Source organism: Falco biarmicus, chromosome Z (assembly GCF_023638135.1).
Source record: "Falco biarmicus isolate bFalBia1 chromosome Z, bFalBia1.pri, whole genome shotgun sequence".
Lineage (NCBI taxonomy): Eukaryota > Metazoa > Chordata > Aves > Falconiformes > Falconidae > Falco > Falco biarmicus.
In genome coordinates this window covers 79,245,598-79,533,955 of record NC_079311.1, presented here as the reverse complement: position 1 = coordinate 79,533,955, position 288,358 = coordinate 79,245,598, and the positions used below count along the sequence as shown (strand labels likewise).

The 288,358-nt window shown below is 48.1% G+C and overlaps 2 protein-coding genes and 1 long non-coding RNA gene across 8 annotated transcripts; 1 reads left to right on the top strand and 2 right to left on the bottom strand.

The window, feature by feature from the left end:
* Positions 1-77,484: 77,484 nt before the first annotated feature.
* On the top strand, positions 77,485-105,930 carry SMAD7 (SMAD family member 7). Of its 3 annotated transcripts, XM_056325435.1 has the most exons (6): positions 77,485-77,855; positions 78,017-78,213; positions 79,278-79,407; positions 79,976-80,029; positions 85,081-85,155; positions 104,084-105,930. In XM_056325435.1, exons 4-6 carry the CDS (start codon positions 80,008-80,010, stop codon positions 104,620-104,622), a joined length of 636 nt encoding a protein of 211 aa, XP_056181410.1. In that variant the 5' UTR covers positions 77,485-77,855; positions 78,017-78,213; positions 79,278-79,407; positions 79,976-80,007; the 3' UTR covers positions 104,623-105,930. The 3 variants fall into 3 exon arrangements, with proteins under 3 accessions (XP_056181410.1, XP_056181409.1, XP_056181408.1); XM_056325434.1 differs by lacking the exon at positions 77,485-77,855 and having other exon boundaries at positions 78,073-78,213; positions 78,658-79,407; positions 85,084-85,155; XM_056325433.1 differs by lacking the exon at positions 77,485-77,855 and having other exon boundaries at positions 78,073-78,213; positions 78,658-79,407.
* Positions 105,931-129,100: 23,170 nt separating this feature from the next.
* LOC130142813 (uncharacterized) lies at positions 129,101-133,175 on the bottom strand. Its single transcript, XR_008819530.1, has 2 exons — positions 130,813-133,175; positions 129,101-130,216 (listed from the first exon to the last, which is right to left on the bottom strand). It is a non-coding gene; the product is annotated as an uncharacterized LOC130142813 (long non-coding RNA).
* A 36-nt stretch (positions 133,176-133,211) lies between these two features.
* Positions 133,212-274,754, bottom strand: CTIF (cap binding complex dependent translation initiation factor). 4 transcript variants are annotated; one of them, XM_056325211.1, is made up of 13 exons: positions 274,635-274,754; positions 247,842-248,054; positions 242,690-242,773; positions 231,965-232,087; positions 228,308-228,381; positions 227,330-227,434; positions 223,230-223,305; positions 197,120-197,196; positions 172,088-172,529; positions 169,904-170,233; positions 150,098-150,253; positions 135,350-135,403; positions 133,212-133,723 (listed from the first exon to the last, which is right to left on the bottom strand). In XM_056325211.1, exons 2-13 carry the CDS (start codon positions 248,019-248,021, stop codon positions 133,508-133,510), a joined length of 1,917 nt encoding a protein of 638 aa, XP_056181186.1. In that variant the 5' UTR covers positions 248,022-248,054; positions 274,635-274,754; the 3' UTR covers positions 133,212-133,507. The 4 variants fall into 4 exon arrangements, with proteins under 4 accessions (XP_056181186.1, XP_056181187.1, XP_056181188.1 ...); XM_056325212.1 differs by having other exon boundaries at positions 169,904-170,203; XM_056325213.1 differs by lacking the exon at positions 231,965-232,087.
* Between the last annotated feature and the right edge of the window lie 13,604 nt (positions 274,755-288,358).

Here is a 288,358-nt window from a genome sequence, read left to right as displayed (position 1 = left end):
TGAGTGATGCAAAGGATTCAATTGATGCAATTTCCTACTAGGAATTTAATTCTCCAAAGCCATTTCCCTGCTAGATTTTCAGATCAGTTGAGTTGGCTTGGCTCCGGCAGAGGAACTCCTATTTCAAGACCCTGCAGGACTTGCAGAGGACCTGAGAACTAACCTTTCATGGGTTTACTTAAAACGCCCATAGAAAAATCTTGATCCTGCTGATGACTACAGCCTGACTAAACACTTTGATTATTTTTTTCTTTTTCCTGTTTTTTTCCTACCCACTTTCTTTGCTAGGAGTGGGGAGGTACAAAGAGCAGAGTACCTTGAAAAGTTTATCTGTCTTTGAATGTGCTCCTAGTTTCAAGGTGAATCTGAAAAACTTCAGTACTTCAAGATTGCTGATAAACCTTTTGTGTTTCTCCTGCTGTTTAATCACCTGAAGCTGTTTATTCTCTTCTTTAATCAGTAGTGGTTGGCTTTGCCTCATTTTTTCTCCAGGACAGAGGGTATGACTATCAGCTACTGAACATAGCTGTGATTTATGTTTTTCTAAGGAAGCTACTTAGCTGAAGTGCTCATCCTGTGGTACTTTAAGACAAGAGGTTTGTTTTCTCATTTTCTTCTCCTTTCAGTGTGCCATCAATACAGCCCGTTACTCTCCCAGTGGTGAACACAGCTGGAAATGTAAAATAGCCAATGTCAAACATGCATCTTTCCCTTTTCACCCCTTTCCAAAGGAGAGGAAAAAAAAAGGAAGACAAAACAAGAATCGGAGCTTTTTCATTTGGTGCCAAGTTATTTTTTTTATCTTTCGCAGAGTTAACGTTGATTGTTGTGGGCAGAGGAGGCAGCAGTGAATCGCACTGTTATTTTTAGCTGGAGGAGAAGGGGAGGAGGTGTAGTATTAGTTAGGCAATGGCACTGCCTGAGAATGGGCTGTGGGGCCTCACAGCACTTCAGCATCCGCTGAGAGATTCCGAGTGAGGAAAACACCTTGCCCTTGATAACTCCGCTGCTTGGTGGATGCTCTAGTAAATAGAAATATTTATTTCTTTCAGCCCTATTGAAAGCAATATACAGGTGAAATAATAGACACTGTGGTTATTCCATCCTAAGCTTAAAAAAAAATCTCCAAGACCTGAAATGTTGCTTTGAAATTATTCTAGCTTTCTTGTAGCTTTTTTAATCTCTGGAAATATTTTGTAAATATTTTGTAAATGTATAGTTTAGAAAATGAAAGGACTAAAAATGAGTCTGTCAGGGAAAATTGACTTCTTAAATGGAAAAGCTTTATGAAAACTGATTTTGGAAATCGCTACAGACAAGTTTTTGTTTCGAGATCTTGAGTATGTTAATGGTGCATTAATACAAAGCCTGGAAATCCTTGCGCTGAGGGTGACCGAGCCGTGTCGCTGTGTGCCCATCACACCGCACGGCTGGGTAGCTTGCACAACTGGAATTAGGCTCTGTGCAGGGCAAGGCGCTGTAGGTACACCATTTTAGCTGGACACTGATAAGATATTCTGATGAGGGGTTGTCTAATCCAGGATTAGATGTGCCTTTTAATCTCTGTTAATATGGAAGCCAGATTGGAGAGAGAGCTTTTTAAAACGGGTTACGTTCCTTGCATGGAGAGGGCCTTTCAGCGCACAGCATGACTTGGATATTTCCAAGTAATTCACAGTGACTCATTAAGTTTCTTGTTTTTCTTCTTCTTCTTAAGCAGTCTTTGCGGTCATTTTCTGTTTTCTTAGACCAAGTGTCCAAATAATTAATGAGAAAAATAATTCTGAGAATATAAAAAAATTGACACCATTGCTCAGCCTAGTTCCTTTGCCCAGAGATCTGCTTTTTTCTATACGTTACAGTAATATGCTCAGCATTGGGTTTTAAAGCATGTGCTAAAACTTGAAATTCATTTAATATTATCCACCCAGTTTGCTTTTTCTGGTTTATTTTCTTTTTAAGTGCACAAAGAGTTGAAATCTGTTAATTTTCATAATTACTTTAAATTATTTTATTTCTGTTACTTATGTATGGAAGATAATTAAAGCTCTTGCAAAGGAAACGGCTACTCTTCCTTAATATTACGTTAAGCTTTTATATTCTTATATCTGGGCAGATTACTAGGTGAAGTGCTAGAGCTTCTGCTACAGAGGAGGTGGGAGCTTGGGCAGTAGGGATGGAATGCTGGATGCTTTTTTGGTTTTATTACTGATTTAATGGTAATAAGCAAATACCTCCTTTAGCATCTTCTCTGTATATCTTGGCTTTTTTCCTGTCTTTTCTTCCCCCACCCCCTTTTTTCGTATTTCATTGGGGTACTGCGCTGTTAGGGTTAAAAGGAGAATTACTCCAATTCTATATTGTCTGAAGTAGTAAGACAAGTAACTCTTAAAGATAAGTATTACTATTAAAGTAGATATTTTTAATTTCAGTCAACTGCATACCAAAAATAGCCATTCAAAGTTCTGTGAAATGCTGACATAGCCTGAAAATACTGGAAGCCTATCTCACTTTTGTTCTTTGTGAAATGTAACTCAACCAAGATTAGTACCTTTACCACAAAAACTAAGTGTCTTTTAAAAACATGTTAAGATTAGAGGCTTTGACTTTGAAAAATAAGAAATGCCAGAATTCAGGTAGTATCTGTGAGCCTCATTCAATTTTTTATGTGTATGCATTATGGTAGTATTTTATCCTTTTGATTAAAAGCCGAATATTAAATTTTGCTTTTATTGTGGTTTAGCAGAACTTGAGCTAACAAGGCAGCACTAGTGTGCTGGATTCTCTGCATGAGCCTGCCCTGGGCGAGGAGAGGTTTCACTAGTGATTACTGACAACAGAGGGGTGCTGAAATGCAGGAGGATGGGTTTTTAATTTTGAAGTTTGTGGGCAACTTTCTCTTTCCTCTGTGAGCTGTGTATCTCCTCTACCAGCAATTTGTCCCAGACTGTATGCCAAAACCATGCCAGCCTCACTCCAAGGTCCTCACACTCTTTGCACAAGCTGTTTCTTGCCATTTTCTTCTGTAATTTCTGGTTCTTCCCTCCAGCTCCTTTGCTTATGAAATCAGCACATCTTCCAACTCCTGTTTTTTTCAAAGATCAGAGATCACAGCGCTACATCGGGTCCTTATCTGTAAGAATGTCAAACCTACCTGCAGCATCTGCCAGAGGCAGTGAAATTCTCCCTTCTTTTCAAGTACGGAGATAATTGTAAGGACAATACAAAAGGTTAAACCTGAATTTTCTCTCCATTGATTTCCATACTTCTGTTGTTTAAAACAAAACAGAGCCAAGAAAAAAATCCAAAAAATCAACAACACCAAAACCCCACAACCACCCTATAAAGCAACTTCCAGCAACTGTTGTCTGTCTCACTCACTTGATGCTTCAGTTTCTAGAGAAGATTGCTCCTCAATCCAGCAAATCTACCTGCTCAAAACAAGGGATAGGGTTTCTGGGCTCACAAGAGAGGAACAACAAATCTGAATCTCACAGTAATCAAACCATCAGCTGTCTTTGTTTTATTAACAGCAGCTGAGCTGGGAGGCATAATTAGGGTAATGGTTTCTGGCTCCAGCTGTGTCTCACTCCAGAACAAAGAGAGCTTAGCAGAGATTTTGTAGTATAATACACTTTTCTCCCCTTCTGCTTGGGAGAATTAACAAAGATTACTCGATGTGCTGGAGGCTGTGATTCAGATACAAGTGGACATTAATGCTTTTCAGCAGAGAGTGTGTCTGAAGCCTATGAGATGTTGGGGAACCTACCAGCAGCGTGTGCGGTGAGCGAGAGCTGTGCATGGCTCCAGCCAAGCGGTGGCCAGGTGCTCACATGTAGACAGGCTCTACCAAGTGGCTCTGACCATCTTGTGGTACTTTCAGAGTCCTCTTAAGTAGGTGTTGAAGTTTTGCCCTGTACCCTTTCTGTGTTCTTTTCAGGTTTGGATACCCTTCGTGACTGATGAGTTCCTCTGGGGTAAGGGATGGGATTTGCAAAGTGTGCTCTTTTTGGATGAAAGGAGCTATAGAAATGGAGGTTTCCTGGTGTCCCACATGGAGAGCTGTTGGTGGGATGTTTGCTTCTAGTGTGACCTACTGAGCTTGGAGAGGGATAAAAGTTAAAGCCTGACCTAACTGTGTTCTAGCTAACAAGGATCAGCTGGGTCACAGAAAAGGGGGTGAGGAGGGAGATATGGTGAAAATCAGCTTGGCCTTGCCAGGGAGATGTGGAGAGGCTGATAGCATTGAGAGGGAATGTACAGGTCCTTGGCCCTGGAATCTGCGATGGGGAAAGGACACAGTGCACTTTTGGTTGTTTATCTGGGGAGAAGAGCTCTGTGGGCTCCCCCCCCCTCAACCCCCCCATCAGTTGCCTTGGCTTTGAATGCTACAAAACCCCCAGGAAGTCATGTAGACTCTTGTTTTTGTGTTGATATAGTAATAGTTGTCTTAAAGCTCAATGTTCAGGAGTCATTGAGACTGTAAGGATTTTACTTTGATGCTTGAAAATTAAAGTAAATTTCTAGTGCAAACTATATAAAGTAGACTGGAAGGTCTCAAAAGTCCTGACGTGCAGAAGTACCAACAGATAGAAATATAAGCATATGTCAGTGCACAGTACTTGGAAACGAAAATTTATCAGTTTGGCTGTGTGTGTTAAATGTAAAATCGTCTACCTGTTAAAAGTGACTGCAGGAGGATACTGATAATTGTGCTAATTTGACATTAACAAAATCTCCCTGACTGCGACACAAGCAATAGCATGATTATTCTTTAAGAAGTACAGATACATTGATCCAAGGAAAGAAGATGACAGTTTTGTGTGTAAATTGATACAAAGATCTCTTCTATTTATTGATGTGCTCTGATTTTTTCATTCCAGGTGATCACCTTTTTCAGCTCCCGATTAGAGCAAGCTGGAGCTGAGCTGTCAGTGGAGCGAGTTCTGGAAATCATCAAGCAAGGAGCTGTTGCTTTGCCCAAAGACAGGCTAAGAGTAAGTGCTCAAGACCTTGTCAATTAAAGTGTACTGTTCCAATTAATTACATACATACCCTTTATATCTGTAACGTCAAAACATATTTCTCCTATCAATAGTGACTGGTAAGGGATTACTTTGTGGATTGCGATAGGTAATGTTTTAATTTAAATATCTGACTTGTGCTAAATGTTTGGGTGAGTTTTCTGGAGTAGTTATTAAATTGAAGCATGTGGAGGAATTAAAATTTGCTGAGGCTGAGGTTGTCTTCATCCTGTCTCGAAGGTGCTGTCTCACCTCCCCATCCATTGTTTAGTTAAGCTGTAACCAAACCTTGATAATTTTTTTTTTGTTGTTCACTACTTCTTTCTCTAGTGTTCTGCGCCTCCATCTGGGTCTATATAAAATGCTGCAAAGATAGATTTCTCAGGCTTTAGTTAAGAATTAACCAAACTAGTAAAAATCAGTTCAGGACCTGTAAGTCCGGTCAACATGATGACGAGCTTTCTGTATAATCCTGAGCAGACCCCTCCGTTCCCTTCTGAGAATCTCTCAAGTCTCATGAGGGATTTGCCAACTTGACAGGTTTTGTAAGGCTAAAATCCATTAATGACTGCATGATGTTTAAATACTGCAATAATGAAATCTGTGTAACAAGGTAAGTAAATGGGAGTTATGTGTGGTTTTCAAACATGCGACAAATTTTGCTTCTCCATTATGCTGAGTGTGTTTTAAATCCTGTCTGCTTCCTGCAGAACCATTTTTGCTCCTACTCCCATAGTAAGACAGCAAGAGTGTCTTTTCAAGACCCTTTTCTTCTGTGGCAGTTTTAGGAAAATACCATCTGATAAGGCACACAGAGTACACACGGTCATTGGTGACGGCTGGTTAATTTATTTATATCCTGGTAATTTTAAAACACCCAGTGGGAATTTTCTAGCTGGCTGCATATACTAGTATCTTTCCTGCAGTTCCCTGTGTCCCTGAGATGGCACGTATTTAGTTAGACCGAATTACTTCGGGAGAGATTGGTCTAGCATCCGAGTCCTGAGCTGTGGTCCAGGAATAGCCTAAGTAACACCAGAGTAGTTGTTGGATCCAAATCCAGCCCTTCAGGTTGTGTCCTTGCTACTCTGTGATGCTGTGAATACAGAGAAAGGCTGGACCTTTTGCTTTTTCTATGACAATTTATTCTTACATGCAGATAATTAAAAGCTTGTACATTAAGAGGCTACAGCAATTCCTTCTTGACACGGAGCCATCACTAAATAAATTTGCTGCTTGCAAAAAAAATGAAGGTTTTATCAGTTACATAGTGTGCCAGATTGTCTTATGTGTTGGGCCACAGTTTAAAGAAGTGTTGTTTCTGGAGTGAAATCTCATCAAGTTGAAATTTTCTGCATTGATGATATACAACATTCAAAATGACGTGTTTATATTGCCAATTAACTCAACAGATCAAAATTTTTTGATGAGTGCCAAGCTCCATAAGTCCTCACCAAGCAGATGAGTACTTTGGATGTTGATGATGGTTCTAGTGCGACTTGGAGTTGCTTACCTTTCCTCTGAAGCTTGAGTTTGGGGGCAGTGTTACCAAGGGAACATAGTCTGGCACGTAATTCCTCTACGCTGCCTGCTCATACCTACTGGGCTTTTTCAAAATCCTTTTGCTGAGCAGCAGTTTCACCAGAGCAGGTTACTCCTGTGTGGAGAAAAGTTGGTGCCACTGACCTTGGTATCTGTAATGTCATGCATTAATTTGTAAATGCAAATAACGTCCTTTCTCTGCAGACAGTAATGATGAGCAGCACGCAGCTCCCTCCTGTAGAAATGACCTTGAGTCTTGTGCCCTCTGTCCTTGTACCTCTCTCCTAGAAGTCTCGTGTAATTCCCGGAGTCTTCCCACTTCAGCCTCTGAGGTTTTCAGGGGAAGCTATTCTAAACCTTGACAAAATTGTATTAAGATCAGACTAAAGATATAGTTACACAATAACTCTGGCAACTCTGAGGAATTTCAGCAGCTAAATAAAGGAGAAAGCTTTAATCCACGTCTTTAATGACACTCTCTGGGCATGTCTGGATGGGTGGGAGCAGCCCTACCCGCCGTCGCTTTGCCTGCACAATAGGCTCCGTGTGGCTGCTCCATCGCTAAGCTCACAGCTGCAAGCTGGAAGCTGTCTGGTGCCTAGACCGACTCAAATTTGCCTGCTGAAGGGACATTTTGCTAACACATGCTGGCTCGGGCACAGCCAATTCAGAGAAGTGGCTTGTGTCTGGCCAGCTTGGGCAATGTCTGAAGGAGTTATGGGTCTTTTGCATCTGGGTCGACGTGACCTACATGTAATTACAACATGCAGAGCTGTGGAGTTTAATCCTGAGAATTTATAGATCGGCTTTGCAGTTAATTGCTAATTATTTTTTGAGCCATCCTTGCTTTTTGCTGTAACATACTGAAGTGCTCTAAAGTACAAGAGACTCTGCAGAGATACTAGTCCTACCTCCTAGAAATCGCTGTCTTCAGCTGAAGTGCTCTGAGGGAGGCAAGTGAAACACAAAGAGGATATGATTTGGAAAAATGAGGATTGAAGCAGCGCTTTTACTCACTTGCTTCCCCGTAGCTCAAACAATGTTGGTGTGGTTTTTTTCTTATGTATAAATACCTAATGTATGCACAGATAAATATAGTGAATGTTTCAAGTTGCTTATCTTGGCCTTTGTCGAGGAAGTGAGCATTCAAGAGGCGTTAGGTGTATCCAGATCTTGAGTCTGGTGCTTAGACCATAGTTCAAACATGAATAAACATCAACTGAAAATAACAGCACTTAAAGCCACCATCCCAATCTGCATAATGGAGCTTATCAGTTTTGTAGCACACCCTGGGCTCCTTCTCACTGTGGGAAGCAACATGGGGTGCACAGTGAGCATGTGTCTTAGCAGTAGGTCATGTGTGTGTGTGTATACATATATAAAAATACATATTTGTGTGTGTGTGTCTGTGTCTGTGTTAGGAAAGTTACCCTCCGTTTTCTTAGCAAATAATTATTGGGAAATGGGATATCTAACTCGTATTTTCTTTTTAGTCCCAGAGCAATCTGACTGGAGACAATATAATTAACATTATTTTAAGCGTATGCTTTTTAGCCGTGTACTGTGGAAGGCAGGGAAAGTCCAAGCTGAGTAATTGGCCTTTTAGAAGACTTCTGCATAGACAGAGAGATAAAGGGCAGGTGCTGAAATCAAGAGCTGGTTATTTCTCCTTCGGTCTGTGGGAGAAGATAAATGAAGTTCATACGCCCGGGATGGAGGCAGAAGCCACGGCATGGAGATAGAGCTGTCTCCTTCAGAGACAAGCAGCCCACAATCCAGGCTCCCTGTTTTATTGCAGGAGCTTATTAAAGGCAATTTAGAGATCATAGTGATAGGTGAAAATTGGCTTCATTCTTTTTTTTTATTTTTTTAAAGTTCTCAGGCTGCCTTTCTTCCTTTTGGTGAACTATCTGTACTTTCAGGTTTAGGAGTGTGAGAGAAGTAGGACTGTGTCTGGAGTCTGAGAGTTATCTCAGGATTTCAAGGAGTTAGCCAGCAGATAACTGCTCTTTTACAGTAAGTGGGAAAACTTGTTTTGAATGCCAGCTAGTGATTGGGAGCTGATATTTAGGTTCACGGAGTGATCACACTTGGGAGGCCACATTTAATGCTTTATAAAAGAAAGGGTCCCATTAGATAAGCCACTTAAGGCAGAGGTTTCATTTTCATGAACATACTCGGAGCTGCTTTTATTTTTCACCTGTTCCTTTCCTCCCTGTGTCAATGAGTATTTAGTTGTGTGTTCATGTGCTCTGCAGATGTGCCATTATGCCATCAACTTGCACCTTTTTGGTATGGTGCAAAATTTAATATTTATTAAAGTGCATTCGAGTTTGACGGGCATTAAAATTTCACAGAATATGTAAAAGGAGCAGAGGTAAAAGCCTTCAGTCTCTTGACAGAACAAGTTTCGCTTTAGGTGTTAAAAGCACTTTTCATAGGTTTCCCCTTCTACTAATGATGTACTTTCAACTCCTTCAACTTCCATTTCTTGAAAGCCCTAATCACCGAGGCACCAGAGCACTGGGGAAAAGAGTAAATTGTCCTCAGAGTGATGGTAGATACCACCTGGCAGCCGGACCAGGACAGCTTTGTGTCCCTGGTCCATCACCCCGCTCCTGGGGAAGCAGTGCCAACACCAAAAGTTCAGCTACCAAAAATGTTACAAAAACGACATGGTTGTTGAGTGAGGTGACAGTGAATTCAACAGAGGACGTCAAGTGTAGGTACTTTCAACTCTGGGAAGAAGGTGTAGCCATAAAAGAAAGTGCACGTGAAGTCTGCAAAGCTGAGGGAATTGAAACAGTCTCTTGGTTTGGCTACTGAGCTCTCTCTGGAAAGGTTACCCTCTTTCTGCAGATGTTCCTCCTAGGGAGGAGACATTGTTCAACAGTGTGGTGGGGCAGGACACAGGCAGCGCTCACACAGCACCCAAGATTGTGAAGGAAACTGATGGCATTTTAGATGTGTGCACCCTACCTAACGTGATGTTGATCCCAAGAGACCATCCATTGCCTCGTCTTCCATTACAACTGCTCCTGATGATGGTGGGTTTTCCCAGAGTACTGATGTCCTTAGTCCCAAGTGGTTGTTATTTGGCTATGGCAAGATGCTGGCTTCAGAATCCAGACCAGTGGTGTTTAATGATCTAAATTAAACCTTGGGGCAGATCTGTAACTCTTAAGCTATGTACAGCTTTCTTGCATTTGTTCTGCTGCTGTAGCAGTACCTCACTGCTGTGGTTTTAGGTAGAAGACTGCACAAATTAACTCTGTGTGGCGCTGTAAAGATGTACAGGCAGAGGAATTATAGAGACCAGCAACTCCTTTACAGGGCTTTAGGGCATAGCACTAAGCAAGAGACAGAAAATGCCCTTAAAAAATAAATTACTCAAATTCTTCCTGATAGTTATGTTTTTCTGGCTGAAGGGTCAAAGATCTTCCTATAGTGGAAGCTGACTGTGTCTAATACATCCTTAGGTCTGACGCTAGGCAGGCATCTATAATGCAGACTTCCTTTTGCTGCCTCTCAACTGCTGTTAACCCTTAACCTGAAGAAGATCGGATTAGTAAGAGAAGTGTAAGAAACTTTTAAACAAAGTGCTTTTTGGGCCGTTCCAAAAGGCCAAACATATGCTAAGAATAGTAGTATTTATGGATTGTGTATTTCCTTCTGACAATTTATACCCTCAATTAAGATGTCAAACTTGCCTGCTTCCGTGAGCTGACCTGTAAGTGATGAACAATAATTCACTTTTCTTTTGAAGGCATTTGCTTCAGAGGTCAGATTCTCATAGACCTCGGGTAGAGAAGAATATACTCCCTATCCCTTGAGAAATATGATTTTTGGTAATCAAAATTCCAGGAAAAATGATCTTGTAAGTTTTGATGGGCTTTGTGGTCAGAAAATAACTTATCATCATGAAGCTGTGAGCAGGCAGTCAAAGACATGTCTGCACTCAGCTGACTCTGGCTAATCTTAAAATGGAATTATAAACCTGCCTGTCTGTCTGAACCAGGGCAAACCCTTCTGCAGGTGCTCTTCTATTAATATAAGGCCAGTTCCTTAAATTCTGAGACTGAGTTGAAACTAAATTGAATGACACTATTTTATAATAAGTATGTCCAAGCAGGAGCTTATATCATTTAAGTCTATTTAATTAAACGGTGCAAACTTGTGTGTGGGCAAGATCTAAAGTATGTGAAAAATATTACAGAAAAACTGTGACTGTTACAGTGCTTAAAGTTAGAACTTGCTGACATACTGCATCATATGGGAACTCTTGACTGTGCATTTCAAAAACTTACAGAAAGAAAAATAATGCAGCAGTCAGGCTCTTAACTCAGTTGCCGCAGAAGGGAACCAGAACTTTGGGGCTGTAGCAGAAATAGATCAGAAATAATTGCTGTGGTCACTTTTAAACATTAATATGATAATCCACAGAAATGCATCCTTAGTAGGAGGTAGACTTGAGTAGCTAGTTAGACTATGTAGCATGATGACAAAAAAACTTCTGCTTGTATGCCTGGTTACTTTGTTTTTTAAGGCTGAGGAAGGCAAGGGCCGAAGTAAATCAGCTTTGGCATCTGCGGATTCAAAGTCTTTGGAATTTGGTGACTCCTTTTGTTCCGTGGATAGAAGTGCATTTCAGCAGTCTTTGGAGAGTCTTGTTTGTAGCTACCTATAATGCAAATATAGTTGTTGAGTTGGATTGAATGCTAACGACACTTCATTTTCAGAAGCATCGTTCAGTTAAGATAGAAGAAATCGCTTAACTTAGAAGCTTTAGGGGAAGTGGAGTAAGTTTTACTGCAGTCCTTTGAAATGTAGTTTGCCTTGAAACTTGCAAGCCATGGAGCTTCATATTGCGGGACTCAAGACATTTGAAATGTTGGCATAGTCTGGTAGTGTTGGTGAGTCACTCACAAAGCGTATTTATTTACTTTTCAAAGTTTGCTTTAATATTTTTAAGTAAAATACCAACTAGAACTCTTCATACAGTTACCATTCCAGTAAGTGTTTGCATGGATTTTGACTGTCATACATGTCAAGATTTGGGTTTCTTTGGTGTGCTGTAAGACGAGTCCTTTTGCACATAAGGTCTTGGTTACAAATGAGTATAGTATCTGCTTGAATATTGCCAGGTCTAACAGCGGTGGCGTGTACCATGGCATCCACAACTTCGCTTTGGTACTCCCCAGGAGAGTTAGCGAACACTGTAAGTGATACCATATTTATTTGTTACTCTTGAGACTGTTTGAAAAGGGGATGTGCTCTCCACCTTTCCCAGTTGTCTTCTGAATGTGAAAATTCACAGTATCACATTCTTTAAATTATGGTTTTAGAATTCTGGGGAGGGGGAAGGGACCAAAAAAGACCCCCCCACACCCCTCAAGTGGCTCCAGGAAACTTAATTTTTCTAACGTGAATGCTCCTGAGAACCCAAACAAGTTAGGTTTGCTTTTACATAGCAGCTGTCAGTCAATTTTGGAGTGAAAAACAGCTTTTTCACTTTGGTTTACTTCATTGGTTATAAATTCTTCCATGGGGGTGGAGAAAAATAAACTAACTTTTGGCATTGTTGACTAGAACAAGAAAAAAAACTCAACTATTTTATTTTGTTTGTCTGCCTGGCACACAGTTAAAAACATATTAATGCTTTTCTGACACCTCCCTATTGAAGAGTAATATAAAAATCATTGCAGCATCAGCATAGGAAAATATGCATTACCAAACTCTTGAATCTGTGATCTTTAGACTGTTTCTTATGTAATGTCAGTTTCTTACTATAAAGGAGCCAAAATCCCTTTGAGCAGAAAATAATAATCATGCTTTCAACTTAGAGGGAGCACTGTGTAAAGCTTTTCTTCACAGATCAAGAATAAATGGGAGAACTTCAACCTTGTTTTCTTCATAGTTACTGAAACATTGCTATATCCTAACACTTCCAGAGATCCATTGGAAAAATCCTGCTTTCACTGGGGAGTTTTGTGGTTGGCTATAACAGTCCTAAGGTTTTCAAGCCATAGCTTCATGCTTATGAGATGCTACCAGGCGTGATGTAAGCAGGACACCGGGCAGGCGCCTAGGACTTTGCATCTACCGTGGTGGTGAGGATGTGGCTCATAGTGGCTGCTGTTAATTAGGAGGAAAGATGGACTGTGCGTCACTTTCCTCTGTCCTCTCCCTTATTTCCCTGGCTGCTCTTTTCATAGAATTGTGGAATCATTTAGGTTGGAAAAGACCTTTAAAATCACCAAGTCCAACCGTTTAACCCGCACTGCCAAGGCCACCACTAACCCCTGGCCCCGAGCGCCACAGCTACAGGTGTTATAAATCCCCCCAGGGCGGGTGCCGCCAGCCCCCCGGGCAGCCTGTGCCAGCCTTGGCCACCCTTTCCGTGACGGGATTTTCCCTCATTCCCAACCTAACCCTCCCCCGGCACAAGGTGAGGCCGTTCCCTCTCGGCCTGTCGCCTGTTCCCTGGGAGAAGAGCCCGACCCCCCTGGCTCCAGCCCCTCTCAGGGGGTTGCAGGGAGCCAGAAGGTCTCCCCTCAGCCCCCCCTCTCCAGGCTGACCCCCCAGCTCCCCCAGCCGCTCCCCACAGCACTTGTGCCCCAGCCCCTTCCCCAGCCCCCTGCCCGGCTCTGGGCACGCTCCAGCCCCTCAGGGTCTGTCTGGGAGTGAGGGGCCCAGAGCCCACCGCGCCATTCCAGGGGCGGCCTCCCCAGTGCCGAGGGCAGGGGGACGGGCACTGCCCTGCTCCCGCTGGCCACACCACTGCTGGCACCAGCCAGGATGCTGCTGGCCTCCTTGGCCACCTGGGCACACGGGGGGCTCATGCCCCGCCGGCTGCCGACCAGCCCCCCCAGGCCCTTTCCCCCCAGGCAGTTCCCAGCCCCCTGCCCCAGCCCGCAGCGCTGCGGGGGGCTGGTGTGACCCACGGGCAGGGCCCGGCACTGAGCCTGGTTGAACCTCACACAACTGGGCTTTTTTAGGAGTCACATTGATTGCTCAGAAAACTGAGAAGGTGTTTCTTGGCTTTGTTCCTCCTGTGTGCTTTAAAGGACAGCATAGGACTGGGTTTTTGCATTGCATCACTGTAGATGTAAGGAGACCAGCCCCAGCGCCTGTGTCTGCAGTAGTTCCGAGGGCTACCAAGCAAGGCTGTCCTTGCCTTTCCAGGGCAGTCATGCCCACGATGGTCAGCAGTCGGGTAAGGATCTTACGGCATGAGATCTTTGTGTTTCTTCCTGTGCAGTGGGCAAGCAGAGCAGCAGAGATGAGTCTGTGAGCTTCAGCCAACTCGGTTGAAGTGGAGAGAAGCAGCTGAAGGAGCACAGAGTCAGAGGCAGAGCACTATTTAACTGCTGAACGATCAGCTTGAAGGAACTGGGAGTGAGTCGTGGCTACCCACACGAAATCCATTCAGCTTTTGCAAGCTCTTGTGTTGAAATTATTTTCCTCCTCTAGTGTTTCTTGCTCACTGTGCAATGATAGGCGTGGAGTCATTGCAGTATTTGGTAAACGCATAGCAGTAGCCCAAAAAGTATCAAGGATACTTTCAAAGGCAGCAGTATCGTGAGTATCACAATGCTTTGAAAGAGTAGCTGATTCTTTTCGTATCCCATTTGGGTATTCTCACTGTTTTTCTCATTTGAGGCCTAAAGTGTGCATTAAATAACATGAGTAAAGTCATGGAAGGAGCAGTGGGGATGGGGCTCATGATGTTTGTTTGCTCAAAATGTAGACCTTGGTGTGTCTGGAGTCGTGTTCTGCAATTCCTCCAAGGCCATGTACCTTGTTTGCAATCCTGCAGAGATAGTTAACATAGAGAACTGTCTTTTTTTTAAAATATATTATTAGCTTGTATTTGTCACAGTCTTTGAGCAGAAGGTGTCAAAGGTCCCAGCAAATCGGTGAGTAGTGATGTTGTGGTAAAGGGCAGACTGAGTTAAGCGAGCAGCATTTTCCTTGGGAGCAAGAAAAGAATTTGTCCCAGGCTTTCCAAAGAACTAGAAAGTGCAGTAAAACTGATTTCAGACACTTTGGTTTAGAACAAACGTAGTATTTCTTTAGCTTCCCTAACTTCTGTTTTAGAAATTTTGTTTTTCAGTGAAATGATGTTCTGCTTCCCAGTAAACTCTAGAACCAACAGTACTTTCTCCCCGTCACAGAGACATCTGGCTGTGCTGGGGTAGCTAATCAATTGCAGACATTGTTGCTATTATAAGCCTGCAAGCCACTTGAAAAGTTACCCAGGATTTTGGTAATGAAGGGCCTGAAGTTATTATTTAAGCTATTTTTTTTTCCTTTTATCTTCCCTTCAGGGGTCATCAGACTGCAATATTTTTTTTTACAAGCTCAAACTTTAGACTTTTAAAAGTTCACATCTCTGTGTGTCAAGCTACTTGAATTTCCTGTAAAAATGTTGGAGTTGTGAATCAATTTGTAGTAATACAAAAGCAAACAGGTTAAGTCTATATGAAGAGGTGGCATTTAGATAGATCAGAAAGTCACAGCTGAGCTGGTGTTGAGGCACTTGTGTCATTTTGCAATTAGATCTGATATTTACTGTTAACGTTCAGTAGGACTATCGGTTACATTTATGAGGATAACTTTTCAAAAAATCAATTTATAGTTTAAAACTGAGAATAGTTGAGAACAGAGTGATGTTCAGCTTTCCACGTTAGGCAGCCTATAGCTCCTATTGAAAACGCATCCTTCACAGTCTCACTGATGCCAAAATCTGTCCAATAACAAATGATTTATCCTTCTGTATTTGGCTTTTTCCTGTTGGAAGGGCGGAGGGGAGATTCTAAACTCCAGAATACCAAGTCACTCCTAGCACTTGGCTTTAAAACACATAAACAACACAGACCATTACAAGTTACATCCCAACGCCTGTTTTATACAACCATGTGTTTTCAGCCCAGTTGCTTAAAGTCTAACGCGAGACGTGTGCTGGAGCTGGTTTATTTTTTCAGGGGATCCCGTGCCTTGATGAAGCACTATCACGTTGCGCCGCAGCTCCAGCTCGAAATGGAGTCTGGCAGCGCCGGCGTTTGGATGGTGCCGTTTGGCTGGGCGGTGATAAGCAAAGAGACAGTCTGGCTCCTTCCAGGAGCCTCTCGGTCATGTCTGAGCTCTCGACAGTTCCCAAAGCCTCTGGCTGACTTTCCCCTGTGGACCGTTCATTTATCAGGAAATGAAATTGGTTACAGGATTTCGCACGTTGCCAAATCTCTCTGACGAAATCAGGTTCGTTCCTGCTTTCAGAAGTAGGAAGAACGCATTAACTCTTTGTGCTTGGTACTTGGTTTTATTGCTTTTGCTGAAAAAAAGCCAGGTTCCTTCTAACTTTTAAAGGCTTCTGGCAATTGCTGACACACTTTCACACTATATGAATGTACTACCGATGCAGCCAACTTGATAGTTTCACCTCTTACATTTGTTCCTTTGCATCACTGTTGCCATTGTCTTTATAAATATTATTTTAGGACAGTAGAATTATTTAATGTGAGGTTAAGATTTGTTAAAAGATAAACGGTGCTTTGTTGTTTACAGGGAGGTTTTTTAAAGCAGGTTATATAATTTCTAGAAGCTTAACCAGCATTGAGTAGAAATACAGCTTTAAGTATGCAGCTAGGATGACAACAAAACAGCCCAAGTGCAAAAAGGATGCAGTGGTTTCTGAACATATTGCATCTAGTTAGAAACCCGGTTGTCTTACGGCAGCGCAGCCACTGCATGTTTTTAGATGCTATGTGAATGTCCTGATCTTTCAGTATATGTCAAGTTTTCAGCAAACTTCAAAAACCAAATGGACTTTTCCAAATCCACATGCATATTCTTTTGAGACTCGCCAAACTTCAGGCTGCTCTGAAGTTTGTAGGGTAGCGCTGTTTGGCAGTCACTTCGACGTGAGCAAAGTCACAGTGGGGTGGATGGCAGTGAGAAAGAAAAGCCATTTTAGTTTTATCAATTTATTGATATTGGTAGGTACTCTTAGTGGTTTTACATTTATGCAGTGGTCAACATCTGTATCTTAAGACCCCATAATTTTTGTCCCTAAGCAGCTGAGCTAACTGCTGCCATTCTCCTGTTGTGTTTGTGTGTTTAAGAGGGGACAGAGCAATGATTGTTAGCAAGTTATCCACTGATGGGTGCAGATGGCTGTTCCTATGTCACTTGAATCATTCCAGTTTGTGCAATGTCGTGTTGCAGTGGGAGCATTTCTGTTGTAACACAGCAGTATGTTTTAATGCAATCAATAGTTTTAACCTCCTGTGTATGAAATTAATAAGCCCAGAGGTAAAGCACAGTGCACATATGGTAATTATTACGTCTGGAAGTGGTTGCTGCATTAATTGATAGCAGTAGCAAGTAATACAGCCTTACTTAATTTCATTGCTTTTTATATGAAGATCCTGTAAACAGGATTTTTGCGCTCGATTATATCAGAGCTCTTTCTCCTTTTTATTATGAATGGATCACTGTGAAAATATTTAGAGCGTTCTTAGCTCATTTGACTTTGTTAGAATTTTGGATCCTTTGTCTGTAAACCAAAAGTTGCTGAAAGTGGCTTGTCCACAACCTGTGAAAGCGCCATGTAAGTCTCATCTAACCACTCGCTGAGACTGCCTTGGTGTCACAGGGTCAGCACATGGCCGATGCCAGCAAGGGTCCCCGTTCGCAGCCTGCAAGGCTAAGCCATTGCAGAAGATAAGTAGGTGACTTGGCTTTATGGCTGGCGTAATTGAGAGTCATAAAAGTCAGATGCTTTCAAAGCTGTGTCTATAGCTGAAGTTAACTTAAAAACATTAGAAATCTAGCAGTCCTTGCTTTTAAAAACCCTGTGGTTTAGTAGCACAAGTATGATTTTCCTTTAAAAACCCAGATACTTTAAGATAGCGTACCATGTATGCTACTGAGTCTCAGAATATTGGTCCTTTCCATTCTGGACCAGGGAAGCCAGAATACTGCTGAGGGCTGTGTGCGCTTGGAGATCCCTCATGTCTATCGACGAGAAACTATTAATGGTCAAGGCCAATGTGGTACTGACGCTCAAATCCACACATGCTTTTTGTGTTGAAAAATCAATGAAACTGTTGTGGTCCCAGAAGGACCATTGCTATGATCAGGGGAAGCTCCAAACAGTTTAATCCGGTTTCTTTCTTCAAGGCTTGCATAAGATCATCATTGTCTTTAATACTTTACTTACAAGATAAATGACTAGCTGAAAATAGGCTAACTTGGAGTTAATAGGTAACAGCTGAATTGTATAAATGCAAGTGTGATGTAGGAAACCTTACATGTAGGGTTTTCAGAAGCACTGGTGAGGCTTTTGTTTGCCCCAGGGTTCTGGGTTTTTAAATCCAACATTTAATGTATTTTCATGATCTCCTTTACATCCTACTTGTAATTCAATCACAGTTCTCTAGGAAAGATGCATCCTGTTAGATGTGGGTCTTTGCTTATCTTACTGGAATCCAGAGAAGCAGAGTTCATCCAGAGATGAAGGAACACACAGCAAGAGCTGGGTATTGCACAACACGACAAGGTAGCTTGGGAGGGTGGTGCCTTGGGTGAGTGACTTGAGTAACAGTGATTCCGCAGTTCAGGAATGAGGTGCATTGGCCAAGATGAAGGGTGGGCTAGCACAGGACACTCCTATTCCCAAGCTGTTGTCTACATGGAGACTAATATTTATACGGAGGCTTAATGTCTGTCCCCTCCACCCCTGAAAACACTTCCAGTTACCTTCTGGAAGCTTCATTCTGGATTCAGTCACTTCATTCCAGTGTAATTGCTTTCTTCACAAAGCTGAACAATTATACTGGAATGAAATTACCTTATTCTGGAGTCACCATAGCTACTTCAGAAGAGCTATTCAATAATGTTGTTCTGCAGGTCAGCCTTCCACAGGAGCCTGGAAGTGTTGTGGTTATCTAAAACCAGTTTTGAGAAAAAACTGACATGTTCAGGTGACAAGGTCCTATCTACCCAGCCAGGAGAAATGCACTAGGTAATAACAACAATTTAATTGTAGAAATGCAAATGGAATAATATATTAATACAATAATACATATCGTTAGTGATTCTGAGACTAATTTTTCAAACCAAGAAAAATGTAAAAGGGAAAACAAACCCTTCTTAGGAGCAGGGTGATCGGCAGGGTAAGAGTTTTGCTGTTCCCCCGTATTTCTCTCCTGTGGCTGTCTTCGCTTTGCAGTCACTTGGGTTTAGACCCTTCACTGCTACACAGAACTGTAACTGCAGTTATAGCCCTGTACCCAGCTGAGCTGATTAATGTCTCAGCCTTTGCCTGTGGCAGCTTGTGGATTGTAATTAACTGCTTCCCCTTAAGACAACAGATGAGAGTTCATGCAGTTACATGCAGAGCCTTTAGAAGATGGAATAGTGTCCTATAACAACAGTTATTACTGGGGTTTTTTTCCTTTCTGACCCAGAATTAGGCCATCAGGAAACTATCGATGTTGTAAAGTTAAGTATTCCTTTGAACCTGAAGAGAAGCAGAGCTGGGGTCTGAGCAGAACAGGAGAAGGTGGGAGGCTGGTTATCAGAATTTTCAAATGCATCACATGGCCAGGTAATAAAAAAGTTGTTTATCCATGTTTGTGATTAAAGTTCATAACAAGAAAAAAAAGGGGTGAAAGAGCTGTTGGACATGCAGCCTGGGAAAGAGCAGCACTGATAGGAGCATAGAACTGGCCATTCAGCACTTGCAAAGGGTTTAGTTAGCATCCTTTCACCCCTGGTGATAAAAACTAGGGAGTAGGAGGGAAGGTATAATGAATGATAACGAAGAAGCAGCAGCGGTACTCTTGTGGAGGCTGGTTACCTCTTCCCTAACAGTTGACATTTGCCTTTTCTCCTGAAGCAGAGCATCAGATACAAAATTGCTGTTGTGTGAAAATACACAGGTATCTAAATATGACTCTTTAAGAAATAAATATGTAATTCTTCAGGCATCCTGTAGGGAGCAGAAAAATATTTCTGTACGGGATGCAAGGGATGTCCATTGCAATCATCTCCTCCTGGTTGTGCCCTACTGGTGACCCAGTCAGCATGCAAAGGACCCTTCAGCATCTCCATGTCTGGCGAAAGATGCCCCAACCAGTGCTTACCCGGGAGGAGGCTGTTCTGCAGCGGTGAGCAGGAACCATCGCTGTTAGGAATATTGTTTTGGAGGAGAAAAAAAGTGGTAAGTGGTGGCATTTTCCTACTGTCACCCAGGATGAGGAATGTTTTCCTTCCTGCTGCTCTCCAGATGGCAGAGCATCCTTGTGCAAGGCATTGCTGGTGGTGATAAATGGGGGGGCTGATGGTAGGTGCTCTGCAGACTTTGTGGAGGGGAAGGGTCAAGAGTTGACATACAAACTCCAGTCACTAAAAAGGAGCGTGGGTTGCCAAAAGAGATCAATCACATATTTCTTTATGCACAGCTGAAGTCTGGTCTTGGCCTTTCATTGCACTGTGAAATATCCAACAAGACTGGAAGTGAGTGTAGCAGCAGAATCAGATTTTCCCATGTGAGCTCTTGAGACGCTGCATTGTCTGTCAGTGCATCTACTTTGATTTAGCTGTGCAATTTAAAAGTAAAGAAATATTTGCTAAATTTGATTTTTTTCAGTGGCACATAGAAAGGGTCATTCCCTTTATAGGAAGGAAGGGCACGTGGAGAGACACTGAGCAGAAAGATACGAACTTTACACAGATTCTAACACAAACCGATCTATCTATGTGTATCTGGTTGTTTGTCACTAGCTGCATTAAATTGGTTAATTTAATTGGTTTAAGGAAGCTTCTCCAAGAAGGACATAGAAAATACAAGGCAGAAAGTAAGTGCTGGAGAAATGAGTGGATGGGAAAGCAGCGTGAGACTTTCCAAGTCGCTCCCCATAGTAACAGATCTCTGACACTGGTAAACAACATTTTGCGTGTGTATGCTTCTCAAAGCTACTTCCATTCTGCTAACCGCTCGCCTGCCACATATTTTGAACTCTGTTAACCTTCAAGGATGATCCCATTTTTTTTGAAAGAGAGCACAGAGGAGCTTCCCTGCCCCGAACTGCAGAGCTTTGCTGGCTTCGCAGCAGCTTGGCAGGATTCCAGCGCTCATGAGCAGCCCATAACTCCCTGTCCAGTGCATCTTACGGGAGGGCTCAGAGCCAGAGCCCATCCCCTATTAACTTAGGAGCTATACATTTGCTTAAGCTGAATAACATTTCCCAAGTTTCCCTCCTCCTTCTCCATACCCTAGAAAGCCACCCTACACTTTTATTACATTTTTTGCTGTGACTAAATCTGCTTCACATGTGTTGTGCAGCCTTCCCTTACTTGCATATGTTGTGAGTCCTCTAATGAAAAGTCCAGTGCCAAATGCGCTGCATGTGCATGACGTGTTGTTTCCAAATATCTTGCAACTTTGGTCAAAGCAAAGTAAAATTACACTGAAGTGCTCTGATTTATTTTTTCTTTTCTTTTCCTCCTCAGTTGAGAGCTATTTCCAACCCATGTGTTTATTTTCGACTGCAAACGTTCAGTATAGGCAGGGTAGCTGAGAAGGAAAATGAGTTGCATTTAAATTTAATTTATTACTTTGATTAAAAAAAAAAAAAAGTTTTTGTTGCTCATTCCATTAAAAAAAAAATAACCTCTTTTTTTTTTAAAAAAAAAAAAAAAGTAATGTGGCCAAGGTCAACAATTTTATCCCAGAAGGTGCCAGATTAGGCGAATTATGAACAACTGAATACAAGATAGAGGGAGAAAAAAATAATGTAACCAACTTCAATTATACCGGTCCAATTGCTCTCCCACTTTTAAGGTTTAGCTGTCTTTTCTGAATTAGTCTTTTAAATTAAGTTTCCATAACATGTGGCAGGTTGAGAAAAACAGTCCTCAGAAGATTTCTGCCCTGGTTGACAGATGAACTAGATAATGGAGTATAATCTTTTCCATTTTCATGATTTGACACATTTTCACTTCTGTGTGTATGTTTAAATCAAGGAATCAAAATAAATTTGAGTACAGAATATAAATCCCAGACAAAATTACAGCTTTCATTGCAGCGTTGGGTTAAATGTAAACAGCATGAATGTTACAGATATCTTTTAATTAAATGCATAAGTCAGAGAAATGTCTTGAGTGTTTACAGCAACTACACCAAGAAGTGAGAATGAGGAAGAAATGTACTTTGTCAGCTGATGGCTGCCTCAACTGCATTCCCATACCGAGTTTAATTTTGTCACAACCTTTGGTACAAGTTGCAGTGCTGCTCTCCAGTTGATTTACAGGCTGTTTGTTCCTGCTTAGGATGATTAGCGATGTAGACGGCTTTTTCCTGGCCAAGCAGGGGATTTCTCACGTATATCGGCATCTCTGCTGAGGACTCTGCTGGTAGGATTTAGGGGGCAGCTGTTTTAGGTCACCATGCCATTCCTGTAGCTCTATTTGTTTTGTAGTATCAGATGATGGCATTGAATCTTGAATCCATATGGATTGAGGGTGGGTTTACGGTTCCTAAGGTTATAATGCTCAACCCACAATCTGTTGAGCTTGCAAACAAGGACTGATTTTTCTTGGCCATGTTCTCGTGTTGACTCCTTACCCTAACAAACCCTACTACACTCTTTTCTGCTCAGCTCCTCTCCTTGCACTTAGTGATCGTACTGTCACTCCAGGTAGGTGCTAAGTGTTTCCAGCCAGCGTGGGCTCTTAGAGCGCAGAGGATGAGGAAAGATGGGGGGTTCTGCAGGACATACGTTGCATTTAGTCCTTGCATACCCGCTAGATGATTTACGCTAGTTTTTTGTCACAAAAGATGTTTAAACTATGGGGAGGGTAATCAGCCTGTGGCTCGTGAGTGGAGTTTGGCTTGAGGACAGACAGTAAAGCAGTAGGGTGAGAATTTCCAGCTTGATACTGCTGCAGCAGCCTCCAGAAGCTCCAGGAGGAAGATTTCCCTTCCTTTGCTGCAGCGTGTTAGGTATCAAAAATCTCAGCAAGAATTGTTTTTAGAGCTAGCAAAGAAAAGGCTTCTATCAGCTCACTGAAGGAAGGTCTGCTAGGTGGTGTGACCAACTGGTAGCTCCAAAATAGAGCAGGGAGGGTTGTATCTATGGGGTGGGAGAGGAGCACAGCCCTTTCACTTAGGTCTTGTCCTTAACGTGAAACCCATGAGGTTCAAGCGGTGCCTGCAGCTCTGAGCTCAGAGTCAGGCAGCAAAATTCTTTGTGTTTATCTGCCCCATCAGGTTTTGCCAAACTCTGTCATCCTCTGCTAAGACCAGCAAAGACTGATTGTTGTCACCAGGGTAAAACAATCTTGGCCTGAATGCACAGGGAGGAAGGGGGCAGATATGGTTGATAACAACGGGACATAACAGCATTTATGAATAAATTACTTTTAAAATTCCTGACCCTGAGGTGGGGAGTTCTAGAGAACTGCTTGATTCACAGCCTGAAGACAGTCTTTAGCAGAGTAGGAGGTTGTAATACAGTTAAGGTCAGCGAAGGCAAACAGATCTGGAAATACTGCATCTAAAGCATATTAAACCAGAAAACACGGGTAGTTTTCATGCATTATTGAAAGAGCAGCTCACTTGAGGCCCTTTTTCAGATTGAGGTGATTGTTTGCGCTAGAAAAAAAGCAGTTTCGCTATAGGAGAGTGTTACTTTTTAAACTGGTGGACTTTTTGGATGCAGTCAGCTTCTGACTGCCTGTACTTAGCCAGTCAGGGAGATGCAGTTGGCTAGCTTCAAAGCTTATAGATTCCTTCACTGGGAAGGATTCCTTGTCCTCATTAATACTATTAATACTATTAATACACTATGTATATTAATATTATACATTGTACTCATTAATAACTATCCCCTTCTCCCTCCGACACACCACTTGCCTCCATCATTGATAAAGGCTTGTTTCCAGTAGCTAGTTTGAACATGCTATCCCAGCCTTCATGTTCTTTGTGAATGGACTGGAATACAGACTGGAATGAACAACCTAAAAATCCATTTATGAAAAGGCACCATGGTTATATGTTGAGGTCAACTTAAACCCCTCTGGCTTGGGTCTGTCTTCAGAGAACTCTCAGTGTTAGGGCAAATAAATGAAAAAACCCAAACTGTGAAATCCACATCACAAAATAAAGAGCATAAACGTCCGCATTTGGCATCGATTCCTTGGCTTGCGGTCCCAGCAGAGATAAGGCAGCAGTCTGGCACCGTGTGCTACGGCTGGAGAGGTTTTACTGTCATTTCATGTTTCGCTCCTCAAGACAAATAAATTGGATTTCCTGCATGGAGCGGGGCAGTGCTGCTCATCTCACGGCACGATTTGTCTGTTTGCTGAGGCTTGAAATACTTAAGAAGGGAGTATGTCCATCGGGGTGTACATTTTCCAGTTTGGGGAAATTAGGGAGCCAAAGGTCTGCAGACTCAATAGGGGTGTTAGTCAGCGTGTCCTGAACCTCGGGCAGATAAGGGTCCACTTCCTAGGCTGCCCTGATCTGAGAGTTGACAGTTGGTGACAGCGAGTCTGTCTCTGTTCTTAAGTCATTGTTATCATTTTTTCTAATATTTACAGGCCTGGCTCTCTCAGATTAAAAAGTACAAAACCAAAAGGAGGTCTTCCTCCATGGGCAGTCGGGGGGGGGGGGGGGGAGGATGTTTGGGCTTGGCATGCTGCCCCGCCGCTGTGCTGGGTGGGAGGGACCGGAGGAGGATGTCGGCGTGGGCTTCGTCTTTGTGGCTTCTGTTATGTAAAAGTCAAACCTTGTAAAACCAGCCGCGAGGAGACATGTTGTAAATGTTCGCCTCCGCGAGGCAAATGGAAGGTGTTAAACCCAGCGGGGAGATGGGTCTTGTTTCCCTGGGTGATGTACAAAGCCAAAGTCTAGGCGGTGTTTTGGACCCCTGTACGGTGATAATGGAGAGGAGCTCAGTCCCAGTTGTCCAAAGGAATGTTCTTTTTGGCTTGGTGGGATGTTTTGGATGCTGCTGCAGCATTGCACCAATTTCCAGTGAAAGCATGTCTGGGACCTCGTCACTGGAAAAATATGCAAACTGAATCACTCTGCTCTTCTGCCACCTTTTGTGTTGGGGAAATATGTTCTACGCAACTAAAAGAGAAAACAACTGTGACATGTAGTAACTCTGAATTTGGGGTGGAAGAAACAGGCAGGTGAAAACGGCATTTGGACCTCTTGGTCCTCCACCTCTGTACTTCAACTGGACAATCCCAAGTATCAGGGCAGCAGAGAGGGCTCGTATAGGAAGTTTCCAAAAGGAAAAATCCTTTAACTATGAAATTAATGTGGTTTATGCTGTCAGCATAATTCAGTGCCTTCCCATCTCAGATCCTGAAGAGCAGGGAGAGATCAGCACTAGAGACTTCGTAGGTGGTGACCAGCTCCACCAGCAAGCGTATGGTAGGACTGAGCCTGTGAAGATGGACGGGGAGACCTCTAGCTCCTTTCCCAGGCTGGAGGAGGAAAAATCTAACCTTGGGCTTGATAGTTCCTATGAAAAAGTAAGCAAAAGGTAATATTTACTAATTACTGGGCCAGAATTTGTACATTGTCCAGACAGAGTTCCTGAGGCAGCAAGGCAGAGTGCTTGCTCCAGTGCCCTACCAAAATACAAAAACATGGGTTGTGTTCCTGAAGTGTAATGATTTCCTTCGTTGCCATGCTTCGAGCAAACACCCTGTGCTTGTTCTGCGTTGCTGATTGCATGGCACACACCATGGGGAGAGCTCTGTTTGCACAACTTCTGGGTTTTTGGTGGCAGTAGGAGAAGCTGGGCAGCAGTGAGAAGTTTATCTGGGGTTTGGTTTAGGATGATGGGATGGTGCGTTAGCCTAGGTGGAGCAGTCGCCAGTGATGTTATCTGCAGCACGAAGCATTTGTACAATAAACAATATTCCTTGTGTTTTAGACTGGTCTGCTATCAAAATCAAAACAGCTGCTGTGACTTAAACAATAGCACTTGCTGCTAGAAATTTAAAATACATAGTTGGCTCAGAGATTTGTGTAGAGTGGATTCTCCATGTCCATGGGTATATCACTACAGTTATTAGTATACATTACTTATTCAGCAGGATTGTATTCTGCAAGCCTTCCATTGTTCATACACTTCATAGGCCCTTTTAAAACTTTTCAGGTGAGTTTTTCTTTATTGTTAAATTTTAATAAGTTATATTATTTAGACTAAAAGCTAAAAGTATGCAACTCACTTCTCAGAAAATAGCGATAGTTGTCTCTGATGTGACAACTGGGATATTGGTTGGCATTTATAGTATTGTTTTTGTTCTAAAAAAAGGTTGATCAGGGAACACAGACCTGTAATTTTTATCCAGAAGTTGGAGCGGACTGTAGCCCAGATACACAAGGTAATTTGTCTCTGCCATCTTCACCTAGCAGGCTTCTCTTGTACAATATCTCCAAGAGAAGACTGCCTTTTTCACCCCTACTTTACCCTCCTTTTGAGTTCCTCCACCTTGTTGCAAATAATCAAATCGTATGGGAGAAATTCTTTCGATCTTTGGCAAGTCCTGAACCATAAAGATCCCTTTCTGTTTTATATAAGGGTTTCCCCACTGACCAGGTGATGTTGGGGCTCTGTAGGCACCATGGGCTTTCTCTGGAGGGACCAAACATCTCTGCTTCTCACTGATCTGCTGGTTGTCTGCATAACTGATCTTCCCCTGCCTTCACTGGCTTGCTAAACTTTATATATATTTTTCCTGTCTTTGGTAGAGTGATCCCAACAGTGCACATATGGATTTAGAACAACTTAAACTTTTGCCCAGTTTGAGACCTTCAAAGAGTTGATTTTCCCTTCATTTACACAATGTGTAAAAGTAAGCGAGAGGCTCTCAACTGAGTTATTAAACCAGTTTCTTTGTTTAAAGTTTACATTTTGCATACTTGAAAAGTGGCAGATTTTCAACTGTCCCATTCATAAAATTCTGCAAGCAAGAAGATCAGCATCAGAGCTGCTTTGTTTCAGGGGAGAATGGTGTCTCGGATTTGGGAAGTCTTTATAAGGTTGCAGGGTTTAATTCTGAGACTCAAGAAATTCCTTGATGTGCAAGCCCTTCTTTGAGGGTACTACTAAAGCATCATTGACTTAATTGTGAGAGGTAGCAGAGTGAAGTGTGCAAAATCTACTCCTAATCTTATAAGCTTTGCTTAGCAGCTATACAAATCTTCTATATAAAGTTGGCAGTGACTGAGTGATTTCTAAATGCATTCTGGTTTTGACAAAAATGTTTGCTGCAAACATACTGTTTTTCACTGCTGTGTAAAGCTTTGAACGTTATTCTAGAGCTGAAATGCAGGAAGCCAGGGCTTAAACTCATTTGCATATTCCTTTGCACTGGTAAAAATAGGGTGTGCTGTTATGAAATGCGCATTTTCTGCAAATCCTGTGGTAGGAAGACTTACATATCCTTTTCATATTGATAAAAGTTTTCTGAGTTGATAGGTTTGTCCCCGTTTGTGAGGTGGTGCTCTTTAATGCTACTGAGAAATGGGTCCAGGGATTATTCTGGTTTTCAGATTTTAGTTCTCTAAATTCAAAAGCACACAAAGGATTTTACTTACTTATCTGAGTAGTCGGTGTGTGTACATAACAGGATCACAAATGCTCAAGCGAGGTCAGGCATTCAGTCTAGACATTTTTGTGATTTGGGCCAGTAGTTTTCTTTATTCCACATGCTTAAATCTTTTCTTGGTTAGTTTTATTTTGATATTAAAAACATTCCTCATTTTTACCTGTCGTCATTTTTAGGGGGTTCATTTTTTGTTCAGATCCCATGCTCTTTTTTTCTAAAAGGCCTCTGCATTTTCAAGGAATTCTTCTTGTTTCAGTTTCAGGCTAAGCCCTGAAGTCGTTGAAAGTTCTATGGTTTTGTTCACGGTACCTCATCTACACATCATGCCTTCATCCTCAAGCTTATAGTATAATTAAATACATCCGTCTTTAGTCCTTTTTTTCACTATTATTTGGCAAAGCCAGCATATATTGTATTCTCTGCAGCATTGTAAACATCCCTGTAATGTTCCTGTTGCCATTCCCTGTCTCTGGTCTGGCAGCAAGTCATGATTCTGGCTGGCTCCTAGCTGTTGGAAATGTTCTGGAAAGATGTGTATCCATCTAGACAATATGGTATACAGAACAGTCCTGACATGGGAAGCAAATTGGATTTATAACTGTAAATCCTTGAATTGTGACTATAATATGTATAATACATACAATGTTAGGTAGAGAGTAATCATGCTTAACAGTGCATAATACGTGGTCCTGCTTTAGGCTTTCATCTTAATCATCTTAATCTTTTCTTCCTCTTCCAGAATTTCTCCAGGTAGGCACAGCATCCCCGAAGCTGAGCAGTGATCCCCTTGTTTTCTTAAACTGAGCGCTGAAGGGATTTTTTCTGGATCAGCTCTTCAGGTGGCACGTTCTCAGCCAGGTTTGCTGAGGAAGCTGCTGACCAATGGTCTGATTTATTTACTGACCTGTCCTAGAAGTAGATCAGAGTCAGTTGTTTCTGAGGTGGACCCAGGACAGCCTGAAGTGGGTACCTGGCCTCATCCTAAGCTCAAATTTATACTTTTATGCAGTGCTTTTGGAATTTATACGATTAACGACTCTGTATGAAGACAAAAATAATTTCTGTGGCATGCTTTAGACCTATTGATATTAATCAGCAATATTTCCCAGCTGTAAGGAAAAGAAACAAGCGTGTGTGTATGTGCATCCCTGACTCTCTAGAAAGGCTTTAAAGCTGTCAGTGTTTGCCAACCTGCCCTAGAAAGAAATGCAATTTTTCTCTTTTTAGCAATGGGATACTCCGCAAAGCTTTGTACCCTGGCAGGGTTACTACCAATATTTCACTTCTTTAAATCATTTTGTCTTTACCAATAAACCTCTAGGCACAGCTGTTTAGCCGATTTTTCCAAAATTGACCTGGTTTCTCAGTACTCTTTAAAAAAAAAAAAAAAAAAAAGAAAAAGAAAAATTATAAGAACTCTCACCAGAAGCTCATCTGCTTCTCTGGTGGCTGCTCACATCTTACGGTGCAAACACACAGTTTGCTCCCTGAGCATTTATTCTCCTGCAACTGTGGTTGTACAAACCTTTAGTCTGAGCGATCTGAAAACAGAAATTGTGTATCAATGATCCTAACGTGCTGAAACAGTTGTCTCTCTATAGATAAACCTCCCAGCCCTTCTGACTTACTGAATTTTCCTCCCTGGGAAAAACGTTTTCTACTACAGCTCATGTGATTGCTTGAAGTGGGGCTATTTAGCCTCTGTGTAGATTGTTTTGAAGATCATCTTACCATCTTGAGTTTTGTATTTCTTTTTCACAACCTCCTGACATGCTCCGAGCTGCTGTTTTCTTCTCTGTCTTTAAATTTGCACCTATTCCTTACGCAGATCTTTGAACAAGATGTGCAGCTTGTGCTTAGTCTAGCAGATTTCCTGTTTGTTTCCTTCATCTCCTCACCATCATCATCTGCTGGGCTGTCTGTGCTTCAACCCTGAGGAGAAAAAGATAATATCGGGCAGCTGTGGTGTAGCCTGCACAGATATTTCATCAAAGCCTCATAGGCTTTCTGTCTCAAGTCAGAGAGAAGCGCCGTAGATGCAGACAGAACCAGAGAAAGATGAAATGGCATTATCTCCCCAGAAGTATTAAATAATTACAAAAATTCAGTCTATCAGTACCTTAGAACAAGCACTGAGAAATTTTCTTCCATAAATTGTGCTCTGTCAAAGCACTTTAGGTTCCTATATTTGTATAAAAATCAAATATATCAACATTTACATGAGTACTTGTATATCTCTATCGTCAACAGTGCACGAGGCATGACTTTTGAGTTGTTTTCAAGATCACTGGTCATTAATTTGCCTCAGATTGGGATTCTGGAGACCGGATTTCAAAGTGGCATTGTGGATTTTATAGACAAGTATGAATGTTCTTCCTCTGCCCAAACTCCTTATAGATTGGTACGTTTGATGCAAGGCAGGTTGTAGGACTAAACCTTGCTGGGGTAAACGTTCATTATGGCCCCTGCAATAAAGACGTGGCACGGTGCTGAATCTGAGCCCTTACAGGACTTTTTTTCTTTGCCAATTGACGTATTTGGCTAATAGGGTCCAATCCTGCAGGTGCTCCCCAGGCAATACCGCTGTATTTAGCTGAAGCAATACGAAACACAGAATTTGCCAGCATATCATTAGGTTCCCAAACAAGACTCAGGATAAGCTTTTCAAATGCACACCAATCCCATAAGACTTTGAAGCTTCAGATTGATGGCAAGTTAATGTGAATTTGACTCTCAGATGTGTTCAGACTCCTTTGGAAATGGTATTTTTCTCCTAAACCAGTCACATGCTTTTGAAAATACTGACTCACATTGGGCTGCTGTTTCAGAAACCAGTGTTTCTAACCAAGGACTTGAAAAGAGGGTTTTCCAGTTGTATATTAATCCAAGTCTTTTCCACAGCAACTGCCCCGTTTCTTCGATGAGGGCTGCTTTTCATCCAGTAAAGCATCTAGACCAGTGTAGGAGCAAAGAGCAGCTGTGGGTGCCCCGTCCCCGGCAGTGCCCACGGCCAGGCTGGGGCTGGGACCCACCTGGGCTGGGGGGAGGTGGCCCTGCCCGGGGCAGGGAGTGGGACTGGGTGGGCTTTAAGGACCCTCCCGACCCAAACCGTGCTGTGAGTCTGTGACATAACTTCACTCCATCACTCTTCAAGCAGCTCCATCTGCCCTTGCTTGTCTTCTCTGAGTGGAGATCATCCACTGACATGACACTGCAGCCCAACAGCAGCTCTGATGGTTCATTTGGGAAGGGAAGGGGATTTTTTTTATTTGATGTATGGCTCGAGTCTTGGAGCTCAGATGCCACTGAGTTGGCTGGAGCTGTGCCAGGTGCTGTTGGCTGGCCATGATGCTATCTTCCTAATCGTTAACTGAAAGAAAAAAAAAAAACCCCGATGTTGTTGAACTTTTGCGGTAGGGGAGTTATTGCAGTTTAGTTCTGCATCTGTTCATCGGACTTCCTGTGGGTTTTCATCGAATCATATGATTGACAGTGCAGACAGCCTGCAAAGTTCTTGGTCTGTCTAGTTTATACCCTCGTCCCAACCACTAAATCTGACTTCTGCTTTGTCTGGTAGAAGAAAACAAGATAGGGTGCTGTGGTAGGTTGATTCACCGGAGCTGATAAGTGGTATCTGTATTTTAATTGTGCAGTTCAATCCTGGTGTTACCTCCGGCTCTCAAGTTTTCAAGTACTGTCTCAGGCTGGTTTGTGTTAAACTAGCTGGGGCTGTCTCTCCTCTGGTAATGGCTGGAGAGAGGTGCAAATAATGGCTCCGCTGGACCCGTTTGTGTCAGGGCAATGAGTTCAAAAATTGAAATAGTGAAGTGAACCGGTAACGAAGTATTTGTACATCTGTCGACGCCATCCAGCTGAAGGAATAGGGCTGAGAAGGAAAAAAAGGGATGTTTTATCCCACGTCAAGACTTCTCCTCCGTTATTAAGACTACCATTTAAGATGCCTTAGAGCGGTCCCTCTTTCCAGAAAGTGCTAAAAATCAGGTTCATTTGAATGTCACTGACTGGGGAGAAAATGTCTTTCCAGGATTAAGGTGGCCGCAACAGCAGCAAAGCAGAAAGAAAATGGGTTTCTACATTGCTGCTTTGACGTGCCACTTTGGGAATGTCATTAATTGTGCTAAAACCCTCACCAGTGCTGGCTAGGGTGTTTGCTGGGAGTGTCCTGAGACTCCTGTGACCTGGTTGTTTTGACAGCTCTCCTGAATCATTCATTTGGTATCATCTCCTTTCTGTCTACAGCACATGGCGAAGGCTCCTGATCGCTTATTTGGAAGCAGTACGTGCAGGAGATAGAAGGGCACAGAGCCGAATTTAAACATTCCTTGAATTATTGCCCATCAAAAATCATAAATCTTTATGGCGTTGGTCAAGCTTTTTATGCGGTATTCAACCCTTGCTGTTATAAATGGTTTTAAAGTCGGTCTGATAAGTCACAAGCTTTTTTGAAGTGACATAAATCCAAGGATTTTGAATGTTAACAAATTCTGTTTTGAGTGGACACCTTCGTGGTGAAACAGTGTGGGTGGGTTTTTATCTGAACAGTGGATGTCTGCTGTGCTGATAAATCTTGCAAGATAGATGCTGGTGCAGTTCTCTCCATACTGGGCTTCTAGGATTTCTCATTTTTAATGAATGAGAAAACATGGCCTCCACACAGCCATGGATCATTGCAGTCATCTAAAGAAGCTGGGTTTGAATTACTGACCTGGAAGTCAAACTCTCCATGTCTTGTTAGCAATGCATTGAGCTAGCCTGGGCTCACTGTTCAGGTGGACCATCAAAAATCCATCACTTCTGCCATTACTTACCTTCTTTTTTATAAAGATATATTTGAAATTGTATGTATGTAATGGCAAGGTATATTACATCTCTCCTTAAAAATCTCATTATCCTTGTCTACATTTCCAAGATAAAGCTGCAGAGTGTTAAGGCATATGTTGAGTGTGAGAAAGTCCAGGCTGACTGCAGTGAGTTATAGTCTTTAATCTGAAATTGATTATTAAATTGCTACGGTATGATCACAATAGATGGCAACATTGATCAGTCTGAAGAAAGGCTTAATAATAAAATCAATGCATGACTGTTATTGCCTGAAAATATGAATGCTATCTGATTTATTTTATGCTGTCCTTCCAGCTGAGAGATAATAGGATAGTAAGAGCAGAGCATCTCAGATGTAGCTATTGGAATTTCTAACACAATTTTACCAACTGTTTTAAAGCTAAAGTTGTTTGTTAAGCTGCATTAGAGTCCAGAATGGTCCCTGACTACTGCCAGGAGTGCTTGCAAAACCAGTAGCTATAATTCATGACCCTGAAGGTGAAAAAAGTTATCTTGTGTTTAATTCAACTCAAATTAGCATCTTTAATCGCTTTTTCCCCCTTCCCTCCCAGAAGGACTACTGCAGGCTGCAGCACTGGCGTGCAGCCACCTTTGGGGTGAAGAATGACAGCTGTGTGAGGGTTTTTCTCTGCTAGGAAATGTTGCAGTGGTTTAATCATAAGGTTTAACCATTCACCCTGCTGATGCAATGCTGAACTGAACATGTTCCTGTCTACACGGACCACAAGCCAGGAAGCATTTAGGAGGGAAGTGGGGAACACTGCACAGAGGACAAGCAGAGCACAGTATCAGTTTTAAAAAACAAAATAATTAAAATATACATGAGGGTACCAAAAGAATTGTGGTGTTGCGAGAGGAGGGATGGGGTGGCAGAGGGGGAAGGCAGGTGCAGCTTGAGGACTTGGAGCCGAGATGGGAACAGATGGAGGATGTTAATGAAAAGGAGGATCTCAGAAGGCTGATGGGGGGAAAAAAGGAAACTTGGGCAAGTACAGAATAGAAAGATACCCTAAAGGGATACCATAAAGGTGCAGTGGAAGGGATCTGGCAGTGGGAGTAGACTAGGAGACGGGAAGTGAGAGATGGAGGTGAGTATGGGTGCAGGATACTCACACAAAGAGTGAGGAAGCAAAATGATGTGGAAGATTAAACAGGATGGTCAAAAGAGACTTGGGGAAGAGAGGTTATAGAGAGGTTGTAAAAAATGGTTTAGGTGCCCAGAAGGGCTACAGGAGAGCTTCTCTACCACAAACTGCATGTCTGACGCAGGAAATTAAACCTGCTGATGTACCTTTGAGGTTCTGGGCTTTGAACTCAACAGGAGTTAGATGCAGAAGTGCCTTTAACAACCTTATCTTTTAGCTGCCTTAGTTCCTAAGAGAGAGGTAGTAGTGGTGGAAACAATACTGCCCTCCTTCCCTCCCTGCTTGCTGTAAGGATGAACTCGCCATATGGCCTAAGTCATCAAGTACAATAATTAGCAGCCACACCGATGGCCCAGATGGTTCCGCCCAGGCTAAATACTGGCATCCAGCTAAGCAGAGCTGTGGCGAAGGGCCTGACCCCAAACTAAGCCAAACTATGGCAGCTCCAGAACGTTGGTGCATGCTGGAAGGTGACACCAACCACCCTCATCAATGGAGGAGATGGCACGTTGTCACCCAAGGCTGCGGTTGAGTGAAGCTGAAAAAGCTGTCCGTGGAGACATGTAGGAGAGGGCACATTGTCACCTGTGCTTGAATGAAGCTGTCCATGGGGACGTCTTCCTTGTAAGGCACAGTGCAGGTGGCATCTTTGTGGCTTGGTGTAATTGTATGCTCAGCGTTTGCACTGAACCACTCCAGTAACGGCAGCAGCTCAAGGAAGGAGTAGCATAGTTTCCATGTTTTCTGACTCCCAAGAATGCAAATCACCTGTGTGTGTAAAGGTTAAATAAATAACCCTGAAAGCCAAGTGGCCCAGAAGTGCCCCTTCAGAGGAGGCTGTTCCAGCCAGAAGAGTCTTGTACCCTAACACAAGGAAACAGGACACTGTGAGCACAGGAAAGATGATAGGGGATCCCTCCATTATTAATGGGCAGAGAGGCTTCTTAGCCATCGCTGTGCTTGTTCTGATCGTGTCACACCATAGAGTATATTCTTAGTCTTAGCCACAGCCTTATAAATAATAAAAGGGGTCATGTTTTATCTTACCCCAGTGATCATTGTAATGTGGCTTTTATCTGAGACTCTGCCAAGCTCTTGACACAGGCAACATTTAGAAGCAGATAAAATGATTGAAGAGCACAGTACAAAAGTAGGCTCAGCTCTTCCCCCAAAACACAGGCTTACCCAGAGGGAGGCAGGGGGTTTGCGATGTATGTGCTGCTTTGGGAGGGAAGGAAGGAGAAAATTGGAAACTTGAGGATGCACATGTCCATCCAGGTAGGTTGGGCAGGGCTAGCACGTCTGATGTGTGTTGATTCTGGAGTGCTTTGCTTAAAGCTGGGACTGAAAACCAGGGCTTTTGTGGAAACTGTATTGTCTGGCCCGTAAGTTCCAGGAGGGGGAGGTACCTGCGTGGGTGGACGATAAGGTCTGTGTGCACGGGTCTTGCGGTTATAGCCCTTGAGGCTGAAGTGGGGTAGGTGCGTGACGTGTTGCAGTTGTGGAGCTTGCAGGGGTTTGCACTCACAGTTGCCACGCCACGCTGATGCCGTTAGTGTGCTCCTCAACAGGAAAGCCAAGGCACAGAGGTAATGACCTGCCCAAAAGTACAAAAGAACCTGTAGCAAAACTGGAAGCGGTCTCCTGCACCCCAGGAGCCCACCCACGGAGCCTAGGCACACTTCCTGCCGTGCTTCCTGGAGGAAGAGCATTTCTCTCCTGGAAACTTGTAGTTACATAAAGTCTTGGAGAATTAGAGGGGAAAAGTCAGTTTGCCGTAACACTGGGTTCCTGAAACAGATCACACTTGTCTACTCTTACAGCCTTTCCAAAGGGTTGTCCTGCAGAGGAGCTGAGTAGGGTTAATAGCAAAATACATTTTAGGGAAAGCTGCAATAAACAGGTCTGTACGTGCACAAGCAAGGTGGCTTTTGTGGGGCTGCTAAAACCGGCAGTTTTCCTCCAGACCTTTCTGTTTTGTAAGGGATTCAGACGTTTAGTCTTTGTTAACAGGCAAATTGAGTGTGACCAACAATAAGAGGGTTGAATTCAATGTGCTAGCGTAGCGTTCGGTTCAAAGAAGAAATTAAGAATGATCTCTTCATCTCATGATATATCCGTAATTTTTTTCCTTTGGGTCTAATGGTTTGGTTCCTTCCGTGATTTTTTTCACCAGACCTCTTTCTTCAGTGTTTACATGGGTTGTTTGTTTGCAAAGACATGCAACCCTTCCCTCAGTGGACTTTGGTTTTTTGTTGCAGAAGTTTCCAGAGTTGAAGTTCAAGTACGTTGAGGAGGAGCAGCCTGAGGAGTTCTTCATCCCCTACGTTTGGTCCTTGGTCTACAACTCTGCCGTGGCCCTGTACTGGAACCCCCGTGACGTCCAGCTCTTCACTATGGACTCCGGCTGAAGGAGGTGCCCCAGCCAAGCTAGCTCAGCTCCGTCTTCTTACGGAAGATGAAACTCTGCACCGCGTGTTAATACGTGACCCCTTCCAGCGTGCACCCTCTGACCCCACAGCTTACAGAGAATGACGCTTGCCGCTAGTGTACAGTCCAACAGCAGCTTTTTGGGAGCAGGTTGCCACCGAGACGCTGGCAACAGACTGTGGTGTGAGGAGCTGACGGCTTGTAGGCAACCTGGTATTTATAGTCCTATAACCTAGAGCTTGTTTGATGAAAATGAGGCCTTACACATGGGGTATGATGTTACTACCAACCACAAACCTAATTGTTCTTTTAACTTAAGGGGATAAATGAGGAAAGAGATGGTGGACTTTGATCTGGGAACAGTATTTGTGTTTTTGTTTCTTTCAAGCGAGGCAGCTTCGTTGGGTTCAGCTCGCTCTGGTCTGTTGGATTCTGCGGTGGGTAGCTCGTTACCTAATGCCGTGCTTTCACTCACAGCCGTGCGTTTTGGTGACACTGTCAAGGCTACAGTCATCAAATCAGTGTCTACACCGTCATCCAAGGGTACTAAGCAAGCAGCATATTAATCAATTTAGCTCCCAGGCAGATTCAAAACACTTGATTTAGATGTCAAAATGTTTGTGGGAGGAATGTCAATAGCAACCCTTTTGTTGTTGTTTGACTGGCAAATACTCTATAGAGGGCTAGAAACACCAGCTTTCAGAGTCAGGTCCCTTACAGACTTGTTTTACTGTGCTTCTTTGAAAAAGTTGTTCCTGGAAATTGAACGTGTGGTGGGAAAAAAAAAAAAAATTCTCCAAAGAAAATAGTTGTAAGATTGTAAAATAGACCAATGTCCTGTAAAACTGTGTGTAATGGTGACGGTGTGTTGTGGGGATCCTTGGCAAAATTCTGCATTGAAAATCCTGTTTGCTATTAAAGGTTTTATGGCAGAAGTGTAGATTTATCTGAATGTAGAACACTTTTTTTTGTTGTTGTTTTAAAGTGTCCTTTCCTGATATACCTGTTTCTGCAGTTGGAAGAACAAAAGAAATGGCTTGACCCAATTTGGAAAGAACATCTCATTTTTCAAAATGAGGATCATTTCTTCTCTGGGGAGGCTGCTGACGCTGCCCGTTGCACACATGTGCAAACGCTCTCCTAATCCCATGTGCTGCCAGGTGGAGGACTGTCATCAATGCATTGCATGCCAAAACATAAATATCAAGGAATTTGTTCCTAAACTTACGTGGCACCCCCCTGTATGCGCTGCCTGCTCCAGCATGTTCTGTTTATTGACCTGAAGAATTCGGTGCATTTGCTTTCAGACAGTCCTTCGAGTGGCTTTAAATAGAATGTTTTGCACACACACACCCCAGGGTTTTTTTTCCCTGAAGGATGCGCTAGGATTGTATTTTCCTTTTATCTGCTTGTTTAAAGGTGGAAGTCCATTTGAGTCCTACACAAATGGAAATGCTGGCTTTAAAAAAAAAAAGCGTTCCAGATTTATTTAAATGTAGCTACAAAGCAACATACACAGCCCAGGAGCATTTAGGACTTTAAAATGGCAGAAGCTTTTGAGAAAAGGCAGTAGTAAAACTGGAGATGCAGTTTTTCTTAGGGAAATATGAGAAATGAATGAACCATGAGTAAGCTGCATGGGCCATTATACTGTGTTTTGGATATTTTTGTTTTATTTTGCCTTTGAGCAAACATCAAAGGGGAACGACTCTTCTTGGTTATCGCAGTGATTTGTCATTTTGCCTTTATTAAAAGATGAAGAGTGTTTGTGAGTCAGCAGGGCTGCCCAGCCTGTGGAAAAGTCAGTCTGAAGATGCACTTTCAAACCACGGACGCTGAAGCTCCTGGGATGGCTCAGTTTTCATCTGTTGTAAACTGCTGGCGAGCACTTGAACCTGCCCTGCGGTGAGCACCCTCCAGCCCACTGCCTGCGGCACGAGTGGAGCACTTCACCCAAGAGGGCTCAGCCAGAGCAGATGCTTATCAGCTGGGTGTCAAACAGGGGAGAACCTGATTTTGCTTTGAAAGGGCTTTTTATAAAGAGAAGGGTACATAAAGCAGCAATCTGATAGAATAGGTCAAGCCAGCTGCCGAATCAATGCAGGAGGCGCACAGTAAATGATTTCTCGCTGTCCTCTTGTGATGCCATTGAATTGAAGTACAGAAGGAACAGGTTTGTTCCGATCTCATAACCTCCTTGTGCATTTAATTATTATGCAATGCGCCCAGGGCCCAGCTGGTTTGAAACAGCTGGAGCTACAATCCAAAGCCGAAGCAGCAGAGCCAGACCAAGATTTATGTTGAAATCCATGCTAGCCCCATTGGTGCTTCCAGGAGCTGGGAGTGTTACGTGGGTCTGGCAGTGTCCTGGTGTCTGCAGTCTGGCACAGTCACAAATACTCTGTTTTCCTTCAGATCTGCAAAGTATCACCTTGGGGATCCTTTTCTGTGTGAAAGATTTATTATGCGTAATAAAAAAAAGAATTAAACCAGTAAACGCAGGGTGTAGTTGTATTTGTTTTAGGTCATGGCTGCCACGTGGTGACATTCGGCCAGTGGGTCTTGGTGTGGTCGTCAGACCTAACGTGCATGAGGTTTAATAACATTGTCCATGACATGCAATAAAAAGAACATTATTTTATTAGGAAGTAGGCAGTTGCTTGAATCTGTGCTTGGTGAAAGCAGGGACATGTCCTGCTGCAACGTCATGCTGAATCCCACCTGATGGACGGCTCTTGCCGACTCAGTGGGTGCAGAAGGTGCAGCCCGAAGGAGGCGCTGGGACCGTGCAGTGGCAGCAGGGAGCAGAGGAGGGGTGGGATCGTCCCCATCAGACCAGACCAGCTGTGATGCGTCGCTGCACCCTCAGTTGCTCTTTCCTGCTGTTCTGGCAACATCACTGAAGCAGATGGTGTCTCTGTTTTTTGGGGAGTGGGGTGAGTATTGCACCAGGATCTGAGCTTTACCGTGCTCCTGTTCTTGCGCTGAGTGCTGATCACTAGTCGTACAACCTGCTTAGGTGGCTCGAGTAGCTTTAGAAGGGGAAATCCATTGCTTCAGGGTTGGGGAGAAGGGAGGTCTGCTGTCCTCACTCCTCCCTTCCAGAAGATCAAGCGTTTGGGAGAACAGGCAGGAAACCAAGCTGCTGTGGAGGTTGGTGGTGAAGTGGAGGCTGTGCGCATGAATCCTGATGCACGTGCCCCCGATGAGGGAGAAATTATCCTTCCTCAGATCATTGAAACAAACTCTGATCTCACTATGAAAACAAGTGCTGGGGTGGAAGTTACGAAGGAGGCGGGCATTGTTCCCTTTGGCAAAAGCAGTCCAGAAATCTTCGAGATTATGTGGCATTTCTTGACCCTACTAGCCTAAAACCAGAGTATTAGGCAAGTTACATGAAAAAAAACCCCAAACCCCAAACAAACTGTTTTCTACATGCCTGCTAGATTGTTGATCTACCAGTTAAACAGGAAAGGAAGAAACAAACAACCCCCTTCATGTCTTTGGAACCTCTAAAGCTTTTTGTACAACCTTTTCTACTGGGTGGCTTGGTTTTATTCTTGCGTACATTGTCTAATTCAGCCAACTAAAGGTCAAATGCCATCTTCTCTTAAGTCAACCCCAGGCTCTCTCCTGATTGATTGGGCTCGGTCTGTGAAAACCCTGGCTTCTGTGCTTGAAGACCTGGAGTTTTCTATACGATGGCACTTCTATAACCATCTGACCACCATAAATCCTTTCCCATCTTCACCCAGGAGCAGGGCTTTGGCCACCTTCCCTAGCTAGTTTTAAAATTTCTACCGCTGGTACCCATAATACTGTAAAATTCAGGATCCCATCAGCCTTAGTGTTTGTTTTGTTGTTAAGTTGTTGCTGTTGGGGGCGGGGGGAGCGGTATTCTTATAACAATTATCTATTATTATAACAGATTCTACTAACTTTTAATAAGCCGTATTTAAGGTAACGGTTGTGCATCTGAGAGCAACATGCAGCAGCCTCGACGGAGAGAGCAGGTTCAGAGGAGGGAAACGTGTACTCGGTATGTTCCTGTTCATAGTTGTGGTCCTTTCCCCAGCACCCCAAGCCCAGGTCAGGGTGCAAAGATCTGGATCAGGGCACTCATCTTGCCACAACTGTTCCTTTTTGGGGAGCTCTTGCTTGTCCTGAAAGTTGTGTGAAGGTTTTTACCTTTTTTTACCTTTTACCTTTTTACCTTTTTTACCTTTCTCCAGCCGGCATTATTGGGTTAAATTCTGTGTCAAGCCCATACCCGCACCCAAAAGGCTCTGAGACGGCACTTTTCTCTTTAAACAACAAATAATCCATAAAATTGTCTTCAGCAGCATGGCACAGACCCAGTTATTTTTAATATTTCTGGCAGTCAAATGTCATTTAAAGGAGAGGAAAATTTCTGTCCGTTCCCTGGCCAAGCTGCAGTTAGCTGGTTAGACAGGAGCAACGTTCTCAGCTCCACCAGAGATGGCCTCTAGATCTACAGGATCCATCCAGACTGCTCCATCTTGACCACCAAGGGCTGGCTGGGGGCAGCCTGCTGGGTTTACTGCCAAAGAGTTCTTTGCAGCAAGTTTGCTCAGGGTGTTTTGAGCACCTGGACAATGAAGCATCCTGGACATCTTCTAGCAGAAGCCGTGGTAGCCATGAGCTCTCACTATGGTGCAGATGTCATTTAAGACTAAATTCTGCCAGGAAGGATGTCCCAGGTGTCACCAGGTTGGTTGTCTGGGTTGTGCTGGCTGGGGCTGGCAGTTACTGGCCCTTGGCTAGCACTAGGCTGACTTATAACTCCAGAATTATTCGTTCGTGGTGCCTTGGCACAGTTTGTTCATGACATTCAGGTTCAGGAGCAGTGCTCTGGGGGCACTGGGTTCAGGGAAAGGACCAGGAAAGCCGGGAGGGAGTTTGCCTGTTTTTTCCCTTTCAGGGAAGGAGCCTGTTGGCAGGACATCATCCCCAGGCTGCTGCGGCATCACCGAGACACGGCCAAGTGCTCCGGGGCGGTCCTCCCTGTGCATGAGACACCGATGCACGTCACCAGGGTCATTCATTACACTGATAACAGTTCCGTTATCAAAGATAATGATGATTCAAAGACAAAAGGGCAACTCTTATAACCTCAGTTGACCGGGACAGCAGAACTGTAACTTCCTGCCATGACTTTGGGTACAGACCAGTGAGAAGCAGGGCAGGGAGGAGCTGTGGGCTGTGGAGGCAACGATTTAAGGTAATCATGGAAGTAGCTGCATGATTGCATGAGCTGGGGTCTCAAAAGTAGCAACACGTGAGCTACATCCCTCCTTTACATGTCCCCGACTACACATTTTGGCATCCCTTCCACCAGCAAGACACGGGACCACTCTGGAGTAACAGTGTTGTAAATACTTTGCTCTTTGAGAGCGGTTAATCCTGAACTGCAAGGCTCCAGGTGAGCTTCCAGCACAAAAATCTTGTAAGCATTTAATCGTGGATGCTAGGTGATTGCTGCGTGGATGCTTTTCACGTGTTAGGGTACACTGCATTCTTGCAAATAAATTACTTCAAGTAGCCATGTTTAATACTGAAGGCGCTGCACCAGCCACAGATTGTGCCAGCACTCACATGTACTCAGAAAATGAAAATGTCACTATCAGTGAATCCCTCCAAATCACAAATCAAATACGCCGCTGAGCTGCCAAACTGGGACAATTTGAATGAGAGATTTAAAGAAGAGAGAGATATTTTTTAATGCTGCTGAAGCGCGCAGCATAATCCTTCATCATCACTTTAAAAACTGTCTTAAAATTAATCCAAAATGAATATGTCTTGGCAGACGTGATGAAATGTTCAGATGTACATAATGTTTTTGCCAGCTGTCTTGGCAAACTAAATGGCAGACTTCAGTCTACCTTGCAGTCACTTTGTGCTGCTGAAAACACTAAATCCAATGGCACTGGGAGAAAATTGGAGGACTTTGAGTATCCGGAGAGGAGCTACAGAGTGGTAACAAGCTAGGTGACGTCCCCGATGATGCTATCCCGGCTCCTCCTCCTATTTATGAAACAATGACACAAATGCTTTTTGAAGAGCAAACCCGCTTATTAAAAACTGGCAATTTAAACAAGGAACAGCTGTCCTCACCCTGCTGCTTCTGTTTTCATCCCTGAAGCCATTGTCAGGGTCCATTCCCTCCCCCAGCACTCCCGCTGCAACCCAGTCTGCAGTGCCCCACCCCCCCACCCGAATCCTGCCCAGTGCAGGTGCTGGGGGTGCAGGGGACCTGGGGTGCTCAGCCCCATCAGAGCTGGCTGTCCCTATTTAAGGACTGCATCAACCGGGTGATAACAATAGGAATAAACCATCCACGGACAAAACTGGATCTGGAAATTCAAAGCTTTTTTTCCAAACCAGGTGCTTGGGGACAACTGGTGGCCTCTTCGGGTGGGGTCTGGGTCAGCACAGCCAGTGGGGAAAGAGGGGCTGCACTGGGATGGTGGCCTCGGATGCCAGCATGGCAAAGATACCTCACTGGAGAAACTGGGAATGAACGGTGGGCAAAGAACTGGCCAATGGGAATTGCCCAAAAATGTAGGCTTTTTCCTCATACAGCCTTGCACGTTGTTTTGATGCTCAGGCTGTTCCTAGACGGGGGGAAACCCACCTCCATGCCTTGATACGGGATATTCAGCATCCGGTACATTTACTTGGCTGAGCGTCAGATTAAATATTCTGCTTAGTGCCTTGTGTCTTGTACATGTCTCTGCAGTGCTGAGTAGTGGAGCAGAGTGAAGCAACAGAGCCATTTCCACCCTGAAACGAAGCTCCTTGTGATGGCTCCAGAAAAGAATACTTCCATTTCCCCCCAAGAAAAAGCCCCTTTGGCATCTGCAATCTTGCAAGTTTATCCCAGTTGAAATATGAAGTGAAAATTACAATTCTTTTCTTTCTCCTAAATCAAATCTTGCAGGCGCCAATTGCCCTTTAAAAGGTCAGCCTTTTAGCCCACAAAATATGTAATCAATACATTATTGACGTAAACAATAGCTATAAACTTCAAGCTGCCTATATCTCCTCACTTGGCTGATTCTCCCTCCTGACAGAACACGTTTGGGCCAGGAAAGCGGCAGCTCCTGCTGAAGGTGGCATGGAGAGAGCTCATAAAACCCTGTGTCTGCAGCCAGCCCCAGGGAACACAAGCACCACCTGTGCCATGTAAGGCAAGATGCTGCTTTTCTTCCTTTCATTGTCTTCTTTGGTCTCCTGGAGGAACACGTTTGCAGTTTCAGAGGCCACATCTTCCAGAACCATTACTGTAGAACCAAAGAAACTGAGTTTAACAAATGTTCTTCCAGCTGTTTAATGAGTTGGGCCAGTTTTGGACTGGAAACCATGTCTGGTCGGGAGATGGATTTGCAGCACATCCATCCCTAACATAGTCCCAGAAGTTGTTTGCCGGCAGCATTTCTTTCGCTCCTCACAGCGTTGTGTTTCTCTGTTCAATTAGGTGTGCTAAACCGCACCAGAGCCACATCAGCAGGAAGACCAAGGGTTCTGTGGCCAGGTCACCGTGGTCACCAGGAACAAGGGTGACCTGGAGAGGATGGAGATGATGCTCTCCTGAAAAGTGACCCTTTACCAGGGAAGAAGGGGGCAGAGTTTGACCCACAGCAGGGACAAAGGTAGGAAGCTGGAGCATAGGGACGGATGGGTTGATGCCACATTTGAGGGCCTCAGCTTCCCCGCTGCTGTGTACTGGAGACAGATGGCAAAGGCCCTTTTTGTCTATTTGGGGAAGAAACAGCCATTTTCAAGCAAATCCTTCTGCTTGCTGTCACCGACTGTGCAGCCAAATGGCAGTCCAATGAGTACACAGAGGAGCAGTGCTAGAGAACAAACTAGAAACCGTGGGCCTGACCCCAAGAGCTAATAATTAGGAAGAAAACACACTGATTGGGAAGGGGCCGAGCCTAGACAGGCAGCTTGGATGTAGATTTAGATGTAGATGCATATGCATATATGTATTTATAGTATGTACATATGTATGTGTCAAAATGGCACATCATTATTATTTATTCTTCTATTGTGACCTATAAAATGCCTCCCTCTCATGGTACCACCCTGTCTGTTGAAGGACCGTGAGCGGAGGCACACCGCTGGGTGGGTTTGGGGGGTGCCCTATAGCACACGACACGTACAAAGAGGTGATGGGTGAGTAGTGACTACAGGTAGTGTCTCAGCTGCATTTAGGGCAGGAATTTTAGGGATGCCAGGCTTTTCCCAGGCTGGTTTCAGCCATCCCAACCAAGCTGGCCACGACGCTGGGGCTTGGGGAGGGTGGCAGGAGGGTGCTGGGGAGCAGGAGTGGCGGGTGGCGAGGCAGCACGCCCCATGTAATGAGGCTGCTGATGACGGATTTACCTCATCTACTACCTTGTGTGGCGCGTATGTTTATGTTGTGGCTACGAGCATTAAACCAGGGCAGATTAGTTGTGTTTGTGCAGCTGCCAAGCTCACTGTTGTGACATTTCCATCTGCCTCGCTGTTGTATAAACCTCTGCTCCTGCTGAAATTAAGAGCAAGGAAGAAATCCTCTCCTTCCCCACTCCTCGTGCCGGGGCTGGCAGGGCAGCTTGTCCCCCCCAGCCCTTGCCATCGAGTGCCCAGAGCCTTCTCTCCAACCTAGACCTGAAATCCAGTCTCTTGCCCCATGGCCTTGGGCTGCTCTGCAGCCAATGGAGAGCAGAAACCCCATTTGCAGTGATGTATTTTGGCATCACAGCTGGCTCTGATGAGTTTTGAGGGCTGATAGTCATCTTCAGGTCAAAACAATGTAGGACCTGCTCTTGGGAAGCCCTTATTTTCTCCTTTCTGGTGTGCACCAGCAGCAATCAGCAAAGGCAGCTGTGTCATGGCAGACCCTTTCCCTACCTCATCCCCCCAAAAAAGGTAGAGTAGGATGGAAAGCATCTCTGAAACATCCCAAATCACAGCCTGCAGGGACCTGCTGGCAAGGGCAGGCGGACCTAGGGCTTTTTGCTCAGGTCTCCATGGGCTGGGGCTCATGACATTGGGGATAGTGGCCTGCTACACCTTCCCAGGCAGTGCCCCCAACCCCGCCATGGACCAGAGGACCAGAAGTTGTCTAGTGAATCCTCTTCCTTTAAGAGACTTGGAAGAGGATTTGGTACCCAGCACTCCCAGTGGAAGGCCAGGTGGAGAGGGGTTAGGCTTAGAACAGGTGGATAGGGGGTAGCATTTGTATTGACACCTTTGCGGCACCGCCCTTTCAAGTTTTAAGAGTGTCTTCGTTTAGTTGCTTTCTCCTACCTCGACAGTAACCTTTGGGATGGCAAGATGGTGGGGTGAGTGTGGGAGATGGTGAAAGACAGGGAGGTGAAGAAACTCGTACTGAACATATTGTTGGCTCTTAGCCTGAGACGTTGGGCCCGCTCAAGGTCTTGCCAAGATCATTTTCGCTGGGAGGATACGCTGACGATAACAGCCAGGTATTTCTTGATGCAATTCTGTGTATTAATCACAGAAGTACGTAAAGTCCCGTTTCCCTGAACACCACAGGACCAAGTAGGCTGCAACAGCCTTGAGCCCAAGCCCGAGCCTGCCTGGAGCCACTCCTGCCCACCCCGCGCACCTCCCTGCGCTCTCGTTGCATTTCCCCAGCTCCCTTTCTGGTACCTCCCTGGCACTTCGCTTTCTCTTCGCTTTCTCATCCCTCCGACACCAATTAAAATATGCACACACACCCTTTTGTGCAAGCGACTGCGACCCAGCCAGAGCCGTGGGAGAAAGAGCAGTCTGTCCTCCATCCTTCACAGAGATTCCCAGGGAAATCGCTCATCTTCCAGCCCTGCTTTGCTGTGGTGGCTTGTGGCCTGCGTGAAATTTTTTCCTGTTTTGGCCTTCACCAAACAAAGGTGAGAAACTCTTCTTTCCTTTAGCCCCAAGACAACGCAGCAAATTGGCCAACGTGATGCTCAACATCAGCGAAACGTGCCCTCAAGGAGAGGACTGATGACTGCACAACTACAGCCTCTTGGAGGAGGGGAGATGCTCAGCAAGGTGCCTGTCTGCTCCTGAGGCGCGGAAGGGGTCACGAGTCCCCTACCACCACCGCCATCCCCCAGAGAGCTGCCCCACGGGGTGTCCAGCACACACTGCGTGGGTTACCGTGGTCCTGGGCACGGAGATGTCAGAGGGGTTACTTCTGGGGTCAGCCAGCACTTGTGATAGAAAAATCCCATCTTGGGGTGGAGAGGAAAATCCAAGGAGATGTCTGCAAAGACCAGTCCTCCCAGAGACTGGCCAACACTGGGAGGAACAGGAGTCGGTATAAGCTGTGCCAGGACATTTCTCTGGATGGATGCTCAGACAGATACAGGGACCAACAACCGCAGCAATGCAGCGTAGGAGAAAAGGGAATTTATTTTTCAGGGGAAAAGGTAATAAATTTGGGAGTCTTCATCCACCAAGATAAATTTACGCATCGGTTATCCTGCAGACAGAGGAAACCAGGGAGCTGCTCGGGGCATTAAGTAACCCAGATTCCTACCATGTGTGAGGTGTTTTTCCTGGGAAAAAAACATCTTTTGCAGCATTCATCAGAGTGGCCCACGCATGAAACAACGCAAGAAGGGAATGGTCTTTTTTGGCCGCTGTGCTCAGGACAGAGTGTCTCAGGACTTCTGATGAATAGTGAATGAAAGACAAATGTTGTGGGACTGATGCTGATGCCGCTGTGCGTTACCCCATTGGGCTCAAGGTGTGAGCTGAGGGTCATGACCAGCAGACTCCAGCATGAAGCAGCACAATGGAGAGATATTTTATTTTTTTCTGTGTGACGGACGACTGTAGCTTCTTTGCGGGGCAGCACACCATCAAACACTCGACACATTCATATGTACATTGTGCACACAACAGCAAAACATCTGGACGTACTGTACAATAAACAAGAGTGGGCAAGTCACACCCCTCCAGATAATCCGTTGTTCAAAGTGAAAGCTCACCACAGAAATTCGGAAAAGCAGGGGGAGCAGGGCAGGACTCTTATTATGCTTGGAAAGTATTTAAATATGTCAATATTAAGGGAGCATAATTACCACTCAAGCAATTCCAGCAAACAAGTCGGTAACAGTGCCTACTTTACGGGAAGTGCATTTCCTCTTGGCAATCTTCTGGCTGGGAATTATCGAATAAGCAGCTCTCCCGCTCCCCTCCATCTGCTTCTCGCCGGCACTGGGGGGAGCAGCATCTCCCAGCCGAGCAGGGCCGTGAAGCGATGTGTGCTGGGGTGCACATAACTGCACATGGGCATCTGTGCTGGTCAACGTAACCCACTTGGAAGTGATGCCCTAACCCCTGAGTAAGGTCTGCTGTGGGTCTGAGGACACTGAGCAGCCCCATGGTGCTGAGGAGCCCCATCCTATGCTCTCCTTGGGGCCAGTGCTGACCAGTGTTTCTGTGGTTCAGCATCACTGGGAGCAGCTCAGTGCTACCCTGTTTTCCAGAGCATCTGTCCAGAGCATCCCTTGTGGCCACACTGTGGAAGGAGTCAGAGGAAGGAGAGGACTGCGGTTAAGGGACCTGACTCCATACCCAGATCTCCTGAGTCAGCTCCCAGCATCGCCACCGACGTCCTGTGTCGCACTGGGTGAATTGCTTCACCCTCAGGGATGCCGGCTCCTGACTTATAAAGCCCTTCTGTGGTCACTTGTGTGGCAATACAGAGTCGTGCTCTGGCTTGGGGAAGTTACTGATGGTCTTTGACTCCTTCTGTTTTGAAAACACTGAACCCAAAAGTGAGGTTCCTTGAACCATTAGTCATCAAAGGAATCGGCCACTTCCCAAGGCTGCTGACAACCTTCCCAGGGCTGCTGGCAGGGCACAACCTCCCGCTCCCTGTTGGGGATGCTTGGGGCGCATCTAGGCTCACACATGGTCCCAGGAGACGCTGAAACCGGACACCTCCCATGAACAAAACCCATCCCATGGGAAAGGTACCCTATAGAAAGGTCACCCTGTAGCCATCCCCTCCAGGCTTACCCACGGGTGCTGCTAACCCCTCAGCTACCTAATGCAATTTATGCAAGAACCCCCTAAGGACACCAAAAAACAATTTTCAACCAAAGTGGTAGCAATTAGCCTCATCACTCCTTAGCCAGGGTCTGTATATAGTGCTCACTATTGAACCTGAGCATTTTCCAACATCCCTGTGTGTTGTGGAAGTGCTTTCATCCACACTTTGCAGATGGTGAACCAAGACTTCAGGGGCTTGTCCCTGACCACCCAGGAAGCTCGCTCGTCTCCACCAGGATGCTGGACCACTCTCCGCTCTGCTGGGACCCAATGCTGGGCAACAGCAGTGGTTGCAGTCTGTCCCGAGGTCCCAAAGTCCCCATGGGGCAACGTGATGCTCAGGTGAGGTGGAGGTATTTGGGTTTGGTCATTGGGCTCTTCACATTCCTTATTTTGCTGCTGCTTTCACTATCTTTGGATTGTGTCGACTCCGTATTGCCCAGGTTATTCTTACAAACCTAATGTGAAGTGTGTGAGGGCTCATTATTGTTCATAACACATGGACCATAGTATGAGCCCTTTCAAATCTGTTAAAAGCACTTCAGTATTTTTAATTGATTTTTTTTTCCAATATCCAACCAATTTGAGTCCTAATCCCATCTAATGGCTGCAGAGGAGCTGTAACAAAAGATTAGCTCCTGTTTAATGTCTGCTTAGTGCCTGAAAGTCATCTTGAAAATATAAAATGCCACAGAAATGCTGAATAATCTTATTTTTGTTGTCAACGCTCCCCTTGAGCAATGCCCTTAAGCCTGACAAATGCTCATTGCAAGTGAAGCGAACGTTCTCTCATTATATTTGAACAATCTAATCTCATGCCCTGAGGTACAGAAAACCCACCGTGATGGTGCCTGGTGAGCTAGGGACATTATTTTTGCTGGGCAGCCCCAGTTTTCAGTCACCCCAGAATTTCTCATTGCAAACCTCAGATTTCTGCCCATTGCTTGATAGCTGCCTGCCGTAGCTGCTGCCGCGTGCGGTCCAGCCTTCAGTGCCCCAGCAGAAAGGTAAAGGCTGGGGTCCCCCATCTGCTCCTTGTGGGGAAACCTGCACTGAGCTGCTCCATTTTGCTGTGTTTCACCCTTCATGAAGGATGTTGGCAAGCATTAAGCTAAATCCTTGCTGGAAAGCCACACTGGGACAGCAAATATTTTTAAAGCATGATTTTTCCATTGTATTTTGCCCATTTGGGGGGGGATAGCCCCATTCCCTGCACCCAGGAGACACCCTACTCCATATTGATTTTTTTGCTGCGTCCCTCAGCACGTATCAACTGATCCCATAGCTGTGTCCATGATTTTCTCCCCAAACAGCCCCAGCTCACAGTATTTGGGGGAGCCAGGGGCTGCCCGTGGCTGCACACTCAGCTCCGCATTGATCGGCACAGTAATTCCTCCAGCGGCATGGGGCATGCTGTGCATTAATCTGCTCCCGTTAGCTGTAATTTGATAACATTAATGCTTGGAGCCCGGCCTGCGGGAGCATATGGATGGCTTCCCACTTGCGCTGGGCTCCTGCTCTTTCTCACAGCACACTGTGACGCAGGGCCGGGCGCCGTAATGCGTGTGGGTTTGAGGGGGGAGTCTCTTAATGTGGGTGATGCACTCAGGAAGTCAGTTGTGGAAAAAAAAAAAAATCAACAAAACAGGCAACAGGGGAAGGTCCTGTCCATCGCCTGTCAGTGCAGCTGCCGTGCTGCTGGGGGGTTAGAGTGATGATGGACCCTTGCAGCCAGCAGAGCATCATGTCCCAGTTAATTACAGCAGGTCCCGGAGTTGACATGAGCAGTAGCTCAGCACAGGGAGGACATGGACCTGCTGGAGCGGGGCCAGAGGAGGCCACGGGGATGGTCAGAGGCCGGGGCACCCCTGCTGGGAGGACAGGCTGGGAGAGCTGGGGTTGTCCAGCCCGGAGAGGAGAAGGCTCCGGGGAGACCTTACTGCAGCCTTCCAGCGCTTAGAGGGGGCTCAGGAGAAAGATGGGGACAGAGATTTTAGCAGGGCCTGTCGCAACAGGACAAGGGGGATGGTTTTAAACTCAAAGAGGGGAGATTCAGACTAGATGGAGGGAAGAAATGTTTTACGCTGGGGGTGGTGAGACACTGGCACAGGCGGCCCAGAGAGGTGCCCGATGGCCCATCCCTGGGAACATCCAAGGCCAGGCTGGACGGGCTCTGAGCAACCTGATCCAGCTGAAGGTGTCCCTGCCCATGGCAGGGGGCTGGGCTGGAGGGACTTTGAAGGTCCCTTCCCACACAAACCGTTCTGTGATTCTATGAATAACAACAATGCAGATGAACTCAGTGGTGGCAAACACTGAGTGTCTCCATCAGGGTAGAAGGTCTCAGGCACAGAGGAGCTGCTCTGTGAAATGAGGACAAACATACTGGTGCTGATGGTGATGCCAAGGCAGGGAGCTTGCTCTCAGGCAGGATGGCAGGAGGGATGCTGAAGTTTTAAAGCACGGACCAAGCTGTTATGATTTGATCCCCTTTGCCCATCACAATGTCTTAATATCGCCTGGCCACTGCAAAGGAGGTGGAGGAGGCAGGAAAGCACAGACCTATCTGCACCAGTGCTACCTCTGGCAGCACGTGCCAGCCTGTCTCAGGGCTCTCTGCATCCACAGTAGGTGCAGGGATGCAGAGAAGGATGTAGTGACATGCATACTAAGGGGAAGACGTAACAAAGTGCATGTTAACAAGAGGAGAGGAGGCCCCCATATAACATGTCTTCCCATTCCCCGCCCCGCCCCCCCCCCCCCCCCCCAGGTTATTCAGAAACTTGGAGAAAAGAAGCTGACCATGTTTTCAGGAGCAGCTCACCCATCCCTCAGCAAGCTGAGCGCGTGGGGAGGGATGCCACGGGTTTCACAGTGGGAATCCCGGCTCCTGCAAAGCACGAGACTGCCTGGCTCCCACCGCCTGGTGATGCTGCATGGCTTTTCCCTCACTGGCAGAGGTCATGGTCCTGGATCCAGATGTGGAAGGATGCGCTGGTGTTGTCCTGACTATAATTAAGGTATGGCCAACCACTCCAATCTGGGGGGTTAATTTTTAGACAGCTAAAATTAGGAGAGATTAATCTCAGTCAAAATGTGCAACTTTTGGCCCTATGGGATTATATTATAGGTTATACTGCATCCCACCATGCTGTCCTGAGACGAGAGGCTTGTCCATGATGGTTGCTCCACCTTCATCACTCCGGGTGGCCACAGGGGACATGGACACAGGAAATTTGGGTTACTCACTGCTTTGGCTGGATGACAGCATCCTGCAGCCATGAGCTGCTTTCTTGCCCTTTCTTTGGTGGGACATGTGGCTCAGTAAGGATGGACTTTCTCAAGTTGGGACAATGGTAGTTGGTGGCTGAAATCAAGTACATTTTTTCAAATTTAAGGTCTGTTAGGAACAACCAAGCCAAAACCTGATGTAGATGGAAATACAGGAGCTGGAAGCTTGAATCCTTCCAGATCAGTGATAAACTTGCTGTTGTCTTCAGTAGGGCTAGAGCACAAAGGAAAACCCAGCTGTGTTACAGGGAGTAATCGTTCTCCTAAAGCAGTGGGTCATGCAAAGGACTGATTTCTGGCTGTAATCCCAACAGTATTACTCTCGGAGAGAGGACAAAGACACCGATATTGAGGAAACTTGATATTTTGTGTCTATTTTAGTTGTCTGACAAAAAGTTATCAAGGAACAAATGGGAAAAGTAGTTCTTTTCTCTACTACGTAAATGTTATCCCAGAAAATAATTTCTCTTCCTTGTAATAAATCTTGGGGAGGAACTTCTCTGATGGGCATTTCATCCTGGCTGTCAGATGAGATATATGTATGGGAAGATGTGCAAACAAAATAAGGGATTTAAAAATAATCTAGATTCCATTTCTCTATCAGATGTAATTTAAAGGGAGCCTAAGCATCCACATTTCTTTGCCTGCAGACAAAACAAGGTGTAACATATATCTCTTCGGATGCACTTGAGGTGATTAAGAGAAAGGCTTTCATAAAGCATATTTCCTTGAATAAACACCATCTCTCCTTCCCGAGTTCAGCACTGAGTACCCCACCACGGTGATCTCAGCATCTCACAAAGTGAATTTCAGGTGGCAAAAGTAAACCGGGGATGCAAAACACACCAAGGAAAGAGGATGGATTCCTTAGGCAACGCAAGGTGTTCAGGGAGACCCACAGCCAGCCTGGTTTTCAAGCAAATATTAAATATCCAGCTCCAAACAGCCTCAGACACCCTTGGCCTGGAAAGCCCTGCCAAGGCAGAGCATCTTGCTTGTGTCATGCTTGCATATGGATGCAAGCTTGGATTTTAACCAAAGCGCCCTAATGGAGATTAAACAACTCCGCAAGCAGCTGCTCTATGGTGATATTAAGTGGAGACTGGATAAAGTTATCAATTTAGATTGAACTGGGGAAGTTCTGCTAATGCACTTGAACAACAAAGGTGCACAGATGGCAACTGAAATGCTTAGGGAACTTCTTAAGAAAAATCCAGCTGAGCCTTATAAACAAATGTCCTTTGTAAAACCAGCATCTAAGGAGCAAGCGAGGGAGACTCCGTCTGAACTACTTTAATTATTTTTTTTTCTTTGCCATCAGGGACCTGCCTGAAGTGTGAGATGTTTAAATTATCAGTACCATTACAACAGCCACATGGCTGCAGGGAGTAAGAAGGGAAGGATTGGTATGTGGCCCATCAGTACTTGTTAAGGAAACAGCAATTCTGTTTTTTCTGAAAAAATAGGCTAAAGAAACCAGCTTTATACAATTCTTTCCTGCTCATTTCCATGGGGCAAGGTTGTTTGTGAGTGCAGCACCTTGCATCCATTCACAGAGGTCTTTGAAGCTGCTCAAACACAAAACATCAGGCTGAAGACCTGACAGAGGTTGCCTTGCTTGACACACACGCAACTAATGACAGACGAAGGCGACACAGCTTAGCTGATGGCTTTGAACTCGTGCATATGCCTTCCAATTATTTAAATGGCCTGGTTAGATAAACATCAGCACCCAGGGATTGCTGTTAATATGCACAAGAACAAATGTTCCACATTTTTAGCCCATAACTTATTCAAACCAGTTGGTCGGGGAACAGAGTTGTTGCACTCGTGTTGCCTTCAAACCTGAAGCCTCCTGGGGAAGGGACTTGTCTGGCCCCATTCACCTGTCCATGTACTCTACATACAAACAAGGATAATTGCTGGGGTTGAGTGATCCTGTGTTTGAAAGGTCTGCAAGTGTGCTTCAGCATCAGAGGAGCTGTTCCTCTGCAAGGGGTCATTAGCAGATGACAGGGTGTTTATATTTTGCTGCGGAATCAAGCAGGCTGCATCATCAGTATCCTTCCATCACTGCATCCCTCGCAGGATGGACCTGCTCACCTCCAGTCGGAACAAGCGTTTTGATGCCAGGTCACCAGCAGTACCAGGAGGATAATGCTTGCTGTGGCTCATGTCACCTTGGCCAAGCTCTTCCTTTGACTCTACAAAGACCTAAGGGAAACCAGACTTTTCATGGGGTGCTGCAGGTCTTGCTGCCCACAGCAGGGTTTGAGGCCAAAGGGGTATCCAAGACATCAGTGAGTAAGTGTTAATTAAATATAACTCAGCTTCTGGTCTGTGGCTCATCAGGACATCCAGAGGTGGTCTACAACATGGCTGCCTCTCTCAGTGTGTACCATCAGGTGGAATTAGCAGTTCATCTCATTAAAAGTTCATGCCAGGAGATGGTGCCCTGAGGCAGGGAAGCAGTGCACACATCCCAGTGCTATATCCAAGGAGCCTAGGCACAGCCTGCTTTCATCAGCCATCCCATACCAAGCCCCATGGTAAACCACCATCTCTGGTCACTTGGTGGCTGTGTCAGGCTTCTTACAGCTCCTGCTCGCAAGCCTGACCCAAACCCTGGCGCCTTTGGCCATCAGCAAGGCTGTTCCTCAACACCCAGCATTACTGCCATGTCCTTCATTGTGATCAACCTTCCCATGGACTATTGAAACCACCACTGAAGAGAGGTTTGCGCAGGAACTCTCCTGGAGCAGAGATGGGTGCGGCTGAGTACCGGCAGCATCCCACCTCGTGCAAGGTCACCACCAGCAAGGGTGAGCTCTGAGCTCTCCAAGGCGCTGGCAAGAAATGTTCTTCTACAGCCTGGGCCAAGCAGAGGACAACAATGACTATTCATTGCCACCAAATAAACCAAGGCAGAGCAGATGGAAAAAGAAAGTGCCAGCTATCACAGGCAAGAGCTTTAGGTGACAAAATAGGAAAACAAATGAAAACAATCAGCAGACAGTGCTTCTGGATCACTAGATTTCCAAATACTGCCTCACCCTGTTAGCTAATTTTACCCTTGGTCTGCATGGGAAGGTGAGTTGATCCTACATGCCTGAAATACAGCACCTCAATACAGCCATGGCCTGATTTACAGATATATTTGATGTGATTTGCAAGCCTGTAATTTCTTTTAGGTCTAAGCTCTGGTATAACCTGGGCTTTCTGGGGCATGAGACCTTCATGATGGAGGGAGAAGGTGAAAGGTGGGTTCTGCCGGGAGCCAACAGGAAGAGTTTGCTGTTCCAGTTATGGGTTACCAAAGTTAAATCATTCTTTATGTACTCGTATTACCTTTGCAAACCCCACTGGTTGAGTTAAGAACACATCGACAGGCTCTTTAAAATATTGATTTTGCTATACATTGAAATGATACAAGCCAACAGCAGAGATGTGTATTGACATTTCTGAAAGCCAAGTGACATACATTGTACTTGGATGGGGGTCAGTGGTTTGAATTTTCATGGGTTAAAGGGTCTGTGTCTTCATTGCTTAACCACAACCAGCCACAGGTGGTCAACAGGAATGTTCTTGTCTTCTTTGGAAGCACAATAAAATCACACACATGCTGAAAGAGGGTGCTAGATGGAGGAGTTATGCCATAATAATAAAAAATGCTATACAGGCTGTGCCAGTCAACTTCCCCTTATAAACAAGCCCCTTATTCCCTGGCATTCAATTTAAAAAGTATTTCCCATTTCTTTTTTGAACATGGACACAAAATTCTGTGATGTTAGGGAAAATTAGGGGATTTTAATTGTGCAAAGCAATTTTGTTTACTTCACAAACAGCCATGGGTATCAGCCTGGGGATGCCTTACATCAACGACTGCCCTATTATTCTGAAACCTTCTTGATAAAAGGACTCCAACAGCCCCCCAGTTTCTCAGCAGCCATGGAAGTAATGCACTGACTCTTCCTGTAAACTGTTGCTGTTTAGATGCACATCATAGAATAGGTGGAGACTTCTTTCTCCCCACCCCACCCCCAAAAAACCCCAAATAATTAGATATTGATGTTCAGCTTTTTCATACTTACAAACACATGCTAATGTATCAAATGCAACATAATGGCCGTGTGCTGCAAACCTTGGCCCAGATGAGGACTTCCCGAAGTCCACAGAGCTGCTCACTCGAGTAAAGACCACTTGCATCAACAAGAGCTTAGGCTCTGTGAGCAGCAGTGATTAACTTGAAACACAAATGGTCGAGATCAAAACTTTTCAGAAATCCATTAAAGAAAAGGCTGGTGCCAAATCAATAAAAACACTGTTTGCAAGACCAATTAGCTGATGTATGAAACAGAAAAGAGTGAATTGTATATTCACCTTTCCTGGACTCATTTCTGGAGCAGCCTAACTGTATTCCATAACTGCCTAGGTACCTTATTCACATACGCATATATTTCCATATAATCATACACTGGTGGAGGGGTTGCACTTGTTCTTTAAAATACTCTTTATATTGGGAAAAGGAGGACTTTTGTGTAGCATTGATGCACCTCGGTTGTTGCAGCAGCCCTCTGTGTTTCATAGCAAATATTTTTGGAGCAAGTCAGAGTGATGCCAGCCTCCCTCATCATGTGCATCACAACTTGTGCAGAGCTACACCCAGCACCTCTGGTGCAGCGTTGTGCATCAGGTCCCCATTGACAAAGAGCATGGGCAGCAAGAGTTCCCAGCTGCTTGAACTCTGGGGAGCAAAATGGCCTCGATCTGCAAAAGGTTTTGTAAACCCATCCTTGAACAGTGAGAGATGGGAATTCCCAGCCTCACACAGGGCTGGCATCCTACCTACATCCAAAGGCAGACTGGGGGAGATCGGGCTGGTGTTTGTGGGTACCCAAAACGTTACCCCAAGGAACTGGGTTCCAGGTTTTTAACACAGGTTTGTTTCTCCAGTTGTATATAGTCACGTATGAATTCTTCCTGCTTTGCATGCTGAGCTGACGCAGAGGCTAATTCATAGGGTTATTTAATGCAAATTAGTGCTGACAACAGTAACCCATCGCCTTTTGGGTTATCCAGCGTGAATCAGCTAGCAGGGTCCCTACTCTTGCTCTTAAGTCACAGCTGTTACACTTGGAAAAGGCTGTGCATCTGATCTTGTTTGTCAGCCATTCTTAGAAAACAACAGGTTGTATATAATACTTTGGTGTCTAATTATGAGGTCCATTTTCATACTCCGACTGCTGTTCTTGTGCACTGATGCTTATATTGTAATATATATTGGAAAATACCTTTACAAGTCATCATCTGGTAAAGCAGACAGATGTACTGGTCAGGTCACTCTGAATAGCAGAGAAGTCCTTACCCTCAGGGCACCAGTCCCCATTTTCTCCTTATCTGTGGTTCAGCAGAGCAGTGACCGCACTCCTGTTGGGGTGTCCTGAGATGCTGAGAAGCCATCCAGCTTTTCTCTCAGGAAGGGGGCTCTGAGCTCATGGGTGTATCTCGTGCCAAGGTCCGTATGTCGCCAGTGACGATGGCTGTTGTTTTGTTGGGATTTTCTTGTTGAAGTGTATTGAATGCAATTCCCAGATGCGCTTTGCAGACAGCCTGCCATCATCAAAAGACATTCAAGACTCTTTCACATCTAGGATGGGTTTCAAGGAAAATGAGTGAACTCTAGAGATGCAGCAATGGAAATAATAATCCAGTTCTGGATTTGGCAAATGGACAAGGCGTGATGTCCAGAAACAGGGAGGAGGCATGACGGGCTGATGCCACCCAGAAGGGAGCCAAGACTGCCATTTCTGTGAGAGAATGGGGTTTGTTTACTATGGCTGCTTTCCAAAGTTGTCCTGATGCATCAGAGGTGAAAGGATTTCAAGGAAACATTCGAGATGCTCATTTGGTCACATCCAAACCTTTTTTTTTTAAACACATCTCAGCTAAATGACTCACTCTTTCACATGGGAAGGCTGCACAGTGCATCAGCAGTGGAAAGTGCCGGAGGCAAAGCTACGCCACATGGACAGCACTGAGTCCATTGGGCGTCTGGAGCGGTCAAAGGCCAACGAGATTTTCCAATATCCTCTAACTGGTGCTAGAAGGAAAATATGAAAAGCCTTGGGGGTGCAATATGAGATGATTAGAAGAAAAATAAAATGCAGCACTAATTAGCTGTGCTATTAAAGGTCCATCCATGTCGCTGGAGGAAAGAGCAACATCTTCTAGAATGGATGCTTGCTAATAAATCAGGAGGGCTTTGTTCATCTGCCAGCTCCCCCACAGGCTGGCTGGGTGGTCTTGCTGCAAGTTAAATTTCTTTAACCTCAGTTTCTCTATCTGCAAGATGGGGAGGAAAACTGTATTCCCCTCTCCCCTTTAATGAATGTTGAACTCTAGAAAAAAAATTTAAAAAAGTAGAAAGTGCTACAGAAATCTGAGGTGTTTCTGTTGTTTGTTACATAGCAAAAGCCAAAGTTTCTGAGTGAGGAGTCCTTTTACCCTTTGTTATCGCAGAGGGTTTTTTAAGATAGAGGGGATCCAAGAGAGGAGATATGTCAGCTGCTGCCTAAGGAAGGAAGTGGACAAAATCTGCCAAATCCTGAACAGGACCCCTAGCAAACTGGAGGAGTTGGGCAGAAGTCTTCCATCAGCAGACTGATCATCTGCTGCCTAGAAAGGTAGGTGGCAGGAATTGCCTCAAAACATCTGATGCCACCTTGGATCTGGCAGGGTTTCCCACAGAAATGCCATGATCTGCTTCCCACGATGAAAAGGATGACACATGGCAATCAAAAGTCCACCATGACTCCAGCTCTGCTGCCGAGGTGTGCTATGAGACACTGGGGCTGGGAAGGTGGATGGAGGACACAAGCTTTGCAGGAGGAAGGAGAGGTGTGAGCTGCAGCAGGTCCTCTTGCTAAGCCCTACCCCACCTTGAGAGAGAGCGGAGAGAGGAAGAGCTGGTGGAAGCGGTGTAAGAAGAGAAGAGCTGGGCATAGAGACAGATGGGGTTAAACCCAAACCCAATGGGTCACACCCAGCTCCTGGCAGGAACTAGGGATGGCCAGACATCAGGATGCTTATTAAACCAGCTCAGGTTTCCCTGCACTAGCTAAGCCAGTGCTCACTCTTTCTCTTTATTAGTTTATGTTTTTTCCTGATCCTGTCTGTTTTTTAGTTAATTGCTTTTTACCTTGGATTATCTAGAACAAGGTTTTTACGTAACAGCCCTTGCCGAGATAGAAAGCGTGATAGATGGAGCCTGGGTCCTGCAATTTGGTATTTAGGCAGCCCTGTCAAGAGTGTGGTCAAGAACATCATAAGAAAAATGCTACGTCTGAACATCCATAGTGTCTGCCAAGTCAAAGAGCTGCAACTCAGACATGAAGGCAGCCATTCAGAGGGAACTGAATTTGTTTTTCACGGTAGCCAGTCTAGATGTAATTTTATCACCTTGCACCTTTATATTCTCATGCTGTCTTATTATTGTCCTTTGGGGAACATTCTGAGATTGCATTTCGTTATTCTTTACCATCAGTTCCCAATTTGCTAATACATAATGCAAACTGCAAGGTGTTAGCAAACAGTAGGAACAGTAAAAATACTTCGCTGCTGTTGTGAAAGCATAGGTATAACGTATCTATTTACTGAATTACAGAAAAGTGCTTTCTTCCTGCAGATGAGTGTTGGCAAAATTGGTCACTTAATTCTGAAAGACTGAGAGAAAGGTAACAGCAATTACTTCAATGTCATGGCAACACATGCCAGCACTGCGAGGATCTCAACATGTCTTCAATGCAGTCCTCCCTCCCAGAAAAACATGGTTTTGGCATCAGTTTAGCACCCAGGTTTCCTGGGAGCAGCCCTCCTGGGGAAGCATTACCCACGCTACCAAGTCTGCTGAATTTGAGGGAGCATCGCCAGCCAGCCCCATCCCGAGCATCCTTCAGGCGGCTGCCTCTGCCCTATGCAACCCAGAATTTCTATCAGCAGGCGTTTGATAGCACCTCCCTGCCTGCTATTAGAATCCTCCCCCAAGCAGCCATGGAGCTTTTCAATAGAGCAAGAGCAGGGGACCAGTGTCTTGTGCTGTCTTTGCAGCCATCTCACACTATCAAGTGCTTTAAGGGGCCTTGCTGGGTGGTGCGATGATGGCTGGTGTGGGTGTGGGGGCTCAGGCTTTTGGCTTCTCCCTGTGAGAGTAGATGTAAATGATCTTGCTATCTAAACTAATCGTATGGGAATAAAATCCTTACAAGCTGTAAATTACACTGAATCTCTAGGATCTACAACTCACCCTCCCAAAAATCAGCTCTCTTGCCTTCAGCCAGGGCTCAGTCGACCATATGGGTGGAGTATGGGTGGTTTCCCAATGATATCATGGAAGGATGTGGGTTTGCCTGTGAATTCCTGTGTCTTCTCCTGAGCTAATTTCACTCTTTGTTTACTCTTATCAGGACCTCTGCAGCCAAGAATTAATTAGCAGCACTGCCTTAGTACATCGGGGTCCTACCAGTTCAAGGCATTGTACGCACACAAAGCCAAGAAGATCTGCACAGCTTAAAACAACTTTTTCAAGGAAATCATTACTAAGCACTATTACTAGTAAAAAAAATAGCAGCTAATTATACCAGCAAAAATAAACACTGAAGTGGGGAACGTCTCTTTGGTTTCACTGCATAAAACAAGCAGTGCTCCTGGGAAGGAAGAAGATGTTTTAGTGAGGACTTTGGCTTTTTTTTTTTATTGCTGAAGAGCTTTTCTACTGCCTTCCACCATGCCTGGTACGGGGATAAGCCAGGCCAGATAGCCTCAGTTATTGCATTGTCTGGGGCTGTGGGTATTTGCTTTTGTGTTTTGGGCGGGGGTTGGGGTTAAGAAGGATAAAAAGCATCCTAAACAGAGTGATACTGTATCGCACAGCATTAATGCAGTTACTTGAAGTGAGACATGCAGAGGTTATTTGCTGCCTCTATTTGCTAAAATAAATAAATCGTGTGTAGATTAAGTGCTGTGCAATGAAGGCGGCATTGTACGCAATATTCCCCAGCAGACGCTTACATTTTCTAGATAAGGTACGTGGCAGCGAAGTCTGATGAACTGCAGACTTTCACATGAAACTTCTACTAACTACTATTACTACTAAAAATACCACCTAGATATACTTGCTAAAATAAACATTTATATGTACAGATAATCCTCCAACTTCAATGTATAAACCAAGCAGTGGTGGATAACTGTTAGAAGAAGCTGTGCCAGTAAGTACGTTGCTACAATTTGCCTGTTACAGGCTCTCTTCTGGCATCACGTTCAAACTATTGACAGGAGTTGGGACACATCAGCAAGTGTAAGCAAACCCAGACTGCGTGTCCAAAAACAACAGAAAAAACAACAACTGGAGAGATGTAATTTCTTTTTTATTGGTTTTAATTATAAAAAAAATCATTAGTAAATATTTTCGCATCATAATTTTCATGCTGATGAGAGCATTGGACCAAAGTAATAGGAGTCTCATTTCCTCTTAGTAAACTAAATGAAAAATGTGGCTTGGAAAGAAGTTTGTGAAGTCAGCTAATCTGTTGCACAGCTCCAGGAGAGGATTACCCACAGCCAATGGGGCTTCAGGAGCCCTTTTCTTCACAGACAGTGTGCTAGGAAGCTCTGCATAAGCCAGCCCTGGGATAAAAGCCCCCACCTCCATGTATCTCCTCTTGAGACAAAATCCATATTCCATGCCTGGCAAGTAGACATCCTTAGCCATTAAAAGGTTTCTGACCTACAGGAGGCATTTATTTGTTTTTCTGTTGTGTGGGAAGATGGGATGTTAAGTAGTCACTTGCCAGACAAAATCAACTCCAGAATCCAAAACCTTCTACAACAGGAGACCAAAAGCCAGATAAGAAACTTACCCAAGTGTTCTTGTGTAATGTTTCTGCTCAGTGGAGACTATGGCTATGGTTTCATCTGAGTATTTTGGACATGCATGTGAAATAATTATGTTACTAAAGTTACTCTTCATAGCACTGATCTTGTTATTTTAATTGTTTTTTTTCCCCCAGGGATGGACTGAATTTAGCCATTAATGTAATTCTAGGTTCAAGCAAGATGATTCAAAACCCCTTGGAAACATCACTGAAGTGCCCCAATAAACACTTTATTGTTGATGCCCAAAGATACAACCATCTCAGGCAAGGTGGAGCCAGGTATGTTGCTAGGTACATTCTTTTGGACCAATCCTATTGACAGCAACCTGTTATTTTAGGCAAAACAGATCAAGTGCAGCTCTCATTTCTCTTAAACTACTTCTGACCCTGTGCTTCTGCTTATTTCTGCATGCCTGGGATGGGAATACTGCATGTAAGGTGGCACCATGGCCTTGAGATAAAACAGTACAGCTCCTGAAGCACGAGAGAAATAGCTGTCAGTGCTTACACAAGGAAGAGTTCATCAGGTAAACCTGAATGCAGAAAATAGCGACATACATGCCAAAATCATGTACTGGGGTTCAGTACATACAAATCCCGGAATAAAGATAAGGCAGCCTAACCATCTGGATACGTATGTCATACAACAATCTATGCAATTTGGGTTTTGCTCTTAAATCCTCCCGTCCTAAAAAAAAGAAAAAAAAAATCAAGTTAACTCTAAACAGATTTTATTCTACCACAAACATCTAAAGTGGAAAATCCTCCAGCAACCTGTTCCTTTCCTATTCCAAATCTTAAACCAAACAAAAAAAAACCCACACCAAAAACTGGAACGATTAAATTCTGCCACAGAAAGGTCCCTTTCAGTGCCAGGTATTTGTTTCCCTGTACTAGGTGTTCCTAGTAAATGTGTGAAAGAAAATATCTCAATTTTTACTTTTCACTATGTGACTTCTAAGAAGCATTTTTTCAGTGCCAAGATCAGTCACATTATTGCTGGCAGTAAGTAGCACTCCCACAAGCTGTTAAATTCTTTACCTGCAGATGAGTGGCTCTTGAATAGGTGAAAAAAAAATATTTCCTGCCTTTTGAAGATATGAAAGAGACCCAAAAGGATTATGAAATAGCTGTAACTGATAACCTTCAGACAGCAGCATTACCAAAAGGTGAGGATAAATGACGAAATTCATCAAACATCTAACTGTTAAAAGTCAGTGAGTTTAAACCGGAGATGAATTGCCTTCAGCAAAACCAGGATCTACAAGGTGTTGTGTTTATCAGCACAGTGAAAGAATAGCAGATATTATGATTGACAGCAGTATATATATAAAAATAGATATATATGTGTGTGTGTGTGTGTATATATATATATATATATAACAATCTCGAAATGGCATACAACACTTCAGAGGAATGAAACCACAGGTCTGGGGTAAAATTAACAAAGGTGCCAGCATGATACAGAAGCCTATTTCCCAACATAAAAGAAAAAAATTCCTACAGTCTAGACTGGGAGTCTGGAGCCAAGAAACTCCTGTGGTTACTTTGTCCAGCAGAGGAGAAAAGCTCACCCACAGCGCGCCAGTAAGAGACTTCAGAAAGGGCCTGTTGGTTGTGCATATCCTACAATCACATATGAGTGGGTGGTTATCTGAAAAGATTTTTTGATGGATTACTCTTTTATTGAAGTCCCTAAGTCCAAGTCCTATGCACACAGTGAGCACTGGGACTGGAACTGTGCTGTAGACATGTCTCTCCCCGCCTTCTTCCTAGGATCAACCATCTTCATTGCTCGCTTCATTTATGGCTGGCCCATGGTTACCCATCTGCCGGTAAGGTCAGCATCAGGAAAATGAGGTCCATGCCACCATGCGCTCCTCATGGTGTAACACAGACCAAACCCAGCTTTCCAGGCAGAGACAGCTCTATCTTTAAAGGCATTGTCCCCCAACAAAAGTTGGAAATACTTTCAAGCTCTCCCTGATATCAGTAGTAATTGAGGACATTCTACCTCCCATCGGAACAAGCTTGGTTTCCAGGCATACTAAAAGTAATTTAGGTTATTTTGGCACCTACCTCATTTGAAATAATCCCATTGGGCTCTTGCTTTGCCTGCGTGTACTAGGTTTGTCCAGCATTCACAGAGCATAAGGCTACAGCACAAGAACTAAGAAGCTCAGTCCTGTGCTTCTGCGTTGTCTTCCTCTCACTGATGATATTTTGAAAATTCACAAGAACCTCATAATTGGTGTCATTTATTATCTGTCAGTGTTAGCACCCTCACAATCCTGGAGGATTTCTTCATTCTCAAGAGGAAGAAGTTTCTGCTCCATAAATGGCTTAGCATGTGAGTGGCTGGGCAAGTCAACAGAGGGCTACAACCAGCACCTTGGAAATGAAAAGAAAGTGGCCTCTTGATAAGGCTTGAGGTTTTACTGGCAGGGCTAACATGCATCAGCAAAAATATCCTCCCAGTAGTGTAAACTTTGATTATCAACACAGACAGGTCTTCCTGCTCTTCCAGCTCCTGCCATCTGGGAGATGAGTTTAAGCTACACGACAGAAAGGGTTCTGAAGGCAGCATGAAATGTATTTCTTGAGCAAGGGGTATCTAGCTGCAATGGTACAATGCTGCTGCTAACTCCTCTAAGCATATGCAAGCCCAGTTCCTGCCCTACCCATCCTCACCTTGAGGGCTAAATCTGCTGAAAAAGTATTAGTTCAGAACTCTGCACCTGGAGCCACACCTGACAGGTATTTGCACTAATGACCAAGCCAGAAAAAGGGCAGACCAGGCACTCTGCAAATACTCTATCAGCAGAGCTACTGAGGGCAATGAAAGTCATGATGACAACCAGTATATTTTCGTATGTCCTTTGATCCCAGTCTAGATGCTCTTCTCTCTGTGCCATCCATGTCACTCCATGACCAAGCTCTGGATGAGGGAAGCCGAGCAAAAGATGGCCTGTGCTTGGGTTCACAGAGGATGAACCACATATTAGCATGTAAGAGCAAGCCAGCAAATTGAGATTAACATTCTGGCAGCTAATATTTTGTCCATTGTAGCTGACAGGGGATTTGGACACAAATGTCTCACCTGCAGTAACAAACTCATGTTTTGAAGCTTAACAGCTTCCCTTGAATTCCTCTCATTATTCTATACCATAGACTGCTGTCGCTTGATAGACATCCTCTCTTGAGCCAACCCTACCAGAACGACTGGATTTAATACTATATCACAAAATGTCAGGAGAACATAGCAATATGTGTCCTTTCAACATGTCATTTCCCATGAGGCCTAGAAAAGATCATCATACTTTATTTTATGATCAGCGAGTCATTTATCTATATCTGCTTTGAAGGCACAGTAGACTATTTGCCAATCACTAATAGAAACTAAATAAACACAGCCAAACAGTGTCATCTATCTGTGTGGTGAGTAATTGTGAGGGATTCCTCTTTAAATAGATGCTTAAGCAAATATAGAAATATCATTTTACAAACACTGGCTCAAGAAGACATGTTGGGGAATTACAAAGAAGGGACACCTCACTCACTTGTGTACATATATAAGTGCAAATGGGACCCTATGCTGTTATCAAGTACCTAGCAAAGGAATGTATTTTAGCTTTTCTAGTCACACGTGTGCTTTCTTCAATGCACCATACTCAAGATGGAAAAGTACTTTTCTATTCCCAAAGCTTCATTCATAAAAATGACCTTTTCATTGAATGTTTTCATTCCAGTATGCAACACTGTTTAGTTCCCAAGGAGGCTACTGGGGAACTATTTAATAAAATATAGCACAAGTTCATGCAATATGATGGAGGGTTATAATGGAGGTGTATGATCCTTCCGTACCATATGTATATGTATTTGTATTTGTATTTGTATTTGTATTTGTATTTGTATATGTATATGTATATGTATATGTATATGTATATGTATATGTATATGTATATGTGTGTGTGTATGTGTATGTGTATGTGTATGTGTATGTGTATGTGTATGTGTATGTGTATGTATATGTATATGTATATGTATATGTATATGTATATGTATATGTATATGTATATGTATATGTGTATGTATATTAATGACCCTGTAGTATTGAGCCCAAAGCACTGGGTGCTTCGGCCAATGCAGGTTATTTTGCTCTGCCCGCTTCAGTCCTCCCCCTGTGTCACCTGGATGCAGTATTCAGCTTCATCTCTGCTCCTGCAACATCAGGCTGGGCTGTGGGTTGAGAGGTGGATACCAGTGCCATACAGAGCTGTTTGCTGCCTGTAATGCAATAATTTAAATATTAAGGGTGGATCCGTTTGGGAAGTTCAGGTCTCAGTGAGGCAAATTCAATTAACTGTGGAAAGAGAGAAGCAGAAATTGGGACGAGGAAGCAATGGAGAAGCACAAAGGGCTTCAAATGCCTCCATGATTGTCTGTGGATCAGACAAGCGGCTGATGACTCCCATTGACGCCTGCCAGCATAACACCACGATGGCTCACCCAGCCAGCTCAGTTTGACTGAAAGATTTATCTCCTGGACAAATAATGAAGATGGTGGTATAGAGGGGTCAGGCAGACATGCAAGAGGCAGTGGGGAACAGAGAACCACTGCCAAGCAGGAAACCAGGGCACCCAAACCTGGAGAAAGAAGAGAACAGGTCCCTGCCATGAGCAAGTGAACGGATGCACTTACAGCACCTGGGGTTGAGCACTGACTGTTATTTCTACCATAGTTGTTCTTCCCCTCCACAGCTAAATCCCTTCAACCTCCACAACACCCACGGACATCCTTATTCCTACTGATAAAACTCTTGAACCAGAAAGGAAGCAAAATGCAGACCTTTTGCAATATCGCATCCATTGCGTGAAAATAAGTTGGCAGGGAGGCCAGGAGTCCCAGGAATCCTGACTTGCAGCCATGCAGAGGGAGACAGCAATAGGACACAGGCTTTTGCAAGAGGACATCCCTACTACTCCAGCACTCAGTGGCTCTGAGCTCAGCAGGATTACATGGCGAAATGCCATATCATTGTTTGCTTTCTAACAAAAGGGGCCATGCCATCGTTATTTTTTTTTTTTTAGGGAAACTACTGCTTTCTGACTGCCTGCAGCCACTCAGCAGCAGCTGTCACCAGGCTCATGGGCTAGGTACAGCCTTGTGACTGGGATGATGTGATTCGAGGGAGGTGATTCTGCTCCTCTGCTCTACTCTGGTGACACCCCACCTGCAGTGCTGTGTCCAGCCTCAGCACAGGAAGGACATGGACCTATTGGAGTGAGTTCAGAGGAGACCACCAAAACGATCAGAGGGCTGGGGCACTGCTCCTCTGAGGACAGGCTGAGAGAGTTGGAGTTGTCCAGCCTGGAGAAGAGAAGGCTCCAGGGAGACCTTACTGCAGCCTTTCAACACTTAAAGGGGGCTTAGGAGAAAGATGGGGACAGAGTTTTTAGCAGGGCCTGTAGCAATAGGACAAGGGGGATGGTTTTAAAAGAGGGGAGACTCAAACCAGATAGAAGAAAAAAATGTTTTACGCTGAGGGTGGTGAGGCACTGGCACAGCTGCCCAGAATGGTGCCCAATGCCCCATCCCTGGGAACATCCAAGGCCAGGCTGGAGGGGCTCTGAGCAACCTGATCCAGCTGAAGGTGTCCCTGCCCATGGCAGGGGGCTGGGCTGGAGGGACTTTGAAGGTCCCTTCCAACCCAAACCATTCGATGAACACAGCTGCTCCCAGCTGGGCAGTGGCACCATCTGCCCCTGCGCTGCTGCAGACCTCCTGGGATGCAAGTGTTTGTTGGGGTGCAAGGCAGTGGTCCTGGAATCAAACCCAGCTGAGTCGCAGTGCATCACTCGCCTGTGCCTTACTATGGTAAGATGTCCGTGGACATCTGGGAGCAAGCAGGGTCCCACCAAGGGTGCCTCACCCACACTGTGATGGGTGTTGAGGAGAAGGGAGAGGAATTGTCCTCCGGGGGTATTTGTCTCCTTTGAGACCCTGAAGAAAACCTAGACTACATTAGACCAGAAATCTAACTTTCTTCTGGCCGAATTTAGGTAAGGTGAACTTTATAAATGGCTTGGCCAGGTAACTACCAATAGTGACATTAATTATTTCAATCAATGTCAAACGGTCTGTGAGTTAATTGAGTTTTTCCTATCCAGTCTAGAGAATAGAGATGAAGTGTCCTGGAAGATGCTGGAACAGAAATACACACTGCCCTCAGGGGTGCATATAATGGCATGGGATTTCTGTACGTTACAACATTCCTTTAAAACCATGTCATCTAATGACAGACTTTCTTCTCTTTGTTTGGGGGGAGGGAGAGAGATATCAGCTTTACTACATGATTTTCTCCCTCTTTGCTATTTCTCATTTTAGTTTTCAGACAGATGCATGCCATAGTGTTCACTATGTACATGTTCACTGTAAATTAAAAAAAAAAATAACTTCTGCTTCATAGTACCTGCCTTTTGGGAGTCGTGGAGGAGTATTTGTGAATCTCTGGGCTGCAAGTAGTTCATCAGCCTTGGAGTAGTAACTCTGTGAGGAACCTGTTAGTAAAGTTACAGCCTGGTAAACTGAGGCAGGGAGTTGGCCTTATTAATAGAGGGTCTCGTGGAACAGGGATTAAGGGGGCAATTCTGTAGAATGTATGGAAAATCTCTGTGAATGTACGGAAAATCTCTATGAAACTCACGTTATTTAATACAGAATGACATACTTTCAAAATGAAACAATTTTTTCTTTCCATTTACCTGCTTGCCCATGCCAGGCCACTCAGTGATCCCCATTAAACTGTGACAATTCCACTCCAGCAGTGCTTCACCATCCACCAGTCCCACCAGTAATAAGCAGGGCCGCACCAGTGAGCCATGCTGCACACAAGCTGTGCTGTGGCCTAGGCCATGGGGCCTGCCTTGGGACCTATCCCCGGGCCTTGGGGCCTACACCCAGGCCTTGGGGCCTACCCCCGGGCCTTGGGGCCTGCCTTAGGGCCTACCCCCAGGCCTTGGGACCTACCCCTGGGCCTTGGGGCCTGCCTTAGGGCCTACCCCCAGGCCTTGGGACCTACCCTCAGGCCTTGGGGCCTGCCTTAGGGCCTACTCCCAGGCCTTGGGACCTACCCTCAGGCCTTGGGGCCTACCCCCGGGCCTTGGGGCCTGCCTTAGGTCCTACCCTCAGGCCTTGGGACCTACCCTCAGGCCTTAGGGCCTGCCTTGGGACCTACCCCTGGGCCTTGGGGCCTGCCTTAGGGCCTACACCCGGGCCTTGGGGCCTTACCCGGGCCCCAGAGCCTCCCCAGCAGGGCTGGGGCAGGAGCAGTCGCTGCTGCCTGAGTCATGGCTGCCATGAGATGTGGCAACATGGAGCAGTGGCGACAGGCGGGGCCGGCTGAGGGTGAAGGGTGGCAGGAGGCGGTGGTGGGGAATCCCTGTGGCAGTGGCTCTCCCTGGCCCAGACAGGACCCTGTGGGCAGGCCGCCCCTTCAGCATGGGGCTGAGCAGGGCGAACACCACAGCTTGCAATTTTACTATACGTTAAATAAATAATAACTCTTCTTTGTATTCTTTATCTCATGAAGGATTTCATGCTAGCACAACTGAAAGATGCCGTGAAGTTGTGGCGCAGCTTACATCCTTTATCCCAGGGCTGCATCCCAACGGGCGCCATGCGAGAGCCTCATCAGCAAAATCCTGTACGCAGAGAGGTAGCGCTTGAAATAGTTCAGATATATTGAAAGCACATCCTCACTTCTGAGACTCTGAGTAGTCTTGTGTTCATGGTAAGTCAAAGCAATTAAGAGGGCTTTCTGGTTTTACTTAATCTAATTTACCACATTTTTCTGTAATGAATATGTTGCAAAATAGTTTAACTAGTCCAAACTAAACGAACCTTCAAATCAGTGCCAATTTAACTTACCTGCTGTTCTGCAGGCTGATGCGCTCACCAGCGTAAGGCGGAGGAAGATGATGTACTTAGATTCACCAGAGGTATCAGGACAGCATGTCACGATGACTCTAGCTTGAACCAAGAAGCTGAGATCTTGCTGTCCCTTCTTTCTGTCTCAGTTTGAATTTTGCATCGAATTTAGGGATTCAGTTATTGGAGCGGAACATGAAAAACTGGACTTGGCAAGTGTAAATGGCCAGCTGTGTATTTGCTTGCCATATATATGGGTCAAATCTGTAATCAGGCTGATGTAACCGGTCCTATCAATTAAGCACATGTTGGAATTTATGCTGCAATCTAACAAAACTACCTCCCTAAGTAGGACCTTGCAAGGGGCCAAGTGCTCGTGGGGAAGCCCAGAGAGCTCTGAATTCCTGTTGCCACCCTTTGGAGGTGAGGTTACTCCTTACAGGAATCAGTACAGTCTTGAGAAACCTGAGCTGCAGACTTCCTAACACATCACCATAAACAAAGAGAGTAAGAGGAGGAGGAGGAGGAGTAGTAATAATAATAATAATAATAATAATAATAATAATAATACTTAGCACGTAAGGACAACAGCTGTTGGGGCTGTGAATGGGATGGTTCTTGCAAACCTCAGTTTATGGTGCCAGCATATCACTCAGTCTGGCAGGAGGTCTGCAGCTTGGATTTCTTAAGGCCTTTAGGAGGTGGTAATTGTCTCACTTTTGCTTTAAACACAGTGTTAACTATGTTTTTAAACAATGGCTATAAACTCTTCCTTTAATTCTTTGTGAAGTGCTCTTCCCCGTCTCTGGTTTGAGGGGGTAAGTGTTGGAAGGCATTGGGGGTCACAGTTAAATACCATCACTAGGACTGTCAAACAAACAAAAATTTTAATTGTGCTTGTTGTAGTTGATACACTTCGAGATTAAGGTTGTGACTTGAAGGCACAGTTAGTTTAGGATCCATTACAGTGCACTTTCCCTCTTTTCTTCAAGTCAGATTTCTTCTCTGTTCCATGGGTGGTGTTGGGCAGTTCAACTTTGTGTCACTAAATTGTGACAGCAACCCCCTCCAAAATCATAAAATGGGGGGGAAAAAAGTGCCTATAATAGCTTTTGGATATTTCAGATCCAAAGTTACTTTTATGTCTTTGAAAAAAACAAATATTAATACATTTGGGGAATGGTGGGCCATGTTCTGCAGGCCCTAGAAGACCCACCCAGCAGCCCACAGGTATCTCAGCCAGTATGGCTGCTTTTACCTTCTCCCAGAATATGTAATTTTTCCTCTTAAATGAGGAGAACAAGTCTGGGCCTCCTTTGGATTAATCACTGCTATCAGATGGCATGCCTTCTTCCCTCCAGATGAAATGAATGTGCAGGTTTGGGTAAAGTGCTTTTGAAAAACCAATCTTTAAATTACACATTACTATTAATACTTTTTTTTTTTCCCTTCAGTTTATGCAATTTGGATTGTAAAATCAGGGTACTCGGTTCCTGTCTGTTCCTATATTTCTTGTTTACCTGAAAGTCCCCTGTTTCAGGTTTAAAAGGAATTTCTCAGCCCGGAGGTAGTGACAATCAGACAGGGTCCCAATTTCATTTCAGTGCTGCTCTCCAGTTCTCAAGTGATTTCCATCACTTGGATATTTTAGAGAAAAATTCAATTCCAAGCAGGTTGTTTTCCCTGGAACTGAGCCATGTGGAAGGCTCTCATGAAAGCATTTCTGTTGGGTTTAATATTTGTAAAAAGCTATTAAAAAATCCCAACCCTGCATTTAGACAAATGAGGACTTTTCAATTATCTGTTTTAAAACACTGGCTCTACTAATTCATAAATTATCAGGTATGAAGGGCTATTCCTACTGTCTAGACTACCCACCTGAGTAACTCAGGGTAGAAAGACTCCCTGCATCCATACAGGTTTAAACCAGCTGCAGCTCATCTTCTGAATACCACCGAAACCTCACTTCAAAATTACTATTGACAGAGCATCCACCACAACCAGTGGTTAATTACTCTACCCGGATCGTTACCATTGAAAAATGGTGCTTCATTTCTCACTTGTATTCTTCTAACAGAACAACTAGTTTTTGGCTCATCCTGTATCTTTGAGAGATTAAAGAAACCATTATCAAAATGTTGGTTTTTTCCTCATGCAGGTATTTTGTGAGTAAGTGATTATAGACTTATAGATAAAAGACATTACTTGTCTGCAATTGTCCTGATTTTGGAGCATCTTTTAATTATTTGCATGCATCTTCTCCATTCCCTCTTACGCATCTCGTAGGGGTGTATCATACAGAACCCAAAATGTTGTCGTATAGAGATATAATCCTCCCATAGACACAGAATATAGACAAGCACCCAAGAATTTGTTATTCTAAATGAAAAGTTGTGTTGGATTTGAGGACAAGAAATCTAAAACGTGTTATTTAAAGCAGACTGTTGCACAATGTAACTGCAATACTCCACACTTAAAATGTCAGTGCTTTATGAACTGCTTGTATCACAGATGTCTGACCATTGACTTGTTTTTTTATGTCCAACCGTAGGTCAGTATGAGGAATGCTGATGCCAAACAACCCATCGCAAGCAGGAGAATTTTGTTTCCACACAGACTGATCCCAGTCACTGACTGGATGAAATTCCCACTAGCATCAGTGGGAATTTTCCCTGGAAAAGTCTGTGAGAAGACTAGTATCTCATCACCCATGAGGCTAATGTCTGAGGGACAGAAATCAGTTCCACAATGCATCTGGCCAGGCCACTGCAATAAATACAGAAAGACACATAAATGATGGTAAGGTTATGACCTATCTCATTAAAAAGGAAGGAAGTCCAAAATTAACCCCCTACCTGGCTAGCAATAGGAAACACAGAAGCCGGTGATTTTCCTCTTGCTGCTACACTCCCATCCCCTTTACAACTATTTCCTTATGCCAAAAAGGTGTTTGGGTAGTTTTGTTTGATTTTAATGAAGGAATTGTGGGTTCCTCACGCTGGTAAACTGATCTGCACAGCACCGGCACCTCAGTCCCCTTTTTTGGGTGAGCAGCTGGCACTGAAGAAGGGCACATCCCTGCACTGGGGCTCCCGTCTGGGCAGCCGACCTTTCAGGATCAGGTAAATACCCCTAAAGCACTATACCTTGTGCCAGAAGTACAGGATTAGCTTGATGACATTAGGGCTGAAATGCTGCTTTTAAGTGATGGACACCCCTCCCTTCCCCAGCCGCCCTGGGCATAGGTGTTGCAGTGTCATATATTCAGTGTCCCGGAGGCAGTGGATGTGCATGTGGGAGGTACCCAGAGGTCTACAGGCAAATCAGGACCACTGGTTGAAACCAGAAAGTAGCTGTCTCCGCTCTGGACTCCAGAGGTTTCAGGAGAAGGTATCACAGAGTAACAGACACCCTTATTTCCCACGTCATACCCAGCTTTTTACACATACCCTGTCATCTGGTCCAGAGCTTGCCATAGTTATCTATACCTATAGTTACCTATAGGTAACTACAAATAAAACAATACAGTTCATGCATATGGCAAAAGTACCTGGAAGAAAGAGGGGTTTGATTTATACCACTGCAACTAAAATGCTGAAAAGGGGATACCAGCAGTGTTGTCTGCATGTGCTTACCTTTCAAATGTTCCAGCAAAGCCCCTTTGCTTTCTGTTTCCTTATAGAAAAAACAAAAATCCCTTTTCGAGAGCTTACACAGCAAAACGATTCTGAAAGCATGTATTTACTATTTCAGACATCTGAAACACAGAAGTACAGGTATGATACAAACAAAGGAAGAGTTGCACATAAGGTGGTGCATTAAGGTTGTATATTTTATATTAATATATATTGGCATTTATATTAATATCTATAGGCATTGTGATCTCTGGGTCAGACCACTGGAGGAAGAGGCCGGTCTCTCCCTCAGCATATGTCCCAGCAAAAGGGATTTGCAAGCTTTCCTTTATCTGTAAAGTCAAATATTCCAACGTGCCTCCGATCCACCCCTTTACATCTCCCCTTTCACAGACCCACGTCTCCTCTGTCTGGCCGGTGGCTCCCAAAGGGCAACATGTTCTCCCGTGCTGCAATCCCCAGCTCCTGGGTCATCCCCTCCCCAACCGCCTGACCTAAATCCCTTTCCTCTCACCTCCCAGTCATAAATCCCACCAGCAGCGTTTGGCAGGAGCTGGGCTGAACCTCCACCCCACTAGTGACATGGCACTGCCGTCACGGCATATTTGGGGAACGGCAGTGTGACGTGGGTGAAGATGTAGGTGTGACACAGATTAACAGGTGCTGTACGGTTGTGACGGCTGTCAGAGATGCCACGAAGCCTCCTGCCCACCTTGGCTCGCATCGTGGCTGTGGGACACCAGCTCCTCCTTTGCAGCAGCACTTGCCCTCTGACACTGGCCCATGTTCGTTCTTCCCCGCAGCCCACTGAGTCCAGCGTGATCCCTGTGCCATGTATATTGCTCTTTGATGGACATCGTTCTATCAGCATTTTATGTTCAATACTGCAAATTCCCCTACTAGAATTAGAGAGAAGTTCTATAGTTTTAATACGTATTTCTATATATATATTATTTCCTTTATGTTGGCACAAGAGAGTCCAGCTAAGGAGACTGCCTTGCCTTTAACCCCTCCCTAGCTACAGTACTGAAGCCACACAGCATTTGTGTGGTCGAACCATAAAGCTACCAATGTCTCAGCTAGCAAAGTACGTAGTTAAAAGTCAGGCATGTATGAGCGCTTTGATGCATCAAAGTATTCCCAGGGCTGAATGAGTCCCCTAGAGCCATCGCTGCTGCCAAGCCAGGAGTGTTTTTCCCTGTGCCCAACAAGGGCAGGCGAGGGTTCAGCTCACCATGCTTTTTTTTTTTTTTTTTTTTCATTTATCCTACCCACTTGCAGTGCATCTCTTTCCAACAGATGCAACCTTGGAGCAGCTGATAGCACCCAAGAGCACCAGCACTGAAATGATGATTTTTAGCTTGCATTGCTGCGTGAGAAGAGCAAGAGTGTGAAGTCCATGTCTCCCTGTGACCCTGCTGCTCAGCACACAGCGAGTTGCCTGGAGAAGAGTTTTCTTTGCAGACCTGAGGTCTCGTAGCCTGAATTTGCTGTGTGGATGTGAGCTGCTGGAATGGAAGGAGACCTTGGCTACAGCCAAAATGGCATCATAACCCAGACTTTGAACATTGCTTGAGCTCTCTGCTCTGAAAAATAATGCGTAAAAATAGAAGCCGGGCCACAAGCTTAGCTATTCCTAATGTGCACTAAAGGATGGGAGAGTGCCAGGAGCCTGCCTGCGCTGCCTCTGCCCAGCCTTCAGCCTGGCTTGTTCACTCCTACCTCCCCTGAATGGCTTTTCACTGCTGATAAAAAGAGAGACATACCCCCAAAAGAGCAAAGTGTGTTTGTTATTGACCCTCGCCTCGAAAGTGTATGAAGAGGGATCAGCTCTGTTTGTTTGTACCCGGTAATGATGTCAGGAAAAGGTTTTTTCCCAAGTCTGGTTTTATCCCCTTTGTTGGAAGTGCCTTTGGTGAGTCTCACACCCTGGTGCTGTTAGCAAAACAATTAGGTTAACAGTGCCTTGGCTCCAACTGTCTGTCAAAGGCTGAATTGCAATGCAAATTAACTCGGCTTTAGCTCTTCAAAGACAGCTGGGTTCAGGAAAGGTCCTCAGAAACCTCCATGAGAATTGAGGTCTAGGGGTTGGGAGTGTGGGCTCGGTGAGATTTTACATGCAGGACCTGATGTGTTTCGCATGGGGGATGCAATACATTATATGTTATACAAATATGTTATGGAAACCCTTTCAGCACTTAAAGGGGGCTTAGAAGAAAAACAGGGACAGTTTTTAGCAGGTCCTGTAGTGCTAGGACGAGGGAGAATGGTTTTAAAATAGAAGAGGGGAGATTCAGACTAGATGGAGGGAAGAAATGTTTTACGCTGAGGGTGGTGAGGCACTGGCACAGGCGGCCCAGAGAGGTGCCCGATGGCCCATCCCTGGGAACATCCAAGGCCAGGCTGGACGGGCTCTGAGCAACCTGATCCAGCTGAAGGTGTCCCTGCCCATGGCAGGGGGCTGGGCTGGAGGGACTTTGAAGGTCCCTTCCCACACAAACCGTTCTGTGATTCAAACCGATTTCATTCTTTCTCATGGGTTAGCAGTGATCCTGGTACTTTTGGGACAGGTTTCTGGTCCCTGCCCACACGCAGGCTGTGGGTATCACACCCCCCCCCCTTTCAGAACATCCCCCCAACCCAGGTACCAATGCCCATTTTTATCAGCTTCATTATGCTTATTTCTCTGTTTTCCATATGGGCACATACATATGGTCTGTTTAAACAAGTTTGCAGGGTTAATTAGAAAGCAGTTCTTTACTGGTTATTTAATATTTAGCACTTTGGGAGTAATTTTCACCTGTGGAGCTACCAAGACAGGCAGGCGCTGGTGGCCCAGCTGTACCGATGGGCAACCAGAGGTGCCAAAGAACCAGGTCCCTACTCACGGGGAAAGGGATGTGCCTGAGGTCACCTAGAGATCCTACGGCAGGATGAAAGCAAATGGATTATGAACTCCTGGACGCCACTCCTAGCCTCCACCCCTTCCCAGCATACATCACATTATACTTTTTGTCACTCTGTTCACAAGAGTAAAGCAAGTGCAGTCATTAAGACATTGGTGAGGCAAGAGGAACCGCAATGGGTAAAAAAACCTAAAGACATTGATGTAATTTACAACAGCCTGGAAAGTTTTAAAATTTAAAATGCATACATTAAAGGGCATGTCAGTGTGGCTTTCACCAGTGGGCAGGGGAATGAGAAAGAAACTTTTTTTTTTAAATTTTTCCTACCAATTTACCATATGCGTCACAGTGGAAAAGGGATTGAGATTCTCTAAGAAAATAAGGAAATCGGCCTCAGTGTCCGTGAGGTCACTCCAGAGGCTGATGAACAAGATGTTAAACTAAAAATGTTATCACATTTCCATTTTTTCAGGATGCAGGAGTGACCATTTCAAAAGCAATGGGATTTTCTTGCAAGTATGGCAGAGCCAGACGCTGATTCTGCTCTGCCTTGGCACCCTCCTCTGTCACCCCAAGACCAGATGGCTTGTGCCCCGGGCACCTGCAGCTCATATGAGCACCGAAACGGCCTCAGTGGTGACATCAGCAACCGCAGAATCTGATGGGCTGTTTATCTGGAGGTGAAACAACGAGTCCACCTCCTTCCCCAGACTCCAGTTTCATAACAAACCTTCCTAAATTATTCTCTTAGATGCCAGCAAATAATGTCCTTCCCCTCCTTCCCCCCCCCCCCCCCCCCCCCCTGCTATTTATCACAAAGCAGATTTTGAGCAAATCTGGGGGCTGGGTATAGCCTCCTTAACGTCTAATAAAGCTGCCCCAAAATCTAGCCCCTTTCTAATTTAGCTCTGGATTCTGCAAGTGCCACCAATGATTCCAGGCCTGTTTGGCCAGGGTCTCCCTGACCTGCTTATGGGAATATTTGCAAGACCTGGCACTAAAATGATCCCGGCACTCCTGCCTGCACCAGAGGAGAGCCCACCTCGGAAAGACCCTGCCCGCAGTTTTGTTCCCCCTGTGCTTTATGGCTGGTGTCACGTTGGGTTGGGTGCAATTGTGTTAGAATGGGATTCGCTTATAGCGGCCGTGATTTAGGAATCTCGGCTTACACTTCCAGTCCAGTAACTGACTTAGCCAAGTGACCTTAGTCAACCGAGCCTCCCGTGCTTGGGATATGAGAAAGGAGGTACTCATCTGTGGGATGGGGAGCCGTGGGTACCCCTGCGCTGGCAAGGCAGGCACTGGGAAGCCCAGCCGGAGCTCCCAGCTTCCCGGCAGACTGCAGCCGGCTGTACGAGCCACGCAGCCTCTTGGTGGCTCAGTTTCCCCAGCCTCGGCAGGTTCTGGCAGGCTTCGGCCAGGGATCTGTGGAGCGCGCCGGGTGCCAGGAATGATTCCGGCGGGTAGTGCCCGTAACAGGAATAGCCCCACCGCGGCGTGCTCCTCCTTTTGTGAGAATCGAGTCTACTTGCCCTCTGTGAAAGACTTTCCCTCCCTTTGGCGACAGGTGCTGTAAAAGTGGAAAGTATTACGGGCGTTATTCCTTTCCGTGCCATGCCCTCGTCCGATGCCCAGAATTATATAGGTGTATTTTTTTAATTCGTATTATTTATACCTTACTTTAGGGCTGGAGCGGGTTGAATACCTCGGTATGTGCAGCAGGCTACGGCCCCCTTGGCGCTGCCGCCCTTTGGGGTCCATGCGCGGGGGAGCCCCCGCGGGGTGCCCGGGGCAGTGCTGGGGCCGCTCCGCACCCGCGCAGCGCTGCGGGGGCAGCACCGCGGGGGGCGGAGGGACGGGGACCCACAACCTTTCAGCAACCCGAGCCACCGCTTGCGCAAGGCGGTTCGAGATAAATATAATATATATATTTTTTTTTTTTTTTATTTTTTTTTTCCCCGGAGCGACACGGTGTCTAGACGCCCACGTGACGGGGCCGGGGCCGGGCCGGGCCGGGCCGGGGTTGCGCCGCTGCGCACTGCGAGCTGCGCCGGGGGGAGCGGGGGGCGGGCGCGGCCGAGCGCGCAGGCACCGCGCTGCTGCCGGCACCGCTCCCGCCGCGCCCCGCTCCGCCGCCGGGGCTCCCCCGCAGCAAAGGAAAGGACGGAGGCGCTGCTGCCGGGGAGGGAGCCTCGCTGCGCCGGGAGGAGGGAAAGAGCAAAAGAAAAAAAAAAACCCAAAAAAACCCCAAAAAACCAAACCAAAAAACAAACCAACCCAAGAAAGGAGGAGGAGGAGAAGGAGGAGGAGAAGGGGAAGGAAGGGAGGAAGGAGGAGAGAGGAGGAAAAAAAAAAAAACCAAAACAAAAAACCGCCGAGGCAGACGCGCCGGCAGCACGGAGAGGGTCGCCGGCGGGCTGCCCCCGCACCCATGTAAGCACCGCCGGGAGCCGGTGACAGCGTCGCGGAGGGGCGCGGAGCGGGGGGCGGCCAGCCCGGCTCGCCCCCGCCGCCAGCACCGCGCTGTGGGGAAGGAGGGGACACAGCCCCACTTCTTTTTTTTTTTTTTCATTCTTTATTTCTTTTCGCAACAGCCGGATCAAGACTCCTGTGTGTGTGGATTAAAACCTTTGCGAAGAAGGAGGAAAAAAGAAAACCAGCTGAAACCAAACCACCCCAGACCTCGCGTCGGGACGACCTGGGCTTTAAAAAGGGATACAACACTCTGGATGCGCTGGTTCTTGTCTTTTGTGACAGATGCTTAAACCGATTTCGACGTCCAAATCTTAGGGTTGGTGTTTTGGGCTTTAATTTTTTTTTTTTTTTTTTTTTTTTTTAGTAAGACCTCGCTTTGGCTTGCTGTTTTATTTGTGTCTTTTGATTCTGCCCTGCCTCGCATCACCCCCGGCTCTCCCCAACCCCCCTTCCCCCCCCCGCCCCCCCCTCCCCCCCCTCCCCACCGCTGGCGGGTTGATGGGAGCTGCGGCCCCCGGGAGGCCGAGGATCCCCCGCGGCTCCAGCCGCGCTCCGCAGCCGCGCAGGGCGGCGCGGCGCCGGCACGCTCAGCCCGCCTCCCCCCGCGCGATGCGCCGCACGCTGTAGCCGGGATTTTTATTTTTCTTTTCTTTTTTGGGCTAAGCCAAAGCGACCGGCGGCTCCCCCCCCCTCCCTCTCCCTTTTTTTTTTCCCCAACCCCTTTAATTTTTTTTTATTATTTTTATTTTTGTATTCGCAGCGGGCAGAGGCGCGGCCCGGCGCAGCCCCCCGCGGGAGGCGGCGGGACCCGCGGCCCCAGCGCGGAGACTGGCGCATGCCACAGCCCGCCTCGGCCCCGCCGCCGCCGCCGCCGCCTTCCCCCCGCCGCCCGCCGCCTGCCGCTGCCCGCCGCCGCCGCGTCTCGGCTCCCGGCCCCTTCATGCGCGGCGGACGACATGCCCGTTTTGTAGCCGGGGGCCCCTCCTCTCGTCCCGCATGTTCAGGACCAAACGCTCGGTGCTCGTTCGGCGGCTCTGGCGGAGCCGTGCGCCCGGCGGCGAGGAGGAGGAGGAGGAGGCGGCGGCGGGCGAGCCCGGCGCGGCGGCGGCGGCCGAGACCCGGGCGCATGTGTGCGGCGGGGGGCGCGGGTGCTGCCCGGGCAAGGCGGGCCGCGGCGGCCGGGCGGCCGCGGGCGCGGAGGCGGAACTGAAGGCGCTGACCCACGCCGTGCTGAAGCGGCTGAAGGAGCGGCAGCTGGAGGGCTTGCTGCACGCCGTGGAGTCCCGCGGCGGGGCGCGGACCCCCTGCCTGCTCCTCCCCGCCAAGGCCGACTCCCGGCTGGGGCAGCACTGGTACCCGTTACCGATGCTGCTCTGCAAGGTGTTCCGCTGGCCCGACCTGCGCCACTGCTCCGAAGTGAAGCGGTTATGTTGCTGTGAATCCTACGGCAAGGCTCACCCCGAGCTCGTCTGCTGCAACCCGCACCACCTCAGCCGGCTCTGCGAGCTAGGTAGGCGGCGGGGGGCGCGGGGGAAGGATGGATGCGGGGTATGGGTGGATGCGGGGGATCGATGGGTGCGGGGGACGCAGCTCCGTTCGGCTCGCTGCCCGCTGAACTTTTAAATTTTTTTCCCTCCGGGGGGGCGGGGGAGGGAAAGAACAAAAAACCCCCCACCTCCCAAACTTTGCATTGCCGTGCTCTGCTCTGTAGATACATACTCAATTTTTTTTTCACGGGGGGCGCCCCCCCGGCCAGCGGTGCCGGGATGCGGGGCCGCCGGCGCGGCGGTACCGGCTGCGCGGCCCCGGCCCGCCGGGAGGCCCCGCGCAGACAGCCCGAGCGCAGATAGCAGCGAGACTGGCGCCAGACGGCCCCTTTTGTTTATCTGACAGCTAAATATCAAGGCAATCACCGCCTCGCTGCCCTGCCTCCAACCCCCAGAGCTAAGACAAACAGTTTTGCTAAAAGAATGCCACTGTTATCATAAGTTCTTATCTTTTTTCTTTTCTTTTCTTTTCTTTTTTTTTTCCTTTCTCATGGCTCTGCCTTCATTTTCTCTGTACTTTTCTAATTCCAGAGTCTCCCCCTCCACCCTACTCCAGATATCCAATGGATTTTCTCAAACCAACTGGTAAGTGGAGGTGTTTTGTTTTTCCCCCTAGGCAGACTACAGATTAAAAAAAAGGAAAAGCAGCCCCTTTCTCAGGGAAAAGGACCCCTGCCTTTGTCACGCCGCCATGCATTTGGCTTTGGGGCTGCTGGCTGGCTCCAGTGCCTCCTGCCACCCCTGGAAGAAGGAACGTGGCATTTTTTCTAAGGCACCCTCTGCATAAAGTGGGATTTTAAAAACTCGTGTCAGGAAACTCTGGGAGGTATTGCAATGCAGCACAGGCCTGCACTGCTGGAGTCGCCCTGGAAAGCCAGGGAACACCATGGGCTCCAGCTGTAAATGGCACTGCTCCTGCACCCCTGGGTGAATTCGGAGGGATTTAGGTTGGGAATCCGGCACAGCATCTCCCTGGTGGCTGGGAATCCTTTGACAAATGTGTTGGTAGAAATCTTTCAGTCTTTTAAAGGAGCCTCACCTCACCTCATCAAGTTGAAAAGATTTAGGAAAGGGGGTTGAAATGTGATTTATTTTTTTTTTCCCAGCACCGCTCTGCATGCCTATTGCTTGTGATTGAGTGTCAGGGTGCAAGGGGAGAAGCCCATCTGAGGCTGGCACCGGTGCTTTTGCGGTTGTCTGCATAAACTCTTGGTTGGCACTGAGCTTGCCGGGTGCGAGAGAAATGGGGCTGGAAGGCAGAGGAGAGGTGGGGACAGTTGGGAACGGGGGTTGCTCAGGGAGGAGCAGCTCCTGGCTCCCCAAGGAGCGGTGGATCTGGAGTGTTGGCTGGAGCGTGGTGGTCTCGGCAGTTGTGTCCCTGGGTCGCAGCAGGCAGGAGGGGCACGCGGCGGTGCAGGGAGGTGAAGGCAGTTGTCTTTCTGAAGACCAATGTCAGGTCATTTTATTATTATTATTGTTGTTGTTATTTTTTGGTGTGTGTGCGTGCAAAAGAGCAGTTTCTGTAAAATTGCTGCTCTTCAGTTTCTGGGGACTAAAAGCAACCCCCAGCCTGAAGTTGCTCTGGATATGCGAGGTACTGTCGTGGGTCCCATCTTGCCCGCTGCTCCCTCGGAGGCTGGACTCTGAGTGTTTTTCCCTTCTGCCAGCTCTAGATGATAACTTTTTGTGTCTTGCAGAAATAAGCAAACAGTCCGGTTGCAAAACGTTAAATATTTCATTTCTGCATGAAAAAACAAGACATAGTGGCTCATGAATCAAAGAGGGATATCAGGGGAGTAGCAGAACATCCCCTGAGCACGTGCTGGGATGACAGGGATGCAGAGGGGTTGGTCCGTGATAGGCTCTGAAGGTCTGCTGAAGGTCGTGAAGTTCTGTGGGTTTGGCTGGGAATGGCATTGTTCGGTCTGCATCCCTGCAGCACTCCCTCCAAAGTTTCTGTTCTTACCGCCTTTCTCTGCGCACCGGTTGGCGTGGGATGCCAAGGGTTTTGGAGCTGTGGGAGAGAAGGGTTAAAGCTTGCCTTTGGGTTCCTGTGGAGATGTTAGGATAAATCTATTAGCAGGGTTTAAACATCCAATCTGCCTCTGCCAGGATCTCATTTTCAGTTAGCAGAGTGATATATTTATTCATTAGCAAGTGTTGACATAAGGTAGCAAAATGTGTGTAAACAGAAAAGCCACAGAACATGAATGTGCCATTTCGAAAGGAAAAGTTATTCCTATCGGCCAATAGGAAGTGATTAACGCTGCCCATCGGAAACGCAGAAACAACTGGGTTACTCACCAAAAAGTCCTCCTTTTTTTTCCTTTTTAAAAGAAAAAATCCATTTGGCAGCTGAACTCTGACTAACGGTGCCGCGACAGGCACAAGCGGAGCCTGGCAGTCTGTTGTTGCAGGTGGGTTTTGCAAGCTCAGGGTTTCTCAGCCTTTACTCTGCGGAGATGGACCGAGGGTTTCCCGTCCCAGCATCTGTGCCATCTCCTGTGGCAGTTTCCCAGCCATGTGAGGAGGATGGCTTGCTGCGGGCTGGTCAGGTGGGAGAGGGACAGTAGATGATGATAGGAAGGTGCATAGCCTTCTACCTGGCTGATGGGCATGAGCTGTTGTCTCTGTCGGGACCTTGGGTGGGAATGGTCCCTTCTGTTTAAACTTGGGCAGCTGCATCTGCTGATGGAGCTGGGAATGTGCATCCAGCAGGAAAGTTTTGCTTTTCCATCAGGCGGGATAGTGGTAATAAAAATACTTCAAGCATTTAGTGTTACGTCTTGTAAGTGCTTCGTATGGACAGATAGAAGTATCTGGACTGGTGTGAGCTCTGGCGGTGGTCGCCAGTGGCCATGATCATCATCAAATGGTTTGGGTTGGAAGGGACCTTCAAAGTCCCTCCAGCCCAGCCCCCTGCCATGGGCAGGGACACCTTCAGCTGGATCAGGTTGCTCAGAGCCCGTCCAGCCTGGCCTTGGGTGTTCCCAGGGATGGGCCATCGGGCACCTCTCTGGGCCGCCTGTGCCAGTGCCTCACCACCCCCAGCGTAAAACATTTCTTCCCTCCATCTAGTCTGAATCTCCCCTCTGAGTTTAAAACCCTTGTGATGGGGATTGTGTGGGGTTTTTTGGAGGTGATGGAGGCTGTGGCAGGCCATGCTGCTGGCTGGAGCCAAGCTGGGATGAACAGGGAGGTGGGGGTCTGCTGCAGGCAGCCGTGTGCCCCGTCAGATGGTGCGTTGGTGGGATGGATCTGATACTTGTGCACTCGCTGTGGAGTGGAAAGATGTGCCCTTGTCAGCCAGGTTACCCACAGGAAGGCTGTAGGTCCGGGCTGGCTGGCTCATTCATCAAGGAGAGGACTTTCCTTCTTCCTTACAGGGGATGTTTGCAGGGTGACAGTGGCTCATGCAGGGCCAGGCTGCCCCTGCAATCCTGGAGGTGTGTGAGTGCTCAGCATCCCCACTGTCCCTGGAGCAGCTGCCACTCACGGCCGTCTTGGAAGCGAGATGGATGGTAATGCCCCCAAATAATTCAAGCAGGTATCTTGACCTGTTGTTAATTGGGACAAGGGGCTGCAAGTGGCTGCATCCATCGTGCTCCTGGGTGGCTGGTCATCATGGTGCAGGAGTAGGAGAGTGCAGGAAGCCCACTGAAATGTTGCTACAGAGCCAGATGCCCTCCTGTAGGGAATTTTAGGGGAGCTGGAGGTTGGGCAGCTTCCAGGAACTATTCGGCACTTTGTGAGGTTGGGCTGGTGGCCACCAGGAATAATTGTATTATTATTATTGTATGATTTTGTGTTGTGGAAAGGTAGTTCTGGGAGGAGATTCACATGCAGTAGGCTTGGGTAAAGCTCTGATCCTGTGACCTCAGTGATGCTGAAGGTAAAATGAGCCTAAATACCCCCTGCTAGCGAGAGCCTTTAGCAGATACTGGTGTGACAAGAAGTGTGCAGGAATGAAACCAGCCACATGTAATGTGGAGAGCCCAGGAGGGTCCTGCCTTTGGGCTTAGCCCACACCGGACCCTCATGCTTGGTCTAGAGTTGAGGTGCATCAGCTCTGTGCCCTCTTACAGAGACTTCTTAGGGTAATTAATTGATGAAGGGAGCTGGCTCTTGGGTGATGGGGCATGGGAAGGGAGCTAATAGCTGTAAAGAAGTCGTGAAAGCTCATCACCCCATTGCTGGGGTTATGGATTTTAAATTGGAGTAGGATTCTCTCCTGCCATCCTGTCTGATGGGCTAACAGAGGACCTGGTCATGTATGACTCCTAGAGCAAGACAGCAGGGAAAAGGCAAGTTACATCCTTTATCCGGCAGGGACTCATTGGGGAGCTGTAACTGGGGGCAGATGGTGGCCAGCACAGGGTGGGGTGGTCTGCCTTGCCTTCAGAAAGCATCTGTAGCCCCAGCAGTTGAAGCCCTCTCAGGGGAAGGGCAGGGGGAACCTTCTGTCTAGACTAGAAGGGGTTAAAAGAAGAAAAAACCCATACTTCTTTAAAGCATAGAAAACACCACAAGGCATTTAGAGAGTGTATCATATACAGTATTTCACAAGTAAGTCCATTTCCTGCCTCCCCTATTGTTTTCGGTTTGATTAAGTATATCCTGTTAAACTGTATAGTCCTGTTAGGGCTTCTACTTTACTCCAGTAAAATGAGGTTGTGCAGACAGGAGTTTCTTTTTCATTGGGATTTCAGGGATGAAATGACTTTTTATCAGTAGGGAGAAAACCATCTGGGTTCTTCTGGTGGTGGTCCTTGCTTTGAGATCCAGCTGTGAGCAAAATGATGTCGTTAGGGAGTCCAAATCTGATGAAACTCAAAGCTGCTGAGAACCTGGTGAGGACCAGAAGGTTGCGTGAACTTCACAGATCTTCTCAGGCTTGTCCTTGAGCTTGTCTCCCCCATGGTAGTGACCAAAAAGCTGGAGTTTGCCTGTAGGACCAAGAGGATCAGTGTTGGCTTCTGGCTGTTGTCACCTGGAGGAGCAGGCTTGGGATGGAAAGGTCCAAGCCTTGAGCTCCAGCACCTCCATGCATCAGGAGAAACCTCTTAACAGGGCAGCCGGTCTTAACCCTGCCCTTGCCCTTTGGTGGGGCTTGGAGGAATAGATCCAGTTGTCCACTTGTCCCAGGACAGCGGGGTGTAAGATCCCCCAGCAGCTGGCGGTGACAGAAATTGAGCAGGGGAACACAAACAGACCGTTCGCTGCACAGGGGCGGCGATGGGACCTTTCCCTTTCGGTTCCCATTTCGGTGCATTACAGGCGTTGACTAAATTGGGTGCGTAAAGCCACGATTTAAGCATTTTTGGGAGCTCGCTGACATCAGACCGACGACAACGTTGATCTCATTACCCGGTGACTTGGCTGGAGAGGTGGCAGCCAGTCTGTAATTTTTGCTGGTCTGTAATCAGCGTTGGCTGGTGATGAAGCGCAGCATGCAGCCTTGATCGAGACGACGAGTTAGGGTGGATGCTTCTTGATGAACTACCGTCTCTGCGCGGACAATTAGTAATCGCTTCCTGCTAAACCCTTTGGAATGTGTGTTCTGCTCGCGGCGATGCTGGGAGCCTGCAAAGAACTGCCTGTATACTGATTTTTTTTTTTCTTTCCCTCTGCTCCAGCAGATTGTCCAGACTCTGTGCCTTCCTCCACTGAAACAGGGGGAACTAATTGTCTAGCCCCTGGGGGGCTTTCAGGTAAGACATCCCTTCTTGCCCTTGATTTTGGCCGCGGGTCACGTTGACTGAGGGTCCTGACAGAAGGCGAAGCGATGCTGGGGAGTTCTGGGGAGGTGCATTGGTGAGAAAGGTGTGCTCAGAGTGGGAATTGGGTTTCATTTCAGTGGCAGCCACGTACTTCTGGGCAGAGGATGTGTTGAAATCCCTGGTGAGGTTCTCCATCCCCAAAAGCCCCCATTTCCCTTGAATTCCAGCTTTATGCTCCATTAATTTTCGGACCGAGCCAGGAAGAGGTGTGTTGGGGAAGGCTGAGCACTATTGGCCACCCCTTTGGATGTATGGATTATTGGAGCAGGTGCGGTCATGCCTTGCGGAAGGATTTGGCATCAAGTTCTCCTTGGCTTGGTGTTGGTGTTGGTGGTGGCATCTCTTGTCTCTGGGACGAGAGCCACGCTCAGACTTTGCTTCTGAAGGGGTGAGCAGTGTTCTGCATCCAGTGTGTGAGGCTTGTGGTGCCCTGGGGAAGAAAGGTGACCTCATTTTTTGCAGAGGATGTTGGAGAGGGAGATGGGTTCGATGATCCCTGTGGGTGCCTTCCAACTTGAGACGTTCTGTGGTTTCCCTTGTTTTCCTGTTTGCCATCTCCTTCCGCCTCCAGGTGCCTGCATGGGGGTTTGGAGGGTGGTTTCCCCACTCCTCTTGGGTTTTTCATAGAATCATGGAATGGTTTGGGTTGGAAAAGACCTTTAAAGGTCATCTAGTCCAACTCCCATCATCTTTTCCAAGGTGTGATGTCTCCAGCACCGCATCTCCTGCCACGGACCGGCCAGCTCTGTGGCTGGGCTCTGTCTCTCCCTGGATTAAAGTGTCTGAAACCATGTACCTGCATGTACTGGCTGATGTTTCAAAGTGCGTCCCTTTGTGGGGATGTCTCCCTGATTTATGTCTTATTCATCGCCCTGAAATTGGGATATTCAGAAATAGGTTGGCGGCGGCAGCACGCGCCCGTGCATCTGCCCCTGCCTCTCTCCAGGAATTGCGTTTGGTGTGGATGTCTTTAAATGAGCCTTGTTTGTTTTTCTTTGGGTGTAATATATACCCTGTCTGTTATTTGAGAGGGGAGCATATTGTTTGTTCAAAGGCCCTGATGAGAATTAATCAAACGGAGGGGGAGAGGGAACAGAGAAACTTGTTGCTGCATTATTTATTTTTTTTTTTAATGCAGATGACTTTTGGGTTTTTCTCTTATTTCTTTGCTATTGGAGCCTATAGCTTTAGGGGAAAAAAAACAGAGGCTGTAAAAGGAAAAAAGACAAGAACCAAAACAACACAATAAGGATGTTGTTAGGTCTTTTTTTTTTTTTTCTTTTCTTTTTTTTTTTTTTCCTTTTTCCCCTGAAATGCACCCGTTGGAGACGGGAGGAGAGAGTTCAGTTCCACAGGATACCACATGAAATAAGCAGAGGAAGTACTCGCTTTTAAAAGGGGGCTTTCTGTAAGGTTCAGCCTATTGATAACATCTCGTCTGGCTGCTCCGCTCCCGAAGGGAAGGCGGGAGGTGGGGGCTTGGGCTGCAGGAAATAACACGGCTCGTTCCTGGTACCTTCTGGAGGGCTGCGGGAAGGGAACCCCCAGCTCCTTGATAGAGCCCCCTCCCCAAAAGAAAGCACGTCTTCCCCTGCAAAAGCATTTGTTAGACTTATTTTATGATATTTTAATTATTTTGTTGGATTGGATTTTTGTTTTTTTGGTCTTCTTTTATCGAAGGTTCTCCCCCCACCTCCCCAAAGCCTGGAAACAGAACCTTTTACGATCATTAACCGCTCTTTTTTCCTCCCCAAATGTAATTGTAGCCATTTAGTTTAATGAGGAGCTGATAGGAGAGTTGACTCATGAAGGGATACGGTTAGCTACCCAAGCCCTGAAACAAAGCCGAATGCCTCCACATGAAAGAGCATTTGTTTTGAATTTGCTCTGATTTACTGGCATCTCCCTTCCGCATGCAGAAGTGCAGTGCTGAAAATTCCCAACTGGAGAGACCCAGTCGAGAAAGGAAAATAAACGCACTTTGCAGCAATCCTCCAAAGCTTACTTTCCCCTTCTTTTTTCTGTACACCCCCCCCCCCCCCATCCCCCCCTATTTTATTTAGCAGAAGTGTGTATTTGAAGAGGGTTTTAAGAAGTTATTGGCAGGGTACATGGCAGCGCTTTGGCTTGGGCTTCTCTAACTTTGGGCAGATGGGGATTGGTGATGCCAGGTGGAGAATCCAGCATCCCTCATCCCCTCCGGACCAGGGCTGTACACGCTAGATTTGTGGCTCCTTGATGAGAGGAAGACTTTTAAGAAAAGCAAAACCAACCAGCCCAATTTGAGTAGATGTGGAAACTGGAGCAGGAGGCTGAAGAAGAAGAAGATGTCATGGGTGGTGGTGGGTTCCTCTAGCACCAACCACCAGTGATGGGCAGTGGGTGCTGGTGTAGCAGCGGTCACTAGACCTGCCCTAATGTCTCGGAGCTGGAGGAACGGGATGCAGTGAGGCTGATGGCTCTCAGCACCCAGAATTTGGGAACGGGGCCAGCCTGGGGTTCACGGCCACTCTGGCAGGGAAACCGCGTGGCGGGGTTGGGGATGGTGGCAAGAGGGGTGTTAAAAAGGGGGTTAAAGCGAGTGTCCATGAGGAACCTTTGATGAGGAGGAATCTTGGGGCCGGCCACCACCAGGGTCACAGTCTCCCCTAGGAGGCTGAAGGCAGGTTACAGGGATGGGTACCAGAGGTGCTGGAGGATGTGAGAGTGGGAGTGTCGGGGGGTTATGGGGAGCGTGTCCCCCGTGTGATAACCGATCTGAGCTGCTCTTCCCCTCCCTCCGCTCTCTGTTCTCCTGCCTGCCCCAGAGATGCAGTATTGGGTAGTTCTTCATGCCGTGCTGGTGTCCTCTTCTCATCCCACCTGTGCTGTCTATTCCCCAGCTGTCCCATTCTCCGGTTGATGTACCCCTTGCTCTCCCCCCAAGGCGCTGCCTCTCACTGCCATAAGACTTTTTTTTTTTTTTTTGCATCTTTATTTTTATAATTGGTGGTCACCCTGTGGGTAGGTCAGGGCTCCTCGCTTGTGCCGTCTCCTGCCGACATGGTTGTGCTCAGGTAGTGCCAGGCCAGATCCTTTCTATCCTCAGCGTGGCTAAAGAAGAGAGCAAAAATACCCCATTGGAGATAAAAATAATTTTCGTAAGTAGGAGACAGAGGGTGTTTTTTTCCTGTATTTTGAGCTGTCTCGTTCTCAGCAGATGTGTTTGGTTATGACTCTTCTTTCAAACAAGCAAAGCCATTCTTGGAGAGCCTGGAGGTGGCCAGCACATGGTCTGGTGGTGTCTGATCGGTGGGAGTTGAATTTCTGGTACAACCCATGGAGAAGCTTTGCTCTGATGGTAGAAGTGAGCTGATGGTGCTTGATGGTGTTGGTTGGTGCTGGCTCTCCATGGGATGCTCTCCACCCAGGCTTGGACCCTCTTGACCCCTGTGTGGTGTGGAACTGGTGGCTCTTGGCTGATGGTACCCGTGGTGGGTGCGGTGGTGATTCTCCTGCGAGATGGATGAACGGTGCTGGATCTGCTAGCAAGGCGAAGCTCTCCAAGAAGCGAAGCCCAGAGCTGGCAATCCCAGAGGGAGAGCAAGATGAGCTGGCTTGTGTCTTTGCCATCTCTGCTGCTTTTTACTTTATAGAGGTTATTCGTAAAATACCAAATGTGAGAGTTCTCCCAGCTCTCGGCCCAGTCCTGTTGACTTGCCCTGACATTGGAATGGCCCCAGGGTCTCCTGGAGCAGGTGGATGTTGAGTGATGATGCTTGGTGGGTGCTGGACCACGGCTCTGCAAGGCTCCAGGCTGGGAGACCCACAGCGGTCTTCCACAGCCAGCACAGCCTTGGTTTCTCCCTCCCAACTCCTTTGCACCAAAAAGATGGGAAAAGACCTCCGGAGGCTGGAGAACCATCAGCATCGGTCCCTGCTCTGGCTCTCCCGGTGGTGGGACCTTGCCTGGTTTCAGGGACCGCTTGGGTGAATGACATTTCATTCCGCAGTCGCAGGCAGGCTGGGAATGTTTCACTATGCCTCTGATCCCTGCTGGTATCTGCTCGCCGGGGAAGAAGCACCTTGTCCAGATCTGGAGCTGTTCACCCCCTAAAGCGGCTCCCCATCGCCCCTGCCTCGCCCCCGCCATGTAAACAGGATCCCGCGTGGTTACTCTGGCAGACTCCTGCCTGTGTTTTCCCATTCCCCCCTCCTTCCACCTCCCTCTAGTACAGAGTTTATAACCTCCTGTGAAATGCCTTTATTTACAAATTGGCATCCTATTATAATCTGAAATTGAGACATCTTCCTGTGGAACTAGGATTGTATATTTGTCCCAGGGATAAACAATTGCTTGGGAATTTTTTTTTTTTTTTAATAAGTCACTTATTCTTGGTTTATTTTTGAGCATGCGTCCTTTTAATATTTTTTTTATTTGCTTTGAGCATTGCAGGGCATTGCACCCTTTCCTTCCCAGCCTCATTGGAGACGCGACACACACTACCACCCCCGCCCCTGCCCTGTGCTTACCTAAAAAACACGGTCCTGTCCTGGAAAGGACAAGGTTATCAGGGGTTAACGCCAAGATGACAGCACTGGAGCCTCTGGAGCAAAGCAGGCTGCCTGCCAGACTAGGAGCCTCCCGGCTCGCCTCGCAGCACATCATCTGACCGTGGCCGGCGGGGAGGAGGGAGCCGGCACTTGGCACCGACCCCAGGGCTCTTGGCTTGGCCACCCGCTCCGGCTCCTTCAGCCTCGTGTTGGTTTTTTTGGTTTGGGTTTTTTTTTTACATATTTTTAAGGGGGATCTTGCCCTGTGGGGACCCCCAACTCCTCGCCGGGGATACGGCCGGTATAGACCCTGTGCTGCTGTGGGGATGCTGGGGGCATCCTCCTTCCAGCTCCTGGCTCTTAACCGATTAAAATCCTCCCCCAAGCAAATAAGACCCATTTAATAATGACTTCTTAAGGCTTCTAGAGCTTTTGATCCTTTCCTTGATACTCTTCTAGGATGTTTGGGGTTTTTTTGAAAAAAGAAGATGGCAGAGGTGGTCCCCCAAGTAAATACTGGGTGTTTCAATCCATCCCTGTACAGCTCCATTTCCATTTTTCCGGATGCTGATTTTCCCAGCCCAGCGGTGCCTTGAAAGAACAGCTGACAATAAGATGCAGAAGAAGACCCCACCACCAGCGAGTCCTTCATGGCGAGGACCACTGGGATTTTATCCTGCAACCTCATGCTTTTTAGGGAGGAACGAGGACAAAAAGGTGAATTTTGGAAGTGAGGTGTCGCCTCAAACCACCTTCTGCTTGCCAGAGATGTCCCAATGAGCGCCAGCAACCTGATCGTTGGGGACATTTAAAACTGGATGAGACAAAAACACTCGTAGAGGAGCAGCCCCAGGCTGGCAGGGATGCGGGCTGCATCGTTTCCATCCCCGCTGTCTGCCAGTGGGTATCACTTACGCTGGAGGAACCAGTAACATTAACCACATGCATTTCCCTGCCGCTGGCATGGGGGGATGCCTATTTCTAACCGCAGCGGCCAAGCCCGTAAACCTTGATGCTGGGTGAAAACAGGGTACACCCCGTTTTAGGGTCCAGAGGGAAAACTGGAGTGTACGGACACCCTCCCCCCAGCCCTCCCTGGGGGCTTTAGGAGGGTGATGGGCTGGGTGGTGGGTGGGTGCCAGCCTCACTACCGTCCCCAGCCAGCTTGAATGACCCACGCCGCAGCCTGGCCGCCTGCCTACTGTCACAAAGGAGCTTCCTTTCCCGTTTATTTTCAGCACTGAGATACTATTAACCGCTGAGGCATGGTCTCTGTTCTAACCACCCTCGCTTTTTGCCTAAATCACTTCGTTTTCACCCTGAGCGAGCGTGCCGAGGCTGCTGGCTTGGCTTCCGTGCCACCGGGGTACCGGCTGCGTCACGGCTGCTGTTGAGGAACGGGAAGGCATGGAGAAGCAGTGGCCTGATCCAGCGCAGGGCTGAGGTCAGGCAGGAAAGGGAGCTCGGTGCCTTGCAGGATTTCCGCCTGCTGGCTTTGGATTAGCCCCTTGGTTTGGTTGTTGGGTTTAGGGTTTTTTTAAATTTTTAACTACTTCTTTTAATAACAGCAGCATCTTCAGTGTTGCTGGCTGCTTCTTTCTCCGCAGTTTATTTTATCTCGTTTTATTTAATTTTATTTACTTATTTAATCTTCTTTTTATTTTCATCTTTTCTCTTTTTCTTTTCCTTCTCTTTTTTCTTTTTCTTTTTTTTTCCTTTTTTTCTTTTTTTTTCTTTCTTTTTTCTTTTTCTTTTCCTATGCAAGAAAAGAGCGTTTCTGGGCAAGCATTGCAGGGATTTTCCATCCCCATCCAGGGAAGGGTGGGGGCTTGCATCCCTTCTGCACAAACCTGCCGTGGGAGCCACCCTTGGGGGGGTCTTCGCCGATGGGCTGAAGGTGTTGGGTCCAAAAAGCTTTTTCCAGGGAGTTTTTGCGCTGTTCAGGATGTGACGTGGTGTTTGCTCACAGACAGCCCTTCTGCCCCCTTTCTTTTTTATTTTCTTTTTTATTTTTCCCTTGGTTTTTTTCCCCCCTCTCCCCTCTTTTGGGTAGCCATTTAAATGCATGATGATAACTTTCACCCTGTTAATTAACAGGAAACATTGGGACAAGACAGGAAATTACATCAGTCTTTTATGAGGAAAGAGCCAAAAAAAAAAAAAGTACAAGAAAACATAGTTATTAGCGAAAGGAAAGAAAGTGCTGGGGGAGGAGGAGAAAGAAAAGGAGAAAAAAGGAGGAAAAAAACCTACCCCACCATCCCATGGGCCCTGCTTTTCCAAGCGAGGCTGCTCCAGCACTTGATTTTATTTTTATTATGTTGAAAAATATTTGACTAGCAGGGTCACCTTCGCTTGAGTGCGACGCTTGAACTTCCCGAGGAATCTTTTTTTTTTTTTTTCATGCCTTTTCTCAGCTTCCTTCCCCAAGCTGTGAGGCCTAGGAAGCTCTTGGCCGGGAGACTAATTTTGGTTTGGCTGCTCAGCCCTTCAAATTGGTCCCCACCCAGTGTCATTATCTTGGTTTTAACTTGCAAGGGGAAAAAAAAAAAAACCCAACACCCTGTAAGAGCTGGCTCAGCCCTTCTCTACCCTTTTAACCTCGCCATGTCAGGAACCTCCTGGCTTCAGCTCCCTTGTTGGGGCACCCTGGCAGCATCAAAGCACCGCGGGGGAGTTCCAGGAGGTCCTGGTGATGCTCTCAGGGATGCTCCTCGATGTGCGATGGTGGGTACCCGGCTCTGTGGGTCTTCCTTGTCCTCCCTCAGGGGTGAAGTAAGATGCCCGGTGGGGTGGTTGCATGAGGTCCTGGTGATGCTGTTGGCGATGCTCTTCCATGTGTGATGGTGGGTACGTAGCTTTGTGGTTCTTGCTCATCCTCCCTTGGGGATGAGGAAAGATGCCTGGTGGGGTGCTTGCAGGCAATCCTGGTGATGCTTCTCCGTGTGTGATGGTGGGTGCCTGGCTCTGTGGACCTTCCTTATCCTCCCTTGGGGATGAAGTAAGATGCCTGGTTGGGTGGTTGCAGGAGGTCCTGCTGATGCTTTTGTGATGCTCCTCCATGTGTGCTGATGGGTACCTGACTCTGCAGTCCTTCCTCATCCTTTGGGGGTAAAGTAAGGTGCCCAGTGGAGTGGTTGTAGGAGGTCCTGATGATGCTTCTCCATGTCTGATGGGTGGATACCTGGCTCTGTAGCCCTTCCTCATCCTCCCTTGGGATGAAATAAAATGTTCAGTGTGGGGTGGATGCAGGACGTCCTGGTGATGCTTCTGATGATTCTAGCTACTCCAGGTGTTGAGGGTGGGTACTCGACTCTGCAGTCCTTCCTCACCCTCTCACAGGGATGAAGTAAGACACCTGGTGGGGTGCTGTTTTTTGGCGAGCTGTCTTTGGGGTGAAGTCTTGGCTCCTGTGGGCTTTCCCAGCTTTTCCCTGAATACCTGTGCAGGTGGAAAGGCCACTATATTAACAACTCAGAGCTGCTTGAGCTCTTAAGCCTTGTTGCAAGTATGTGCCTATAATTGTATGAAATAAGCGAGGCTGTGGGCAACATAATAAACAGAAACATAAAGCAAGTAAATCGATTTAACCTATATATATAGGTTGGATATATATTTTGAATGTATGGTGTCTAATTATATATAATATGTAGGATATACTCAATATTTAAAGAATCATTAATATGTGTAGGTTGAATATATTAAATATATTCATATATATGATTATATAATATATATATATAGGTTGACTACTTTCGTTTGTAGAGCTGTCAAAACTGCATCAATAAAAGCTTGCTTTGCATTGCAGAAACTCGGGTGTTGGGAAGGCGGTGGGAGTGCAGCCATCCTTTGTTTTTACATCCAGTGATGCTGGCTCTGGATCCAGTGATTTTTGGTGATAGAAACCAATGGGATGAATTTATAGGTGCTAAAAATTGCTGGGCATTGCCACTGAGGGGAAGCTCCATCCACGGTGGGTGATGCAAAATAATACTGGAGGGGTTAAGTGTCTGTGTGCACATTGCTGTACTAATGTGTACTAGGTGAGGTTTTGAGTAGAAAAGCAGGGAAAATAGCAAAATAGTTGAGAAATTAAATGGTGGGATGGGGTGCTGCACGGTGGCTGGGCTCTGGCAGCATCTTTCTGGGCAGAGTGGATGGAGTAAATAACTTCATAAAATCATCCTTCAAGCAGGAATCAAATAACAGGAGTTTTATTTGGAAAAGGAGTTGGGAGCCTGAAGTTACATCACTGTGTTTGAACTGATGAATTCATTTTCTTTGGAAGCCGGGCTGAGACTTTTTAGCTCATTATAAGGAACAAACCCATAAATCTTCATACGCAGAGGCCTGTAGTTTTCCTGTTCTTTGTCACAGCCGAGCATGGAAAATGTATCGCGGGTGTCAAGAGCACGAAGCCTTGACACACCTGAGATGTTGCACCAAGGTTATTTTCTGGAGCGTCCGGTGTGGTGTTGGGTTTGCCGAGCAGCAGTGCTGAGCTCCAGATCCCTTGGGCTTTGCCCCCATGGGAGGATGCTGCTGCTTTCAGGAGGATGCTGCAGGGTCTTGGTGATGCCCAAATCCCCTGGGCTTTGCCCCCGCTGTCGCATCTCAGTGGTGCCAGCCTGGCTGTGGTGCAGTCCCCACCTGGGACAGGGCTCTGCCACCCACAGCAGGGCGGGATGAGCACAAGGAGCTTTTTGTTGTGTAGGATTTTTCCGAATTTTTTTATTTAATTTTATTTTTTTTTATTCTGGGTGCTGCCGACCTGCCCCGTTTTATAGCCTGGGGCAAACCTCTGCCGGCCTCTGTCTGCGGAAGGGGGGTGCCAACTCCGCCAGAGCGCCAGGAGGGTTAATTACTTAATGAATGTAATATTCACTATAATTGCTAAGCGTTATTAATCCAGAGCAAAGTGAGAGGCAAGAGGAGGGGTGTGTCCACGGCCAGGCTTGTGAACTCCATCCAAATGCTGTCTGTCTGTCTGTCCATCCCTTGTTAGTCCATCCCTTGCTTGCCCCCCTACCTGGACAGGGGCTGGTGGCTGTCGGGATGTCCCTGGGCGCCGACCCTGCCTGCGCCCAGCGTTCGCCGCCTGCTCTTAGGAATAGGCGTGATTAGATTATGAAGGCAGACAGAAGTAATGATTAACTTTTTCAGTCTGCATGCTGTCTCCAGTCTGGCGCTGGGTGTTTTTTTTTCCCCCTAAGTAGGCCCTGGCCCCGCGTCGACAGGGTATTAGGTTGTAAAGAAAGCCAGGAGGAATGAAGGCAAGGGAGGGAGGGGAAAGGGGAGGGGGGGAGCCTTTTCCATCGGATCCGGGACTGGAATTTATTGGCAGGAATGCAGTAAATGCTCTAAATGCCAGCCCAGCTAAACAGTTTTCATAATTGTTACGGAGCAGGGCACGACGAGTGTGAAAAGGACTTTTGTTCCAACCCTGTTTTTTCCATGGGTTTACATCCCTGCGAGGGATGCCGCCCTGGGAAAGGGAGCTGGGGGAGGTGTTCTATTTTTTTTTTTTTTTGGTGGCGGGAAAGACACATTTACGTCTGTTTTCAGTCTTTAAAGGAGAATTCTGGCTTGGTGTGCTGTGGCGAGAGGCTTTTTTTCAGTATTGAAATGAGAGCGGTAGCAATGCCTTGTGTGTGCGTGGAATGCACTTAGGGGGGGGGAAAAAATCCTCACATACATCTGTGTATTAGGTATCCATTTGGAAATCCTAGACTGCTCTGCTTCAGTTTTTATTGAGGTCTTTACAAGGTTTTTAACGTGTAACTCACATAGCTACATGTTGTCAGGGGAGAGCTGCGGCTTTCCTGGGGGCCGTATCCCTGCCCTCCCCTGGGCATCGCTGGGTACCAGGTGACCTCCCTGCCTTGCCGCAGCGGAGGTTTATTTTCGATTGCAAATGCATTTTAAGGTCTTCATCCTCTAAAACTGAGCTCAGTGGCTGCACAGAGGGGGACTGTGACCCCAGGGCTGGCATGGCCTGGTGGCCTCTGGTGGCTTTGGCATCCACGTCGGTGATTGATCCCTGCACTGGAAAGGTGACGGGCAGGGTGCTGTCACAGGAACCTCCAGCGCAACCCAAGCCAGGAGAGATATTTTGGCAAGCTCATCCTCAGGTCTGATTTGCATTTTTCTAAGTCAGAAGCCTTTTGTGTGCTGGTTTCTCCTTCTCAGGTGGTTTCTGGTTGAGATCTGGGTTGGGTATGGGTGGAGAAAAGGTGTGTCTTGGTAGCTGCTGAGGACGAAGCACAGAGGTGTTGGCTCGTCTCTGGGAGCTGGGGCTGGTACCAACCCTGAGTCACTTGGTGGTCGTGTGGCAGCATCTCCTGAACGCCGGCTTGGGCTTCCTGTGTTTTCCAGAGGAACTTCTTGGCTGATAGTCATTAAAATGTGATTATTCTGGCGTGCTGTCAGGGCAGGGGAGGAGTTCAGAGGGTGCACAGGTCTGTGGAGCATCGTGCAATACCTCCCGAGCCAGCCAGTCCTCCCCACTGGTACAGAATAGCAATGGGGACATATGCAGCAAAAATAGGATTTCTGGGGGTTTTCCACATGGATCTGCGTGCTTCATGCCTATCCAAGTGCCCCGGGGGTCTTAAAAACCCCACTGATGCTGGCAGCACCCCTCTGGAAGGGTCTCCCCTCTTGGAAGCATCCCTTCGTCCTGCCCCACTGCTGGCTTGGAGCTCGGGGAAGGGATTCCCGTCCTACTGCTTTTTTGAAACAGAGGAAAAGTTTTCCCACACCTTTGAGGGGTGCAGAAGGAGAGGCAGATAAAGAAGGTTCTTTAAATTAAAACTTCAAAAATAATTAGACTGACTGTATACTAAACAACAGCAAAGAGGCCCATTTACTGTAAATATTATGAATGGATTTGGCTGGCTTCTTCATCCCCACCCTTCCTCTAAGGCTTTTCTCTGAGCTGAGTCGAAATTCGGCCTTCAGACAGCACGGTACTCTATAATTTGCATGGCTGATGAGGCCCGAAGCCTGGTACGGAGGAAACTGGAGTCAGCTGGCTCCTCTCTAACCGCTGGAGACAGGCAGACAGGCATTTTTGGTGTGTGCCTGCGTAATTCCCCGCCCGCCCCGCTCCCTGGAGCTGAGCCTTGCTTGGCTCTTAAAGAGTGCGTGCACAAAAAAAAGGTTCTTCTCTTCTCACATCATTTTTAGCCATGGTAATTGATTAATCACAGTAATTAGACAGTAGCGGTGACTAATAGGATGTTTATGAATCAAATTTCTGGTTTAGTGGACTCGGTGAACTCAGCAGTTTCACTTGGGTTCTTTCTTCACCATCCTTCAAGGTGGGGGACATCAGGGAGCTGGGCTTCCTTCACATGTTCATGTTGATCACCCTATATTTTTCCAGCTTGGACATCCCTCCTGGGCCAGCCTCGGCATTTGCCGTACTGTTGCAACATAGGTCTGCAACAGCAGGCTTGCCAGGGACCCTTTCTGGGATGGTTTTCTTCCTTTTGTGTCCCGTCCCTGAATTAACCCTCAAAGGTCAGGGCTGGGTTCTAGCTTGGGAGAAGGTTGACTCAAGGCACCACCAAGCTGGGGTGGGAACTTTAGAGGATGTCCTCAGGGATCAGTCATCCCTACCCACTGTCTAACATGACCTCGGTTTTGTCCTGGTTTCACAAGAGGGTTTCCCAGCCATGGTGAAGGTGGTAGAAGTTCTTGGTTGGGTCACCAGGGGACCGAGCAGAGCATACCCAAGCGTGTAAGTCACCGCTAACATGAGTGAACCAAAGCCCTAGCTACAAATACCGGGAAATCCCAGACTGCTTCCCCCAATGGCTTCTGCCAAATTTTTTTCCTCTGTCCCCATCAGACTCGCAATCTGTTGGCAACATCTCGGTGCCTGGATGCCAGCCCTGAGCAAACTTCAGCAAACTGAAGAAACTCAGGTATTTCCGTGCAAGGTTGACTGACTTTGCTAGGAGCAAGGAGCCACTTAGGTGATTGGGTGGACAACTTGTTAATAAATTAAAGAAATAATCTTAAGGCTCTTTAGCCTGCATGACTACTGTATATGTTGAGTAATAAGAGCTGCCTAATAAGACATAGACACAAATTTATGGTCTAGCCTGTCAATCCGTGGATTAAGGGCTCCATAAGTACCTACTGACTCGATGGGCTGTAATGGCTCCTAAAGAGACGTTATGGTCTATTGTGTCAATAATCCACAGATTAAGGGCTCCCTAAGTATGTGTTGATGCCACCGACTGTCCCAGCTCTTTGGGGGCTTTTGCGTTGGTGCAGTCGAGGGACCCCACGGGCCACCGTGGGTGGTGACATCCCTGCAGTAGGTAAGGGTTTATTTTCTCTGCAAACAACAGGAGCTTAACACATGACCATCCTCTAAATTAGCCTTTCAGAAATAATCCCGGCCATCAAAAGCAGGGGGCGGGGGGTGGGGTGGGGTGGTGGTGAGGAAGCTGAAGCTGTCTAGCCCTTGTGTGCAGGGAGATATAAAAGGTTGGGGGCAAACATTGCTGTGGGTGGTGTCTCCAGGCTGCCCACAAACGCCGTTAAAGGCACAAAGACCCTTTTCTGCAGCAGGATATATCCTTTAATTTGGTTTTTTTTCTTTGCTTTTGCAAAGCATACCTGGAAATCTGGCTTTGAAGGATTTTTCTTGGGGTTTTTTTTTTTGGTTTTTTTTTTTCTTCTAATTTGTTCCTCTGCCCAAATAGCCTGCAGATTGCCCGAGAGACTAGAAAGGAAGTAAAATTTCCCTTTTTGCTGCCTGTTTTTCTTTACTTTGACGAGCTGTGCGGTTGCACGTCATGCTCGGTGTTACCCTCACCTTGATGTAATGCGTGTTCGCTTCTGGTGTAAGAGGTCAGGGGTGTATTTTTCTTGAGATCCTACAAAAACAGCACTTGCCAGTAACAACGAGGGGCAAAACTGCAACTGGAGTGCCCCGAGCTGCCCTGAGCACCCTCAAGAAAAGCATCAAAACCCCATAAAAAGCTTCAGGGTTTGTGTCTCCATCTCAACAAGCAGGAGAAGATGGAGGACATGGCTCTGTCTCGGGCTTGCAAATGCCACTTAAGGTCAGCCAAGAGAGATTACCCGGCGCGAGACACGCTGAGCTTGGTCTCAGCCTTGGCCCCAGCCAGACGACACGTTGTGCTGACACCAGTCCAGCCAATTTGTTTTTTTTAAGCGCAGATGCCCTCCATGTGTGCTGGCGGATTAAGGAGGAAGGACCGCAGGTTCATCCTGCTCATCGGCGGTGCCCACGTCACCCTTTTTCCAGCAGAAGGCTGCCTCCCGGGAAGCCAGGCAGGGATCTCACCGTCCCTCCCGGTTTCTTTGCTGCCCCAGGAGCTCACATCTGGGACCTGGACCTTCTAGGAAAGGTCCATAAGACCAGTCTCGTGAGGCTGTGATTTCACAGTGGACATGTACATGACATTATCTGTTGGGTTATCAGTCGTACGTGCGTGTCATACCCACAAGTGATGCGGGTGGGGGTACCGCAAAACATGAGCAGCCTGCCCATGGCAGGGGGCTGGACTAGGTGCCCTGTAAAGGTCCTTTCCACCCAAACTGATGATTCTATGGAGACGAGGAGGCTTTTGTTAGCAGTTCAGTGTAGGTGATGCCATGGCAAGTATTGTGTCAGGGTTGATGGCCAGTGGGAAATTCAGCACCAGTGATCACAGAGGAATGAGGGAGAGGAGGGACAAGACCAGTTTAGGAAGAGCGTGAGAAGATGCTTTGGCTCAAAGCTGCTCTTAAAAAAATAATACTTATAAATACATATATTAAAAAAGTATAAACACATAGTTTGAAACACTTACACGGCTGGCTAATCGAATTTGCGTCTCATCATAATATCACTGAGGAAAGGTCCAATTACAGGCATTTAAAAACCTAATCAGGAGCGCAGTTGTATTGCCGTTTTCAGCGATGAGTTATTACCGCAGATACCAGTGACAATTTAGATAGCTCTTGACTTGATCAGATGGGAGTACTCCCGGCGGGTGAGAGCTCAGCGTGTGCGAAACTTGCTGTTTTCTTTAGACGTGGGTTGATTACAGGAAAACCTTTAGCTATGTCAAAACAAAACAAAACAAAGCAAAACAAAAGATCCCCAGCCCACCTCCCCTCTACGCTGGTGAACTTGGCGCTGGGACAAGGCTGAGATCTGAAAGCCAGCCAGAAGCTGCGTTGGATTGTTTTATTTTATTTTATTTTTTTAAAAATCAATTTTGCTGAAATGTTTCGGTTCTTCCTGAATGAAAAAAGAACTTTTTCTTCCCAAACTCCTAATAAAACTGCCAGAGCTCGGAAGGAAAAAGTACAGACGACATGGTTTCAGCATCTTAGAAGCCTTCCCGTGTTGAGGAGAAAAGCCACACCAGGAATTTTCTGGCACTTCCAAGCAATGCGAGATGCGAATCCTCCTGCTACAGCTTGGGAGAGCAAAGCGTGGGGCCATTCCTGATGAATTTGAGCATTTCCATGGTGTGAATCTCCCATACCCACCTTCATCTGGACCTCTGTGCTTTCAGCAGTTTTTAATTTGGGGGGGGTTATTACTCGGGTGTCCTGTCACCCAGGACTTCTGTATGGATGTAGCATTTTCTGTGGCATCCCTCCCCAGAGCAGGGTGATGCCCCGAGACCACATGTGTGCATCCGAAGCTGGAAAAATCTCAGCTGTGGCCTTTTTATTGAGCACTTTTGGGCAGGACTTGCTGTTTGCGAGGGTCAAGGCAGGTGGTAGGAAACCTCACAGCCTCTCACGCCGGTTGGTGTGTTGGGAAGTATCAGGGGTGATGCTTTTGCAGGGGACACTCCTTCCTCGCTCAGGGATGTGCTGGTAAAAGTCAGGGCAGCCGCTCAGGAAAATTCAGGAGGCTGTAAATAAAAAGCAAAAAAATCAGTTTTCCAGCGGGAATGTGATACTGAATAACGTGGTTGTGCTGGGGCATCACTGGTGGTGAACCATCACCAGATTTCTAAAAAAGGGCTTGTAGGGTGTCAAGTTATTGCCTTGATTTCTCCCCTCCGTGCAGAAATGTGCTTTGGATGAGTGTTCTCCACAGACCCCACTCTGAGCGATCATTACCACTAATTCTATAAATTTTTGAGGGTAGACTTCCTTTATTTTCAGTTATTTTTATGTATATATTCTTTTGTTGTTGTTGTTGTTGTTGTTGTTTAACAAAAAGCTTGCACAATGCTCTGGGGGGAGTCTGACGAAGCCCCTAGGCAGGCCGTAATAATAATAAACCAGTGACAGCAGCAAGTGGTGGAGGGATGCTTAATAACAAAATAATAGCGCGGATGTTTAGAGCATTAAACATTATCATTGTTTGCTGGAATATGGGAATGGTCCCAGTTTGCTCTGGGAGTTTTCCAGGCATTCAGAAAGGGATGCGTTTGCTCCAAGGAGCTCGTAAAAGTGATGCTTTTAACTCAAAACAAGAATTCCCAAGCATTTCTCAGCCATTTCTGGTCTGTTGCACATGAGGACATGCTGAGGGCAATATGGCTGCAGATTTCCCGGGATCTGGGGTTTTGTGTGAGTTTGCAGCAGGCGGCGGTGGGAGCTGGGTGGTGGGTCCCTGCCATGACCCCAGGCTCAACAGGATGAACCCAGTGGGGTGTTTTGGGGCAAAATCCATCGACTTGCTTTATTTACTCAGATCCGTGGTCATTGCCACCAAAAAAAGTCTTTTGGGGAAAAAAATGTCCATCACTATAGGAAGCATCTCTGCATCATTTTTTCCTCCTCTCCTGCAACCTCCTCTCCTGCCTCCACCACCCTGGTGATGCCACAGGCTTTTCCCACCCCTTTTCCTGGCGGATGCCAGCATCAGGGAGGTGGATGGGAGCGGGGAGGCTCCGCTGGGGTCCCAACAACTGTGAAAAGCGGCGCTGGTGGTGGCTGGCAGGGAGGCCTGATCCTGTTTATCCAAGCTCAACCCTAATATTCTCATGGCTTTTTGACTAGACATCCAGTCAACAGCCAAAGCCCGCAAACGGAAGAAGCTCTGGCATATTTATACTGTGTGCTGGCATTGGCTCTTTTTTTTTTTAAAAAAAAAATTATCCTGGATTACCTAAGACTTGTCCTTGAGGTCTGGTCACCCCATGTCACTGAAAAACCTAGTGGGATTCATTCATGAACTTCCAGCCCTCCATAAAGGTCTGTTCATTCATAGCCAAGGCAGTTTTCTTTTTTTCTTTTTTTTTTTTTTTTTTTAAACTTTTTTTTTTTTTTTAATGCGCTGGCAATTACATAACTCTTTGTAAGCAGCAATGAGTTACTTGTTAAGTGGTCTTCACTAATGCAAGCACAAATACCAGGTGAAGAAGGCTTTTTCTTTTGCCCCCACCTCTTCCTGAAAGGGATGCTTTTATGTTCAAATAAGTAAAAACTGGTCGGAATTTCAGCAGGTTTCAATGGCTGTTGCTCCAAAATTCCCTCAACTGCTGTAAAACAAAACCCAAGCAGCTCTGAGCATCACTGGCAGGCAGGCAGTGGGGAGGATGTGATGGGGGGGGGGGGGGGCGACGGGTGCTCAGGATGGGGATGGATCCAGGAACATCATCCCCTTGGATCCAGGAACATCCCCCTCTCCTGGATGCAGGAGCATCTCCTCAGATTCTCCTATCGCTCGGGCAGGTGGGGAAATGCCATCTTGGGGGTGTTTGTTGCCTTGCTGGGTGCACCCTTGGGTGGGGGGCACCCCATACCACCCACCCCGTCCCCTCTCCGTCCCTTGCTGTGGTGCCAGGTTCTAGCAGGATATAAAGTTAGCCATAACAAAAGTCTTGGGAGGCACCAAAAAGGGGAGGTGGAAGGACAGACAGGGGCACACCTCGATGGATGCTGTCCCGGGGACCACCCCACCACCACCAGACACCACCCCAGCCCCCCCAGTTTCACCTGGCATCAGAGGTCCCTATTGCGGGGTGTACACAGTCAGGCCCATTTTTAGTAACTGCTGCCTCCAGCAACTGGAGAAATATTTTCCTTGCTGGCATAGAAATGAGGAAATTAAAAGTGTGTGGCTGGGCTGTATTTTTTTTTTTTTAAAGCACAGTGCAGGGCTTGAAGCACAGCTCAAGAGGCAGGAACAAAATGCCTGCGCTGGGGAACGGGCTTATTAATAGCAAAAATATATAGAAAATGGGGCAGCTAGCGTGCTGCTGCCATTGCTCGTGTTGGCGTGGGGTTTGGGGGGCTGCTGAGTGATGCAGGGATCTTTAGGGTCCTGGGTTACCCACCATCCCTGGTCCCATAGGTGCTTCCATGGTGCGGGGGATTATTTCAGTAGCTAACTTGCATTCCCAGCTTGACTTTTTTTTTTTTTTCTGTTTTAATACAATTAGAGAGATGACTAGTTCCCAGGTTTTAACATGCCTACTGAGGCTGGAAGGAATTACCCGCTGAGCAGTGCTGGGTGGCTAGGGATCCTCCATCAGGCAAAGGGGATTTTTTCACATTTCTCAGCACACACCCCCCACCCCCCACCCCCCGCCCCGGCTTTTTCCTCCAACGTCACATCCTCACGGCCTGCACGGGGTAGCTATAGACAGGGGAGTTGAAACAAGGGCTGCAGGAACACATTTCTGCGGGTTTTTTTGAGGTTTTTTAGGACATTTTTGTTAACAAGCATGAGTTTTCTGGTCCCCACCCTGCCACCATCAGGGCTTCATCCAACGTGTGCATCCTTTCCGTCACCCAGGCTCAGGCTGTGAGCAGGGAAAAACCCCGTGAACTACAGCAGGCGAGTCCTTGTCCCCTCTGGTCCCCTGTGGTGCCCTTCCATGTGCTTTTCTTAGCAGCACCTCATTGTTTTTCATCATTGTGCACAGTAGATATTTATGGAAATGGATCCATCGTCTGGTGGGTGAAAGTAAGGGGGTTTAGGGTGTTTGGTCTTGGGATACAGCTGGAGCATCTCATCTCTTCTGTTGGCACTGGTGGTGGTCCTAGTGATGGTTTGGGTGAGGGATGGGTGCACTGCAGGTGCTGCTGGTGGTTCTCAAGCCACTTCTGAAGGTGGACCTGGTGATTTAGGACCTGTAACTCCAGCCAGAACTAGGCAGTGGAGCAGCATGGGAATCCCCCGGACCTGTGGCAACTGAAATGGTCTTAACAGTGGCCTTAAGACATGGCTTTTGGAAGCAGTGGATGCCCTAGGGGTGCCGCTGTGTGCCTGGAGAGCATCATGAAGACATGGGCTTGCAAGGACCTGCCAGCATTATGTCGCTTTTAGGTCATATTACCCATCCTGGTGCTCAATTTCTCCTTTTGTTCTCCCATTCTGTAGATTCCCAAGTTCTTCAGGAGCCGGGGGATCGGTCACACTGGTGCGTGGTGGCATACTGGGAAGAGAAGACACGTGTGGGTCGGCTGTACTCTGTCCAAGAGCCCTCCCTGGATATCTTCTATGATCTACCTCAGGGGAATGGTTTCTGCCTCGGACAGCTCAACTCGGACAACAAAAGCCAACTGGTGCAGAAGGTCCGCAGCAAGATCGGCTATGGCATCCAGCTCACAAAGGAGGTGGACGGCGTGTGGGTGTACAACCGCAGCAGTTACCCCATTTTCATCAAGTCGGCCACACTGGACAACCCCGACTCCAGGACGTTGCTGGTTCACAAAGTGTTCCCAGGTTTTTCCATCAAGGCTTTTGATTACGAGAAGGCGTACAGCTTGCAGAGACCCAACGACCATGAGTTCATGCAGCAGCCATGGACCGGATTTACTGTTCAGATCAGCTTTGTGAAAGGCTGGGGCCAGTGCTACACTAGACAGTTTATCAGCAGTTGCCCGTGCTGGTTGGAGGTTATTTTTAATAACCGATGACTCGAGACAGAGTGGACTCATGACATTTATACTACTTTGCTGCTATTACTTCCTTCTGAGTGCTTGCTTTTCATGCAAACTTTTTTGTTTTGTTTTGTTTTGTTCGGTTTTTTCTCCCTCCCCCCTGTTTTGAGAAATAGCTTATGGAAAGATTTTTTTTGCCTTGGGTATTTTGATAAATCTCTTTTTTTTTTAAAGTGTGAATGACCAATAACTCAGAAGGGCGAGAGAAGGGTGCAGGGGGATGGATCACTTAGGATAATTATTTCATGCCTCTGAAAGGATCATCCTGTGTGATCGATGGATTCGGAAACCACTTGCTCTATGTTACAGCTCCTTCTAAGATCCCTGTATTTTTTCATGCACCACCTTCCCCTTGCCGCCAGCCATCCCTGGTGACGGTGACACTGAGACCCCCTTCCCCAGCGGTGCTAACCTCATGTTGCCACCGAAGGACAGTGCAAAACCTTCCCAACCAGGTCTTTACCCACCCTTACAATTTTTATTTTATTTTTCTTGTTGCTGGATTCACATCTTGTCACTGTGTTCATCCTTCCACTGCTTTTTTTTTTTTTTTTTTTTAATGGTCATGGATTGATGCAAGGGGAGAAAACAACAGCAGAGAAACCTCGTGCATGGCCCGTGCTTTATAATTTGAGCTGAGATGTGAAGTGACAGAAGCCTAAGCCTAAAACAAAAAACAAACAAAACCAACAAAACAAATGGGAAAACAAAAGAAAAAGTGTTCATGATAGTTGGTCTGTTGTAACCTGCTTGGCTCAGGTTATGCTGGTACCATCCTATCTGGAAATGCAGTTGTGCTTTCATTTCTTGAATTCATACACGAGTATGATACTTTTACACTGTTCTTAGCTCAATGAGCATGTTTAGACCTTAACATAAGCTATTTTTCTAAATACAAAGGTTTAAATGAACAAGAGAGCATTCTCATTGGAACTTTAGCATTGTAGTGCTTTGGAAATAAAACACACACAAAAGGACTCCTTAAAAAAACCCTGAGATTTATTAAAGAAAAAAATGTATTTTATGTTATATATAAATATATTATTACTTGTAAATATAAAGACGTTTTATAAGCATCATTATTTATGTATTGTGCAATGTGTATAAACGAGAAAAAAATAAGAAAGATGCACTTTGCTTTAATATAAATGCAAATAACAAATGCCAAATTAAAAAAAATAAAGAACACGAGATTGGTGTTTTTTTCTATGGGTGTTATCATCCAGATGAATGTTTTTTCTAAAGGAGTTTATGTTCCATTAAAAAATAAAAATGTACACTTGATCCTGGGCTGTGCTGAGTGGCTTTTTTAGTGAGGAGGATGAGGCAGGCAGGAGACTGATGCTCGAAGCGGGTACTGCATGGGGGTGGGCAGTGGGGGCACCCACCCCAGCCCCGTGTGGGACCTCTCCGGTGTGGGTAGCACCCGGACAGGGTCACTCTGAGCTTTGGGCTCCGTTGGGCTGATTCGGTGCACGTGGCTCTGGGCTCCCTGGCTCGGATGCACCCAACCAGCCCAAGTCTGGAGAGGCTGGCAGGGTCCAGGCAGGTTGCGCAGGGGTGGGTGCAAGACCTCCTGAGGTTATTTTGGTTACTGTTCCTGTTTCTCATCATTTCGACGTGAAAGAACCCCCATGCTAGGGACCCAGCTCCCCTTTGGTGCTGTGCCTGAAATACCAGGGGAGCCCAAACTTCTCAGTGGGGGGATATGGGTAGCCCATGCCACGAGGAGAGGAGAACAATTTGAGGAGAAAAAGGGGAAAGCCAGTCTTTGGTGGGTTTTCCTCAACTCTTTGCTGCCCCTCTCATCTCCCATGCCTCTGCAAATAAAGTTTATTTTTCTCGTGGCCCTGCTGACCCTGCCTTCAGGCGTTTGTTGCTCCACTGTGTCACATCCTGCTGGCACATGTCCTCTGCCATGGAGGAGGTCCCTACAGCTGGATCCTGCCTTTTGTAAAGACGGACTTTGAGTGGAAACCACCAGAGTCCTGGAGACTGAAGGATTTGGAGAAGTAGAAGGTCCAGACGGGCTTATGAATTCCCTCCCTGCCAAAGCGCTTGGACCCCTGGAATATGACTTCCAGCTTCTGCTGTCCACGTGGCTGATGGCCGTAGCAGTAGGTGAGGCTTTGTGAGCATCTAGACCAGGTTTGCTCAGCACTGTGCCTTTCTGCTCAACGATGTGGCCAACTGAGGGGTTTACTTGGTTTGCTCTGAATGGACTGTGCCTTCAGATGGGTTCCTGTCACTGAGCCTGTCAACCAGCTTCAAAATGGCTTTGGATCATGTGCAAGTTTCAATTTCCAGGCTCTCATCTCTCGTCTTTCAGGTGGGAGTCAGCACTGAAGGCTGAGGGCATGATGGATGCACCCACCTTGCTTTGTTTGATGTTGTGCTGAGGCACCTGGAAGGGCGGGTGTTGGGACAATGCCATCTATGCTGCAGTGCAGCTCATTGCCTTTCTATCGTGTGCCAATGGTACCTGAAATACCCAATAATCACATTGCACCTTTGTGGTCCAGCAGCCAAGCTGGCATTGATGGCTTGCATCAGAAGCTCCTTGACACCCAGCCAGGCAACACACCATCGAAGGCTCTACAGATGAAGGATGAAGGAGACAACTTCTGTGCAAAACCAACTGTTGACTCCTGAGCTTTTGCAGCGTTTATCTGCAGGAGCAGGGCTCTGCAGGCAGCAGGGACCTGGGGTTAGAGTAGTCCCCCCAAGTCTAGGGGCCACCAGGTCAATAGCCGCCTTAGGGTTATGGTCAGCTGGCTGAGAAGTTGGCTTTTACTCTGGAGTAACCAAAAGAGGGGATATTTGGCTCGTTTGTACTTCTACCTCCAAGCTGTTGTGCTGGTATCTTTACCCAGAAGAGGTGAGATGACACTTTTGTCCCTGTTGTATGACACCAAAGCAGCAGTGAGCCACACAGGCACACCAGAGAACTCTGTGATTAAGAGGTGTTTCACAGATGTTTTCACCTTCTTCCATGAGGTAAGAACCATAACCCTGGTGGTTAAAGACCTGAAGCCAGATTGTAGCATAGATGATGTCCCTTGAACTGAGATCTGGATTCTTGTCCCTGCTTATCAGTCCATGAGATGTGACCATATCATTTCACCTTGCTGTTTCTGAGGATTTCCACTTGTGAGATGCAGAGGGTACAAACCATTGTTCCTCCTGAAACCAGAAGTTAGAAATACTGTACCTGTAAATCAACAATCTGCACAGCCAATTTTCCAAAGTAACGTAAGGGCCACCAAAATGGTCAGAGGCTGGGGCACCCCTGCTGGGAGGACAGGCTGGGAGAGCTGGGGTTGTCCAGCCCGGAGAGGAGAAGGCTCCGGGGAGACCTTACTGCAGCCTTCCAGCGCTTAGAGGGGGCTCAGGAGAAAGATGGGGACAGAGATTTTAGCAGGGCCTGTCGCGACAGGACAAGGGGGATGGTTTTAAACTCAAAGAGGGGAGATTCAGACTAGACGGAGGGAAGAAATGTTTTATGCCGAGGGTGGTGAGACACTGGCACAGGCGGCCCAGAGAGGTGCCCGATGGCCCATCCCTGGGAACATCCAAGGCCAGGCTGGACGGGCTCTGAGCAACCTGATCCAGCTGAAGGTGTCCCTGCCCATGGCAGGGGGCTGGGCTGGACCGCCCAAACCATTTGATGGTCCTATAATAGTGCAGGAAAGCCCAGAGGCTGGCTGTGGAGGTGTCCCCATGGTGGGCACAGTGCTGGTGGGCTGTTGTATCACTTGCTAGATGCAACGAGAGTCTGCCGAGCCTAGGAGATCCTCCACACACCCCACTTTACACCTTGTCCTACATGACTAGCCCTAGCCCTGGCCGGAGACATGTTGAGCTAGCTGGACCTTCAGCTGGACGTGGCTCTCCAGGTCAGGTGTTACACTGATGGTCTGGAGAGTGAGCTGAAACACCTCGCGGAGCACCTTATGGGATCTTCACTTGATTTCTGCTGTCAAAGTTAAAAGACTAGGTGATGCTGTTCGCAGTAAGTAAGCTGAGAAATAATCAGCAAAACTATGGCTTTTCAGTACTACAGCAGCTTTAGCTAAAATATTCCAGTCTTCACCTCCTGCTGAGCTAATTTTAGCCCTCATTCAATACGGAGGAAAAAGAGAAAAGAAAACGAAAAGGAAAAAGAACATGACAGAAGGATGCTGAGCACCAGCTCATATGTGTCCCTGTTAGCCCAGAGCCTGTTCAGCTCCAGGGCTGGTGGAAGCAGGGTGGGAGGCAATCTGAAGGTTAAAATAGAGGCTGGAGGTTAAAGAGAGGAAGACTTTCCCCTTGGCTGGGGTTTGCCGATGCTGTAAAACCATCTTTAAGGCTCAGAAAAACTGCAGCTGCCTAAAGCAATGTGGTGACCTGGTCTAAATCTACTGGTGGCGTGGGGTTGTCTGCCTGGAGACTTCGCCTGGTGGGACCGCTCTCACTTTGCGTGGGTCCCCCTGCAGCTGGTGCGACGCCAGGCTGATACGCCTTGCCTGAATCCCGAGGGAATCTGTCAGAAACGCTGTCATGTGGCTGCTCTTGATCTGGTCAAATTTGGATGATCCAGTAATGGATTAATCCAGTGAAAGATTAAGGAACAGAACCACAGCCCTGACCTGCCCTTGGATGGAGGACCTGTGGGTAAAGGCTCCTTCCCAAATGGAAACACTGATGTCCAGTCTCCATGTCACTCCTGGCCAACAACAACCACATTCTCCTTGCTCCTTGCCCACACCGCCTGAACCTCTTTAGGTATGAGCATCCCCAGCTCCATGGACATCCACAGACACCTTCCAGCAGAGCAGTGGTGAGCCCTGGGACCTGATGTGTCATTGTGCTCTGTACAGCTTAGCTGTGGTTTCCACTCTTCCCTCCTTGGAAATCACCTTACCGAAATCTCATTCACTTAAGAGGCTCAGACATCAGCTGGTTGAGACTGTCTGAAGTACTGATTTTCCAGCGGACAGCAGGACATGTCTCCCTCTTGCTTATAAAAGGATTGCTCTGGAAATTTGGGATGTCTGAAATCAGTCTGCTCTAGTTAACTGTTGCTTTGGACCTGGCCCCAGCATAATCAGTGCTAAATCTGATGATGATATACTGCAACAGTAAATTACAGTGTGGCTGGACCTTTTTTTTCCCAATGTTGCCGAGCAGTAATTGAAGATTGCAATAAAGAAGGGTCAAACGATGTAATTTTGGCTGCTAAATCATACGTGAAAAATGCTCCAAGTGTCAACTGCTGATAAAAGGTAATGCCTGTAATGGCTGATGTACTGCAAGGGAAGGAGGTAAAGCTCCACCAGCTTGAGATCATGGTCTTCTGCATGGGAAAACCATTTGCAAATAGATTTCCACTGGGATCATGGTGCAGAACCATGATATCCCAGTCTCACTTCGGGATCTGAGTCATTCCCTGTCCTCCCCTGTGGGCTTTTGCCTGGCAGGTTGTTTACAAGCCCAATGAGGCGAATGGACCCTTCTGTCCATGTAGCCCTCAGGACAATGTCCTGGTTATGGGTTGGAGACTCCAGGCAATTCAAAGAATGAGGACTTTTAAGGACAAAAAAAAAGTATTTGCTTTATGCTGGTTGTACTTTGTTCTCACTGTTTACTGGTGTAAAGCTGCCCCAGTGGAGCTTAACTCAGCCTGCAAATGGTAGCTCATTTGAATCTGTGTGTGTATTTATGCATGTCCTCGTCTGGAAGGGCTTCTGGAGGCACAGTGGTGAAGAACTAGCTTAAGATGAATTAATAAACACCACCCGTATGTGGAAACAGCAGTTGCTTTTTGTTGTCTACATGTGTTTAAAAATACATCCTGGTTTACTGGGCACACGGTTGGAAACAAGAGTCAAGGTGGGGATGACCTCTGGTGGGTTAAGGGAGATGAACGTTGGCTGGGAGAACTGTTCACAGCAAGAAGCAATGGATGGAGCTTCTCCTTGGCCATGTATTTGTGCAGTAGTATGGACCCACATGGTGTCCTGAGCCTTTTTGGGCCATTATAAAGACCTTGCCTCAAGCAGCCCATGGACAAGCAGCAATGAGAGGGGTTGTGCTGGGGCTGAGCACAAGGTCAGGACTGGGTTTGAACTCCCAGCCCATGGTTGGAGAGGTTTGTCACCTGTGACCCCACTGTGTCACCAGGCTTTGACATCCCTGCCCAGCCTTTGCGCATTTGCATAGTGGGGCCAGAGAGATGTCTCTGGGCTCTCTGGTAAGTCATTGTACAAACTTTTGGGTGGCTTAAAGATGAAATGAAACAAAACCTGAAACTCTCAAGAGGCTCAGGTAGCTCTTGTGGTTAACAGGGAAGTCACTGCTGTGTCAAGTTTACCAGTCAAGGTCCCTGTCACCAGCTTCAGTGGAAAAGACGGGGACGTTTCTTCTTTGTCATGCTGACTGGACCACCATCATAAACTACCAAGTTACTTCTGGTGATGAATCTGACTATCCTCTTTTTTTTTTTTTTTTTTTTTAACACTGACTCCTTAAAGCCAAGAGGCTCCAATGCTCAGGTGTCTGCCTGGCTGTCAGCTGTGCACCAAATAACTCATGAATCTTGTGACAATGTTGGTCAAGTCTGAAAGTGTGATGGCAACCTGAGGGTGAATCCAGGTCCTGCTTTTAGAAATGAAAAAGGTCAGGTGGAGGGAGAAGACCTGGATTAGCAGCTGTCCCAGAGCAGAGGCAGGTCAAGCTGTGCCACGACCTGTCTTCCTTGAAGGAGCCTGTGGTGAGAACAAGGGTGTGCTTTGCTGTCTGGGCTGGGGCAGTGGTCCTTTGGTGGCCAGGCTTTTGAGATGCTCGCTGGATCAAGTGAGCAAGGAAAAGCAGGTCTGAGCAGGAGCAGGACTCTACCTCAGTGGTTAAAACAACCTGTGCAAAGGGATGTTGATGTCCCCGTCCCAGTGCCGGTGTGTGCCTGGTGGATGTTTATTGCAGAGGTGGGGAAGCCCATGTGCCCTCCCCTGTAAATGCACACCCTTCTGAGCTGAAACAAGAGGGGGGCCCCTTACACCCTGCACCCACCCACAGCTCAGTCTGTAGGTGCCATCGGGAGGTGGGGAGCTCCTTCAGCCAAGGGGTGCTGAGCCCCTTTGAGCCAGCTGTTGTGGGCAGAAGCCCAAAGCTCTTGGCTCCATCACTTGCAGCCTTGCACCCACACAGGGTTAGGACTAAAGGAAGGGAGGTTCAGGCCCTCTGGGTGGTAGAGCAGCTTTGAGAGTAAAATCTGGCTGGTTTCGTCAGCTTTCTGTGGCGCTGAAGTGTTCGCAGTCTTTCTTCATATCAGACAGGAACAAAGCTGTGGAAGGCAGATGACGATATGGGTGCTGTCAGTTACCAGGGTTACAACACGTATGGGAAAAAGGAAAAAAACCCCACCCAAACCCCTCATATATTGCAAGGAACTAACTATTAATTTTGCTGTAGTGGCAATACTTAAGATTGGCATTACCATGGATGTATTTATATCTTCTGTCCTGTAGAAAATGTGTAAGTTATTCTGCGGTGTGCACATACCCAAAGCTGGAGCTGGGCCACCAGGCATCTCTGGGAGCTGTTGTGTGAGACCTGAGGAGGTCCCCTCTCATTCCCTACAGCTGTCCAGATGAGAATGCCAATCTGAATATGCTTAAAATTAGGAAAAATCACATTCAAACCCCAAAGGTATCTATTTTACACAAGGCACCCTGAAAAGAAAGAAGTAGGACAGCTGGGGGTCCCATCATTCAACCGGTGAAGGGACATAACGGTGCCAGTATCACACCTATTGAGGCATGTTAGTCTAGAGCCAACCTTCAGTGGAAAATGGGACAGAAAACAAGTCTTGCTTTCCATCAGCAAGGCAAGCCAAGGCTGAGAGCCTGCAAGGGCAGGAAAACAAAATAAAGCTGTTGTAAAAGGGCTCCAGTGAAAGAAAGCAGGAACCAGGTGTCAAGGCATTTGGTAGAGCCCGATGGAGGTGCAAGGCGGCCAGCCAACCTTCTTGATCTTGACGGGAGCTGGGAGGGTGGTGGGATCCCACAGAGCAGCAGGTGGGTGGGCAGGGTGCTCAGCCGAGGTGGCCATGGGAAACCAACCCCCTGGAGATGCCCCAGAACCCCAAACCGCCCCACTGGAAGTGACGTTTACTCCTTGCCCAGGAAGCCCCGTGGTTTGACTTTTCCAGCCCAACAAGCTATGGGGAAGCTGGGATGAATTTCATGGTTGGAGAATTTTCTGGTTTGAATAGTTGATCAAGAGCCAGCAGTGGGACAGAAAGGCTCGCTGCCCACGGGGTCCCCAGCTGAACAGCTTCCAGTGGGGAGAAGTGGAGCGGGGCTGGTGGCAGGGCATCGCCTCGGCAGGATGGGCTAGTGAAGCTTAGTGCCTCCACAGCCCAGCAGAGGGGATTGCTTTCATCTTCCTGCCTGCAACATCTGGACCCTGGACTCGTAAAAATTTCACTGCTACTTTAACCCTTCAGGCCCTTTTTTTTAGGGTGTTTTGGTTTTTTTTTTGTTTTAGGGGGAATGTGAGGCTGCAGTTGGTGGATCACTAAGCCCATGGAGCAGCATTGCTAGCTGGAGGTGCTGCTGGCTCCATCTGTTGCCCATGGAGAGAGGGATGGAGGGGCCTCAACCAACAACTGGGATCATCCCTTGGAGACCCTGAAAGAAGCTGTTGAGCTGGACCACTAGCAGACATTGGCGTTTTAGTGGGTATTGTAGAAAAACAACATTTCTTGGGACTTTTGAGGTCTTCTGCAGGGATGCATCATCACTCTTGGCAGCCCCGCTCCAGGGTCAGATTGATTTTCAGCACAGTCAACCCTGATGCTCCTAATCCAAAGCCTTTCAGCTCTTGGAGGTCATGCTGAGTTCAGGAGGCAAATTTCTCACCTGGGGCGTATTTTTGTCGCAGGAAAACCGATCTCCAGATACAGACCTGCTTGTAGCTTGGGAAACTCCAGGAAGATGGAGACAGGGAGATTTTGGTGTTCAGATGTCAGAAGCTTCAGATACATTTACCTCCTTTCAGTGGAGATGGACAGCCCAGTAAAACAGCCTCAGCCCAAGCAATAAGGGGCACAGGCTCGTGATAACGGCAGTATTCCAGGGATGTCTGAAATGGGTCTGAAAGTGGAAATGGTTGACATGAAGAGCAGGAAACAGTAGATCTTGGTCATATGTTTCTGCGCCAAAGTCTCAGCTGCTTTTTTGAAGCTCTGTGCAGGGTTATCACCCATGGGCTCTGCTTGGTGGTTCCTGGGTGTCCACCTGAGAGCTCCAGGCATTGCATGGGCGTGGAAAAGCTGAAAACACACACAGCTCTCCAGTCCTCCAGCTGCTGGAGGAATTTGAAAAGTGCAAGCTGAAGACTCAGAGGCTGGATGGTTGAGGAAAAAAAAAAAAAAAAAAAGATTATTTGGAGCTATCCTAACTTTTAAGTCAGCCTGGTTTTAAATGGTTGGGTTGGCAGGGCTTGGCTCGGCTCTGGGAATCTTGATGGGAGCAGCTGTGGGACAGCCCCAGGACTGACATGCCCAGGGGTATGCAAAAGCTCCTCCATCAGGCCCTGAAGCCTCCTCAGTCGATGTGAGAGATTTGCCTGGTCCAAGTGAGCTGGGCTGGGCTGAGCGATGCGGGAGGAGGCAGAAATGGGAGCCCTTACACTGAGACAAGAAGTCACGATGGGTATGGCTATATCCTTCCATATCCATCATCTCCTGAAGCAACAAATTTCTGCCCCTCCGTGGTTTTGTTTTAAGCAGTTTTATCTCAGGGCTGGACTTTGAGCTTGGCTTTTGGTATCTGGCCCATGGGCGCAAGCTCTCCCTCACATCTCATGGCTACGCAGCGGTCCATGCTAGCATTGCTCTGCTGGTTCCTCCCACTGCTGCAGCCTTTCGGATGCTCCCCTAAGCTCGTCACATCGCAGAAGCACTCTGAATGGCCTTGAGGTGCTTCTGCCTCAGTTTCCTCTTCATCCCCGTTATCAACCCCTGCCCCTTCGACGGCATCTGGGGTGCCTTCCCTCCACCAGCAGAAGGTGTGTATTTTAGAGGCTGGTGATGGCTTCTCCCCAGTTCATTTATACACCTGTTGCCCAACCGAGCGCTAGAGATGAAAGTTGCATGGCTTCCCAAAGAAGAACGTGCCATGGGAAGGGGAGTTGCAACAGGCACATTAGTGTGGCCGCCGCTGCCGCCGGTGTTTGTAAAACCTCCACGCCAGGAGACATCAAAGAGGGTATGGCACCCTGGGCTCCCAGGCAGCGGGGAGCTGAAATGCCCTTCCAGTTCAGGCATGCCTCAGAGTTTGCTAAAAAAACCCACTTCTTATTAATCTGCAATTGAAACTGCAATTATGCCATCGCTCTGAACAACTCCATCGACAAGTTTGGGCACGGGGAGAGCCCGAACCACCGAGGCTGGTGGTGCACAGCCCAGCCTGGCCACCTCTCCCACACTCACCCTCGGGGTTACTTGGGCTGGTGGACCCCACTGTGATCCACGGTGTCCTCCCCCAGTGGGGCCAAAACGCGTGCCAGGGTCCTGGGGGGCAAAGCTGCCTGTGGGAGGAGTGATGGACCCACGTGGTATGTGGCTGCTGTCACCTGTGTTGTAGTCTCATGGTTGTCCCCACCCTCGTGCAACAGATCTGGGTGCCCATCTATCACCACCTGGCCTTCGGTGAGGTTGGCTTCCTCCGTTTCATGCCCGAATTGGCATCCCTTTGCAAATGTGGGGATCAGCTGCTTCTGCAGGGTGCTTAATCTAGACAGCAGACCCCCAACACACTCAGCACCTCAGCTAGGGGGTTCTGGAGTCCTCAGAGGTCCTTAGTTTCTGATCCTCCTGGTCTTCCACCTTCCTAAATGCCTCTGTGGGTGGCTGGTGCTGTCCCTACACCACACACAGCCTCAGGATGCAGCATGGACAGGACATCTCACACCGTGGGGATGCTCAGCCCTTTCTCCAGCCAGGCCTGTTTGACCCAGCAATCCCCCAAAAACACATCTCTGAGCCTTCCTCTCCCCAGGAGCATCCACCTCGTCAGGTGCCCCTCATCCCCTGGGAGCCAGCCCCGCTCACCCAGCCCCACGCTTACCTCTGCTCTGAAAACGCTCGTTTCAGTTTTTATTGTTCTCAGATGTTTTTTGGACCTTATTAAATAACATTGCAAATGCTGATGTTAATTAAAATTCCTCCTAACTGCTCCCTGCTCACCCTCATCTTGCAACCCCTCCTGAAAGCCCCATTCATTTTGGGACCTTCCCAAGCCAAGGCTCTCCGGATCCAGCTTTATTCAGAGTGTTTCTCCATGCCACACACCTCCTCTGTAAAAAGCTCTGTGATGCAAAGCACTGTCTGCTTTTTCTTTATCACCATCTTCCTATCACTTTGTCCATCCTTGGACCTTCAGCTTGAGGAACACCAAAAGGATTTATCGTGCTTAGGCTGGTCTTTATCTGTGCCAGGAATGCAAGAGCCACCACCATCAACAGATAAGTAACATCTTGTGGAAACAAGTCTTGGTCTCCTGCCTTCATGGTTGGTACTGGGTATATCTTTCTGAAAGATGACATTGGGAGCCCAGCTCCCATCTGTTCATCACTGAACCTTCAAGACCCGGAATAACGTCACCTAAATCCCTGGGGTCTGACGTTAGTAATATTCTGCTCCAGGGGTTTTTGGCCCCTTGTGTGTGCAGGGGGTATATGTATCCTTGGGAAATTTGTTAGCCTGGCTGGAGGAAAAGGCGTCTTCCCGGCAGGAAGGCTGCTTTGCAGACAAGGGTGAAAACTGCTGAAGTGAGACATTTCCTTAAATTTCAAAATGCAACCCCACCAAGGAAGAAAAATCAATGGAATAATATAAAATGGGGCTGGAAGAGAGCACTGAAAACCAGCTCGTCTGCCACTGAACCCGAGGGCAATCCAGCTATCCTGAAACCACCTGAGATCACTGATTTTCCAACCTGTTCTTCAAAATCTGAAATGCAACTCCACTATTTTTTCCAAGCAATTTTCCCAGGCCTTCATTATTCCCTCGGCTGGCAAACTGCCCTCTGTCACCGAGGCTGCGCCTTCCTTCCTGCAGATTATGTCTTCTTAGCCCTTCCTCTGTGATTATGAAGAGTTGATTTTCTTTCTCTCAGTAGCTGTATTTTACAATTTTTTCTATTTTACTATGTACCCTCACTGCTTTTTAATCTCTAGACTAAACCACCCCAGGTCCTTCAAGCTTCCTTTTTGGGATGGCTTTTAATTTTCTAAGCACTTTATGCACTCCCCTCCAGCCTCCCTCTATTACTAGTTCCCCACCTTTATTACTAAATTGTTATCTCCTGTTCATTAGACATTACTTATTCAGGTAAATGGCATTTATTATAATATCTTTATTCTTTGCATTATTAAAGAATATAATAGCTGTTGTCCAGCCATCTGCCAGCTCTTTAGGGCCTCGCCGAGGTGAGGGATGGGTGTGTTAAGGGCAGTTATCCTCAGCACCAAACTGCAATAGGACCATGGGGAGTTGTGGGGGGGGGGGGGGTGAAGGAGAACCAGCTCAGTGGTTCGCAGCATCCCAACCATTGCTCAGATGTGCTTGAGGGACCCCCCTTCCCAAAGAGATGTAACACACGCACCAGAAATTTGTGGTTGCTCTGAGGTTTACATGGTTTTGGGGAACGCCTGGACTGATCCAGACCCAATTTGCAGGATCCCATGGAAAATCAGGGTTTAAGTCCCCAGATTTTTGCCAGGCAGGGAGAAGCACAGCATCACGGCCTGGTGTTAAGTGAAAGAAAGGGTAAAAATGCAACTTTTAATCCATTTTCAAATGATGATTTCCTCCAAAAAGACACATTGATAAGAGAAAGTATTTTATGTTTATTGCAATTAGCTCAGAGTACACAGTTGACCCCTCTGAAGGTAAGGACCTTGGAACTGCAGAACCAGCATCACCAGTGAGATAAGCAGCAGTCATCAGCACACAGTGGGTTTCTGTTTCAGATGGAGGACATCAGACCCCCCGCTAGAATAAAAACATCTAGTCCTACCAAAACACACGCATCTAGAATTAATTTTTTTCAGTTATTTTTTCCAGTTGGTGGCCTGGCCTGGGATCTGTACAACACAGCAGCAAACTGGTGTGCGTGCCCTGCACGGCTGCTCAGGATGTTCTGAATCCAACACAGTGCATTTTTTAATTATTTTTTCTGCTTGAAAAGTATGATTTTGATTTGAAAAGGTTTTGATGAAGGTGCCTGCATGCATTGCAGAGGCTTTGGTCAAAGAGCTCCATGTATGCTCCCGCAGATTTTAATTCGGGCCATTTGAGACTAAAATACATGGTGCAATACATCTAACTGTGCCTTCACCAGCAGTTAATGGTGTCAGCTCCATCGGAGTGGTGATCCCCAATCCAGCTTTCTGAGGCTCTTGCTGGAAGAGGTGGGAGGAGGTGAGGTGTCCCTGGAGTGGAAGAGGTGGGAGGAGGTGAGGTGTCCCTGGAGTGGGTCACGATTCTGGAGGCGAGATGCCTCCACTAACGCCAGGCAGGGCAGGGAGCTGCCCCAGAGCCCTGCTCACTGGAGCAAACATGATGCATGTGGGAAGGGATGGCTCCCGGGGGAGACTGGACAGCTGAGATGGTCAGTCGTGTCCTGTGAGCCCATTACTCGAGAGGGAGAAGATTCTCTGGCATTAGGAAAATGGAGGGGGAATGTGGAAAGCAGCAGGCCAAGGAGGAGGATGGAGTTCCTGTGGGAGCCTGGTGGCTTTGTCGCTCCTTGCTTCACCTTCCTCCTCTTTTTTTCCCTCTTTCTCTCTCCCTCAGGCCAGGACAAGATCTTTTCTTTTCTAACTTCCAGGTTCCTTTGGAAAGTGACTCTTAGACCAGGTTGGTGTAGGCGAGCAAAGACCCCAGCAGCCACTGCTGATTAATTATTACTTCCATCCCTCTGCTTCTTAACCTTGGGAAACTCTTCTGTATTGGGCAATTACTCCCCCCCCGCCCCGCCCCGCCCCCCCCCCCCCCCCCCCCCCCCCCCCCCCCCCCAAAATGGGCAATAGTCAAAATACAACTCACTCCAGGCTTAAAAAAAAATATTCCCTACCAAAACTGCAGGTCAGAGATAAAAGACCTTTTTGGAAAGGGGTCCATGGATGGAGGGAGGGCCCTGGGGATGTCCCAGGTTAATCTGCACCAGGGCAGCGATATTTGGGAGCAAGGTTTCGTGGTGGCATTAGTGGCCTGGCAAAGGGACTCGGCGGAGGCTGGCTGTTACAACACCGAGCACTCCAGCCCTCAGCATGATTTCCATTGGCATCTGCATCGGGAGACCTTTGCTCAGCTTCCTATTAACCATTTAGTTTTAATTAAAGACATTCACCAGTCAGCTGTCACTGGCCAGCTGGGAGACTAAATGGGTGGTCCCTGACCATTGTGTCCACCTATTTTTATATTTTATTTTTTTTTTCACTATTCTGGCCATTTTTGGTATTGCAGAGGAGGGGAGGAGGTGGGTGCCAAGGGGGTGCTTAGGGAAAGAGGTGTGAGGCTGTGATGGAGCTTTTGGGGAGGAAAGGGAGGAAGACCCCTCACGCTGCAGCATGTGCAGGGATGAAGGATGCAGCGATGCAGAAGCCCCCTTAGCCCAGCCCGAACCTGAACCCTCTCCCTGTATATTGCTGTGAGTGGCCAATCTGGGGTGTGCACACCCAAGACGGAGGGTGAATATATCACCCCGATGTACACCAAGTGCTTTGTCCTGGTGCCACCCAGCTGTCCCGAAGGGCTGGGGACCTCAGGCTGCCCACACTGTGCCCACCCAGTGGCCACAGGGCTGCGAGTACCGCTCCGGTGGCGGTGGCGTCCCGGTGTCCCTCTTGCGCTGACATCCGTCCCTGGTGAGGTGGGAGGGGGGACAGCAGCAGCGTGACCAGGCTGCCGGCTAGCTTTTATCTCCCTCCTCTGCCTTATCTGCTTCCCGTAGAAACTGGATTGTGAACGGGTGCCCTGGGAGCTCGGCGGGGAGCTCGGAATGGAGTGGCTGATGGGGGCGGCTGATAACGGCGTCTCCTGGAGACGGAGCACTTGGGCAAGGACTCCTAGAAACAGCTCGTAGGGATGGCGAAGCTGAGATGGGTGAGATTAAAAAAAACCCTTTGCAGCACTGGATTCCTCATCTGCCTGCAAAACAGACTGCGCTGAGATCCTGTCTGACACCTCGGAGGCGAGCTGAAGCAGCGAGAGATCCTGAGGACCTGGGATGACCCTGTGAGTCTGGGGAGGATGGATGATGCTGGTGGCCAAAGCTGCAGCTCCCATGAACCAGGAGCAAATGGGGCAGCTCCTGCCACCTGAAGCAGCACAGGAAAGCAGGTCATGGCCAGAGATCGTGACTTGTCCTAAAAAACACCCCAAGGCAGCAAGGTCAGGTAACTGCCCATGGGGTGTTTCAAGCACAGGTACAGGATGCAAACATGGGAGGGATTTGCACCCACAACCCACCCCAGTGTGCCCTGCATAGGTGATCCCACGTATTAGGATGAAAATCGCCCCTCGGTGAGACCTTGGGCTGATGTGGGGTTGGGTTTGCATGCACAGGGGTGACAGTAAGGGACAGAGGCCACTGGTTGTCCTCTGGAGACCCCAGCTGAGTGTCCTGGGTGGAAAGCACGGTGGTGCCCTACCGTCTGGGCTCCCTTCCAGGTTCATCATGGGACTCCCAGCAAATCCCCTGGGGCAATCCGATCTCTGGGACTCTGGGCACCTATCCATCCCTCCGGCACGTCGGCACGGCATGTCGGGTTTTCCATGGTTTAAGGTGCCAAAGTTCATTGACAGTCCTGGTGGCTCGGGCACACCCACAGCCAGTGCCACCCTTCATGGGACAATGCAGGTCACCTGGTGAGGAGGAAAGAAAACAAGCTGCGGTAGGGATAAAGCCACTTTGCAACCGTATATAAAACTTTGGGGGGAAAAAGAAAAAAAAAAAAACAATCACCCTCGTGACATCTCCTACATAAACAGCAGAGGTTATATTGCGGCTATTTGATGGGTTTTATTTCATGGAGCAGTCAGACTTGATGATGAAACTCTGTCTGAAGCTTCATGGAGACAAATGACACATGTTTCCCAGTAGTCCTTGAATGGCTATCAAATGTGTCATAGTTAGGAGCCAGCCTGGAGGGACTTTTTCTCCAGTAGCTCCTGTTCCAGGAAATGAGTCTGCCCTGTGCATTCCCTGGATTTGCCAGTGAGCTAGGAGGCATCTTTGTTAAAATTAGAAGGTCCGGTTTGGCAAATTTTCTACTAATTCTTGAGTAATTTAGGAGGTGAAATAACCACGTGGCAAAAGTCTCCCATCTGTTCTGGGAAGAGATGATCAGCTCATTGGGAAATGCAGCTCGCCAGGAGTGGTGCAGTGCCATGTGTCCCTCTGCAGCTCTGCCGGGGGTCTGGTGTGAATCCTTCGTGGCCCTGTCCTTGTGCTGCTGCTTGCGCCAGCTCCCACAGCCCAGAGGGGACCGTCACCCCCGTCCAGTGAGCTGCACAACCCCGTACATGCTCTCTGCACCACCCACGCACCTTTGCATGGATGCCAGCAGCTTGCACAACCCACCGGGATGAGGTCAGGGACGTGGAGCGTGGCTCTGGCTCCCAGTTCCCTTGGTGCGCATCCAGGCAAGCAAATTCATCTCCACTATGGAGTGGCCACATAAAACCTGAGGATTAGGAGTTGTGTCAGGTCTGTGTGAGCCTCTTGGGAGTGCTGGTATGTCACTTGGAGGCCCAGCTCATTGTCATGGGACAAAACTGTGCTAAAAAGCCCTCAAAGCATCCCCAGTGTGGGGTACTGGGCTCCTTTTGCAGCGTGGTACCCACCAAAAGCACTCCGGTTCTCCCCTTTGCCTTCCCACCCTGGTCTGGGACAGCCCCAGGGCTGAGCTAGGGACAGCACAGGGAAGGCTTGGTCATCCCTGCACTACCCCAGCCCCAAATATCTGACATGAAATAAATTACTGTGGCAGTAGTTGAGCCATCGCATCACCATCTTGAACAGGGAATACTGCGAGAACAGCCTTTCCAAAGGGATGAGGCAGTTAAAATCCAGCAAAATCACAGAAAGAGCAAGTTAAAAAAAAATATCCAGTGCCCACCCCTCTTGCCTCCCTTCCCGTGAACTCTCTTGAACTTGAAAAAACCCAAACCAAACCAGGGCTGAGTTCAGCCTCAGTTCAAGTCGTAGATAAAGTTCAACCTACTTCTAATTTTATCCCAACAGTTCCCACCAGAAAACAGGCTCTGGTGTGGCACCGTGGGGGTAAGCCAGCCCTGACCTTGACCCCTCCGCCAGCCCCTCTGGGTGTCCCCAACCCCCTGCCCATCAGCTGCCACATCCAGGTTGGGACAGTGAGCAGGAGGCCCCGTGCTTAAGCCACCCCATGGGAGCACCTCCTGGACATGACCACGGAGCATCACCACCCCATGGGGCTGGTTTTCCCCCACCATCTCCAGCCAGGGCCAACCTGGGCTGGGCCAGGTCTCCACGTGACAGTGGCTGATGGACTTGCCTTTGCTCAGGGCTGCTCCAGGTTTGATTTTTCATGGCTCCCCTTAAGAGTGGTGCTTTGATCCAGCAATTAGGTGAAGCAGAGAGGAGGGGAATTAGGGGAGGAGGGAGGAATTGGGAAGCAATGGGTTACACCTGGAAATGAGCAGGGGGACATGAGGCTCCCTGCAACCTCCTTGCAGTATTTCCATGGGTGCCATGGGTGCACAGGGGTGATGGCAATTGCTGGTGGGATTTTGGAATGCAAACCCAGAAAACCCCAGGCAATGCATTTGCAGCTGCAGAAAATGTTAAAAAGGGAGAAAATCCTTGCACGAGGTGCTGGGGATCTACATGGGAGCTGCAGGGATGGTCACCTGCACCCAAAAAGGGGAGTGCAGGTGGGGACCGGGACAAGGACAACTCATCATCCCTGAGGAGGTGACATGATTGGCTGTGGAAAGGTAGCTGAGGTGGCCACAAGTGACTGCATGGAGCTGGAGAGGGGAAGGAGCCCTGTCTGCAAACACAGAGGGAGCAAAGGGAAATTTAAATTACAGGACAGAGAGCAAATGGGGGGAAAAATGGGTAAGCGGGGCTGCAAACCAGAACCCAAGGAACAGAGCCAGGTGATTTGGGCTTAGCCTCTCCTGCGAGAGCAGTGAGACCCTATAGCGCTACTTTTAAGTGCTCATAGAAGCAACAGAAATGCAGTTTTATATAAAGAATATATAAATATATAAGGGAGGACGTGTCCATGCATTGATTGTGAAAACCACTTGCAGTCTGCACACGCAGCACAATCCTTCTCCCAAATGCTTCATTGCCTGACACCACCCCCCACCGCCCCAACACCTCGCCAATAAGACTGCATTTATCTTTAGGAAATCAGCACAAAACCTGGTTTTTGAACAAATACACCATATTTTTGTGCTTTAAGAGAAGAGCAGAGCAGACCTGCAAACTGAGATTTGATTTCTCACCCGAGTTGTAAAATGCAGCCCTAGGGATAGAAGTTACCTTAGCTGTAAAACAATCCACGTACCGAATTTCACAACCTTTGTCATCCCTCTCTCCCCAGAGCAATATTTTACAGCATTTGCCCTCAAACCAGTTTTTCATCAGATGACACGTGTAATTACTACCAGACAGGTTTTTGGTAACCCACCTCCTGATGCAGTTTTTCCTCCCACCCTCATGCTGTGTAGCTGCTGATTTACTGAATTTGGCCTCTTCCAGACTTGCTTTGAAAGGTGAATTGGAGCTCTTTTGGAGCTCAAAATCTAAAAAACCATCAAAAGATATAAAAAAATATCAAAACTCATAATTTTAAAATTGGTCGCTGAGCCTGAAGGATGTTCTTCTCACCGCAGCATGCTGGTGGCATTTACTACTGGGAGACGCAATGTTGTTTCTCTGTCCATGGGGCTGATGGATGAGGAGAAATACCTGGAGGTTTCTGCAGGATCAAGGGCTGGGCTGGGAGTTCTTGGGAGGGCCCAGCTCCAGCTGTGGTCCTTGATTTCCAGAATGGTTTGGAGAGGAGATCATGGACTAGAATCATGGATTCATTTAGGTTGGAAAAGACCTTTGAGATCATCAAGTCCATCATGACATCATGTGCCTAAGCACCACATCTATGCCTTTTTTAAACACTTCCAGGGATGGTGACTCCACCACCTCCCTGGGCAGACAGTGGGTGAAGAGGATGGTCCTGCAAGGCTGCTGGAAGGGATGAACTTCCAGAGTGGCTGGGAAAGGTGGAAAAGGACCTGGGGGTGATGGTTGACAGCTGCCTGAATGTGAGCCCCCCGTGTGCCCAGGTGGCCAAGGAGGCCAGCAGCATCCTGGCTGGTGCCAGCAGTGGTGTGGCCAGCGGGAGCAGGGCAGGGCCCGTCCCCCTGCCCTCGGCACTGGGGAGGCCGCCCCTGGAATGGCGCGGTGGGCTCTGGGCCCCTCGCTCCCAGACAGACCCTGAGGGGCTGGAGCGTGCCCAGAGCCGGGCAGGGGGCTGGGGAAGGGGCTGGGGCACAAGTGCTGTGGGGAGCGGCTGGGGGAGCTGGGGGGTCAGCCTGGAGAGGGGGGGCTGAGGGGAGACCTTCTGGCTCCCTGCAACCCCCTGAGAGGGGCTGGAGCCAGGGGGGTCGGGCTCTTCTCCCAGGGAACAGGCGACAGGCCGAGAGGGAACGGCCTCACCTTGTGCCGGGGGAGGGTTAGGTTGGGAATGAGGGAAAATCCCGTCACGGAAAGGGTGGCCAAGGCTGGCACAGGCTGCCCGGGGGGCTGGCGGCACCCGCCCTGGGGGGATTTATAACACCTGTAGCTGTGGCGCTCGGGGCCAGGGCTTAGCGGTGGCCTTGGCAGTGATGGGTTAGCGGTTGGACTTGGTGATCTGGAAGGTCTTTTCCAACCTAAATGATTTTAGGATTCTGTGATTCCAGGAGACCAGAGCCATCCCATTGCTATGGGCCCTTCTGCAGTAATTGAACCACACATTCCCCCATGGCACCAGCAGTGGGACCAGTTTGGGACACACTCACCTGCGGTGAGGGAGATCTACAGCTCCGGGGCACGGCTGGGCAGCACACAGGAGGATCAATCCCCACCCATGAGAGGTCCAACCTACAGGAGAGCCGCTAGGATTCAGATCTTATCAAGGCAGGGAGCAGTAAATGCTGATCAGGATTTATTCTGCATTTTATCCCATGGACAAAGAAGTGCCAATGACAGATAATTTGGCTGCAGGTGACACAAGGGACCTGGGGAACACCCAGCTTAGCTGATGTCTGACCATGGCACATCAGGCTCGTGCTGCTCACGACCCACCTGTACACGGCACCCTGGCTCCGGCTCCTGCACCAGGGGTTGCACATCTGATGCCAGAGCAGCGGGCTGGGTGCCAAGAAAGCCCAGGCTCCCACAGAGCTCAGTATTATTATTTTTAAAGGTAAGAGGCAGCAGCTTGTTCCCCATCTCCACGCACAGGACAACAGCCAGAAGGGACACCCTGGTGCATGCACGAAGCAAAAAGATTTGTCTCTTGGACCAGGAAGCCTGGGGACACCACTGGTACCTCTGAGCATCCCCCAAGTAAAATCCGGGCTCAGTGCTGTCTGCAGCACTATGGAAATGGTCTCCATCACCACCTGTTTGGACTTTGCACTGGTCCTAGACACCAGAGGATCTCACAGACCACTTTCTCCACCTCTCAGGCACATGCAGACACTCACTGCAGCCCAGTTCCTCAGCCACCTGTGTTCCCCATGTCTCTACCAGTTGCAAAGGCACTGGATCTCCTCCAGAACCTAACTGCTTCTCACAGCTCCATCATCAATGACCACTGTGCGGTCACCAGCAGCGCCAGTGAGGTCTGTGCGGTTCCCTCCCCATCCTGGCTGCAAGGCCACATGCTCATGTCATGCGTTTGGATGCCTAAGAACAACATGCGGGGGGACGGACATGCCGCTGCATTTCCCTGCAGCAGGGCAGGGAGAAAGGCACAGAGGCAGAAGCAAGCCCAGGACCATGGAATGCATGGTGGAGGTCATTGCTGCCATCAGACCTTCGCCACCTCCCGGCATCACTTTCTCAAAGTGGAAACTTTTGATGGGAAAGCTCTATGGGAAGTTATTGAAAAGGTCTGTGCTAATAAAGTCCAAACACTTTGTTTAAATGTTATTGCTACAGCAACATAACATACATTGAAACAAAATGCTTTGTTGGGTGAAAAACTCAGACAATTTAGGACAGAATGGAATTTGGAAATCTTGGCATTTCTCTTGAGAGGGACTTTGCATTTTTTCCCCATTAACTCTGTGGCATGGCTACGACTGGTGGGAAATAGTTAGCCGATGGGATGAGGCACTGGTTCAGCATCCAATCCACCAAGGCTTTGCCCTTTGCAGCACTGCTAACTCCCCCTGAAGGCTGCAGCCCTGAGTGGAGCAATGCCTTTGCACTGGGTGGAGGAAGCCCAACCTCCGCCAGAAGGCTCCGTTTCGGTGGCCTGTGCTGCGACCACCCATCCTTGGGCCCCTGTGCTCATCTGCAACAGTGAGGATAACCACAGCAACTCTCCACGAGTTACAGGCCGTGTCTGCATCCCTGGAAATGTTTAAATCATTAAATTACAGCCCAAGGATGGGGTATTTTTTGCAGAAATCCAGCTCTAGGAATGAATTCAGAGAGGTCCTCAGGAATGGCATAGATATAAAGTACTCACACTTATGTAGCCACTCAAGTCTCCAGCTTTATAATTAATGATCACAATATAGGATCCAAAAGAAGAGGCCATGTAGTCCTGCAATGCACATGAATTGTTTTAATATGGTTGTTGTTCTTGTTGCACCCTGAACAATGATCATTTAAGCTACAGTTCAGCTTGCAAACATGGCAGCAATGCTGTTACGTGAAGTGTGAATGCGATTTGTCACTTAGGATTTACCTTTGTTATCCATTTTGCCACCAGCAGGAGCATTTAAAAACTCCTTTTATTATTCAGTAGTAGAAGCGGAGCTGCTGGAAGAGGAGAACATCCCGGCTATTTGCAGGTTTGCCATGTTTTAGGAAAGCCAAGCAAACTTACTCTGATTCAGGGGGTTTCTTTATTTGCCACTCTCTGGGTTTTGGCAGCCACGAGGAATTCACAGAAATATTCCTGCATCTTGAACGCTTCAGCTCCACAGCAAGTCCCATCCATCTGCTCCAAAATCTTGAGTTTACTGCAGGTTATTTTCTCTTTTCATATATCTTGGTGGGCCCAGGGGCCCAGGGACTGTCCCTGCTCTTGGCTTGGCTGCTCCCAGCCCAGCTCCGGTGCTGACAAGCTCTTTCCACAACTGGTCCGGATGCTCACAACCTTGATTTGGTGGGACAAGCCACACTCCAGCTCCAGCACACCCTGGAGTTGTAGAGTCTGGCTGTAGGTTGGTGTGGTTGATGGGGACATTTAGGTATGGATCCTACAAAAAGGTGGCTTTGGAGGAGAGATTTGGATGGTTTTATCTTGTCATTTACCAGCAGTGATCTGTCTCACTTGCTGCAAAACCCACCCAGCTGATGCAGCAACAGAAGTAATTGGAAGGAACACAACAAAACCAGTTCCTACTGGGTCAGCTTTCCAGTGGCCCGTGGCACGAACCAGCTTTTTTGTTTTACGCTGGGCGATTATCAAAATAACCCAAAGCAGTGTCTGGTGATTGCCCAAAGGACTAAACAGACTAAATTATATATAATTTCTAATTTCTAGCCCTATGTAAACGTCTAGGAATGACCCCACTGTCCAGCATATGACGTTTTGTGGAGGCAACGGGCAATCTGCCCTCCATCACCAGAGGTTTTATGAGTAGGTTGGACAAGCTCCCCTGGGAAGGGTGCTGGTGCGCTTGGTCCTGCTTTGGGGCAGAAGGATGGATCAGGTGATGACCCACATCATGAGGAACGCTGCCCGGTAGGTCATGTCATCTACTTTCTGTGTTAGCACAAAAAAGATCAGGTGTGGGGCCACCGTTGTTCTCTGGGCAGGGGACCCAGCCTGGGTGTGCCGCAGCAGGGAGATGCAGCAGAAATGGGGGGGCAAAGAAACCACGAGGGGGTTATGAAAAAGGAAAGCATCATGGATCAGCTCGGTTACATTAAGTGTGTGGGTCACTCTCCACCACCTGACCTTGGCTATGTCTGATTTACCAGCATGGATGTTGGTTATGGTGGTTGAGACCTTGACTGCAGGCAGAAGTGCAGCAAAAATGAGCTTTTTGGCAAATTGAGTTAAACTCATATAAAATGCTTGGCATGGAATTTAAGGTTAATATCTGACTTCTACGAGAGGCATGAGGAGATGATCCTGAAAGCCAGCAGCGCAGGTCAGGAAGCGTTTAATAAATCCCAGGCTCTTCCCCTAAGCAGCTATGGAGCTGTGCATGGAGCTGTCATGGAGCGTGGAGTGCTGGGTGATGCGCACTGGGTGCAAGTGGCCCGTGCCTCGTTTCAACACCTCATCCCTGTATTCATGGCCTTCCAGCACCCAGCCGAGCCCCCAGCCAGCAGCAGGATCCCTCTGCTACGGTGCAGACCCACCTCCTTCCCCCTCCTTTTTGTATTTATTTTGCAGCGTGGCTGTGCTGCCGTGAGCTCTGAGCACACATGCAGGGCCACGGACAGCATCTCACCAGAATATTTCTTCAAAAGCAGGAACCATTTCACCTCCAATTTTCTGGCCAGAGCCTGATGACACACGGACACACACTGCTCACCTCCAGTGACCCATGGGGCTTTCTTTCAATTAGATAAAAATTAATTGGCTTGGGCTAGAGAAGGGTTTTCCAGAGGATGCTTTTAAGAAAAACTACTTTTTGAAAACTTTTGCTTTAAAAAAACAGGTTGAATGTGGTAAAAGGCAGAAGTGGTCCATGACCCCTCATTGCGTGCTGTGGTGTTGGGTGAAATGGATGTGATAAATGGGGGTCCTCCAACAGACCCCGAGGTAGGACACAAATAGATGGGCAATTCCCTTGGGACAGATGAAGGGGAGCAGGTGGCGGGGGAGGCACAGCCAGGAGAGGGGCCAAATCCATCACCCATGGACCTCTGAGCCCTCTGCACCGCTCCCACGGGCTTCATCCTCACCGCTGTGAGAAGTGATGGGGAGGGGGCCTGTCCCCAAGCAGAGCTTCAGCACCATGCAGGATCCGACCTGGCGCCAGGGCCATGGGCTGAGCCATCCCCACAGAGGGAAGGATCAGTCCCTCTGCTACGCTGCCAAGCAGACACTGCTAGGGATATTTCCACCACCCCCACCCCCATCTTCCTTTTCTTCCATTCTGAACAAAAGAAAGGTCTCCCCCAGACCAGCACTGTCTTAACCCGTACCCACAAAAAGATGGGAAATGTCAAGCTTTAAACATTTATTACTCAGATGATGCATTTTATAGCATACACTGGGTCTGGATGTTCTATAAACAAAGACTGAATTGCCACAAAGAGTTATGAGCTCCCTTGTTTTAACAGTCTCTGAAATGCTGAAAACATTGAGTTTGTGTTTTCTCTAGTATGAATATCTAGTCTTTATTCTTCCCCAAACCTTTTTCCTTTTTTTTTATTTTTTTTTTTAATTTTTTTAAAGCGCTTAGTTTAACAAATATGATTAAATTAAAAATGTTGTTTTTTCAAATGCAAATAAATACATTAAAAAAAATACAATGAATTGCTAGCGTTAACTCCGTGTTCTGCAGGATACCGCAGCTCCCTTGGCTATCAACAGTGGACTTTGCAACCCTTAGTGTCATTTCTCCTGAAAAGATACTGAAGATATCACCGGGACTTGCTAATAGCTAACACCAAGAAGAGCAAGATTAGTGTAAAGCCATAAAATAGCCAGCGGGGAAGTGAGAAAAAAAATAGTATTTAAGATTTTGAGAGACTTCCAAGTGAGGGATGTTACAAAAATAAGCATGAAAATAAATCATAAGTTACTCTGACAAGTTTTCCTTCAAAGCCATCAATCACGCCAAGAATAGATACTAATTAATCTTCTTCAGGGGAACAGGGGAACCAGGCAAATCGCTTACTTTTCCTTTTTTCCCCCCATTTTCATTTCACCTCCCTATACATAAGACTTCTCCAAAGGGGAGTGAAATCCCTCACAGGGAAACCAAGCAAGTCATTTTGTGGGTAGCAAAAATCTTCAGCTGGGAAATAATTTCACCAGGAACGACGTGAATTAGATGCTGGGGAGTCTGGCAGAGAGCCAGCAAACCTGCTCTGCATCCGAGGGGGACCGGCATGGCGGTGCTGCAGAGCATCGCTCCTCTGCAGATGCTTCAGACACTCACCTTCATACCAGCCCAAGGTTTGGCCCCATACATATTTGGCTCGAGGAGGTTCTTTGCCCCTTTGCTGATACAGCCGCATGGGGACGTCATATTAAAGCCCCACGTGGATACTTCTATTGAGCAGCGAAGATTGAATCTGGCTAATCTGGGGAGATGTAGCCAGTGGCTTCACAACTGCAAAAAATACACGTTTTAGAATTACACTTTTTTGGCGTTTCTTAACAAAGCCAAAAAAAACCAAACCACCCCCCAAAGAAAGGAAGAAGAAAATACTCAATGACATCTGTAGGTGCTCTCACCAGGAATCCCCAAAACTTCCCAGCACTGCCCCCCATCCTGCCCCATCCAATGACCTTGTTTTCCCAACATGGTACCACAGTTTAATGATGCCATATGCCTGCTGGCTTCCAACCGATGGACTTCAGAAAGATACCATTGGCAGCATGGAATTTTGATCGACAGCACCATGTTTGGTCGACACTTTGATTCTCAAACATCAACAGAGTGACTGATGTACCAAAGCAGTTCATGGCTGGATTAGCATACGTTGATAGTGGAGACAAATGGCAAGACATTAAAAAAAGACTGATTTCACATAGAACTTCTTCGGTGGGATGAATCCCAGTGTTGGAGGGAAAAGTCATGGGCCAAGCCTGGTTGGTGGGGTTTGCAGGATTGCATCCCAATGGGAAAACTGAATAAACCCCTCACGGCTGGCAGGGGTTGGGAAATGCTTGAACAGAAATACTGCCACATGGCTTACACTTTACCTGTGAATGCCTCCTGACGCACTGATAGGTGAAAATTCAGGATTTTAGAAGCCAAATCTCCAATTCTCTGGGGTTTTCTTTCTTTTTTTTTTCTTTTCTTCTTTCACTACATCCCGAGAGCAAATTCTGGGGGAAGGGAGAAGCTGCAGGGGCCAGAGTGGTGGTCTGGATCGCTGCCGGCAGGATCCCTCGCACCCTGACCCACCAGGCTGTGCCCCCATTATAGGACTTTTCTGTTCTTAAAAAAAAATAATAATCAAGACAAATCTGGTTTTCAGATCAGATATCTGGTCTTCTCCCAGAAGGCTGAAGCTGTGCCTGGGCACACGGCAATAGGTGTTAAATCCCCTTCTCCTCCACTCCCTGAGAAATCAGGGAGCACGAAAAGTCAAGATCAATGGGCACAACCCTGAGCCTTATAATACTGATGGGCTTTGCCGCCTCCATCAAGTTCAGCTGCTCATTAATACTATCAAACCCCATTGCTACTAACGAAGCTGAGGCAACGCCAGGCGCTGTCACCATGCAAAGCTCCCGGGCTCGAATCCATGAAGCAGAAATTAATTTTTCCAACCAAGTCCAGTGCATTCAGCAACCATTTTACTGCTTTCTGGGTAGACAGGAGGACTGAAGCTCCCGTTTCCAGCTTGCTCCTCTTGTTCCATGTGCAGGTTAGGAACCACATCAGCAGACAACTAGATGAAAATTTAGATTTAAAATTGAACTGCAGCATCAGGACTCTCTGTCTCCTGCAATGCATTTTCTGCTGAAAATTTCTGCCCTTTAAATTTTGCAGCGAAAGCTTCCACCCCATCACAGACAGACCGACACATTCATAAGGCACCCAAGAACATACTGCACATCCAAAGAGGTCAGGGTGAAAACTTTCTCCTGTACAAGCCACCAGGAATTCAACATCTTCCTTGGAAAAACGGGTTTGAGCTGCTGGGTTCAGACCCAGCCTGCCTGATCCGGGGGCCATGCACGCCAGCGTCGTGGCATAAATTCTCTTCTTCTCACCAGGAAAGGAAAGTAAGTTGAATAATGGGAAGAATACAGGACGGGCTGCCGGCACTGTGCCTTCCTCGGCTCTCTTCTACTGCACAGATGTGACAGGGCAGCTCGCACAGCTGAAATAAGCACCTGAAGCGATTTAGTAAGCCAAAGCATCGCTAGACAAGCAAATAAAGAGACCACTAAGCCTTGTTCATGGTTCAGGGAGCGATGCAGTGGCGTGGTGCATCCCTCCGTACCAGCCTCCTCACCCTCCAGGCATCTCCTTGCCCAGGCGGTGTCTTGCCATCACCCCCCTGCAGCCACCCCCTCCCTCAGGATGCTCCAGCATGGAGCTGCCTGGGGATCCCCGAGCAAAGTCTCCCCCTCCGAACACATCATCTATCCCTTGGTGACACAGTGCCTCTTACACTGACCATGGGACAGAGCCACTCCCGTACACCGCACACCTAGAAACACTGGATAGCAAATTCAGCTAGATAGAAGCCAGGCTCAAAACATCTATTTTTGGCTTTTCCTATTTTTTCCTCTACTTTTTTCCTCCTTTTTGTCATAAATTGATTTTCTTCACATTATTAGTCTCCAAAGAACAAAAAACCTTCACGTCTCCCTTGCCCTGTACATTATTAAGCCTGACTATAACAGGCCTGGATTTAAATGTATAATTACAACCATGACAGTAATGACAATAAAGCACTCCTTCAATGGAAAAAAAAAAAGTATTAAAAAAAAAAAAAAAAGAAAAAAAAGGGTTATAGTGGCTAAGAGATAATGGCGACTCGAACAGAGCCGCAGAATCCCCTGTTTCTTAGAGCTCCCAGCTCAGAGGAGCTCTCAATCCATCGAGAAGGTACTGGCAAGACGACGGTGGCTACGTTACTTCTGCAGTGGCTTTTGGACTCCTTTAAAACACTCCTTCTGCTTCAGCATCTTCACGTAAACCATGAGTCAGCTCGGGGGAAGGCATCACTTTGCCGGTCTCCGAGCTAATCACAATTGTCCGTTCAACAATACAATAAAGTAAGAAGGAAATACAAACGCTCGAGAAAAAGAAAACCCAGTGCAAATAAGAAAGTCGTCCCACTCTCCAACCCGCTGTCGAAGGGGTGGCGAGCTGGGGCAGGGGATACACACAGAAAGTTGAAGACAAGGAGGCGGGGAGGGGGGGACCTAACGCAAGCCCCGCTCGACAAAAGCCATCAATTATGAGTGTCTGGTGTAGTGTGTGTCTGGCTTTGTCCTCCCGAGACATCTGCTGCCTGCTGTCTCCTGCCAGTTGGCTGGGGCAAGGCCGGAGGACAGCGTGAAAACAATACTAGCCCCCACTTGGATTCGGCTTATTTTTTTTTCTCTCCTCCCCACCCCCCAACCCCCCCACCCCCCCAAATTCTCTGTCTTCTTTCGAAAGCCAAACAATAACCCGGCGGGATGCGTTGCTGCTGCTTGAGCAATGAGTTCAGAAAAAGAAACCCCAAAAACAAAACCACGGCGGGGAAGAGGGGTGGCACTGAGCGACGCAGCTGAAAAAGAAACATGCTTCTCCCTCCCTGCCCCACGAATGTATTCTCGAGCATGCTGGGGTTTGGTCTGCTGGGGGATTGAAATCGGAAAAGCTCTTGCCGGATCCTGTCAAGGTGCATGTCTTCTTCTCGTCCCTTCCCACCCCACCTTGCCCTGCCCCTCAAGCCGTCAGTTTTTGGATGGTCTTGTTGTAGTACTGCGTGATGGTGGGCGTCAGGGGGTTCCAGTTGTTGGCGTGCAGCTCGATAACCTCCAGCAGCAGGGAGCGCGTCAGCATGGACTCGGAGGGACACAGCATCTTGTCACGCGCTATCGCCAACAGCTCCGTCATCATCTCGGGCAGCTGCTCCTCCAGCAGCCGGCCGGTGCTCTGCAGCTGTCGGGAGAAGAAGGGGTCAACCATGGCATATTGATCCTTATGGGTCCCTTCAGACTTGAGATATTCTATGGTTGTATCATTCTACAATATGAAAACACCCTGCCGGCATTTCCAGACATCCTCCATCCCTCCAATTCTGCCCTGCTCAGTGCGGCGGGGCAAGCAGGCAAGGTTAAAGGCGTCGTGGCTTTTGAAAACCAAAACCACCTGGCAGCCTGCTCCAACAGCCAAACATAAAGGGTGAGATTTTCAAAAGCAGGAGGAGCTGCTGGAGGAGCGAATGGTTCAGCTCCCACTGACTTCAAAGGCAGCAACACTGGATTGCTTTTGGAAAAAAAAAAAAATAAAAATCATGCTATTGTCAAAACAAAGCGCAGGCTGTGATGTGGTATTCCTGCCTGCGACCTGGCCGTTCATTTACTCGCTGATTCATAGCTGTCAGTGACTCCCAGTCATTAATTGGAATAAGCAGAGCCCTCCTGTATGCATAACAAATCCTGCCCTGCCGAGATCGGCATTTATACCTGTCGTGCCGCTTCTCTGAGGACAGACAAGATTTTTTTTTTTAAAGCAATTACTCCTTGGAGAGCCTCTATGGAGCAGCATAAGCTCCCCAAAGTCCTAAACTTAAAAATTCCACCTCTCCTCCTTGGTTGCCTGACGCTTTGCTGAATTTCAGCCATTCAGGCTGCAATTTCAACCATTCAGATGGCAAGGACAGCATCCATCCCCACAGGCCAATCACTCCCCAAAAGTGAAACTCTTGGAACTCTGCTATATTGGTACCAGCATTGCTCCGCAAAGCTGCTGCTGAGCATGGCAAACCTCTTCACATGAGCCACAGGGCAGCTTTTGCTCCAATACAGGTGTTTGTGCTTAAAAAATAAAGGCAGGGTGAGATTTGAAGGCACCAGGATGATGTAATTCTGTGATACACGACCCTGCTACCAAAATTTTTGCATCCATTTACATGGATCAAAAGTCCAGTGACAGAATCTCAAAGGCTGTCCCTTATCTCCCAGTGATGTCTTTCATGGACCTGCTGGAGCAGGGCCAGAGGAGGCCACGGGGATGGTCAGAGGCCGGGGCACCCCTGCTGGGAGGACAGGCTGGGAGAGCTGGGGTTGTCCAGCCTGGAGAGGAGAAGGCTCCGGGGAGACCTTACTGCAGCCTTCCAGCACTTAGAGGGGGCTCAGGAGAAAGATGGGGACAGAGTTTTTAGCAGGGCCTGTCGCGACAGGACAAGGGGGATGGTTTTAAACTCAAAGAGGGGAGATTCAGACTAGATGGAGGGAAGAAATGTTTTATGCCAAGGGTGGTGAGACACTGGCAGAGGCGGCCCAGAGAGGTGCCCGATGGCCCATCCCTGGGAACATCCAAGGCCAGGCTGGACGGGCTCTGAGCAACCTGATCCAGCTGAAGGTGTCCCTGCCCATGGCAGGGGGCTGGGCTGGAGGGACTTTGAAGGTCCCTTCCCACACAAACCGTTCTGTGATTCTATCATGCAAAGAAGCAACATGGCTCTTTGGGTCTGGAAACATCTAACAGCTGCTTGACACACGCGTAGCCAAAGAAGGGGCAAAGCCATGAGGAGCAGGGTGGGTGGCGCGGGTGCTTCCCTACCTCCATGGAGCAGCAGAGCACAGCGTCTTCCTTCACATCCTGAGATTGCAACAACTGCGAAAAAGAGAAGAGACAGGCGGTGAGAAATGCATGACCTCCTCCTCCTCCCTTATGACCTTCCTTCCATCTCTTCGTCCAGCTTGGCTTTTGCCACTTCCAGGTGGAAAGGACAGAAAATTAGAAAAAGGGGAGAAAAGATATTATCACCATAAAAAATGAAGATGAACAGTGACAAAATGCAGGGTAAAGGGGATCAGCGGTGTACCCACTGCTGAGAGTGAGCAAGCGGGGCGGAATAGAGAGAATTCAGGTTAACAACTTCCAAAATAAATTTTATTTAGCTTATATTGCTTTTTTTATTCCCCAGCAGAGCAATGCAAAAACATACTCATTTCACATACACAGGGACTAAATACAACCATCAGACGACAACATGCCAGCAGCACAGCCCTGGGAGCGGCAGTTTGGAAGGGACGGCAGCCACCCACCACCAAACCTTTCCGTCCCTCTGGGGACACTTCTAACAGCCACAAAACCACCTGAAGGGAATGTGTTACATCCAATCCAGCCTGATTAATACCGCTCCTTCTAGACTGATTATACAGTAGCAGGAGCGCAATGGGTTGCAGCAAAACTATGGTGTCTCATGTGCACCAACGCCAACCCTGCTCTGCTCTCTGTATTACAAACACAAGCTTGTAAGCACGAGCAATTTTCAAGAGAGATCCCGAATGTCGCTCTGCATGGCATGGGATGGCAAAGGAAGATGCTCACCCCTCTTGGTTCAGACTCGGGGTGCGCAGTGAGGGTCAGCCTGGCTCTACCTGGCCGTGGCAAAGCATAGGAGCTCAGCACACTCACCTCACAAACCTTGAAGCCACAAGGAAGGACCCTTGAAACCAGATCAAAATTACACATTTTTCTTTGTTCTCATCTTTATGACTTTGTAAAGCACGTAAAGATGCTGCTTCAGGTATTTTGCTAAAACCATAAGAGAAAGCACAGTTGTTCTAGTAATTTTTAAGTAGACAAAATAATGAGATTCTCAATCAGCCAGCAAAGTGAGCTGGAGAGTTACGAATAACACTACCGTGAGGTGGCTGATAAAATGACAAATGTTGGCAACACTTGAAGCTACGGCCACTTCCACTCAATCACCTTGGGCTGAACAAGCCCTGCTGGCCCTGAGCTAATCCCTGCGTGCAGCGGGGAGCTGAGTGCATGCACTGAACACTGAGAAAAAGGGAGAAAAATTGGGAAAACTGGCTTTATTAGTATCTGAAATTCATCAGGGAGAGGCAGACATTGGAAAAATGGTCAGGCTAATTAAAACTGCCCATATAAAAACTGCTTAGCATAACTAAATGTACTCCAAAGTCACATCCTTTCATTAAAATCACAATTCTGATTCTCAGCCTTATCATCTCTCCTTCCCACTCCCATTATTTTATGTTTCCTTTTCGTTACAAATAAATGCCTATTTGTTTACCAGCTGGAATACAGCTAGGGAAAAGAAGAGGTAATTCAAGGAATTATCATTGCTTTCAAAATTTTGTCCTCATCCTCTTCTGTTTTCAGCAGAGAGCAGTTTGTTTGCTTTGAAGGTGATGTTTCCATCATCTCGATGAGCAGGAGGTCCATTGGTTTTTATCTCGCATTAGCCAAAGGGTCAGCCAGGGCTGAACCACAACAGCCGTCTCCCCCCAACCCCAGTTAATCTTTCTGCTGAATTGTTTGGAAAATGTTAGTTAAGCCCAAGATGCACACTCTGAGATAAGTTCTCACAAACAGCTCACAGATTCTTCACAAAACCCCCATGAGATTATTTAAAACCCAACAACAACAAGGAAAAAAAAATATCAGTTAGGGACAAATATGAACAGGCACTAGTCCAGCAATCCACTCCTGGGGTATTTAGCTCGTGAGCACAGCATAAATCAGGGCTGCAAATTAAATATACCTTGCCTATTTTGCCGTTCTTTAATAAAGAACATAATGTGAAAATTAAAGCAACAGAAGTGGAGTTAGGATTGATGAGGAAGGCCTGTGGTGGTGGCCTGACCCCAGCCCTTCCTCTGTCACAGTCTCCTTGATGATCCTGCTCTCTGCCAGGGATATGTGGTCAGGGAAAGGCTGCAACTTCACTTGGGCTTTCCTTGCTGCATCTTCCCACCTGCAGAGCTGGGACGCACTTCCCTACCTCTAAAGGTGGTTGTGAGGACGAATATGCCACTGTCAAGTGCTCAGGTATTTGGCTAATGAGGTACAGTCTTACCTACCTATGATGACACAGACTATATCCTACCCCCAGCCTTGGGCAGGTACCTTCTACCTTCAAGTTGTCCTCCTGGACCTCATCTGACATGACTTGGCTGAACAAGGAGCATGCATGTGCTCCACCTCATCCGTCCAAGCACCACATGCTCCACTGCTCCATCAAGACACCATGTGCTCCACCTAACCCATCCGGGATGCGCCAGCACCTCACCCATCCAGGCACCATGTGCCAGCACCTTGCCCATCCAGGCACCACGTGCTCCACTGCTCCATCAAGGCATCAAGGGATACTGGTCCCAAGGGCCACAGTTCGGCATCTGCCTGGGATGTGTGGGTTGGGGAGGCCCACAGCCTGCCCACCAAACCCAGGCAAGGCCCTGTGCAGCACAGAAGCGCCCAGATCTGCTGGTGCTCTGAGAACCACAGTCCAAGTCCATGCCCACAGATGGCTGTCAGCCACCTGCAACAGTGCAACAGTCTGAAGCCAGGAGGATCGGAAAGTTGTCACTGTTTCTCTGCATATTCATGATCATAACTATGTTTCGAGCACACAGGGCTCTGGATCTTCCCCAGGATGTAGGCACCAGCTATCTGCTTCTGACCCCTGCATGCTGGGACAGGAGGAGATCCAGGAGCCCAGGTGGCTCTCCCTCACCTGGCATGGGCACTGAACTGCTGCTGAAGGCAGACAGCAAGGGCTGCACTGCAAGGACTGTGCTGCCTGGGGTCCCACCATCAGTGTCCTCAGCCACTGATGACATCTCACATGTGTTTCTCAAAGGGTGCTTCGTCACCACCCAAGGCTGCCCCATGTGAGCACGAGGCACCCCAAAGCAGTGGGGTGGTTGCTTCAGCAGGAGCACAGCATTTCCCAAAGCTCCTTGACTCCCACATCAGCCCTGACGGCACTGCAAGAAAAAATGGTGCAAACACTTCAAGATGTCCAGGGAAATCACAACCCTCCTGAAGCACTGGCACTTGCGTGACCATAAACCTGAACCCATCCAATTGCACTCATTGTTTGCCATCTAATCCGTATTTACTTAAAATTTTTTAACGTAAACATGCTATACCCATTAAATTAGCACTCCCACATTGTAATTCTTGTTTATTTAGCTATTTATAACCGCTCCTCCCTGCTGCGTGCATCTGCCCAAATCCCACCACGGGCACCATCCCACCTCTCTCCACCAGGTTCCCACACAGTTCAAACCAGCCGATGAATGCGGACGAGGGAGCTGAAAAAGGAGCGTGAGGCAGACAACGGGGCAGGTGAGCTGAGACTCACACGCTTCTTGGTTTAACCTGTAATTATCCCCCGGAGGCTGGGGCTGTCTGCGAGAAAAACTTCCCTTTGCTCTCCAGCCGGTTTCCCCCGTATCGGGCGAAGCCGAGCAATGAAAGCAGCAGTTCCTGCTGGAAAGCAGACAAAGAGTCTGCTTGATTTCCTAAGAGAGGAGGCTGCATGCCAGAATTTGCCCAGCCAGTCATATAATACCCAGCCTCAGTTGCGAAAGGCTTCTCACTTTTGTTTCTGATGCTGGACTAGCAGTTTTGCAGACTGGTGGAAGATGTCAGGCTTCTCCCCTTCCAAATTTCTGTGTCCTGCTGAGAGATGGGAGCACTGGGCAAGGTCCTCTGCGACGCAGCATGCCCAGGTGGGCTCTGGGCACTAAATATTTTCATAAGCAACCCAAAATAAATTGTCAGGTCTGCTCCTGGAAATGCTGCATGTGGTGGAGCTGCAGCACCTTGCAGGGTGGCTCTTGAGTGCAACTAGTTTCCGTGGCATGCTACTGGGACCAGTCTCCCCTGGCCTCCGTGGCCTCCAAACCTGCTCTTTATAGAGGTAAGCAACGTAAGCCCCATGGGGTGGGCATGCAATGGCTGTTGAGGGGGGCAAAGAATCCCCAAAACTTCAGCTGTGGTTCATCATGGAACCTGGTCCTCCTCAACAGCAATGGATGCATGCTCATGCAGTGCAGACACCAGGAGCAAACCAGAGAGCTAAGCTGATGAGATTCACATACCCACGAATATTTGGGTTTATTATCTGCTTTCTGAGATCACCTGGGCTGCTGAGAAGCTGAAGTGCTCACTTGGTATTCTCAGGGGTGCCCACGCCACAAGCAGGACCGGAGAACCTGCCCCACCATCCTTTATCACCAAACCATGCACGTTTAATTGTGTTCTTCAGCAATTCTCCCTGGGAGATGGAGTGGGAACAGCCCAACGCATACATTACCCCTTCCAGCTGCAACGATATTTCTCCTGCAAGGCACAGTACTAATTATTGTGTATGATATCGCTTGCAAAATGGCATATAAGCAACGCTTGCCACAAACTAGCTCTTAGCATGCAGTGTCTTCTGATGCTTTGGTGATGACTCCAGCATGAAAGCGCAGAAAGCTCGAAAATATCCACCCAGAGCCACGGAGAGGCTGGGATGTCTTAGAGCCCCAGCGAAAGCTGGACTGACCGCAGCCCACGCGCCGCTTGCCCTGGCTCCCCGATGGGCATTGCAGGTTCATCCATCCAGGTGGCAACATGCATGGACATCCAGACAGCCTTGGGCGTGAAGCTCCAGCCTTGCAACCGCTCTGCGGTCCCTGCCCACAGGTATGCTTTTCATCTAACGCGTAGGTCATGAGGAGGTGCCTGCTGGTATTCCCTCTGGGGAGTGTGGACCACGACCGCAGAGGAGCCAATGCGTTGCAAATGCATCATCCAGGTGTAGCAGCCAGCTCGCTGGTATAAAATGAGGCAACGGGTGAAAACGGAGACACATTTTAATTAGGAAGAAGGAAAAAACCAGCTACTTGTGCCACTCGGAGCTGAAGCAGAATGAACACACTGTACTGGAAAGTGTGACAGAGAGATGGTTTGTTTTTACCCAGAGGAGCCCATGGGAAGGGCTGTGGTGGACTTTGTCCTCAGCAAGATGGATCTGTTCCAGTGGCTGGGATTGCCATGGAGACCCCTTATAAGGGGGCTTAGGAGAAAGATGGGGACAGAGATTTTAGCAGGGCCTGTCGCGACAGGACAAGGGGGATGGTTTTAGACTCAAAGAGGGGAGATTCAGACTAGATGGAGGGAAGAAATGTTTTACGCCGAGGGTGGTGAGGCACTGGCACAGGCGGCCCAGAGAGGTGCCCGATGGCCCATCCCTGGGAACATCCAAGGCCAGGCTGGACGGGCTCTGAGCAACCTGATCCAGCTGAAGGTGTCCCTGCCCATGGCAGGGGGCTGGGCTGGAGGGACTTTGAAGGTCCCTTCCCACACAAACCGTTCTGTGATTCCATGGTTCTATGATCATCCCCTACAACCAGGAGTCCCGTTAAGGTGCAGGACGTGCTGTCCTGCTGACAGGGCTCTGCAGGCACTCTTGGTGATCTAAGGGACCACAGTTGGGGAACTCCTGCTCCAAAAACCTCCTGGCCGCCCCATGGTCTGCTAGATGTGTCCTCCTGGGAGGACGAGCCAGTTCTGCTGCACTTCACAGGCTCTCTGCAGAAAGACATCAATAGCAATTTTCTGCTTTTCCACTGGCCCCTTATTGACCCACTGTCGCAAGGCTTTCAGGAAGATGCTTGAGATAAGATGCATGGGACAGCTCAGCTGCTCTGCATGGGGAAGAGTCACGCACTTCTCTGAGCTACAAGCAATTGCTACAGCTCCAGTCTCCTTATTGTCACAAGGCACGGGGTGGTGAAAACAGCCAAGAGTGGGGAAAATGCAAAGTACAAATGAGGGTGTGGGGTATGAGTAATTACAAAACACTCCACCAGCAAGGCCAGTTTCAGGATTTCTACAATCTGCTCCCATGAGAGCTCCTCGACCCGGGACATCAGAAGGTCAGCTGAGCCGATCCTGCACCCACCAACAGCTGCACCAGTGCCATCCTCTCTAAAGGGTTACCAAGTCTGTCTCTGGGCATAGCCTGGAGCTAGGGAAGTCAGGTAAGACCTTTTCCTAGAGAAGAAACAAGTGAGCACTTGGAAACAGAAGGCCTTTAGAAGTCCACGGGCATAAGTGGCATCTTCTCTGCTCACCCATTTGATGCTGAGGTTGGCCAAACACAAAGTTTTGGAGAACTTTTCCCTTATGGAACAACATTATTTGTTGGGCTCTGAAAACTCAGCTGCAGCCACTAGCAGTAGTAATTCTCTCCACACGACCTGCTCACACCTCTCTGGGGATGTGGTCAAGTCTTCAAGCCCACTGAAGATGCACAAGGTGCCACCAGCCCATGCATCTCGTGGAAGGGTCCCTCTTCCCAGTTCCCTGACCAGGTCGGCTTGGTCTCAGCCCAGGTGGGAACATGCGAACAGCAGCTTGCGCTGCTCCTTTAGGAAGAGGCCACCACCATGGGTCACTGTTGGTCCCACAAGCAGCTGCCCAGAGGAGGTGGCACAGGGTGGAAGGAGCTCTGGGCTGGAGCTGCTTGCACTGGCATGGCTGCGTTGAGAGCTGTCTCCATAGGAGGCACTTTCCCTAATGTATTTTGGACAACCTGGAGGAGTTTCTTTGGGGGCACTTCTCCATTTACACTGATGTGCTCTCTCAGCTGAGGATGAGACTTCTGTTCTCCTATTACCCACTCCCTGGGAGGATGGTAAGAAGAGATTAATTTGTTTATTGCATCAAGTAACCAAAATGTTGGTTATCCTCCTTGTCAGGTTCCTGAGGAACTCAGAGACACTTAAGAGCAAACTGAATTAAGGCCAGAGGAACAAAACCCTGTACCCAGTCGTGGGAAACTCCTCCTACTCCTTTCCACTGTAGACAAGGCAAACCATGAAACATGACTCTCTCTCCCTGGATCTGGAACAGCAGAAGGGATTCCTGCGAAGATGGAAACCATTAAGAGGTAATTACTGGAGACAATGACAAAGAAAATCTGGTCACTCATCAACCCAGACACTGCGATCCAACAGTAGCCTGGTGGCTACACATCTCCTGGCTGGAGGTCGACCTTCAGGACCCAAAGGTGGGTGAGAGAGACAGCCAGAGCCACCCAGTCTGCGTGCACAGGGAGACCGAGCCACCCAGACGGCCAGCTTCATCCTGCCCGGCCAAAGACATAATAACCCTGGGAGAAGAGGATGTGATCTCATCCCAAGGGTCCCGGGGAAACACAAAACATGGAAAGAAACAGTGGCGAGACCATTGCGCTTGATTGCGACGGGCTCCACCCTGGCTCGCTGGACGCTCTCGGCTTTCCTGGATCTGGGGAGGGAGAGAGCACATGGTGGCAGACCAAATAGTTGTGTTTACATCCCATTGAAAGGGTTTTTGGGAACTAACAATGCCTGGTCTGGAGGGTGAAGGAGAATAACAAAGCCACGTGAGAAGGAGGGACCATCCTTCGAGATGGTATCTAGCTTCATTCAGTTATATCTGCCCTAATTGCTTCCTCTGCCTTCTCCACGGGCCCCAGAGAAACAAGGGTGGTATTTCCCCTCCCCTATTTAAAATATGCCATTACGGTTTAAATGCTGGGACTAAACAAGTCCTGTAGCTTTCCAAGAATATACATTCCTGCACATAAAATACTCAACGGAGCAGGTGGGCTCAAAGGCATTGCGCAGCCCTCCCTGTTTGGGTCCATCCTGATCTGCCTCCAAATAAAAGAGATTAAAGAGAATTTTGTTCCCACCCATACAAGGTGCATTTGCAGGAGGGTTTTGCAGCGCAGCTATGGTGGGTCTGTGTGCATGAATGCTTTTTGCACAGCTGTTTATTTATCTATTGCGTGGCAGGCGCAGATGCATGAGGACATCCATCCCTGCGGGGAGCACGGTCCTACAGACACGTGCCTGTCCCTCCTCTTTGCAGACCCCTGCTCCCACACATTACCTCCTGCCATGGCTCTGAAGGTCCACATTACCCCACACATCAGTGTACCCCGCTTGCTCCAAATCCCAGACCTTTCTCTCAGTACTTCCAGGTCTTCAATCCTCCTCTTCTGGATTCCCAGTTATTTGCTCTCCCCATTTCTCCTTCCTTCCCATGTCCCTGATCCCCTAGTCTCCTCTTTCCCCCTCCTTCCCTGGCACCCCTTCCCTCCCATGCCTGCATCCCTTGTCCCTCCTCCATCCTTCTCTGCAACAAACCACACCCCAGTTTGTCCCAGTCCTGCCAGACTGGAGACCAAACCACCGATTTCTGCAGAACCAGATGGGGGGGGACCAGAAGGGGACTTCTCTGAGGACAGAAGTCCCCTTCCTCACAAAGTATATATTTTCTCCAGTCAGATCTGGCCTCAAGGAGCTACCCAGGTGGAGGGGTGGCACGGGGTCAGGATCCGGCCCCCTTCCTGCCTTTGCTCATTCGACAAAGGAAGAATTCTGTCTCATTCTCTGCCTAGGATAATAATCTTAAAAATCCTAGCATCTCATTATACTGTCAAAGACCCTATTTTGACTCAAAAGGCTTTTTAAAAAGTGAGAGTGATTTAAAAAAAACCAAAACACAACACCAACAAACCCAACATGTTAAAAGATACAATTTTCTTTTCCAAACAGCACCACCCTCCTCGCTCATCTGACTGAAGCCAGGAAGGTTTTGGTCTCTCTTCCTCTGAAGGAGACAGTGAAAAGGCGGTGCCCTCTTGAAGTTCAGACGTTAATTACTGCGTTAGAATATTTTGCTAAATTACACAGCATGGCCCCAGGAGATAACAGGCACTAAGAGAAGGGAGGGGAGTGGATACCCATCTACATGCTGCACCGCAGACTCAGACATGGGGGGAAAGCAATTAGATGGGGAGTATTTAACCTCCCTGCACCACCCCCCGAGGAGGCTTTCAGTTAGCAGCATGTACCAAGGCAGGGAAGCGATGGAGGCGTGCCAAGATTTTAAACGATGCTGAAAAGGGACCATCTCCGCCAACCAGACTGGAAGTAGGAGACAACTCCTGCAGAGCAGCAACTGTCCTGCCTGCTGCCAGCCTGATGGGTCTGCTCCCCACTGCTTTGGTGGGGCACATTCTCCAGGGGTCTGCTCCTGGGCGCTGCTCTCAGTCCCCAGGGTTGGTAATTCGACCATAAAAGCATCTGTCTTGGGTCAGGGCAATGCCCACATCTCACTTATGGGTGGCAGTGCTCAAGGCCATACCCCCAGTGTACCCCCCACCCTCAGCAACAGCTGGAGGGATCTCCATCAATTGGTCTTGCAGCCACAGCCTCCTGCACAAAGGAGTTCTGCAATTTAATTAGTCTCTCTCTGATGAGCTGGTTCCTGGGGTTTGCTCCAAACCTGCCCCAACAGCCCCGACCCACGCACCCGCAGGCGCTGAGTGCGGGACAGTGCCACAGCAAGGCTGCTCCTTGGAATTCACTCCTGGAATCCAATCCCCTTATATCCAAGCTAGGACATCATGGGTGGACAACGAGACAGGTAAAAAACCTGGTTGGATGGTTGGGCTTCAGAGGGTTGTAGCTATTGGGATACAGCCCAAATCTGCCTGGAGGAGCGACGAGGAGTACCGAGGCGTCTGTCCCAGGACCTGCCCTGTTTAGCATCCTTATCTATGACCTGGAGGAGGTCTTCTGAAGTTTGTAGATGACACCAAGCTGGGGGGGACCACTCAGTGTGCTCGAGGATCAGCGGTCCAGAGGCACCTCAGCAGGCTGGAGGAAGGAGTCAAGAGGCACATTCAACATTCCAAAAGAAACAAGCTCTGTGCAGGAGAAGAGCACAGGGGCATGGGCAAGCGGTGGGATAGGGTTATTATGGGGGGCGAGAGGGGGCAGAGCCCACCCTGTGCTACTTGCCCTTGTGGGACCCCAATCAGCAAGGTGCCTTCAGGGGACCACAGTGACATCTCCACCTGGCATCTTCTCAAGCTTTAGGTCCCACAAGCCAGTTTTTCCACTCCTTGCTCTGCTGCCGTAGGCAACTGCTCAGGTTACCTGGCTGTAAAGCCAGGTCTGACTGCTCAATGGCATCATAAAAATAAACAAATGCACCCAAACCAGCACTCGACACCAACCACCTTGGCTGGAACGGCTCCTCCTGGCAGAGAGCTGGCGGGAAGGTGGCAGCTCCCAGGCCCAGAAGTACCTCCTGAGCTGGCATCCCAACAACATCCACTGAGGATGAGATCAAGACACAAGAGGAGCCAAAACTCCTGACACCCCTCATCTGTACCAACTTCTGCCAGAGCACGATTGTGGCTCCCAGCTGGCTGCCATCCTTCCTTCCCTGCAGACCTCAGCCATCACCAAGAGCCGGGCCAGGTCCCTCAGGACCTAGTCCCAGTGCTTCCCCTCCACAGCAGCACCAGGGGATGAAGCAGGAAGGGCAGCAAGCTGGGCTGGCCCATGCCAACCCTGCTGACACACACGCAGCCATGGGCAGCGCAGAGCTGCATGAAGAACAGCCAGCTCCAACCATGCTTAGGAAAGAGCTAGAAAAGGCAAAAGGGGTGATAATCAGTGAACAGTAGATGGCAATCAATATTATTTATTATCTCTACATCTCCAGTAGACAAGAGGCACCTATTGCACCGGGCACAGGGCTCTGGAGTGCTCCTGCTCTGCTGATGGTTCAACCGACATTTGCTGGTCCCTGGTTTTAAACCATTTTCTACGTTTTGTTGGCTCTGTCGAAGGCCACAGAAAAGCAGAAATATGGCCAGGCTGCAAGGATCAAAGTCCCTTGATTATTCTCCTGGTTTTAACCGGGGGACATACACTGTGAAGTGTAGTTGAAATGGGGCTGAATGTGGTCCTCAGTGTTTGGGCATAGGGCAGGGGCTTCAGGGCAGCACATTCACTCCTCACCATCCTAGAGATGTACAGGGACAAATATGGTTTTGTGAAATAAAGTGAGGCCAGAGCTGGGAGCACACGGGGTGTAGGGCTGGGAGAAGACAGTAAGACATCTCTTTTGCTTAGACCATCAAGAGCAGGAGCCAGGTCAACTTCCTAAATGGCTAGAAGTGTTTTCATCATGCTAGATAAAAGACTCATGGAGGAACATGGTCCTGGAAGATGCCACCACTGGTCCAACATGAGGATAGCCAGGGCTGGAAGCAGGCAAGGGCCAAGCCCATGGTGCCCTGGCTGCAGCACAACCATCCCTGGGGAAAGCATTTCCCCAGAAACAATGCCCTCTTCCAGCTTCTCCTCAATTCCCCAAAGCTCCAAGGGAAGAATAGGAGGAAAGCTCGCTCTTTTACTTCTATTTAACTTCTCTGCTTTGTTATTCTTTTCCCAGGCTCCCTAAATTTGATGGCTGCAATAATCCTCTGGTTCTCATCTGCAAAGGGCTCTCCTCTGGTTGCCATAAAAATTCCTCCTTTCTCCCAGCTGTCCTCAGTGCTGATCTCTGGGCTGCGCTTGGGTATCCATTTCCCTTTTCCAAGCTGAACTATGCAGTACTCCAAGCAGAAAAACGTTTTGATCCAAACCACTATCCAAACTTACCGTGCTTCATCAAACCATTTTAACGAGCTGGACTCACGTTTACTTCTCTTGGCAAACCACCTCTTTGCCTAAAATCCCAGCCTTGACCCCACTAGACCTTGTTGTGAAGATGCTGTCCGCACACCCAAATCTCCCCCCAAACCCCCAGAAAGGTTCTGGAAATTAAACATTTTGATTCTTTGGGGATTCAGCTCCTGGGAGATGCAGTCACCGTGTTGGATGTGGTGGTAGACCCTTCCTTCGCCCCCTGCCCTGTTTTCCAGCAGGCAGCTCAGGTGATGGGCACGGAGGAGGATGTGGCAGAGCCCCCAGGGACAGGGGCTTGGCATGGACCACGCTTGTGCCAAGGGGCACAGCCACTCCTTTGGCTCCTGAAAGGCTGCCCGGGCGAGGCGGCAGCTCTGACCCAAATTTCCTTTGCCATGATTAAACATCCATTCCCGTGGCTAACATCAAAACACAGCGGTCTGCCTGCTTCCCTGAGGATGGTGATGAACGCTAGTTCGATTAACCAGCAAACCCCAGCATTTATCACTCCAGCCTTGCCTGAAATGAACTCCTCTTTGGATTTTTTTTTTTAAAGCCCACAAAACCAACCCATCCACACTGCTCAATAAATAACACTGGCATTGCCACCCGATGTCCCTAGCTCCCCTTCACCGGGCCACCCAGCACTGATGTCCTTGCTGTCATCCTTGTTTCCTCCTACCCAGCCCAGCTCCACAGCTAACGATGGTGTTAATAAGCTTTTATTTGGGGGAGGGGGGGAAGGAAAGGAGCTAAGTGAGGAAGCTTTGCAAGGGGAAGGGAAGAGACATTCCTGCCTCAGTCATCAGGCAACTTTCCCCGTCCTCTTGCTTACTCCCTCCCTGACCTTTGGCTGAGTCTGCCAAGGCTATAAAGGAAAAGGGAAAAGGAAAAAAAAAAAAAAAAAAAGAGACAGGGAAACTCAAAAGCAAGAGGAGCTGAAAGGACAGGCAGAGGGAGAGATGTTATCTTGCCTCTGGTAATGATTTATTGTCAAAGGATGGGTGGGCTGAGGCAGAGGGAGTGAAGCATGATTGTGGGCAGGCTTTGCTGGGGGATGCCCGAGGGGGAAGGAGTTAGGGGCTGAGACGGTACGTGGGGATGTATTTGCTGATCAGCAGGAAGGGGAAAAACCCATGATGAGCACCACTACACCTTGTGAACCTGTCCTGATGCAAACGGAGGTCCCAAACCTTAGTCTGCCCTGGGACACCAGCCCATGTGCTTCATGAAGCTCGCCAAGGGATGAGCCCTCCGTACGATTACAGAGTTTCCACCCCCTCATAGAGCACCCGGCAGGGTCAGCCTGTGCAGATGTCCCTGTCCCCTCCTGGTGCAGCTGGACCTCCTTGGCTGTGTCCACAGCCTGGTTTTGGCTCTGGCAACTGCCTCAGAGCCTGGCACCTATCACTGCTGATAATCGGTGGTCGGGTTCTCCTGGGCTGGCCGTGCGCCTCAGGATTAGCTGACGGCGGTAAAAAACAGTGGCGAGACAAAACCCCATCCCAGAGCCACAGAAGAGGAATGGAGTGAGTCAGGGTCACAACCCCGCAGAGTGAGCAGTCACGGATCAACTGTTTTGCTGGAAGGCTCAGGCTCACCCATGTCAGCTAAGCTAAGAGTCTTCTTCTCTGACAAACGACACCATGGGAACAGAGCTGTCCTGCTAGGGAACAGAGAGATGTACTTTTAAGAACCAAATTTATGCATGACGTCTTGATATCATTAGTAAAGGCTTTTTTTGGAGCTGCCCTGTAGCAAAATATATCCTTGATAACGTGAAATTCATGTCCTTCTGTACATCTCTACATTGTCACCATGTCCCCACATGGTGACAAGAGGGACTGTGTTGGCATGGCAAGGGCAGACCGGAGTGGGCAGGGAAAAATCCTGGCAGAATCAGGGCTGGGTTGTGTCACGACTGTGATGGGAAGCCAAGGGGAACGGGGACTTTGCTAGACGCCAAGATCTTCCCCATAAGGTGACACATACCGCTGTGGGCAGAGATTTTGGGGAAGTTTGGCTATTCTTAGCACCCCTCTCCCACCTCCTTCTCTGGATATGTGTGCCTCGTCACGATGCCCAGACTCCTTCTCACTGCTACACTCACCGTCTGTGAACCCTACCCACAATATTACTGTGAAGACAAAATGTTTATGATGTGCTTGCATTCAGAGAAAACTTCCCATGCATGTAAAAAAGTCATCGCTGGCATTTTCTTTATCTTCCCCTTGCCCAGGGTCTAGGGGAGAACTTATTTTACAGCAAGTTATTTATGGCCTGACAGAAGCACTACTGACAATTTGAGATTCACAGCTCCAACCTCGGGCAGCGAGGTGGATTTTTCTGAGAAAGTCTTCGACAGACAGCATCAGGAGACAAAACCATCTTTAAAACAGGACAGGGGAAAGCCTTCTCCTGCTCTGCTGAACATGAACACCTGAGTTGCCTTTTCTGTTTGTCCTCACCAAGGTTTCTGCCCCCACCCTGAACCACGGGGCAGTCAGGCTCTGAAATGAGCTTGTCAGGAGCTCAGATTCTGGTGCCCCAACCCCTGCGGCACGGCTGGGTTTCTGCTGCACTAGGTGGGGGGTAAGGACATACGGGACCTCACCTCTCTCCCTCTTCCCTTCCCTCAGCCTGCCCCATCTATTCAGGCGGCTTCACCTGTTTTTAAGAAGCTTTTTAAGCACCTTGGGTAGGGATTTTCACAACGTTGGGATTTGCAAACTCAGACGCTGGGTTTGCAATCCTGACTGCTGGGCTTTGTGAACCCTTGGACAAAGGGGTTTTGCATGGAGCACGTGTTTTTAATTAGCAGAAACACAATATGCAGGAAAAGCCAAACATCCCGGCAGACACAGGTACTTTTGGGGTGAGAAGTGTTGATGCTGGCAAAGCAAACCGCTAGGAATCGTAAAGCAAACATCTACAAATCCTGGCCACCTCAGCCCTGCAACGCAGCAGCTTGGGTCCCAGGTGGAGAAGGACAAACCCTGAAGGCATTTACCTCCCTGAGGCAGGTATAAATGGGGCAGACAAGGACACGAAAGGGCTCTCCGGTGCTGCTTCTCATGGTGCCGAAGACTTCGCAGAGAAAGGTGATGAACCCCAGCCAGCGCTCCACGTCCCGCTGCTGCAACTCCTCCCGCATGGTGAAATCCTTCTGCAAGAGGGACAGAGACAACAGGCTGCATCAGCAAAACCGCATCGCCATGGGAGAGGCAACGGCTGTCTAGAGAGAGAATTAGGAGGAAATTGAAACTCAGGGTGGGGGGAGGAAGACAGACAGACTGACTCTTTAGTAACAGTGGGGAGATTACTCAATGCACGCGGAGTGGCTGGAATTTCAACACAGCAAAGCCACCAGAAAGCAGGTATTGTAGAAATACCACCAACCCTTGCAATAACTGCCATGGCTTGCGCTACAGACGGCGTCCCTGTCCTCTGTCCTCCCCCTCGGACAGACATGGTGACTCTTTCCCATATCCACAACCAAGATCAAATAAAAGCAGCAACAAAGAGGTTAAATTAAATGCAGGGGAAATGCAATGAAAGCTGGTGGCCGTGCCAGGCTTGATGGTCCAGGTGGACCTGCCCAGCCTGTTCATTCCAGTATCTTCAGCAGACCCAGTGTCTGGCCAGGGGCATCTTAATGGCCTGGCTGCTCCCTGGGGTCTCACAAAATTACAGCACAGACTGGCTCCTTGCCTGACCAGAAGATCAGGGCAGCCTGAGCTTGGCATTAAAAGGTCACCCTGCTCCTGAGCTGATGGTTGCCATGACCAAGGATTATCCAAATGACGTGATTTATGGAGCAACATCAGGAGGAAGCATGCAGGGAGAGAGCTGACTCTCCATCAGTCCTCCAGCTGGGGAGAAAACAAGGGATTTGCCCAAAAGCAGGGCATGAACAAAGGATGTATGTGTTGGGAATGTGTGGCAAAGAGCAAGGGGCAAGACAGAAAAGCAAATAAAAGCTTTTCTAGAGGCTTATCTAGAAATGTGCCATTTCTAGAGGATGGCACAAGGGAGTGCATCACACTCAGAGCCAAGAGGGTTTCCCTGGGCTCTCAGCAATGCTGCAGAGCTTCTTGCACGATGTCCCACACAACTTTGCTTGTCTGTGTCCATAGTGACCTTTCCTTGGTACTAAAAATTAGTAGACACTAACTAGGGGAAAATTAAAGAACAGGACAAGTTCGTTCTCAGCAACGAGTGTTCCCAGTGTGGGTTGCGCAACATTTGAAATCCAGCAACTAAATAGATTATCTTCTATCTTTTTCATCTCAGTTTATTCCTACTGCCTGAGACAAAGGGCTTTTTGCTCCTGCGAATGCTCCGACCTGCAGCTGCACTCCGCAAAGCCAGGGAGATATAAAAGCCACCACACCAAAGTTCCCTCTCATGCCCTGGACAACACATGAAACAAAGGTAAGTAAAGCAGCTGCTAAAGAAAACCAGGCAAAAGCATGATGATTATTTTCATGACACAACCGTATGCATAGAAGATCCAAGAGAGGAGCTATTTATAAGTTTCATTACAAAAGGAAAAAAAAAATTTGCATATGCAGGAAAAAGACTTGTAAAAGAACCGAGGCACTTCTTAACCAAACAGTGATGACTAATCCCTCTCTCCACCCATTTCTATAAGGCAATTGCCCAACTGTGTCTGCGACTCCAAAGTCAACCTGTAGCTAAATCCTGTTGGGTCTTTTCAGACTCTCTGGGGGAGTTTGTAGAGTCTGTCCTTTCGTTATCCAGCTGGTCCCAGGGCAGCGACAGAGGAGAGAGTTATTTGCCAGCTCAGGTTATCACCCCAGGGTTACCAAATTACTTGAATTTTAATTTAAAAAAGTCCAAGAGAAATGACCTCCTGATTTTTGAGAAATTACAAACCACAAGCAAGAGCATCCCGTGCCCCTTGTCTGCACTGATGGGGACCTCCAGCCTTACCACCCATAAAGTCACCCACCTGTCACCTCCAGCCTGGAACAAAAAGCACCCTCAGAACCCTGGAGCTTTTCACTGATGCCCTGAGACCTCTCGATCCCCTGGCACTGAGCTGTCTCCTGCATCTCATGCAGCATCCCTGCTGTCTCCAGCCCCCAAGCCATCCTGTCCCTCCCAGGCTGGATGCCCCCCGACAGCCCCCTTGTCCTGCCTGGGAATGTCCACGCTGATGTACCCAGGGAGCTGGGCCATGTTTCGAGGTCCCTGGGACATGCTGGGAAATTCCTAGCCACTCGGGATAACCACATGGGCTCTGCAGTCCCAGATTACTGGAAAAGAATAAAAGCCACTGCAGGAAAGTCTCCTCCTTCCTGTTCCTGCTTCAAATATACCACCCCGCTCTGCAGCCTTGCGAGAGAGAAAAATGACTCTTCAACATTTCCTCTTTACAAGAATATTTTCTGTAAAAAAACCCGATCAAACCAATCAACCAAACAAAAAAATTCCATAAAATGACCACCCAACTAAGCCAACTCTCAGGCCTGGGATGGGAGCTGGGCAGGAAGGGATACCACCGCCTAGCACCCTCTTTTTTTCATCCCATGGCACCTGACGGGTGTTGCCACCCAGCAGAGACATCAGTGACCACCGTCCCCCCAGCTTTGCAGCTGAAGAAGACCCTTGCAAAAGAAAAGGGACTGGGGTCCTCTCCCAACCTCCCCAAGTAATGAAAAAGCTAGTGCAGACTTTAATGGACCCCCATGAAGGACAGGAGCAGGGGATGTAATGTGGGATGAATGCAAACATCACCATGAACGTTTTCACCCAGAATGTGATAGAGCAGTGGGAATAATTCTGCTTCACTAGCAGCCTGAGTTTGGGCCAAATTTTGCAAAAAGAGATCATCTGCATGTACTTTGCAAAAGGGGAGGGTGATACAGATTCCTTTGACAAAAGTAGGGAAAGCACCTTGCCAGAGGCAGGAATGACATCTTCTGGACCATGCCTGACTACAGACAAGAGATGGGCTTGCCAGGAGCTGAACCTCTGTGGTAGCTGGACTTGCAGCACCAGGGCTCTCCTGAAGCACCCCGAGATACCCATCCGCTTCGGTCCTGCAGGGTGGTGCTACACCAGTGTCGCAGGACGCATGAGGAAGGTGGCCTGGGGAGCTTTGTTCTTAAACTGGGCTTTCAGACACCCGGTCTGACCAGTACCATGGCACGCACAGACAGGCAAGCCGACACCAATGCTGCCCATGTAGAGGTGTCCTGCTCCCCTGGAGGTGTCCATGTTTGAGGAGACTACTGCTGTCATCTAAGTAATTTGGTCAACAGAGCTATGGGTGCGATTCACCTGGTTGCACATCAGCCGTGCTCCCAGAAGGACCCACATGACCCACCACACTGGGCATGGAGAACACGGAGAGGAACCCAACTGCTTCTCGGAAGAGCATGCAACCAAAATGGATGAGCCACACCAAGAGCGTGGGAGAGGTGAAGAGCTGGTTGGCAGTGAAGAGTGGCTCAGCAGAGCACAAACCCCATGTCCTGCGTGCCCAGGGCACATCTGATGGAGCCATGCCCTGACCCACAGACCTCCACACCACTGACCAGAAGCTTTGAGAAGGCTGAAGAGCGCTGAAACCAGACGGCCGGGTCACTGCCCTGCCCAGTGAACTTTCTTTGCTCTGGAAATGCCTCACGGAGTTATATAAAAATAACCTGTGGATTGGCTTGCCCCGTGCTTAGGTGGTGATGTCAGGGCAGTAAGCAAATTATCTTTCATCAGTTTGGCTGTATTTTTAAACATGAATTGTATTACTAATTTGAGGGTGCCCTGGCCTGTAGATAATCTGGGCGCATTTAATGGATGACCTTCCTTCAGCGCCTATAGATTAAAATAAGATGTATTTATACCAGGTAGCAGGCTTGACCTCCCTTCCCTGCCTGGTTTGGGAGAAAAGTTCATTGGGAAATCACGTAGCAAGGCGGGGATGCCAAGGGGACATATAAAGAGGTCTCATACAGGACAAGTTTGGGGCATAAACCTGAAGGCTAACCATGTTCGGCATGTTGGGCCTCACCATGCATGATGGGCAGGTCTGGGGTGGCCCATGTTCATGCAAGATAGAGATGGGCTATGGCTCAGCCCACACTCTGACATCCCCCGCTGGACCTTTTCCAGGCTTGGCTGAAGCTCCTGCCAGCAAGGGAAACAGAAAATGCTTTGATCTTGGGGCTCTCCACTCTTGCACCCAAGTGAAAGACCGCTCCTCATCTCGATGCAGATGCAGCTCATGCAATGCTACCCTTTCTTGGCCCAAACATGAGACCTCTCCAAAACAAGCACCAAGCTAGAAGATCCAAGAGGACGGGCCGCTCCATGGAAGAGGAGGAAAATCCATCCTCTACCATCTTTGGTGAGCAGCAGAGTCAAGCGAGATGAGAAGCAGCATTTTGCCGTTGGATCTAAGCCCTTGCTCCAGCCCAGACAGCTGCAGCCGAAAATTCATCCCTTGGGAGTTAGCCACACTTTTTTTAAGACGAGTCCCAAATAACTTTTCCCCAGATCTGGGCCCACCGACTCACGGCTGACTCTGTCAGTGGCAAGTTAGAGGGCAAAAGTTTAGCGTGGGATAAAAATGAAGGTTAATTTAAGCATCGCCACCTTCTGATGGAAAAAAAAAGACACATTTGGGCTTGTTGCTCTGTAAACACAGGGCTCTTCCTCCGGCAGCTCGGCTGTTTACTCAGTCATTGTCAAGGAGGCAGGAAATACTGAGTCAGAAATACTGCACAAAAAGAAATATATAACGCTTAGATATCAGTGCTAGGCGCTATATAAAAAGCTGAGAGAAGCCGTGCTAAATACTTACTCTTACTGGCAATGCGCTACAAAAGGTTGGAGCCTTAAATGGCTCTTTGGAAAGGGCTTGAGAGAAATAAAATGGGTTGGGGGAGGGAGCTGGCAGGCAGGGGCTTTAACCAGCCCTTGTTGCTCTCCTGGAGGAGCACGCCAACGCCTGCTCCCTCCCCAGACCCTCCTTGAAAGGTCTACAACAAATGACATTTTGCACGCTTAACATTGCTGCGTTATTCCCTGTTTATAAAAATAATACTTCTATGCAAGTCCCGGCTTGGAGGAGGTTCTGGAGTGCAGCTTTGCTTTCTGAGGGGTATAACCCAGTGAACTGAGTAGTTTATAGCACTGGCGTTCAGAAGAGGCTCAGAGGGTGCTGGAGGAACCTGTGACAGCACCAGGGAGAGATCGAACACCTCCAACCATGGATGCTTGGGGTCTCACCGAGCACCTCTGAAGCAGAGCTACCACCCACAGCTTCATCAGGAACATCCCACTCCACACGGACACCTCTACACAAGCTCCTTTGCTGTACTAAAACCACCAGACATGGTGGGACATGAGGTGGGACCATCTGCTCTTCTTCCAACTACCCTCAGCAACACTCCCAGCCTCTCCGCCCCACTCTGCTGACACTCTCCAAGGACCACACCACACTGAGACCACACCACACCATCCCTGCCTGTGCTACTGCAGCACAGGGACAATAAGACAAAGCAGAGTAAGACAACAACAGAAAAACTGCTTTGAACCAACAGCTTCCATGTGGGACTGGGAAACAGTAACACAGGAGGCTGAGATTTATTCCCAGTCCTGTGTGGGCTCCCATCACCTCTGCACCCTGATTTCCCAGCTGGCAAGCGGGAACGATTTACTCATCTTCCTCTGCAAAGCGCTTTGGGGTGTGTGACAGAGACATGCAAATCATGGCAATTATTATTACTCCAACAAAGGAGCTATTGACATTTAAAGCAGATAAAGCTTCTAAATTACGGATGACATCCTGTGCCCAGCCTCGCAAAGGTCCCAACTTCACCCAGCCATGAGGCATTTCACTCCCACAGACTTTCATCACATTGTTTCCTCCAAGCTAGGTCTGCACCAGATGAACATGCACCAGCTTCTTCTCAGGGTGTTTTGGCCACTTTGGAAAGGCAGCAAATCTGACCGGTGGCCTTCAGCATGGACCTGGTTTCATGATGGTCACAGCTCTGTGAACATTTCTAATCACAGGGGTCTCCAAAATGCACGGCATGGTGAAGGTCTAGGTTACCAGAACTGTGACCACCATCCTGTGGGCACCTACCACCCATCAGCTGACCACTAGATGATATATAACTTGTATGAAATGCCACTGGCCAATTCTACAAGAACAACCTCCCATCCATCAAACTGACACAAACGGTGCTTATTCCTCTCAAAAGGATTTGGGCAGGAAGGGGAAAGTAAGGTCAGAAAACTCCTTGTTCATCTAAAGGAGAGGCTGAGCAAACTCCCAGGATTAGGAACATCCGTGATTTTTAAATTCCTCAGGTTTGGGTAACTGAGGCAGCTGATAAGCAGAGCCAACAGGAGCTGTGGTACTTCCTGTGTCCCCAAACAGCCTGCAGTGACCTGAAGCTCCTGCCCCTGGTCTCACCACGGCCTCTCCACCTGGCTCCAAATCTGGGAGCAACGGCAATTACCCACCCCATGTGGGCATCTCATCGCTTGAGCTAGTGACCTCTCTGAAGGCTTTAGGGGCTGCAGAGGTGCAAGCAGTTAATTATTGATTTAGTTGAGGTTTAAAGCACCCAGGTGGGAACATAATGATGGCTGTGCAAACAGAAAAGCATTGCTGTTAGCTAGCAGCTGCTAGAGATCTTTGAGCACTGTCTCAGTGGAAGCTGTGATGACCAAGAGGATGAAGCAGCAAGGGCTGTGTACCATGAACAACAAATATCATTTTGTCCAGGTGTAAAAATCTTCTTTAATGACCCTCTGAGTGCAGAGAAAGCAAAGCGAGGAGAAGAGGCAGCCCAAAGGAAATCCTCTGGTGTCCTGTTATCTCCTTCTTTTCAGAATTGAGATGTGGCGATGTCCTGGGAAGATACTATGTCCCACGGGTCAGCACAGCTCACCACCGAATTGGAGCAAATCTCGTTTCCAGAACCAGAACACATTTCTATCTCCACCGAATTACTAAGGCTTATACCACGTTATCACAGGTCCATTCCTCCAAATCATTTTCAAGTGGGATAATGCCCAGAGCAGAAGTACTCTGGAAGAGAGAGTGGGATGCTCTGGGAGCTCTGGCTGCTTCACCAGAGGACGTTTGCCAGTATGTCCTCCAGCGGTACCCAGGTGACAGCGTTGTCTTCCTTGTTACTTAATTTTTATTGCCGCCCTTCCTATCTAGCACCTTTCTGGGTTCCCAAACACGTGCCAGAATGTCAGCTCAGCTGGATAACAGCAGTTTATCACCACTTTAAAGCCCTGTTATCCCACGGACCCGGACACAATCACACAGCAAAATGTCATCGCCTGCCGCAGCCAGCCCTTACAGCGAGCAGAGGGGCATGGACAGCCAGCAGGACACACTGACACAGGGAAATAATGATACCTTTGAAAGCCAGAAGCCAACCTCTCAGTCCCATGAAGAGAGACTGGCAGGGAGACAAGGGACCACAAAGATACACAAATTAATTTCCTTTCTGGGTTGTTGTCAGAGCAGCTGGTGTGCCTGTTCGACCCAGCCCTCCAGGGCTGTAATGCCCAGAGGCAGCTCCTGCTCGGCAGGCTTGGTCCCCTGGAGTGTTGCAGAAGAACCTCCATTAAGTCCTGTTGCTGCAGGAACCATGAGGCAGCAACGCGCCCTTTGCTCTTGCAAGTGTATGTGGGAAAACCTTGGGTTACCTTTGGATGTTGGCAGACACCGTGAGTCCTCTCCCAGGCAGCAGATAGGGGCAAAGCATCCATGTCCCCAAAACCATCCTATCCCCCAGGCCAGTAAATCCCTCCCTGCTACACAGAGGTGGTAGGAAGACAGGCAATCAAGCACAGTGGGTCCCTGCCCATCCCAGCATCTGCAGCAGGGCATGGAAAAAATGTAAAAATGTATTAATATAAATCTCCCAGCCCACGGGCCACGTTCCCCAAAGCATGAACTCTGTGTAAAACCATGCTGGTTTGAAGAAATCCCCCAGGCAAGTGTATAGAGGATGTTTTATATGGGTGGGGAAGGTTTGATGAGCAGTTTTCAAGCCCTTCCCCGCATCAGGGCAAGGTCTGAGCCCCAACACCATCCCCAACATCTGCTCAGAGGCCAATTCTATGCCCGAAAACGTGCCCACTCCATGCCCAATGCCAGCTTGGGGTGGTGACTAGGATGCCAAGAGAGGCCGATGGATGGATCCTGCCTTCAATTGCCACAGCCAGGGGTGTCCTGCCTTGCAGCCCACCGGGATGCGCCAGGGACCAGCTGGATTTTGCCAGCAGGCTGTGCTTTTATTGTAAGCTCTGAACACGCAATGTGTCCTCTCTACAAGGCAAAGGTGCTAAAAGGTCTATTGGGACGGGCCAAGTTTGCAAAGAGGGATATAAAAGGAAGAAAAGTGGCCATGGAGGCAGGTGCTGCTTTGTCCAGGCACCACGAGTGGAGAAATTCCGCTTGCATTTAAAATGAAGCTGCACCTGTTGAAATTCAAGTCTGCCCAAGGATGAATGAAACCAGGTAGGGAAAAAAAGCAGTCAGCTAACCCTGTTTGCCATTGGGAGCTTTTCTGCACAGACGCGCTTGGTTTATGTTGGCTTAGTCCTATGAGGGATTTTCCTGGGTGCCTGGGAGCTGGCAACAGGATGCTCTCCCTGTGGGATGCTAAGCTCTTTCTAGTGAGTATGTGCTTGGTGGTGCTTCACCGCAGGGTGGGACCACCAATCTGCTGAGCTGGCTGGGGATTGTAGGACATCAAGGCTTGACCTCTGCTTCTCCGTAAGCCAGGACTGATGGATGAGTGAAGCCTGGTGGCTTCCCTCATCCCCAGAACCTGCCCGTGAAGTGGAAGACCCCAAGCTGGGTGGTGCAGGGAAGCAGACAACCTTTGGATGGACCTCAATGCACACAGATAGCTACAAACAGTTCCAAGAGGCAGGAAGTGTTATAGAATCACCAAATGGTTTGGGTTGGAAGGGACCTTCAAAATCCCTCTAGTCCAGCCCCCTGACATGAGCAGAGACATCTTCCACCAGACCAGGTGGCTCCAAGCCTCATCCAACTTGGCCTTGAGCACTACCAGGGATGGGGCACCCACAGCTGCTCTGGGCAGCCTCTGCCAGCGCCTCGCCGCCCTCACTGGCAATAGTTTCTTCCTTCCATCCAGCTCAAATCTCCCCTCTTTTGATTTAAAACCATGCCCCTTGTCCTGTCGCGACAGGCCCTGCTAAAAACTCTGTCCACATCTTTCTCCTGAGCCCCCTCTAAGTGCTGGAAGGCTGCAGTAAGGTCTCCCCGGAGCCTTCTCCTCTCCAGGCTGGACAACCCCAGCTCTCCCAGCCTGTCCTCCCAGCAGGGGTGCCCCGGCCTCTGACCATCCCCGTGGCCTCCTCTGGCCCCACTCCAGCAGGTCCAAGTCCTCCCTGTGCTGAGGACCCCAGAGCTTTACTATGGCCAGAGATCTCGGCTTTCTCCTTTAAAAGAAAGCAAAAAAAAAAAAAAAAAATAGAAAGAAAGAAAGATGGATGCATGAAATCAAGGTGGATGGGAGAGCACGGGGTGTCATGCCTGGCAAATTCATCATGGGATGGGTTTTCCCTTCATCTTCCCAGAGCCTGAACCGCATGGGTGAGGAGGGAACCGGAGGAGTTAATGGACTACCAGTCAGAGATATTTGTGGCACCCTGAGTTTGTGTAAAGTTTCATACCGGGACCCTTTTCTAAATTCTTTTGGTCATGGGAGAAAACATTGCAACTGTTTAGTCTGCAGGGAGGTGATGGCTCTGGCCCAGCACTCAACATCACTGAGCAAACATGCTGGAAAGCAAAGGGGCTGACACCCCTCTTGTCTCCTCCCTTGCTTTTCACTCTGTCTCTTCCACCACCGTGGCCAAACATCTGATGGGCATCAGGGTTGGTGCCGAAGCTCCCTGCTGGAAACACAGCTCTGGGCTGCCTGGGATGGGGGACAAGCCACCACTGAAAGCCAGGACCTGGAGGTGAAGTACCAGTCTGCTAAAAAATATTATTTACACAAAAGAGTTCAGAAAATCTTTTCTCAGGGGCTAATACTTATGAATCCTATGAAGCCAGGGAGATTCTGCTATAGGAAATGTATTTGGCTATTTTGTTTCAGATGGATGTAAAAGATGCATGAATCTTCTCTGCTTATCCCCTGAAGCATGGAGGTATGGAGCACCAAACAACACCTCAAAGCTGCCTGTCTATGCCAGAACAGCTGAGATTACAGAAAAGAGCTGGAGAAAACAACAGTAAACTGCAAAATGCCGCGATCCCTCCAAACTTTCTTTCTTAAAGGGATACTCATGATTACCGCGGCATATTTTGCAGCATTGGCAGAGTGGCAGACTGTCAGCATCACCACGTAAGACCACTGGAATATTAGAGAGATGCAAGGAAACAGACCTAACTCTTATCAATGAAGCAGAAACGGAAAGGTTTTCTTTTTCCAGCCTGACACTACTTCCTTAGCCAGTGCACACTTTGCTCTCACTGTCTTCCCCTCCAGTTCCTGCTGCTCCTGGGCTAGGGGTGATATTGCTGGGTTTGGGTTTCCAGTGCTGCCAGAGATGCTCCTCCTAGCCCTTCTTTATTAAAAAAATAGTATGTAGAGCAACAGTAATAAAAGCAAGCAAGCAAGCAAGCAAGCAAGCAAGCAAGCAAGCAAGCAAGCAAGCAAAGTGGAGGAATTTATTACTGGGAGGGGAAAAGGAAGCACTGGGTTTGGATGCTTGGCAAGGGGGGAAAGCATGGGGGGCCACCCAGGGGTGGCAGCACTGCTGATGAGACCAGAGGACATGTCATGATGGGGTGGCATCATCTAGCCATGCAACATTTACTCATTTACTCCTGTCCTCAAGACTCAGATGCTGTGTTTCGCACCGGTATCAGCCCCAGCCAGGTGTGGGACAGGGATGTGAAACAATTCTCATGTGCCTCATTCCTGACCCGCTGCATATCCTCCAGCACCTCTGCTCCTGGGACTCACCTCACCAAAGCCACTTCACACCAGCATTTTGCATTTGCTTGTTTAAATGTCAGCAGCAGGAAAAGATGAGGCTGTGCAAAATGATACCCACAGGGGAGGTAAGAGAGATGTGGACTCCATGGCAGCACCGATTCTCCAAATCCAGATTTTGACAGGTAGGTACACACAAACATCCAGCAGTGAAAAAACCTGAGCCTAAACCTGGCCAGGGGATGCTGAGGGTGCCCATGCTGTGCTACCCACGCTGCAGGTCCCATGGGACCATCCCTCTGAGGTGCCACCACAGCAGGCCAGCTGTAAAGACCAGCCAAAATCCGCTCGGGGCAGGCTGGGCTTGAGCATGTCAATCAAACTCCCTCAGCTGGAAACTAAATTTGGCATAAATTCTTGTGGCTCAGCTAGAAATCCTTAAAAAAGAAGAGATTTCCTGCTGACAAGCACAAGAGCATCCCCCATATCCCATAGCCGAGTGACGCCAGGGATGGGCAAAGCACAAGCTATCCCATTTTTCCCCCCTTCCCAGGAAAAAAGAAAAATAGGTACTGTGCCCTCCAGCATCCTTTTAGCCAAACCCCAACTCTGGGGTGATGCTGGCAACTGCATCTGCTCTGACCTTGGCTCAGGAGGTGAGGTCCCTGGCACCTGCTTCTCCAGCATGCTCCTCTGCCAGAAGGATGCTTCACCCCCTAGCAAAGTGACAGGGGGACGTGGGGGTTTGCAGGATGGGTCCCAGGCAGGGCAATGCCTTGCAGGGTCCCAATGAGCCTCCAAAAAATCCTGTCCCCAGGCCAGGTAAAGAGAACCAGCAGGGCTGGAGATGGCAAGGCGGCTGTGGGTAGCAGCAGGAGGGATCTTCCAACCCCACAGCATCCTGAAATCCCCACCTCAGGGCGGCTGCAGCAGCCTGAGCCGGATTTATGCCAGAGTAGGCAGGAGCAGATGGTCTGGCGGGAAGGTGCCTTAGGCTGGCTGAATCCCTGGGCTGGCAGGAACATGCTTCCACATCCCGGGACTGTATTTGAGCCTTTCAGGAGAAAACAGCCGGAGCTGATGCCAGTCCAGCCTGGTCTGAGGGGATCTCAATGCTGAAGTGTCCCCCCTTCCTCCAGCATAGCGGGTGCAAGGGTGTCCTCAGGCATTTCCTCACCTCTCATTCAATGGATAAATGGATTTTGAGGTTGTTTAGTTGTTCCGCCCCTCCCCCGCCCCCCCCCCCCCCCCCCCCCCTTCTCCTACCAAAGCCTCAGGGGCACCCTGTGTGGCCCTGAGCATCCTCATCCACCAGCAATGGCTGGGAGCAGCTAGGAGCCCACCCCACGGGTCACTTGCTGCCCAGATCTGGCCCAGAGCTGCAGGCAGGCTGTGCAGTCTGCAGTCTCCACCTAGAGCCCGGCAGAGCCTCTGCTCCACACTGCTTCTGCGCTACAGTCCATGCACAGGCTGTGCATGGGTCCCACCAGCCAAAGGCCCCTGGTCTGAACCTGGCTGTACTTTGAGCAGGCAGCAGCTCAGCCAGGGATGCTGACACTGCTCACCACCATACTGCAGGACCGAGAGGAACCTCTGCTAAGTCCCACCACCACTTGAAGATGCCCAGATAGGTCATTCACTGGCCAGCGGAGATGATGGGACACCAAGTACTATCCCTAAGGTCACATCACATGCTGGAGCAGGGGCTGGTCCCCACCATGGCTGTGAAGCCTTGGCCCCTCCAGGGTGAAAAGGAGCCAGGAGAAACCACACACAACTTATTTACGGAGTAAAGCTGATGGCTATTTTTTCACGACACACCTGAGCATTGCAATATAAAAATCTTACCAGTGCACTGAATTCAGGTCAAATATGCCATTCTTTCAATCCTAAAGGCTTTATTGTTTTCTGGGTTTTCCTTTTTTTTTTTTTTTTTAACACAACTTAGTCCTAGTCCTGCTTACCATCAATCTCTCAGCTGCACAATGCCCTGCTACTCACAACTCAACACCTTCTCTGTGCACAGCCTCAAGCCTGGCTGTGTTGGATGGACTCCAGCCCCTGGCTACTTGCAGGGCAGTGGGGACGACCCTCATGGCATCCCCCTGTGCTGCCCACTGGTACATCAGTGGCCCTAGGGCCACCTCCAGCTGCAATTCAGCTCCTCAAGTCTGTGAGCCCTGAAACCCACCCCTGGGCTTGGGCTGAGGACTGATGGGCAGTGCAGCCCCACAGTCAATTTAAATTGGGGTGCAGCTCAGCTGTTCCCAGCTCGGAGGGCTCCTAGTGCCTCTGCGCCACAGCTCCTGTCCTCGTCCCCTCCCTCCTATCAGTGGGAAAATATTGCCTTTTTTTTTTGCTCTCCATTAAAACCCCTGATCTTGGGTTAAACCCCTTTCTGTGCTCCATTAAAACCCCCCTCATTTCACCATCAGCCCCCAAGGAGGCGATGCACGGGTGCTCCCTCACCCCCGCCATGTCCCTGCGTTGTGGAAAGGCTGCGAAGGGCCCGACGGCTCCTACAGCCACCGCTCCACTTGGGAAAAGCGGCAAGTTTAAAGCACGCAGCTTGATATTTAATCTCGGGCTCTCCAATAACTCACAGACCCGCATGGAACCTGTCTGCCAGCAGCTCCCGTAACCTCGATGGCAAAGCCAGGCGAGCTGCATTACTCCGGGCAGACGGCAATGCTTTGGCCAGTCTCACGGGTGACGGCGCGGCCAGCTCTAATTGATGCCCAGCTCTTCCCTTCACCTGCCGGCACGGGCAGGGTGCCAGCCCGCTCCCCTGGCTCCCTCTCCTGCTCGCTGCCGACACTTGCATGGGTTACGTTTGGCCCTGGATGACTAGGCAAAATAATCGAAAAATTAGAATAAACCCATAAAATTATTCAAAATAACAGAGCAATAAATATTAAAATAAAAATTTAAAAAATACAATAATAAATACGCTGTTACAGAATTACAGAGCACCTTCAGAAGCACAACTGGGGGCAAATGAGAGGGAAGGCATCTCCTTCCCGCTCCTTCTTTTCCCCATGCTTGAGAGCAGGAGGATGCAGGCAGCTAGGGATGCTCCTCACAGCCACCATGGGGCTGCGTTCCCTTTACCCCTGCAAGCCTGTATATATACCACGTAAATCTGTGTGTGCATGAATTTAGAATTGCCTTTGAATTCCTGGGCACATAGAAAATAAATTCCATCTGCAAAGCTGTATTTAGCAGGCAGCTTTCACCGGTGAGCCCCACAGCAGTATATGAAACCAGGACAGTGCTGTCAACATCAGCACAGAAATGTAAGGAAAAAGGTTTCCAAGCTCTGAAAGTTTCTGCAAACCCCCAAATGAAGGGGTTTACACAAGGGCAGCATCATTTGCCACCTCTGCCTGCGCTGGGCTCCTGCGGGGCTGCCAGAGCCCATTGCACGCATCAGCTCTGAGGTTCACCACCCAGATGTCCCTCATCCCTGCAGAAGAGCTGTGGGGAGCAGCTCAAGCCAAGGAGGCTTTCCCCATTGAATTACCACCTCACCTTGGGAAGAGCCCATCAAACCCTTCTGGAAGAGAAACCCAAGGCAGCAACGCTGGGCTCATGCATAGGTCGAGGAGATGGATGCGGCGCGGCTCCATGGAGCCGAGCATGCAAACCCTCACCGCTGCGGCACTCGAGATGCGCACCTTTATGGGTTTAGGGTTTGCCCCAGGGACCTTGGGACTCTTTTTTTCCCCCCTCCTGTCTTTCATGAAGCAACCTCTCTGATATCTCCTAGGCAATGTCTTTTCTGAGACAAGTGGTACTACTGCGCCTTCTGTGCACAAACCGGACCATCTATAATTCAATTAAATTAAAAACAGCCACGGAAAGAGGGACGATGGGTTTTGTGGTCAATGCTGGACATGGCGTACAGGTCAGATGCTCTCCAGCTGTACTCAGATCCTCCTGCCACCGTCAAACCACAAACTGTTCCTCACCAAAGACCTAGACCTTAATCATGTTAAGGGGGGAAAAAGTCTGCCTTTCAGCATTAATCATGTATATTACTTCCACAGCCCAATTCCCACAGTATCCCCCCGGTGTCTTTATCCTCACGACGCCTATGATGCAGAAAGGGTGGCTATCACTGGGAGGTTACGTTGTTTGCTCAAATAAGAGGAAGCCTACGGGAAAGGAATGATTTCAGCTCATTCCTCCCAGATCCTCATGCTCAGCATGGTAAACCCTTCCCATTGCACCCTGATTTACTGAAAGGAATCAAACAATTCCCCAGTACCTAATGCCACATCATCTACATCCCAAGATGGGATTCAAGCTAGATTTTCCTCTTCCATCCTCTGCCTGGGTCAACAACAACAGATTTTTGGCCACCGCCCTGGCTGAGCCCCTCCAGAAGTAGTCACACCAACTACCTTAAACCCAGTTGAGCGCACTGAAATCGAAGTGCAACCTCTGCCAAAACCCATGGGGTTCGACTCAAGTTTCTACCAGAGCAAAGCACAGCACCGAACCAAGGGCAGGACATTTCTGGGGCATTAAGAGATTAAACTAAGATGATGAAGAAATCCCGCATAGGTATGCATTAGGGTGTGCAACAGGGTATACAACAGAGTATGCACTAGGGAATGCAACAGGGTGTGCAGTAGGGTATATCAAAGAGTATACATTAGGATATACCATAGGGTATGCGATAGAGAATGCATTAAGATATACCATAGGGTACACATTAAGGTACGCATTAGGGAATGCAGTAGGGTATGCAGAAGCTATACATTAGGGTATACCCATAGGGTACGCAATAAGGAATGCAGCAGGGTAGAGCACAGGGTATGCATTATTTTATGCATCAGGGTATGCCATAGGGTATACAGCAGAAATAGCCCTTCTCCACTGGCACCAAGGCATTTCCAACGACAGGGACGTACCAGGCGCTGGCTCTGGCTGCACGCCAGCGTGTGCTCTGCAGCGGGCTCTGCAGCTCTGTGTCAAGATGTTAGTTTCACGGTGGTGTGCGGTTGTTTTTTTTTTTTTATTAAAAGAAGGTATCAGCCTTCTGTTTGATGTGCTGTTGGCCATGGTTGCTAAGGGGAGCAGTGTACAATTACAGTCCCAGTGATGTCCACTCTAATAATACACTTGGCTCTGCATAGCTCAGATGCAGACACAGCTCTGCTATAAAGAGCACGGCCATTTCAACAGAGGAATACTCCAACTTATGTTACACGTAAAGGGTTTGTGGCACGTTGCTTAACACTCCCCCACTGCAAAAAAAAAAAAAAACCAAACCACCACAGCCTGGATACGCCAGTGAGTGAAAACTATGACAAGCAAAAACCTCTCACAGCACGCTTACTTTCAATTTATTAATTAAGAAGGTATTTCTAAAAGGGGTGAAGAAACCATACATGTGTCCATCAAGATGTTCTTGCATGGTCCTGTCTGCCCAAGGTCCCTGGGCCCAGTTCAGTCAGGTCCATCCCAAGGGCTCACACAACTCAAAATCGCTCCTTGAACAAACACCGAACCAAACTCCATGAGCAGAAAATCAAACCCAAATTAATCCCCCCGAGTGCTGAGACCCTGCAAGAATCTGCCAGAGCTTTTCCAGCTGCCCACCCCATGACACCACTTTCCACATCTCCCTTCAGCATCCCAGAAGATTTGCGGCACCCAAATTCAAGATTCAGCCAAGATTTGGGACCAAAATACAGAGCGAGGGATAAATTCAAACCAGAGTTTTGCAACAGATCCCCTTAGAGCCTGAAATGGTGCAACACTGGCCAGTGGGATGCTCCTTCGATGACCTGCTGGCAGGGAGGGGGATGATGTGACAGCATCCCCATGCTGCAGTGCTGGCATCTGTTTTGGGACCAAAACAAGTCTCCTGAGATAAGCTGTGAATGTGTGCAGCCCCTGAGCACGAGCACCTTGTCAGCAGCTGAAAATACAAGAGGAGCCAGGTTAAAAAGGTAGTTTTACTCTGTTTATTGCCTGTTCTGTGGGAAAACCCATTGCTGCTTGTTTTAAGGTCTGGTGGGGTATAGGGATGCTGGTAGGGTGGCTCAATGGGTTAATGCATTCATTTGTGAGATCCTCTGGTGGGGCTGACCTGTTGCCATCACAGTCCCGAGAGAAAGGGACAAACAAGCCCCTACAAAACAGGAGCATCTGCCGGGAGCAGATGCGGGGGCAAGCGGTCCAGCCCCAGGCGCCAGCAGCACAGGGGGGATCACGTTGATCCTGATTTATCACACCCCGGCAGAGTAATTCCCCAGCTTGCCAGTGCCTGGTGAGCCGAGCTCCTTATGTCCGGGGATCAGATTAGTCTGAAAGGTGCTAGAGAGACATAAATCCAGCTCTGGAGCAAGTGTTTTTTTAAAGTATTTTTTTTTTTTTAATTAACGGTGAAGTATCTAGAAATGGTTGATGAAAAATATCTGATGGTGGAGGGGCCACTACTGGAGCTGTGTAATGTTATACCATCAACCTTATGTCAACATCATATTGATACGGACATATCAACATTGTATCACCAACCATATATCCATGTATCATACTGATAAATTAATATATCCATAGGATATCCATATCACTCCATAACATCCACATATTATCCAATATACCATATTGGTATTGATAATATATCATTTATCAGTATCATAAATCCCCTTATTTGCCCCATCAAGGCAGCTGTGGTGAGTCTTTTGTGCTTCATACCTGGGTTTGTCTCCAGCCAGGGCTGTCAAGCCTGAACACATCACAAAAATTTCCAGTTTAGGGCTTGACCAAAGTATTTAATGAATCAGTGTGAATGCATCCAACTATTTTGCTTGGGAAAACTAACCGTGCTTGCAGAAAGTCAAAATCCTTTACTATCAGAAAGGAAATGTTAAATTATTAATTTCACACAGCACTTTTCTTTTGACCTGTAGTGATCTGTCACCTTTTGCCCCACCAAGACATTTTAAAAAGATGTGCGGTTTGGGGCTGAGCAAATCCCTTCTGCATATTTTACTATGCTCCAGCACATGAACTCAGTCACCCGCACACCCTGCTCACTCTTTGCATTTCATTTCTTCCCAGCTGTCCACAGCACAGACATCATGCTCCCATCACACCAAGACTGGCTACATGTTCCTGGGAAGCACTTTGGGACTCTCTGGAGATGTAAGATATATTATTTATCCTACACTCCTGCTATGAAGAGCTGAATATGAAGCCAGTTATTATTGCACATGATGCTATCGTATAAATCAGCCTACTGGGTCTGTTAATAGGGTTGGAAGCGCTGGGGCAAGGGAAGAAAGCACGTTGCAAGAGTCCTCCCTAACCCAGGAGGACTGCCATCATCCCCAGTTTTTGGATAGAACTCTGCTGCTCCCTGGTCATTGCTCCTGGACTTTTGGATTTACTCAGCAACACTCAGCCGGAGGAAGATACAAGCGTGACCTGGCATGGGAAGAAGAGTGAGATGCACGAAGGGTTTAGAGCCCCCTCCAGCCCCTTTGCTGCTAAATCTGGGATTGACCTGACCACAATTCATCTCCTCCTGCTTTATAATTGCTTTGGAAATAAACTGATCAGGAAAAAACCCACTGCCTGGTACCTGCAATGGGCAGGCATGTGCTGCCCAAGGGCTTTGAAGGAGCAGGCACAGGGAGAGATACTGGGTTTGATATGTGCCCAGAGCACTGAGAGAAGCAAAACTATACCAGTGATTTTGCAGAATTATCTTAGATATTAATTTTGATTTTAAAATATTAATTTTGATATTAAGATTTAATCTCAAATATTGATTTCCGTTATTTTATTTTGCTCCTTATTTCCCTGCTTGCTGTCTTGCCCATAAGCCAACTCAGCCCACACAAGGTACAGGCAGCCAGGCACAGCAAGGGACAATCTCCAACATGAGCAAGAAGATGTATCAAAAAGTGGAGCGATGCTGGGCACCGAACGTGTGCTGAGAACGGAGAGATGGAATGAGAGGTTTGTGCATGCCACAGACAACACATATGTGTGTGGGAACTGCCAAACGGAAATGCATATTAAATTAAGGATGGAAATTCACAGTTTCAGCCCACGTCCTGTGTCCAGACAGGCAGAAAGCTGGAAGGCCACGTAACACCCTCCCAGAAGGCAACCCTGCCTCTGATGGCAGCATTACAGCAAAGCACACTCCCCCCAGCAGACTGCGGGCAGTTGAGGACACACCTATTTCCTCATCATCCACCATCATCATCATGGACCAGTTATCAGAGACACCGCTTTCTTCTCCAACTTTGCTGTCACTGATGGTTTTGGAGCTGAACAATCAACCAGTGCTGCACATATCAATAAACATGTCACCCAGAATAATTTGCAAATACACAAATTATTTCAGAATTTCAGGTTGCAATCAGAAACTAGGAGCGAGTGCTTCAGGTGACGCAACCAACAGCCTACTTAGGGACCACGACTCAACTTGCTACCTCTGGTTGCTGAGATTGACTTTAGCCAAAAAGAGTGGCAAAGACCCTCCAAGGTGACTTCTCTTCATGCCATGGGGATGCTGCCACAAGCAATCCACTCATTTCGCACGTAGGAGCTGGTGTGAGATACCGTAATTCCAGTACAGCTCATGAAATGGGAACGATGAGCCATCTGACAATGCCCTCAGCGCCACGTTATCTATAGCAACCACGAAAGATGTGCACAGACAAAACCGCAGGTACGCTTCTGTTCTCCCATCATCTGGGTTCAACAGGAATTTGGTAACAGCTCAGCTCCTGTCCAAGCGTACAGTAAGAGCAGGTGGGGTGAAGCTGCAGGCATCTAACCAACTAATTCTATTTCATTACCTGCAACATGTTGAGGAGCAGACTCCGGAATTTAGTTCCTTCCACCATGAAAAGGGCCATTTTGTCACAGAGCTTGGCTGCCGTAGAAGCAAAGCTGCGGTCTGTCACTGCTTTCTGGTAGATGGTCTTTACTATCTCCCCCAGCATCTCCTCAGAGTTGGTAGAGTTCTGGGCCTCCTCCATGAACGTGGTGAGCTTGGAGTCAACGTCGCTGCTGTTATTCCTCATGCTGTTGAGGATTTCAATTAATTTGTCCATTTTGTTTTTTTCAGGATTGGTGGTTTCCACCGTGACTTCGTCCTGGTCCGTGAAAAGGGAAAGACAAGGCGTCTGTTACACAAGGAAAAAACAGATATATCAGCCCTTGTCCTTCCACAAACAGCAAAGGGGGAAGGGGACTGGGGAGACATATAAACAGAGAGAAAAATCAAAGCATCAGCGGTCTCATCTCAGCACTGAAACCCACAAGTGAACAATTCCTACTCCAGAAATGTTCTTTCTCCATTTCCCACAGTACTCAATCCCAGAGCCCTCCCCCTTGGCTCAGTGAGAAGGTATGTTCAAGGGTCCTGAGCCAGGGTGCCAAGGTCTGACCACCTCCGACAGCCCCTTTGCTGCTAAATCTGGGATTGACCTGACCACAATTCATCTCCTCCTGCTTTATAATTGCTTTGGAAATAAACTGATCAGGAAAAAACTGGGACTGGTTTCCGGGGGTGGCTGCAACATGGTGACAATGGGCATTTTTTGCCTCTATTTTGAAAGTGCACTGATATTTGCAAAATGCTCAGATAACAATCCTACAGGAATATCTACTTTTTAATATATCTAATGCTCTAAATTGAGACCAAAGACACCACATAACCCCAGCATTAGAAAAAGTCTTAACTTTTCCAGTTCTCAGTTTTCCTTTACACTTCCTTCTTTACACTTTTCACTTCACATCATCACCACAGAATTTACAGCTTCTTTTCAACATTTAACTCTGCATTTGCCCCTTCTCCCCAGTGTAAGGCATGCAACCTCCTTGCTCTGGTCTGCTCCCTTCTCCTCCAGTTCAATCTTAAACCATGCTATACAATTCAAACCTGCAGTTTTTCAGACAACCCCAACACCAAGCAGCAGCTGGAGCTGTCAAAAACGCCCATCAGGAGGCCAGTTGTGTTGACAACACGCACCCAAAAGTGGGTGTTACGTGATGCGTTTCTTATAAAAGTATAAATTTGCAGGGAGAGCATTAAAATGAATACTCCGAAAGTCTCGGCTATACTCCCATTGCTTTAAAGAACATAAAAATAACCAACAAAATCTCTTCCTCCCCCTCATGCCACACACATAAATAGTAAATGCACATGCATCCAAAAGGTATACATTTCCAACATGCACTCCCATGGAATTGTATATGTTCAGGTTATTTTTGCTACGCGTTTTGGCAATCTTATTGGAGATAGCCCCATGGATGCATTTTCCAGTCTGACAAAAGAATCTTAAGAGAAAGAATCTGAGTTTCACAGGGAGCAAATGGAGATATCATCTCCAAATTCCTCAGAAATCTGAGGCTGAATATTGTTTCCAAAAAGGATTTCTCCTCCGTCACTTGCATGCAATAGTTTTGTTATTGTTGGGTTGTTGGAAGGAAGGGGGAAAGATAAGGGAGTTTCAATTCATTGCAGAGATAAATGGATATTAACTTTTAAGTAGCTGACTCCAACTATTCAGCACTCAAAAGCTGAAGCTTGGGATTTAGGTCTGTAATTACAGAGACACAAAAGATTGCCTTTTTTATCCCTCTTTGCAAAGCGGATGAGCTCTGCAGAGCAGGAGGCAGTCAGTTGGGATCAACTGTCAGGGAAGGAGCACCCACATTGCAGCTCACGTGTGCACCAGCCTTCCCCAAAGGTCTTTGTGTGGGTAGGGGGAGAGGTCCAGTCCTTCTTGGAGAACTCAAGCTAGCAGCAGCCTCAGCCAAGAAGTCAAGCCAAGGGCACTAGCACTGTGTCAATAAAAGGCCTCCTGAAGAAGCATGAAGACACTTCAAGAGAAGTGTTGACACTGGGAGATTAAGATAAGTTGGGTGCATTCGTGGAAAGGTCCCTTGAGCCCACCCCACCCTCTGTATGGAGAACGGCCAACAGCCAGACTCCTGGAAAAAGGGAAACTCAATGTTTCCCTAGGAAATAATACCTTTTCTTTTAGTCTCCTCCTCAGCCTGTCTTTGGAAGACTGAAGCAAATTGATCTTGGGTCTTTCCCCAATGCGCTCTTGAATACTGTCTTTCCGCTTGGTCTCCGACTCCTGGCTGTACGGCTGAGACTGCTTCTCCACAGCCTCCGGGCCTCGGTGCGTCTCCACGGGGATATGCACCGTGCCGATGGAGGTGTCTTCGATTTTCAAATTCTCAGTCTCTTTGGCGTTTCTGTGCGTTTCTTTGTCATTAGGCGAGTGCTTCTGGTTGTGGTGCCATCTCCGGTTCTGGCTGTAGCCGTGGTGGCCTGTCCTGCCTGAGGAGTGAGGGGCCTGGCCTCCTTGGTAGAGTTTCTGGTGGTCCCTGTTGTGTTTGGTGCCACCTTGCTGATGATCTGCGTGCTGCTGAGACTTGTTCCCACCAGGAAGTCTCTGCTGTCGCCTGGAAAGTCAAAGGAAGTCATTAGTTCACCCTTTTCTGCACGGTCAACGCATCTGTCCCAACAAAGAGCCTGGCCCTTGGTGGGTGGTCTCTGTGGGTCTCCCTACCACAGATGGGGAGCCACTTTCCTGGCATCCAACGTAACCTAGTACCAACTCATGCCTCTAAATCTCTTTCAAAACCAGGCATATTTCAGCTGTTAAGTTTTCATGAACAGTTAGGTAACATGACCTTGGTTCCCAAGAAAACCTCTCCCAGCTTTCTGTAGTTTCTGTGTTGCTTCTGCACTAAACCAGGGAAGACCCGGTTAGTCCCAGCTGAGCAATGGGAAGTCAGGCAGGCAGTAAATATCAGGAGATATTTTTTCTGAAGATCTAAGAAGGTCCTGATACACCTGGCCTACAGCATTGCTTGCTCCTCTTGCCTGCCACCTCTGCTGTACCAACACGCATTGGTTTGCGGCAAACCATTTTAGATGTAACAGGAATTTCTAAGTAGACAAAAAAAAAAAAAAAAAAAAAGAGCAAAAAACCAAATTACCAAATAAAAGAGGTGTCCACAACAGTGCTTTTCTTTGGTCCTTCCTTCATCATTGCTACACCAGGACAGGATGCACATGTAGATGAAGTAGCTGAGGATGACACTTGGCTCCAGCAGGATGGGGAGCCAGTACCATTACCTCCAGATAGGAGGCTATGTGAATACAGCTCCAAATTGATAACATGGAAATTCAACAGCCACAAGGAGGAGGAATTCCTGCAAATTGTTTGCTCAAGAGACTACAACAGCTCAGAAGGGGTGAGCAAGACCCTGTGTGCTATCCCTAACCAGTAGACAAGATGGCAGGTCACCAGAAAACCAACGGATGAATGGAAGAAACGTTTTGGCAGCCTCGGATATTTCTGATTTCCACACAGGCTGCAGCATGACTGTCCCAAGCAGAGAAGGCAGAGCTGGAACATCATCAAGGATGCAATTAAGATGGAGATGGCCCTGGCATGGGCTGCCTTCACTCAGGACAGCACAGGGTTAGCCCTAAGCATGGCAGCAGCTCCCTGCCTGCCCGCTGCCTTTTTAACGCTCGGTATTGGCTCAGAGAGCATGTGGGATGCTTTAATCCTTGGCTCCCTACAGGGTTGCTGGGAGCAGCGCTGGAGGCTCACATAGGACATCTCCCCAGCATCGTCCCTTGAAACAGGGAAAGAACCATGAGGGCTGTGGTGACCACACCAGTCTGCACCCGTACTGGTTTTGTACTCCTTATAGTCCCCCTGCTCAGCCTCAGCCTTTACCTCAAACCCCTGCCTCTGTTCAGATGAACAGCAGTGTTTATTTTAAACCCGTTGCATAGCAGTTAATTTTATTTTCATCATCAGCACTGCTCAGCTAAGGGCGCTCGGATGAAGGAAGCGGCCATTCACAAATACATTTCAATGGTCAGAGGCTAAACAGTCTCCAACTCTGCCTGCCAAAGCCATCTGCCCATCAAATCTGTATTCCTTGGCACCCCCAGGAGTTAAAACCTATTTTCTGAGGCCAACTGGCTCTTAACCATAAAGAGCAAGGGCTGGTGTTTGGAGAATTCAGGACGAAGAGGCTTGTTCATGGTGGTTGTGGAAGGAACTTGTGTTTAGTCTCAGACCACCAGATCCAGTTTTCTGAGATATTCAACATAGGTTGGTTTGGCTTTTTTTTTTTTTTTTTTTTTTTTCCCTTTTTCCCCCCAAGCTGAATGGCAGGGAATTAAAAAAAAAAAAAAAAAAAAAGGAGATGGGGGAAGCTTTCCTGTTTGCTGGAGCTTACAAGCATTTTATGAGTACAGATTCTCCACATCAAGTTTTCCTGGCATTTCTTTGTTTCCTCTCAGTAATGCAATCACATAAACCGCTTTGTAAAGAGCAACGCTTATTAAAAGGGGAATGTCAAAATAAAAGCTAGTTAAAACCCTTATCTAGTAATAAGCCCTCACATGCTTAAGTGTGCAAGAGTTTTGCTGATACAATTCCGCTTTTGCTTTCTGCGGTTTTGCTCTTCTCTCCTCTCAAACATCTGAATTTAACTGTTTGGGTGCACTTTCAGCCTTGGGTTATAAGCCAGACAGGCTGCTACTGTATTAAGTTACAAATATTGCAAAGAAATTATAAAGTTGCATACAGACGCAGCTTTAATTTAAGCTAAATGCCTGGAAATGAGCTGGGAACCAACCTCTGCTGTAAATTCCTGCAAGAAATGAGTGCAGGGACTTTTTTTTCCTAAAGACATAATGATATTATAAACCAAACCATTTCTGTTTAAAGGCTCCAAAAGAAAAAAAGGTTTAAGATTTTAAAAAAAAAACAACCACCAAACCAAAAACCAAAACAAACCCCAAACAGTTAAGCCAATGTGGAATGTGCAAGATTGTTCAGTTTGGGGCTTTTGCAATAGGACAAGAAGAGGAGAGGCAGCTCCGTCCCTCTACAGGACAGCTAAAAGGCAATATCCCCACAGCAAGGGGCAGAGCAAACACAAACCGAATCTCTGCAGTCACTGACCACAGGATGGAAAACACCAGAGTTAAACAAGTTAGGGGAAAAAAATTGCAAGAAATAAAAAGGCAAAGGAAGGAGAAGGCAAACAAGAAGCAACGTCTGTGACTTGGCAGCAGGCAGGGGTCTAAACAACCATCCAGCATTCAGGCAAAGACTCGTTGTGTGCTTTTATCTTCCCAACACCCCAGCGAAGAAGAAAAGCCAAGAAGAAATAGGACTCTGCAGCAAAGAAGAGCCAAAGCAGGGAGAATGGGGCTCAGATCTTAAAACTTTTTTGACCACACAGCATTGCAAAGCCTGGGAGGTTGGGATGACCCATCCTGGCTCTCAGGTGTGACCAAGGTGCTGGGGACATAGAAAACCCCAGGAAGGGTCAAGATGGTGACCAGGACAAGCCACCACACGCACCCACCATGGGTTGACTTGATGGCAACAACCTTGCGCTTGCCCACAGGCAGGAGTGTAGGTGCCAAGATGGTACCTTGTGGTGACCCACCAAGCTTAGGGAACCAGATCGTGCAGGAGCCCAAAGGCACTTCCCAACCCAGGCTTTTGGGTTTGCAATGCCGAAGGGAGGAGCAGCTGAAGTTTGAATCACATAGCAACATCTCGAAGAAAAGCAAGAATTTACCCCAGAAAAATGCTGTAGCTACTGGGAAATCCTTCTTCTGTCCCTCTCTACTCATCCTTTGCTGCAAGTACACGGTACCTGGTGGGGGACACTACTTAAGCTACATGAAAAAGTATCTACGTAGCACAATGGTCTCCTGCCTCTTGACTCCATTTAACATTAAATAACTACTTGCACTTCAAAGGCCAAATTCTGATTCGGCTCAAAACTCCTCCTGACTTCAGCAGGACTGAAGATTTGGCCACCGGTCAACGTGGAAACTAAGGAGACATTCAGAGTCCCAAAGAAACTGCTGAAGTACTAAAAACCAAGGGGAGACAGTCAGGATTGCCAAGCTGGAAATAGGATGGTATTGCTTCTACTATCGTTTCTCCACCGATTTTTTTATTCAATTAACTAAATGAGGTACCTTTCAACAGAATTTAGATCTGACAAATGTCTGCTCTGTCAGAGGAGCCTACGCAAACAAATCTAAGGCTTCAGCTGTCTCTGTGATTACCAGCCTACATGCTCAGAAATACAGGATTCCTGCAAGTTTTTACTACATCGTTTGCTCCCAAGGAAAGGGGCTGGAAGGCACAAGGCTGGGAAAAATAACTCCAGACACGTGGACAGCTGTGGTCTAAACCACAGTTGCTCTGTCCCGTCAGCCCTGCTCATATCCCCCCGCCCGAGTGAGACAAGTCCTCTGAAAGCCCCCACCATGTCTGGCATGTGGAGACCGGAGGACAACATGGGGTTACATTCTCCTGGTGGCTGCACAGAGATTTGGTTAGGTAATTCTTACACATACTGAGATGTAAGGAGCTACATCTCCAAGAGCACTTGAGACATTTACCCCGCAGTGCTGAGCACCCTGTACAGCCAAATGGACCGAGATCCTGTCCATGGGCTTGGGAACTGGGTGCTCTGGACATGCTGGCTCTTGCCTTTGAAGAACCTGCCTGGACACCACACTTGCCCTCAATCCCAGGCAACTCTCCCGTGGGACAAACCCTACCAGGCATGCTAAGGTCCTCACAGGAGAAGGATGTTTGTCCTGCTTTTGCGCACAGCCTGATACCTGGTGGGCATGGCCATGGCCACCCAGTGTTTAACAACTAGTACAGACTTGCAGGCACCCAAGCAGGAGGCTGGGAATCAAAAGCAGTGCTGTGGCCAAGGTCAAACCTTCTGTGTCCCCTTCACCCTTCTGGTGCTTGAATGAAAATGTTCCTCACTGCATTTTGCAGATGGAAAGTTTCTCTCCACCCTTTCTCCTGCCCATGCCCAGGCAGGATCTCATCTCCATGTCAGCATCAGGCCCAGGAATATGATGCTAAGCCCTGGGAGTATCTCATGATCAGCTTGGCTATTAACATGCCTGCAATTAATTGGCAATTGCCATTACAAGGGATAGATTAAGATCTGCTGCAGAAGCGGACTCTGTGGGACCTTCCATTCCCATCAGGTCCCCAGATCCCCCTTACCCGTGACAACCCTGAAAGCTGGAGGAGCAGAGTGCTCCCAAGGCACGCAGCAGCTGTACATATGAAGGGAGGACCGGAGGGGCTAGGTCCATGGGATGAAGGGCCATCTCTCTCCACCTTCTTTTTGAAAATTCCACGGTAATTTTCCATTGAGGGAGGGAAATTTAAAAAACCCACCCTCTTAGTGTCACCACTGAAAGAGTTAAATTCACAGAGATGGATAGCAACCAGGCTTTTCCCAGCTGTACTAGCTAGCTGCCCAGGATACCCATCCTGAAATGGGAAAGGGCAGAAAGAAGCAAAGTCCTCTGGAACATCCCCTGAACAAACCAATTTCTCCAGGCCCAGCGTTGTTGAACTAAGCATATTCTAGCAAAACCAGCTGCTTCACCTTGGGTAGTGCAGCTCCACAAACAACTGGACTGGCACCCCTGAGCAGGCACCGCTGGAAGGGTTTGGGCATGGCAGCAAGTGCTGCTGCAGTCAAAACCACTCGGCATCACTGGCTTTGGGCACCTAAGGGACACTGTGGTCCGAACTGTGGTGCCTGAAGGATCCCAGTTAGGAGCTGGTGGAATTTTGTAATGTTTAAAACTGGTCCTGGAGGTCTGGGGAATACTGCTATTAATATAATGAAGAGAAAGGTCTGAATTTCTATCCTAGGGGCCTGACTTTCTCCTGAAGTCTTCATCAAGCATACGTCCATCAAAGGCACCTTGATGTTTTACATGCCTGTACAATGATAAGTCAGCATTACTTTGCTGCAAGGCAGCATCATGGTCCAGCCACGGCTGTTTTCTATCCTCGCTACAATTGAGTGGGAAACACTCAAATAAGCTTGACTGTTCCACACAAATTAATCAAAAACCTCAAAACCCCACAGAAAGCAACAACCACCAGCTCGAAGGATGAAGAACACAAGACTTCTGTGTGTTTTCCCTTTGGCTTTCTCTCTCAAACTGGTTTCGCTTGGCTCCAGTTTCATTTTTGTTTGCATTTTTCTCAGATGAGAAGGGAACAAGATGTCATGTTCACTCCTGAAAACAAAAATGAAATTATTCACACTCCTTTTATGCCTTTCTGTCAGTAGGGTTAAAGTCTATTCCGATCACTAGATCCAGCCTACATGTCTGGCTAGACACAGCATTTGGGAAGCGTAGAAAATCTACCTGTCAAAATGGTGGTGATCAAGTTTTTAAGCCATCTTTGTACAGTTGAGATGTAACACGTGCTTTAGGTCTTACACGTATGCATCTTTGAAAACATACAATGACCTCCAGAAGACAAGCAGAGCCCAACAAAAACAATGCTATGAGGGCAGAGAGGTTTTTGATGAGGCTCACAGCCTCTGGCTGCTGGGAAACGCATTATGAAACCTTTGGATGAGCTGCCTACATGGGCACAACTCCTCTTGTTACCACCTTGGTCTTGGGGTGTAGCCACTGCTGACAACCCTCCCTTGGGCCTGGACAACATATCTGCCTTTGTTTGATTGTGTTTGGCCTTTACAACATAATTAGACTCACTACAAATTAACAGGGTAACACTGACTTTTACGCTGAGGGTGGTGAGGCACTGGCACAGGCGGCCCAGAGAGGTGCCCGACGGCCCATCCCTGGGAACATCCAAGGCCAGGCTGGACGGGCTCTGAGCAACCTGATCCAGCTGAAGGTGTCCCTGCCCATGGCAGGGGGCTGGGCTGGAGGGACTTTGAGGGTCCCTTCCCACACAAACCGTTCCATGAGTCTATGACTGAAGGGCCTTACAAAGGCATGCAAGCTGCTCATGCAATAAAGCATCCAAAAAATGGGTGTAGGACAGACAGAAAGCACAGTTCACCGTGGGACACGCTATCTTCTGCTATGGGATTCTGACTGCTTTGGCCTTTCCAAACACAGAAACAGACCTGATTTCTCTCTGTGCCTTCCTGCAGCATCACTTCACACCATCGGTGTCCACTGTTTCTCCCACTGCAGTGATGGACACCCCATTCACAGGACCACCAGACAAACACCCAGTCTGCAGGCTGTGCTGCAGGAGCAGAGACAGCACTGCTGGGCTGAAAGGACACGGCTCAAAACCCATCAGAGCAGACTCAGCAAAGCTCTGAAGAGCTAACTTGTCAACTGCTGAAGTCCAACGAAAGTCCTCACATTCTGCAATGCTTGGCCGCACAGGCTGCCTGAGTCAGCTATTTTCTCCTAAGCTTCATGGAAACGAATCTTCAGGAGGAATTTAAGTAACTGTTTTGCAACACCAGCTTGGGAAAGACATCCCAAGTACAGATGGCATGCAAGATAGCTCCAAACCAGCTCTTTAAATCTTTTGCTGGGTCTCCCACAAATCATTAGGGATGTCCAGATGGAGGCCCTTGTTGCACAGAGCGGTCAACCAGCTAGGAAGACACCCCCCAGACTTCAAGGCTGACTGCCCAGACCGGTGTAGAAATCACCACAGTGATTTCATGTAGAAATTGCTTGGAAATGGTCCTCTTCATAAATGACATTACTTGGAATTATGTTTTTGGATTCTCTGCGTACTGTAAACACGATTGCAAAAAACTACATGAAAACCACAGGAAAATGCAGTGACAAGGAACCAAATCCAGTTTAGCTGAAATAGTTTAAACTTGAAAGACACAACCACAGTACACAAAGTTTCCTAAAAGTCTGCTAAGCACAAACACACAGAGATCCTGGACTACTGGTAAGAATGTGACTTGAATGAATATACATTCATCTTTTACTACTTTGCAATAAAAGAGCTTATACCTCAGACTCCAGGCTGCTTCCTTTAAAAATACACCAAGGCTGATCAGTTATCCCGAGATCTGATAATCCTCCAAGAGATATAAACTTTAAACCCGTGCCAAGATGCACAGACAGCCCACCACCATCCCTCCATGGTCCTGTCCCTCAAGACACATCCTAAATAGAATGTACAAGCCCCCACCTGCTGCCTTTTTGTTCAGCTGTCTTCCTTTAGACCTCTGTGACTCTTTGACCTACAGCAAGGAGACATCCTCTAGGGTTTTTTTTTTTTTTTCCATATCCTATTTATACCAGTGCTTTCTAGTGAAGAAATAAATGTCTTTCCTGTAGAAGCTAAGGCAAGATTTGACAGGATCTCCTAACAGCTGTCCAGACATCTGAGATGACCCAAAGTCAATGGCAAGCAATTACTTCCGACACGGGGATCTGGTAAAGCACCATCCCAAGGAGCAGAGATGCTTGGATTGTGCCAGAAGCCTTTATCAAACGCATTAAATGAATTTCTTTAAAAATGATGCAGCAAGCTATAGCATTGAGTGTAGAGCTTTGGGAGCCAGGATTGATCTGGACATTGACTTACTGCAATCCAGTGACAATCCTAAGCAGTTTCCCAAATGTTTACCTAAGTCCACTCCACTGTCAAAAGAAGATTTGTCTCCTCTTGATCCCGTTCCTGCCTCCTCTCTCACACTACCCTCAATGCTCACATGGATGTACTGAGCTGCGCCAGGGTCTGATCCACTCCAAAAATTTACTTTCTCCTGGATAAGTTTCCACTCATCAGTTTAGATGAGAGCATGGTGCTCAGGGGGAGGCACAGAGCTGGGTCACCTTCTGCAGCTCCAGTGCCACTTAGCTGTTGGCCCTTGCTGCTTGGGAACTAGCAGCCCCAAATTTAATCAGGAAATTGGGATGATCCATAGCATCTGCACAATGCTGGGAATGGATGGAGCAATGTTGGTTTAAATGAAAGAAAGAAGCCTGTTGTCCACTCGTGCCCCAGAGGCTGTCATGCTAAATAAAGACATTATCAGAGAAAGAGCAGATACTCAGCACCTTCACGCCTGTCAGTGACCCCGGCACCTTCCCAGCCAATCTAGGGACTCTCTTTCCCACATATGGCCCCTTGGAGACAGACTGCTGTGGCTTTAGTAGGAATAAATGGAAACAAAACAGTTAACAAATATCCAAAAATAGAGCATAGTTAACTTTTTTTTTTTAATATGGAGATGAAAAATCCCTGGGTGATTTACGTGCCAGCAGAGATATTAGCTGCATATAATAGATGCAATATTTTTAATACTAATATTTTGGGCTGAGACAAGAGTGGGAATGGAAAGTATTTCCAGTGCCTTGACTTCTTTATTTTGCAAACATCAGTTGCTAACTGGGGTCAGACAGAAATATTGTTTCTGCAACAAGAGCCCAAACAACTTGAGCTGGCAACTTCTTCACACACTAACCATGCCAGGAGGCTCTGCAGAGCTTAAGCATGCTGCTCCCTCCCAGTCTCTGGGGCCAATGTCCCCAGCTTGGGCTCGCTGGGAGAAGGAATGGGTGGTAAACACTTTCTCACAGAGAGGGGCGGCTACTGGCCACGGGCAGAAACTGGAAGTCACCACCCAAACCATGCAGCCACACCACTGAAGCACTGCTGGGCTTCTTCAACCGGGCCAGGTCTCATGGAAAGACCTTGTGTGACACAGGGGATGCCATAACACTTTTTTACCCATCAAAAGCATCAGCCTCTGCTTGTCCTCACCTCCCAGTTCAGCTGCCAGATAACTTTGGAGAACAACCTGGCAGCAGAAAGCCCTTGGTGCTCATTCCAAGAGATCACCAGCAACAGCACATTTATATTCAAGGACTGAAAGCAGGAAAATGAAACAAATTATTTTACTTTATATTCGCTCCAGCAACCGGCTGCTGACAACACCTCCACGAACTCATGCTGGAAAACAAGGTGTAGATGGAGAAATCCATTTCCAGTACTGAGAAGCCGTGCCGGAAACACTCCAGAGAGAAAGCCATTTCAATAACAAATCAGTTTCCTAGTGCAGAGGAACCTGCCGTTATATTTCCTTCCCTCAATTCTGGCTGGCTGAAACAGCATCACGTAGACAGTTGTGTTTTGCATTACATGACACTAAAAGCAGCGTGGAAGGACAGTCTCATGGGTGACGGGGTTTGCACATATGAGAAGCTGGTGGCCACAGGTTCACCACAAGGTCTGTGGCGGAGGAAGGTCCAACCACAGCCCCTTCCCTCCTTTCTGCTGTGGTTTCCTCAAACGGAAAGGGGGGATGCTGAGAGCACCCCTCTGCTAAAAAGCACTTCGAGGTTGATGGACAACAAAACACAATATTCTTTCATCTCTGGTCGTCTTCCCTGAAGAGAGCGCTGGCATCACTTCCCCATGACTCTTCCTACAGCTGATTGACCCAACAGTGCCCTGCACTCGCCCACACAATGAGGACTTTCCTGCCAGGCTGGTTAAAAATCAGTCACACCATGAGTTACCAAAGCAACAGTAATACAACCAAGATGACCAAGGTGTCCCGGGTGGAGGACCACCAAAATGATCAGAGTCTGGGGCACCTCTTCTCTGAAGATAGGCTGGGAGAGCTGGGGTTGTCCCGCCCGGAGAGGAGAAGGCTCCGGGGAGACCTTACTGCAGCCTTCCAGCGCTTAGAGGGGGCTCAGGAGAAAGATGGGGACAGAGTTTTTAGCAGGGCCTGTCGCGACAGGACAAGGGGGATGGTTTTAAACTCAAAGAGGGGAGATTCAGACTAGATGGAGGGAAGAAATGTTTTACACCGAGGGTGGTGAGGCACTGGCACAGGTGGCCCAGAGAGGTGCCCGATGGCCCATCCCTGGGAACATCCAAGGCCAGGCTGGACGGGCTCTGAGCAACCTGATCCAGCTGAAGGTGTCCCTGCCCACGGCAGGGGGCTGGGCTGGAGGGACTTTGAAGGTCCCTGCTCAACCCCCACCATTTGATGGTTCTATGGTCCCAGAACAGGCACTGCTGAACCTTCTGTTGATGGTCTTGCTTCCAAAATGGCAAAGCCTGTTTGAAACGCTGACTCCTGCTTCACTGAATATACAGCTGAAGAGGGAAGGGGCAGCTCTCAACAGGCACTTAGTTTGCAGGCACAGCCACACGAGCACTTCAACTCTCATGACCTGAAAAGGAGGATGGTTCAAAACAAGCAGAAGGAGGTCTTTCTTCACATAATGCACAGCTACACCTATGTACACCATACAGAGTGGAGCTAAGCTATAGATGTGAATACCTGGAGTTTACAAAGGTTTGAAAAGCACATTGCCGAAATCATGAAAGGAAAAGTCCATCAGGAGCTGCTGGACAGGAAGGTGAACAAATGCTGTCCTGCACATCCCAACAACATAATTTCCTGGAAAATCATTATTTAGTTTGAAAAGGAACCTTAAGATTGAGTCCAGCTGTTAATAGGAGGAAAGCACTACTGCAAGGCAACATTACACGCATAGCCCTGTTCTTCTTACACTCCTCTTGGTGTCCTTTGCTGGTAACCAAGCCAGGTTGTCTGGTGTGACCCATCACAGCTCTCCTCCTGCTCTTACTGACCTCCCAACCACCTCCAGCACACCACTGGCACGTCCAATTGCAAATTACAAACTCCTGCCTCCCTGCTGATGCAGGACCGCAAGGCAACCATAAGATAAGGTGAGTTACCTCCCAGCTGGGTTAGAGGGGTTGCAGCAGAAGGCACACCACACGCACAGCCAGCAGCACATGCAGGCAATTACCGCCACCCAGCTCACGTGCCGTAATTCATTAAGCTGCAATAACGCAATCACCCAGCTGAGCCCTTTTTTAGGAACAAACTGCCAAGACAATATTGTCCTCTGGGGACCTGCAGTTCGGAGAATTAATTTAGTGTAATAACTCCCAGCAATGTTGTGGGCAATCAAACCGAAATGATGATCTGTCTCTAAATTGCCTGTAACCAACCCCTCAGCTGATGCCCTGCGACTGCTGGCTCTGCTTGGGCAGGCAGGGCAAGTACTGACTGTTTACTTGGGATTTTTGTGCATATGAACAATTAATCCTTGAGGAACCTGATCATGAGGGAACAGCACGCCAATAAGGAGTTCTTTACCTTGTTCTCCAGGATGCTCAACTTCAGCTGGCACAGCTTTCTTAGTCATATGGCTTAGGTTTAGGTAGCCCTGCGAGGAGCAGGGAGTTAGACTCGCTCATTATGGGATCCTTCCAACTCAAGACATTCTATGATGCCTTTCTGAAATGAAACTTTAGTGCGGTTGCTCCTGAAAATGTGGCCTGTCCTTCATCACTGGTTCAAAGTTCCTACATCTGCAGCAGGAGAGCGACTATGATTTTAACAGCATCTCTGCTTGGGTGCTTTTAGCTGCCTAGAAGAGTTTTTTGCAGTGTTACACTCTAAACACCGATTTAGCTAGATGCTAGTATTCCTACTCATCATTGCAGGCAAGTATACCACCAGTGACTTTTGTCCTTAAAAAGAAAAAAAAATATTGGTCCCAAGTTTGCTCAGAAGAGGTTTCCCATCAGCAGCAGCTTTACACAGCCACCACTACACTGGCTCAACTCCTCTGCACCCTGCTCAGCATGGACAGCCGGTACATCCCCAGCGGGTTTGGGATGTTCCCTCTGCAGCCCTGAAGAGAGTCTCCATGGTGGCTCCAGAACCACCCCCCCTCCAAGCTCCCAGGAAGGCATGGAGAAGGCAGGAGCATAAGGAGGAGGATGAAAACCTGACTTCCAGATGCTGCTTCAGGGGTCCAGCCCCATGTGCCCTTAAACCTAATTCATTTGACTTGGAAACCCTACCGATAAGGAAAAGGGTGTTTCAACCTTTTTGATTCCTTTGCTTCCTCTCCCTTCCTACTGTTTCAAACACCATTTACTGAACTCAGTAAATGAACTGCACATCATTTAGCTCGATGCTAGTTCTCAGCAAGTACTCAGTCCATCTGAAACATTCCATTTTGTTCCAGCTACGAACAGCACTTCGGCACTAAAATAATGTCTTGATATTGTTGCTTTCTTTAATAAACATCCTCTCCTCTCACTGCAAAGCCTTCAGTAAATGGCCCTGAAAGAACAAAAGACATTTCTGTATTGTTTTAAGTTCTCTTCCTTTCTGAAAAACCTCAATTAAAACAGTGAAAAAGCAAACGTGCCACTACTATACTCTATAATTATGAACTCATTTCTATTCACTCGCCCAGCAGGAGAGGTTTGTACCGGTGACCTCTGGGAACGGGTTTCTAAGGCTTTTCCAAAATTTCACAGCCTTAAAAACTATGTGTTCATGTCAGCCATAAAACACGCTCACCTTCACCCAAAATAACTTGCCATCTTAAAATCCAGGGTGAGGGCCATTCCTGTGACTATTTTTAATTATGAAAGGAGCCCTAGAGCTGGCCATGAATAGATCGGCACAGGAGTGGCTCTGGAAATAGTGCAACCCTTCAAGACAGCGTGAAAATTGCATGGATATGGGCTGTCAACTTATTGTAAAGTTTTCAATATGTATCTTGCATGGCACGCTCCTGAGTGGTGGTTGGGCTTTTCTTAGTCATCTTTCCAGTACAAGAACTACCTGGGCCAAAGAGGACGCATGCAAGTGTGATCCCAGCCTCCTGACCTACCAACATGATGCTCGTGGGAACAAGCATGGAGTTTTCTTTCGGTAAAGTCCCATTGAAAAAATATTTTGCAAGACAAAATGTGGGACAACTTGGTTATATGTGTATGTATCCTGGTCATGTACATGTGCGTATATGTATTTTTAAGCAGCGAGTAAAAGATAAGAAGGGTAAATAAGAAGGAAAATCAATTTTTAAGACATTAACCAGTAGATAGGAAGATTATGCCTGAGAACTCAGCATCAGATAATAATGAACGCAGAACAGCAGGTTTTCACATAAAGTAATATCATTCTTTAAATGCAAGCTAGAAAATAGCTTTAAAATTCACACATAGGACAACAAGCCACACTACTTGTGCTTCATTCCTGATCCTCCCATGACTTCATGTGCCCATGACGCACCTAGGCATATATATTTCTTCCCTCTTAACATTCAGGACCAAATCCAAGGCAGCAGATATATATATCCACAACACAACCTGGGCAAAGCTGAAGACCCTACCAGCTCATCAAGCAACTCCCAAAGTCCCACCCAAGCCCAAGGGTTTGCCTCAGCTCATCTCTTGTTTGAAATACAAGTGCTGAAAACATCACTGCCACGCACATCCTGCAATACCACCATCTCCTCAGATTCCGCACACACACACCCCCCCCCCCAGTACAGCCAGGACATACCAGACCTCTCCACTGGGCATCCACTCACCAGCTCCCTCCTGGAAGAAACCTTCTAGAAGAAGGTGCAAACTGTTAATTGAAGTGAAAACAAGTTAAGGGCTGCAGCAGGGCCTGGCAATGCCTTTAAGGGGCTCAGGGCTAAACGCTTCCACCTGTGATGATGACATTTCTGTTGACACCTGTTTATGAAAAGCCAAGGGCAAAAAACCCCTACTACCCGCTTCACCCAGGCTGCTGAAATGTCAGTGACTGGTATCACCTGCTGCTCATTAGCAGCACCAATCCAGCTCAGCTGGTAGACCTCAGCAGGGTCTATCTACCCAGCTGATGGGTAAGGGGGACTCACTCTGGCCACCAAAGGCAGGCAGCCTCACCAAGGGGTTGAGCTAAATGCAGGTGAGGGACCATCAGCCATGTGCATCTTCCTCGTTACAGACACAAGCACATTTTCTTCAGACACCAGAAATACTTAGAGCAAGCATAGTCTGAAGCGGAGACTGCTGTCCCTAAAGCTTCTCAAAAAGTGCCAAGGTGGCACTCCCTGCGAGTGTGAAAATGTCTCGGTGGAAACCCATGCCTTCCTTGGCTGGGAAGAGATTTCCCCTCTATGAGACGGGAGAGAATGGGATGCCCAGTCTCAAGTCTTTGTTCTTGCTCAAGAGAGCCCAGAAACAAATCCCTGTCCCAGGGCTTCCTCTGGCATGAGGTGTTTTGGCTCAACTCCTCCCACAGTTCTTTGTTTTTCATACTTCCTTGGTTCTGGTCAACATGGGAAGGCAAAATAAAGCAAGGAAACCTGTTCTCATAAGATGCCCAGGCTAATTTTTCTTATGTGGGGGCCATAAAATCTCAGTGAGAAGCTTTCCAGGGTTCTCCAAGCACTTGTGATTGCCACCTTTAAGAAGTCCCACCTTGTCCCAGGGGAAGGGGAATCCTCCCTCCATGCAACACCGGATTATTGTAGGGCTGCTCACAAAGTTCAGCCTTGCACAGGACTTTACTACTAGAGTGCCATGGTGGAGCCCCTCAGGCCCTGTTCATACGTGCTTAGTGTACAGAACAACTTCCCCCCAAGAGCTTACAGCAGCAAGATGCATTTAATGCATGGAGAACATAGGCGTGGGGAGGGGGTTACATGGCATCATGCAGAGGGTGGGTTCAATTTGCCTAGTTTTAGGTGTCTGTGATGTCAGAAGCCAAAAGTGAGGTGGGGACCTAAACTCCAGTTATAGGGGGTAGATACTGGGGAGGGAATCACCTGGCCAAATGCCTGCTTCATCCTGAGGCGACCCATCTTCCAAACTCCACTGACTGCATCCCCTCTGAGCATAACGGGAACACTGGCCACCCAGTTCATACATGGTCAACACAGTTACGGAGCCATGCGGTGGGACTCAGCTGGTGGTGTCACTGGAGATGCTTTATGGCATCTTGTCCAGCTCCCACTCCGTTGTGGTGCAGGTTTCACAAGGTGTGGTGGCTGCTAGCTCCTTGCATGGAATTCCCAATATGCTAGGGCATCTGGAATAGCACCTGCAACCACGGAGGTGAAGCCCAGAAGTCTCTGAGAAAGGTGAGAACTGAAGTGAGACCTCCCATGTTCCCCCTGCAAGGCCTGCGACACATGAGCGGTTGCTTTGCTAACCTTCTCACTAGCTATAGAGTCACCATGAGCTCCTGCTCGCCATTCCCAAACACCCACAAGAACGGGCAGCCTCAGAAAAGGAATGAAGAGCTGTCAGCATCAACACCTCGCTGTCCTCCAGACCAGACCCTGCTGCCGCACAGGAACAAGCTACCTAATAAATACTGAGTTTTGATGAAATCAGGGGTCCCTCCACCACAGCAACACACCGAAGTTCTCCTGGATTTTCTGCTGGAGCAATTATTTTGCTTTCACAAGCATCATAAGACCCTGAGCTTACCCAGCAGGCTGTTACATTTCTATTGAGAGGTTTCATAACCGTAATATGTTTTGCCGGTGGTACATAAAGTCTTTCAATCAGCTGCAGAGATGGAGAAAAACAACCTGCAAAAGCCTCCTGATGCCATATAGTGGCAGCTTGGCAATTCAGGTTAAATTTAGTCTGCAGGACAGGGGTCACCTCAGTCGCCAAGATCATTAAAAAGAAAAGGGAATAAAAAGTCTTGTGTTGTAGAGTTTTTATGTAATGACAAAACAGCCCTCACCAGAGAGGTGGCAACCCTGCAGCTGGGAAACGCACCCGGCTCTCTCCTGCCACTGCCTCCTGGCATTAAAAAAAAGGAACAATGAAAGGAAAGGATTAAATTTGCTTAGATGAGTATCTTTTAACCATGCCTTTAGCTCTGCACCATGCCTTTAGCTAGGCACACAAGGAGAACAGAGCAGACACAGACAACCGTAATGGATACACATCTCTTGAAGTCCTGCTCGTGTCGAGCGTGTCCTGTTGAACTCACAAAGGTTTATCCTCCTCTTTGCATTATTCTCGAGCCCACGCAGCACTCTGATACTTACAGAAGTACGTTTTCCCGCCATCACATGAAATACAAAATCCTTTTCGTTGTTGCTAGCATCAGGAAAGGAGCTGTAAATACAGCATCACCTTTCGCGGTGTGCTTTGCCGGCAGGATCGCAGCTGCACCGTCTGCCTCCAGGGGTGACTCACGGCTGGGCATATTTTCACTGACACCCTCAAGTGCACAAGGGCTGAGTGCTGATCACAACAGCAGGAACAGGAGCAGCTGGGTAGAAAACCTCTACTCACCCTGCCACAGCTTGAGACATGGGTGACAGGCAAAACAAACTCCCCAGTGGATGCTAAATACCAGCTGCTCCACCTTACTGCTACCGGTGCTTCATATGGACCACTCTGCTAATGGGAAGACCCTACACGTGTGGCTCTGGTGATGGTGCTGGGGCAGGCAAATCACTCTTAGATGAGCCAGCCAGGACTGATGCTCGATATAAACTTGGCTGAACCTCAGATGGCTTCTGCAGAGCTATTCTGCACCGGGTTCAGGGCAACCCCTTGTATCAATACAGGCTGGGTGGAGAATGGACTGAGCGTGGCCCCCAGGAGATGGACTTGGGGGTGTTAGTGGATGAGAAGCTCAACATGACCCAGCAACGTGTGCTCGCAGCCCACAAAGCCAGCTGGGTATCCTGGGCTGCATCAAAGGCAGCGTGGCCAGCAGTGCTGCATCCAGCTCTGGGGTCCTCAGCACAGGGAGGACATGGACCTGCTGGAGCAGGGCCAGAGGAGGCCACGGGGATGGTCAGAGGCCAGGGCACCCCTGCTGGGAGGACAGGCTGGGAGAGCTGGGGTTGTCCAGCCCGGAGAGGAGAAGGCTCCGGGGAGACCTTACTGCAGCCTTCCAGCACTTAGAGGGGGCTCAGGAGAAAGATGGGGACAGAGTTTTTAGCAGGGCCTGTCGCGACAGGACAAGGGGCATGGTTTTAAATTAAAAAAAGAGTAGACTTCGATTAGATGTTACGAAGAAATTCCTCACTGTGAGGGCAGCGAGGCGCCGGCACAGGCTGCCCAGAGCAGCTGTGGGTGCTCCGTCCCCGGCAGTGCCCAAGGCCGGGCTGGGGCTGGGACCCACCTGGTCTGGTGGAAGTTGTCCCTGCCCGTGGCAGGGGCTGGAACTAGATGATCTTTAAAGATCCCTTCCAACCCAAACCATTGTATGATTCCGTGATTTGATCATCTGTGTCCAGTAGGTACCAGGGCTGGGATTACTGCACAGGGGTAGTGTTGGACTATACAGCCCCATGCCATTCACAGAGCCCAGAGGCAGCAAGGGGTCTTGATGGAGTCAAACCACCTCCAGATCTCAGCTCCAAAAGGTCCCTCTCGACGAGAAGCTGCAGTGCTGCCCTGCAGCTCCACCCGTGGCTGAGTCACCCCCAGACGGATGCCCACGGGTCATCAGGAGGTGGCTTTTTGATCATTCAGTGACTGCTCCTTCAACGGGCAGCCTGGTGCAGGCTTTGTTCTCAACAACCTCCTCCTGGGAGCGGGGTCCCAGCACTGTGACCCCTGGCAGAACCTTCTCCTCAGCGCCTGGAAGGAAGGGCAGTGGGGCCAGGCGATGCCAGGGTGTCTGGCCAGCGCGGCTCTGTGGGTCAAAGGGGCTCCTGCTTGACTCTTTCTGATAGCATCTCTGCCCTGCTCCATCAACACTTGGCCCAACGAGCAGCGGATGGACAAACTAGGTCCCAATGACACCAGGTCTTCATACAGACCTACCCAATAGCCTCATGAGAGGGTATGGGAGTAACTACAAACACAGGGAGGATGGACCTTGTGCCACGGCAAGCCCTTGCAGTTCCCTACGTCTGTTACTCCCTTGGTGGCAATCAAGGCAGAGACTCCTTTGACTTCCAGTCTTAATTAGATGGCCAGTTTTATCTGCTTGGTGCTCACAGTGGCGTGTTTCTTCAGCAGAAACAGCCCTTCTCCCCCTGCGCTATCTACCCCTGGGTACCTCAAGAGGATCCGCATCCGCTCCCAGCTTCTGCCAGGCAAGGCTGAAACAGCCAACATGTGCAAACCAGCATTGCCTTCTCTGGGCTTTCAAGTTTATTTTATCCTTCACTTCCCTGGGTGACCCTGGATCCTCGTATTAACAGACAGCAAAAAAGAAAAAAAAAAAAAAAAGGCAGAAAACTTTTGCTTTATGCCTCATCTCATCTCGAATCCCCCTTGCTAACGGCTCCATCTCACTCCAGCATCATGCAGTGCTGCAACTCCCACCTTGACCCCATACCTTCTCCCTGAATGAGGAGATCTTGCCCTTGAAGGAGCAAGCTGGGCAAAGCTGATTCCTGTGATGTTTTATGACAGGGAAAAGTGGTAGAGTGCCCTTTATGGTGTTTTGAAAGGAAATTGTACAGGAACAATGTCCCAAGCAGCGTGCCTATTGAAAACCCTTCACAAAAGGAGTTTGCCACAAGAGGAAAAGCAGCTTAATCAGTTGAACTAATCACTGTAGGTGGTTGAGTGTCCCTGAGGGTCTGTAAAATCAAATATAATGGGAAAAGAAATATATCACAGCTTGCCTACGCTCCTTGGTGGAGCCGCTGGCGGATCTGGGACGTTCCCTGCCTGGCCCCGAGCCCGCTGTGACCATCCTTTGGGCCATCCCTATGCAAGACCACGCTCGCCTCTGTGCGAGACCCTGGCTGGGGCCACGTGGATGGGCTGGGATGAGCCCCAGAATGTCTCTCAGGAACATGGATTCTGGCTGGGGAGTCAGGACAGGGGTGCCTGCCCCCGTGCACTCACCCAGCTACGTTTCCAGCGCGGGCGCAGGCAGGAGGGCTCAGCGGCGCTTACACAACCCTCCTGCTTCAGGAAGAGGAAACCGTCCCTGACAGCCACCCGGGGATCTCCGGGGAAGGAGGATATTTCTGCCTCCCCCAGCTCTGAATCTAATTAAAACCAGAAAACAACACACACACACACACAAAAAAAAAAAAATCAGACTGTTTTTTCCTGATCATTTAAGTGTAAAGCCAAACTAATGGTAGGAAGTAAACTGGGACAACACAAGAGAAAACTTGGGGACATTTCTGTAATCCTGTCATCAAAAGCTGAAGTATTTGGGGCATGCTCAAGGGAGATAGGGAAAGCACGTGAGTCTCTTTGCTCCCACCCCTTCTCTCTGTGTATGAGCCAGGAGGACCTACACAGTCTTCTGCTCAAGCCCCTTATCCCCACCCATGGGCTTTATAAAGGATGGATTTCCCAGGCGCAGCAACACCCCTCTGAAACCCCCATGCAACAGGAGAAGGAGGTGATGACATGAAGCTCAGCCACAGCTAAGGGTGATGGTCCTTCACCTGAGGCTGGCTGTGGTCCCCAACGGCCCCGGCTGGGACAGACAGCGCAACCCCTTGTGACTCTGGTCATCCCAAAGCCTGGAGACATACCAGGCACAAGGAAGCACAAGGGATGCACACCTTTTCTGTTGAAGAGAGGAATTCAGATGCCTTTGGGAAAGAGGGTGTTGATTAACTCTTTGGCTTTTACTCCATCCTCTCCAAGACATGGGACTGCGTTTCCCTCTGCCATCTCTCCAGATGCCCATAGACTGACCACCAAAAGCCCCATGAGATACCAGCCAGCATCTAGGCACACATGAGAATTTCCTTTTTGTAAGGTATTCAGCCTGATTTGACTTTTGTATCCAACAAGATATTGAATCAATGTGATTACAATGGCACAAACTTTTTAAGACTTCTCCAGAAACCTTTTCCCAGTCCTCAGCAAAACTGTCCCCTTCCCTAGGTGACACAGAACAATTTTAGTACTCTGTTAACCAGAAGACCCACAAGTAGGTACAAACTTGCCTGTCTTAACCCATTGCAACTCCATATATTCCTTGTAAATCCTGTCTAGACTGGACAACATTTCTTATCACTCCTACAAGGCGGGTGCAAGCCTCTGTGCATGCACTTCTGGGCTACGGGGTTTGGCCAGCCAGACCCTCCATCCCAAAACACATCATACCAGGGTGCCATGAGAACAGCAAAAACCCTGTGCAGCACCAAGCTGACTTGCAATGCTTCAATAGATACTTAAAGAAATGGTGTTTTCAAGAACTTTTTGAAAAACAAGGGGACAAACTCAGAGCCCACCTGCCCAAGAAGACCACATCCCAGCACAGCTTGTGCTCCACTAGCAGAGAGGCATTGAATTAAGAAGGGCTGGAGCAGAGGACTTGGAAAATGAGTCTTTTATGCCGCATATCCCCCGGAGTATTTTTTCTCTCTCAAAATCTTGCAGGAGAGAAGGGCAAGAGAGGTCCTGCCACTGCCCGGGGAGGGTTCCTTCTTCCCTAGAGGTGGTTGCCTATGGGAAGTCAAACCAAGTTGCCTTGGGCAATATCTAGGTAGGGTGGGTCTTGTGTGGCAGCAAACAGCGGATTAGTGTTTGGGACAATAAACCCCTCATTGGTGTTCAACACTTGCTCACATGGACATCTATGAAAAAACATGCCTCTGCTGCTCTCTTTCAATGATCCCATCAAGCGGTGATGCCCTCCATCACCCTCATCAGGAGGCAGCAGTTACACCTTGTGTGTCTAAACCAACACAGAAAACATTTCTCTGTTGCAGGATTTCTCCAGGTGAGGTGGGGAGGGTGAGACCTTTCCCTGCTCTCCTGCCCTGATTAGAAGGTCTTTGCAGACCTCACCACCTCCTGTAGCCTTTTAAAACACCTTGTGCAAAGAAACCCTCCACCAAATGTGGCTCTGACATTGATTGCTGCTATCAAAAATGTGTCCAACAGACCCACAAATGGTCCTTAACTGGGAAAGTCACAGCCTGTTTAATGACCCCTCTAATTTGCACTTTGTATCTATCTCATGCAACAAATGAAGCATGCATCCCATGGAAAAATGACTCACGGGAAGTAAAACTGTATCATATACACCAGGAGACAGCTATGGCTGCATGCCCATAGGGTTGCTTCTCCCCAAGGGAGTAAAAGGTGCGCAACAGAGACCTCAGGGTAGGTGAGCCACACTCCTCTGCAACGCAGTGACAGCATTTCCCGAGGAAAGGTGATGGGAAGGAAGCAGGGACAAGTGTTATTTATAGCACGGCCAGACGTCAGCATTGTTTCGCATGAGAAACAAAAGGTGCTTCATCAGCCCGAGATGTGGTCCCTTGACACCATCAGGGAGGAGAAAGGAGCCTGCACTTGCTTTGGGGAGAACCGGTATCATTTATAAGACCAGCTGGAAAAAAAAATAGGCAGATTTCTGTGTACCAATGTGCTTTATCAGCTCTTTTACAACAGCTGTGTTATACAAAGTGCCGGCCAGCCTGAAGGGCAGCTACAGCCAGGCAAGGCCAGCTGGACCATGTACCGTGTACAGGTCAGCATGGGGGCTGACTCCTTGAGCTCCACTTGCGAGCAGGGACCGCTGCACATGGCAGAAGGATGCACACCATGGTCACCTGGGACGTGTCATCCTCAGGCGAGGCTGGTCCTGGGTAGGGAGAGCTGGTGCACCACGTACAGGCATTGCTTGTGGGGTCTGGGGTACTGCTTGCTGCCAAGTGCTCATCACCTTCAGGAGAAGGGGAAAAGCTGCCTGTGCCAAGGCTTTGGGGTCACACCTGCTTCTAAACAACAGAGCAGGACAACCTCTTTTCTTCTTGCAAATCCATTGCATGTCAACCCTACTCCCACCCTTGGCTGCTACCAGCCCCTTTCTAGAACTAGCTCTTCTTCCCTTGTGTCCAGGCATCCAGAGCCGTTTCCTAACTCCACTCTCAACCCACACACCACCAAACACCCCTGCTCAGCCTCTCCCAAGCCTTGCTGCCTCCAGTGTCCATGGTCTTGCAATTTTGAGTCTCTCTGTATCCAGATGAGGTTTAAAACAAAAAGCCCGTAGCTCCCAACTGCTTTGCTGGCCAAAAAATCTCAGCCTGATGGATGTTTATATCACCTGTGTAGCTCCACCAGCTCTGCAATGAAGCTTTTCTCCCCTAGAATGATGCCTGGGACATTAAGATAACAGCACTGCAATGAACTGTGAACAGCTTTGTAACCTGTTTGTGCTCCAAAACAGTCTGAGGTTTTTTACCTATTTCCTTTCTTCCCCCTATTTCTACCATGCTTTTCTCATAAATTAAGTATTCCGAGACCTCACTTACTGCTAGAAATTGATTTTAAGGAGTCAGTGCTCCCTGGGGGCATCTCAAGTGGCACCAGAAGGACCAAAACTAACCTGCTAGTCCCAAACACACCACAGGGACAAGGGGACCCTGAAACCCCCCAGCATCAAACCATATGGTCTAGGGAGAAGGGGGGTGCTGAGGTTTCCAGCTGAAGTCTAGGGGATGGAACCGTGCCTTTTCTGTTTAACCTATTACTTAAGAGACTGTTGTTTTACTCCAGCTCCCTCTACCCGAACTTCTTCGCTTTTTGCAATTAAAATGAATGTATTTTTCTGTCTAAGCTTTGACACAACCATGGATATCCGCAGAGGGCTTGGGCAGGACTGCATACCTTCTGTTCTTTCCATTTTATTTCATTCATGACTGCTTAGAGCTGAAATGGCCCCACGTCTCCTCCTGTATGATGCCGTATCAACTGGGTTTTAAGGCTTCTGTCTGTCCTCCTGGGATATTATCCTAGTGTACCTGGTCTGGGCTGCATCTCACCCCTCTATCTCCCAACGCCAGCCCAAGGCAGTTTCTTTTGCTATCTCTCCTTGCCACCTGTGCAAGAGGCAGGGATGCCCTGGGGGGCTGCATGCTTCTGTCTGCTGATGGTTTATCTAAAGGGATCAGAAAGGAAAAGAAACAGAAACACACATCTGTGATTCCTCTGTTTTTTTTACATGGGAGGGAAGAACCAACAGGCAGTTCCATGGCTCTGGTTCAGCGCAGCTTTGGGCATGCAGCTTCAGGGAGGAGACCCCTTGGCTGTGCAGGTCTGCTTTCCCGCAGCATCATGCAGTTTTTGGATGGCAGAGGAAGACCTGCTTGGTGAGCCGGGATGGGAACAGGATACTCCAGCGTCCACCAACATTTCTTGGGGAGCCCAGCCCAGTGCTACAAGGAAGCCCACCCAACTCGCTCCTGCAACATAAGCAGACTTCTGCTTGGTTTTAACTACATCTTGGCGATCACCCAGCTGAAACAAGACATTTTGTGTTTGTTTCTTTTTCCCCTTAAATCACAAGCCTAAATTGCCTCTTAAATTATATACCGGAAAAAAGGAGGGAACCCCAAAGAGGACAGAAAATGGGAGTTTGCTGCTGCTTCTCCCTCCGCCCACAGAAGAACGTTTCTAGGACACCTGAGCAAACTCTTTTCAGCCGGTTTTTGGTCTCTTGGTAAAATTTGGGAAAACTGATCCACACAGAGACTTAACTGCATCATGGCTGTTCATGAGTCCAGAAATGATGGGGAGATTTGAGGACACACTCCAACTACTACTACTACAGTAGTCTGTAGGACTCCCCCAGAAATCCCCCTGTGAGGCATCACAGCTCAGATACAGATTTCAACTCATTCTAGGAGAAAACATTGGCCACATTTCCTCCTGTTCAATCACATTAACCTTGCAAACTCCTGGTTTCAGAAATGCTTTACTGCCGCGGTTGTCTCAGCCAGAGCAGAACACGTCAGCAGAAATAAAGCTGTATATACAACTAACTCCCTTATTGCCCACTTATTTTCACATTTAACCACAGTCACAATTCCTAACAAGGACTCTAGATGCCCTCATATAATTAAATATGCAATTTACACAATTAAATATCCAACTGACCCAATTAAATTAACTCAATGGATTGAAATCACCAATGACACAGGAGCGCGGCTGCCTGTTTCACACATCCCCTCCTTCATGCAGACAGGCATCCCAGGCTCGCTGCAAACCCCTCTCAACCCGTACAATTGCAGGTGACCCTGAAAGTCAGCAGATTTTGCCTTCCAACAGAAAGAGAGGAAGCATGTCACAAGGATTCAAAGCTTTTGCAGATAATATGTTGCCAGCTGCCTCTTCTAATACAAGTCGGGGGATCTGGCTATGCTGGAATAAGCGTAAGGGCTAGAGGAGGTCCTTAAGATACTCCTGGAGCCATACAGGACATATTCTGCATTTAGAAGGCAAACCAGGGGGATGGACACACTCTGCATTTTCAGGACGTTAGAGCTCAAACAAAAGTTTACGCATTAACCCAACGGTGGCAGCTGCTAAACAGCAGTATTGTCCAAAGACACTCCCTAACACACTGCGGGAAAATGTGCAATGATAGGAGAGAAAATAATAATAATTTTTTAACAAAAACATTAAAGAGATTTCACCTACCTCCGGTCGTTTCTCCTCCTTCTGAACAGCTTTTTGGTGTGTGCGATTTCAGCTTCATGAGGCAATGGATGGTAACCCTGTAAAACAGAGAGAAAAGCAGCGATCAGCTTCAAGATACAGGGGGCATCAGTACGGAAGGGGTCACAGTGAGACAGAGCCGTACACCCAACGTGAGCATGATAAAAGAAACAGTTCCTATCCAAACATCCTTACAATATCTCAGACCCTATCGATGCAGGTCTGGAAATCCACAGACTTCTTGTACCCCCTCAGGGCCATTGCAATGAGCAGGGAATGAAGTTATCTGCAATTTCTGTATGGGAGAAACCACACGGGGCAGATAACTGGACCACGTGTGGATAGATCCCAATGTGTACCACCTACGGGGAATTCACCCACTTCACACATGACACTGCTGATACTGGTGCACCTAAACCAGCCACTTTCACTGGGTTGTTTCCCTTGTACTTATATATTTATCTAAAACCTAGCCGTAAAAATGTCTGTAAAGGGATGATGCTCAGCACCATTTTGAGGATACTGGAGTAAGCCACCACAAGCCACAGCTGGCAGGTCTGCTGGGGCTGTGCCCCCATGCCATTGGCAAGTCAACAACCACATCATGGGCACCTCGCTGATCCTGCCCACCGCGAGCCAGTCAGCCCCTGCGGAAGGGATGGGTGGCATACACCTTACTGGGAACCACTGGGACGACAAGGATGCTCAGTGATTTGCCCAAGCCAAGCCAGTGGAAAATCTCCATGTAAGTCAAGCTGCTATCTTGTCCTGTCTCCACTGGAGGTGCCAACTCTCTCACTTGTATCTCTATCTGATAAGAGGGATGCTGTATTTACCATCCTGCTGTGGGCATCGTGAGGCTTTGTTAACGTCAGCAAAGTGCTCTGAGGTTCCTGGATGAAAGGTACTATGAAGTGCAAAGTATTATTTATTTTCCAGGGACCACAGAGCTGTCATAACCATAATGAATTTTATTTACGCAGTATTGTACTTCCCTGGCTGGCAATAAAAGCCCTGTAAAAGTCGCTCCTTTTATTTCCATTGCAATCTATCTTAGCCTCAGAGCTCCAGCCACTGCTGGTGAATCACCACGCACGAGGAGCCACGAGGGAGCAGCCTGGGCCAGGGCAAGGGCTGGGTGGGAATGCGTCTCACCGAGCAGCAGCTTTGCCACATTGGCATGACAACATAACACACCAACTTAAAAAAAAAAGAGAACAGTCTCTCTCTCTGTTAAAAAGCCTTAAAAATGACAGTTAATTTTAGTAGCAGTTACTGAGATAATATTTTTAGTTCCTCTGGCGGAAGAGGTAATGGAGGAGAAGGGTTGCTGGGTATGCTAATGAATTTAAGTTTGCAGACTGGAGAAACCATCCCCAAGCCCAAGACCAACAAGGTTTATTGTGACCATCCACCCTGGCCATCTGCAAAGAGCCCGGACTAACTGCCACTGCAGCAGCTCTGCAGCTCCCATGGCAGCTGGAGCCCTCCACTTGGGAGACCTTTGCTCTTGGAGACTTCAAGCACTGAACTCATCAAGCCCTTGGGGAAGTCCTGCTGCTGGCTTGCATGTCCCCGTTTGACCTTTGTTTTGGCTGCGGTCTTGAAGTGTGCTTCCTGAGAAGGTAGTTTCCCTTTTAACTTTCTTCTTGACTTTTAACTCTTCCAGAGAAAAACTGGATATGCCACGATCATACGGTGTAGCACAGGCATTAGAAAGCACGTTCAAGAGAAGTACCCACTCTCGGTGACCAAAAATGATCCTCCTCTCCCACTGAAACACCCCTAACACCCAGAGGTACCACACCAGCCGCAGCATCCTACATGAGCCCGTAGAGCGATAGTACAGGGGCCATCGTTAGGTGAAGCCACCTTAGCCTTCTTGCACATCTGCTCATCCTGCCAGGATCTGCTCAGTGATGAGTGTTGTCCTACTGTTCTGTGGGCCTCCACATCCAGCATCAGAAAAAGCTCTCCTCATGCTCTGTAGATCTCACCTCACAACTCACACAGAGCACATCTTTGACTAGTAAGAGGTAGTCTGGGAGTAGGGAAAGGTGGCAACTTGCTCTCCTGGGGCTGTGGTTAAGTTATCACCAGGTCTAACCTGGGCTCCTGCAGCCAAACACCTCATGGTTAGTTCTGTGTGGCATCTTTAAAGTCTAATAGCTTAGAATCATACTGAACCTTCACTGCTGAGGGCTGTGGTTTGAATCTTCCTCATTGCTTATGTTCCAAATCACTTCTCTTCATGGAATGCATAGGAGGAGTTTAATATCTCCAAGATCTCTGTTCCTCGGAAAATTTGCTTGAAATTGGCCAATGAGTACCGAACCGAGTGATAAAAGGAAGGAAGGGAGCAGACACACACGTCCCATTCACATCAGCCATGCTACTTTAGGAAATCAGGCTAAAAATAGCACAATACTCAGTAAGGCCATTTCCAAATGCTGCGCTACCACAACAGGCTAAAGCTTGGGGTATTTTTAAGTATTTAAGCTGCTTTGCAGACACACATGCAAATACAACTACCCTGGAAAAATGAAACTATCTGTGCAGAACAGAAGGACCTAAAGCACCGACTTCCTCAATGCGAAGCCTTCGTTAAAGTCTCAGGAGCTGCCTTTCTGGTCTTTCCAACTAGAAACCGTATGTACGGTGGTGCATTGCTGCAGGTCCTCCTTGCAGAGCATCTCTGTGCTTCCACAGACCTCTGCCCATCACCAGCAGACAGCACAGGGGTGAGACATGGATTAATGACACGGCAATAAGGCTCCTAATCCAAGGAGTCCTCCTGGACATTGCCCATGTCTGAACAAAGGAGAACTTCATGCTCCCGTTAGGAAAATCAAGCATCTCACTTCTCCAGCTGAGCAGTTGCTTTCCCTAGTCCTAGTCATGAGACAATGTTTTGGAAAAAAACAGTCACTGATCCCTACTCCCGTCTATTTTGGTGCCTAAACAGAGCTAAATTTGGAAGGGAGAAAAGTCGACTTCTTTTGTGCAGCAGGCTGATGTAAAAGGAAGTATCAGCAACTCTCAAGAAGGGTGGAGTGGCTGCAAGATGACTGAGGGTGCTGGGTGGGTGGGGATGGACCAGAGTCCCAAGGGCACGGTGAGTGCCTTGATGATGTGGCTCTCTTGGGCTTGTCTGAAGGCTGCTCCCCACCATGGGTCATGCAGGACAGTAGTGGAAGTGCCTTCAGTAGAGCTGGCTTGCTGAGGACAACCTGGATCTGAAATGCAGCTCTTCCATCTTTCAGCGGACACACTCTATAGGAATCTGAAATTCCTGAGCAGAACCAAAGGGAAATGTTTTGCAAGGCTGAAGACCACCCTCTGCTCCACAATGGGTCTACAAAGAAGACCTATACAAGAGGGATGTTTTTTGCTCCTGCTAGAGCCAGAAGACACCATCAAACCCAGGTGCTCATGCTTTTCATAGGCAAGTTTGGAACTTCTCAGTGGACAGCAAAATCACGTTTGACCACTCTCGCACATCGGTTTTATTTTAAAATCTACTTGCAGGTGGCTGGAGGAGAATGTAACAAACCAGCATTTCAGTGCTGCTGGATCTGGAAGTAAGGGGTGTGGGAAAAGCAAAGAAGAAGGAGCCCATGGTCTCACGAAGAATCACTAATAGAGGTCATTTTCAATTTTGGAGCTAAATACTCTGCAGTTTACATGGTGGGAAGCTTGGAGCAGAACCTGAGATGCCCATGGGACTTCTAACACACACATGTATGTGTAAGTCAAGTTTAAATTATAAACATGCACACTCTAACAAGAAAGGCCAACAGCTCTGGCAAAGAAGGGGCACTCAGGACCGGTCTGCTCTCCAGGCCAGTCCCCTAGAGAGCAGCTATGCTGTGATGTGCGTGTTCATTTTTAGATGTTTCAGGGAAAGCAGCTCTTGGAGAAGGGAAGGTGATGTCTGGCAAGCTTAGGTGACTGTCATATGGACAGCCAGCATACGCCAAGGGAAATCTGTCATCTACTGAAGATGCTGCAAACAGACAGAGGAGGGGAGCAGGTCTGATGCCCACGTGCACTCCTCTTCTAACGAAGTTATCTGCCCAGCCTTCAACCCCATCCTCCTGCCCATGGGAATCCAGAAAGCTGGCAGCTGCCTCTCCACTGCCCCAGACCCATTTACATCAAAGTTTAATGAAAGAACAAAGAAAAAGCTTTCAAGATCTTGTTGGCAATCTGCAGCAATGCAAGAGCCTCCACCTCTCCCCCCAGCTGATACCTGTCCCCCCCCAGCAATGTCCCTCTTCTGAGCCATCCCACCCCACATCTCAGTCCAGTAAACTGCAGGGTTCTGGCGGGGAGGGACATGAAGAAGAGGGGCAGGACCAGAGGAGGGAAGTGTTGGTTTTTGAGCTACCCTGCTAGAAGCCAAAGCTTTGCTATCATTTTTCTCATGCCTCCTCTGCAGCAGCAGCAGCTGAAGGAGTTGGAGGACAGCACCAGCTTTGCCTTTTACTGGGGATGGTAAATCCACGGCAAATCACCAGGAGATGAGCAGAAACAAGGCAGAGGTTTTTGCTGCTGGTGGTCCTTCTGTGACCACCCTTAGGCAGCAAATCCCAGGGACTCCTTGGGCATCTGACAGCAACTGCTTTACAAAAGGGATGGTCCTAGTTGGGACCAACCTGCACCCTCCCTCCTTCTCCTCTACCTCAGCACTTCTCAAGTGCAAGTATTGTCTGGGGTGGCCAAATTCATGGGTCTTCCACAAAGACTCTAGGGGCTATGAGAGTTCATATGGGAGCTAATGGGGCTCATTGCTTCACCCCCATGGTCTTCATGTGTAATGCAGCCTGACTTTCTGATGTGAAACCTCACCCCACCTTCACTCATACCCATTCATTCAACCTTTTCCATAGATGTTCCCAAGCAGCAGAAACACACCCGGCCCATGACAGTCAAGCAGATGAAGATGCCTGAATAGGACACAGCAACACTGAAACCCTGTGAGTGAACAAAAGGTTGAGAAAAGCAACTGGACTTATGGAAAAAAAACAGTGTTGGGGTGATGTAAGAAGGAAAAGAAATGATCCATATCACAGGATCAGTCCGCATGAGCTTCATCTCAAGAGCCTTCTGTGCCCTCAAGAAACATCTCCGCCCTTGCTTATCTTAAACAAATGGTTGCAGAAGGCCTGAACTGAACAAACAGGTTATTAGCCCTGCGGTAGGTGCCAGGAGTTTCACTGGGTTTTACTGCACACAAAGGTCAGGGTGGGATTTCTTTTATGGGGAGGTGGGAAGGGTGAGGTGGGGTTGGGCTCATGGCGGCCTTGAAGATGACCCATCTGCATGCACAAAGGCAACAACAGAAATATCGAGGTTGGAGGGAGCATAAAAAAATAAATATACTGTGGTTCCAGAAATTATCTGCAGAAACCAACCCAGTGACCTGCGACACCCCATGATAAGGCTTTCATCTGCCTATAGAATGGATTATCTCTGGCAGGCAAGTCTGGGACAGCACAGAGCTGCAGATATATTCAACTTCTACTGTGCTGGTCCCACACCTGTGGTGCCAAAGGGGTCCATACTCAGTACAACCAACCCAGCCATATAATTGCACATGAAAAACATGGCACAAGCACCGCTACCTTTCCACTAGCATCATCCCCACCTCCTCTACCCACCATCTATCAACACACGTTAAGTCCGGTGGGCACTTCCAGCAGAGCCATCTCCTTCGAGGCCACTTGCTGTTGCCTCTTTCGCTTCCAGAAACTCCCACAGCACTGGTCTGCAACCCACTCTCTTCTCTTACACAAGGGGAATTTTTTACCTCTTGAAAGGAGAAGGCTGAGGCATTAACCAAACCCTTGACCTGCTTTGGAAGCCATGGAAGAATACCAAACAATGTCAGGAAGCCGCCTGGAAATTATTTCCTCTCTGTTAAAATTTAAGTGATAAATCTGTTCCTTCAAATTGCAAGCTATTCATTTTTCCTGGAAGGTCCTTATAATAATAGTTGCTTCTGAATAAGGAATTAGTTGGTGCTTAACATCAATGGAATAGAAAGTGCAACAGTTTTACAAAATACTCATCACCCAAGGTAAAAGGCAGGTAAATCCTTACAGCACTTCGCGGTTGCAGCTCTCCCATCACTCCTCACCCACAAGCACCCTCCCATCACAGCACCCATGGGTCCTGGCAACCTCCAAGGATGCCTTCTTCAACCTCAGTCACTGGAGCCAGCGGTAAATTAAACTATAGGGCTGGCAAAGCAGATTTAGTTTCCAGCCACCCAGAAGCTGGAAATGGAGCAAAACTCCTCCAGCTTTGCCACCACTGATGTGGCAAGTCCCATGGCAGAGGATGGATGCTCTATGGGACCTTGACAGTAGCACGTGCTTCCCCAATGAATCATGGCACAGCGCGACATGCCTCAAAGAGGAGGCATAGGAAGTTGTTTCCTGGGACATGTCCCAGTTTGGAGGACTTCCTGATGAACTGCATCTTTGGGGAGCACACCATGAATCACACATCACCAGCAAAGACGGAATGCGCAGCTGCAGCACGCATGCCTCGGTGATGAGCACCTTGGAGGTGACTTTCTCCAGAAAAAAGGGTGGGAACAGAGAGGAGTGATGGCCGTGACGGTGATCAGGACTGTCACAGCTACACACCACTCTTTATTTACCACTAAAAACACTTGCACTATTCCTTACAGGGCTCTGCCTTCCCACGTTGCCCCAGGGATGCAACCTCCAGGACTGCCACTTGCTGCGCATCACTGCTGGTCTACACGACCCCTCTCGTGACCCAAAGAACTACCATTTAGACGCTTACAGAAAGCAGACACCTGCTAGAGGGAAGACAGCATTTAAAATGGCATTAAATACTTCACAGCAGCTAAGCTGTCCCACTTCACCCCTCTGCAGCCGGCTCTGGGATGGAACAAAAGACACACAGAATGGTGGAACAACCCAGCGTAAAACTCCCCATGAGGGGCGCAGGATGCAAATGCAATTAAGGCGTTAGAATAATCAGGCAAAGCATCCCATGTGAAATGTACCAAGTGAACCTTCCTCAATGCCTTCTGCTGATTACTGACAGCGAGTTTTCCAGGGTCTATTTTTAACTCTTGGCCCCTAAGCTCCTGAATTATACATAATTCAGAGATAATAAAACTTTAAAATCCAGGACAAAGTCTCCTAGGAAGAGCTGCCTCTGCAAACACACACGTGCACATCTGTGCAACCAGGACAGCAGGAAGAAAACCTCAGCCGGTGCCACCAAGCCCTGGCTAAGCCACCGAGATGGAGACAGGCTGGAAACGCTGCTGCACTGAAACAGGGTGCTCCAGACACACCGACACGGACATGTGGTGCCATAGGAAGAATATAAATAACAGACAAAAGAAATCCCCTTTTGTTACAAGAATCCGCAAATCCAAAATCAGTTACAAGCTGACTTAGGAAACGGAGTTTTTTTCCCATGTTATAGCAAAAATGGGAACAATACTTTGTGAGTGGAAGTAACTCTAATTGTTTTAACTGATGTTATTTTAGTGTTGTTTAGGTTTATTGTTTATTTGTATGTATTTCCTCTACCCCGGTCAGGCTTAAAAACAAACCCTACTGTCAGCAGTAAAGCATCCCATCAACAGAAAAATACATTTATCCAGTAAATACAGATATAACCATGCCATTGCTTGGAGTCCTTAAATGTAGAATATTCCAAGAACCATTAAAATAAACAACACTGGTGACCTGAGTTTGCTTTCCCCAGGAAAAGGGAGCCTTTTTCAGCTAATATTGGGAATAAATACCGCCCACATCACTCACGACCACAAGGCACCACACCTGGCATTTGGTTTGCGGTCTGCCCAGGTAGCCCAAGATCATTCTGAGAAAGGGCTGTGCTGCTCTGAAAAGCTTGTCCTACATTTTCTGTGGCTTTTGCCAGTTTGGGGGTGAGGGAGGAACTGCTTTAGTTGGGATGTAGAGTGTTATGAGGTTGCTATGGGAGTATTTGTAACTCGAGCTATTTCAGTCCCTCTGGGACCTCGCGTTTCTTTAAAGTATAATTTTCCTCTATATTTTTCATGTTCCCCAGTCTGGTTTTCCCTGTCTCTTGTCACCTTCAAAGCCTAGCATTCCCCACTTATGCGCCTCGATGTGCCGTTTGACCATGCCTCTCCAGCTGAGATGAAGCAGGCAGGTGAGATGGCAGGACCTCAGCACCTCCCCGTCATGCCGTTGTGGCGGACAGCGTCACGAGGAGGAGACCTGCAGGCAGAATAGGGACTCCGCAATGAATTTATAAGGCAATCTACAAACACAGCCCACAGGACAACGGGGAATCTGGGACCAGAGCCCAGGTCGCCCCCTTAGCTGGAGGGTCTGTTGAAGGCCTGTGCAATCCCCAGCACTGGTACAGCCTGCCCTGGCTGGGTATGCTCACCTCAAACTCAGCATCGCTCTCAGCAGGAGGTAAGGGCTGTACCCAAATATATTTTCATGTCACCCTTATTATTAACAAAAGATGGCATATTTTCCATGTGCATTTGTGCAATCCCCCAGAACCAGGCCCCCACAAATCTTCTCCTCTTGGGTGGACCGGGGTTTTAGCCTACAGAAGCTCCAGCTCATGCAAACTCCCAGGAGCTGGGACAGTCCAACAGTGATGAAACCCCTTATTTGCAGAGTGATAACTTCATAACCTTACAAACAAGAGGTGGCTCCTCTTTTCTTTCAATATGGGTAGATCCAGAGGCTCTGCGAGAACTTTCTCGCTGCTCAGCCCTTGGCACTTCCCATTGGAGGCCTTCCAAGTGCATGAAGTTTTGCAACACCCTAAGATCACAGGCAATTGTTAATAAGTCAATGAGCATTTTTTGCCATGATCCGTATCACTATGATCCGTGCACTGCTCCACCAAAGCAAAAGGGAATTTTGCCATCAACTTTAATAGGGGTGGTGGTGGCGGCAGCCCTTCTTGGTCCACCAGTGGTCCTTTCTTTGTAGACCTCATGGCTGAAGCAAGCTGTGCAGAATATCACCCTCCTTTCCTTCTCCAAGACCCTTGTATTTTGCTGGAAACATTTTCACACAACAGATATTTCCGTTTGCAGCTGGCTGAAGACACAGCCAATGCACTTTCCCCAGGACTAACCCACAAAGAAATGTTTTTTCTCCTTTCTGAAGTCTCTGCTTAGTCTAGTTCAGCCCAGACAGAGCAAGTGAGGATCCCATGTTGCAGCCACCCCAGCTCGGAAAATACCCCAATGTGTAAATGCCAATTTAATCTTATAAAAGCCTCTTTCTTCCCTTTGAAAAGTCCCACTCCTTTGCAAGAGTGTGGGCTGTGCAACACAAGGGCTTGACTTTCTCCTTGCCAGGTTGCTGGCAGTTTGTACCTGGGTAGAAGAAACTGCTTCTTGAGTGTCCATCTGCTCCCTCCCAGGATTTTCTTTTTATGCATCGAGGACTAAGATTCCTCCTGCTGTAATGGGTTTTAACACAGGGACAAGCACAGAAAACATTATGCACTTGCCACAGAGTATCAATCATATCACATCATATATTAATTACGCTGGTGGTTTTTCACTGGTGCTTTGCAGACCTCTGGGAGCCATGCACTACTTTGAACAGTAAAAAGAGGAGGAGTAAGAAAAGCATGTTTGTAGCTGCTTTACAGCAGTCTCCAAATCTGACATTTGGAAATGGATCTGGCATTGCCACCAAAATTAATCCTGAAAAACTGGTTTTTTATCCAAAGGACAGCCATATCCACTCCCTGTGTCTTGCAAAGGCGGAACTTCAACCATGACAACTCCAAAATCATTTCAAGCTGGCCAACAGGACACACCTCCAGGTGTTTTAACAGAACCAAGTGGGGAAAAAGATCAGATTTAGATTGAATATTAGGAAAAAATTCTTCACTGAAAGGGTTGTCAAGCCCTGGAACAGGCTGCCCAGGGAGGTCGTAGAGTCACCAGCCCTGGTGGGATTTAAAAGATGAAGTGCTTAGGGACGTGTTTTGGTGATGCTGGGTTAATAGTTGGACTCGATGATCTTAAAGGACTTTTCCAACCTAAACGATTCTACAATTCTGTAAGAATCAGCACCAAGACTCAACAAACCAACCCAGCTCCTGGATATTTTCATGTGGCAGGTGACCAGCACCAAAGACCTTGCTCACTGGGATGTCTTGCATCACGTTGCCCCTATTCACTAGGGCTTTTTTAGCTCCTTTCTGCTTTCCTTGGTGCACTTCTTGCTGGCATGATTGTGCCTGCACGATGGGCTCAGCTCCAGAAACTGGGAAAGGTCTGGGATAGCAGTCACCAAGAACGGTATGGCCAACAAGCAGGAAGGGGCACAATGGGAAAACTGCAGATGAACTTCATGATGAGCAACTCGGAATTGGCTGCCCAACTGCTCACTACCAAAGAGGGCTGGGAATTTCGGCAACCAGCACGCTCCCTGTGTCCATTCAGCTGGCTCCCTTCTCTATCCAGGACCCCTGCCTGCCACTGCCAGCACCGCAGCCATAAGCATCCCACAGATGCTATGCCTTCAACAGTGGCTTGAAGTCAACGCAGTGGCCCTATGGCAGCCCTGGGATGCAAAATGACATCTCCCATGCTATACTCCAGACTCACCTGGGTAGTTCTCCTGTGCGTCTGCCTACAGCCTTAAATAAAGTAGCCAAGTACCTTGCCAAAAGCAAGACGTCCTCACTGGCATATTGCTCTCCGCCCACTGTACACAGTTACACCTGTGTACAAGATGCCAAAGGCACGCGGGTCCTTCCTCCTGCCTGCATCTCTGCTGGGATCAGAGAAACCTGGCGAGCCAGTATGGCTCAAGCCTGCCCTTCCCAAAACCAAGTCATCAGAGGCCTGTGTCTCTGTGCTTGGCAGCCTCGGCCTTTCTCTCCTTATCACCGCCAAAAATTATTCCTTTAACATCCATGGCCTTTTGCCAGCAAGAACGCTGCGCAAGGAGCAGAACTGTCTCCTCCACTCCTCTGACAAACCTAAGAAACAAAAGCTAGGCTCTTCCTCATGCGAACAAACAAAAAAAAAATAGTAATTCCCACCAGCTAAGAAAAGCTGGAGGTTAATATAAATTCCATGGATGAGAGGGGGAAACGGAGCTGCATTCAAAGACTCGATGGCTAACCACGCTTCCTTCATCTGGCAACTGCCCACTCCCCCAGCAGTTATTAAGGAAGTTAGACGAGCACTGTATTTGTTCCAGCTGCAGATTTCCCTTAACCCCTGGCAGTGGTGTTTTCAAAAACCACAGATCTTGTTTTCTGATGGTGGCTTTTCATTTTTGTGCTGCCACAGCTATAGTTATTAGCTTTAAGTGCTGTCATTCATAGATTAAAAATAAAGAAAAAAACCACCCCTTTGCCATTCTAAGAAGTCCAGGCTGGATGAGCAAATGGGGGATTAAAAGAAGGCTTTCAGGAATTAGCTTGGAACAGGAAAGAAGAAGATAAAGCCATTATAAAAGCCTGTGCTAATACAGGAGTCCTTTTTGTTGTAAGTGTTAATGCAGCCCCACAAATTCCTGTGAAGATTTATTAGTCAGGTCATATAATCTGCTCCCCTTCCTCTTCTGATGATAAAATCAAGGCTATTTTCCCCACTAAAATGTCCCTCTCTCTCAATTAGGAGGAAAAAAAATTTTTTTTTTCACCAAGGTAGTGTCTGTGGTACACACAAGGCTACGGGTGAGGCCGATGCCTTCAGAAGAGCAAAATAGAGACACTGAAATTCAGGTACCCGTTTAGAGACTACACTACTGGGATGCTCCCCGTAAGGTAAGCGCAGCCCCAGGTCTGTGGTACCCAAAGCTGAATAACTTGACGGAGATGGGACGTGCAGCACTTTTTCCTCCCATCATCCCAGACCTTCTACAGCATCCACTGTCCCATGGGACTTCAGTCCAGTAAATCATTTACTTTATGCGAACCTGCTCCCATCTACTGTTTGTCTTGGCTCTCAGCCAGCCGAGCACTTAGGCACATGCTTAAAGTTAAGCACAAGAGTAAACAGATTGAAGTCAGGGGGACTTAAAATTAAGCACATATTTCAAGGATTTGCTGGATAAGGGCCTTAACCCCAGTGCACAGCGTTTAACTGGGATGATTCCCAGCTGATTAACTCCCCCCTTTCCCTGACCTCCCCTCCACTGGACCAGGCAACAAATGGTGTCTGTTTTGCCGCCACGCTAAAGGCTTGGCTTTAAAGAAACCCTGTCTAGCCTCCAGGCAAAGCGTGCCTTTCTTTAATTATACCTGCCTGTGAAATACCTTCCAGAAATCCCCACCCAAACAAAGCCTCAGGAAAGGAAATAACGGAAATTCTTGATGGTCTCCACAGGGGAAACAATCCTAACCAGTGAGACAAGGTGCACGTAAGATGAGGCTGATGACTGTTCCTACTGTACGCAGCTCCTAACCCAGAGAGACTCCTTAAATCTCCAGCAGAAACTCTGAGCTACCACAGTCTTCATCTCCCAGGGCAGGAGCCTTCTTGAACCTGGCCCTTGCACGGGGGCTCTCTGCATATCTTAAGACCTGAAAAGCTTTTTGATGTACACGCAGGGGAAGAAGAGATGTGTGGCAACACGAAATCCATGAAACCACCATGCTCTCCCCCACAGCAAAGTGCAGCACCCCATGGGGAATATTCCAAGGGACCGCACAGCTTCTAAAGGGCTGGAGGTCACCTGCATGACTGGGTTTTTTTGCCTTCCAGGCCCTTTCATACGAGTTTTTATTTGATTTCAATTGCAACTACCCATGCTAGAACCTTGATGGCTGTGGGCATGTGTGGAGATCTGGCAGAGCAAAAGCCTGCGTGGCACAGAGGGGCAACCACTCCCAACAGGCAGCACAGGCGAGACTTGGTAGATATGGACAAAAGAGCTGAGCAGAAGATTGGAAACCTGGACACAGAAGACAAAGATTTGCTGTTGATTTCTCCAGAAATAGGATTGCTTTCATCGAGGAGGAGCAGCTTGCCCAGAACTTGATAGTGGACTAATGGAACATCACCAAGCACCAAGCCCCACTCCCATCCCTTACCCGTCTGCATCCAATTCACTTCTAACCATCCTCTGCTGCATTCTCATCTGCTCCTGAACAGTCAGTCCTGCCCACCAGGGCACGAACATCTGATCTGCCTGTGCTGCACATAGCAATGGCACTAAATAATCAAGCACCTTTGGAAAAGCATCTGTGAAAGATGCCTGGATAATTCCATCCAGACCGAAAACCACTCTAGGCAACCACTAGATCATCAGTTTTCACTGCAAGCACATGCAGAAAGACTTCTGCACTGCCAAACCCCCTTCTCTTTTAATTCAACCTCATGGCAGGAAAGCTACCTTACACCTCCCAGAAGAAGGGCACGGCCACCAGCTGCTGCACTGCAGCCTTGCCCTTCCTGAACCAACGACTCTCTCAAGCTGAAGACTGGCAGAATAAATTCAAGTCCTGTGTTGTATGCAAAGCACACCATGAAAAGACATGGCAAGTACAAAGCCAAACGAGGCCATCTGCTTCCACTTCAGACAGGAATGGCAGGATGGCCAAGTAGTTGAGGAGCTCCACCTCTACTCCAGCAGGTTCCCAGCCTCAGGTACACCTGCAACCCTTGGAGCTACTCATGGTATATTTTTGTGGCCTCACTGGCCATGGGTAGCTGGGTGCTATTTCTTCTACACAAGGAAGAGCAGCCAAGCAGTTTTAACTTGGAACTCTTCACCTGACCTCCACCGAGGTCAACATAGCCCGTCTAATTATCATTTGTTACCTGTGTAGCTACATTGCTTCGAAGCACCACTGAAATCCTGGAGCTAGATGCTGTACGCAAGAGCTCGGAAAGCTGCTCCAGTACCAGGAGAAAAGCAGCGTAACACCAAGGCTGGAAGAACTCACAACTTTTACCTTCAAACAAGGACATTTATGGGGGGAAAAAAAAGGTTTAAATAAAATTGTTTGTCTAAGCATTTATGAATTGAACTAAAAATAATTTCCCCTTCAATCAAAGGACCCCGTAGTGTGTGCAGTCCCAGCGCTGTGGCATTGCAAGGGGGTGGGTGTGAGACCCACAATTTATCCCTGGCCATGGATGCTCCTACTGCGCCCTCGGGATTTTGAGCAAGACATGGGACAACACCCCCACCATCTCCATCGCCAGAGGTCCTGCCCTCTGACAGTTTTCCATAACCAGGTTTGGTCTTGCTTCAGCCCTCGGAGCATTGGCAGAAGCAGAGGAGCTCCCACTCGGCCGCACTGACAAAGCGGATGAGGGGAAAGAGGAGCTGCTGCCATGCTCTTTGGATCATGTCAGGTCGCACGTACATTTGAAGTTGGCCACCCAGCTCTCAGCAGCCAGGAGCTATCTCGTAATGGCTACTTCCTCCACCACTCGCAGACCTGATCTTCAGGAAAGCTCTGTAGTGTGAGGAAATCCTGAGCATCGCCACCAAAGTGTTATCAACACAGCAAGGAGATAATAACGACAGGAACTGCCTTACGGCAAAATCACCATCATGATTCATGCGACTGCTTGGTGCCAAGGTCCAACAAGCTGGAACACAGCGAAAGAAGGTCACACATGCTTTTAGCTGGTTATTGTGTAAAGAAAAAAAAAAAAAAAAAAGAGAGAGAAAAAAACAGAGGGGGGTTCCTACAATTTGATTGGGCATCATCCACTCTCCCTCTGGCAAATGAATCAAGTCTTTGGTATGGCTTACTGCATTGAACTCGCCTTCTCCTAGAAGGCCACAGGTCCAACCTTCTCCTTTGGGAAGGCAGGTGGCATCTAGCCTGGCAGATACAAAATGCCACCTGGAAAGAGTATCACCATTCATGGTGGGAGAACCTAGCGTTCTCTGCAAGTCTGGTGACTGCTCTGGATTCACAAGAAATATCACAAAAACCACAGCAGCCCCCTGATCCACGTACAACCTCCCACAACAGAGAGATGCAGGCTGCCTGAATGATGGACAGGACTTGTGGACACCCTGCCGGGGGTCACAGGCCCCATAGCACTTCTCCAAAGACCTCTTACTCCAGGGACTGCTGGCTCAGACCTTCATGGTCTGTGATACATATCCAGGGAGAAGCAGGCACATCATTAAAGGCACCATCTTGAAAACCTGGGTGCTGCCAGATGGTTGATCTTTAGAGCAAGCACAAGATGGCAAGCAGCCGCACCTCCTTCAACTCCATCCTTGCTGGAGACAGCATGCCACCAGCACACTGGCTTTGCACCTGTGAGAGCAGCAGAAATTCCCCATCTTGGGCAACCAGAGAAACCGAGGAGGTCAAGGGCTGGTGAGACATGAGGGTTCTCTACCCTCTGTGGGGATTTGGCCACTTGTTGAGCAGACGCTGGGGAAGATGCTGCCGTGGCATCGTGGAGAAGCACATATGCACAGCATGGGGACAGATTTCCCCCCACCATGAGAAACACTCATTGGTATGTTCTCCAAGGGCAGTGCTACACCAGAAATAGAGCACCTTGGAGACTTCATTTTGGTTTTTCGTTCTTTTTTTTTTTCCTTCTTCTTTTTGCAGCTTAGCATTACTGAGTTCGCAGAGTCTCTCTTTAATGTCACATGTGCTGCTCAGGTCCCTCAGGCCCCAGCAGAAGCAGCCCGGGATATTTGCACAGACCCCTCACAATGGAAGGAAGAGGGTGTAGGAGGGAGGATCAGGCTGCTGACCCCTTTATTGTTCTTGGGCCAGAAGAAAGCTTCCTCCTGGCTTAAGAACCACAGCGCTGAAAAAGTTTTCCAGCCAAAACGAGTCAGATGGAGTCACTGGGTGGTGGTTTTTTATTTTTTTTATTTCTTTCTCCTTCCCCTGCCTCCCCCTTCGGTCAAGCAACGGGGAGTCACAGGGTTGTGCTCCATTCACAAAATACCTGCTGCACATCACGTAGTCCTTCCCCCCCGACGGCAGGGAAAGGCGCTGTAACCCAAGCAAACGAAAATAAACCTTTTTTTTTTTCTCCTTTCTTCGCAGATTTGAAAAAAAAAAAAAAGAAAAAAAGAAAGGAAAAAAGGACCCTGCTCCCAGACTGACGCCTTCAGCGCGCGCCTGCCAGGGAAGGGGTAGGCGGAGGGGGGGAAATAAGATGATGATATGAAAGAAAACAAAACCAGCAATTCTGCTCCGAAAGGATGAAATGGAGGTTTTCCAAAAAAACACCCCACCATTATATAATGAGGCTTAACTTGGAGTCACCGGGGTCACACGATGCAGCAGACTGGAAAAACCAAAGCGCAGTGTAGCCTTTTAATTGTTAAGCCAACCATAAAAAAAATGAAATAGAAAAACGATATTGTGATTGCACGACAAGGTGGCTACTCACAGACGAATGGTCAGGGTATTTTTTTACCCCCTTTGCTCTTTCTGGCTGAAATGCCATTTTAGTGTGAGTTTGACTCCTTGCTTTTCTACTTATCAGGGTGGTGACCTGTTTTGCTGGGACACTGTTGGCACCAGGCAGTGATGCCGTGGGGCGCATGGGGACCGCGCCGGCTCCCGAAGCCGTAAGACATGCACGGCTGATTTGCACTGAAAGCAAAAGAAAGCACAAGTGGAAACTTTACCCCAAGAATCCAGGTATCAAACCCCATCACTGGGTTTCCAGACCAAAATTTGCATGCAAGATGATTTTTTAGCACGCCAGTTGCATCTACAAGTCCATCCACGATCCATGGTCACCTGCCTAGCCTCCAGATTCTCCATAGCCTTTAGGTTGAGCTGGTTGTACAACCACAGGCAACCCTGAAGCTCCTCCATCCTTGACGTCTCCCAGCGCTGTCTACATCAGAAGTCCAAGCTGCAGCGTTGAACAAGCTCCATGGACACAGTAGCATGGACAGGAACAACCCAAATGAGAAGAAAGCTTTAAAACAGCCCACCCTAGCCCTCTGCTTTTGGAAAATCAAGCTTTCCTCGAGCACAGGCCCAATGGCTGGAGCAGAGTGGCCACCACCACCAAGCCACGGCATGCCCAGCAGGTCTAGCAGCAGTGGTGGGACCTGCTGGTACTATCAGGCTGGAAACATGGAGATCATCCTAGACTCCTCTTTTCTTCTAAATTACAACAAATGCAAATTTGTGCTTCATAGCTGAATCTTAAAAACTGGCTTTGGTCCAGATTATCATTGCAGAGCAACCATGAAACAACAGGACAGGGCGTCTCTTCAAACCATGACCACGCAACTCCTAACCCCAAACTTTTTCATTGTTATCTAGCAAACACACAGCCACCCAGACTTGAGGAACACACATTTTTACGCTGTATTTATTCATAGCCCCAGTAAGAAGGCTGGCCAAACAAAGGCAAACACAGCCCACCAGCTTTAAGGAATGATGTTGTGCATAGGTGCGTGATGGAGTAATTCATAGCGGCTCCCTCCCTAGGACCAGCAAGCAGAAACAAACCGTATCTTGTGTGATACCTGCTTATTTTGCCCAGCCAAAGGGAAACAAACGGCTCCTATAAGCATACATATTTTCCTTCCGTTCGGACAAGGCGCCTCAAAAGAATATACAATGAGAAATGAAATAATCAAGTGGGTCACAAAAGCAGGAAGAAATGAAGCTTTATGATCCTCCAGTGGTTTCTCTGCTCATACATTACAGGAATTAAAAAAAGAAAAAAAAAAAAGGAGAAGAATTAAAAAGAAAGCAAGCCAACAATGAGGAGTTTCTCCACAGCGGTACCAGCAGGTGAAGGGCAGAGCAGAATAACCCTGAAAGACACTGGGGCAGCATCGTGTGGCCAAAGGCATGGAGACCACACTCCTCTCACTATTTTTATTACCCCTGATGAAATCCTTCAACCCCACCATCCAGCAAAGGCATTTTGGGGATGGCATAGACTTTTTTTTCATTGACCATGCCAGCACGCATACAGCTGAGCACTTGCCATTTTTACAGCCAGCAGGGAAGTTCACAGAGTACCGTCAAAAAACCCAAACAAACCCCAAAAGTATTTTTGAAATCATAAAATGAAGGACAATATGAACATGGGGCTAGAAAGGACCTCTGGGGTATAGAGCTCAGTCTGCTACCACAGGCGAGGACAACACTTAATTCCCATCATAAACAGTCTTTTTGTCCCCGTGGAAGAGACATCCAGGCATCATGTGCAGCAATAAATTTCCCACTTAAAGGACAATCTTTGACCAAACAACCTTGGATTGCAATAGACACTTACCCTGCTACTAAATACCTATATTTACACCCATAGTTATATATACATCGCCCCAAGCTGGACGGGATTCACTTACCTGCTGCCTCCGGGCAGGAAATTTGCATTTTAAGAACTTCTGGTCTCATTTATTGTATCGGTTTCTATTTCCATAACATCAGAGGAAAGGCAGCAGAAAGCAGGGGGAGCATCTTGTGGTTAAGAAGAAATTTTTAAATGCCACAGGAAACATTAGGCTCATATTTTGTCAGACAAGGGACAAGGACATCCCCTATTAGCAGGATTTTTAACGAGTGGTAAGTTTCTCGGCTCTGTAGGTCCCTCCGCCAATGGGGATGTATGCATGTCTCTCCTCTCTGGTCCTGCAGTATGTCTACTTTTTTTTTAGAGAGAAAACTCCTTCCTTCCCTTTATTTTATTAAAAATTCAGCTCTTTCACAGAGAGCAGGGAAGGGGATTAGGATATGGAAATAGCCAAGCCAGCAGAAATAGCTGCTTGACCAAAGAGACATTGAGTTTTTATTCAGAATCTTTAGAAATCTGGATATATTTTTTTTCTCTGCTCTTTTTACTTAATCATTACTCCACAGGCAGCTTCAGGAAAATATTCAGCAAATTCAAGAGAGTGCAGCAAAAGCCCTCTCAGATTTCTAATGAATCCTCCGGGAAAACAAAGGAGAAAAAGAAGTAACACTATTCAGAAGTTAAAATTTGGGCAGGATTTGGGGTGGGGGCGTGTTAGTCTATAAAAAGGACCAGGAAAAACCAAAACAAAACCTCTCAGGCTTGCTTTGGATGTTATATGGCTGCACAAAAGCAAACCTTTTTGAAAGGGAAGTCAACTCTAAGCCTGAGAAAAGCCTGTGTTATTCTCTGGTGTGTTTTAGCCAGAGCTCAATGCGGTGACATTTTTGAGCCTCGAATGCCTGTCGAGTTGTTATTTTATACCCCAGTAGAAGTCCCCATGCCCAAATCAGTTAATTCCACAGAAAACTGCAGCGCTCAGGCCTAAAACTACTTCTGAACTCCTTAAAAGCAAAACAGAGGATCCTGTCTCACCATCCTCCCAGGAACCGAATTGCCCATCTGGCTCTCCCATCCTCTTGCCTTGTCTCCTTGCGGTCCCTGATCATGAATTCAAACCCCGCCACCTCCTACTGGTGAGCCCAGGCTAGTTCTGCCTTTGTGTGTCCCCCTCCATCAGCCTGATCCAACGAGAAGCTGCAAACCAGCCATAATTCCATTATTTTTCTTTTTCTGTAGCACAAACCAGCACTTGGCAAACTGGGATCTCAGGAACAGAGATGGTCCAGCAGTGGACACCACCATGGTCTTAGTCTCCCTCCTGCTGAGGTTGACATGTCATTCAAAGTGAGGTGGCGTCACGGATAAATGGAAACGTGAGTGTTCAGAGGAACATCCAGTAGTTGATGGGGCGGCAGTATCTTCTGGAGAAAGGGAGGACCCCTCAAGGACATGTGGCACCGACTGCTCTGGACTGAGCCCTGCCGGAGCATCGCATAGGAAATACGCAGAGTTGAGGATTACATTTGCAAAAGTGGGATTTCCAAGAGGATTCAGGGACGGGTCAGGATGCAAGTGAGGGAGACTTGGGCTGTGGGGCATGTCTAACCCTTAGGCACCGGCTCCCCTCAGGGTTGTGGTGCTCAGAGAAGGCAATGGGGGGTGTGTGTGTGTCACAGATACGTTCAGTATCAACTCCGCTCTGCTCAGGGTCTCCATCTGCTTTGAGGCTCACAACGATGCACAGTGCTAAGAAATTCAGTCCTGGGTGCAGAGAAACACCTTCGCCCTCCACAAGCCCCAGGGTCTCCCATGCTGGACATGCATCCCAAGCCCCAGTTGGGCACAGAGGGATGAAGAGCAGTGTGACCTCATGCAGCAGGGTGCGAGACCACCACTGAGAAGTGAGGTTTCTGCCGAAGAGTGAGGTTTCTGCTTGGAAAAAACTTGGTTTCCCCTGTGCAGAACGGTGCTTCTGAGCCGCGCAGCGAGGCCGCAGTGCCCTCTAGTGCTGCAGGGCTTCCCTTGGCCACCAGCCCTGTCCCCTCGGCCACCAAACCCCAAACCAACCTTCAGAGCTGTAACTTAAGCCACCCTTGCCCTTTCCACCGACCCTCCTTGCACACCCCAAACCTGTGTCTCTGAACCCAGCTGACCCAACCGGGGTGCGAGAGCACCCCAGTGCCTCCCATCCTGGCAGGAGCTCATTACAGGTCCACCGCTCTCCAAACAGGGCAGCCTGGCCCCAGTCCTGCCCAGCTGACCAGTACCAGCTCCAGGAACCGCAATAAAAAACAGGCATCATTGTGCCCACCAGGTTGGGAAGACACCCCATGAACTGTGAACCAACATTGCCAAGTCTGTTTGACCTGGGTGACAGCCAGAAAAATCAAATCAGCCCTGAGAAGAGGGAGTCCAATCTCATTTGTTACAATCAGAAACCAGCTTTGAACCATAATAATAATTAATAATAATAATAATAATAATAATAATAATAATAATAATAATAATAATAATAATAATAATAATAATAATAATAGTGGTAGTTACAATAATAGTAATAATAATGGAAATGTCAAAGTTCTTGGCCATTTCCCCGGTGTTCCCTTGTGCAGTAAGTCTATCATATGATACAGAAGACCATCATAATCTGAAAGAAAACACTGGAAAAGCTTTCCTTTTCTGCGTGTCTGATAAAAACAGGTTCAGGGCTCACAGCGACTGTGCTTTACTGCCAAAGCCCAATCTTGGACCTTGTAAGAACCTGCAAGCTGGTGGCCTGTGTAGGAGATAAGCCAGCCTTGGTCTGGGCCTCTCCTCTCCAGTGCGTTGGAGATGGCAACCATCTCACCTGCCTTCCTTGGTCAATGGTGGCCTTAACACTGACATGGGAGCGACGCTGAAGGGGTTACAGGTGACCATGGCAGTTTGCCCTCTCAGCCCATGGAGATGGTCATTGTCAGCTGGGTTAAATGCAATAAAAAACAGGCCAGAGAAAGACCATATCTTACTGGAAGTCACAGCAAAACAAAAGCTTTTTACTCAGCAGTGGAGCTCCAACTCCCAATACGTTGTGACCTATACTCAAGTAAACCCTGGCTCTTTGACAGGGACTTTCCACAGTGGTTTTAGCAGTTACAGTATTGGAAAGACCCTTGGGATATAAGAAGCTGGCTTGTTAGACTAGAAACTTCCTCTAGAAGCAATCCCATGCCTACATGTTCTGGATGGAGTCCCGTGGGATCTAGGGGTGGGGAGAAGAAATCCGCCCGGTCTGGGGCTCCTAGGGAGCCACCCCAACTTGTTCATAAGCATTTGGTGGACACATAAAGGATGTCAGGGTTAGACTTGGTGAGCGGCAAGAGGGACACGCAGCACCTGGGGCACAGCACAGGGACTAGATCACTTCCAGTGGGAGAGGGATGCCAGACAGAGGGATGAGCCCACCCGAACTCTACCAGTGCGGAACAGCCTACTGAGAGAGGGCCACGTTGCTGTGGCCAAGGCTCTGGAAGAGGAAGGGGCTGGGCTGGCTAACAGGCTGGCTAAAATGAGAACTGCCCGGCCCTGTAGTGCAGAAAGAGCAGGTAAAAGAAGATGTGGAGAGGATGGCAACTCTGTATGGTGATAGCAAATAACACCACTCCACCCAAGAGCTGTCCCCGAGCTCCAAAGAGACCTGTCCCCCTGCCACTACCACCCTGGAAGGGTCAGCGGTCTGTAGGGTCTAGGAGCAAGCCCTTGCACCCGTGCTGGACACTGCCCTCCCCTTGCATGCAGAGTGACAGCAGAGGGGATGCTCGCCCACAGTCCACTCTCCCCTCCCGGACACCTGGGCTGGCTTCATCTCTGTTAAGGAAGCTTTCATATCTGAACAAGTCCATGTGTGAGCTGGTCCCTCTGGGCTCCTTGCAGAACTGACAGGGAAAGGACATGGGTATCCTCAGATGCGAATCACCCAACCTTCTCTAGACCTCTACACTGAGATGCAACAAATCATGCTCCAGCATGTCCACACCTCTCCTATGGCAGGAACCCCAAGTGGCCAGGCCATGCACAGGTCCCACCTTTACTGACATGACCTCTGCACTGAATTGTAAGGTCTGAATTGAAAATACTCGTCAGTGAGGAGGGGTCCCAGGGACAGTGGGCAGAGACGCCTGTTAGGTGCCTGCATTCAGATGGAATCCCAGCACAGTCAGGAATCCTGGTGCTTCTAAGCCTGTTTGGACAAAGTCAGGAACAGAGCTGTGCTAAGAGGAACATGAGCAACTTACAGAGTCTGCCTTTCTCCGAAGGAGCTGCTCCCCTGTTTCTCATCCAACAAGGAAGCTGGATGACAACTGTAGCCAGAAGAGAAACAAGTAGCTTATTGAAACTCCAAGCACATGACAAAAAGGGTCAAAAATCAGTAAGGAAGCTGAAGATGAGCTGTGAGGCAATTAAGATGCCAAACCAAATGATATCAATGCTGTCTTCCAAGTTTATCCCATAGCTCCAGCAAAGCCCAGTATGCCTTTCAGAGATGCCACATAATGTCTACCTCCTAAAACACAGGGTGAGGAGCTGCTGGCCAGCGAAGGCACAGCCACACTGTTTGGAGGAGGGCAGGCCTGTCCTGAAGGCACAAGTCCAGCTAAATGAAAGCCAAGAACTGCAAGATGCCAGCCCAGAAACCACTTGGGATGTGTCCCAAACCCCTCTGCTTGTGTCTAGCAGCATTCACAGCATGTCCTTATGGCATGCAGCCTTCTGTATCCTTCACGAGCTACAGCAGCTTCACAGGGAGGATGCGGGGTATCTTGTAGGACGTGACCCCTTGGGTTGTTTTCTCTGAGTAGAATTTGCCAAGGGCTTGCAGTCTGGAGACTGTATGTATGACCAGGGCATTTGGCTCCGATGCATCCAAGCCTGAAAGCCTTTCCAAGCATTTGCCAAAGGGAGCAAAAGCAAAACACCCTGACCCAGCCCTCCCCGTGATGTCTTCATGACACCAGGATGGTTACGTGATTCCCTCTGACAAACCAGCCGAGGTGAAAACAGAGAGGAGGATGAAGATTGCATCTGAGCTGCGCCTCTCTAATGCAGCAGACAACCAATCCTCCCTGGCGCGTAATAAAAAACAGATCTTATGAATGGAGAATACTTATCTTCAAAAGATTATATTCTTCCAAAGTCACTGTTTGGCAGCTTAGGTGAATTTGTGCCCAAATCCAACTACAGACTCCTATGAGTAAGGAGAGATGAAGAGGTTACCGCTCACGAAAGCCAAAGCAATGACCTCACGAGCTCCTAGCCATGCGGCTTTCAAACCCAAAACCTATTTACCAGTAAAACCAAGCAGCCCAGATAAGCTTTGAAAAGATGTGGCAGGAGGAAGGATCAAAATACCCGTTATCACGCAGGGGTGGCGCCCAGCGCCGGAGCACAGCTGGATTCGCCTGCGGCGTGTGTCCACCAGATGGCAGAGCACGCCCGGCACTCCCGGCGCCGCGTGCAGGCGCGCCCCAGTTTCAAAACAAAAGGCTGGCGACACACACTTTTCTCTCAGACGCCTATGAAGTAAGAGGGCATGGGGGGAGGTTGTTCAGATTTTGGGGTTTTTTTTTCCCCCCTGTTAATTGCCAAATAGTCATAGGCTTTCCTTGCAATATTTTGTTAAAATACTCTGGACAGATTCCTGCAGCAAAACTCATGTATATATATACCAACATCCAGATATCCAGAATATTCTGCTTAACCCATTAGGGGTGTGACTGTATCTCTCTGTAGAGATACACATACAGATCTGGACGTATACTGGAAATCAGCTCTAGATTCATGTCCTAGGTCTATCATACTTTAGCAAGGAACCCAAATTTCCCAAGCAGCCTGCAAGTAAAACCTGCTACCTCTCTCAAACTTGGTGCTTTTAATCCTACTATAGCTGCTGAAGCACATTCAGCAGCAAAACATTTGCAACCAAATCCTGCTGGAGGATGCTCAGACCAGCCCCTCCATCCATGCATGGCTGCTGTAAGCAACACACGAGCTCTTAAACACAGACAGAACAAGAATTTATGTATCTCCAACCTGAAAAGCCTCTTCTGCAGGATATGACACAAACGTAACCACAGTGTGGCAAAACCCCATAGAAGGTGAAGGATTTTTCATCCATAGGCTCACACAAATATTTTCCCTTATGCCCCCACATACTGTGCTCCACAGAGCCATTTAAAACAGGGGATAAAGACCAGCAAAATCACTGTTGGCATTGTACGATTGCATTCAAATCCAGTTAACAATGATATGTCAGGATTAAACCAGCTGTCTGCAAGTATTTCACTTGTCAACACAGAATAAGATAAATCCTCACCCAGAACTAGCTGGCTCCTGGTTCCCACACACACATATGACTATATATGCCTAGGTAAGCGCGTCTCCAAAATAATGCAGCATTGCACGAGTCTGCCCAGAGGCACAAACAAAACTCCAAGTCCAGCATTCCCACTAGATCCTCCAGCTTAGAGGTGCCACGCTAACAATTAAGCTACGTGTTAAGGTATATATTGGAATTAATTCACTGGACTCAATGGACTCAACCAGGTGTTATGACAAGATGAGATGATAGCCTGGTGTTAGTACAGGGCAGACCAACAACCAGACCAGGAGGACTCGGCTTAATAGCCGTTGATTAGAAAAGAAGTTAAACCCTAGAGGAGAAAGTCAGCTCCTCATACCAAAGATGGTTTGATTCCTCATTTCCAATTACTCCTCAGGGAAAATAACCTTATTTTGCAAAATTACTAGGGTATGTGTCAGCTGAACCTGATGTTTTCTCCCTGTGACCTAAAGTCCAGACATACCAAGCATGGAAGAGACTGAGCAGAAAGCAGCTGCAGGCAACGCTTCTTCCTGCCAAAGTCAGCAGCACTTTTCCACTCCTTCCACTGGTTCGTGTATTCAGTGCCAGCTAGCTTACCCAAAAGAAATAATAAGGCAGATCATCACATGGTTTGCAGGATGAGCGAAGTTTTTCCTTACATGATGCATGAGCAAGAAGCCCAGCAAGCTCTTTGCTCAGCACTGAAAAGGGTAACGCTACCACAGCACGGGATGTCTCTGACCTCCCTTCTGGAGGCAAAGAGACTTCAGCAGAAACACGCTGAGCATCCTAAGAAACTTGCCTAGCCCAAGACACTCAGCTCCTTTGAGGACTAGGGCTCTGGAGAGTGAAAAATTACATGATGCTGATAAATCAGCCTATTCAACTGGACTTTTTAACTGAGGGTCTCACCCTGCCATTCCCTAACACGCAAGCATCAAAGGTCATTTAACCAGAACTACCAAAACTAGGCTAAAAAGAGAGATCTGGAGAAGGAACAGGCTGGAGAAAACATGCAAGCACACGACCACTGCATATAAACAAAACATACACCCCACAGGGGAAACATCTGGGTCAGCACACTGTCACTGCTGGCTTTCTGGCAGTGATTTATTTTGGAGCTGTCAGGAGGGTTAATGCTTTTCAGAACCTCCTTTCCTAAAACATATGAGCCCTGTGTACCTGTATGTGTATAAATATATATTTTTTTTTATATGTATCTATATACAGTTCTCAATGTTTTACCTCCCAATGAAGCCTACGTGGCAACTGCCCTTGCCCAGCACTAAGGTTCACAGCAAGGCTTGCTGAAACCACAGGCTTAAATCTCCATCACAAAGCCTGAAGGATGCTCGGAGCATCCAGCCCAGCAGCCTTCCCACTTCTGGGGAGGGTTTCCTAAGGATAGGTAAGGCAAGGAGCTGCTGGTCTCCACCGTACCAAGGGCAGGAGATGTCCTCATCACCTACCTGCCACACTGGAAGGACTTTCTGTATGTCATTCAAGTCGATGCTGTCACCATCCTCGTATTTCCCTTTTCCAAGCCTGTGGCAAGAAGAACACAAACAAACAAAAAAACATGTGAAACCTCACTGGAGCAAAAGCTAATTTTCTATTATGGCACATGGGGAAGATTATTTCTTACTGCAAAGGACCCTCATGAAAACAAAGAGGCTCTCTGAAGCGAGTATGCTGTGCCTCCAAAACACTCCCACGTGGGTATAAAGCTGTTAATACAAAATTAAATGCTTTTCTCAGTCCTCTCCACCTGCACCATCCACCATAGCATTCAAATGCTTTTGGTAATAGCAGCAGTGAGAAAAACCAAAGGCAGTCCTGAGCAGCAGCATTGGGTGATTTAATTCCCTGACGAAGCAAAACGAAAAGCACAGCCCACCTGGAAAAAAAAATAGTGAGGGCACAAAAATTTAATGAAAAATGTTTTCTTTGAAGCACTGCTCATTTGTTGGTCTCCACGGAACTTTCGCTTCCCCTGCTGAGAAAGATGTCAGTGAACAAGCACAAACATACATCTCAGCAAACAGCAATCGACATAAATACAAACACAGCTCAATATGCAAAAAAATTGGGGTGAGAAGGCAAGCACTGACAGACCAAGCATGTAGGACTTTCTTGTATGAAGAAAGGAATATAAACACTCCGAAGATAATTACTAGCTGGATGCAGAGTTTGTAATGATACAAAATAAAAAATGGGTCAATAAATATCATCCTTCTGCATTTATAAATAACTGAGGTGATCTATTTTTATTATGCAAGAACGATAATGTATTTCTTTGTGAATTGGTGACAAGATATTGTTAATAACATATATTAGACAGAAACTTCGATAGCAGCAGACTGAACTAATCAGTGCCTAGAAGTCAGAGAACAGACCTTGGTGGAATTACAGCAAACTGGGGAGGGGTGGGGTGGAAATCTGTAAAAACGGTAACTGCTAAAGCACCAGGCTCAAAAACCAGCACAGTAAATGGAAACAATTCAATTAACACCTTAACTGATATATGGGAAATCAGAGGTGTTCAACAACTGACTTTCCCTCATAGAGGAAATAGTGACTTTGATTGACAAAGGCAAAAATACAGTCTGTGTGTGTGTATAAAAATATAAATACATGAAATAATGTCTTTTACATATATATTTATATATGAGAAAAAAACATGAGTCAAACATCTGGGGTCAAACAGTACCAGTTGCAGGTACAGAACAGTCAAGGGTATCATAGGAAAACGTTATCTGGAAAGGATGGGTACTGTCCCGGGGTGAATATCTGATGCTGGACTGTGGCATAAAGGCAGGGGATGAGGAAGCAGGGATTAGCGGGATGAAGGCAGCTTTCCTCGAGAGACAGCACAGCTGAGCCTGAACTACAGGACCACAGGCAGCTCTGGCAGTCACGTTTTGAAGAGGTGGTAGAGAAATTTCTTAAGAGTATGGGAAAAACTAAAGTGATACACAATTTGGGGAGAAACCTTGAATGAAGAGAAAAGATCAGCTACAAGAAGTTGTTTGAACTGGAAGAGCGAAGAACAGCAAGAGCTAACGCTGGAAATTAAAGTCAGGCAAATTCAAGTCAGAAATCAGGTACAATTCCCTGGTTTTCCTTGACCACTGCACTTTGATTATTCAGCATACCACCAAACTCAGCATCTTCCAACAAAATGAGATGTCTTTCTGGAGGAAGTATGCTTCAGCCAAGCAAAGACACTTGGGGTCAATCAACTGGATGCAACTACATGGCCAACCTTGGGCAACTGATTGGATGAAGGAGTAAGTTGGTCCCTTTGGTACTTAGCATAGAGAACACATACTAAACAGCATCTCTTCTTTTTTTTTTCCTATTAATTTTTTCATTGCAGCACTAACATGTTAAAAAGCCCCACTCAAGCAAGAGGGAAAAGGCCTAGCTAGCAGCTGGAGATTCTCGGAGGTTCAGCAAGCTGAATTGCACTCAGCACAGATTTGGCATGGAGAGCTGAGGAATGCACAACAGACACAATCACAAAAGTTAAAAAATAAAACCATTTTTGCCTGGGCTGCTTCTATTCTAGTGCAGGTTACTTATATGACCTGCATTTTGGGAGATGCACTGCTTGTGCTGACAGCATCTGTTAACTCTTCTGCATATACATTAATTCTTATCCCATTTTTACAGCTGTAGTATTTAAAAGTGATTAAGTATCTCATCTCTGTACTGCCTTCTCTACCTCTTGGCACCCTGGGCATTCACAGTACACCAGGAACTGGAGGCAGACCACAGAGCAGATCCTGCTGCATCCTCCCTATACGTAGCAGGTGCCACTAGTAGGATCACCTAGCAAGCGCCATCAACCATGGAGCACATTAAATCTTATTTTACAGAGGGAGCACATTATATCTTATTCTACAGAAAACGCTTAATCTCATTTTTTTCAAAACCATCTATAGAAATGGCAGTAAAAGTCACTAAGGCACTTAGTGACTTGGAAATTTAGTGCTGTATTGTTCCAAACACCCTGAAAATTGCTGTTTATATACCTACAGCGCAATGAAAATAAATAAAAGCTTTACACAGTTGTGTGAGTCTGCCTGTCGCTATATGGTACAGGAGCCGGCTGCAGATGCTGAACCTGGGCTGGGGTGGGATTGCTAGCCTCGTGTTTCTAAACAAGATGTGCAGCCCACCCATACAGCACTGTGTTGGGAGAAGGGTTCGCCGGAGTCAAGAAATTACTCAATATGAGTTATGCATCTTGCTCAGCTTTATTGGCTTCTAACACTTCTTATATAGCCTCAATACACAAGCATGTCCCCAAAGCAAAAATATAAGTGGTTATCAGCCTCTAAGCGCGCGATGTTCTCACACCCCCAATTATTATGACTAAAGTAAGCATTCTATCCATGTAGCTAATCGTGTTGCTGTGCTTCAGCCTTGTAGTTTGTTACTCCCTATTTTCCCGTACGGTCCCTATCTCTCTTGGCCCTGCACCTCTTTCCCAGCAGCTGTAGCTCGTTACAGCCACGGCCTGTTGGCACAACATAATGACTTGGTCTCAGGATTCAAGAGTAGCTCAAGGCTACCTTTCTTGTTACCTTCAGCACAGCAACTTCAGCACAATTCTGATTGCAGGCCTATTCTGATACCAGGCCTGGACTGCGCAGATCTTCAGAGATTCTAAGGCCACGCTTCTGCAGCCATTCTTCTACAGCACTGGCCTGTACTTAGGTTAAAACCAGTTATCAGCAGAAAAACCTTCTCTTAGAGTGGATTTCCATCCCTACATACAACAGGGCAATGAGATGTCACCTGCAATCTTCTCAACCCCATCATTTGGACTCGTTCTGATTTTTTTCCCCTCCTTTATGCTCTAAACAATAATAAGAAGAAAACCCAAACTATGATTGTTTCTCAGTTTGCAGAGAAACAGTGCTGTCCATCTAAGCAACACTGGTGATCCACCTGGTGCTGGCACTTATTTGGCTTGACCAACCGACAACCAAAGAGGAATCCAGCAACACCGTGGAAGCTCCTGGAAGCTGTCACTATCAAATAGAGCTGTTCAATGTTTTCACAATTGTATGGCTAGCAGATGGGGGATGAACACTAGGATCTACATGGATCACATTGATGCTCTCTCCATGGATCACATTGATGCTCTCTCGTTCCCTAAAGTCTTGCTGGGGAGAAACCCTGTCTCTCATAGAAACTGTAACTGGGATCAACACTAAGCCAAGACTTTTCTTCCAATACTCAGAGATGTTTAAATCTAGGAGACTTGAACGAGATGTTTAAATCTAGGGGACCTGGATCTAGAAAACTTGGATCCAGTGTGGTTTAAAGACTGAACTCTACCAAGCAATGCAAAATACAGTGAGCAACTCTGCTCCAGCCCAGAGCTGGATGACAGAAGAGCCAGACACGGATCACGGCACCCTCAAACCTCGCACATGGTCCAGTGCCCCTTCCCCACGTCCTCCACATGAGCTGTGCCACCAAGCTAGCATTCCTACAGCAAGGGAGAAGTTGGAGATGTTGCTGGCAAGCATGGTATCACACACACGGCACTCACCCTTCTCTGTCTATGTGAGGCAACGGGTGTTTGGAGGTGTTTCGCAGCTTCCTGTGAAATTGGGTGAAATCTAGTTTTTCAGGCTGCAAGTCCCACGTTGCACCACTAGGAGAGAAAAACAGGGAAAAACAAAGAAAAAGTCCACTACTAATTAAACAACACAGACCTGAAGGGCGGAGGGCACATTGGAGCCTGCAGATGAGGAAAGCTGGTACTTTTGGAAGCACCACTGCTGCAGAGCACATGGATGCAAGCCTCCAACTTTTGCACTGCTGCATCACATTCCATTTCTTCTGGTCTTTTGGAGATACCAAGCTTGCACTAAACCCCTAGTTCTGATGTACGATGCAGCACACACAAACGACACTTGCTCTCTGTATTAAGGGGGTATTGCAACAGGTAGTGGTCTGGTCCGTGCAATGGAGATGTCCTCTCTGGTCCTGCACAACCTGCCCTCTCCAATGGCCTGAAGCAAGTCCCAGGTGAGAACTCAACCCCTGCAGACTCTCGCAGTGCTCCAGGCACAGAGATATACATGAAACTGGACAGAAAGAACATTTCACCACTTCCCCGTGTTGAAGCAGCAGCTGAAGAGCTCTTCCCAGCAGCTACAAAGCCAACACATGATCACACTTCCAATTAATGAAAGAGTAAAATCCTGGAGTAGCAGCTCAGAGCTCCCTCAAGTCTTGCCTGCGCAGCTCTCGGATGACTGCAAGTAATCCTATCAGTACTGGTTTCAGATGTTTGGACTGCAAACCCATACAGCAGCCTCCCCTAAGTGCACAGGATGCTTTAAGTAGATTGACTGTGCTTAGTGCCATGGGCTAAATGGGGATAGAGAGGAGGAGCAGCAGTGACGTGAGTATCAGCAGGGTACTCACTGATGCCTGGGTACCAGCGGGGTGGACACAACGGGCAAAGGTTAAGAGAGGGCAGAGCCCATCTCTCTCTTAAAGGACTTTAAAATCAGCTTACCTGAAGGAGTCAAAAGTGTTGGCAGCCCAGATGTCCGTGCCCAGCATGTCAAGGGAGCTCTCCTTGTTGCCATTCTAGGAGGGAGGGAAAGGCGGTTACTCGCCAGAAGGCACGCGGTGCTATCCGGACCACGGCACAGTCCGGCACAGCCTCTCCCACCGCCAGCCGCAGAGGTGTCCTGGCTCTGCACGTGGGCTCCTCCGCTCCTGTGTGAATCCACGCTCACTGCAACGCAGAGTCCCCTTGCCCACTGCAAAAGCGCACCGTGAAGGCAAAGAGTGACACAGTTTCAGCCTTGGGGACACAAAGCTGTGGACAACATGGAGCAGACAACACGCAGGCTCAGCTCTGACTCCAACCCTGTCTTCCTGCTTCCTACTCCACCGTTCACAACCTTCAAGACCCCACCAAGGTCCAGCAGGCAGGGTGACATCCTAGCCATGAAGACACTCGGCTTCACATTCACAGACCAGTTGAGGCGGGAAGGGATCTCTGAAGCTCATCAGGTCTAACCCTCCTGCTCAAATAGGGCCACCTACAAGCAGGTGCCCAAGACCACATACAGATGGCTTTAGAATGTCTCCAAGGATGGAGATAGTTTTCACCAGCCGCTACCAGAGCCTGCTGTCACCATTAAGGATGGGGAAGGCTCAGTGCACGCTACAGATGGTCACGCTTTGCATCCATTCCCAGCACAACAACCCATTTAGGCACCAGATACTCCAAACACAGACACGTTGCTTCCTTTTTTGTCTCCTCCAAGGGATCTATGAATTAATTTTAACCTCTGGGAATCTTCAGGTCAACATGTCTCTGCACAGAAACAAACTACCAGAAATCTAAAAAATTCTCATGGTCAGTTATGAAAGCTGAGCTTTTTATTTTAGGCAAACACAAGCAAAATTTTCTCATGTCTAGGAAAGAAATTATTTTTCTAAATCCTTAGGAGCATCCTCATGCACTAGAATGAAAATATACACATGCAGGTCTTCATAGCTATCATCCACAGAAGAGATGCCTCTTCTTGCAGACAGATTAATTTCTTTATCCATTTCCTATGGGCATGGGATATTTTAAGTACCTGTCAATGAGACAGCTACAATAGGATTTCCTAAGAGTAAAGGATTTGGGTTCAGGGAGAAAGACTGGGAACATATAATCAATTGCAACGAGGCTGAGACAAATCAGAACAAAGATACTAAACAGCAAAAATTTAAGATGAAAGCAGGATCCTAATGCAAAAGGTTGCATCCTAAAATTGTCACCCAAATTCAACTCAGTATGGGAATTCTGAAGAGCTCCTTCCTGAGGCCCAAAACAAAGCATCTAGCAATGACCCTCTGATGCTCTGTTTGAAATCTGTTTGGATGTGGCTGGAGGGCCTTGGCACTGACACCTTCTGATGTGCAGCATAAGCGGAGGCAGCACAAGCTGTCCCACCCAGCTGCCCTGCACCTCCTCGGCGCATCAGCTCGTCGGTGCTCTGCCAGCGAGGAGGGTCAGCCCTGGCACAAATCCTGGCAATTAAGGGAAACTGCAGCCATGTTTTAGGTGGTGCAGGAAGCCAGATGGGTGCAAGCTTCCAGGCAGCGGCTGGATGCTTCCACCCAAACTGGGCTGCAGCTCCTGGCCCTCCTAGCTAATGTCCCCATAACTTCTTGGAGATGCTCCAAGCATTAGCCAGACTCCATAAAGACGGCACCAGGGCCAAACGATAACACACCTTGCCACTTAGTCATGAGTCACTACGATCATTTCAAGACATCCTTTTGGTCTTCGATGACCTGTTTTTACAACCAGTTTCTGTCTTGACTCACAAGGCAGGGAGCATGCTTGCTGCCCAAAGGAACTTGTGCTGCAGGGTGTTTGCTAGAATGCTCACGGCACGGTACCAAGACTTAATAATAAGACTTTAAAAAAGCCAATTCTCAAGTCTGGGGACAAAAAAAAAATAAATTTTAAAAACTGCATGTATTTAAGAAACTACTTGCTCTCAGTTCCCCCAGGACCGCAATTACAAGCACAAGCAGTTTTAACGTGAAGATCCAGCCCTCAGCTTTAGATAATAATTTTCACCACAAAGAGGTTTTAGTACTGCAGAAAATTAATTAAGCCACTAGGAATGATGACTGAGACACACTGACAAGAATAACATCATACTCAGAGAGAGCAGAGATGCAGTAAAGCAGACCCTACAGACAGTATGGTTTAAATGCATGTCTACCACCTCTGTCCTCCGCCCCTGCGAGCACGCATCGCCTCCATCCACCGCCGCTCAGCCCCTGTCGCTGCCCACACGAACAGAGGGACGGACCACACTGCCAGCTCTGTGGACTCTGACGGCTTACCCATGCATGCAACTTCAGCAAATTCCCCACAAAGTCAGCATTTGCATGCACGCAGCAGCTTTCCAAAGCCCAGCTCAGCATCCCACTGGTTCTTCTCGCCACTACCATCCTCCAGCAAAACACTACACATACAAAATCACGCTCTTCATCGCACTATTGCAACTGTGTTAGCCCGCTGCTGTGCTTGGCATTAACACAGAACAACGCCAAGTGGTTGGCTGAATCCATGATGTAAATTCAGAGATTATCCTGGGTCATGTGTTACTTTAGCATTTTTCAGTTCTATGTTTGAGGAGACTCCCCCAGCTTTCCTCCTGCTCAGGTGCCTGCAACCCCTGGATGCACTTTGGTAGAAAACAGAAAAGATAGATACTGAGCTGTCTGAAAAGGCTCCAATTAATGGTTTCCTTGTTGAAAATGGCAGGTTTTCATAAGAAAAATATACATATTTTGAGGAAGACAGTATTATCCCTGCTCAAACAAAGAAGGATATGTTGAGTGTTGTTCCCATCAGAAAGGATCATCACTTTCCAGTAGCTATGTGGTTCTGTGGGTCCTCTCTCACCACAGCATGGCTCAGGAGGACAAACTATTTCCTCAAGCTGAGATGGATGGATGGACTAGGACTTTGACCACTGGCCCTTTATCTCTCAGAGCCTGTCCTCCACTTCTGGCACAACCAGTGCTCACACATGCAGAAGCAGCACAACTCCAAGCGGACAGAGGAAGACAGATGCTGACTAAAACATGCAGAAGAGGTCCCTAGACTGAGTTCAAGGAATGGACCTAAAACCAAATCAAAAGCAAATTCTTACAGTCTTTTGCAGGGCAGGAAGTTAACTCCCCATCTTAGCCCTGCTGACGCCTCCCATGGAAAGCAGCGTGACTCAAGGTCACCATTTAACACCATCTACATGGTGTCCACTCATGTATCAACTTCTAATGAAGACCTGTCAAAAAATAATGACAGACACCTCTTAATTTCCCAAAATTAAAATACTCCAAGACTTCAAATAAAGAAAAATAACCTAAATTCCTTTGCACTAAACCAGCTGACTAGGGACTTCTATCCCAATATTAAGGAACTCAGCATACCTCAACAGACTTCTTGAGGCTGAAGGACAGCTCCAGCCCTCAAAGCCATGACACACATTATACATGAATTAATTAAGTCTCTGAGGTGTCCTTCATAATTGCCATGCACTCACACCCTAAGCGCAGACACACACACAAAACACGTCGTTAGGAGGATGCCTCTGATAAACAGCAAGCAAAGGACACAAGTTCAGCACATCACTACCAGGTATACCTTGGTCGATTGCCTGAACTGGCTGCTTCTCCCGGGGCTGCCAGACCTGGATCCAGACCCACGCCTGGAGCCTGACCCAGGTCGGGATCCTGCGCTCCCACTGCTGCTGTGATCCCAACCTTCCTGGAAACAACAAACAGCTCGCTTTAGTAAAGGGTAATGCTGTCCTGCACCCACAAAACCCACTGATCTGGCGAGCCAGGAGAGCTCCAGGTCCCAGACCACTCGTGCAAGCACCTACAAAACCATGCCCGTGCCCAATGCCCTGATTTTGGGGCTTTCTCAGAGTCCTTTAACACCTTCTATTTACACATTGCAAAGGGATGGCATTGTGGGAGGCTTCAATGAAGATAAAATGTGGCTCTGGCCTCTGCATGGGGAAATATAATACTTTCGTCCTCTATCTTCATGCAGATTAATTATGCATATTCAGCAACCCCATGACCTCTAAAACTGCTTAAGGGCATTTGGGCAATGTTCTTAATGTGCTTTAACTTTTGGTCATCCCTGAGCTGTTCAGGCAGTTGGACCTTCAGACTAAAACAGCCTATTCCATTCCATATCCTTAATTCCCCTCCCAAGCCTAAATCCACTTTTCAGTCAGTTTTTCCCTCTGCTTAGCCCGCTGTTGGAGTCCAGCTACTCACATACCTGAAGAGACCTGGAGTTCACCAGGAGACACACAAATAACTATTCTTGCCCATTAAGGAGCTGTCCCCACTGTTCTTTATTCTCCTAACACTTGTTCTGCTGTCAAGCAACCTGCAGGTTTCTTGTTCAGCCTGTAGCCCTCAGGGCAAGATGAGTCATCTGGAAACCAGAATAACTCCCCCAACCAGCCTTGTCTACCCAGACATCCCACAAGGTGCTTGGGGAGAAAGGTGGATATTGTCAGGGTAATCGCTCCAAAAGCTTTGCTCAGAGGCTTGGGAAAGACCTTTGAAGTGACCTAAGATGATTAAAAAAACATGAAATCACAGAATGCAGAATATTCAACTCCTTGTTGTTGTACTCTGAAAGTCTGGGAAATACAAAGGGGAGCATGTGTTTCAGGATGGGTGTGAGAGCTGGCACTTACACAGGGCTTCTCGTGGCTCAGACATCCTTCCTGCAGACACTGCCACGGGCTAAAACAAGGGCAGAGCCACCTTGGCCTTCAAGAGCCAAAAAGACTTGCCAGCAAAGCAAGGGGTGAACCCCTCTTTGCATACAACAGCAAGCCCTGACCACTAGTTTGGGGGCACAAACCACATCCCAGTTCCACCACTGCCACCCAAGTTGGATGGGGCAGGGAGACAGCCACACAGCAGATCCCAAGCTACTTAAGGTGATGCTACCCAGTAGGTCCAGCACAGACCTCAGCATATGTGAAACATTTAAGTGTCTACCCAACACAAGGGACTGGAAGCAAAGTGCATGAGTACTGGTTTCTGTGTTGCTCCAGCTGCATATTCTCCACCCTCAAACCTAGCAAGTCTCAAGCAAGCTCAAATATATTGTGGTTGTTACAGCCTAAAATCACCACCGACCTCAAAAGAGGAGGTCAAATGGTTTTGAGGTTGTATATAGACGAAATTTGAGAGGTTGTGATTATTCCTACCACGTTACAACAACAGTAGAAAGCACCTTCTTCCCTCCTCATCACTGTGACCTGAAATCTCCCGATGGCTGAGAAATATCGAGTGGCACAAAGGGAGTTGATAAATTGGCAGGGAGGGGAAAAAATTTGATCAATGCCACTTGTGAGACACGGGCAGGCAGCCACTTTGGGAAACCTTGGGGGTGAGCCAGTCCTGCAGGCATCCTGAGAAGTGAGAAATATCTCATTTGACATGGGAAAGATGTGAACCAACTGAAAAGGTAGTTGGGAGAAACAAACCTTCACCACCTAGATGTTCAAAGGACTAATTACCAGTTTACTGCATCCTACCCACTGAACATCTTGTCCATCCATGTATGAAAAATTTATACTGCTACAATGGGACCAACTCAGCATATGCACCCCTTGCTTTAAAAGACACTGAAAATAAACATCACCATTCCGTTATGTCCAGTTGATCCAACTTTTGGTCACTGTTGCCTGCAGACAACCTGAGGTTATGCAAACTGCAGGAACTGCTGGCCACAATAAAATCCTTATGAGAAATGCAGAGATTGGTACCACTGTGCACTGATGTACAAACACACCGAGACAAGCCAGTGGATATGGCACAAACCAATTAGCTGAAAATCACAGGTATGCTTTCACTGCATCAGCTTGTCTCCTGGCTCTAAGTCATGGCCTGGGGTCTTTTCCTTGTTCATGTTCCTTCTCTTCATCATGCCCTATTAGTATTTATATTTTAAAATGACTTATTTTTAAAATAAGAATTGTTGAACTAAAAATTATCGAAACTTCTGTTGAAGCTGAAACAGTCCAACCAAGTATGGCCTAAATACTCTCATGTTCAAACTCACCAGCACAGCCAGGCTCAGTATTTTACCTAAATTTCTGACTAATTGCCAAAGATGAACAACTTTTTACTGCTATCTTACTGACGGGGGTTAAAATCTCCAGAACAGAAATACATGCACCAAAGCCTCCCCAAGACATTTCTGGTGGCTTTGTGCCCTTTAATAAAGCCCTTTTGTGCTAAAATGAACCCTCTCTGCAGACCTCCTTTCTGCAGGAGCAGGGAAGCTCACACCAACCTCATGGCTGATGCTAGAGGAGTGGGTGAGAGTTTGTAGGTAACGATGGTTCCTTAAAGAACAACCACCCAGCAATAAGAACCCTCCACCGGTATCCTTGCAAAAAAACCATAAAAACCCCATCCCAAACCCAAAAAGGCAGCTGAACTTCAGCAGAAAGCTGATGCTCCATGGTGGAGAGACACAGCACTGCTCACCCTCCATCCCACAGCATGGCCACCTACATGTCTCCCACCCAGTGCTCTCGCTAAATTAATTCAGCACGGTGCCCACTGATCTGAACAGATTTGTCCGCAGCTCTTGAGAAAAGCGAAGAAACAGCTGTAATTGGCATGAAGTTCTTCATCCCATGCCCTTGCCTCCTGCCAACCCCATCCCCCACCACCTGGCCTCCCTACTCTCTGCTGTGCCCTCGAAGGACAAAGACTCCCCCAGTCTCTCCCAACACCCCAAACAGCCTTTGAACTCTTGTTCCCAGCTCTTATTTGGGCTCCTCCACCTACCAGTCATGGTCTACACTCACCAGCAGGAGATGGGACCTCAGAGCCATGCTTTGGGGCCTGGAGGGAAACATCACCCCCTCCAAAGTGATTCCCAGCAGCTGCTCTCATCCGCGCCAATCCCTCTGGCCAAGCTCTGCACCCTCTTGGGAACAGCGAGGCTTGTGCATGCTAACACTGCCAGCCACCCTCCTGCAGAAAGTAGCTGTCAAATCTAACAACTGCATTTTAATTAGCAATAATCATATGTTTCACTTACACTGCAATTTTCACCTTCACAGCTAGCTCTTTGAGCCACGAACTAATTAATCCCGCTCCCTTTGCCAGCTCAAGAGTTAATACTTCCTGCTGCTTCGGTGCAAGTTTGAAAATCCCATTTGCAGCAAAAGGAGGTAACTTCCCCCAATGCACAGGCATTAAATGGAAACACGGTGACCACCTGCGTGGTTGCTCTCAGTGATGGTAAGTATGGGTGAAGCTGGCCATGTATGAGGTGTAAACCAACCACGGCAATACCACAAGCTTTAAGTGGCCTGAAGACGTCAGTGAATTCTTGATGGGATTCATGTTCAATTGTATGTAAAAAATCTCCATATTCAATGTACAGCATTTACAGCCTCAGATGGGCCAAAGAAAAAGGAAAACCAGAAAGCCAGGGGACACAAAAGCCTCTGAGATATCCCCTGGGATTAATACCGGTCTCACCACTGCGCCTACAAGGAACTCCCTAGATCAAGTTGTGGGATGCCATTCAAATGACTCCCAAACTTTGAGTCTTAATCCTGGCCAGAACAGAAGACAGCTATCATGTCAAAGGTCCTTTTGTGAGGTTTTTCTCCAGCAGATCTTTTCATGTACCCACTCCGTGCTGCAGCTGAATCTTCCAGTTACGACACTGGACTCCAAGTATCTCCCTGCTCTTCCAAACCTATTCAAGAACAACCACTCCATTTTTTCTATGGAAAAACAGTAATTTAATTATTTTAATAATTTAAAATGCACCTTTTAAGAAAAAAACCGTAAGATTACTGTAAACATTTTAGTAGGGACAAATTTCCAGCTTCCTTCTGCTCAGTGCTTTGCATAAAGCTACAAGAAAACCAGAAAACTTACCCTTACAAAAGATTCATGCAGGAAAACCAACCACTTTGGCTCTGCTCCCTCCCTTCCCAGGTCCATCTCCACCTTCCCTAGCCCTCTCCAATCTGGAACCATACCTGAACACTGCTTTGGTAAAGGCACAGCAGAAAGGACACTGAACATCGCTTCGAGCTCTTCTCCAACCAGGAAAAGTAAGGTTTTACCTACACCTGTGCCACAATACAGGAACAAAGGACCTGATGGGCTTGGAAGCAGGAGGTTAAGCCTACAGGATCTTTCTGGACATGCCAGGAAAAAGCCCAAGCCTGTGTGGCTGCGTTCCTTCCAGACAACATCAGAAGAGACATGTTAGCCAAGGACGTGCTAGATGGCTCGTTTACGTGCAAGGATGAAGATGAGGAGCACCGAGAGCACTCAGAATGGCACCAAGAGCTTCAGACAGGACATGGCAACACAGCAGCAAGCCCCTGCCCAAGCCTCAGAGGAGGCGGCTCACATCATCCCCTCCCTGCCAAGAGCCTCAGCACTTGTTGACCTATGCAACCAAATCTGGAAGAAGAATGGAGACCTCAAAAGTTAACTCAGCTACTGCAAATTCCACAAAAATAGAGTGTGGGAAGCTCTCCCTTAGCGGGCAGACCAGCATCATCCTGTCCGCCCTACCCACACAGAAACTGAGGGTGATGAGACATCCTCCCACATGAGCCACTAGTGACACCAGGCCTAGAAGACACCTTCCTCCATCCTTGGTAAGCAGCAATACTTCTTCTAAATCAGGCAGCAAAGCAGGGAAGCATTGCACTCCCAGATCTACAGACACCCAAGCACGTGCCTGCTTCATGAGGGAGGGTGCTGCTTCATGAGCTGTATCCCAAACAGAAATCCCAGAGGAAGTTAAAACCTATATACTAAAGGACTCGATTTCTGTCCCAGCAGTCCTCTCCGACTGTAACTGAACAGGGCTGCATTCACTACATGGAAGGAGTGTCACCCAGCAATTACAGGCAGAAAACCACTGGGTGACCGGTTTTCTCAGAGCTCCTCTTTGCTCACGGGGAGGTCACCTTAGTTAAAGATTTAATTTTTTCCTCTGCCAGGCAGGGCTACACCAACCTGTACTCACTGGCAAAGTCTCAAAACAACTCCCTGTCTTTCACTTTCTCTTTTCCTTTTGGAAACAAAGCAATGGCGTCTGCAGCATCTGCCAGCACCTACTTGTCCCAACAGGTCTTCAGCGTAGTGGCCAACCTCAACCAAATTCAGTATAAACTGGCCCTGGGCTATGTATGATACAAGTGGGTCAGGAAGATGGAGAACCCCAGACTACCTCCAGGATCACCCCTCAAGCTTTGCTGAGCAAAAAAATCACTGTGCTTCAGATCTGGACCCAAGGGTGGGCAACTAAAGCCAGACACAGGCTGTCTATCAGCACAGGGAGATGAATTACATCTTTGGTCAGGAGATCTTGCCAGACTCTTTGCAAGCAGCACCCACCCACTCTCCAGCGCTGATCTGGTTAGCCAAGGATCTGTTGCCTGCTGTCAGCAGATTTAAGACAGCAAGAAGACAACTTCACAACTGACTTGACAAGTTTATGTGACAGCAGTGCTGCTCAAAGGAGCCTCAGTCCAACTCTGGACCTAGTGACATGGCCACTGCCCAAGGCTGGCCTCTGCAACATCCATCAGGGAGGATTTCCTGGTGTTTGACCCCATGTGGTCAAACAGCACTGATGCCTGCAAAAAAAAAAATAAAATATCTGGAATTGCAAGAGAAATCGCAGTGATACTTCGGTTTTTTCCACTTTCTATACAGTTAAGTTCTACTGTGCATTGAAAACTGTTGTTTCCCAAGACACAACTTCCACACATCCCCCCATCCCTACTATTGTCTTTGCTTTGGCAAAAAAGCAGCTTTTCCAACCGTGACATCATATGGTTGGAAACCAAGCGCTCATCATCAGAGGGGTTTTTGAAGTTCAGGGGAGACACGTGAAAGAGGGACCCAAAAGGTTTAAGTGGATCTGCTCTGCTCCCACTCCACACACAACCGTGAAGACACCTCCTCTGGCTGCACCTCCCCCAGATACAGGCAGGTCACGTCCTCTGCCTACAGTCCCAGCTCACTACGCCAAGCATCTCCTGCCTGGAAATGTTTTGGCACTAGCACAGCACAGTGCTTCTTTAAGTCATGGAGACATCATAAACAAATTTTTACGTAGTATTATATTTGATTTTGTGGGAACTTCTCATAATTTCCTTATCAGCAAGGCTTGGGTTTGGGTTCAGACATGCTTTGGCAGGATGTGCCAGGCTCAGTGACTGTGGCACACAGTCCCTGCAAAGCCCTCTACATCTCCATGCTACCAAACAGCGCAGGACACTCAACATCTTAGGCTGTTAACTTGACAGCACAGTCCTTGGGGTGCTCTTGACCCTGGCCAGTTAATAATTTCCAACCAAAGCCCAAGAGTGAAAACCCACCACCTCTGCCTGCCACAGGGATGCTGCTTCATGCTACTGGCTTCATGGCAAGGCAAACCAAGTCATCTCCTCCACCACCAGCTCCTTGGGGAGGACAGCAGAAGGGTGCTACCAGCAGGGTGTAGGATAATGCAGATGTGATTCCATACACCCCCTGCTCCTTCATTGCTCAGTAGTGACCATCAACACGACCATCACCCGGAGAAGGCTCTGAGGTCCCCAATCACATAACAAGTCTCTGCTGCACTTGGTAGGACAGGGACAGGGATGCAAGCAAGAAGTTAAAATAAACTGCAGTCCCATTTACTGCCAACACCACAGGCTTTTGCTTGGTGACAATGGGTGACAGCCAGCCACCATGGGGGAAGGGATGGACTTGGCCAGGAAGGAGGATTTTCAGCTCTCCGTCTCCCACCGCCTGGAGAAATGGGACAAACCCGCAGAGTTGCTGTTTTTTGTTAATGCCCTTTACATAAGGGGAGCCTGGGATGGAGCTGCTGCCAGATCTTTCATGTACCAAGAGCTCCGCTGGCCCTCTACATACCATACCATACCATACCATACCATACCACACCATACCATACCAGAAGCCTTTTACTTAATGAATTGCTCTCAGAAATATATCAAAGAGCTTCCTACACGCAACAGCCTCACAAGGGGAATGCAAATAAAGTATTATATAAAATCTTCCCACTGGGTCTTCTCAGAAAAAAAAAAAAGCAAACATAAAAAGATGTTAAATGATTCCATTATCTAAACTTTCCTGACTTATAGAGGCAATACCGTGCTCAGCTAGTACCTTGCATACCTCGATGGAGTGTTCTTCACCCCAGAGGCTCACACAGTGCTAGCAGAACTTCTGGGGGTTATCACTCAAATACAGCAGGGCTTAGCAAAGCATGGCAATGCCATGCAGCAAACATGAAGAAACAATTATAAAAAACCAAGAAACAAGAATAATTATAAATTAAATGAATGTAATAGTGACACCAGGATTTTCTCAGCATACCACAAGTTCATGAAATATCTCTCATTAGATCCCCCATAAGCAGACCATTTTCTCACGGCCACCTGCCCAGAGAACTGGGAAGACCACAGTATAAGGTTTCCAGGGAGAATTTTCTCCATTTTCAAGCCGTTGCTTTGTATGGCGTGCACAAGTGCCAGTCTATGGGCACTAACGCCCATTCAGTCTCCCACTGCTGCTAATAGCAGAGATCTCACCAAGCAGTACAAAAGCAGGGCAAGTATGGGGCAGCCTTTCCCAGAGCTACCCAAAATCACTGGAAAAACAGCAATTTAGGAATATCCTGGACTGCAGGTTGCATCAAGACACCTTATTTTTACCCATAAATTGCACATTATTCAGCAGTTGCTCTCAGCCCCACACTTACACAACATCCTGTGGGTGCTATATACACATGTATTATATAGAGATGTCTGTATAAACACATAATACACCTATACACACACGTAAAAATCTTTCTTCTGTTTGCCTTGATCTTGCTGAATCCCACAGACAAGAATTTCAAAGGCATCAGGTACTTAGGGATGCAGAGGGGGATTTTCAGGCACAGGGAATTCAGCTTCACTCTAGGCTCACCTATAACCTTTAGGAAGCCAATTACTTTTGAAAATGTGGCACTGGACTACTCTGCCTTCACACAAAAGGAACCAGACGCTGAATATATTTCCAGAACTAACCTGGATTTCCATATAAATGCCCTTTCTGATTGCCAGGTTAGAACCGCACGAGACAAATCATGGTCACCGATACATAAGGCACATTTTCACAGTAGCTGAAGCCAGCAGAAATCTCATATACGAGTATTTTTCAACTAAGATCGGTGCATACTGCACAACTGGCAAGGCAGAAATCTCAGCTGGGAACAGAACAGGGAAAACAAGAATTTGATTTTCTGACCAAACCCCTCAAAATCCATACAAATTTGCAACAAAAAACCCCACCAACATCCCTGGGGAGATAATTAGCCAGCTTCTTTTTTTTACCACATTTGAAAAGTGATTGATAATTTGCATTCAAGACAAACACCTTATTAATGATATTTTTTGGGTTTCTTTTTTTTTTTTTTTTACATTTAAAACTACTAGTGAAAAATCAACAGCCAGAAATGGTAATAAACTGAACCTCGTCCTCGCCAGCAGCGTTTCGCTCGTGTATCAGTAACAGCAAGAGAAATGCTTGCCGGGACAGAAGAACAATAGCTTGTAGCTGCTCTTTGGTGCCAAGGAAAATTTGTTACTCACTGTTAAAGGAAGCCCAACATGGAGAGAGATAATTACTAGCTCTGCTGCAGGCTGGGAGAGAGCCCAAATGCAGGGAAAACAGCTTGGGCATTGGTGGATGTTATTTGTATATAGAAAACAGGCTCCCTGTTGGAGGAGATCAAATAGGTTTAATCTGTTGGGGGGGGGCAAAAAACCAACAAAAAACCCCTATAAGTTGAAACAAAAGAGAGCATGGCACCAGGCAGATGGAAGATGTCAGAGCTGAGATGATTAGAGCCGTGAAAGCATCACTCACGCATGACTCCTGCATCTTCCTGTGGTACCCACTAAAGACTGGCACATCAGCTGAGCCCTCGGGGGAAGAGCCAGGGACCTTCTTCCACAGGGAGAACGCCCAGTCCTGCTAACACCCCAAGCAGGCTCGATGGACGCAGCCAGCCTCCCAGCTGCATTTCAAGCAGCCGGCTGTGACGCTGGGAGGGAACCTGGATGGGGTTCTGCAGCAGAATATTTCAGAGCAGATGAAAGCTATAGTAAATTAAATCCACAATTCCATCTGGCACCTTCAGAGGCTCATGGGAAGCAGCATCTCTGTACAGCACACACCTTCCTACACAAGATCTTGTCTTTGCAGTACGCAGGTGTTTGTAAAGATGCTCCCAGCATCCTTGCATCCAGGCACATGGCAGGGAGGGGATGCATGAGCCCCCATCCCACAGCCAAGCAGCTTCCAGCACAGCTCCGCACAGGAAGAAACTGCGCCCAAAATGGGAGCTGCAATACGCCCTGCTCAGACTGGCACAGCCTCTTGTACAACCCTGCAAGGGGCTCCCAGGCTTCTTCTCACAGATCCCACATGTGAAACCGAAGCCTGAAGGACATTCAAGCAGGGAAAAACCACCAAAACCACCAGTCTGAAGCCTTTTCTCCAGATGGAACATCCATCAACCACAGCAACTGCAAACGCTGCTCCACCCTTTCCTGCAGCTGGCTTGGTCTAGTATCTCCTTGGGTGAACGCTACTCTGTAAGGGTTGATGGTCTCATGGTGGAACAGCAGCTCCTCAAGCAGGTGACAATGGTCAAATCCATGCCGCCACCATATCCAACCCTCTCCCACACAGGTGCCCACACAGAGGAGGGACAATCACCTCCAGTGATGCCAGCCACGCTTCATACCCTTCACTGATGCTCACACCACGTAAAATCACCAAAACCAGTTCACCCCCCACACAAACTCTCAGCACATGCCATTTTGCTTCTTCTCCCAGTTCACCCTCTCAGTTATTTAATCCTCTTCCCTACAACACCATCCTTCTGCTGCAGCACATAACCAAGACACACAGCTACACAAAGACCCCTCATCCCAGCTACATCTCGTACTTCCAAGTCAGCTTTGATGCTCTACATAGGTCCCTCTCACAGGTGGCAATAAGCAGCTCTTCAGGAATAAATGGGACACCCCATATTTTTTCCCCAGAGCAATAAGCTCCTGGTCAAAACATCTATGGACACATTGGGATGTTACCCACCTCCCATGGTTTTGGTGGAAGCGAGCCTTCAGAAGCCGAGCAGAGGGACACATCGCCCCTCCACAGGAGAGGGAAGGCTGGCAGCCCCGGTGGGCTCTGTGCTGCCAGATGAGACAGTGCAAGAACAGAAGCAAAGGTTTGGTGAGGAAGAGCTAAACACAACCCCTACCTGATTGTGTTCGTGAGACGACGAGCCCTTCCCTCGGGATGGGGAACAGCTGCCATCAAGCTGCTCGCTACAATCCGCCGTCCACTGTAAAAGGGATAAATAAAGGGATTGCATAAAATAATAGCCAGGCTGGGGAAAACTGCTGTGTCAGTTCACAGCGCACAGCAAACACTGTCCAGCTGCGGGCATCACTGTACGCATGCAGACCTCCTGCTTTTTGCGGATGATCCCAAAGGCTTTGGCTTGGAAACGCTCCACCTGTCGACAATAAGCAGAGGGAAGATGCAGGAATAATTGCAGGAAGGCACCTGAAATGATGCTTTGCAATAAAACCCATCTCCAGAATTTTTTTGCAAACTCCAACGGCAAATGGTATCTCAGGTGTGTGGTACACACCAGGGCAGCTTGATTTGATTACTCTTCCACGGAGTTTGGGACATTTCTGCTTTCCCCAACTCTGCTTGCTTCAGGGACAGATACAAGTCCTGAGCTGCCAAAAACCTGTGGTTTTATTTTAAACAAAACAGAAAACAGCTCAGTTGCAGGTCTGGCCAGTGCTGTATGCTGCAGCTGCGATGTGCAGCCTGGATGGCAGCTCTGCTGTCACACTGGCTTCATCCCATGGTGAAGGGCATGGGCATCAGGGGACTTCCTGGCCATATGAGATCACGAGCCACTCAGCCCCGCTTCCCCCAAGATGCCTTCACCAAAATAATTCAATTTGGGGTCATCCGGGGTTCTTTTTCCCCCCAAAGAAATGAAGGGCTGCATCATACTGGGGGGAAAAAAAATAAAGAGCAATTTTCACTAGACAAACGTGAAAGGTGCTGATTAATCCTAAAGTCACTTTGTCACCCCCCAACAAATTTGAGACTGAACCTCGGTGACCAGCCCCCATTTCTGAGGTCTTTCATCCTGGAAGTGCTCGGCTGCTCCAGAGACACTCACCGCTTGGATGCTGTCACTAAGGCTGATGTGCCAAGAAAATGAAAAGTCAGTTCCACAAAAACAGCAACTACCTGAGGGCTTTTTGACAGGTACGGATGAGGCCACAAAATAAGAGGCAGAGCCACCTCTAGAACTGCCCATGATCCCTGCACACCTCTGCTCTTACCGGAGAGCCTGTTCTAGCTCACCGGATGGGGGGATCTCAGCCTCACCCTTAATGAGCTCCTTGAAGAGCTGCCTGTCACTCTCCTGCCACCTCTGCTGACCCATCTGGAAAAACTCATGATGCCATCACTCTTGAAAGCCTTCTTCTAGACCTATGCCTATCTCCTTTTAACAATTCTGAGTGCAACCACACACCTGGAAAGGTCTCCAAGGTACAGCTCAACCATTAGTATGTCCACAGCCAAAAGAAAATTGCACCTTCCCTCTGACTTTCCTCTTTTTCCTGGTGGGAGCAAGGTTGGAGACATCCCCACACTTTGGGATTCTGTAGACCGGTGATGGATTCAGCTCCCTTGCAAGCAGCGTGGAGGATGAAGTGCCTTGCCTTCCTTCCCCTGGCATGCAGAGCAGTTATCTGTGGATGTGGTACCATCTAAGCATCTCACATACATGGGTGAGTGGATTTATCCTCTCTCAAGCAGGAAAAACATTACTGCAGCCACAAGGAAATGAACTGCAGACAGATCAAGCAACTTGCCCAACATTAAAGATTAAGTTGCCAACAGAACCTTGCAGTCAAAACCAGTTTTCCTGGCCTCAGCCCAGTGCCTTCCCCCTAAACCCATCCTTTTTCCTCCAGCTCTCCTTAAGAGGGAACGTGCCACCTTCAGTCAGGCTGGCTTCCAGCAGGGTTACTCCAGCAAGCTGCAGGATATGTGCGTGTTTATTCCTTGCTTTGGTAAGAAGTATCAGGCAGAGAAAATCAGAAATAAAAATTCCTGATCATTTCTTATACAAATTCGGGGTATGAAGTGGGAAAACGAGTTATCTTCAGGAAGCAAGAGATTAATTCCTTCTTAATGCATCCCTTTAGACACTGCTCAAAAAAAGCAGGTAACCTATATAAAAAACTATCCTCGTGCCATACACAACCCCATAAACATGAAATACTGCACTTCGCTGCAGTTTCACAGAGAAATCCTAATTAAACTTATACACCAATGGTCTGGGGTATAACCACATTTAGCTGCTTAATTTGAGATGCCTCTAAAGGCAGTTTAATTAAAAGGTTCAATGTTCAGATCTTTCATTATTATTCATTTTTCTTTTAAAATAAAACCTCACTGTCTTTAAAGACAGCATTCCCAGAACTGACATTAAAAACCCAGCAGCTCTTTTTTTTATAGGGTAGGCCAGGGAAGAAAGCTAAAATCCCATTTCCACAACTGGAAGATGGATTTGGTTGTTGCAATCAAGGATCTTAATGCAAAAACTGTACCAGGGCTGCCACAAGAATTGGCGGGTTTTCTCCTTAAGATGCAGAAGGAGCCCAGGCTATGGGTGGAGCTGTGGACAGGCTGAAAGTGGTTGTAAAATTTTGACTATTTATTTATTTGTAATTCAATAGTATTTCTAAACTTGACACATCAAATAAAGCAGCACCTGTCCGTTTGACCTGAAGTCCCTCCAGAAATGTCACTTCCAACAGCCATTTTCAGTTGGCCTTCAGTTACAAAAATGCACTATGAAGTACTTTGGATCACTTGACTTTTAAATTAATTTTCTCCCACTTCTAACAGTTTTGATCCTCAAATTGTAAAAGACCTCTTCATCAAATTCTATTCTTAAAAAGCTTCCTGTGATCGATAATCTCTTTACACCAAGCTAATTTATAAAGGGTATAAAGCTCTGGATCAGATCCTCGGCTCCAGCAAACCCGCACAGCTCAGAGATCAGCAGTGTTTATCTAATTTATCAGATGAGGACGGGATCCTCCATATACAGAATCACAGAATGGTTTGGGTTGGAAGGGACCTTTCAGTATCATCCAGTTCCATCCCCCCTGCCACAGACAGGGACACCTCCCACCAGCCCATGTGGCTGCAAGCCCCATCCAACCTGGCCTTGGGCACTGCTGGGGATGGGGCACCCACAGCTGCTCTGGGCAGCCTGTAAAGAATTTCTTCCTAATATCTAATCTAAATCTCCCCTCTCTCAGTGCAAAGCCTTTCCCCCTTGTCCCCTCGCTACAGGCCCTGGTACAGAGCCCCTCTCCAGCTTCCCCGTCAGCCCCTTTAGGCACTGGAAGGTGCTATAAGGTATTCCCAGAGCCTTCTCTTCTCCAGGTTGAACCACCCCAGCTCTCCCAGCCTGTCCTCACAGGAGCTCTCCAGCCCTCTGACCATTTCCATAGCCTCCTCCAGACCTGCTCCAACAGGTCTGTGTCTTCCTTGAATGGGGGCCCCCAGAGTTGGACACAGTACTCCAGGTGGGGTCTCAACAGAGGAAGAAAATCACCTCCTTTGACCTGCTGGCCACGCTTCTTGCGATGCAACCCAGGAGAAGCTTGGCATTCTGGGCTGCAAGTGCACATTGCCAGCTCACATCCGTTTTGTCACCCACTGCTGTCCCCGAGTCTGTTTTTGCAGGGCTGCTCTCAACGGATCCATCCTCCATTCTGTGCTGATACTGGGGATTGTCCCAACCCATTTACAGGACCTTGCACATGGCCTTGTTGATCTTCATGAGGTTCATATGGGCCCACTCCTGTGGTGGACTCAGGGACACTGGCTTTTGCCACCACCAGCACATGGGGTGCACGGGGCAGAGGACAGGAGAAGTGGGCATCTCCAGCAGCCGGCAGTGCCTTGCCCTCTCTACTCGAACTGCTCCTCCCAATTAAAGGCAAAACAAAGCCCTAGGGAGGCAGGGACTCATTTGTAAGCTATTAATAGACTTGGGCATGAAACAAGAGACAAAACGACCTGCAACAAAACTCTGCGTGCTGGAGGAGGTCATGGTCCTGAACAAACCCAGCCTGGACTCTGCTCTTCTCCCCATCAACATACCCCCAGCTTGGCTTTGCCACACAGTCTCGTTAGCCACTAAGCTAACGTTAAAGCTTAATGCAAAGTGATCCAAGGATCTCTGCTCGGGACCAGTCCCCCTTGCACCTCATATAGAGACAAAGACCCAGATCAGACAGCAGACCCCTGCAGCAGCTCAGACACATCTTAGCTACCTAATGATGGCTATACCCTTACACTTATGACCCTTCAGCCTTATTATTCTTACCTCATCCTCATAACCAGTATGTAAGTGGTCTCTAACCTAAATACTTTATCCTACTGGGAGCCCTGCAGGGTAGGAAAGCACCTCGATCTCAAACAGAGTATGATGGCAGCCTTACAAGCCCAAGTGCATGGACCCAAGCCCACCACTCCCTGCACCACAGGCTCCTTATCCCTTTGACAGTTCACATCTTCAACACACATCTGGCACAATAAAAATTATTTCCCTCCAAACAAGAACAGTTTCAGAGGTTTCATTTCTCCCTGTGTTGGATGTAAAATATCCATTTTAGGAACCAACCTAACTAGGACCATGTCATTCCTAACGACAACACCAAGCCCTGCTAAAACCATAACCATCCCTCTGTTTGCTGGGTATTCCCATACTCTGAAATACAGAAATTTCGTTCTCTGACATAACCATGAAAGCAAGCAAACAGGTTACTTGTTATACATATTAAAATGCCCACAAAAATCACACTTCTGGGAAGCACTTGGGGCTTTCGATTGACCTTCTAGTCTTGGTTGTTTCACGGACACCCCTGTGCCTAAGGGCAGGAGCACATCTCACTACCAAGCATCCCCCCCTGCTGCAGCCCCTGCAGGTCTTCCCAGTCCCTCCAGAATTTCTTCACCCTGGAGAAGTAGTTTGGCATGGAGAGAGGCATCCTTCATTTGCAAATGAAATGTCATTCCTTTGTAAACGGGAACCCTGGAGAAGTCAGAAATCTTTTGGGCATGCACCTTGAGACCATGAAAAAACAAAACCCAGTCAGGAGTCCTCTACCAATGGGCTGGAAACCTTATATATATATATAGCCAAAGAAGCAAGCTGCCCCAAATCCACTGTCTGATTACATCCTGCTTCACATCCCAATCCTAGAAAAGCTACTTCAGCTGGACATGCATCTACAAGCCAGCAGTGTCCCCCAGCCTCTCTCCCACCCCACACTGTGCCCTTCACCCACCTGCGAGATGTGGGACCGTGTCTTCTCACTCTCACCGTCCCCCTCTGTTTTATCTGTCAGCAGCCCCTGGACCTGGTACTCCAGGACGTAGCTGTCAATGAAACGCTCCAGCTCCTCGATCTCCTGAGAGCGGCTGCTCCCCGCCTCCGAGGAGGCTGATGCCACCGACGAGTTCTCCATCCCTTCAGGAAAGACACCAAGAACGGAGGGGGCCTGAGAGAGCAAAATAAAAAGAGGTGAGAAATTATTTCCCTGTAATTATAAAAAGGTTAAAAAAACAGCAGCCAAAGCCTATCAGTTACCACGGGCAGGATACTTTTTGCTGTACATCCTCTTTTCCAATAACATTTATAATAATCCTAGGTTGTCACATTTAGAGTTTCCCTGTGTGCAAAACCAGTCCCACTTCTGTAATATTCCTACATCTAAAGACAACAACAGACATTGTGCCTATCCTCCTTCTTAAAATGCAAAATAATGAAAACCTCCAGACACATGCAGAAAAGAAAAAAATTACAAGTTTAATTTACAAAGCCCATGGCATTAGCTGTGCTGGATAAGGGTGATAAGCTAGGCATGACAGACAAGGGTGTGAGGAAGAGGATGATAACTGAAAAACTTCTCTAAGATGGTAGCAGTAAATGACGCTGAGTGAACAGCACGATTGTAAATGGTCCAGCGACGACGTTTGCATGTGGAGGTGAAACAGCAATCACACCAGAATTTATTTTCAAAACCTCTCTCTCTCTCTGCAGGAGAATGGCTCTACAGGAGATGGAGAGGCTTTATGATGCTCTCCTTCCTATTACTCCATGGCTGAATGCCAATCACACCTTAAGGAAAAGAAACCATCAGCTCCTGTACCTGGGCTGGGCATGTTTGCACATGAATTAAGCTTTGAACCAATGTCTTGTAGTAAGTCTCATGCTCCTCCTCCCCTGCGGCTGGGAAGGAGAAGACACAAAAGATCCCACCACACTGCAGGACACAAGGACTTAATCCTTCACCCTCTCCTTCACCAGGAACTGGTATTGACTGTATGTTTTGAGACTAGTATAAAATTACCAAGCAAATTCGGAGTGAGTCACATGCCATCCAGAAGGGAAAGCAAAAAAAAAAAAGAAAAAAAAAAAAAGAAAAAGAAATCTGTTCTCAGCTCATGTAATTTCCAGCTCCTGAACTATTTCTCATCTGTCACTTCTGAACAATTGTGGCTTCATTTGGAAACTGCCAAGAACGAGCAGTTCTGGCCTAAGGATTTCATCTGCTCAAGGAATTATTCCCAAATGTGCCTGGACTGTCAAAAAGGTTCATTATGTAGATCAATATCACACATTAGCTCCTGAACAAAAATCATGTGGCATATTAAAAAGCAGAACGAAAGAAAAATAGACAAGAAAAAAAAAAGAGGAGCCCCAGAGAGCACAAAGCCCTCAAGGAGGGCATGCTTCTCCCCTTTTAGCTAATTAGTGCCAATTACCATATGGAAACCATCAATTATTAAATAGAAATTGCTGAAGAAAGAGTTGGGAGAATAGGTGGCTGCAAGGAGTCCTGGAGGGCAGGATGGCGTGGGGAAGTGACCATGTGAGGCAGGGGACAGCTGATACAGGTGACATCACCTGGGATGCAGCACAAGAGTCAGTGGTCATGCTCCATCCCCTGGGGCCACACAGCACAAACACAAAGGGGGTTTGCCTATTTTAGTTTGCTGTGGGTTTTTTAAGGTGGCACTGGAGGCAAACAAGCTCAGGGCGCTGCCCCAGGGATGCTCCCCCTTGAATATCCATGATAAAGTACAAAGCAGAGCAATGGCTAACAGGACTCCACTTGCAGGGCGGGGGGGGGGGGGGGGGGGGGGGGGGGCTCACCACCACGGCCAAACAGCATTTTGCTGATTAGCAACAGCAGAGATGGCAGACTGAGAAGGAATGGGTTTGTCAGAAGCCACCAGATCCAGCAAATGAGCAAGACCCATGTATCTGAGAGATTTATGGATCTCTAGTAGGCAACTCTCAATTATCTCACAGCACCTTCACCTCTCTGTACAGAAAACCAGAACTTTGCAGGAAGAACACTCCCGAATGTTTAAGGGTGACGAGCTACCCCAGACACCTGAGATAGGATCATCATTGTACACAAAGATCCCTAGAGCAGATGTCCAAGCACGGACAGCGAGTTGGTTGGCATCTAACCCTCGTAATAAGATAAAAGACTAACAAGTCACAGCCTGTAATCTTCTTTATATGCTTGGTGTGCACCAAGCCGGTGTGAATCACATAATGACACAGAGACTGGCCACCCAACATGGACGTACTGGTGGGCCAGAGCCACTGCCAATATGCCACTGTCACCCAAACCAGGGTGTCAGTAAAGAGGCTCAACAAGCAAAGGAACATCTTGACTTTGTGGCATCTCACGGCACTCCCTGGTAGCGACCAGCTCTGGGTTTTCTAAATTTGTCCTTTGAATTCCCCCTCTGACCACACTCCCTTCCTATATGGGAGTTCATCATTAGCACCGCACGTGCCTGATCCCTACGGAGTGAGGTAACATCCCAACTTGATGCTAAACCTCCTTTGGGCAAGTAGCTGAACTACAGACCTGAAGTCTTCTCCAGCCTGAATGGTTTTACAATTCCATGAGATGATGTTCAAGGACTTCATCGCTTAAATTCTGCTTTGCTCTCCCAGCCTACTTCCCATACTTCTTTCTGAGCAGTCTCACCCATTTTACATGAGTCTCTCCCACTTGTCATGCAACTGCCTTCTCCAGTTCCACCAGCCCGCCCAGAGATATCCCAGCGCTCAGATGAGGGTTGTTTTGGTCACCATCCCCTAGAAGCTTTTTCAGCTACTGGGCTCTACCTAATTCCACCAAGTGTGAGATGCACATATATAAAACATGCTTGACAAAACCAAACCAAGATAATCACGAGTTTACAGAGGCCCATTTGCTGGTTCTTGGTTCAAGCAGCCTGGCCCTTCAAGCAGGACAGATTCTGGAGCACAAATGGTGGCCCTTCCTCCTTGGCAGGAGGAATCTTGGGAAGCCAAACATCCTCCTAGACCCAGACCAATTCAAGTCTACCTGCAAAGGTTTACTCTCCACACTAAAGCTAAACCTCCTCTCTCTTTCCAGAATTAACAATCTCTGCCAGGAAGGTGGTGTAGGATGGATGGTCTCCTGCTCTTCTTGGTGCCACCTGTCAGGAAACTTCTGTGCCTGGAGCAGGTTTCCCATTATGCCTCACCTTCAAACAAAACATGCATGAACAAGAGGTTTTCAAAGAAAAATCCAAACCCACATCTGAGCATCAAAGCGGCTGATGTCTTCCCAAACCGAGAAAACACATGTTTTTGAGAGCTCTTCAGGGAGTGGTGGTCCCTTGGATCTGTGTTGGCACAGTGCCTACCACCAAGGATTCCCAGACCCCAGATACACTCCTTAGTGATAATTAACGGAGAACAACCTCAAATGCACACTTTTTTCCTGTTCCCTCCTCTCTCCCTACTTTATCAAAGCACAAAGTCTGTAAGTTTTGGGGGTCTGAAAACTGCCTTCCTAACCTTTCCTACAAAGCCCATGCTATGTTCTTTACTGCGACCATAAAACAAGGAGTCAGCAGCAGAAAAAGTCAATAGATGTGTAAACTGATTATTGTAACTTAGTAACTATGAGCATTACTTTAATGTATAATTATTATTAATAGCTGTTATTAAGAGTGATCTAAATGGGGTTCTTGCTCTAGCAAGATTATATAGTTTATGGCAATTATACAGTTTTACCCTTAATCAGCAAATAAACTCAGTAAGGAAGAGCATTTTTTGTGACGTTGGTACATTCATTCCCCTTCTCTCAAAGGTGTTCCAGGCTTGCTGAACTTGCGGGAGCAAGGGATGAGTCTGAAGAGGTGAAGAGCAGCAATGGAAGGAACCCATTTGGGGGAAGATGGGTGGGGGGCAACAGCACAGGGGAACTTGCAACCAAAACGACGTAGGAAAGGTGAGACCGTGATGAGAAGACAACAGACATGCAGGGACAGCAAAGCATTTCCATCAGCTCACTGCGGTCTGGGCGAAAGGACCCCATGCGAACATCTTCCCCCAGGGAAGATGCTCCAGCCACCTTCTCTCCAGCACAACAAGACAAAGCTTCTCCAAAACCTGGACTGCAGCAGCCTGGCAGCGCCGAGGCAGCACCACAGGGCAGCCTTACACAGCTCTTCCCCCAGGGTGGGACCCACCGGTGCCCCAGCCATCCCAAGGGAGCAGGGACTCCAGCCCCAAACAAACATTCCTTGAAGTGAGGAGTGGGGGCTTTTGGTCCAAAACATGCTGATGTGGCAACCTTTCCAGCAAAACTGCTGCCCATGAAGAGATCTTCTTAAAACAAACGTTGCTCCAATTCAGCAAGACAATCCAACATCTTAACCTCCTGTTAAGCCAACAACTGCACACCTTCTCACTCCTACCCAAAGTCCAAGCCGGTCAGGCATCAGACAAGAAAACAAAATAAAGAGGTTGCTTTTGCCATTTTTTTGCTTCCATTGGACGGATGCCGAAAGCCTAAAATGCTTTCTCACACACGACAAGCGTCTTTGAAGGCCACAGCCTTCAAAGACAAGAGAACCAGGAGCACCACTATCACTCGCACCCAAACAGTGAGAGCTGGAAGGGGATTTACCTGACAATTACCCTGCCAGGAGGTAACACTCAGTGCTGACTCCTAGGTAAGATGACTGGAGAAGAGCTCTGAAATACAGAGTTCAGGCAGAACTGCTTTATGTGGTACTTAGCATCAGGGTTCTCCAGGTTTAGGCACCTATATAAAAATTTGATTACCAGAAGGTTCAATGACCACCAAATCTCAATAAATGGCAAGTGCCCAGCGCATCTTTCCAACCACCTGCCTCAGCTTTTAGATATGGGTTTAAGTGACTCACTTAAGGTATCCGAGTTGAAAAACCCATGTCTATTCCTTACTTATGCTCCAGTTAAATACTGAAAATTTATCCCATGCCAATCCTCTGTTCCTCTGCAATTCCAATACAGGCAGAAGGAACGCAGAGTGGCCTCTCTCCGTAGAGGATTTATTCCCCAGAATGCCATCGCAGGCCAGCCGCTGGAGAGGGAGGCTGTGACGGGCTCCAGAGCCACCCTGACAGGTCACTGAAAGCCTTCTTCTTGCCATATGGGATTTATCATCCCAGGTTTTTCTAGGAACAAGAGATGCTTCCTATAAAAGGCTGTCACAGTGCAAATTGTTCATGTACCAACGCAGCCACCTCCTTTTACTCTTCTGTGGTAGGACATCCAGTGTCCCTCTCACTTTCATTCTCCCTGGGGAGTTTATAATAAATAAATTTTAAATCCTGCTGTGATCCAGCAGGTCCTTTCTCCTCTGAGGCATGTGGGACATGAACCAAGCAGCACCCCAGCAGCCCATAGGTTTATTTATCTGTGCCTGCATGGGATGAGGGTAAAATCAAACTGAAGAGAACCCCAGCAAGACTCAGGGAAAGGCTCCAGCGCCAGCCAGCAGACACCCCGTGAGCAACCAACAGTTTTCACATCCCTTGTCCACCCTCCAAAACCCACCCCATCGCTCTCCGCTCCCTACAGCGAGGACCTGTTGGACATCACCTGTCAGCCAGATAACACCCTCTTCTGCTTGGTGCTTTGCTGGGGCAGGGCAGAGAGGATCAGCACGTGGTCAAACCCTCCATCATCACCTCCCCCACACTTCTCCAAAGCCACTGCTGAAGTGCACAAGGAAGGAGGTTCCTTCAGCCCCAGACCTGGGAGAGATACTTCAACCACACATACCAGGGCAGAGCAGCTGGTGCAGAACAACTCTCCTAGTTCTCATCAGGTCAGGTGAAACCCTCCGTGTGCTTTGACCCTGCAAATAACCGTCCACCAGTTGACACTGGCAGCAGTTCATGCTGACGGACCTTTGACCGTCTGTGCTTGGGGTTTGAACCCCTGCCTACCAGCACGGCCACAGCCGGGGGGGCATCGGGTTTGCTTCCCAGCATCTCCTTTTAATGAGCTCCTTCAGCAGCAATATTTTCTCTCTCCTAATCCAGCCCATTTCCAACAACAAGTAATTAGCAACGTGTCTTTCTAAAGCAGCGAGAGCATCCCGGTGAATGAAACGAGCAGTTTATCTTTATTGCCGGCAGCCAGCTTTTGTATCCAGCAAGCTGCAGGAACAGTTACTATGGAAAATGAAAGCAATCGAGATGAACCAAGACTCCCCGCATCCAGGTATTGCTGCATCTCCACGAGCACAGATGAAGCATCATGTGTCTGGTTTGGATTTGCTGCTCCAAAGCCAGTATCTTTCGGAATGCCAAAACATAAAGTGCAGCAATGTAAATTATTATACCCTGGATTCGACCCTTTTCTAATTAAGATGTAAACACCTCTGAAAACCACCACTGCTGGAGCTAGCCTTAGGCTTTTCAGATACTGATCCATCCACGGCTGGCTAGGCATTTTATATATTTCATCATCCTCCAGTCTCAGGTCTGGTACCCGGCGATGCAGAAAAGCCCAAGTGACAGGACAGGAGCCCAACAGCTGCCACGTTGCAGTGCCATCCATGAGCCTGGCTTGCAACTGAGTGGGCGAATGCCACAGCGCATCAAAACAGAGCCATTAAAATAAACACTGAAATAAAGGGAGCAGGGAAGGGAGGGGAAAAGAGGCAGTGCAAAAGGCCACAGAATCTGGCCCAAACCAGCTGCCCTGACACAGTGATCCAGCAAGAAAGGGAGAGGAATAACCAGAAAGCCAGAAAACCCTTGTTCTCACCCAGAGAATAATTTATTATGTAGCTTGCTTCACTGCAATGAGGAATGTTTTGCAGTTGGGAGGTGGATTTTTTTTTTCTTTTTACACAAAACCAAAGCCTCATCACCCTTAGGACCAAAGTCTTTCAGCATGTCAAATCTGTGCATGAGGCTGGAGAGGTTTTCCACCAGATGGGCTTCCTTGCCCAAGTGGAGATGTTACCTTTGGCTTGTGATGCATGTTGCCAAGAAAAAGAAAGGAAAACCCAGCATACAAATAAGAAAACTGCTATCTGAACTTCAGGGGGTGAATGGAGGTGAGTTTATGGGCCATCTGACAGACATCAGTCCCACCCTGCGGTGGGATGCTCCACTACACGGGATGCCAGGGCAAGGAGTCTGCTGGAGCATCACTCCAGCTGCAGCACAACAGCAAGGCGTGCTCTCCGTCCCCTGATTTTGAGACAAATTCAATATATGGAAATACATCAGCATGTCTAGAAATAAAACCCAAAACAGGTAATAAAAAAACCTCCAACCACCAAGACCTGAACCAAGAACAGCCTTTTATAACCTACCTCTACATTGCTGATACTAGAAACAATGAACTTGAGTCAGACATAATCCATTTTCACATTCTCTGCTTCTGCTAAAAGCTAAGGGAACAAGAGTCCACGTTACATCTTATCATTGTTATTTTTCACCTTTACAAAGGAAACGTTGCCAAATAAAAATGCTTGAAGAAATAGCCAAAAAGCACAGATCTAACTCGTGCTCTATGAACTCCTCTTTGGACCTGCGCTGTTTCTCCTTCAAGAGCACAAGGCATCGCACCGGCAGGCTGGGTAGGACATGCTGGTTGCAGGAATTATACTAGAAGACATGAATGAAGGATGTTCTCCCACCAGAAGAGCTTGTACATGTACACCGTGCACACGCATGTGCCCTGTCATGACGCATGCTGCAGGTAGCAACCCTCAGGCAAGCGATACTTGTATTTCGCCCAGCTCCTCCACAGTCCCAGGGGGTAAGCCCCGATCCTCGGTCCCAGGGGGTAAGCAGCAGCCAGGGTGCAAAACTCCCTGTGCAGGCAGCACTCTGCAGGCAGAGAGCACAGCCCACATCCTAAATAAAAGTATTACAATAACGAGCTGATCCGTACACTTTATAATCGCACGTTTCAACCGTGGGCTCACACGCCAGCACCGGCTGCCACGTACTGTCTTTTCCAAATAACCAAAGGGAAACCATTATCAGAAAGTAAATCTTTTCTTTCCAGGCACCCAGGCAGTATAATGGGCACTTGGGCTGTGAAAAGCCCAGTAATCCTAAAAGATACATCCAACTCTAAGTTGAGATGTCAACCCGCTGAAGTAATCCATCCCACAGGTGCCTGCTGGTGGGGAGGGATGGGGCAGGAGCGGCATCCCCTGGTCAGCAGCAGGGCAGGCGTGGAGGGTGCTTAATCCCTATTAAACCATGCCCCTAGTTTGCTGGCAAAGAGCATTTTTGCACCCGTATGCTGGCTTTTAGCAGCATTCAGAGGACATACCTCGGCCACCAGCCAAAACACCAGAGCTGCCACTCCGGACGGGTGGAGGGGATTTTATGCTAGGAGCCACCAGCTGGTCCTCTCCTCCTGGGAATCGTAGAATCATCGAATGGTTTGGAAGTGACCTTTAAAGATCATCTAGTCCAAACCCCTGCAATGAGGTTCCTGCTGCTCCGACCAAGGGGAACAATCTTTCCCAGCCTCAGATTCGGTGATATTTGGGCTTGGATTACACGAGCAAACCAAGCTGTAGATTTCAAGGAGAGACAATTCTCTACGATCCAAGGCTGGCCTTGCTCACAAGGGATCTCTGTGCAGTCTGCCCAACATGAGCTGTCGAACTGGAACTGGAAAGAAAAATAATCCAGAGTAAACCTCTGTCGTTTTGCAGAGGAAAAAGAAAATAAACAGCTTACCATGCCCCTCTCTGAGCTAATTAAACTCATTTGAAAGACTCCATGCACAAGTAAGTATATTCAGAGATCTCCTGAATCTTTAATTACCTTCAGTGCTAAAAAAACCAAAACCCTTAAAACCCCCACTCAACAACACCCACAAACAAACAAGATTTCCAAAACCTGCCTCTGGATCCTGGACCCCCGCTCCTCCACCGCATTCAAATGTTCGAGCTATAAAATAAGCAGCAGATTGGCTTTTACATCATGGCCACCCTGGGAGCATCAGCCATGGACCTGACTGATTTCCCATACAGGCAGTGGCCATGGCACCACCACCCATGAGAGCTCCTGAATATCTAGTGGAAAGGAATTTGGGAAATAGGCAATTCTTTACATGCAGAAGGAAAAGAAGTCCCTTCCTCATAATGCTTCTGGTCTAATAATAATAAAGAGGCAGGGAACCAAACGGAGCTCTGAGGAAGCACAAAGGGACAGGAAAACCTGTGGGGTTGGTGTCCAACACCATGCGAGCAAATCCACTGTGACGCCGAGCTGGCCAGGGAATGGGGACATCAGTGTCAAAAAAGAGTTGAGCTTTCCAGGACCGCTGTCCCTGCTTCTGGCCTCCTCCAGATTTAAGTATATAAGAGCTGCAGCCGCTTGCAAAGACAGGGAAAAAGCCACAAGCAGCATCCCATGTCCTACCTACCTGTTGAACTTTCTGCTTGGGGGAGAATGAAGGAGTACGACACACACCCCAGAAAGGCATCCAACCTTCACACATCTAAGGAATTTAAGAACAGGTTTTTGACCCGGGATTGTGTTGATCACCAAAGCCTTCCCTTCACCTGGGGCCGGACAGAGTGTCCTCCTTAGCTCCTGGCCACACACACTGGACATGGTCCAGACAGCTGGTTTCCATCCAGCAAAGTGACTGTGTTATGGAAAAGCAATCCAACCAGAGGGACTCTCTGCATTAAACGCGGCTGCCTGAGACTACTGTGGGCAAAGGGCATCACCTAAGACAGCTCTCACTGCTTGGAAGGATGCCCTTGCAGACCCTAAATACATTTTTTCAGCCTATGAGGATCTCCTGCACATTCTCCCACATAGTTTCCCATAGCAATCAGAAGAGCAAATGTGACACCCAGGTTTTGCACCAGGCTCCCAGCAGCTACCCTGGGAAGGGACGTGACCCAGTGCGGGTACCACAGCACCCACCAAGGCTCCTGCTGAGCCAGCGGATGCTGCTGCGTGGCAGAGATAGGCTCCAGCTCCCTGTGGACCCACCACGCTGGCTAAAGCCCCAGCAGCAGGCAATGTCCAGCCCTGGAGAGGGCTCCCCAAGTTTCTCCAGACCCTCTCCAAGTTTCACTTTGCCTAAGTGGCACAGATCGATGACACAAGCTTAACCCTCCTCTCAAATCCAGCCCCAGCTTTTAGCTCTGTCCAGTGGCTCATGAGACAGCTTGAACCAATTCACCAGGATAACCCCTCCCTCAAGGAACTAGTCCACAAATACCAAGGCAAAGCACCTCCCCAGACAGGAATTTTCGGAAGTTACTGGCCAGCCACCAGAGCCTTTTTGAGGCTTGAAGTGCATTTTTTCACAATCACTCCCAGACTATCACTCTGCCGGCTGGATGCTCTGCAGCAGCAGTGAAGGCACACATCTCCCCAGAAGCCCCACTCCCCCTTTGGTTATTCCCCTCCCTGAATCACAGCAAGTGAGGGGTTGTAAGAAGCCAGCGATAAAGATGGGAAGAGCAGCCTGCCAAACCCCAGGGGGTAAAGCTGCTGCACTTGCACGGCTACACTTCTTGCCCAGGGGACCACTGTGTTTGATTAATAAGAGGTAAATGAAGCAGCTCAACTCAGCTGAGCCTGGAGGACAGGGAGGTTTTCATTAATACAAAGCAAACTGCAAGACAGGTACTTCCAGGACACGACAGCTGACCTATTTTGACATGAACATGAGAACAAGTGAGCTTTGGGAGTGTCTATTTACCTCCACCAGCAGCAACAACAGTCTGGATGACTGGCCCAGATCAAGACAAGATGCTGAGCCTTGGGATCCACCAGCCCTATGTCCTAACATGCCCTGCTGTCAGCATCCTCAACATCACCCCCTTCTGCCAACCTCAGCTCTCAGGCACCCTGCTGAGCCCCAGCATCACTGCTGGTGTCCTGGGGACAGGAACCTCAAGTTCATCCCAAAATGTCCTTGAGCTGCTCTTTATGAAATGCTCCATCCATCATGGACCCAAGTGCAACACGTGCTGCACGTGTGATTGGGATGTATCGCTGGCTCCTCCACCGTGCCGCACTTCCCTCTCTTGTAAAATGCAACAAGCCCTGTTTGGATTTACCTTAAATGCTTGGCTTTCCCTTCTAGCTCAGGGAGGAAGAAAGAGGTCTTGGAACTTCAAGGTGCTACTGCATGGAAGGCATCACAGATCTAGAAGGTCTTTGATGAACGTCCGTTTGGCCTTATCAGAATGCCCCTGGGGTACCTGCACTCGGTAAAAACCCAGCAGCTCAGAAAAAGCAGACCAAGAAGGCATCAAAAGCAGCTTTTTCCCCAAAAACACAGCCTGGCCAGGGATAGTGCCAGGAATACTTATTTTGGTAAGTTTGACTCCTGACCCAAAGGAAACACTGTTTCTACAGGGTTGGATGATGACTGGAGGACCTGGGACCACCTGCAGATATCAAAGACCAACAGGATCCACCTTTCAGGCTAGCTGTGTCCACCCCAAGACTCCGCCTGCAGTAGAAAACCCATGAGCCATGCCTAGGACCAACCCCCAAACAGCAACTGGGGGACCGAATGCATGAGGACAACCCAGAAACACATCCACGAATTAGTTTTACACTACTTTTTTGTTCTTTCGTTGAAGGGTCCTTCACGTTCACCATGAAGGTCCTCCCGTGAAAAACTCCACCATGCAGCAGCCCCACTGAATACAGCTGCAGGGACCAAACGAGTTCAACCCAGGCCACGTCAGCATCTGAGAAAAGTCCCCTCCTGCACCTCCCTGCACTGGCCAGCCTCTGCTTACACCGAGCAATTAACAGCCCCGAAGTTAATCATAACGAGAACATGGGGGGAGGACTGCAATTGCAACAAAGGGAAGCAGCATCAGCAGTTTCAGCAGGAACATCATAGCAGGACGCCTGCTGTTCATGTATCTTTGACCTAAGAGGTACAAAAAAAGAACCCAAACTATTCAGCTTTGGGAAAAAAAGAGGTAAGGGAGAATTTGATTAATCAAGAGACTGCATAATGCTATACATCCAGATGGTATCTCACACTAAAGGGCCTTGCAGGTGGAAGCCCACTGTTGCCAGCTCTCAGATGCCTGTACAGTGCAGGTCTCATGAGGGCATCTGAGGGATGTTTATGACCCACCAATTAACTAGCTGAGCTTAACAAGGGCCTGGAAAAGGCACTTCTGGAATAAATTACACAATACAAGTGATCAAGAAAATAAACTCTGCGCCTTAGCCCTGAGTTACTGCAAGCACCTGGAGACTTCAGAGGAAGACACAACAAATGCCAATGTTACCACACCATGCCGGGACTTGGGGCAGGCTCTCCCCGCTCCTCAGGGCTCTTCCCTCTTAGAGGGACCTTGGAGAAACCCTGTGCTGGCGGAGGACCCCCAGTCCACAGGAACACCCTGCTGCTGGTGAGCACCCACACACAGCCATGACATCCAGAAGCAGCCTAATGCTTTCCAGCACCAGGAACCAGAGGTGACACCTGGCACTCCAGCCCCAGGTGTCCCCTCCTCTGGCATGGGATAAGGGTCATGTTTCTGCCACACTTTTACAGAAGCAAAAGGCTGAACCCATCAAGTAATAATTATAATTTTAAAAATCACTTGTTTGCCAGCAGCCCAACTTTGACTTCGTGAATTTTAAATAGTTTTGGTCAAGTCATTGCAGCCAAAACACTGGGAAGAAAACGCTGGAAAGAGTTCTTTCACTTTTTTTTAGGGTTTGGAATTTTTAAACAAAGGGGTTTTACTTTCATTTCACGGTGATGTACGCTAAATTTCCACAGCGCTCTATTATAGTGTAAAAAGACTTAAAAACTGATTTAATTTTGGACTGAATTAAGCCTCTTTGATTTGACATTATTTTGTTTCCTGTTTTAATGAAATAAAAATACCTATTTTCACTGGCCCCAGTTAAAAATCCTCTTATCCCCCACAATTACCCTTACTATTGTAATTTTTCTACAGGCTAATTAACTGGAAAAACAGAAAATACAGTTAGCATCAATTATTTGCACTATCCAATCTATGCGCTGATGTTGAGGAGTATCCAGAATATCTGAGGATAATTTGGGGTACCCCACCCAAAGGATGCAGCAATGCTCCAGGACAGAAGACGTAAATTGAAGTGTTACTGCAATTCACATATATGCTAGAAAGTCACAGGAACTTCAGGAAACTTCACATCGGGGTTTGTTTGGTTGTGTTTTTTTTTTTTTTCCTCCAAAGAAGAGGGGAATATGGAAAATGGGAACCCACATCCCCTCAAAGAGAGGGGGGACTGCTGTAGCCCCAGTTCTGGAGGCAAGGTGTGATGCATGGCACAATCCCAGTGCCAGCCCTCTTGGGCCTTATCTTCCCAGCAATCCCTCTGTTTTGACTTGATCCCAGCAACTCCACAGGCTGCTCTGCCCCAGGAGAAAATATTTACTCTCCAGTGACTATCAGGCATTGCACAAGATAACACCCAGGGCTGCAGAAACCCCAACACACATAAAGCCTCTCTGATGCTCAGATGATGCCCAGCTGCATCCTCTCCCACTCCCTTTCAGGTCAAACTGGATCTTGTACATGACACGGGGATTAAAAACTCCAGGTGCTCAGGATAATGGTGCTGACTTGTTGTTTTTCAAACGACTCTGCCACCAAGCCCCAGCGGTGCTGCTAACCTCTCTTGATCTCGTCAGGTGGTTCAACCAGGAAGCTTAGCGGTAAGCCCTGCTCCTGCAAGGAGGCACCGAGTTATGTCAGGTTATTCTCTGCCCAACGGGGACCGCAGAAGCTTTCGATAGCACAGGGGTAACTCCCAACTTCAGTTTTCAGAAAGAAAATTAAGTTTTTAAACGGACAGAACTCACCCCAAGATGCAATGTTTTGTTGTTGGGTTGGGGTTTTTTTTTTTCTCTCTGAGGCTTTATTTTACTTGTGTTGAAGTAGCTGTTAAATCCTGTTAACATGCTGCAAATCCCTGTCTTGCTGAAAAAGAATGTGGCACCTTTAAACGGTAACTGGCCTGTATCTGTACCCAGAAAACCCCCTATGAACAGGAGAGGGAGCAGGTAGGGAAGGAAGAATCAGCAGCAGGGAGTGCAGGGCAATCGAAGTGGTCTGGCAGAAGGTAAAAAAAAAAAAGGGATAGGGAACAACAATAAAAAAATGGGATAGGCAACAACAAGAAAAAAGGTATAGGCAACAACCCTGCATCCACAAATGGGGCAGAAAGCATCAATGCACAATTTTCAGCCATGAACTACAGCGGCCAGAGGATTTCTGCAGTAAAGAGGATGCATGTGTACAGTCAGGGCAGGGGGAAGAGGGGGTCATGGTGAAGAGCTGAGTTGCAAGCGAACACATGCAGGGGGAACACCTGGAAGGTACGACAGGCTAGGGCCACTAAACCCAGCAGGATGGCCGTCAGAACAGGAAAGGCAGTTAACACGTATTGCACTGTATCTGGCTACAAACCTTATTCTCTGGCTTTACCTAGCCTGAGCAAATGCATAATGTTATTAAAAGACAGATGAGAAATCAAACAGCAGTTGGACAAACCAGGGAAGCCTCCCAAGAGCCAAGGAAACGTGCACTATCTAGGGAAGAGTGAGATTATAATAATTAGGTCAGTTGGTGATAAGCCTTCTCAGTGCACACATGCACACACAGGCTGCTGCCGTGATAGAAAGTGGTGATGTCCCTGAGGAGCTGAGAAAGCCAACAGCAATATGTCAGGGGCGTGGAAAGGGCTGGTAGCAGAAAGACCTCCAACAGCAAAGCACTGCAGCCGCTCACCTCAAGGTCTTGGGATCACAGCAGCAGCATGGGAAACCACATATTAGAAAATATTAGGAAATTCCTTCACTGTGAGCATGGTTCAGCACCCAACTGGTGACCCAAGGGGGTCTGCAGTCTCCATCCTTGGAAACAGCATCAAGACTCAGCTGGATGAGGCCCTGAGCAGGCAGGTTTGATGCAGAAGCTGGCCCTGCACAGAGGGCTGGACCAGAGGACTCTCAGAGCCTACTTCAATCCAGAGTAATGCCAGGATCTCTCCTAGGGAGATCTTTCCTTAGCCCAGACTTCCAGGACAAAGTCACCAGGTCTTACCTCCAACTTAATCAAAACTAGAAGAAAGCTCTTCCCAGCAGCAAGTGGCCCAGAAGTCCAGGCTGACCTTTAGTAGAGGTAACAGAGTTTGATGTGAAGCTCAAATACATGACAATCACTCACAGCCAGCAAAGCTCCAGGAGGCAAAGAGGATGGTCCTGTACAGCCTACGCACGCACCTTTCCCTGTAAAAAGGGAGCCAGAGGCTTTCTGTTATCCATCGCTTCCTTCCTGGACGTTTGCCATCAGCTCTGCCCATCCTGGCAGCCTCGGAGCTCAAGGACTTGAAAGAACCCCAGCTACAGCCCCAGAGCGGGAGCTGCACTGAGCTCACGGCCAGCTGTTTGACACTGGACGGAGCACGCAGGAAAGGGAGACCAACGAGGAAGATGTGCTCACTGCCCTGACCCCCCTTCTCTCCTTAACCCCACCTGTACCTCGCAAAAGCCATCACCGGGCTCCGACTCAGCCACCCCACACTAGGGCCAACCCTCCAATCCAGAAGACAGAAACAAGTCACCCAGTGCTTGGGCTTTAGGGTCTCCCTCCAGATGGTGACTTGCATCAACACCTCCCCCCCCACCACCACCACTTTCAAAAAACTTGGTTTTGTCAACAGTGAAGGCAGATACTCCTTCACTGGTGTCTCCAACATTTTTTCTAAGCTGCTTCTCTGCGAACACCTCACCAATACTCCCGCTTGCCCCTACAACCTTCATCGGCTCCCTGGACAGCTCAAGGCAACACACACACCAATCTGAGACGCTCTTGTGAAGCCTCACGCTTTCAGACCACACAGCTGTCCCTCCAGTAAGCTATGTTGCTACCAGCAAGCTTTTCCCAACTGCCGAGCATTCCACCAGTACATGAATTCCACCAGGACTTAACTACTTCAGAGACTGATCGATCGAAGTTAAACCCAACCTTCACACCAGAAGAGTATCCTACAGACTCAGCTGCCCTGCACGCGTTTCATGTAACCATGAAGTTCCTGCAGTCACTACGGTTCACTAGTCAGCAACCAGAAGCCCCCCCTTAAATACACACAATATTTTTCCATACTCCTGGGTCATGCACAAAACCTCATGCACGATCTCACATTCAGCCTGCAAGCTCCTCTCGTTAGCTTCCCGACCGGTGCTCCCATTTGGTTGTGTACTCCAACCGACCTCCAGCACATTAGAAAACAGGGGCTACAACTTCTCGTGTACTTTGAATCCAAGTTCACTGTTTTTTTGTTAAAATAATTGGCTAATCAAACCCACTGCTTCCAAGCTGACATTCCTCCTAATGCTTTAATCAATAAACAGAGATGCTCAGAAGAGAGCTAATATGGCCTGAGTGAGCGCAGGTGCTGCGAGGACAAGGCTACAGCTTTTCATTTGTGTCCCTGGATGACGTGGAAGAGACCTGAGAAGAGAGAAGCCGAAAGCACACAATGGATGTGTCTACTGTAATGAACCAGATAAACAGAATCAAGAAAGTAAGTGGAAAATACAATCTGAGGCTGCTCAGCCTATGGAGCGGAGGAGAGGGAGGCTTTATTGGTGGCTGACACTTCCCGTCAAGCTCACTGTAACGCTTGTAGATACGTGGAAAAGGTCAGAAGCATTAAGGGACCGAGGGAAGGACTATCAACAGATCCACCTCTTGACACACAGTCAGACCCGAGAGTCACACCACCAGGTGCTTTACAACGACCACACTGGTTAACTAACGGCCTCTGACAGGTTCATGATTTGATTGGATTTCTTAAAAGAAAAGAAAAAAACATGAACACAAGCAAGCAAAACCCAGGCTGGGTTACTGAGGCATTTCTAGGTGATGACCAACTTCAGACCTCGCAGCACACCCTACACCTCCACGCAAATACTCACCTTGGCTGCTCAACACCCACAACACTTCAAGTTTTTTCACAACATCAGCCACCACCTTATCATGAAGAAAGGTTAAAGTGCTTCCCATAAAACTTGACTTAACGCCTGTATTGTCTCACAACAGCCAGAATTAGACAAGACAACACGATGCCCCCAGGCACCCACGTTCCATCTGCTGCAGGGGGCTGGCCCAGGGACTCAAGGAAGGAGAAGTATGATCTGACACGGGCATTACAAGAAGCAATAGGCTTAGTTTTCTGGGGGGTCTTGTAAAAATATCCGGACATTCTCAGAGTTTGCATTTACTTAATAGAGACAGCTTAACCCCCAGCATACCCGTTAGCGTACACCCGTATTTGTTGACTACCAGACCGAAGAGATGGCTTCCTTCCAAAGTGCTTCCTTCATCTTTCCAACCACCCTTTTTCCTTGTGTATTTATGGCTGCACCACCAGGAGACAGCCTCCTCCATGCGTTTCCCATGGCAAACAGCACCTTGAGAAGGTAAGCAATGTGAGGGGCAGGTGAAACCTGCCTCCTGCAAGGGTCCCACACCTTCTCCAGAAACATCTGGCTGAACTGGACGGGTCTGATTCAACAGAGATCCCAATAAAGATCAAATGTAATTTCTGGGTCCTGGGCTCTGTGCTCCTTACCCCAAGATTTTCTGCTGTTCTGGGGCACTTAGCATGATACCTTTGCCACCAGCAAACACACTTGGCTGTTCAACATGAGGACTCCCAAGTAGCCCCTAGGCACTTGGAGGTACCTTAGCAGTGCTTCAGCCGTGCTGCAGAAGCTTGGTCTGGCCCTGCTGAGCAAGCCTAATATCATCAAGCTATTAAAAGCTCTGCTGGCCCCGATCCCATGACATGAGGCCATCCCCCACCATGCCAAAAGGCCTCAGTTTTCAGTCCTTCTCCAGCAGCTGGCAACAGCAGGGTCTCGACGAAGGTCCGTACCAATAATTACAACGCTTGCTGCCAAATGAGGTGTTAATATACACCAAAAAAAAGCTTGAATATTGTGATCACCAAAGAAGTCCTTGCTCACGGAGTATGAGCTCCAGCAAAGCCACGTCTGGAGTCACCAATGTTCTACCAAAGGCTTGCGAAACTAAAATTCACCACTCACTGTAATTCAGCCATGTCAAAGTGGGATCAAATGCTGCTGCATGCACCACACAGACCAAGAGTGAGGACAGACCTGTCACCATAAGCTACCGGAGAAACAGTGCCCAATCTCCAGCAACACCTGCTCACAAAAGATTGCTCCCTGCCAGAGCCAACCCAGGAGCTGAGAGACCACCCGGGAGAGTGACCGTCAGCAAAGGACAGTAAAGGCATGGGACTGCCGCCGTGGAGGTAAGATCTGCCCAGCATGGATTCCATCACATACATCCTCAGCAGAGATCCCATCATGTACAAATTACTACTCCTGAGAGTAACAATTTGAGAGAAGATAAAATCTGAGACAAAGATTAACGCCTACTCCAAGTACTCTATAAAACAAAGGAAGAAGCAATGCATGATGGAATTTCCTGAGCAGATCAAAATTTCCTTCAAGGTTTGAGTCCCTGGGTTTGGGAGGGAGAGAAAGGCTTCTGGGGGGCTTGGGAGTCTCTTCTTCTTTTATTTTCCCTTTCTCCCCTTTGAAAAGAAGCAGTGTTTGCAGCCAACTGTGCTGGCTTCCAGGACAGGAGAACAATTAACCCTGAAACTAATGCACTTGGTTTTAATACAGTACCCAGCACGCCAAATGCCCGGTATCACTTAAGAGTGGCAGACGATTTAGTGACTCTCTCGCTGAGCAGCATCCTCTGAAAGCCCTGCGGAGAGCAAGCAATGCTTCCTCCCTGGTATTTAGCAGCTGGTTCAGCTCTGCCGTGAAAGGCAAGCTGGCAGCAGTCCTGCACAGAGCGAGCGTCATCATCCATCCATCATCCACACAGACCTCTCCCATCAGTGCCTGGGCACGTACAGCATCCTTCAGCAGCACCGGCAGCACAACCGGAGTCACCTCCTCTCCCTGGTGAGCCCAGGCCATCAATTTTCATCAATTTTTTTACAGCATGACTAGGCTAGCCCCCAAAATTTCACTTGGCTGGACTTGCCTGCCTCCCCGCAGACGTCTGCACTCACGGATGAGGAGCAGAGCAGGAGATCCGGAGCTGCTGCAGGTCTGGCAGCGTGTCCTCCTCGCTGCATTACTATTCTCCCCGGCAAAGGGAAAGCTCCTGCTGACAGCTCATCCTCCCCCACCGAGCCCTTCCCCACCGAAACGTGCGGTGAGGAGGCAGGCAGGCTCCTGCTGAATGAAGCAAGCGTAAATGAAGGTGCTCAAGGAAAACCTCGGGAAAGTCAGCAAGGATGACTGTGCAAACCAGAGCAGGGGAAAGGCTGAATCACTTCCTCCCCCAGAGCCCTAAATAGAGAAGAGCGTAAGGAAAATCATTCTCTGAGCTGACAAAAAAGGAAGAGAATCCCCAGTTAAAAAAAAAAAAAAAAAACCACACAACATAAATCAACGTGCATACAGTGACAGCAGAAGGGGAAGGGACAGAAAAGGCAGCCCTGTGCTGCAGCTGTAACAGGAAAGGCTGTCAGGAGCAGAGAGGGGCAGAGCAGCACCCCCGGCTCCTTTGGGACCTGGGGGTTCACTAATCGCTTTAACAGCAGCTTCAGCTCCAAGGCAACTTCATGGACCACTGATGATGCCAAAAAGCCACTGCACTTGCTGCCTCATCTCCTTCAGACAATGCTGCCAGCCGCAACCTCAGTCTCGATGGGAAACTGCAGCGAGCCTGGGCAGAGCCTGGCCAAGCTTTTGGGGACAGATTTTATCCACCCTGCAGCCTGCAAACACTCTGTGCAAGCTTCTAGGTGGTAGTATGTGAAACATCACTATCAGGAACAGTATCAGCATAATGCCTGACAACCCATGCCACCAGACAGGCAGCAACGCTAAGCTCAAGGCTGGAAAACCCTTCTTAACCGCAGGATACTGGTACAGGCAGGAGACTCTGGAGAGAAATCAGCCACCAGCTTTTCACTCCAAGCTTGGAGGTCATAAACAAGCAGAGTCCTGGGACAACAGCGTGGCAGCATAGAATAGGATAGTTTGGGTTGGAAGAGACCTTTAAAGGTCATTAGCATCATCTATCACACCCTACCTGGCAGCATCCCCACAGCCAGCTCTTCCTTCCCCATGTTCAAGAAGATTCCGATTGTTTCCTCGAAGAAAATTTAGTGAATTACTGAAGGTACTTCACAAGTTAACCAACCCACTTGCACCCAGAAAGCTAATATTTAAGCTCACAGTTGCTGCAGCCTCTCCTTGTAGGCAGGGAGAAATTCGGATTTCCTTTTTCCACCCTCTTTCTTACAGCCTGTAAGTTCTCATCTTTGAAACCTGCACTCCACTGTCAAATCTGGCTGAAATTAGTCCCTGGGTTAAAAAAGCTTCTGGAGGAATAGCGAGTGACAGCCTTTCTGAGTGCATAAGCCTCATTTCTGTTAATTGGAAAAAAAGAAAAAGGCAAGTACAGAAACAGAGAGGAGAAGCTTCAAAGTGCCTGCTTGCAGTCAATAAATAAATCTTTCACCCCATGTAATAAAAATATATTTTTAAACAAACAAACAAACAAACCCAAAAACCCAAAAGCTGTGCAAATATCCCTTCTTGGAGCTGATTCTGAGAAAGACGACGTGTGCTCTGCAGATGCTCCAAAAACCAGGAGGGAGGGAAAGGGACCAGCACCCTGGGGTGAATCTCTGCATTAGGAGCATCCAGGCAGGGAGGGATGCTGTGGCTCTGCCGACAGCCGACCGCTCCATAGGGCTACCATGTCCTGGGTGCTGCTCTGAGCACCAGCAAAGGCAGGAAAAAACACTCCTCTGCCTGCACCCGCCCAGCAGGGGGATGGACAGAGCAGGGATGCAGGAAGGGATGGAAAACTCTCTGTTTACCCGAAGAGCTTTCCAGAAGCATGTGTTTCATTGCAGAGCTGCCATCAGGATGCGAGAAACTGATGGTCTCAAAAGACGGGGAAAAAGCTGCCGGAGAAAGCCATCCATCACCTCGCCACAGCTGGTCACCTGCAGCTCTTCAGCCTCCTCATCCACACCTGTGGCTTCCTTTTCCTTTAGAGGCATCTCTAGGAATCACGGTGAGACCCCACAGACCCTGAAAACTCCACCTAACTCATCTACTGGCTCGCATGATGAAATATGCACATGGCAAGTAAAATAATCATTTCCAAAAGCACCCCAAGCCTCCACATCCTGCTGTAAAGCATCCAGCTGCAAAAATTACTGCTGCAAGTTTTAGAATCACCAGCCTGACTTCCCGAGCCAGAGAAAAATGTAATCAAAGACAACTCCAAGCTAACTGTCCAGCTGGGAAGAGACATTTCTTGGACCACTGATACACCCTGATTTAAGGGAACACAGCTCCCATGGGTGCAGGCATCCACCCCTGTCTCTTCTCACCATACAAAGCAAACACCACCTTAAACATAAAAAATTTCTCTGTTATTCAACTCCAGCTGACAACCACAGCACAACCACAACCCCTCCTGCTTTCTTTTCCTCTCTTGCCCAGGTACCCAAGATGGTATTTTTGATGGCACGTTATTAAAATCCCCTCTGGCTTCATTGCGGCTGGACACAGCGCCCAGGAGCCCTCCAGCCCAGGGGGTGTATTTCTGGCCACATAACGCAGGGGGATGCCAGCACCCAAAAGCAAAACAGCATTTGCAGACCACTGCTTGGGGCTGGCTCGGTTGGACCTAGACTACAGCACAGTCCCACCAGCAACCGGAGTGCGCACTTCTCTGCAGGACAAAAAAAGCTTTTAAAATTCACCCCACGATTATTCCTGCAAGATCTCCCATTAGCAAACACTAAGATGCCTTTTCGCAGGCATAAAACACCCTTCAAAGCCACCTGCAGAAGGTGGTGGCCCCAAAACGGTGTCTCCATGGACCAAGGAGCAGGAGCAGCTCGCAGCGCACCCCAGCTCCGGTCTCGCCCATGTCTGTGCCACCCACGACCAGCTCCACGTTGGCAAAGCTCTGGCCTCACAGAGGAGCTGTATCAATGCTCACGACAGGCAAGACCCCTGGAACACCTGCAGCGCATTCCAGCTGAAAAGCATCCTGCTTGCAGAGGCAGACTTACAAAATTTAATCAAGTAATGCAAAACACTTGGGCTCATACCTGCTTACTTGCAGAAGACCATCTCAGCACTAGCCTAGGGATGGGCTGGGTGCCACCCCTGCCGCGTGGCATGGCACAGCCAGTTGGTGACACCCAGACACCGCCGTGCCGCAGCCTCCCATGCCACCCTTCCCACACCAACCCAGCCACTCGCCTCCCGTGCCACTGTGCCGGCTACCACCCAACGCAACCGGTGGCAGAGGGATGGCAATAGCTTGCTTGTGAGCATCAGCTTCTCCCAAGCATCTCCCAAGGTCCCAGTGAACACAAGCCAAGCAACACAGCTCCTCCAGGATTTCATGAGTTCAAAAGCATTTTTCAGAATTAATTATGAACCCCGTTCTTGGTTCCCCATCGCAGCCAGGTGGGGAAGCTGGTGGGGAAGCTGTGTGTTTCCCTGTAGCTCCCGCTTTGGCACAGGGCAGGCTCCGGTGGTGGTGAAGCCTTACCAGGGCAGCACAGGCTGTACAAACCAGTCCCAACGAGCCAGGCCAGCTCCAGAAGGAGGGGGAAGGTTGGCTGGTTTGGTTTTTGGTTGTTGATTGTTGGGGTTTTTTTACATTAAGGCCAATTAAAATTGCTGGTAGAGAAATGAGAAGCCTGTGGGTGCCCATGTGCATCCTCAGGTCACCCAGGCATGATGTGACACCAAGGGATGGGGCACACCACAGTGCTGCTTACCTCCTCTCCCCATTCCAGGGACATAACTGCCACAGACATGTCATCCCACCCATAACCCTTTCCGTCCTGCCACCTGAGACACGCAGATGAATTCCACCACCACCCAGCGGCACGGTGGACGCAACTGTGCCCGGGAAGAAGGCAAAGCTGAGCTAGTGCTGGCGACCACAGAGGAGACGCCCTCGATAAATTGCTGCATGTTATGAAATACTCTTGCGGCAAGCTCCCGGCCAACAGGCAAGGCAGGATTTGGTCCTGCAGAGATAGCAGAGGCAGAAGTTTAGTTGTGTCACCACAGCTTCTCCTACCACCTAAGAAACCAGGTTTTTCTTCTCCTCTACCACAACTGCTACGTGCCTGGGGGACAGGCCAAGGGTTGTCTCTGTAGGAGAGGAGACAGGAGCGATGGCTCTTCTGAAGTAAACATGAGACTACCAGTCAACCTGCGGTCCCTAAAGCCTCAGATGACCACGGACTGCCTCAAAGAAGCAGTCTCCAAGAGCTAACCTGAAACAGCAAAGATCTCAAAAAGCCATTGCAGAGGCACCATTCCCATTCCTGGCTGCTGTTGGCATACTCTACATTGCAGAAGACCAACAATAACGACGCAGAGTCCAGCAAGCTGAGACCATGGCACAGCCCAAGGCAGACACGGAAGAAGCAAATTCTCTCTTTTTATCAGGAAAGCTGATGGTTAAACGCACAAAAGTTTTGAGAACATCCGATGTGATCCCCATCTCAGTCTGAACTGAGCAGGAAACATATTAGGATCACCAGCACGGCACCTATATTGTAAATGACTCTCTCTCTATATATATATGCACACACATATGTATCAATAAAAAATAAAATAGCCGGTCTCTCAAACAAACAGAAAATTATCGGTTAGCTAAACAAGCCCTTTATTTCAGATGACTCAGTAACGCACTAATTATACTCAGGTAGCAGAACTGCACCTTCTCTGAGGAGTTTCACAAAAACATCCCCAAGCATTTATGGAGATTACCCATCCGGAAGCCTCAATGCATCCTGATTTTCAGGACAGAAACGGCTGTCCTTTCCCCAGCCTGATGAAGACCAGGAGCTCCCCCAAACAGAGCAGCAGACTGTTAACTCTGAAACTTGACAATGGCATGTGTCTGCCAAACTGAAGAACAATGAAATCATTAGCAGTATTTAATTGTTCCCCAAACAGCTACTGCAATAGCTCATCTGCTGCCCCCAGCTTCCACAGAAACCACAGGGTCTTGCTATACTTTTAGGTATAGCTCTTCACAAATACACAGGACCCCAAAGATTCACTTGAGCAGCAAGATCATGAAATCAGGTGAAGTCCAGGAGGGTCTTCTCGCCACTCTGCAGGGACCTGCAAGCAAAAACTCAGCCAGCGCTAACTACCACAATTTCACACCGCTCCTGCTGGGAAAAGACCAAGCAGCAGCAAGGATGGCTGCAAGGAGAAACAGGAGGGAGAGGCCCAGAATGAGAAGGAAGGGGAGAGTCAGCACAGCAAAACTTTTCCTCACCAGGAGAACACAGTGGAATGAACTCAGTGGGGCACTTCACCCCAAAGCAAGGATGCTCAGCAGTTATTTTTCTCATCCAAGCCCGAGTGCTGAAGCAGGGACATCTGGAGATGAAGGTCAGCACCTTGTCATTTTCCCTTCCACAGTCTGGATCAAGGGCTAACAACTATCAGGCACGTTTTCATGCTCTGCACGTTGGGTTTTTTTCACAACTCTCAGGAACCCTCTGTAGACCATTCCCATCCCATTTTCCCATTTGTGCTGCAGGAATGAAGGTGTGAAGGCCCTCAGGTGGCTCGCTCCTCTCCTAAATCCCACTGCAGAGGCAGAGCTGGTGTTCAGTGCATCTCCACAAATGGTTTCTCCGGTCTCCCATCAGCCAGGGAGCTCCTGGGTGCTGGGCTTTACCCTCCAGCTCACCTGAGACAAGTCGTTTCCCCACATCACCTTCACCCGCAGCCATCCCACTGCTGTTCCTCTGTTTTCCTTTAAAAGCAACCTGAGATCTTATAAATGATAAAAAACCATGTTTCCCAAGAGCTGGACAAGTCCCACAGCACTTTAACCACAACACCTTAAATTTGCAGAGCCCTCCAGCGCAGCCCCCACTTCGCAAGGAGGGCTCGAACAGAGCTCAGAGGGAAAGAGCTTTACACACCAGCACAGCCTGAGCTTCCCAAAACAGACACTGCTCGCCTCTCTGCCAAAGATAACATGCTTAACACGGGGAAACCACAGCCTACAAATTTTACACAAGGCTTGAGGGAATAAAATCCGGTGCAAGGTTTTCTCTTGGACCTCAGCATCAGCATGGACAGAGCAAAGCCTTTATGGTCCTTACAGGAAAAAATAATGTGGATCAAGACAATGAAACAGGTTTTTTCCACTTACTGGAGATAAAGTGTGAATATTTGCTTGTCAGGGTCACGTAAACCATAAGCTGAGCAGGACGCTTCCCTCTCTGTCCTGTGTGGCTTCCCCCTGACAGCATCTGGATGCTCAGAGAATGGTCCACCACTGAAAAGCCTTCCTAGATTTTGGAGAGGAGGGTCCATTAAATCACTTGGTCTTATTTTGGTATCTTTGAGTTGAGAGAAACAACCTGGAAGCTCAGCGTATCTTCTGCTTCCCCCCCACCTCTTTAATTTTTGTTAATGAGGCTATGACTCCAAGCTTCATCCTGCACCTGCCAGTGGTGGAGGAAGAGGAGCACGGATTACTGGAGTGGGAGTGAAGTGGCAGCGAGACACATGGAAAAGATTTCAGAGGAGCCACCGGGTCTCCAGAGGGGCCTGGGGCACTCCAGCCCTCCTCCCCACGCTGGGCAACAGCACCTGCCCAGTTCCAATGGAATGGGATTGCCACCTCATCCAGTGTGGGGTCTTACCGGTGGGGGTCTCACCCCTTCCAGAGGAGCCCAACAGAGGGAACAGCCCCGGGAAACGAGTCTCAGTTTCACTTTATGGAAAAACAACTCCAGGGTCCGAGTTTTGAGGCACTGGGGACGCACAGCAACCGTGGCTCCAGCCGCCCGCCACTGCTGGGGGCAGCCAGGGCAAAAACCGCCCCGGGACTGCCGGCTGCTCCCCTGCCACTGACAGCTGCTGTCCCCCACCGTCACCCCCCGTCCCCGAGCCCACGTGCGGCCGCAGTGACTCTGCAGGAAAAGGACGGCCGTGGCCTCGCACGGGGACCGAGCCCTCCCGGACCCGCCGCCGCGCTCCGGCACCGAGCGAGGGGTGGGCGATGCCCCCACCTCCGGGGCGCACCGCGGGGACACCCCATCCGGGGGGCGGGTGTCCCCCGCCGCCGCGATGCTCGGGGTGACGCCGGGTGGTACCTTCGTGCCTGCCGCCGCCGCCGAGGGGGTAAGGGTGAGCGGCGCGCATCGCGATAGGGACCGGCGACAGGGACCGGCCGGGGGCTCGCAGCCGATGGGTGTGTCCCCCTCGGCCCGGAGGGGCCCAGCGGGGAGCGGGGGCAGCGGGGAGACCTGCCCCCCCAGGGCTCCGAGCCCGCCGGGAAGGTTCCAGAGCCCGGCCCCGCGGCCTGAGGAGCGGGGCACGGCGCGGGCGGGGCGGCCAGCCGCGGGGAAGGGGCGACAAACGGAGACAAATAAATAAACCCGCGGAGCCAGGGGGACGAGGCCGCTCACCCAGCGCCGTGCCCGGCCGCGGCCCCGAGGCCGAGCCCCCGGCCCTGGTCTGAGCCGCCGGACGGCGCCCGAGCCCCGCGGCCCGCCCGCACCCCCGGGCCGGGGGGACACGGCGACATTTGCTGTTATCGCCGAGCAGACAAAAGGCGGGACGTGCCCCCCCCCCCCCGGCTGCTGTGTCTCGGCCCCCGGCCCGGCCTTACCGTGCGGCGGTGTCAGGCGCCCGGCGGGAGGCTCATGGGCGCCGCGCGGGGTGCGGGCCGAGGCGGGGGACGAGGGCACCGCCCGCCCGCCAGGCGACACCCGGCTCCGGCGGAGGGACGGGCCGCCGCGGCCACGGAGTGACGCTCCCGCCCGGCGCTGCCGCCGGCCCTGCCGGGAGATGTAGTTCGTGCGCTGCGCTCCGCTGCGCTCCGCCCCGCCGGGCCGGGCCCTGCTGCGGCCGGGGCCCCGCTCACCCCGCCCGGCGCCGCCCCCCGCGCCCCCCCGGCAGCGCCCCGGGCCCGGGGGACACGGGCGGGGGGGACACGGGCCGGGGCACCCGCGGGCACGGAAACGCTGCACCGGTGCACGGGGAAAACCCGCGTGTGTGTGCAAACCCACAGACAGAAAGCCACAGATGCATCTATAAAACCCGTATTTATATATAAATCATCGACACACATAGCGATATGTATTAAAAATACATACAAATCCATCTATATACATATAAATATGCATTAAAATACATACAAATCCATCTAAATACATACAAATATGCATTAAAATACATATGAATCCATCTATAATAACACAAATTTATATAAAGTATATAAACATCCGTATATAAAACATCTATCTATATATAAAAAGCCATATACATAAATCCACATATGCATACAAATATATAAATCTGTGTATATATAAATCTAAATATATATTAAAAACATATACTTATAAACCCCTATGTATGTAAATCCATATATGAAACCCCATATGTAAAAGTATATTAAAAATATATAAATCCATATATATGAAACCGTGTATGTATAAAAACACTGATCTATATATTTAAAAATCCATATGTATACATATATATAAAATTACCAATATATATCTTATATAAAATATATCATATGATATACATAATATACCATATTAAAATATATAAATATACATCATATATAAAAATACATCCTGTACAAAGGTACATCACATATATAAATATATAAATATAAAACCATAAATATAAAAATACATGAACATAGAAAAAGAAATCTATGTGTATATAAATATATATATATAAAATAGACGTTTCCACATAAGCCAGGCGTGGCCGCATGAATACACAGAGCTCTGAGCCGAGCAGCACGGCCCCCCCCAAAGGCCACCACCCTTTGGGACCCCCGGCCGGGCACTCGTGGCCCCCCCGACCCACTGGAAGCCCCACGGGAACGTCCCTACAAGCGCTTTGACCCCCCGCCCCCCGGTTACACCGGGGGTGACGACACCGGAGAGTGACACCGGGGGGTGACACGGGGGGTGACACCGGGGGCTGACTCCGGGGGTGACACCGGGGGTGACCCCATCGCTGCGGGCGCAGCCCCCACACGCAGCCGCGGCGGAGCTCGGGGAAACCGCCCGCTCGGCCGGCGCCATCGGGCCCGGGGATCCCCCCCTGCTTCGCTTTATTTTTGCCAGCATCGTTTGCTGGGCAGGTTGCCATGACAACCTCATATTCACCGGAGGGTGGCTACAGCTGGGAGAGCACATTGTTAATTTAGCTCCAGATTATTTTTATTATTTTTATTCTTTTTATTTATTATTAATATTAACATTAATATTAATATTAATATGGCGTATTTTAAGCAAGGAGGAACGGCGTGGGTTGGGGTTTTTTTCATATTTTTCTCTATGATCATCCCAGGGTTTAATTACTAACCCGAGCGCCGATAGCATCGCTCCGGGGATGCTGAGCCGCCACACAGAGCCTGCCGGGGCAGGCAACATCCCATTGCCCTGGCTCATCTCCCCCCGCATCCCTTCCCAGCCCTCAGATGGCAGCTCCCCAGGACCAGCATTCCCCAGGGATGCTCCTGCTGGATGGGAGCTGTGCTGGGGAAAAAAACAACCCACGGATCCACTCTTGCATCCATGATTATTTTTTTGAAATGCCAGTGCCATGGGGATTGTTAACTCCAACCCCGTAACAATTCACCTTAACTAGTTATTTGTAGCCCTGGGATGAGTCCTGCTCTGGGGTGGGGACATCAGGTCTGCGTGCTGGGACCACTCCGTGCATCCCGCTCCTGCCCCAGCCTGCTCAGGGCATCCTTGTCCTGGTGACACCCCAAAACGACACCAGCCCTGCTGGAAGCAGGAGGGTGGCAGAGCTGGGGGCTGGTTCAGGAGCCCAGATGGGTGCTGGATCAGGGCACACAACTTACAGCGTGTTGTTGAAATCCAGAGATGACAATAAAAAAATAAATAAATTTAAAAAATTTGAAATAAATTTTTACAAATACAGAGATTTTTTTTTTTTTTTGAGGGTGGGGAATGACCCATCCTGCAGTGCACGGTGTCTGCAGGAGCGTAGGAGGGAGCTGGATTCATTCCTCTAGTAGGTGTGGGGGGAATTTTGGACAGGGATGACAGCAGGGTGACTAACGGTGAGCCCAGGGAACATGGCACGTGGGATGGGCACTGGCAGCATCACCCTGGGATGCAGGAAAAGATGCCACCTGACCCCAGCACTCCCACCCTCACCTGGGTTTGGACCTCCATTGCCACACTGCTCTAGCGTTCGTTATTAATGCCTCCCAGCAGGAAAACAGTGCAGCTTTATGGCAGCCGGGGATTTTTCTCCAGGAGCTGGCGTGGCTCTGGGTCCAAAGAGCAAAGCAGAGCTGCTGGTCCCATCCCCACGTTGGGTGCCATCCTGCTCCCCTCTGGTGCCTGAGCCCTGCCGATGTGCACGCTGAGTGGCTCAGCCTCCTCCTTTTATCCTTGCTTCCGGCTTAATCCCATTGTAGCTTAGAAAGGAGGGAAACTGGGAAAGGAGAGGGTTTCTGCTGAAAGGAAAAAAAAATAAGAAAAAGAGGGGAGTTGTGAAAAGCCGAGGATGGGATGGAGGAGGGAATGGAAACATCCTTCCTTCGAGGAAGAGATGCTGTGACTGCTGCTCTGGGTACCATACGCCAGGTAATAACACAAGATGACTCAGTGCTTGGGAAATTAAATTGGCTCTTTATTAAAAACGTGTATTTAGGGAGGCAGTGAGGCGTCAGGGGAGTTCCTCGGTCACCTTAGCAGAGGGAATTGAGGCAGGCTGTCTGGATCCTGCTGCCGCCAAGCATGGAGTCCACAAGATGCTGGGATCCGTGTGGGCAAGCCTGTATCCTGCCTCAGCATCCTCCCAGGGCTGCTCCCAGAAAAACACTGAGCATCTCTGGGAAGATGGTAAGAGCCTTCCCTAAGGTCTCTCTGAATGCAGTGGGAACTCGTAGATCTCTGCCAGTGGGAAATGGTCCAGCCTCAAGGTTTTTGTCCCAGGAAAATAGCAAGAGACGGAAAGAGCAGCTGAGGACACGAAGATATTGCGGAGCACAAACTGCAACCCAAAAGATGCCGTGCCAAACTCTGCCCTCACCCTGGCAAAACCCTCTAAAATGGCTTAGCAGTGATGGGAACCTGCTGTTTCAGAGGAGAAATATAGAATATTTACAAAGCACCTTGCTCGTAGCTGTGGTGTGCTGGTAGCTCAGTGCTCCCTTGCTAGCTTGGAGCAAATCTTGGCTTCGCAGAGCGTAGCTGAAGGCAAAAATCAACACGCTGCGTTCTGCTGAAATTATACATCCCCTGTGTGGAAAGCTCAGTTATACATACAGATAGGTACTGAAAAAAAATCAACTAAAGAAGAGAATTCCTTTCTTCTTTCTTAATTACTTCTGACACAGGTGGGATGATGGGGTTGTCTCCCAGGCTGGAGACACGGTGATACCCTCAGCAGGTTCCTAAGAAGTGGCCTGCGAAATGCCACAGTGGCCATCAAGTGTTTAGATATTCCATCAGAAACTCCTGCCGGAAAAGAATCCCTTAAAATAGTTGGGTCACAATCTTCCTGCCACAGTCAGAGAGATCATTATTCTGGCCGGGCTGTCGTGGATTTGAAAGCAAATAGCCCTCCTTTAAAAACCCAAAGAATGGATCTACTGTAAAAGCAAGGGCTGGAGACAGACAAGGTCTTTATTCCCATCCCGCCAGAGCCCGAGCAAGCAGCTCTGTGCTCCTTCCCGAGCACCCAGCCGGCTGTCCGTGGGGGGGGCTCCAGCAGTTCCTCCTCCACCCGAAGCTTATGGGGTGGGATAGCCTGGCGGCAAAGGTGGAGAGAAACTGGGGTGATGGGACATGCATGTGGCCAGCCAGGACGTTCATGGCAAAAGAGACAGCACAAAGCTGTCAAGACTCTCTCCTCTCTATATACATACATATATATATATATATATATATACACACACACACATATACATATATATAAATCAAATTGCAGAGCAGGGTACCTGTGGGTGAAGCTATGGCAAGGGGAGAAGCTGGATGTGAAACACCAGACCTGGGGACAGGCTCCTTCCCCCACTTCTCAGTTATTTTTAGAAGGGTGTTTGTATCCAGCACAGCGACCGGTGCCAGGGCTGTTTGCAAGTCAAGGCTCAATTCCCTGGCACTTGGCAGAGTCTCGGGCGGATGGGTCTGGGCTCCTGGGGAGCTGGCTTTAGGAAGGCTACTTCGCTGCGGGTGGTTGGAACCCAGCTCTGACACCGCTTTCCGTACTATGGATGAGAAGATGCAACTCAGGACATTTGGATTTTCTCCTTGGCCTCCCACATCGCTTAAAATAATATCCCTAATTTCCCTAATTTCCCATAACTCAGCCGAATAATGAGGCTACCTGGACATAATTCGTTACTTTCCTCCCCTGGTTTAATTCACAGCTACATCTTCGGATAAAAGAGGCTTTAGAAATGCAAAGCACGATTACCCAGGTAAGAACAAATTACCAATTTAAAGGATTAGCGCTCTTCCAGCTCCAAGGAAACCCCTGGGCATTTGCAAAGGTCAAGCTGTCAAGGAGGCCGAGGCAAGAGCTGGCAGAGGCATCGCAAGGACTTGAGATGGGTGATGAAGGATGTCCCTCCTCACCAGGCAGATCCTGTCGGATAGGGTGACAGAAAGCATCTCTGACAGGGACATCAATAACTCCGGGTTTGCTGGAGAACAAATTCACATTAACCACTGACAAGCGCATTTTGCAGAGGCACAGCCAGCCAGCAAACACCCCAGCATCCCAGAAATATCTCTCTCTTCCTCTAGATGCAAGCGAGATTTCCATAATCCCTTATTGTGGATATTAATTGCATCAGAGGATTGCAACACTGCTTAGAGGGGTGCAGCGGGAGGGAATTGCTAATCAGTGGGGTGGGAGAAGAAGCAGGGGAGTTTCGCTGGCATAGGGGTGAGGGGTGTGGAAAATCCAGGATGATAGATGGAGAATGACAGCAAGGAGAACTCTTCCAATCTGACTCACCAGGGAGACCTTACTGCAGCCTTCCAGCACTTAGAGGGGGCTCAGGAGAAAGATGGGGACAGAGTTTTTAGCAGGGCCTGTCGCGACAGGACAAGGGGGATGGTTTTAAAATCAAAGGGGGAGATTCAGACTAGATGGAGGGAAGAAATGTTTTATGCCGAGGGTGGTGAGACACTGGCACAGGCGGCCCAGAGAGGTGTCCGATGGCCCATCCCTGGGAACATCCAAGGCCAGGCTGGACGGGCTCTGAGCAACCTGATCCAGCTGAAGGTGTCCCTGCCCATGGCAGGGGGCTGGGCTGGAGGGACTTTGAAGGTCACTTCCCACCCAAACCGTTCTGTGATTCTGTGATTCTATGACTTGGCCATTTCATTACTTGGTATTAAGTTCTGTACAGGCAATTTTATTGACGCCATTGACTTTTAAGCAAGCTGTAGCCCCAAAAGACTGCCTGGAATGAAGTAGTAGCAAGACGACGACTAAAACTAAGAGGCTCAGGAGGAAAGCCATGCTCTAGGCAAGCTGGTGAGCTAGCACTCCAGTCCTGGGTGCACTTTGCATTAGAAACAAGGGTGAAGACAGCAGGCTGGGCACCAGCCTGAGCTGTGGTGGCTGCACCAGAAGAGCTGGCCCTACCAGAGCCAGGGCAGGTACCACTGTGGGGCTGGTAGCCCAATGCTTGGATGGAGAGGGGCAGAAGGTGGCATGACTCAGCGGGCTTGTGTTTGGGTGACCTGGGCTCTGCCACTGGTGATGGCAGATGAAAGCCTTTAGTTCTCGGTTTCAGTTTTCCACCTCCAAAATGGGTATGGCTCTACTTACACTGTGGGTAACGTACTCTGTGAGTCAGCTTTCACCAGGTGTAAATCACCACCAGCATTTGCAGAGCTGCCAGCAGCCCAGGGTTAATGAGGATGAGAAGGACTCTTTGAACAACGGTCTCTGGTCCTCAGGACAGTCTTGGGAGAAAATCATCCTCGTTGGGAAAATGAGAAGTGTCTCAGGGTGTTACAGCCTTGTGCCTCACCTCCTTCAGGGTGGTGGCAGCTTCTTTGCCTGACCTTGGGTTACTCCAGGATCAGGTGAGGAAGAGCACAGAGCCCACCACAGAGGTTTTCACCCCACGCCTACTCACACCAGCAGCCCTGCTTCTTGCTTCTCCTGTTCCTGGGAGCCCACATCCTCTGCAGTCACCTTCCTGCACCCTCTGTTATCTCCCATCCATCTTCTAATGATGCCTTTCCTGCCCCTGACTCACCTGCTGGTATGGAGATACTCCCTTTCCCCAGAAATCCTCTCTTATCTCCACCTACCAGCAAAGCCACGGCAAACAGGAAGGAGGGTTGGCAGCAAACAGCTCTCCAGCACCCATCAAGCATGTGTGAGCTTGGAGAACATGTCAGATAAGTACAGCTTATATATTATGTGCGACGGAGCAACCATCAGGGTCACTCAGACTCCGCTCCTCCAAGAGGAAAGACTTACACCCCTACGCCTGCCAAGGAGATGTGATGTCTCAGAGCACCTGTGCCTTTCATCCTCTTTGTCCCATGGGGTATTTCCGCACTATGAAATGATAGTCCTTAACCACATCATCAAACCCTGCTCTGAACAAGGCAGCTTGTGGTTTCCACATGCCGGCAGGTCAGGCTGAGCAACAACAAGAGGCCAGGATTTATCCTTGGTCCGCTAATAAAATAAACATGCTTATCTTCACTTGGGCTTTGCTTCTTATCACATTGCTTTGGTAAAAATACACCTAGCTGATGTCCTCCCCTCCCTTCCCTAGCAGCTGCCGAGGGCTGGCATCCCAGTTTAGACCTTTGCCTTCCCAGTAAGGCGACTGGGGAGGAAAGGGAAATGTTTTCATTCCCTGCTCGCTGCAAAAGCTGTCAGAAGAAAAGGGCTTGATGTGCTCCTGCTTTGATAGAGGAAAAAAAGACATAACAGTATCAACCCAGAAACGCACTGGGCGTACGGCAGCTATCAGGCTGTGGCCCTCAGGAATCAGAGCAGGGCAGATTTATATTAACCATGCTGAGGCAGAGATATATACATGCTATAGGTATCATATATATACACACAGGACACCATATACATGAGATGGAAATTTGCAGCTGCCGAATTACCAACGACGTGAAGGTACCAACTGACCCGCCCAGAAGATGTTAGTTATCCCCTCTAAGATAGGCAGTGGTTAAAAATTTAGGTGTTCCAGAGCCAAAGTTCTACTTATTTTCCCCAAAATACACAGCACATGAAATCTGAAATGACAGAAATAACCAAAGATCTTTTCACCTGGGTCTGACTGACACCTTTCCCCCCATGAGCTGGAGTGTACCCCTGCAGCTCAGGGCACTGAAGGGACCAGAGGGGCTGGGGGAGCCTCCCGCCTCCCCGTCACCCCTGGGTGCTGCTGGCCACCCACCCCTTCCTCCGGTGGATCAGCGTCGCTCTGCCATCAAGCTGCCCAGCACATGCTAACCTGTTTTCCAGGCAGAACAACACTTCCCAACTAACAGCCTTCTCCCACCCCTTAGCATCCTTCACTGCTCTCACCAGAGGTATCTTATCCGTCATCTTTCCTTTTCCTAGCTCTTCCCCCAGAAGTCTCATTTGACCCCCACGCCAGGACTGACACCTAGAAGGGAAACTGAGGCATTTACAACAGCCTCTAATAAGCAGTACCTGGGGCTCCCTGCACCTCCAGGGTGCTGCGGAGCTTTTGCCCCAGAGCCTCAGTGGTCCATAATGACAATAGAGCTTCGTGCTGAGTATGTGCTTCAGCTCAAGCAGGGTGTTTTACGCATATCTCCTCAAACCATCCCACTGCGCTGACTGGAGGAGACAGGAGGAGCTCTGTGCCTGGAGCATGGCTTCCAGGATGCTGGGCTGGGACTTCCCAAGAACGTGAGGATCACCAGGAGCTTTCATCTCCTGCTGCCTCTTCTTCATCTCTCTCCTACCATCAGCCAAGGACAACAGGTGAGCTCTGGATTCCTAATGGCAAATCCGTCAAGCTCAAGGCTTTCTCACCCTTGAAATGCATGCCCAAGGAGGATGCACACATCTCTTCTCCCCTCTCCTGCCTCTCCCTTCACCGCCAGCACCTCTGCATCGCCTGTTTCCTAGGTTTCTGGTAAGAAAAAGGCAGCTGAAGGACCACTGCCATGAGAGCTGCAAATCAAATCATATCCACAGCTGTCCCTAGGATGTTTGGACTCACAGGGCTGCTAAATATTTTACTGGGTTTCCCAGCTTGGACAGGAAGCCAGCTCCTACTTGCTGTGAAGGGATGTGTTTCTCCAGGACATCCCTTGTGGCGGGGCAGGTGGGAGCACTGGACTCTGCACCCATTAGCTACAGGGTCTCAAATTGCCCATGCTTTTTCCTGAAAAAATCACCCAAATGTTATAAAAAAAGAGGCAAGGTTTTTGAGAGCTTTGGTTCTAAAATAAACTCATTTTTCTAATGTGTCATTATAGCATGATGGTGCTTTAACCCAGCTGCGGACCCCCAGGCAGGGGTGGTCCCATGGCACCTTGACTTCCCTGTGTACCAGGACTCAACTGTTTTCCCCAGGGATGGGACACAAGGAGATGTTTTCCTATATTTCCTCCCTGCATTGAGCGGGGAAATTTCCTTTGCTCCAGAAGCGCCGGTAAAATCTGGGAAGATGCTGGGTTCATACCTCCTTAGCTTTGCTCCTGTGAATAAATATTAGCAGGGCTTTGGAGCCAGTTCCAGAACGACCAGGCACAGCCCTTCAGCCAGCAGTTATTCCAGTGTCCCCTCTTCTTCTACCGCTGAAATAAAATGTTTAATCTAACTTAATTTCTAAATTATCCTAATTAAAAAGGGCAAGCAACACAATTAAGCGCACTCCACAGAGAGAAACTGCTTTCTTGAAAGGAAAGTAATCATGAAAGACCTACTTTTGGATTCTGGATAATATAATTTCCAGCAGATAATGTTTAATTTCTGTATAATAAATCCATGATCCCCAGCTGGGCTTCATTCACATGGTTATGGCAATAGTAGACTCAAACCTCCATTAGCATCTTTCAGGTCTTGGAGCCGAGAAAAACCTTACTTATTAGAAGTCCATGATGTCTGCAAGGCACTTCTAGTCACTTGGAGAAGCGGAGGAGTATTGCAAAGACAAACACCTCGAATTCCTCAGCATCTTCTGGAAAACCATGAGATTTTGGGTTCCAGAACAGTTCGGTTGGAAGAGACCTGCAGATGATCCCCTAGTTCAACTCCTCTCCTGCCCAAGTTCCGAGCACTTGGCAATTGTACAGGTAAAATCCTTTCTTAATCATACGTTTGATCCATTTTTGGGTTTTATCGAGTTGTATGGAAAGGCACCAAATCTTGCCAGAGTCATGCTACAAATCATGGGAGAACAAGGTGATGGGAAATTATTTTTAAAGAAAAAAAAGCCTGGATACCTCTCCCAAGGAATGTATTCTCCTAGGAGGGATTGGACTTCAGAACAGACTGACCTTCGCTACAAAGGCAGCCCTGAATACAAACCTTCTATTCACTCTCCAGGACATGCCGATGCTAATTGGCAAGAAATTATCAAAAAATACAGGGATGCATGGCAGGTCATGAAAGACGGACAAATTTAGTTGCAGGCATTTAACAGCAAAGGTAATTAAGGGTGTGGGACCTGGGGCTGCGGTGGATTCCTCATCAGCTGCAGTCTTTAATCAAAGTTGTTTCTTTTATTTTTGTGTATTTAATAGAGGCTTCTAAAATAGCATGCTAGGGTTTAAACAAAACAGGGGACATTGTACAGGGATTACGGGGTGTGGTCCTTGGGGCTGCGTAAGAGAGGGCATCTGAGGAGACCGTCCCTCCTGGCCTTGGCTCAGCAGGTCTGTTCCTGCTCACCTTGGCAAATATCCGCATGCAGACATCATCAAAATCCCGGATAAATTCTTTGGGTGTGCGCTCGGATGCAAAGGGAAGTGTCAAACCCTGCGGCATCCCTGGCTGTGATGGGGCTGTGACCACCCCGTGAGCGCGCTGGGGAGAAAACGCTGAAGGGAAACAGCTCTGTCTGGAGACACAAGATTTTTGGTGTTTAATAGATTTGAGTTTGCAGGAATTAAATGGGCTTTTTGCAAAGGATATATCCATCAACCAGATCGTAGGCACTGGGAGTACCAACATCCCTCACAGTGCTGCAAGGCTCAAGATCAGATATCTGATGACCCCAAGTGAGCTAAGATGTTTCCAACATATTTAGGGAGGTTTCTTTTTCCCATTTTCAGCATTAAATTATTGTTTGTGCATGCCTTTGCCTTCTGCTGCCTGACTCCTGTGGGGTCAAAGGATTTGGCAGAGGTGTTGATAGTCACATCCACAAAAAAATACATGAATATATTCTTCCCCCTAATAATTGGAGTAGATGCTTCACCTTAATATGTGGAAATTCCACATAATATACGGGAATTTGTAATTCCTTGTAATATATGGGGATTATAGGATGTCTTAGAGCAGCAAAGGTCCTTTGTGTCACTGGGGGCACAATACCTCCACCAAGGACCAGACTGATGAGCTCCTCCTTGGTCCTGCTGGAATACTTAACTAACTCCACCTCAAGCACATGTGCTCCAGACCCACAGCCCCAACTTTCCCTATCCCCTTCCCTCCTCTTAACGTTACCACCTGTTTGAGACAAGAACAGGGAATTGGCTGCCTCTCCTGCCCCAGCAGCACCACATCCCACCCCACATCCAACAGCAGCTCCAGCTCTGAACACCAGCGCGGACAACCCAGGAATCAGCCCAAAACACCGCCCTGGGCTCCTGGTGCAGTTTGTGGCGGGTGAAACGTGGCAGCAAAGTTTACATAAAGCATAGTCAAACAGAGCTGGATTTCTGCCTCTGAACCACCGACCGGAGCAGCCGATATTTTGTTGGCTTTTTATAGGTTTCATGCAACAGCTGGTCACACAGAGCAAAAATTCTAGGAATGCCTGCGACCACAGTGAGAACAGGTCCTCGTCAGTGTGACCCCGATATACCAGTAGCCTCCTCTTCCCAGCCCTTTTCTCACAGCTGAGCCTTTGCCAGCAGCGGCCAAGCCCCGGAGCAACCTGAGTCAGGTCCTGAACAAACACTGGGAGGAGCTGGCCCTGCTCCCCTGCGCACACAGCGTGTTCCAGCCTTGGACGTTTACTGCTCCCGAGGTGGAGGCGTTTGCTGACATGGGTTATCCCCATGCACCGTCTGGCCTGAAGACACCCAGGTAGAAATACAATTCCTGCTGCGTTCACCCATGTGCTCCAAAAACTAACCTGGAGCCACGTTTCTCCAGGAATGCTGCTGAAGCACACAATTTGTTAGATCATTTCTCTTAGACCATCAGATGTACCCTTTAGAGACCCTCACCCCCAGCATCCCCAGCTCTGCAGTAACACATGCCCTACTGCATCCCTGCCTGATGCCTTTTTCCCATGCAGATGTTGTCCCCACCACTCCCATACCCATCCTCTGTCCAGTTAAAGTCACCAGCAGTGGCGACATGCGGAGTGGACATCAGCACATTTTTTCTTTTGGATTTGGCAGAACAGGGAGAGAACTCTCCTCTTGGGAAAGGGAAAAAAAAAAAAAAAAAAGGTTTGTTTTGTATTTAAACCTTTTGCTCCTACTCAAGAGTAAGCCTGGGGGAATCCCCCTTTACTGAGTCACTGTTTGGTTTAGCGCATACCCACACATTCCTACATCTGCAGAACAGTGCTTGTGTGTTCCAGTGTGAGTCCTGGGGATACTGGTTTCTACCTGAAATGGCACCAGCAACACAAATAGAAAGGGCTTTATATATACTCTTTTATATAGAAAGTTGCCCAGACACTGGTATCTTATGCTGGCTGAGACAGGCTAAGACATCTGCATGCGCACGTGGGTGACACAGGACCCTCGGTACCTGTTGTGGGGGGAGATCTTAGAGCATCCCAGGTGGAGCTGGATACCTGCATTCTGGCAGCTGAACCAGCTCAAAAATATCTTGTTTGTAAACCAAAATCAAACAATACAAGCCCAAAACAGATGTCTGGGCACGCCATAAGCTGAGGAAACACTGGAAGGTCACGCTCAGTTCACGTGGGGGTGTGCGCTTTCCCTCTCCCCCACAATCTATCACAGCCCCTCTGGTTTTCCTCCCACCTCATCCTTTCCTTTCTGCATGCAGCGAAGGAGGGAGGAAAGAGGTCTCGGGGCTGTAGGTCCCAGCTCCATCCCTGCACAGCACAGCCTTGGGCAGGGTGAGACACCCTCCTTAGGAGATGCCCGAGCTCTCATTTGGGCATCCCAGGTCCATGCGGGGGTTGGTGGGGACGAGCAAGCTCCTGCTTTGGCAGGAACGAGCCTCTCCCTGCAGAGACCTGGGAGATGATTAGATGCCTATGAACCTCCTCTGTTGTTTGCCTGCCACGAAGCTCCCTGCCGCTTTGACCTCATCAAGCTTTAGGATTTGAGACACACTAAGTCAGCTGAATCCTTTCACATCCCAAATGCCTGGACCCCCTGGCTGTGTTAACAACAGCACTATTGCACAGTCATTTTGAAATGCTTTACAGTCAGATCAAGCCCAAAGCCCGAGGGTTGTTGTTTACCTACAAGTTAGGAGGATAGAAAACCAGGAAAAGGAAAAATAGAAAAAGCAAACTTCGATATTCAGGTTCTTAACACTGAGTAGTTAAGAGAGTGGGAAGAAGAATTTATTTTAAGTAAAAAGTCCATGCTTCTCCATGAGTCTGTCCTTGAACAGAAGATGGGATTAAAAATGCAAATAAATGCAGAATTAATATATCTATATGAGACAATACTTAACACAGAATTAATATATCTATATGAGATAATACTTAACACATATGCGAAATATAAGAAAAAAAGGTCACCAAACAAACAATGCGTCCAAGAGAGGTTGTCATTAAGCACTGCACTGAATTGAATGATCTCTTCTTTGAATGATCTTAAATGATTACGTCCTCTGGGAACCCAGAACAAGCAGGTGTCATGCTCAACCCTCTTGAGTCTTGAATTCAAAGCCGTGTCACGCTTTCCTGCTTTTTCAGCTCTCCAATTGCTTCCTTACTGAAGGCAGGAACATGTTCTCTCTGTCTGCCAAGGAAGCCGCTGCCGTCAGACCTGAGTGCTTCAAAGCCTGGCCTGGGGCTGAGCCAGCTCAGGTCCAGCCTTCTGCACCAATTTCCGCAGCAAACAGCTCTGCTGTCACAACAGATATGGTTCAAACCAGACAAATGGCTATTAAGCTAAATACTCAACTCCCATCTTAAATAGTTTTGGTTTAGGAAAGTTCTTGGCACGCTACTTAAGCCAAACTGTATCT

Excerpts from the sequence above, each read along its gene's own strand:
- SMAD7 (XM_056325433.1), top strand. The coding sequence starts at position 78,894 with ATGTTCAGGACCAAACGCTCGGTGCTCGTTCGGCGGCTCTGGCGGAGC. Across the intron at positions 80,030-85,080 it reads GGATTTTCTCAAACCAACTG|CAGATTGTCCAGACTCTGTG; the intron begins GTAAGTGGAGGT and ends CCTCTGCTCCAG. Across the intron at positions 85,156-104,083 it reads AGCCCCTGGGGGGCTTTCAG|ATTCCCAAGTTCTTCAGGAG; the intron begins GTAAGACATCCC and ends CCCATTCTGTAG.
- CTIF (XM_056325211.1), bottom strand. The coding sequence starts at position 248,021 with ATGGAGAACTCGTCGGTGGCATCAGCCTCCTCGGAGGCGGGGAGCAGC. Across the intron at positions 242,774-247,841 it reads CACGGTCCCACATCTCGCAG|TGGACGGCGGATTGTAGCGA; the intron begins GTGGGTGAAGGG and ends TCCCTTTTACAG. Across the intron at positions 228,382-231,964 it reads AGTTCAGGCAATCGACCAAG|AATGGCAACAAGGAGAGCTC; the intron begins GTATACCTGGTA and ends CCTCCCTCCTAG.